The 249,787-nt window shown below is 29.1% G+C and overlaps 19 protein-coding genes across 28 annotated transcripts in view; 10 read left to right on the forward strand and 9 right to left on the reverse strand.

The window, feature by feature from the left end:
* LOC123305948 (ATPase family AAA domain-containing protein 2-like) overlaps nucleotides 1-11,966 on the forward strand; it is a 17,249-nt gene extending 5,283 nt beyond the window's left edge. Inside the window, exons 8-25 of the mRNA XM_044887787.1 lie at nucleotides 143-216; nucleotides 279-424; nucleotides 1,155-1,364; nucleotides 1,437-1,514; nucleotides 3,463-3,873; nucleotides 3,947-4,095; nucleotides 4,559-4,639; nucleotides 4,703-4,873; nucleotides 4,937-5,149; nucleotides 5,213-5,400; nucleotides 5,627-5,792; nucleotides 5,850-6,050; nucleotides 6,220-6,515; nucleotides 7,482-7,667; nucleotides 7,741-7,931; nucleotides 8,314-8,636; nucleotides 10,264-10,563; nucleotides 11,841-11,966. Coding sequence (XP_044743722.1) covers nucleotides 143-216; nucleotides 279-424; nucleotides 1,155-1,364; nucleotides 1,437-1,514; nucleotides 3,463-3,873; nucleotides 3,947-4,095; nucleotides 4,559-4,639; nucleotides 4,703-4,873; nucleotides 4,937-5,149; nucleotides 5,213-5,400; nucleotides 5,627-5,792; nucleotides 5,850-6,050; nucleotides 6,220-6,515; nucleotides 7,482-7,667; nucleotides 7,741-7,931; nucleotides 8,314-8,636; nucleotides 10,264-10,563; nucleotides 11,841-11,885 — 3,429 coding nt within the window. The 3' untranslated portion in view covers nucleotides 11,886-11,966. The remainder of the gene's footprint in view (nucleotides 1-142; nucleotides 217-278; nucleotides 425-1,154; nucleotides 1,365-1,436; nucleotides 1,515-3,462; nucleotides 3,874-3,946; nucleotides 4,096-4,558; nucleotides 4,640-4,702; nucleotides 4,874-4,936; nucleotides 5,150-5,212; nucleotides 5,401-5,626; nucleotides 5,793-5,849; nucleotides 6,051-6,219; nucleotides 6,516-7,481; nucleotides 7,668-7,740; nucleotides 7,932-8,313; nucleotides 8,637-10,263; nucleotides 10,564-11,840) is intronic.
* Nucleotides 11,967-20,795: 8,829 nt separating this feature from the next.
* On the reverse strand, nucleotides 20,796-32,817 carry LOC123305949 (leucine-rich repeat-containing protein 40-like). 3 transcript variants are annotated; one of them, XM_044887789.1, is made up of 12 exons: nucleotides 32,604-32,817; nucleotides 29,502-29,774; nucleotides 28,548-28,735; nucleotides 28,170-28,373; nucleotides 25,986-26,109; nucleotides 25,742-25,911; nucleotides 24,571-24,713; nucleotides 23,758-23,979; nucleotides 23,081-23,224; nucleotides 22,711-22,899; nucleotides 21,982-22,167; nucleotides 20,796-21,054 (listed from the first exon to the last, which is right to left on the reverse strand). In XM_044887789.1, exons 2-12 carry the CDS (start codon nucleotides 29,752-29,754, stop codon nucleotides 20,949-20,951), a joined length of 1,929 nt encoding a protein of 642 aa, XP_044743724.1. In that variant the 5' UTR covers nucleotides 29,755-29,774; nucleotides 32,604-32,817; the 3' UTR covers nucleotides 20,796-20,948. The 3 variants fall into 3 exon arrangements, with proteins under 3 accessions (XP_044743724.1, XP_044743723.1, XP_044743726.1); XM_044887788.1 differs by lacking the exon at nucleotides 32,604-32,817 and adding an exon at nucleotides 29,847-29,894; XM_044887791.1 differs by lacking the exons at nucleotides 20,796-21,054; nucleotides 21,982-22,167; nucleotides 32,604-32,817 and adding an exon at nucleotides 29,847-29,894 and having other exon boundaries at nucleotides 22,713-22,758; nucleotides 22,823-22,899.
* On the forward strand, nucleotides 32,177-38,579 carry LOC123291874 (zinc finger protein 25-like). Its single transcript, XM_044872311.1, has 6 exons — nucleotides 32,177-32,343; nucleotides 32,582-32,713; nucleotides 32,798-32,958; nucleotides 34,271-34,703; nucleotides 36,824-37,094; nucleotides 38,113-38,579. The coding sequence occupies exons 1-6, from the start codon at nucleotides 32,197-32,199 to the stop codon at nucleotides 38,577-38,579; spliced, it is 1,611 nt and encodes a 536-aa protein (XP_044728246.1). The 5' UTR covers nucleotides 32,177-32,196.
* Nucleotides 38,580-39,390: 811 nt separating this feature from the next.
* On the reverse strand, nucleotides 39,391-46,156 carry LOC123305950 (isocitrate dehydrogenase [NAD] subunit beta, mitochondrial). The gene is made up of 5 exons (XM_044887792.1): nucleotides 45,994-46,156; nucleotides 45,868-45,930; nucleotides 42,240-42,839; nucleotides 41,050-41,259; nucleotides 39,391-40,324 (listed from the first exon to the last, which is right to left on the reverse strand). The coding sequence occupies exons 1-5, from the start codon at nucleotides 46,033-46,035 to the stop codon at nucleotides 40,082-40,084; spliced, it is 1,158 nt and encodes a 385-aa protein (XP_044743727.1). The 5' UTR covers nucleotides 46,036-46,156; the 3' UTR covers nucleotides 39,391-40,081.
* A 305-nt stretch (nucleotides 46,157-46,461) lies between these two features.
* On the forward strand, nucleotides 46,462-70,692 carry LOC123290396 (casein kinase I-like). Of its 3 annotated transcripts, none has more exons than XM_044870562.1 (5): nucleotides 46,462-46,715; nucleotides 57,665-57,771; nucleotides 61,149-61,668; nucleotides 62,602-62,836; nucleotides 70,241-70,666. In XM_044870562.1, the coding sequence occupies exons 1-5, from the start codon at nucleotides 46,596-46,598 to the stop codon at nucleotides 70,243-70,245; spliced, it is 987 nt and encodes a 328-aa protein (XP_044726497.1). In that variant the 5' UTR covers nucleotides 46,462-46,595; the 3' UTR covers nucleotides 70,246-70,666. The 3 variants fall into 3 exon arrangements, with proteins under 3 accessions (XP_044726497.1, XP_044726496.1, XP_044726498.1); XM_044870563.1 differs by having other exon boundaries at nucleotides 46,583-46,715; nucleotides 70,532-70,692; XM_044870561.1 differs by lacking the exon at nucleotides 70,241-70,666 and having other exon boundaries at nucleotides 62,602-63,131.
* Nucleotides 66,444-67,074, reverse strand: LOC123290397. The gene is made up of 2 exons (XM_044870564.1): nucleotides 67,054-67,074; nucleotides 66,444-66,954 (listed from the first exon to the last, which is right to left on the reverse strand). The coding sequence occupies exon 2, from the start codon at nucleotides 66,943-66,945 to the stop codon at nucleotides 66,619-66,621; it is 327 nt and encodes a 108-aa protein (XP_044726499.1). The 5' UTR covers nucleotides 66,946-66,954; nucleotides 67,054-67,074; the 3' UTR covers nucleotides 66,444-66,618.
* A 5,140-nt stretch (nucleotides 70,693-75,832) lies between the features above and the next one.
* Nucleotides 75,833-89,987, reverse strand: LOC123305198 (3,4-dihydroxyphenylacetaldehyde synthase 2-like). 2 transcript variants are annotated; one of them, XM_044886843.1, is made up of 6 exons: nucleotides 89,755-89,987; nucleotides 86,939-87,021; nucleotides 83,828-83,948; nucleotides 83,645-83,758; nucleotides 77,666-77,785; nucleotides 75,833-77,597 (listed from the first exon to the last, which is right to left on the reverse strand). In XM_044886843.1, exons 2-6 carry the CDS (start codon nucleotides 87,016-87,018, stop codon nucleotides 76,470-76,472), a joined length of 1,563 nt encoding a protein of 520 aa, XP_044742778.1. In that variant the 5' UTR covers nucleotides 87,019-87,021; nucleotides 89,755-89,987; the 3' UTR covers nucleotides 75,833-76,469. The 2 variants fall into 2 exon arrangements, with proteins under 2 accessions (XP_044742778.1, XP_044742779.1); XM_044886844.1 differs by lacking the exons at nucleotides 83,645-83,758; nucleotides 83,828-83,948; nucleotides 86,939-87,021; nucleotides 89,755-89,987 and adding an exon at nucleotides 78,250-78,310.
* Nucleotides 89,988-99,580: 9,593 nt separating this feature from the next.
* LOC123291882 lies at nucleotides 99,581-103,609 on the forward strand. Its single transcript, XM_044872323.1, has 4 exons — nucleotides 99,581-99,826; nucleotides 102,294-102,456; nucleotides 102,564-102,749; nucleotides 103,341-103,609. Exons 1-4 carry the CDS (start codon nucleotides 99,581-99,583, stop codon nucleotides 103,544-103,546), a joined length of 801 nt encoding a protein of 266 aa, XP_044728258.1. The 3' UTR covers nucleotides 103,547-103,609.
* Nucleotides 103,610-105,378: 1,769 nt separating this feature from the next.
* LOC123299177 (E3 ubiquitin-protein ligase TM129) lies at nucleotides 105,379-108,780 on the reverse strand. Its single transcript, XM_044881457.1, has 3 exons — nucleotides 108,332-108,780; nucleotides 106,587-106,971; nucleotides 105,379-105,721 (listed from the first exon to the last, which is right to left on the reverse strand). Exons 1-3 carry the CDS (start codon nucleotides 108,775-108,777, stop codon nucleotides 105,446-105,448), a joined length of 1,107 nt encoding a protein of 368 aa, XP_044737392.1. The 5' UTR covers nucleotides 108,778-108,780; the 3' UTR covers nucleotides 105,379-105,445.
* A 1,945-nt stretch (nucleotides 108,781-110,725) lies between these two features.
* LOC123299168 (peroxiredoxin-2-like) lies at nucleotides 110,726-113,526 on the forward strand. The gene is made up of 6 exons (XM_044881443.1): nucleotides 110,726-110,881; nucleotides 110,939-111,002; nucleotides 111,064-111,205; nucleotides 111,280-111,415; nucleotides 113,008-113,242; nucleotides 113,305-113,526. The coding sequence occupies exons 1-6, from the start codon at nucleotides 110,849-110,851 to the stop codon at nucleotides 113,394-113,396; spliced, it is 702 nt and encodes a 233-aa protein (XP_044737378.1). The 5' UTR covers nucleotides 110,726-110,848; the 3' UTR covers nucleotides 113,397-113,526.
* A 1,720-nt stretch (nucleotides 113,527-115,246) lies between these two features.
* Nucleotides 115,247-125,287, forward strand: LOC123298666 (DNA excision repair protein ERCC-6-like). Its single transcript, XM_044880762.1, has 13 exons — nucleotides 115,247-115,380; nucleotides 115,438-115,882; nucleotides 115,944-116,169; nucleotides 117,229-117,375; nucleotides 117,443-117,573; nucleotides 117,629-117,786; nucleotides 118,802-118,999; nucleotides 119,403-119,570; nucleotides 120,787-121,191; nucleotides 122,492-122,695; nucleotides 123,911-124,075; nucleotides 124,138-124,873; nucleotides 125,095-125,287. The coding sequence occupies exons 1-13, from the start codon at nucleotides 115,345-115,347 to the stop codon at nucleotides 125,241-125,243; spliced, it is 3,168 nt and encodes a 1,055-aa protein (XP_044736697.1). The 5' UTR covers nucleotides 115,247-115,344; the 3' UTR covers nucleotides 125,244-125,287.
* Nucleotides 125,288-127,502: 2,215 nt separating this feature from the next.
* Nucleotides 127,503-131,502, forward strand: LOC123305624 (prenylcysteine oxidase-like). Of its 2 annotated transcripts, XM_044887393.1 has the most exons (6): nucleotides 127,503-127,618; nucleotides 127,787-127,882; nucleotides 127,940-128,149; nucleotides 128,220-128,397; nucleotides 130,026-130,234; nucleotides 130,627-131,502. In XM_044887393.1, exons 2-6 carry the CDS (start codon nucleotides 127,792-127,794, stop codon nucleotides 131,409-131,411), a joined length of 1,473 nt encoding a protein of 490 aa, XP_044743328.1. In that variant the 5' UTR covers nucleotides 127,503-127,618; nucleotides 127,787-127,791; the 3' UTR covers nucleotides 131,412-131,502. The 2 variants fall into 2 exon arrangements, with proteins under 2 accessions (XP_044743328.1, XP_044743326.1); XM_044887391.1 differs by lacking the exon at nucleotides 127,503-127,618 and having other exon boundaries at nucleotides 127,657-127,882.
* Nucleotides 131,503-137,080: 5,578 nt separating this feature from the next.
* On the reverse strand, nucleotides 137,081-142,261 carry LOC123305169. 2 transcript variants are annotated; one of them, XM_044886805.1, is made up of 7 exons: nucleotides 141,690-142,261; nucleotides 140,591-140,685; nucleotides 140,494-140,524; nucleotides 139,291-139,513; nucleotides 139,009-139,216; nucleotides 138,019-138,205; nucleotides 137,081-137,238 (listed from the first exon to the last, which is right to left on the reverse strand). In XM_044886805.1, exons 1-7 carry the CDS (start codon nucleotides 142,162-142,164, stop codon nucleotides 137,129-137,131), a joined length of 1,329 nt encoding a protein of 442 aa, XP_044742740.1. In that variant the 5' UTR covers nucleotides 142,165-142,261; the 3' UTR covers nucleotides 137,081-137,128. The 2 variants fall into 2 exon arrangements, with proteins under 2 accessions (XP_044742740.1, XP_044742739.1); XM_044886804.1 differs by lacking the exon at nucleotides 140,494-140,524 and having other exon boundaries at nucleotides 140,557-140,685.
* A 16,244-nt stretch (nucleotides 142,262-158,505) lies between these two features.
* Nucleotides 158,506-216,661, forward strand: LOC123291889 (pleckstrin homology domain-containing family G member 5-like). The gene is made up of 18 exons (XM_044872337.1): nucleotides 158,506-158,565; nucleotides 158,675-159,424; nucleotides 168,390-168,734; nucleotides 178,635-178,735; nucleotides 179,825-179,964; nucleotides 206,252-206,310; nucleotides 206,378-206,545; nucleotides 207,273-207,426; nucleotides 207,486-207,580; nucleotides 207,839-208,179; nucleotides 209,415-209,535; nucleotides 209,783-209,893; nucleotides 210,786-210,932; nucleotides 210,991-211,215; nucleotides 211,327-211,559; nucleotides 211,739-212,298; nucleotides 215,559-215,689; nucleotides 216,504-216,661. Exons 1-18 carry the CDS (start codon nucleotides 158,506-158,508, stop codon nucleotides 216,603-216,605), a joined length of 3,843 nt encoding a protein of 1,280 aa, XP_044728272.1. The 3' UTR covers nucleotides 216,606-216,661.
* Nucleotides 216,662-220,995: 4,334 nt separating this feature from the next.
* LOC123305070 (MKRN2 opposite strand protein) lies at nucleotides 220,996-224,557 on the reverse strand. Of its 3 annotated transcripts, XM_044886679.1 has the most exons (5): nucleotides 223,264-223,560; nucleotides 222,997-223,208; nucleotides 222,856-222,933; nucleotides 222,309-222,746; nucleotides 220,996-222,278 (listed from the first exon to the last, which is right to left on the reverse strand). In XM_044886679.1, exons 2-4 carry the CDS (start codon nucleotides 223,125-223,127, stop codon nucleotides 222,338-222,340), a joined length of 618 nt encoding a protein of 205 aa, XP_044742614.1. In that variant the 5' UTR covers nucleotides 223,128-223,208; nucleotides 223,264-223,560; the 3' UTR covers nucleotides 220,996-222,278; nucleotides 222,309-222,337. The 3 variants fall into 3 exon arrangements, with proteins under 3 accessions (XP_044742614.1, XP_044742613.1, XP_044742612.1); XM_044886678.1 differs by lacking the exon at nucleotides 223,264-223,560 and adding an exon at nucleotides 224,510-224,557 and having other exon boundaries at nucleotides 220,996-222,746; XM_044886677.1 differs by lacking the exon at nucleotides 223,264-223,560 and adding an exon at nucleotides 224,472-224,529 and having other exon boundaries at nucleotides 220,996-222,746.
* Nucleotides 224,558-226,048: 1,491 nt separating this feature from the next.
* Nucleotides 226,049-228,040, reverse strand: LOC123291897 (myoneurin-like). Its single transcript, XM_044872350.1, has 3 exons — nucleotides 227,866-228,040; nucleotides 226,931-227,776; nucleotides 226,049-226,411 (listed from the first exon to the last, which is right to left on the reverse strand). Exons 1-3 carry the CDS (start codon nucleotides 228,034-228,036, stop codon nucleotides 226,049-226,051), a joined length of 1,380 nt encoding a protein of 459 aa, XP_044728285.1. The 5' UTR covers nucleotides 228,037-228,040.
* Nucleotides 228,041-229,085: 1,045 nt separating this feature from the next.
* On the forward strand, nucleotides 229,086-231,361 carry LOC123291904 (DNA ligase 4). The gene has a single exon (XM_044872363.1). The coding sequence runs from the start codon at nucleotides 229,130-229,132 to the stop codon at nucleotides 231,359-231,361; it is 2,232 nt and encodes a 743-aa protein (XP_044728298.1). The 5' UTR covers nucleotides 229,086-229,129.
* A 179-nt stretch (nucleotides 231,362-231,540) lies between these two features.
* On the reverse strand, nucleotides 231,541-234,947 carry LOC123304929 (periodic tryptophan protein 1 homolog). Its single transcript, XM_044886482.1, has 9 exons — nucleotides 234,788-234,947; nucleotides 234,659-234,717; nucleotides 234,288-234,598; nucleotides 233,420-233,527; nucleotides 233,211-233,357; nucleotides 232,624-232,766; nucleotides 232,172-232,439; nucleotides 231,779-232,042; nucleotides 231,541-231,703 (listed from the first exon to the last, which is right to left on the reverse strand). The coding sequence occupies exons 1-9, from the start codon at nucleotides 234,872-234,874 to the stop codon at nucleotides 231,585-231,587; spliced, it is 1,506 nt and encodes a 501-aa protein (XP_044742417.1). The 5' UTR covers nucleotides 234,875-234,947; the 3' UTR covers nucleotides 231,541-231,584.
* Nucleotides 234,948-236,855: 1,908 nt separating this feature from the next.
* Nucleotides 236,856-240,675, forward strand: LOC123305071 (angio-associated migratory cell protein). The gene is made up of 3 exons (XM_044886681.1): nucleotides 236,856-237,469; nucleotides 238,568-238,963; nucleotides 240,315-240,675. The coding sequence occupies exons 1-3, from the start codon at nucleotides 236,959-236,961 to the stop codon at nucleotides 240,641-240,643; spliced, it is 1,236 nt and encodes a 411-aa protein (XP_044742616.1). The 5' UTR covers nucleotides 236,856-236,958; the 3' UTR covers nucleotides 240,644-240,675.
* Nucleotides 240,676-249,787: the final 9,112 nt, after the last annotated feature.

The raw sequence follows: 249,787 nt of genomic DNA on the forward strand, positions 1-249,787 counted from the left end.
AAAAATAATTTTCACTATTCATCAAATTTTCGATGATAACGAAATTAATTTTTCGCTTTAAATATTTACTGCTCCTTTTCTGCAACATTTCAGAAAATTATTTGGATTATTTTTTTTTAAATAAGTGTATTTTATGTTCTAGGATAGTAGAATTCCAGATGATGGAAAATCTGAAAAGCATGAAATATTAAACGATATTCCAATGCGACAAAAGAGGTAAAGTCATTTCATATATAAACAAAGAGCTACTTATCAACAATTATTAATTTTATTTGTAGAACATGTAGCAATAATAAGAAATACGTTTATAAATATTTATCTAGAAGTGCCACACAAGCAGACTTAAACCAAAAATTACACCAAGAATGTTCTCAGATTAATGGTTCAGGCGAACCTACTCAAAATTCCATTGATAATAGTAAAAGTAAGTAAAAATAGGGTTTATAATGATACACATTTGCAACTTGGCAAATTGGACTTGGAAAAATGTACAATAGCGTCAGTTAATTGTACTACAGCCAACCAAATCTCCGCAAAGCTTTTATCTAGTTAGGTTACCATGATAATATGATAATATATTGTGCAACAAGTGCAAACCTATTTGTTATTAATTAGCCTTTTCCCTGGGAAGATTAAAAAAAGATCCTCTAGATGGCAGGATATATTTGTTACCCCTCCCCCCAGTGTTGCCATCTAGCGGATCTTTTTTTAATCTTTCCAGGAAAAAGGCTAATTAAAGCATTATATTTTTTAAATAATACTAATAAAATTTTTTAACTAACTACATAAGACAAATTATAAACATTATCATATTATCATTAAATCCGGACATACAATAATTAATAATTTCAGGCCTTTTTTCTCTGAAGATTAAAAAAGATCCGCTAGATGGCGACACAAGGGGGGGGGGTGTACAAATATATCTTGCCATCTAGTGGATTTATTTTTAATCTTCCCAGGAAAAAGGCTAATTAATGACAATATGTGGTTTTTTAAATAGGCCTTTTCATCGATTTGCTCTTGTGTCGTACAATTGTCAAAAAAACTATTCAACTAAAGAAAATCTTCTTGACCTTTGACTTTGGACACTTCGCAAACTTCACTTTGACCTTTGACATTAGGATTATGACATTTATTAACTTTTATTCTTTTAGATAAGTCTAACTGCCAAAATATAGAACGACCAATAGTAAACGGTGAAGCCATAAAAGACGAAGAAATATCTCATAAAGAAGATGAGCCACAGAATGATGCGGAAGATGATTCCAATAAAATTAGTAGTAATACAACACCTCTTAAAAGAAATAGTAGGCTACGCCAAAGATCGGGAATCAGTTACAATTTGCAAGAAATGGAACGAAATGGTAAGTATTTAAAAATAATATATAGTAATAGAAATTTGTTTCGATATATAACGGTTTTTTATGTTTTTATAGATAGTGATAGTACAACAGAAGAAAGACATAGCAGTCCAAAATATAAACTGCGCCAACGTAAACCAAAACCAAGCCAACGTAAGTATATAACGAATCGATTTGACAACTGATTCTTACAAATTAAGTTGAATAAGACGAAAGTAAAAGATACATTTTTTTTAAATTTCGGCTTTGCTTTCTGTTTTATTGAATTTTTTTATATAATGTATTTTGCATTTCTTTGTTTACGTTTTACGTAATGTCATTTTGTATTATCACACTGTTTTCCGTGGCAACAAACTGTATTTAAAAACTAAATTCTTCTGTGTACATATTTTGCTGGTTTATATGGTAACAAACTTGTTTAAAATTCTCAACAAAAAAAAAAAAAATATACACTAGCAAAATATTTTTGACGAATGACCTTTGCGCCATCTCGTGTTGTATTTTTTATCAACAGTGGTTTAGCAGAAATAGTAGGAGAGCTGGTAGATAATTTTGGGTGTTTGACGAATTCTGAAAATTTGTCAAATTTCTCTCCTATAATATCCTAATACAAAAATGGAGAGATGGCTATAGGGGTTCAAAAGATAGCGGTATCTTTAGAACTCCTATATTATCAAACATATAAAATTTTTTGTTGCAAAAAAATATCTTTGAGATAACTTGAAATTTTTTTTAAAGTAAACTTTAATATTGAAAAATGAAGAAAATAAAGAAATCAGGCCATTTTCGAGGGATTTTAACCCTGCAAAATGCTTGCGAAAGTACTTTGCAAATAAATACAAATAAATATTCTAAAAAAGACAGGTCATTATAGTTTGATCTTCTACCTGCCAGGTGATTACAAGAAAAGTAGTTTTGCACGCATCTTGCAGGGTTAAAATCCCTCGCAAATGGGCTTGGCTTATTTATTTTCTTATCTTGTTTCTTTTTTTTTTTTTTTTTTTACTTTAAAAAAATACAAGTTGCTTCAAATATATTTTTTGTACCAATAAATTTTGTACATTTGATAATATAGGGGTTCTAAAGATACCGCTATCCTCCAGCCAAATCTGCATTAATGCCATATGTTGTAAGTGGAATTAAATACTGATTTAATATTCCATAAAATGAGTAAAAAACGATCGAATCGAAAGTGTTGTGTTATTAATTGTGAAAACACACTCAGTAATGATCCAGAATTGCAATTTTACCCTTTTCCTGAATTTTCTTATGAATTAGAGAGACAACAAAACCACTGTTTATAAAATAAAACACGATATGACGTTTTACTTTACTAGCGTATAGTGTGATTAAAAAAAAATTGTTTAGAAGTGATACTGCGTCCCAAAACAGATTTCACTAATAGATTCGGTCTAGTACGGGTCTGTGTACTAAAATTTAAATTAATGTAATCAATCAGATGATAGGCGATGTTCGCCCGAATTTGCTCTGGTAAATTCTGTGATTGTTTTCAGTCACTAAAACACGGGTTGACCATGCCTTTAATGGACTCGAGTTAACACGTATCTGCCAGTTTTTTTACTTTTTGGCTAGCCCTGAGATTCCGTTCACTCACTCATTCACTTTTTAAGTTGCACTTTAATTTTCGATTACTCGAAAATCAAGCACAAAATCGTAAATTGTTAGTCTTCATTTTTGATTTATTTTACTATAAATGGACAAAGTTCTCCTGTAATTGGTGGCCCCGCGGATATCGCAAACCCTAGAATGATTTATTAAAAATATGTTTTTAGGATAAATACCACCAAACTATTTTTCTTTCCTAAATATTGGTTCTTCACAGCTTGTAAAGTATAAGACGTTCTTTATACTACCATACCAAAAATGAGCTTATATGTGTTTTCGCGTTTTTTGATTCCGTTTTTTCGATATACAAAAATGAAATCTTTTAATCGTCCTGTTTGGTTAATTTAAAAAATATAATTTTTATTTTTGCGTTGAAGCTAACTTCCGTATAAAAAAGAGTGCATCTTTATGATGGTCTGTGGCATTTTAGCTCCCAAACGAAATAGTTTTATGATGAGTTTTTTATTTATTGTAGTTAATCAAGCAGAGGAAACCCGAGGACGTAGAAAACGTCGAGAATTACCAAGACGAGCAAGGCGTGCGATAATTCGAACAAAAAATAGTGATTCATCAGATTCTAGTACAACAGATACAGATGACGAAATTCAACGGTCTAAAAAGCATATAGCTGGTATTACTTCAATGCAAAAGAGGCAATCAAACAGAAGAGCAAATACACCACCGCTTCATAAGAATAAACAAAAGAAAGATTTAACATTAGATCCCACAACAATAGACAGTTCCATTACGTTTAAATCAATTGGCGGTTTAGATGAACAATACCGTTGTTTGAGAGAAATGGTTATTTTACCAATGCTTTATCCCGAAATTTTCCAAAAATATCGTACAAATCCACCTAAAGGAGTTTTATTTTATGGACCACCAGGTTAGTCCATTTACAACTGATGATTTGTTTTTATTAATTGAAGGGAATAAAATAAATTTGCTTAAATTTCCAGGTACGGGTAAAACGCTTATGGCTAGAGCGTTAGCTAATGAATGTAGCTTTGGAAATAGAAAAGTCACATTTTTTATGCGAAAAGGGGCTGATTTACTCAGTAAATGGGTTGGACAAACAGAAAAACAGATGACGTTGTTATTTGAGCAGGTATTTTTTAGTTTTAATTATTATCTTACAACGCATAATTAACGCACGATATAAATGAACTCCCAAAACTGTTACTTTCTCATTAACCCCTTTATGTACTGATAGTAGTTCCCTAAAATCATTTGTCCGGATGTGATCCATTTTCGAGATTTCTTACTTTGAATTTTAGTAAAATACATTGTGTTTTTGCAAATTTCAAGCGATTTACAGCTTCCACTGATATGAAAATTAGATCTTTCGATGTTACAATTGTTCTTCTTCTAATCTGTCAACATGGATTTGCGTGTTTTTTGGCCCTTGCATTCATCCTGAGATATAGTCTTTGACAAAATCTTATATATATATGTATAAGTAAAAAAAACCTAAAAATATTCGTAGTTATTTGAAAATTGACAAATGAAAAATTTTAAAATTTAAATTTTGTATTATATGTAATCTATTTTTTTTTAATTGTTTTATGTAGGCCGCACAAATGGCTCCTTCAATAATATTTTTTGATGAAATTGATGGTTTAGCTCCGACCAGAACTGCCAGACAGGAACAAGTAAGTCAATATATCAAATTAATAATTATTAATCATAATAATTTAATTATACCAATAATTTAGGTACATGTGAGCGTTGTCGCTTCCTTATTAGCTTTAATGGATGGTTTAGATAAAACGCGTAATGAAGTCACTGTAATAGGTGCAACAAATAGATTAGACGCTTTAGATCCAGCTCTACGTAGACCTGGACGTTTTGATAGAGAAATCTATTTTCCTTTACCAGCTTTAGAGGTATGCATTTGGTTGATACTCTATACTTGTTCAAACTTCATAAATTTTTTACTTATTTTACAGCAAAGAAAAGCTATTTTAAAAATTATATTATCAGAGTGGCCTGATGTACCTTCAGATGATTTAATCGATGATTTAGCTGAACGAAGTGTGGGTTATTGTGGTGCAGATTTACGTGCATTGTGTACCGAAGCAGTGTTAAAATCAATTCGACGAACGTATCCACAAATTTATGATAGTTCATACCGTTTACTGATCGATCATAATAAAATAAAAGTATGAACCATATTTTATTAATTAAATTTGTTTTTAATTAATTTAAATGTTTTATGTTTCTAGGTCAATCCAAATGATTTTCATGATGCTGGATTATCTTTGGTCCCGGCTGGAGCACGTGGTGCACCAATACATACAGCTGCTTATCCACCAACATACTTAATGCCTTTACTTTCAGAATCAATACAAACTGCCATTAATTTAGTTATACATAATTATCCATCTGCCAATAAAATGTTACCATCTGAAAGGTACATAGATATTTTTAAATACTTCATATCAAAGTGTATGCCATAAAATGTTACTTAATCACGATAGAACGTAGGATACGTCATGTATCTTAATTAAAGCACTACTTTTTTTATAATATACATTTATATACAAAATCAAAGTTCAATATCTAAATCCATTACCAAACTTTTTAAATTAATTTTTTATAAATAATTTTGAAATTAATTCATACGGATTTGTCCTTAGGTTGAGAGTTGGGCGAAAATGTGCACGGTTATTAGTTGCACGTAACGGATCTCATTTAGTAGCCAGTGCATTATTAAAAGAATTTGAACATTTACCAGTCCTAACTTTAGATGCTATTACATTACATAGTAGACTAGGTGGAACTCCAGAAGAAACTTGTATACAGGTAACGCAACATACAATAAAAATGTAGGTAAGATTATTTACAGGTTTTTGTTTTTAGATTTTAAATGAAACCAGAAGAAATTCACCAAGTATACTGTATTTACCAAAGTTAAATTTATGGTGGGATATGGCAAATGAAACGGTAAAAACGTTAGTGCAAATGATGTATAGTACGTATCTAACAAATACCTCGGCAGAAATTAATTCTATTCTTTTATTAGCAACAGTAGATACTCCCATCACTGAATTACCTAATCAGGTACGTTATTTTTTTACCTTAACCTGAATAATATTTCATAAATCTCAGAAATAATGTTATTCAATTATCAAAATTATTTCAATATAGAGATTTTATAATTTTTGACTTTGAGCTAGTTTTGCGACACTTTTGATAAAATACTAATACTAAATATATTTTTTGATTTCAGATATCCGAATTATTTAGTGAATACCGTCATGAAATATTAGAAGTAGATATTCCAATTGAAAATGATAGAGAGAATTTCTTCCGACCATTAATTGTTAACGAATCGTTAGAATATAAAATATCACTAGAATCAAGTACACCAGTTGTATATGAACCACTACCTCGTGCACCGACGCCTCCTCCACCACCTTTATCACCAAAATCACGACAAGTTTTATTTGATAAAGAAGAAGAGACTTTAATAGAATTACGTATATTCTTACGAGATGTGTGCAAGAAGTTAGCAAGTAATAAAGCGTAAGTGTATTTACTTTACTTAATAAAAATTAAAATTTTTTAATGGGGAATCGGTCAAGCAGTTAGTTTCCAATTTCAGACTGTAGGTGGCGCGCAAGTGAGAGTGGTACTTCTCACGGAAACTTTCAAATGCGTACGCTTCGTTCTGCTTGGTTTGGTGTTGACAGTTACGACATAACCTACACAAACATTTTATAAATACTGGAGAAAAAACAATTTAAAGCGACAAAATCAATGATTTATTCATAAAATACATATTATCAAAGATATTAATAAAAAAAATTTACAAATTTTTCATAATTCATATACAATTTTTTTTTATCATTGGAAAATATATCCTATATCTATATTGTATATGTATACCAATATATGAGTTATATATGTATATCATAAATTTTTTTCGCATTTCTTATGATAAGTAGATTATAAATGTTATATAAAGATTACCTTTCAATAATTCATATTAAAAAAATTGAAAAATTTTTTAATATTTGTGATAAAAAATCAATTATAAAAAATTTTTATTTTTATATTTATCTACTTGATTATGTTATAAAACGTAAAGATATTATAATATTTTTATTTTTTATATATAAAATTTAGAAAAAAATTTTATTGTTTATGATAAAACATCGATTATAAAAAAAATTTTTTTTTACATTAATATACTTTAATTTATTATATAAGCGACTTGCAGCCTTTTAAATCTTTCCGCTAGAAGTACCACTCTCACATGCGCGCCACCTACAGTCTGAAGTTGGAAACTCCCTGCTTGACCGATTCCCCATTGAATTGAAAAAAATACACTCGCACAAAGAGTCGAACCCAGACCTCTTAGATTCATCTAAATAAAATATTGTTCTTTTTGATGCTTTAAAGTTTGCATAATTTAATTATTTTAAAATTTTAAAAACAAAAACGAACGAAACCCATCTAACTAAATAATAATTCTTTTTTAATTTATAGATTTTTTATGTTTACAAAACCTGTTGATTTGGAAGAAGTTCCAGATTATTTAGATGTTGTAGAAAAGCCTATGGATTTAGAAACAATGATGACAAAAGTAGATTTACATTGTTATTGTAGTGCTCAGGAATTTTTAATGGATATTGATTTGATTCAATTAAACGCCCTTACCTATAATCCTGATGTGTAAGTTTTATTATGTTTATAGTTAAGATAAATCCTTCATAAATTACTAAATTATATTAAAAAATTTATATAGAACCCCAGCGGATAAACAAATACGTCATAGAGCATGCTGGTTTAGAGATTATGCTTATGCGTTGATAAAAGCGGAAATGGATACAGATTTTGAAGATAACTGTAGGAAAATTTCGAAAAATCGTAAAGTTAGACAAACTGGCGAACCTAATGAATTTCTACCTCATCATATACGTGCTTTAGCGGAAGAATGTAAGTAACAATGATTTAATCGATTATTATGAGAAAAAGATTATTATGTTAGAATCTGATACTAAAATTTGGCTTAAATTTGACATCGATTGAATACGATGTTTTCAAAGACAGTGGCTATGAAAATGTTTTGGGTTTACGTACCAAATCAGTCCTAACAGAATCCCATTGATAAATCGCCTGTTCCTTCACCTTTTATAAATTGTCGGCTTGAATGTGTTATTATTACCGATCTTTAGGAACTCAGGGGAGGGTTTTATTTATCATAAAGGTTTAAGGTTTCCATAAAGTCCTATAGCCAAAAGAGTGAAGTGAATCACCCAAGCGAGGACTCATTGACTATTTTATTAAATAAATTGGTAATGTTGTTTGTTTATTACAGCGTCTATAGATACTTCACAAGATAACAAATCAAAAATTTTGTTAGATCAATCGGGTGATCAAACAGATCAAATAAATGAGAATAATGATGGTGTTAATAAACCGTTAAGTATTTCCATACCAGAAAATGATAAAATTGACAATAGTAGTAATAAAAATAATACATTAAAAATATGCTCACAACGAACTAGTCCACATCCACAAAGAAAGAGACGAGTACCACCATGGGCACGTGGTTTCTTAACTGGTAATAAAAAACGAAGAAAAATATATAATAATCGTTCTAATGTTAATCCAGTTGTAGAAACTGTTGATCAAAAAATGGTATGTACATTAATGTTTTTAAATATAGAAAATAGGTGCCACATCTACAAAAATACTAAAGATCAAGAAAATCAATTTTTCAAATATCTTACTTTCTACTAATAATCCATTTTTTTTAAAAATGAACCAAGTAAAGAGTTTGATTTTAAAAATATGACGCATTTATGTAGTATAGACGGAAGGAACACTAGCGACGCTATAACTTCTGCCATTTCGTTAACAGTTTGTCATTTCTCCCGTTTAGTTGAATGTCCTTGTGTAGTTGTCAAAGAGTAGGTCAAAAAATTAATGTGATAAAAAGAATAATAAATATCTTCTATCTTTGTCCAACTTGGTACTGCTTGGTCTAAACCTTAGATCATATATTTTAAATAGATAAGCTCAGCGTATATAAGTATGTATATTTTGGCGTCACAGAGTAGATTAACAAAGATGAAAATCCAATGTTCAAACAGCTGACAGAGAAAATGATGTGTTTGTGTTTATATTTCACATTCACATGTGCTTAAAATAAATAAATAAAATTTTATTTTGTTTTAACGTTCAAACGAGTAATATTGTTAGATAATTTTGCGTTAATTCTAAGATAAAAATTTTTTTAAATGGTAATTTGTACAAATTATACTGTTTTAACTTTATTTAAAAGTGGTATAATCTTATTTTAAATACGCGCCAGGATATTATTTTGTATATTAAGACATGCGTATTATGATCATGCCTCGGCATTTATTATTCTTGTCAATCTACTTTGAGACGTGGTTCTCACTCTGTTGACAATTCTAGTAGTGAATTTTCAAAGGTCTAAACAGTAATTGAAATGAAAAAATCTATTGTACACTAATTGGTACGATTAAGGTAGTTTTTAGCCGTCAACCGAAGTCAAATTAATATCTATTTTGCTTTTTTATAGCTAATGATATTAGAAATGAAATCAAATATTATATAAAATTATTAATAATACAGTTATTTAAAACAGTTTATTTCACCTCCGAAAGAACATTTACTGTGTGCTGAGTATAATCAAATAATTTATTAAACATATTACAGCTTTTTATATATATAATCAGAATTCGAACTCAGGTCTTTTAGATATCTGGTCTAAACGCTCTAAACTGTTTATTTTATCAATTCAGAGCCAGGTATAACGTTTATCTCAGGTGAGAGTCCTATTTCCCGTCTTATGGATCAATATGCTTTCGCAAGCGTCTAAAATTTTGTAAATTTAATCGATTTAATCATCTTTTAAGGAAGAATTTTGTGTTCCGTACTTAAAACAAGATCTGCAAAGGCATGCTTTTTTACGTTTCTTATGCTCTTCTAGAATCGCTATTTGTTTTTTCGTCTGTAGGAGGTAGTTTTTATCACAATCCGGACAACAAATTTGGTAGATACCCAACTTCTGCCAGTCTGGAATTTCTCGTATTACAATTTCAATTTTGGTGCCTTTTTTTAGCGTCTCAATTTAAAATCGATTGAAAGCGAGATATGTATTTGCAAAAAACTAATTTTCTTGACCTTTGACTTTGAATAACTCTAATACTTATTTAGAAGTATAATCCTAATGACATGCATAAAAATAAAACAACATAGTGTAACAATAAATGTGTTAATTTTATCATTTTTATAGGATTTAATTGATAAGATTGATAGTGATGCACCATTAGAAAATAGTTCCGAACATAAAGAAAATCAGCCTAATTTAACATCACCCAATCAAATAAGACGAGATAGTACGAGTAATATAAATCCTGTAAAAATAGAACATCATACTGTCACTATTAATAAACAAGAATTAAATAAAATATTATCTCGCACTGTTCGGTTGACTGAAGGATGTTCAATTGAAATTTTAAGTGATTTATATATGCAATTAGAAAATCGAATCAAGAAATATTCTTCTATGACTAATCGACAACAATTAGTACAAGTAAGTTGAAGTTTTTGTGTATTATTTAATTAATTTCTAAAAACGATATTTTTCAAATATCGGCCGTTTCATATTTTTATAGACCTAAACATACAATAATTATGTGCACACTTATATTTCCAGTAAATCTTTGAACCTTCTACAAAATATTCAAATATAATATAAAATCATAATAAGTTAAAAATGATCTCAACAAAATTTTATTTAAAAAAAATATGTCCATCTGTCTGTTACATATTTAGGCAATCATATATTCGCCAATTTTTTCCACTCAAAAATAAATGTTAAATTATATAAATTGGTTATTTTACTTGTATTTGCAAAAAACTAATAATTCCATAAATTGAATGCGCACAGAATAACGTGAAATATATGCTAATAATTGTTTTTTATCTTGAACTTTAATGTATGACAACTTAAATTTGAAAATGTTTTGGAAAAAAATTAAATACTTCGGCCCTAAATATCTAAAAAACTGTCCACTTTAAAAATTTTGCGTACCGTGATACTGTTAATTATCGTGTTAACAACTACCTTCCAATAAAATTTCCAGTCAATTTAGCTCTTTTATAAGTATTGGTTCGTTTTGGAAAATATTGATCAGTGAGTTTTAATTAATCATGTCAGTGACTGTCAAATAGTACTGACATTATATTAAAAACTTAAAAAGGTTCAAAGGTTCTTAAAATTGGTACTAGTTTTTTGGAATTTTTGATAATATAAGTTGAGATCGATTCAATAGAGTAGTTGCATTAATTTTTTTTGGCCATAAATTCATAAATAAAAAAAAAAAAACAATAATTCATCAGTATATTTAATTTTTGTGTGACTTGTGTTTGGTTGTGACATCTTGAAGCCCGTCGAGGCTGGGAGCCAATCAGAATCACAATAAATTCATATTTTTGTGCTTGTTTTCATGTAAAATTATGTTATAATATATCATATCTTCGTGCGGTGGCGTTACTAAAGCGATATGTTGACGTCACTGGCATTTGAATTTATAGTTTAGAAAAACCATTTTCAATTTTAAAATTACATGTAAAATATAAAAAATTATTTAGTAATTTTGAGTAAACTTTCGAAAAAATAAAAATTAAAAACCATGCAATTTCTCTATTCTCAACTAGTTACGACTTTTATAAGTGAAATAAAAATGGACGAATATAGACGTGTATTAACTAACCTATCATTGATCACTATTTCCCAAAACGCAACCTATTATTTAATATAGGTATAATATATTTAATTTTCATATATAACTCTTTATTGATTTACAGGATCTAAATGAGGAATTAGATCGATTTGAAAAGCATTATTATTAATATCTTAACCATTTAAGCATTAATTTTTATTTTGTAACCATTTATAATAATAATAGTATTATTTATATCATTGTTCAGCGAAAAATCACAATCAAAATAAATATAATTTTTGATTTTTGATTATTGCTCTTCAGTTATTATTATTAAGACTAATGTGTGAGAAATACAGACTAATAGAATTTAACAAAATAGTTTTATTACAACTGAAAATAGAAAAGTATCGTTGAATCTTTTATATTAGTATTTTTTTACAGAATTCACATACAAATAAGAAAATTAAATATTTTTTTAATAACAATTTAGCTATTTCTAAGATGTTAATGTGTTAATCCAAATTCTTATTATTTCTTACCAAGATGTTAATGCAATGCTAAAGTTCTATTCAAAATAAAAAATTAAATATAGATCTAGAGAATAAAATTTAAAAAAAATTCTTCGGAAGTTGTTCCGATATACTATTAATGAAATACCTAATCGTAAATTAATATCAATAATTTATGCTAACATTTTTAATAAGTAGGACTTATTATTATTACGTGGACAAGTCGCCATTTCCATAAAAGATACTAATAACCCATAAGTGAATTAAATCTATTAAGTGTCCAGTCATTCAAGGCACTATAGAAATAATATTTTTAAAATTCGTTATTGGTATTTATCTTTCGCCGGTGTGATGTTATTTATATATAGATTACTAGCGACCCGCCCGGGTGCAATACTGATACTAAATAAACTACAGAATGTCTTTATATACAAAAATGTGTTTATTTACGACATCTCATTAGAAGTCTCTGAAATTATCAGTATTCTCTACTATATTATGCATATAAACCTTCCTCTTGAATAACTCTATCTATCTATTAAAAAAACTGCACCAAAATCCGTTGCATAGTTTTAAATATCTAAGCATAAATAGAGACAGACAGCGGGAAGCGACTTTGTTTGATTTTATGTAGTGATAACAGCCCGAGGAGCTAAAAATAGCTCATGTTTCAAATTATTGGTGAGATGATGGGAAATTTATATTAGAATTATAATTATATATAAAAGAACAAAAATAGTTTGTAACTTTATAAAGAATAACGTTGAAATAAATATTTTGTTCTATCTCTTACCAGTTAAGAACATGCTATTTTTAAGCGCCCTGCATTATGTAACATCCATGGTCACATAAAATTTTCCATTCCACAGTGCGAACCATTTGAGTATTCAATAGTGCAAAGTATATTCTTACATTTATTTATTAATTCAAAATTAAAATTCAGGTAATTATCCTTTTTTAATAAGATATTACGCTTATAAAAAAAGCGATATACTGGCGATAGAGACTTATTAATTAAAGTTGAAATCGTCAAATTCTCTTATATTTGTTATTGGAGCAACATATATTTAATGACTTCCAACGCTGAGGTGAATTAAATCCGAAAAAAAGTAATATATTATTATTATTATTTTAAAACAACAATAAATGATAACCGCTTTTATCCATTGGTTTAATTTAAAGAAATGTTTAAATTGAATTCTATTTACTCAAGTTTAATACGAATTTTTAAAAGATTATACAGTTCATTTAAATATTGAAGTTTGCATAACAATTAGCATCTTATGTTCTTGAACACTGCCAAAAATGATTAAACATTAACATCTTATAAACGTGAATATCGATTTCTTCACAGTTATATATTTGTAGATGTAAGGCTAAGTTAAAAGTGATCGTTTTTCAAAAATTACAACTTTTATTCATTTACAGCGTTGCTGGATACTAACTCTGCATAGGTATTCAAAGCGAATTACATAAATTCCGTACAAAAATAAACCTGGTAATTTCAGTACCGGAAGTTTAAAAAAATTTTTGATTTCTCGTCAATTTCCGAAGCCCTACGTGTTTATTTCTGTACGCCATTTTTGTAATTCGCTTCAAATATTTATGCAAAGCTAGTATCCAGCAACGCCGTGCATGTTTGGTGGTGCAGGGGTGAGACACCAAGGAATGTGACATTCATATTCTCACCTGTAAGAAGCATCTTTGTCAATATTATTCTTGATGGGTCATTTCACCCGAAAAATTGTATCATGGGCTTGTGGTTTATTATATTTTATTACGATTTTTTTAAATTATTCTAACGTAGTTTGCGACAAATTTGTTTATTATGAGAAGTCTTATAAGAACAAAAAGCGTTTTAAAATAAAACCTCATCAACAACAAACCTCCTACCTGCAGTAGTTTCTCTTCTGTATGTTTACAATAGAATTTCTAAGTAGATGACCGACTCAGTAAAAATCATTATATACATTATGAATTAATAATATATGTAATTTATTGTCGTTTCGATTTATGCGCTATATAACGCTATATGCGACCACATAGTGTATATAAGCCCGTGTATTTTAAATCGCGCTAATTACAGTCTGGTATTTAATATACATATTGTGTCAAGCACTTAAAATTTGCTATGTGAGAAACTGTAAAATTCAATTCGACCACCAAAATGTTCACATAAGCAATCCACGATAATTGTATAATCATTCTAGAGCAAAACTTGTACAATTAACGTTTTGACGACCTTTTGAATCTATGTTTAAATTTATTCATTTATATAATTTTGCTTATATAAATTAACTGTGACAAAATCAATTATTTTTAGTATTCGATTCCATTACTTATTCTGCTAACATTGAAACATATTTTCCTAGTGAAATGTAAATAATAATTGTAAATAAGAAATAACAAATATTTTTTGTAACTACATACTTGTATTTTTTCATTTCTCTCTCTCTAATTTATGGTTGCATGTCCATATATAGATTATTTCTATTAGTCTGTATTACAATAAAAGTTGTAATCAAAATTCAAATTTAAATTTTGAAAATTTTGGATCAGTCATAATATGTTCTTTTATTAAATTTTTGTATTGAACTATACACAGTGTGTTACCGATTTGTTCCTAACCTTGAAGTTATTAGAAATGCAACGTCGTATTTTAATTTTACTATTTTAAACAAGAAGTTGGATAAAGAAATACCTTTAATTATAAAGAAGGTAAGAGATACATATAAGTCGAACAAAACGAAATGTATACTTATTGATAGTGTCGCGTTTTTATTGAACGCAAGATACATACATAAACACAAATCTACACTTTCTTGAACAGTCTCGTGTCGTTTTGAACGACCTATACACCCTATTCAAAGGTCTGTTCCTAAATCCAAGCCGTTATGAATCACGCCTTGTATTTAGGAAGAGGATTTAAGTATTATACATGATCCGAGTTGTTATTTGTTAATTTTATACGCGCTTATAATATCCACCAATATCCATCCCTTATCTCGACTCGGTTACAGAGGGTTTCAACTCATATATGCAGATAGAAGGACTGCCATGGCTGCTATTAGCTTAAAAAACATTGTACTTTCAAAATTTCGAGAAATTGTTTGTTAATTTGTAAGTATTGGTGAACAAAATTTCAAGAGAAAAATTAAAATACGTTGTTGTATTTTTAACACACCCATGGTTGAGGTTGAGTTAATAGCCTGTGTTCATGAAGGTGCGTAAAATTGTCACTGTTGTCCTGTTATTTTAATAAAACTAAAAACTTAGGCTATATTTTGATTTTAGTTTTTTCACAAGTTCGTACTTATACACTTCTGTTCCTAAATACTACAACAAACTACTGGCCAGTACTATATAACATTATCAGCTAACGCCAAACCAGATGCTTATATTATCAACTATTGATGATATAAACTAACTAGCTAGCAAAAATCGTGTAGATAGCTTTCAGAACCATAGAAAAGAAAAAAAAAATAGAAATATTCAATACATTTCCTAGAATTATTACCAATTTCTAGAAATATTTAATATTTTCCTATATTGTTATTAGGAATTTAAAAAAGAATATGAATTGATTTTTAAAACGAGGTTGGTTGGGTTCTCGTAAGCTAACAATTTAGCCGTATTACTAGCTAGTTTATTGGTTTTTAAAAAGGAATTTACGAAACCAAATACCAGTATGACTGATAGATAACATTAAATATTCTACCTAGTATACTGATTTCTGTTTAGGAACATAAACATAATAGTACCTCAAATTGACCATTTCTGTCGATTTTTAATCATATTTTGTACAATTTTTTATTGATTTTCGAAAAATCGTTCAAAATATCGACAAAAATAGTCAACTTCTACAACAAGTGCCAAAGTGATTCATGCAACAACAGCTAAGCAAATTGCTTAATTAGTATGTAAAATTTTTCGGGGAGTCAAAAATTAAAATATACTTTAATGGTCTACGAAAGTATTTTCTCTATGTATAAGTAGGAGAGTACTGTAATACTTTGATTCGTTTTGTGGGTATAAAATACTCTGCGATGTTACAATTTCAAACACAGGGAAAAGATGATATTTGTGCACTTTTAGAATAAAATCTTTTAATCTTAACACGTCAACTTAACTTTACCTACTTCGCATGTAAATACAAAATCAAATTTTGTGGACCAGCGCAATTAAAATTTTTTATATACGATGAAATCAACCTAATTTTACGTACCTTCTTTATATAATTTATAATTTACACGAATATTATATGGTGTTTTAATGATCTCTATAATTATAATGTACTTTCTTTGTATCTGGAAACAGATATATGGTGGTCTATTAATTGGTAACTTTTTAAGTGGGTGTTATTTCCAGATTGTGGAAACTACCGAATGCGGTCTGCAGACAAATCTGTATTGCTTAACTTCCAATTTAATAATATGAATAGTTTACCGTTTTAAAAATGAAAATATTTCAAATTTACTTTCAAAGTGAGTGTTTGTTGTATAATTATGAGAAAGTTAAGAACACAATTGCATATACTCAAATGGAAGTTAATTTTAAATATTTCCCAACATTTTCGTAAATCGGAGGCTATAGTTGATTAAATCTACCGGATTTTGATAAAGAAAAATTTAGGTTATATATCGGGCTAAAATTTATCACCCTTTTTTATGAACATAAGTTAATTCCTTCATTTTTCAAAAAGTTATCAGTGAAAGTTGAAGAAAATATGAGGTTACAAGGGTTTTCTGGAGCTTTTGAGATTATTTTACTATGTACAGGGTTTGATAGTCGACAAGGTCGATGCAGAAATTCTTAATAAACAATTCTTTTTTTTTATTCGTCTCAATCCGATCAATAGAAGCAGAGATATTCAAGAAAAGGTCACCAAAGAAAACAATGTTCCAGTAAAATCGCGAGCTGAAGTACGCGAGGATCGTTTCAGAAACAGAAGACTTGTTTTCTGTATTTTTTACAACAAAAAAAACCTATTTAAAAAAATAGCCATTTACAAAAATTTATCGAATTCTTTATCAAAATCCGGTAGATTTAGTCAATTGGCTATGCACTACAGATCCGCCCACATATCACACCTACTTTTTCCAATCTGAAAATAATACCCACTTTAAATTGTTACCCACTGATGGACCTACCTGTACATATTTCATATATACTTTTTATATGACAATACCGTCACACATCTTATATCTAACAATAAAACAAATAGCAATACATTTAAGATGTATGTAACGCAATAATTTGATGTTTTTTAAATTTGTGAAAAAATTAAAATAATAATGACCATTTTTTCAAATTAATTTTAAGAAGAAATTTTATTTACGTAAAATTTAGTTTTTTTCTTCTATATTATTGATTGCTTGTGTTATTACTATTTTCGATTTGAAAAGAAATAAAATTTTATAATTTTATGGGATCTATTTGAATACCATGTATTTTGTAAAATATTAGTGTTTCAATTGGTTTATCAAAACACTTGAATTTCATGTGAAGGGTCGCATTTAAAGGATTTGCGCATTTTTTAATAATTAAAAGAATACAACAATAATTTTATTTATGAAAACTACGTAAATAGTTCACTATTTTTATAAGCACATGCCTTTACAGATCGGACGGAGGTAAACCAAATGATCTAATTATCGAACTAACGGAATTATGATTTTGTAGCGTTAGTTTATCATTAGAGGATATAAAAATTGCTCACTTGTCCTTTTTAAAAAGGTGTTTTCACCTATCGATGGATGATGAATTAAATTTTATATTTATATTATTGTATTTGCATAGTATAATAATTTAGAAATCAGTTTGCCTCATAGTACCCTGGTGAAAAGCGCGGGGCGCCTGCGAAATTGGTAATTTCTGGAGATGACCTATGGAACTAATGGAAGAATAGCATATTAAATTAAAGGAAAAATTTTCTTCTACCAGGGTGCTATGGCGATGTTTAATTATTATACGATGTAAATAAAATGACATTAATTTAATGAGTGATAGCCCCCCCCCCCCTTAAAAAATGCTTTGAAATCATTTTCTCATCTCACTAGGATATGGCCCGGCAGAGTGAGCTTTTTTATAACTTCTAATGATCAACTAATGCTACATTCAGTGTTTGTTAGTTCGATAGGTAGTTCAGTTAGTATAGGCTCTGCTCAATCTATTTTCAATATCCGTTTAAGAATACTTTTTGATAAACGATACCATTTATAATTTTTGTTTTCATTTCTATTTGATAATAAAGTTTTGCTTTCTATATACGTGCCTGCATAAATACGGTCCTGACCATGAGCGAAATTTTTGTTCAATGTATGTATTAATTTTAAAAGACTGAAATTTTTGAATTAAAAAATAAACCGTTTATTCAATAATTAAAAAAATTGCGAGTATTTTGAATTTTTAATTAATTTAGATCACTTTTTTCTTTGAATTATTCCATAGAAAGCTGAACATTGTGCTATTTATATAATATACATTAATACTACGTTAGGTAAGAACGAAAATTGCCTCTAATCTTGCATTTTTTCCAACTGATATGACACTGCACGATTTCTTCAGTGAAAAATTATTTTCCTATGATTATGACGATTTTAGAACACTTTATGAGTATCTGGGCGTGATATGATTTACAGATCTGCTAATTTTGCCCAATATCTTCCGAGTCCTACAGTATTATATGTATTTTTAATCTCGGACTATTTTTCTTAGAGACGTAGACCGATGTTTGAATAGATGACCAATACTAGCAAGTCATATCATTTTCAATCGAAATAATATACACAGGTAAGTAGAATCGTATTAGTACAAGATAATGTAAAAAATGTTCCTTATCAAAAACTAAACAATTTTTGTTTGAAACATTTTTTCGTAAACATCACTGTTTACCCGTGAGGGCGCAAATTAGGCGTAAATTTTATAGTATGTATTATATAAATTGTATATGTATGTGCAATGTGATAGAGTAATCAACACTATGCATGGTATTTCAACAATTAACTCAGTCAATTGTTTGTTTTCACTTGTTTTTATTTTGATATACGATTCATTGAATTAACATATGAACGTAATTACTATTATTATTTTTTATATATGCGATAACAGTGAACGAAAAGAGGCAGAAAACTCAGTTGCTGCATATTTCTTTTTAACAAATCAGTGTAAGGTTCCAAAAAATTTTACTTTTGGTATTTTTAAATATTTGGTATCTTTATTATTATTATTATTATTTTTTTTTTTTGTAAGTAGTCTTGAAAACATTTTGTTAAGCAATCCGTTGCAAGCATATTTCTTTAAATTTTATATTTAAAAAAAAAAAAAGTTTCATTCGGTAGGCAGATAGGTGAAGGTCGACATCAATTCGTATAGCCGTGTTCGTATAATCGTTGCTGTTTTATACATGTGTTCGTTATGTCCTTGCAGCCAGACTGTTACATAAAAAAATTCGGAGTTGCAAAAGGAAGATAATCGAATAAAAATGGATTATAATATCGCTCCACCTTAAAATAACCAGGATGTTCATTGTCCGACATTCTCAGTTGCAATTTTCTCATTGTCGGTTAACAAAGACCCAAAATGATTTATCATTTGTTATTCGATTATATATTATATATACTGTTAGAATAACAAAAAGAACGATTTAAAATAATATATTATTACATTACATCTTACTATTCAAATCTATTTATTTTCGCATACACCATATTTATCTAGAATTGTGAACAGCTATTTGAATAGTATAAAGGTATTATTTATTATTATTCAGGTATTGCGAATAGATATTTATTAGAGCTGTATGCGAGCGCAGCGAGTTCCACTGCCGAATTAATTCATAACTTCTATTTCAATAGGAAATCATAACTTCTATTTCAATATGAAATAGAAGTCGTTCCTACTTTTCTGCTTTGCTGGTGGATCCGCGGCATTATAGGGTGAATGATTATATCATGGATATACTCTCACGAAGCTACGGGAGCCAGGCAGTGTATTTATGAAGGTAAATATTATCCATTACTATTAAAAATTTAATGTTGCATGGTATTAAAAGTTTTTTTTTTTTTTTAAATAAAAATCATTTGATTAAAACGGAAATTATTTATAAAATTTATTGTTATTTCAGTTTCTATCCACAAGATAACCGTAACAATAGGAATATCATATGCACCATCTAAGAAAGCAATCCCCATCAATTTCTCACATTCTTAGAATATGACATAACTTAGAACTACTGTTAAATGCTGCTAGAACTGGAGATACTTGAAGGTCAGTATAAACAAATTTATTTACTTAGCCGAGACCAAGAATAGTTGACGAGAAATAAACAGTGATGCATATATAGTGATGGCCTAAAGTTTTGCAACCTTCAAATTAACGGTACAAGATGTACAAAACCGTTCACGCAGGCCTCTTTGTGGAGGCAGAAATTTTTCTCAATTTTGAAACATTTTCATTTCTTACAGATATTCTAAACTGAAAAAGCCTGGCCTGAATATTTTAAAATGGGGGAAAGATATGAAAAATAAAACAAGTTCAATATTATTTGTAAATATTAATTAATTTATTAAAATTTAATCTTTGGTGACATATTTTTGGTAAATTTTAAAAAAAATAACTTAAAGCTTGAACTAAGCACAAAACAATAAAATAATATTAAAAAAAGAAAACAATAATGTATCTTTAAACAAAATGGCATGGACAACATAAATATTACTCACTAACTAATTAAATGTTTTTATTTAAGTAGGAATTTTATCACGCAAATACGCTAGTAAAGATTCAGTTCCTTTTTGAAGCACAGCGTGTGACGGTTGTCGAAAACTATTTCCTACTAATTCTAAAGCTCTGAAAATAAAAAATATTTAGTTAATTTAGTCCAGACCTTTTTTTTTGTGATCATAATTTTAGATTTAGTCAAATTAATAGTCTTAAGAGATCGACCACAACAATTGAATATTTAAGTTGAATGAAAACAATAATTTTTACTTATGGTATAAGAGACTGGCAATGTCACGATAATGTTCTAGTCTTATCAATAACTCATGACAAAATTTAAATTATAATTACCATTTATTTTCATATTTTAACGTACTTCTGTATTTCCCAACTTGTGCTACGCAAATAACGGATGCGATTGTTAATAATGCTTTTATCTCACTTGTATCGTAAATAACTACATAACTTATCGTAAATAACTGCAGAAATAAATCATGTAACTTCGGAACCGGAAGTTAAAAAAATTTATAATCTCCCTTCAATTTTCGAAGACTTACGTGTTTATTTCTGTACGGCATTTATGTAATTTTTGTTCGAAGATCTATGCAGAGATTGTCTAGCTACGCCGTTTGGTGGTGAGATAGCAAGGGATGTTTTATTTTATTTATTTATTTATTTACTGCCAGGATAATATACATACATACATACATATAATACTCAAATACATATATATAGTATGCACCTATGTGACTTTCATATTCTTACCTGTACTCATCTGTACCGCGCAAAAATGACGTAATGGTGCTTAAACTTACTATTGCATATTGGAACATCTTTTGAACATGATTCGTGTTGGGTCAACCTGAAAAATTTCTGCATGTGCTTTGTGATCTTTTAGGAGCTACGATGCCACTGACAGACAGACAGACACACACTAATAGCTGTCAGACATATAGAACCCCTCTTTTTGCGTCGAGGGTTGAAAAAAAATAATTAAAATAATTTAAGTCAGTCTGTGATTTGGTTATTATAAATTTTAAAGGAAAAGAGTATTACCTTAATTGTTTCATATGGCCTAAGATAGGTGGTACATGAGTAATACTATTATTCATTAAATCCAAGATAGCTAAATTTTTTAGTGCTTGCAAAGATTCTGCATCAATACTAGTAATTTGATTATTACTCAAATTTAATATTTCTAATCTTTCAATTCCGTAAATTGCTTTGGAAATTTCTTGAAATCTTAAAAATAAAAAATAAAAATTTAATAATTCGTAAAAAAATTAGAGGAAAACGATGAGTAAATGTATGAGAGGTGGGACTTAATATTTGACGTCATGCACTAAGTTTGACATAATAATTCATGTTAAATTCTGTTTTGCTAGAAAGAGGTACAAACTGAGCTAACGCGGAGACTTATTATATCGAAAATTTATCCTTGGGTTGACTATTAGTTTATTAAGAGGTAATAAAAGATATTTATGACCATTTCCACTACTACTCAACTAGAGATTGGAGGGGAATACTAGATGCTCTAAGATATAAACAATTGTAGTTTTAGCTTTCATATTGGATTCAAAATTCTATTATGCTCAAGGGCGCCTTGGGTGATCGAATAATACCCTGACTCTTACATTTAATTTTGGATAAATAATTATCAACATTTGATGAAATAGTGTTTTGATGTTTAAACAAACGGAGCTTAATGTTTTTAGTACATCATCAAAGAAATGAGGGTTTTCGTTTAATAGAGCGTTTTATGTCAATTTTTTAATAAATTCTTACCTATTATTTGATAAATTTAATTCACGAAGTTGTTTTAGGTTGCTGTAACTTGAAGGTATCTCAGTAATTAAATTTTTACTTAAATTTATATATTTCAAGTGGATACACTCACTTAAAAAGTCTGGTAATTCAGTAATTTTATTGGCACTTAAATTTAATAATACTAATGTGTCTTTGGTCAATCCAATACTGAAAATAAAAAGTCTATTTGATACTAATTTTTTCATAAATGAATTTTACAGAAAAAAAATTTCTAGTTCTGCAACATACGTGCAATGATTTTCAAACCGACTTTGACTTGATTTTTCATTTAGCCAAAACAGTCAAAATTTGTTGAAAATGGTATTTAGAAAAACTAAGCCATACCTACCCATTAGGTACTTGTGTTAAATCATTTTTACAAATATCAATAGTATCCGCTTGAACTTGAGCAAAATCTTCAAATACTGAATCGGGTACATAACTCAATTCCTTATTTGCTATGTTTAACGATCGCGATATTTTCATGCTGTACCTAAAAATGTTAAAATAAGGTAATTGAATTTTTAGATTTACTGAAGACTCGAAATTTCTAAAATTCTCTGAACCTAGAGTATGGCAAAAAAAAAAAATCAGCCAATTATTTTATGGAAGCGATTTTAAAAAATAAAAACAATTTAAAATGAGGTTGTTTTGTTCCTGCATTGAATATAATGCACAATGGTGCAGATTATCATTTACAGAAATTGAAAATAAAAAAATTTTAAAAATCAAAAAAACCTTCTATGTTAAAAAAAATGAAAAGATAAAAACAAATCCAGTATATTATTGGGAAGGTTTAAGCTGGTTTAGATTTTAATGGGCCTCAACTGTTAAAATCGTTATGTAAACTACTAGGCTTGGTTTTTTTCTTTTCAGTTTTTATTTAATTTTGTCGGATTTCTTACAATTTTGAAAGCATTATTGACAGGATTCCAATTAGAAACATGATATGATAATACTCGAATTATGTACCACGCCAAAGTATTAAAATCTGCTAAAAAATTTCCTTTAACTTTTAATACAAACCTGTCTGGAAAGATACTGGAATCTCCAGGAACGACTTCTTGCTTTCTTTCAATATCTTTAAAATTTTTTAACTGTTCCATATCACTATCATATCTTTCACGTAAAAATTTTAATATTCTTGAGGTACCACATTGTATAATATCACGTCTCAGAGTACGAAACTTATTTCCATCTACAGTTAACGTTTGCAAATGGGGTAGCAAACATAATGTATTTGGTAAACTAAAAAAACCAAAGATTAAACAAAAAACTATCCCAAATAATTACATTTATAGATCTCTATACTTTATTCAAATTTGATGAAAAACATTTTTTTCAAGAAATGAATTTATATAAGGGTTTTATCAAAATAAAATTATACGGTGTAGAGTTCAGTTACCAAATGGCAAAAATAGAACCCTTATGTAAGTTCCGTCCGTTATATTTTAATCGTTTTCAGGTCTTTAAAAATGAAATCAATAGTCTGTATTGATATTTTTCTTGATAGATTTAAGCGTGCTACCTCAAAAAGTAGTCAATTTACAAAATAATTCGTTACAGGGCAAACTCAGCAGGAAAGGGTTGATAAAGGGGTTAATGTTAAAACCGTTTACCACCCCTCTAAATCACCACCCCTCTAAATCACCACCCCTCTTCACTGACAAACATTCATCTGTTTGATTTTTTACCCAACATTTGTAGCTTTTTTATCGACTCTTTCCCGCTGAGTTTGCCCTGTAACGAATTTTTTTATTAGCAAAAAGGACTACGCTTAGACTATGAGTGAATATTGAGTGTGATTTAATACATCCTCAAAAATGTACAATTACTTACTAAATTAAAGAATTGTTTTGCAAATTTAATCGTATTAAATTTTGCATGACTGAAATACCCTCAGGAATTTCTTCAAGTTTATTATTTGGTAAATCTAATATTTTTACACTTCTCATGTCATGATACATATCTGAATGTAGAGCCTGCAAAAAAAAAAAAAACACAAGTTACTATTGTATATTTGTACAGAACACACTCGAAATGGAGACTTAATTTAAAGTGCACTTCGAGATATGGCTTGTATCTGAGTGATACTTGGTTCCAACCTTTAATAACTACACTTTTCCATTGTTCTTTTTTTGCGTAAACGCAATCAAACTGTGAGAAACTACAACAATATTATCGCTTACGCACGCTAAGTAGTAACAGTGTGACTTTCAGCACCAGGTGGCAGAAAATGGAACTAAATTTAAATGATTAGGCTAGGCAAATAGTTAAACTTTATCGATCCAAATCATTTGTCTAACTGTTTGATTTAATGGTAGAATATCGTTGAAGCCACTAGTTAAATATCGTCGTTTAGTAAAGATTCTAGGCTGTCAATTGAACGCCTAATCAAGAAATTGGCTACGACATATATTTTGAATGAAGATTATTATTATTATAAAAGCGAAGCAAACTTGTTAATTATATGCACAGTTGTAATATATTATGAGGAAAATCCATCTATAAAATCTGAATATAGTGTACGTTGAGGTCGCGGCCTAGACAACGGCCTATCAAATTTTTGTTCTTGATAAAATGAGATGAAATGTACACTGGCTCTACGTCCAAAATAGAAAACTATTTATTCCTTTAACCTTTCATCAAATTTGATTGAAATTTCTCGGAGAAAACAAGCTTAAAATTTTTAGTACCTTTGGCTCGGTAACTTAATTTTATTAATGGTGATTCTCTGGTGACAAAAGGAAAAATTAAATTGAAAACATATTATAGAATAAAACGAGTATCCCCAATATACCCTAAAATGGATTACTATTTTGATATTAATACAATTAAGTCTTTTGTTCACTGATGCATTGCAATTGTAACACAACTGGAACCTAACTTGTTTGCGATAGTTATATGAAAGTTTCCTTGACTTTGCAGCGATTCTTGAATAGAACAAGGATTCGACTTGCAACTAAAGAACTACATATGAATTTGTCTTAAGGTGGAAGAAATGAATTACCTCAATCTCATTAAATCCAAAATAGCATTCTTTCAAATTATTACATCCTGTCATACTTGGTATTTTAATGAGATTATTATTATTTGCATATAAATATTCTAAACTTCTCAATTCACCCATTTCCGGTAATAATTTCAAATTATTATAAGAAATGTCCAATTTTGTTAGATCTTGAAAGAAAGAATATAAGTTATTATTAATATTATTATCTAGAAAATTAAATATAAAGGTTATTAAAACAAACCTCGAAGATTAACAATGTCTAGAGGTAAAGATGTTAGTACATTATGGCTTAAATTTAAATCAACTAATCGTATTAAAAATCCCATCCCTCTTGGTAATTTATTTATTTTGTTTTCAGATAAATCCTAGAATTACAAGATGTATAGTTTAATATATACAAAAATTAAAATGACATTAAAAAGTAAAAAATGTAATTTACAAAAATTAAACTCTGGCATAAAACTACAAAACTTTTTCTATTTGGTTTTGAAAATTATTATGAATTTTTTTTTATGCAATCGCAAAAAATAAATTCAAATGTTTGATTCGCACCAGCGTTTTTTCATTATCACTTCTACGCAATTAGCAAAGGAATTGACAAACTAAAATATAATCATCGAATCCATTTGGTTACTACACAAACCTATGGTCGACATAAAAATTCACAGGCAAACAAACGACGCACTGGGACTGCTGCTCTCATTAATAGCATTAAATAAAATAACGAAGCAATATTTTTTTTACTTATTATTATAGAAATATATAACGCCGATCAAATTTTACATTTAAATTGCAAAACGCGATGTAAAACTGCTTTTTTATATGTTATTTGGACCCCTTAGGTTGTGGTTCAAATTTTCGGACTTTTTTAAGTTTTTCACGTACTACGCAAGTACTACAACATTTTTATACCATGTATATATGAAATATACATAGTATATTAAGTTTAGTCCCAAGTTTGTAACGCTTAAAAGTAATGATGCTAGGAAAAAAATTTTGTCATAGGTGTTCATAAAATCACCTAATTAGTCCATTTCCGGTTGTCCGTCCGTCCGTCCGTCTGTGGACACGATAACTCAAAAACGAAAAAAGATATCGAGCTGAAATTTTTACAGCGTACTCAGGACGTAAAAAGTGAGGTCAAGTTCGTAAATGAGCATCATAGGTCAATTGGATCTTGGGTCCGTAGGACCCATCTTATAAACCGTTAGAGATAGAACAACAGTTTAAATGTAAAAAATGTTCCTTATCAAAAATTAAACAACTTTTGTTTGAAACATTTTTTCGTAAACATCACTGTTTACCTGTGAGGGCGCAAATTAGGCGGAAATTTTATAATATGTACTATACTTGATAATCAGTTATGTATGTGTCACATGTTTGTATGTATAATGTGATAAAGAAATCAACAATGACTATGCATGGTATTTCAACAATTAACTCAGTCAATTGTTTGTTTTCACTTGTTTTTGCTTGCAAAACGTAGTTTCACACTTCCCTAATAGATTCAAATAACATACCAAAAAACAGCTTCACAACGCCTTCTGGCCACCATTAGTTTTGAAAAGTGTTTTCTAAAACTTATTTTTCGTTTTTTTTTTTTTTTTTAATTTTTTCATAAAGCTTACTAGTTGATAACTACCTACAAATTTTCATCTCTCTCTCTTTTATATTTTTGGAGAAAATGTACACCCAAGTTTTTCTCTAATTTGCACCCTCACGAGAAAACAATGATGTTTACGAAAAATTGTTTCAAACAAAAGTTGTTTAATTGTTTATCAGGAGCATTTTTTACAGTCATCATATCCAAAAAAGTTTTATACATAGTGTGTTGGCGCCAATTGTTTCAAATTTAATATACTTTCAAAATTATAATAACAACCAATGTCAAAAGGTCATAGTTTTTGAATTAAACTGCAAAAACTGAAAAAAGTTAGAAAATCTTACAGTTTTTTGCTTGCATTGCTTAGGGCAATGTATTTTTACATTGCTCTAAGCAGTCTAAATAACATACCAAAAAATCAGCTTTGCATTGCGTTTTGCTATTTTAGTTTTTTTTTTCGTAAGATTTTACTACCGTCTATTGCGTAGAAATTTGAATAAATTTTTTTTGTCATTTTTTACTTTTAAGTGCATATTTTTGAAATAGACGTAAAAAGAAATTATAAGGAAAGTTTTATTTATGGTCCCCAGTAAAAAAGGTTTAATCCTATTGAAAATGAATTCGGATGAATACGAAATAAAAATAATTTTTTTCTTATTAATTTCCATTGATTCTGATTAAAAATTTTGAGGGGGTTTTTATAAAGTAGTGGAACAATAAGTGGAAAATAGAATTTCCGATTCATTTTCAATATAATTGAATTGGACCTTTTTATCAAGAGGCAACTTTCCATGATTGGATTTGATTTTCTAGAAATCTTACCAGAAATTCCAACATAATTAAATCGGTAAAATTTTGATGTAAATGTGTTAAATGATTATGAGACATATTTAAAGTTGTTAATTCCACTAGCTTACATAATGGGATTGGAAAAACAGCTATTTTATTACGACTAAGATCAAGTTTCGCCAATTTAGATAAATTTCCTATTTCCTCGGGTAACTTAGTTAAACAATTATCATGTAACTGAAAAAGAAAATTTGTACTTAATGAAATTTTTTTTTAAAGATTAAAGTTATATGCTCACGATATAAATATAAATCTTTTCCGAAATTTTAAAAATTTTCTTTAAATACTTTAATATTAACTTTTCATTTTATTATCGTGATCATACAGACTGAAAAATAGAAGTATCTTTACATTTAAGTAAACCAAATCCTCAAGAAGTTGAATATCCTTAGAAATTTCAGAAATTGTATTTGAACTTAAATCTAAATGAAAAACTGGTGTTTGATTCCACCATGATAAATCTTGTTTTCTGTCAAATCGATATTGATCCTCTGTATTGGCAACTTGAAGTTCTTGTATTTTCCATATCTTCTCTGGAACTAATATTTTAATGTATGATTATTAATTTTAAGAATTTAATATTAAAATTCAAGAGTGATAGAGGATTAAAATTAAGCTATGCATGCTTTATTTCGAAAATTAAACGCTGTCGGCATTTCGGCAAAAGTTTTATTATGAAAATGTTTATGTTTCCTATTAATACCTCTAATTAATTATAGTGTTTGGTTATTTTCAAGTAATGTGAAATATTTATTTTAGTACTCCAGAGATTAATCTAAACATTTTCTAGCTGAGTGATCCAAGTTTTCCGAAAATGTACGTTGCCGGTTTGCAATATAGTCAGTTTACACTCAATACTCATTGATAGGGAATGCGGTGCAACTTCATCTATCGTTCTATCGATCTAAAATTTAATGGTATCTGTTTATGTTATCTCCTTCGCTAATTAATAAATCGTGTACGATAGAAATTTGGTTTATTTACATACTTTTTTTAAATTTTAATATTGTATTGTATGGTCGAAAAGTGGGGGAGGAATACGTTACATTATTACAAGAAGTACTAAAACCGCTGGAATTATTTTATCATTTTTAAGGATCTATCCGACTATATAAAACTCATCAGAACGCACGCACAAACGGGCTAAATTTTAAGGCCCTAGATCAATTTTTGTATTATATAAGTAAATATTTCGAATATTTACTTATAACTTCGAAAAATTTATGATTTATAAATTTATTTCCCAGAGCCTATCTGTATTATTATTCTAAAACAGGTGTAAATATGTTACGTGAGCATTATTACCAGAATGAATTCCACGTGCAACTAGTTTAATAATTCCAGTTTTCTGAGCCTCTTTAATAAATGATGGTGTTATTAAAGCACATTCCTCTTCTTTGGTTTGTCGATGAAATGCAGATGTTACGTTTGGTCGTTTTAAATGACTGATTTTACTCCTTGCCGAATATGAACTTTTAAAACTATTCACTGATTGATTGTCGTCAATTGTACTTTTTTTAGATTTGTCTGCTTCACCATTTTCTACTGCTTCAGACATAATTTTTAATTTTTGTTTGCCTGTAGGTATAAAATATAAAATAAATATTATTTAAAAAAAATTAAATAATTGAATAAAATTTGAAAATATACCTTTTTTTGCGCCGTTCATTTTTAACAATAATATTTATTTAACAATGTATTACATTTGTATAATTTGTATTTTATTTTTATAAATAATTTATTTTTAATATAAAAATATAATTTTGGATTTATATGTACCTACGTTTTAGCCATTTAAGGAAATAAAAATATATTCCATATATAATTGTAATTATGTCATGGAAATAGCATCAATTATTAACAATTAGATGATGAATTTTTTTTATTGTTTATATGCATTGAGTATTAAGTACACTGAGAGGTGCAGAAAACAAAACAAAATTACAAAAGTATTCATTGTAATTCAGCTCAATTTTTTTAATAAATTATGACTTAGTTTAACACTTAAAATTTAACAACTAAACCAGCAAAAGCTAAGGATGTTTCTCAATTTTTTAATTTTTGTTTATTTTAAATCTGCTTTTTTTAATTATTTAAAGTAAAAATAAAGACTCTTTCTCTCTCATCTATGCCTATACGCGTAAGACTTTTATTTCGCCGGGAAGTTATTAAAAACCTATGTACTCGTCTGGCGTTTTACATATATTTTTTTAGAATACAATAATAGTTAATATACATGCTATAAAAATTTCAGAATGCCTAAATTAAATTTGTGTATGGTAACTAAATTTATATATTCTGTGAAATATATCTGTACATTTAAGTTTAGTCTCAAGTTCGTAACGCTTATATTGATGTTATAAATATTGATGTTACAATTACTTAAGCAAAATTTTGGAATATATGTTATAAAATCACTAATTAGCCAATTTCCGTTTGTACGTCTGGCCGTCATCATGATAACTCAAAAACTCAGATATATGAAGCTGCAATTTGAATAGTATGCTCAGAGCGTAACGAGAAATATAAGTCAATTGGGTCATGGAACATAAGTCAACAAACATAAGTCAATTGGTCATAGCACCCATTTTTTAAACCGTAAAAGAAAGAGAAGATGTTTAAAAACAAAAAACTGTTCCTAAAAAAAAAATTAACTTTTGTTTCAAACATTTTTTCGTTAACATCATTATTGTGTTCACGTTGAAGTTCAAAATTAGGGTTTAAAACTTTAGTTTCGATTTTCCCCAAAACTATACAAGATATAGAAGGTAGAAAATTGTAGGTAGCTTCACATAGTGAATCTAATTTACATTAAGATTACTACTCCACTTTGTATAGGCAAGTTATATTTTCAAAGATAGTTTTAGATAAAAAAGAGAAATAAAATCATCCACAAAATAGGCTATGTAGTGCGACACTTAAAACATGAAATTTATCACTATTTTTAAAAATAATTTATTTGAAAGATTAACACTTGTTTTTTAACAAATCAAAATAAAAGAATATCTTTTTTTTATATATTTCAGTAAAAAATTGTGATTTGTGTAAAATTTTTACTTAGATTTTTCATTTTCGTTTCCTCTCAGTGTATTATATTACAACTTGTATACTTTGACGCTGTCCATAAACAACAATTGTAACAATTTATTTTGTACATCAATATTTTATATGAAATTAACTAAAATCGATCACATAGTTATCAATTCATTAAATTGAATTTATTCATTTTTAAGGAGTCGAAAATAAACGCTTAAGTTTTAAAAAATATTATTTTTGCAAACTATTTACTTTCAAGGTCGTCCAAACATATGCGTATAATATAAAATCCTGTTTGTAGTAAACAGAGTCCTTGAATTTCCCGTGTTTTATTATTATTATTATTACATATTGACTGTAGGGTGTGTTCAAACATCAATTGTTTGGAAAAAAGAAGTATGTGGGATCGTTCTTGTGTATAGAAAATTTGATCAAAAATTGATTGAAATTACCGAAAAATAAATTTAAAATTTATTATTATTATTAGCCAATCCCTAGTCCAAACATTAAAAATACTTATGCTCGACTGCGATTTTCGGTTTCGATCCGAAAACAGTCGAGATTTCTGTTCCATTTTAACAAAACTTTTTTTCGGTTTTGATAAAAATGTGGTTTTTGTCGGACACTAAAAATTCTATGTTTCAAAACGAGTGATACTTTTAAAAAAATTAATCACTAGCTCTTATTGAAGATCTTAAAAATGATATGATTAAAATTTGACAACTTTTGTGTGAAACACATGATTAATGAATATTTTCTTCATTTATAGAAAAAGTAGCTTCAGCTCAAATGAACTATTTAACTTAATTATTTATTATTAGCATTATAAAAAATAAAGAATTGATAAATAATTTTCTTTCTTTTTTAAATTGATTATAGATTATGAAAGTTAATGAATAGCTATAAGTAGCTGCAAGTATTAGCTTAACATAAACGTCAGAATTAAAAAAAGTTATATTTTATAATGATTCGATTACCCGGTAGTGGTAATCATATTTGTAGAATATGTTTAAAATCGAAATCTGAGGAAATGTATTCTATTTATGATAAATTTTCCCAAGACTATAATGAACCCATATTTTGTATGATTATGTATTGTGCTTCCGTAATTGTAAGTGTTTATCGAAATCATTTTTTACTTAGGTATTTCCGTCGTGCCATTATTTCGTTAAATAACGTTTAAGAAAGCAAAATTTTGATAATTCACTTGACTTTTAAGATGTCATAAGTCTTTAAATGTTTCAACTACTGAACAGTATTTTGTATTCTTGTTCATTTCATACAAATTTAATATAAATTCTGATGTCACACAATTAGAATTTCTCCAATATAATAAATAATTGTTTTAGATTTCAAAGGAAGATGGATTACCTGATTTATTATGTTCTTCGTGTAAATTACGTTTAGAAACAGCTTATGTTTTTAAACGAGACTGTGAACAATCAGATGCAAAGCTTCGAATGAAAATAGAAGTTGACTATGTACGAATTTTTATCATAATTTCATTTAATTTATGTAAAATTTTATATAATAATTTGCATAATACTTTTATTTTTATGGATTAGAACTACGAGCAAGAAAATTATGTTACAGACAATTTAGATAGCACAAATAATTCTAATATTGCAAATGTTAAATTGGAAAATGATACAAAAACAGAAGTATTTCACTATGGAAATGTTGATAGTGATGTAAGAGATTCACTTGATCCCATTCAACATAATATGTACGTAAAGTGCAAAATCCTTTTTTAAATACATAATAACTTTTATTTGTAAAAATATAAATACACTTCCGCGTGCCGCTCAAAAGTTTGATAACGTTTATAGAAGTGATTTATGCAAACTAAAAATAGTATATTACACATTTAGGGTGCAAAAGTAAAGAATGTCTCAGATCTCATGTTCTTTATCCCTTTGGGCGAGGCCGAGGGTTTCAAATATGAAAGCGGAAACTTCGTTTAGCACAGTGGGGCGAAAAGTGGCACTTTCCGTCCGGGGTTCTTTGGTTCTGAGCGAAGTTTCGGCAAACAGAATTAATAAAAAAAAAATTATTGTAGTGAATAATAATCAATGGAAAAAGGCATATAATTTATAGGCATATAATTTAACCCTCACAGCTTAAAAAGTATTGCCCTTCGTGTGTATATAATTGAGTTTACTCGAAAAACTAATAAATTAGTGTCTCTTTTAAAATAGTCACTAAATAACAAGTCACTTGAGTTATAAATTTTGTTTTATCTGCAAAATTTTCAAAAATTTATAAATATTAATGATTTTTCCTCAAAATACTTAACCCTTCCCGAAAGAGATGAAAGAAAATTACGTTATTTTTAATACTTTTTGCAAATAATTTTTAATTACCTAATGGTAATTAAAAATAAATAAATAAAAATGGCGTCATAAATTGCGAAAGCCTGGTTGGCTCACCGTTAACATTTGAAAAAATGGTGCGCCTCTTGCCCACAAAGGGGTCATTTTATTAAAAAATTATTATAATTTTCTCTTCCTCGTTTTAATTGCTCATTCATGCGAAAGATTTAACTCAATTTACTGATTAAACATGATTATGATTCTTATTGTATCCTTATGGCATGGATGGCGAACCAATGGCACGTGTACCATTGATGGAACGCGACACAATATTTTGGACACGCACCGATCAAAAATTTCACTATGCAGTATCATATCACGAACAAACGTGAGAGACCCTCGTTCACGTCCTATGGCCTCATTAAACATTTCTTTAGAAAAAATGATTCGTTGATATATAAAAGTTCGCCACCCCTGCCTTAGGGCACCCTTAGTCTCAACAGATCAATATTTTTAGTGTTTTATCTAATTTGCTCTGAAATGTGGTGGTTATTTGATAAAAAATCTTGAGGTTGTCAAAAAATTAAACTAAAATAAGTGTAACTTAAACTAACAATTTATCAAAATTAGGATGAATATATCAAGCAAATATTTCAGACAGTTAAATTCGATGTTAGGCTTTATCTGACAAATTATCCCTATTATTTATATGGAAATTTTTATTAGACTTGCAGATGATGCTACAGAAAAACAAATTGATGTGAGTGAAGAACATTACATGAAAGTAGAAACTTTATTATCTGAAGATACTAATTCAAACAGTTGGCCACAAATCCATCAAACAACCGGAAACGAGAATACTAAATTAAAAAAGAAAATACGAAAACATACAAAACGTACCAAACGAACACTATTAGATAAAACGAAAACTCGAAGAATTTGTTATGATTGTTTAAAATCGTTTAATACACAAGCTGATTATGATACTCATATAGCTCAACATACAACTCAAAAATATGCATGTGATTATGATAATTGTAAAACAGAATTTGTGAGCTATTTAAAGTATGCGTTGCACCGAAAAAATGACCATTTTATTAAAGATTATTTAAGGTGCAAAGAATGCCAGAGAAATTTTAGCAACAAACTTAGTTTTGATGTAAGTTTCTTGAACTTAAATGATTTATTCGTAAAGTAATCAAGCAAGTTATGAGAAGTGGAAGGAGTGTATACTTAGCATGTATAGAATAACAAAGTGTTAGGTAAACTAAGTTAAGGTAGTACCTACACGAAAGTGATATTCCAAGAATTTCTCAAAACTCAGAATATAAAATATTTAATTCATAATACACTTGCTGTTAAAATTAGAAGATGATTTACCATGCCATACATGAGATATTAGCAATTAAAAGTGACGCAATTTGTACGTGTACATGGGAGAAGTGTATAAAAATACACAAATTTACAAATATTATATTTATTTACCAATGAATGACGTCCACCATCTCTATGAAAAACTAATATAATGTAGAATACTATATTTAGAAAATATATAAATAAAAATAAAAATTATTTACCATATAGTTTCGATAAAAAACTTAAATAAATAACTCGTTTTAGCGATGATTTTTGTGGAAAAGATATGAAGACTAATGTTAAAGGCATATGTCATAGTGTGTGTGTTTATATTTATACTAGAAACAGTAGTGAGGAACTACAGTCTTCTGAAAATAATATATGGTATATATATAATAGTCATAGGACAGTTAATGCACTGAATGATAGTATTAGTCCAAAACTTTTTGACTGGACGGTCGCGGAGGAACTACCTTAAATACTCTAAATATCCAAATCAGTTGTTGTCGACAATAGGGAATATTCATGAAATTTAAATTTGGTTCAAATATTTTTTCTTCCGTAACTTAAATGACTTGACATTTCAACTAAACCATTATTTTAGCAATTAATACCTTTTTAATTACTTAAAATTAATAAATAAAAGTACAAATTCAGTGAGGGCATTAAAAAATTTCTAAAATGGAACTTCAAATTTTTATACGGACGTGACATCATAGTACGGGCTTGTCAAATTTGTTGACATACTGTATGATATTAATTACTTACATTTTATATGGTATTTCATTAAATTATACAATTCTACGGCTTTTTATTAGAAAACGAGTGTAAATTCTGTGTTGTAAATTCATTTTTTTTAAAGTGTAAATTATACATTGAACTGTCACCAATTGACAGATCACGTACTTATACGTCATCAATAGAGAGCGCCAAAAAACTGTGTTTAAATATCTCAAAATTATAATGTATTTTAAATATTTTTTACACTTAAATACAACATTTTTAAGCAGTATTTATATTTTTTACTTTGTTATAACGGTGTAAACAATGAATTAAAAATATAAAAAAAACATATGAATATTATACTTTTAATAACTTAAGTAGATATTTTGAGTATTTAACTTAGCTGCTAATATTTCAAGTTTTACTTAATATTTTAAAGCTACTGTGATTCTTCGTCACCTTCTAAGCTGTAGAATTGACTTGATTGCTATGGCTCCTACGCCATTTTATTCGAAGGAGGACGCACAAAAAGAAAGCTCCTTTCAGTCTAACCGGTTATCTACCATTTTTAGAGTTCATCTCAATCGAGAGCGGAAAGGGTGGCTTAATCAAATATTTGAGAGCTTATATCTTGTGAAATATTCGCCTCAATAATGTTTTCGATACTAAAATTTTTTTCTTTTAAATTGACTTATTTTTGACGAAAGAACATAATTTTTACTGTTTGTTACTTACAATTAGTTCAAACTATGGAATCTTTTATGCGTGCGCGACACGATCAGTAAACTCATCAAAAGTATTAAAGGACCAAAATTTCAAATCTCTGTAAAAAATCATCGAACTTGCAACGTCAATAGCTCATTTGAAAACTTATAGTTTCTAGTTTTTAAATCTATTGCTCAAAAATTGTATCACCCTTTGTCGCTTTGTACGGAGGGTTAAAAGGGTGAGAAATGTTATTCCTAAATTATATATAAAGTTTAGAAATGTACCAAAATTTTAAAAATTATTTTACAACAAATTTGCTAAGACCACTCGAAAGTTTGTTCATTTTTCATCATTTTTCTTGAAAATGATCTATAAACAATTCTCATGCGAGCTTTGAGATTACTGGATTTACAAACCTATATCATTTGAAAACTGAAACTACCTTTTAAATCCTTGCATATTATTTTGTACAAAAATATTTATCGGTTGCAGAGGCATTTATATAATCAACATGGCGATTTACCATTTGGGTGTTTAAAATGTTCAAAAATGTTCCCAGATGAAAATTCATTGGAAAATCATTCAAAAATACATTCAAAAGAATATAAATGTGAATTTTGCGAGAAAGTTTTTTCGACATCATTTCGTTTAACGAGTCATACACGCTTACATACACAAGAAAAACCTTTTGGTTGTACTGAATGCGGAAAAAGTTGGACTGATAAATCAAGTTTAAATAAACATTTAAATCAATATCATAAAGGTAAATATATGCATATTCTGTATTCATAATTTCTAGAGATTGTAACGACCTGGCGATTCTTATTTCTTTTTTTATCGTATACAAGATCAATAATATCTATGTTGACCAACTCGCATATATTACTTTGGTTATACTAATAACCAATTACCCTCAGAAAGTGGACTTCAAAACATCAATCAAGTCGTTTTTCTTTACATTTTTGCTTCCGATACCAGGAATCTAACCTCAAGCTTCCTGGGTGATAGAATGCTCGCCTGGCACGCGAAAAAGCTTCAAGCATAAAATATTGGGTATACAGGCGCATATCTTAAGCAGGTATTAAAAATGACCTAGGTTTTCAGGCTCAATGAAAATAAAGCTCACTCTATTAGTTTAAAAAGTATCATTTTTTGTTCGAAATATTTTTCCGCAAACAGTACAGTTTAGACAAAAACGGACACAAAATAATTTTATCCAAAATTATTTATACATATCAAAATTGTTAATTCGCACAATTTTTAAAAAATTTTCCAATAAAAGTGATTTGTTTTTTTATAAAGACCATTTTTATTCAAATTGAATAAAGAAAAGCGCAAAAAGCTAAATTTTTGCTATCAATTACTGTCTAAACTATTCGATTTACACAAAAAGTTTGCTTTATTATAAAGAACAACTTTCTTATTTAAAGTGTTCGTCTAGTGTTTGTCAGTTTTGAATCAGAGTGAGGTTATAATTGAACCTAAAAACTTAGATCGAATTAAATACATGTATAAGATGTGTGTCTTTGAAACTAATATTTTTCGTTTAAAGCTTTTTCCTGGATCCTACTTATTTTTCGAGTTTCACGGATATGTCAAGTTAAAAAAACACCTGTATTTAACTACTTCAGGTCTTTGAACAAACTTTTGTATAAAGGCCATTATTTTTCGAGTAATTTTAAGATACCGATTTTTTTACACTTGATGTATGCTGGATGTTTAAGCAATTAACTTAGTTAGTTGTTATTTTCAGTTATTTCAATTTATATGCTTGTTTTCAGAATTAGGCAGTAGAAGAAGGGTGAAAAGTCATCTGTGTTCATATTGTGGACGAACATTTGATCGTTTATCCCATTTAACAATACATATACGAACTCATACAGGTGCAAAACCATTTCGTTGTGAATACTGTGAACATCAATGTCGTACTAAACAACATTTAAGTTCACATATGCGTAGACATACCGGTGATCGTCCGTATAAATGTAGTTATTGTGAAAAATCATTTGCTGATCGTGGCTACTTAACTGTTCACGAACGTTTTCATTCTGGACATAGACCTTACATCTGTTCAACGTGCACTAAAGGTTTTACAAATAGTAAAGATCTAAAAGTACATGAACGTACACACACTGGTATGAAATTATATTCATGTGATATTTGTCATAATAGTTTTACAACGTTGCATTATTTTAAAGTACATACAAAGAAACATAATGTAAATACTACGAATAATCCGCCAACGTAACATTTTGAATAATATTTGTAATATTTTTATTGTAAAAAGAAATTGTTTATTTAAATATATGGTATTATTTGTATTTATTTGCACTATAGAAACCTATTAAACTATTTTCAAAATAGTCCATTGAAGATTGCATTTTTTGCAAAAGTCAGAAGACGCAATTTTATTTTTTGTTTGTTAAGAGGTGCGCTAGTCTTTGGACAACAACAAAATAAAATTGCGTCCTATGACTTTTGCAACCCGAAATGTTACTTTTCAATGGACTAAAATACCTTACAAGCAAATACATCTGTGTGAAGCATAATAACCATGTCAAGAGTACAAAATATTTGACAAAGCTGGCGTTTACTTACTATGATATTTAAGATAATGAAGATACTCTTAAAAAGTTTTATCTTATTTAAAATTTCACCATTGATTATAAAGAATTGTTTCCATCGTGTGACAAATTGAGTAGCGTATAGTATTTTGCAGAAATCACTTATTCATTAGCTGTTACGCAAAATTATTTTAAATGTCCGTTTTTTGGTAAAAAGAATGTAAACAAAACTCGCTGCGGATTTATTCGTCAAAGTTGCAAATAAGCCCTATAAATTTCTTTAAGCATCGAATTAACTAACACTCTGTATAATATAGCGTCGTTTTCCATTATTCAACATTTGCCGATATCACAGAATAACTAATCTTAAACTAATAGTGTCTTTTGAAATAAAATTTTCTAAAATGAATAAATTTTTTTCATTAATACAAGTTGAAAAGAACCGTGTATACATACACATTGTTAATAATTACAATCATATAAATAAATAAAAAATTATTACAACATACATTATCACAGTATATTAATCCAAGCACCGAAAGCTCAATTATTAATTATTACATTGTTTAATTTAACCTATGGTTAAAAATTGCAAAAACTAAAAATTATTTAGGAAAGTTTGGAATAAGAAATTTACTGTATTCGTTGGGTGCGTAATCATGGTAGGGACCATGAAGGTTATAGAACAGGAGAAAGCTTCATGGTAGGGACAATCAAACCGACGCCAGCGCTCCCAGTGGACAATCCTACAGCAACTTTTAAAAACATAGTTTAAAAATATTAGCAGGTACTTTATTAACAATACAAGTAAAATGTTTGTCTCGTTATCGCTGAGATCTTAACTTGATCAGAAATCAATAGTGCATGCTGATTAGAATTACAAACAAATAATAAAATACTAATAATTAAAATTAAATTTACATATTTCTTTATTAAGAACAGTAAATAATTCAAACATGAGTAAGTAGTACTTACTATACTGTAGTTACAATTAACTACACGGCACACGAGTAATAAAAGTTTTCAACATAAATAAATATAATAAATACATTAAAAATATAATTATTTATGTACATACATTTAATGAGATTCAATGCATATACATCATATTGTTTTTATTAAATGTTATGTAACGTACTACTTATATAATACTTCGTATTTAAATAATAAAATAAAAAATAAACTTTTATTTTTCTGGTGGTTCTAAATTGGCAATTACAGCATATGTAAACTCTGTTGTATTTGATTGTCCACCAATATCCTTTGTTCGTACTTTACCATCGGTTAATACCTTATTAATTGCATTTCGAATCATGTCACCGTAATTGGCTAAATTTATGTGTCGTAATAATTTTGCTGCGCACAAAAGCATTGCTGTTGGATTTGCAACATTTTTACCAACACCAGCAGCAAAAGTGTGTCTTGCACCCTAAAAATGTAAATTTTTATACATGAAATATTTAATTAATTATGGTGAATAAAAGAGGTATTAATTTTTTTAATCGTTTTGTACAAAATTGTTGTCCTTTGATAATATAGCATTATATCGAATACCGTTTAAACTGATATATTAAACGAGAGCATCAGAGATGAAGTACCAAAGTAGTCGAAGATCTTAGGGATTTCTTAGAATGCTTCAAAATAATATAGAATCTTACTGTTCGAAAATATTCTGGATTGTATCAAAAGATTTTGGATCTTCCTCCTGAAGATATTCTATTTTTAAAAATTATTGTACGTTTCACTAGGTGACGTGAATAATTGAATTACGTTTACAGGTTGTCCCAAAATTATGGCTAAATAATTACAACGATAATAACTTGTTTAACTTAAATACAACTCACGGTTTATGTCAACAGCAAATGGAAATTGTAACTGTCAACTATTCAAATACCATCAACGTTAAATAACTATGAAATGCCTGTGTACGTTTTCATGAAAAACGCACATTTTCAGAATCGAACTGATTTTAACATATTTTTACCTACCATTTTTTATTGTTCATTACTTTTAGGCCACCAATATATGGATTGGCTTTAATCTTCGACAGAATTTTCATTATTAAAGTGAAGAAACAGAAAAATTATGAGGAACTTATCAAATCCTTCGAGTTTCATTTAAACAACTTTATTAAAAAATATGGTGTTAACTTACTGGTTCAAATACTACACAATCAGCGGAATATGAAGCACCGGCAACAAGTCCAGCGCCACCAACTAATCCAGATGCTAAATTATCAATAATGTTACCATATAAATTTGGAGTGACCATGACATCAAATTGTTGAGGGTTTGATACCATCTGCATGGTACAATTATCAACAATCATTTTTTCAAATTCAATTCTAGGATATAGCTTGGACATCTAAAATAGTTTTAAATTAGTTGTAAAATATTATACATTTTTCAGTTTTTTCGATTATTGCCTTCAAAGTAAAAAAATTAATGTTTAGAAGTTTAGAAAAAAAAATAAATAAATAAATACAGTCGAATTGATAACCTCCTCCGTTTTTGTTTGAAGTCGGTTAAAAAATGGAATAAAATTTAGAAATAGCAAAACAACTTTCGAGAAAAGGATCGGGCTTTAACGAACCAACATAATTTTGACACTCATTTTGGATACAAAATGTTGTTCATTTTGTCACTTGCTGCGCTCGTGATCCAAACTTCACATCTAGTGCCAAATCGCGTTTATTTTGCAACTAGTTATATAAATAGCCATATAAGTTTCTAAAAGATTTCTAATATATAGTCGTTGTAGCTTTTCTTTAACTAAGGAAAGTTCAAAACTAATATCACATTATTAGGGGTGTTTCTAAAGGTTTGAATGTTGTAAAAATATTTTTATACACATCATCTGAAACGCTTAAATTTATATTTTTCAAAAAATTATGGAAAAGGGAGAGGTTTTACTCTCAAAGAAACAAAAAGTGGATATATCAGGAACATATAATTTTTATTCAACAGAGAGGTGATAAGCATAATTCTAAATTTTCATAAGAATCGGTCTTCTGACCGAAAAAATTCATAATAGATTCGGAGATAATACATATTGTATTTTAACCGTCAATTATCGGACTATAAAATAGTATAGTCCGATAATTGACGGTAGAGTATTGATTAATATTTTATTGGATAAGGGCGATTTTTTTATTGATTTTAACGCGTTTCATTCTGCTAAAAAATCTGAAAATTAAATGATATTTCAAAAATTCTGAATACGGGTTTTTATGGCTCAAAAGACATCTTAATTATAAATTTATTTCTAAGTGTAGATTATTTTTCTAAAATGGACATTGATATTTCAAAATGTTTCATAGTAGTTATATTTGTTTGAATACTTACTTCTTCGCAACATTTAAGAAACAGACCATCTCCAAGTTTCATAATATTAGCTTTATGAACGCAAGTAACCTTTTTACGATTGTTACTGGTAGCATAATCAAAAGCAAATTTAGCTATACGTTTTGATTTTGTTTCTGTAATAATTTTTAAACATTCTACAACACCAGGGACACCTTCATGTTCAAGTGCTGAATATTCTCCTTCAGTTTGTTCACGAATGATAGTACAATCGACATTTTGATGGCGTGATTTAATTCCAGGAAATGATTTTACATGTACCACATTAGCATACAAATCTAAGGCCTCTCTTAATTTCATATTTAATGTTTGAAGTTCACCGGTATGACTGTAATCTGGTGTTGATAAAATTCCTTTTAAACATACACGATTTCGAGCTATTGATCCAGCAACATCTTCTAAAGATGCACTTAGTATAGGATTGACTTCAGAGAAAAAATGTGTTTCAAAATCAACAGGAATACCAGCTGCTTTAAACACTTCCTGTACGGAATAGACTAATTCCGGTCCAACACCATCTCCCGGTATTAAAGTACATGTTGTCCTTGTTTCAGGAAGTTTTGGTGTAGTTATTTTAGTAGCCTGAAGAAATATTAACTATTACTACATTCCATTCTAATATTTTATACGGAATTAATTGCTATAGAAACTAACGGCAATATTATGAATCATTAATAAAGTAAAACATTGAAACCGTTAAATATTTGAAATTCCAAGAAACTATAGGTGGTACTTTAACGTCTTTGAAGAGGGAATAAATCCATGGTATAAACAAACAAAAAACCATATAGAACTTAATCTATTTTATACTATTAATCTATTTTACACCATTCACAACCCTAGTTCGTAAGTCAATAAGTAGAAATTCCTTTTTAATGCATTTTAATGTTTATTCCCTCCTCTTCATTTCATATTTAAATCAGTTGAGGTCGGCTCAGTAGCTTTTAGTCGCAAATTAGATTTACAGAATAAATGTTCAGGTGATAAATTGCAATATAATTTATATTATCTGTAACTCAGATAATGATTAAAATTTTTATTTTACTAATATTATTCGGTAAATTGTAAACACTGTGTTTCCTTATTCGAAATCCTCTCCTTATTTATTCGCCGATTTTGCTAGTTTTTCTGCACATCGTGACGTTATTACTAAACGACCAACGAATGTGATAACGTACACACAGTAGCAAAAGAGAAATTGGAGTTTCCGATTTTTATTTTGTCATTACTAATCTGTGCTGCTAATCGCAACCATAATTATTTATTAATAATAAAACTTTGTTTTAGCAGGTACTTTTATTAATTTAATTTTTTTAATTTATAAATTTTCGGATTTTTCTTACCATCAACGAGTATTATCATTTTAAAAAATTACAAATTTTTAAAAATGTTTTACACTCATAAATAGGTATGTTCACACAGGAGTTGTGTATTAGCACAAAATGTAGGGACGCATTATTACCAAAATTATTTAAAAACACTTTTTTTAATCTCATCATAAGAATGATTCTTACAATGTTTGCGAAATTCAAATAGCAAAATTTTCTTTTAATTTTCAAAAATTTGTGATTAACATTAAAAAAAATATTTTACTAGTTACCACCTATAGCGTTATATGCATAAATCTTTTTTAATGAAATGTTTTTCTATGTGTACATGTGACTATGAAAACGTATCCGTGTACACGGGTGTTAATTAACGAAAATAATTACAAAATTTCATTTCTTCATTCATTGTTCAAACTATTTATTTTTTATCTAGAAATAAATAATTGGTTAAATAAATTAAAGAAAATGAAAAAATATTTTAGTTTGTATGTCAAAAATATTTTGATGATATTGGTAGAATCTGGATAACTTAAACATCGATAACGTAAAAATCTCTATAAATTAAATTTTTTGTTCCCTTCTTTTAAGCCTAAAACCTCTTTTACTTAAAATACAAAGACTCTATAACTTAAGGTAGTACCTTTATAGTACTATCGGTAATAGACTTTGTACTCAGAATTTAATGAAACTTGACATAGTTGTCCGTTATTATATCATAATTAACCAGTTAAAATTTTAGAGGCCTTCAGAGAACTGAAAAAAAGATATTTTAACATTGACCCTTATGTCAATGTAAAAGTCAAACGCAAAGTTCAAGCAACAATTAAAAAAGAATCTTTTGGAAGTTGAGCCGTATAATTACAACGATTTATTAATAGACTCTAATCATTAAAGTGTAATATTTGACGATTTGTATGCCACAGTTATGGTCTTTTACAAATAAAAATATTATTATTATTATTATGGGAAATCGATTTTATTTTATTTCACAAAAGTGGACGTTCTGATTTTCAGTTCTCTGAAAGACCCTAAAAATTTAACTGGTTAATTATGATATAATAATGGACAACTATGTCAAGTTTCATTAAATTCTGAATTCAAAGTCTATTACCGATAGTACTACCTTAAACGAATAATTCGATTAATTTAGGCGGTGGATCTCAGTAACTTAAGTGATGTTTTGACGATCTCAATAACTTAAAACATCTATATTTTTATTAATAAATTACCCTAGTTCTTGTGTAATAAATAATATAACATATAAAGTACACAATATGTATAAACAATAAACAAAGAACATAAATAAATCTCATTAAATATGAATATGAAGTACTCTTTAACTTAAACCCACATTTATCGAAATTCTATACTGTAACACGAATCCACATACACGACATATTTAACTCGTGATCACAAGATGAACGTTCGAACTCGACTCAAAGACAAGGCCAACCCGTGGATCATCTGATAAATGCAATCATAGCGTGAATTCGTGAATGAAATTGATGAAACACTCACAGTTATCAAGGTCCTACGGGATTTTGGCACATGCGTTCACTCTGTAATCTACCAGTTAAATATGTCGCTTAAGTAGATTCGTATTATTATCAAAATATTTTTGACATACATAGTTTTGAATAACTTTTATATACTCACTTCTAATTTATTAACCAATTATTTATTTCTAGGTACGAAAAACAATGAAATTTTGTAATTATTTTCGTAATAACACCCGTACACACGGATACCCTTGTCCGTGTGTACAGGTACTTGCGAATAGTCACATCGAATTTTATTTTACTATAAAATTTAAAAGTATTTTACGGGAGAAACTGTTGGTTATATTGAGTTGCTAGAGACGTCTTTACAATTATCGTTCGATTTTTTCAACCATTGTCATATGTACGATGTGTATAAAAAAAAATTGTATAAAAGTTGATGAATCGTTGAACGATAAATGTATGACAACTTCTACCTTTAAACACAAAACAAGAAAAAACATAATATTGACAAAGTATATACGTATAAATATTTAGTTAAAAAGTCCTATATATCTTATAAAAACCCCTTGGCCCTGTCGAAAATAGCAAATTCGGAATTAGTTTACGTTTCTGTCCCTTTATTGCATATTATTTGAATAACTTTAATGAAATTTTAAATATTTATGCCGCCTGTAAAGTATACATCTTGAGGACACCTTAATAATCATCAAAATGTTTCCTGATCGATATCTAATTCTATATTTTTTTTTTTGTAATGCAGAATTTTTACTAACTACCTACTTTCAAATCTGTAGACCCAGCGGCTGCAGTAGCTGCCCCACGATGAATTATATTCTGGGAGCCCTAAAAAGTAAAATTCGATACAAATCATTATATAATCAAAATCATATTTGTACTAAAACTTACCTGTGATATCACCCTAAGTAAATTTTTAGTAATGATAGTCATTATTCTAAAATAAGTAAACTACAAACAATTAAAGGAATTTCTGTTCCTTTCCTTATTATCTTAAACCAAAATAAAAAGTGAAGATGTAATAAAATCTATGGCGTAAAAGCCATCTACTGACTTTTTATGGAGATATATTTAAAAAGAAAATTTTATTAGAGAGACTAATTTGTTCACATTTTAATTTGTGGATGACTTTATTAATGAATTAGGATAAAGAGAAATTTTGGACGGAATTTTTAAATAGAGTTGTCAAGGATACATAATTAAAATTTTGCAATATGAATATTTCAAAATTAAAAAAAAAAAATATGCAGATTTTTTCATAATCGACGTAGCACAAAAATATGTTTTAGTTAACGTGGTTGAAACACACATCGCTAGTGTTTCTACTCATAAAATAGAATCACAAAGCAGTGACGTCATACTGCCATTGGAGGCATATGCTGCCTTGTATGTTGTGTGAGAACAAGTGATAGTGCACAAGTATTGTGGTCAAAACGATTTGAAAAAAAATCAAACATTTTAAAACATTAAAATAATATAAATTTACAATCAATATGGCTCCTATATTAGGTATCAAGGATTTTCTAATAAGTCATAAATATCGTTTAATTCGAAAAATCGGTAGTGGTTCGTTTGGTGACATATATCTTGGTATTAATATCAGCAATGGAGAGGTAATTTTTTTTTATACTAAATATTTACTGTTATTTTCAAGACAAAAAACACAATTATATTAATTGGTTTATTAAAATCTTTGTTTGAATGTGCACTCAAACATTTAGTTATGTAAAATATGTTTGTTAAAAATTGCTTTCGAAATTCATGAACTTTTTAAGTAAAATTTATTGTGTTTTATAAACTTGAAATTGGCAGCCATAATAACCGTCGTCAATATTTATTAATAATAAGTTTACTTAAATCCTTTTTATTAACTTAAGTTACGAAACAATTTTATTATTGTTTCCTATTTGTAATAAAAATTTAACGGTATCTTAATTAAAATTGCCATGTTTATTGCAGAAATTATGTTTTTGTATTTTTTTTATTTTCAAAATGGTGTCTTGAAATGATTTAAGTGCATATAAATTTCTATACAACTTTTTTAAGTCACCTAAATTAATAAATTTTAAATTTTTTTGTAATTCATAAAAAAAATTTTTCCGGGTAATTCTTGAATATGTAGAAACTTTCAATTTGTGAAAATAATTACCATATTGCACAATGTTGGTTATAAATGTCACATCTTTGTATGCCCACCTTCAGTTTTTTTTTTACGAATTTGTATTAAATTTCCTAATGCAATTATTTTAACATTATTCGTGCATTCAGAAATGACGATGCTGATTTGTTCTTGGTATTTGGGGGGACATAACGATTTTTGAGAGCATGATTCAATATTGTTTATAAAATAATTGATAATAAAAATAAATTTTTTAATGAATTCATAGAAAATGACGGAGATTATTGATAAAAGTTAATAGCACGTTTTATCATAATTAAATACCGAACACATGATTTTATTTGTTGGTAATTCTACCTTTAATCGGATTGCTTGTGTGAAGTCATATTAAAATCAATGACGAAATTTTAAGAAATTAATACCATTAATTTCGTATTTTTATCGTAAATCAACCAGTTTAAATGAACAAATATTGCTTTTCTATCGTATTTTGATTGCATAATCGTTTTGTTATGTTCAATAAAATTAGTTAATTTTTCGATAATAATTATTATTTTTTGTGACATACAAGTCGGTCAAGTTTACAACGTTTTTGTGACATAAGCTAATTAAATAATGAAATAGTTTTTCAAATTAATTTTAAATTATCTTTAACTCTCGGCGCAAAAAAGGTGTGTTATAATTTCGACCGCTATGTGTGTCTGTCTGCCTGCCTGCCTGCGACACAGTAGCTTCAACAACAACAACAATAGGCGCTACAGCCCGACGTGGGCCTTGGCCTCCTCCACAATGCGCCTCAAGACGTTGCGGTCCTGGGTCTTGGTTCCCCATCCAGTGACTCGCATTGTCCTCAAATCATCCAGCACCTGGTCCATCCATCTGAGCCTTGGTTTTCCTCTCTTCCTGGTAGCATAGATCTTGGCGTTAAGTATCTTCTTCAACATCCTGGCGTCTTCCATTCTCTGGACGTGCCCAAACCAACGGAGTCTTTGGGATTTGATGAACTTAACAATATCTTTACCGTCCAGGATTTCTAATATCTCGCTGTTGTTCCGGATAGCCATTCTGTCTCATTGATTTGTACCGCTCCATGGATTCTTCTGATTATTTTCGAACCTTCTTATCTTCTCTTGATCTTCTACCGTGAGTGTCCAGTTTTTACTCCAAATATACAAGACTTTGGTCGAACCAAAGTCTTGTATATTTTTAACTCTCGGCGCAAAAAGGGGTGATATAAGTTCGACCGCTATGTGTGTCTGCCTGCCTGCCTGCGGCACAGTAGCTTCTAAGCGAGTTAAACGATTTTTTTTCAAGTTTGAAAGGTAATTTGGTAAAATGTTTTTTAGCTATGTTCCAAGAAAAGCGGTGTAGTTTCGAGAGAATTACAATAAAAAAAATCGTATTTTTCGGTTTTTTAACTTTTGTAAATTTTACTTGTGAAATCAAATAGACTAAAATTTTTATAGGTACGGTATAAGAAAGTAAATAAGTACGAATTCCTTTGCGTTTTGAAATAACATTTGAGAGATCTCAAGATCCCAACCTGAAGGTAATATCAGAAATACCGTATTATCTTTGTAAACAAAGTGTTAGCCTTACAAAAATTATTCTTATAATACTTGTCTCAGCAATATCCATCCCTATATATTATAAATGTGAAAGTAAGAATGTTTGTTTGTTTGTTATGCTTTCATACAAAAACCAGCGAATGGACTTGAATGAAACTGTACGACATTTTACTGCTTCATCTATGATCATCATTTTGAACCATAAATTAAAGATTTCTGTAAAAATTTAAAATAGTGAATGTAAAACAATTCATGGCCATTTTTTCTGAAATACTCGATGAATTATGACTATTTTACACTTAAAAAAATTCAAAACTGTGCATATATTTTAGCTGTGTAAAACACCCATTCGAGTGTTATGGAAGGGGGATAGGTGAGATCAAGAGAGGTGGAGGTTATACGGCGATTTTTACTTTTAAGTCCAGTGAAGCGAGCCGATATCATGCTAGTTGTTAAATAAAGGAAAAAATACTTTGCGCTACACACACCTTGAAATAAATGGCTATCGAATAAGATAATCTCACTACCGGTTATTACTCATTTTTTGCAACAGGAATTAAAATTCCTTTACTATTTATTTGTAAAGACGGTATGGAGGAAATATTAGTATTAAGCGTTTTACTAACTAATAATAAAAAGGTCAGGAATTCAGAAATTTCAAACTCTTAAATTAACTTTTATCCACCTAAATTGGTGATTTTGCCGCCTGTGCGACTGCCAAAAATACGAAGCCCATTTTAAAGGTTACTATTCGACGCAGAATTTCGTGACCTTTAATTTCTTTCAAATATAATTACCTGTTAGAAGTCACCCGTTTCCAATTTATTATCCTATAGCTGAAAAAGTTCCAAAATTTCGACTCCAGCAAGTTTGGCTTCATTTATAACCGGCACAAATTCATATAACTCTTAGTTGGGATTCAAATTAGTTTGGGGAAATTATTCAAATCTACTGTGAATGTCTTGTAGGTACAAATCGTTTTGTCATAAAATTCTTAATTCGAAAAAGTACGAGAAAATTTATTTTCAATTAGAAACTTTTTTATAGTACTTTAAAAAGCGTATGATATACTTTGTTCAAAAAACGTCAAATTTTTCAGTAATTTGACGTTCAATACTCCGAATTTCAATCGCCCATTACTCAGAAAGTATTGACTTTTTGAAATATACTTGAATGACACTTTTTTAAGATTTTATCACCCTCTCGATTTTCGTTGCCATTTTCAACCAACATTTTTCCACCTCTTAGAAGGGATGGTTACCCCCCCCCCCCCCCGGCAGAAGCACCGGTATATAACTTTTGATCTAGAAAGTGTACATAGCTTAATCCCAAATTTTTAGGTCAATCGGAGCTATAGGAAAGAATTTAGAGGTTTAAGCCTCGTTTAATGGAGTATTGTTCCCTTCTGATTTATTATATCGACGTCGCACTGTGAAGTACGGTCCCGGGACTGAGTAACATAACCAAACTTTTGCCATAAAATTCTTAATTCGAATTGAAAATAAATCATTCAACGTGTTTATACAAATTTAATTTTTAACATCTTATTCTTATCAGTAATATGACCTACACAATTTTTTCATTTCACAATGAAGGTTTTAAACAATATTAAAATTTCAATAATTCATAAAATCATGATTTGAAGGTTAACGATATTTTGGGTATCCTGTTACTATTATAATCGTAAAAGTTTGTGAGGATGTATGGATGTTTGTTACGATTTCACGCAAAAACTATTGAACTGATTATGATAAGACTTTACAGAATCATACCTTAAACATCAAAATATAACATGAGCTATAATTTATAATGCTAGTATATTCTTGGCCGGAGATATAACGATAAAACCAAATTTTTTTACAATACGTAGATATTATTAAACCATTATAATTAAACATTCTAACCGAGCTCTGTCGCTGAAGACCATTTAATTTTCTGAGAGATAGAAGTAAATTTGGTGATTAAGGGTGGACTAAGCGGGGGCATGTTGGTTGAAGGATTGCATGTGGTGAATTAGTCTATAAAGTTGGCATTATTTATATTGTGAGTGAAATGGCAGGGAGGATGATAAGTGAAGCTATAATGCGGTTAGTTTTTGTTGAAATTTAAAAAAGTTGAAATTGCGAAGCGGGCGGATAACTGCTAGTTCTTCATATTATGATTAATGATGAGTCTGATTTCGTACTGAAATATAATCATAATATAAATTAAATCAATGACAAAAGACAAATTTTTGTTTTGTTTAAAAAAAATTATTTAACAAAGTCCGAAAGCCGTAAGGAACCTGCAAAAGCTAGTCGCAGGTCTAGAACGGAGTTTTGGAGGAGCTCAAATTCATGGCCTTAAATTAGTTGTAGGTCACGGTTATTACACAAATCTATTTCATACCAACGTAAGACTTAAGTTGTCATGACCCTCTAAAATCGCGCTTAGCAGATAGAGCGGAGGCTGGACGGAGTTCAGTGTGCAAAATATGAGGATCCCATTTTGTCAATAGATTCTTGATCAGAAAATCTTATAGATTAATGTTACGGGTGTGGCCAGAAACCCCATTGGTCCAATTTTTGTATACCCCCCCCCCCCAGTAGAAACAGTTAAATGTCATTTTTTTGAACCAAGTAAAAGTCATCCTATGTTTTTTAAGGTCATTTAACGTAAAAAAAGGCTGATGTGATTTGTCAATTTTCGAGATATTAACAGTTTAATGAAAAACTTAAAAAAATCCATTTTGAAATCTAAAAAACAGGGCTTAAAAGCCTCGTTTACTGGAGTATTGTTAATCCTTTCCGATTTGTTATTTCGAGATTGCACTGTAACATACTCAAACTTTCTTTCTCTTTAATAATTTTTTTTTTGTTGGGCATTAACATAACATTATTTTATTAATTTAAAAAAATCGACGCCTAGTTTCATTACAAAAATTCAGGAAGAATTTTTAACGACAACAAAATCAGGAGATAGATTGTCTAAAAAAATGAACTTCGCAGATTTTTTTTAACTAAAATTTTTTTAACGGTGTCATTTGGAACAATAAGTGAAAGCTAAAATAATTCATATTTTATGTGTATGAATAAAATAAAAAATGTTTATTATTTGAGCCATGATTCATCCTGACCGCGTTTTTTTAATACCATGTATATATTATGAAATATACATAGTATATTAAGTTTAGTCCTAAGTTTGTAACGCTTAAAAATATTGATGCTATGAACAAAATTTTGGTATAGGTGTTCATAGAATCACCTAATTAGTCCATTTCCGGTTGTCTGTCCGTCTGCCTGTCAACGCGATAACTCAAAAACGAAAAGAGATATCAAGATGAAATTTTTATAGCGTACGCAGTGTCGTAAAAAGTGAGGTCGAGTTCGCAATGAGCAACATAAGTCAATTGGGTCTTGACCTATGGGTCCGTAAGACCCATCTTGTAAACCGTTAGAGATAGAACAAAAGTTTAAATTAAAAAAAATGTTCTTTATAAAAAAATGAACAACTTTTGTTTAAAACATTTTTTTGTAAACATCACTGTTTGCCTACGAGCACGCTTATTAGGTGCAAATTTTATAGTATGCATTAATATGTGTGTGTGTGTAGCTATTTAAAAGTGGATATCTTTTTTTATTTATGTGGCGTCAAAAAACAAACGATTTTTTAATCAACACTTTCTATACATGGTATTTCAACAATTAACTCAGTCAATTGTTTGTTTTCACTTGTTTTAAATAATTGCTTAAACAATTGATCAGTTTTTTCTAAAAATTATACAAAGCTAGTGTTCCGGTAATTAAGAATTTTTAGGAAATTTCATCTGTTTAAAACTTTTTTAATTTTCACTGTTTTCATTTTAAAGCTGTAAAAAGTGGCAGTATTTTTATTTTATTTGCTTGTAACTTTTAAACAATGAACAAAGAAAATGAACCAGATTTATTAATTTCTTAATTGTAATAGTTCCGATTTTGATGACATTTTTAACCGACTTCAAACCAAAAAAAAAGAGGTTCTCAATTCGACTGTTTTTTTTTTTTGTAACCTCAGAACTTTCGACTGGGTGAACCGATTTTGATGATTCTTTATCTATTTGAAAGCTGGTGCTTCCTCCGTGGGATCCCATTTCATTTTGATCTAATTCTGACAACGGCATCCATGAGAAAACCTCGCCAACCGATTTCGATTATTCTATTTTAGTGACAAATTAGTTACTTCAGATTCACTAAAATTCACAAAATAAAAAAAGCTTTTAACAAAAAGAAGAACCGACTTAAAAAAAAAAACTTGTCCAAACCAAATTAATATGCACTAAAAAGTAAAAAATAACGATAATATAATGCAGTTAAAATTATTGTTATTTTTGGAGTCGGTGTCAGCCAAGCTAATGTAGCAAACTGTTCTGTCAGAGTTATTTCCTTGGCTGACACCGACTCCAAAAATAACAATGTTTTGTTTGTATGCTGAACCGTTTTTGAAATAGAGGGCGCAGAAGATGGTGCGCTCAGCTTAACATACTTCAGTGCTGGGTCAATATTTATAAATATAAGATATTCAATTATTATTTAAGTAGAATTCAATGAATAATTATGGAAAAAAACCGCAAAATAAACTGGTATTAATGAATTTTTCAGACTTTCATGAAAGAAAAGTCCTTGTAACGCCGAGTATGAAAATTATCGTAAAGTATTACCTTTACAACAGCCTTGCAAATTTTCAACTGTTTTGAAATGATTGTTAAATGTTAGTTTTAACCTTAGACCTAATTAATATATGTAGAATATATAAATGTTTATTATTTGTTTACTATTTTGATAAACAAACAAAAGTGAGAAAATTTGTTATTGTTGATTGAGTTAATGAACGCATGAAGATACCACGTGATACCTTCATGTATTGTCTCCATTAATATCTTAAGAACGTTTACCTATTTGACAAGGTTTTCATGAAAGCAAACATTATGATGTTTATTGTTTATAAACGTAACATCGCATCACATCGATCAATATTGTATGAGAGAGCCCACATGTTTTAGCCAATTCAAATCATGAATTTGGGTCAAACACCAGAAATATGGAATTTGTTTATAAAATATTCTAACACTAGAGTGATACCCACCCGCTTCGCTGGGTTTAAAAGTAAAGATTGAAAAAGATTGCTCTCGCTTATCCCTTTTCTATAACACTCGAAATAATGGTAAGGATTGTTTTACACATGTAAAATATATGTATGGTTTTCTATTTTTTTAAATGTATAATTGTCGTAATTATTCATTGAGTATATCAGAAAAGATGGTCGTGAAATATTTTATTTTGACTATTTTTACAGAAATCTGTAATTTATGGTAATTTTAAATTATATTAATTTTTAAATTTATTAATATATCTTTATAAATTATAGCTCATGTGTTATTCTGAAGTATGAGCTATATTGCTGTACAGTTTCATTAAAAACCATTCGCTAGTTTTAAAATATAAAAATTCAAAAATTAGTCTCAGAAACGAAACACTAAAAACGGTCAAAGTTCGAAAAATTTGGACAGTAAGTCGGTTTTGAATGTGGTTTTCGGCATTCGATTCGTTAGACCGTTAGGAAATCGTCACCTAAATTTATTTATAAGAAACTAAAAATATGCAATTTGCATAAATAATATGCATTTTATAATAGTACAGGAAAAATAGTATATTTTGGCACAAAATATGTACTATAATGAGACTTTATTAATTAACTTAATCTTGTCCCTAGAAATGAATATCTGCCGAGTTCTACCAAAATTTAGGCGTCCTATTCCGTCCCAGGGTGTATGAGCAGGGAGGAAACACACAGAAACTATTAATTAATTTAAAAAAAATTCAAATAGAAGATGAATTTTCTATAATTTTTTTCTTTCTTCGAGAATGTTTTACAAGACCACTAGTTGAAGCTACGTGCAAATTTTCAACTCCCTATCTTTTATAGTTTTGGAGAAAATGGACACATTTTGTCCCCTCAAGAGTTGTTAATTTTTCTACAAGGAATAACTTATTTATCTAATAACTTTTGTTCTACTTCTAATGGTTTAAAAGATGGATCATTTTTCATTTGATTGAATGAGCAAAAAAATTGGCATATCTCGGTCAATTCTGTGGATGGGGAAATGACATAGAAACCGTAAATTTGATCTGAACTTGTAAGGTCATTTAAAAATCAACTGATGCTATGAATTGATCTTGAAGACCAATTAACAGGTCCATTACGTGAAATTATTGATAAAATTTATACAAATTTGAATGATACGAGCGTAAAATGGACGATTTGCACGATGAGTATCGTGAACAGTTTTCGATTTTTTTGATAAACAGTTTGACATTCTGGTTTAATTCAAATAGAAAGGCATCTTGTAAAATTTTTTAAAAACCTTTAGTTTTTGTGAGAAAAATTGGCAAAGCTCAACCGTAGCTCGAAAATTACTCGTTAAAAAGCTCGAAAACTATTGGATTAGAAAAAATTTCACAGAAAGCCATTTTCCTATCTAATATTGCGGGGTCCTTTCCAAATTCTTAAAAAGAAAAGCAGAACCCATGATCCCAAATGATAAGTGCACCTCGTTCCTTTTATTGTACATATTTTTATTTAGACTTAATTTTTATTTAGACATCTTACATTCGACAGTAAGAAATATTTCGATTTACGATCTCCTTAATGTTTTTATTCTGGACCCGTTTCTGGTTAATTTAATATGACAAATTTTGAAAACAGATTATTACTCCTTCGAAATATAAAGTAATGAACATTTTATTTTATCAAACTGTGAAAAAATTATTTTAATACGCCTTTCAACCCACAGCGTTCTTTACGGGAGTCAATCTCCAGCTACGTCCTTGTATTAAATAGAAACGAGTAAGTCGAGCATAAAATTTAGTGACATACATTTTGTTAGCTATTTTGTTTAATAAACATTAAATTATACAAATCTCTTAATATAAAAATCTTATATACTGTTGTGTTTTAATGTCCGATGTGATATAATCTCCAAACACTATAAAATTTATAATCCAATCATCTTAGAATTTCACCTCGGAATCTAACGGAATAAGTTGAATTTTTGTCAAACCTTTATTTTAATAGTACAAATGTTGTCACAATTGATCACGCGTTCGCGTTCTTTGATATTCAAAGTCAAAGGTCACGAAAATCAGTTTTTTGTGAATATCTCGTTTATTTTGCCTTCAATCGTATTAACATTAATTATAAAAGTTGTAGAAGATAAAATTTTCTACAAATTTTGTTTTGAAACTTTCAAAAAACTTTTTTGAAATAGAAGGGGCAGAAGATGGCGAGCTAAGCTTAACGTACTTCAGTGCTGGGTCACTATTTATAACTATAAGGTATTAAATAATTATTTAAGTAGTATTTAATGAACAATTAAGGAAAAAAACCGCAAAATAGACTGGGATTAATATTTAATACCTTATATTTAAATAATTAATAATTATTTAATACCTTATATTTATAAATATTGACCCTGAGCACTCCATCTTCTGCACCCTCTATTTTCAAAACGGCCCAAAAATTGTTTGTTTTTTTTTTTTTTTTTTTTTATGAGGCTCAACTTTCTAATTTAAAGTGTTATTCTATCCCTTACCCTTTAGGATCTAAAGCTATTAAAAAAACCGGAAAACTAGGTCCAATTTAATGTCAGAACATCAAACTTTGTAACTTTTGTTTAAGTTACTTTTTGATTGATTAAGTACAAGACAAGTTATTTAGGTATATAGATTAAATTGGCCCACCCAGTATAAACACATATACATGTATGTATCAGCTTTAACAACATCGACATATCAGCTATAGCGACCAACGAAAAAAAACACATTTTTTTAAGTATGTGTAGTGCCACAAAATATCTGATAATAGATAGTGTTGCAATACTTATTTTTATACCATGCATATATGTAATATGCAAGGTATACTAAGTTTAGTCCCAAGTTTGTAACGCTTAAAAATATTGATGCTATGAACAAAATTTTGGTATAGGTGTTCATAAAATCACCTAATTAGTCCATTTCCGCTTGTTCGTCCGTCTGTGGGCACGATAACTCAAAAACGAAAAAAGATATCAAACTGAAATTTTTACAGCGTACGCAGGATGTAAAAAGTGAGGTCGAGTTCACTGTTTACCCGTGAGGGCGCAAATTAGGCGTAAATTGTGTAGTATGCATTATATAAATTGTATATGTATGTGCAATGTGATAGAGTAATCAACACTATTTATGCATGGTATTTCAACAATTAACTCAGTCAATTGTTTGTTTTCACTTGTTTTATTATGAAACTAATTTTTACATTTATTTCAAATTTTTTTTTTACTTTATACAAGTCAAAGTTCTCTTATACATTATATTTTTAATAACTTTTTTTATCTTAACACATTATACCATTTAATATATGAGGGTTAGACTGTACATACACTTCAATGGCAAACGTACATTCGAATTTCCATTTGCACAAATAAAAAGTAACAAAAAAATTACCCAGATGTAACGTTTTAACCTTTGAATCTTAAAAAATTTATTTTTATCCTTATATTTTGAACTTACAATCACATATCGGTTATAGTGATCAATAAAATAAGTCAGAAATAACGACTAACATGTGTACATGCTTTCACTTTATAACGACAATGATTGTCGAGCTATTCAATGTGATTTTGACTAGCCCAAAATGTATCATTAAAAAGATATCAGGGAAAGATGAAAACAGAGAATGATTTTTCAACAGGTTATCTATCTTATTTTTATTTAATACAATTCTTACATAAATTTTAAAAATAACTGAAAAATTTATGTAGTAAAATAAATATAGAATAATTTTTATCGAATTATTAAAATTTTGAATTAAATTCTTTTTTTAGGAAGTGGCAGTTAAAGTGGAGCCGTTGCAAGCACGACATCCTCAACTATTATACGAAAGCAAATTGTATAAAATTCTTCATGGAGGTGTGGGGATACCCCATATTAGGTAAATACATTTATTTGAAATATTCATTTCATATTTTCACGCATTTCATTTTAATATAAAAACGATTCCTTCCGTGACATTCATTCTACTGGTTATAAATGTTATTGACTTTTTATTCAAATATGTTATTCATTATTTATTGTATTCTGTTTCGTTCAGAAAATATTTTGTATGATGCGTACAAGAATTGGAAAAATCGTAAATTTAGTAATTGGTAGTTTTCGATCAAATTTTGATTCTCAAGTTACTTTTTAATTTTCACTTGCTTAGAACTTATGTTAGAGAAACAATTTCTTCATTCCATTCATAAAATATGTCATACAAAATTTCGTTTTTGAATCAACCCCTTTCCCGTACCCCGCTGCGTTACATTATCTCAGTCGCCAACAAACAAACCAACAAACTAAAAAAATCTGTGATATATTTGACAATGAACTGCGAATATCACGTTTCTTTAAATCCCCTCCCACCACAGTTGCATTTAGTCAAAATAAATGAAACCCCCCTCCCTCCCACCAGTTTGTGCACACCTTATTTCATGAATGGCAATGACTCATGGACTCATGAAACAAACCTTCTTATATACTCAAATATTTATGATTAATAAACTAAGATAGAAAAGTTCGAAGCAATTACGTTAAGATAAATTCGAAATTAACTTTCTTTTGGAAATGGTCTAAATTTACGATCCATTTTTTCTTTTATTATTTCCAGCCGAAACCACGCTTCCGAAAAATTTTCTAATATCTCTAATAATAATGTTAATAATAACAGAAATCCTTTAAAATGTTTGTCTAATATTTAATTTATACTCAATAATTATATTTTATTTAAACAATTTCTTAATATAAACAAGTTTTGAAGGTAATGAATACATGAATACTTGAGCTACTATAGCACTGTAGTTGAAAATTATAATCAAAGAGCCAACAATTATATGATGAGGATATTTTTACTATCCTTTAGTAAAATTGCATTTATTTGATGTATACGCTTACTTTTATTGAAATTAATTTTCATACCATGTATATGAAATATACCAAGGTATACTAAGTTTAGTCTCAAGTTTGTAACGCTTAAAAATATTGATGCTATGAATAAAATTTTGACATAGGTGTTCATAAAATCACTTAATTAGTCCATTTTCGGTTGTCTGTCTGTCGTCTGTCATCACGATTACTCAAAAACGAAAAGAGATATCAACCTAAAATTTTTTCAGCGTGCTAGGATTTAAAAAGTAAGGTCGAGGTCATAAATGAGCAACATAGGTCAATTGGGTTTTGTAAACCGTTAGAGATAGAACAAAAGTTTAAATGTAAAAAATCTTCCTTATAAAAAAATAAACAACTTTTGTTTAAAACATTTTTTCGTAAACATCACTGTTTACCCGTGAGAGCGCAAATTGTATAGTATGTATTATATGGGAATATCAGTTATATATGTGTGACATGTATGTATGTGTAATGTGACAGAGTAATCAACACTGTCTATACATGGTATTTCAACAAATAACTCAGTCAATTGTTGGTTTTCACTTGTTTTTCTATAAGTTTTCATGCTCTTTTGGAACTTTTTCAAAGGGAAAGTTCAATCACTTCTAAATTCGTGCACGATTTCAGTTTGAAGTGCTCTACATTTTTAACTTCTATTTCCATTTTTGTAAAAATGTAAATAGGAGTGACTAACACTTAATATTTACAGTTCACTCTAAAGAACATCAACATACAATATTTGTGATTGAAATATAAGACTGGTCATTCTACATTTTTCGGGCCAAAGCAAAGATACAGCAAACCAACACATGCAAAAAGTAGGAAATTTTCCGTAGAATTCAATACACTATTGCACTATTTTTACCATTTTGAAGTAGGGAATCACATTGGAAATAGCCGCCAAAGTTGGTGGCAAAAGTCTTTTAGGTTTTTGAAAAAAAATATGTTTTGTATCAAAAAAAGTTTCGAATAATAAATGTGCAACTTTTTATTTCGGATCGATCTATTCCAGTTAGATGTCAAAAAATTAATCAAATAAACAATTTAATGGAAAAAAAAATTGATATTATTGGTGAGGTCTTAGTTATTGATGGAGGTAAAACTGTGCTACAAATTTTAAAATTGTTTCCAAACTATGCGCAAAATCTTTTTTTTAACGGTCATCCGGGGGGGGGGGGGGAGGTAAGTAAGATCAATTGAAGTGGAGGCCATAAAGCGGTGGTTTTTACTTTTAAGCCCAGTGAAGTGGGTGGGTATCAAGCTAGTATTTTATATAATAAACGTAAATAATAATATTGTATTGTTTTAAATCACTTGGAAGTATATACTATTTTTGGTAATGATATAAAATTAAGTTATCAATGATTAATTTAAATAATACGACAGAGATATTATCAATATTTTTGTTTTATTTTAAATAAGTAATTTTGTTTATCATTATTTATGTGAAAATTTGTAAAGATTAAAACGTTTTGTTTTTCATCCTTGAAAATCACTCAAATTTCAAATTTTAAATTTATTATTTATTTACTCGCTTTTGTGCATCAAAATTGTTTGTTGATATTAGATATCCTGATGCTTTTGTTCTTTCTATCTGAGATATTGAATCTGTTTTTCTTCAAAGAGATATTTTATGGGCACAAATAATCTTTCGCTAATAACGTTTCTCATGTAGTCAATGCATCCCACGACAATTTCCATTAGGTACCTGATTGTATTGAACAACAAAATTTCATTTTGAGCTGAAAATTGCTCGATATCATCATTTTCGAAAAATTCGATACAAAATAACTCCTTTTAACCTATATTGGATGTGATGCACATTAGGAAGAATTTTTTTTTCTTTGGTGCAATTTATGCCATTAAATGATAATAATTCCCTCTCAAAAATTTGGATTCAGCGCATCAAAAACCTTCGGAAAAGTAAACTCACGTTTCTCCACTATATATATTGTCACAAACGTTGAGGTTTGGTAAAAATTATCAAAATTTAAAAAAATATACGATTTTGTTTTTGGTTAAATAAAAGAAATGTGGGGTTCGGTAGGATATTTCTGTCCCACTTTATGGGTTTAAATCGAGAAAGCATAAGTTCGTATGAATTTTGTTGAGTACACTCAGACAAACATTTTCCACCTACTCTCATAAAAATCTACTGGCGATGAATCGATTCAAATACCTTATTTCCTAGATTAAAGTGCTTACAATAAAATAATAGCCTAAAAAAATCATCAGTTTTTTTCTTTGTTTACTCCACATTCTTTTCCTTTGTTTATTCAATAAACCCGAAAAAGTTCCTACATACTTGCTGGAAATTATATGTTTTTAACATCTTAGCTATTGCATACCTATATATTTTAAACTAAAGGTGATTTTTCTTTTTAGATATTTTGGAACAGAACGAGAATATAATGTATTAGTTATGGATTTATTAGGACCTTCACTGGAAGATTTATTTAACTTTTGTGCACGTCGATTTACAACAAAAACAGTTTTAATGCTTGCTGATCAAACAATTTCACGTATTGAATATGTTCACTGTAAAAACTTTATACATCGTGATATAAAACCTGATAATTTTTTGATGGGCATTGGACGTCATTGTAACAAAATATTTCTAATTGATTTTGGTTTAGCTAAAAAATTCCGTGATTCACGTACTCGAATGCATATCCGATATAGGGAGGATAAAAATTTAACTGGCACAGCACGATATGCGTCAATAAATGCACATCTGGGTATTGAACAGAGCCGTCGTGATGATATGGAATCACTTGGTTATGTATTGATGTATTTTAATAGAGGCTGCTTGCCGTGGCAAGGTTTAAAAGCAGCCACCAAAAAACAAAAGTATGAAAAAATTAGTGAGAAAAAAATGTCAACACCGGTTGAAGTATTGTGTAAGGTAACTTGATTTTTTTTATTAATTGTTTTTACTGCTTTTCAAAATAAAATAGGTGCATGTTTAGTTTTGATATTTTATCAAGGTGAGTTTTTTAACAATTAGATTACTACTTTGAAATACATAGTTTACTATCAAAATAGTAATTGAATTTTTCAAATGATTCGACTGCTAAAAAAAAAACTTAGGCTCTGTTAAATCATAGAAAAATATATCTCTGTGATCACTATAAGAATGCTTTAACCCCACTCATTCAGATTAATAAAGGAAAAGGCCTATTGATGTTTTTATTTTCTAAACACTTCTCAATATGTAATTGTATAAATTCCATATTGAGAAGCTCCACCATAGGACAGTCTCTATGATAATATTAAAGCCAAAATTTCAGAACATAAATAACGACAAAATTTATCAAAATGTCAGCGAATTTTCTCTCAATTATAATATTTCCTTTAATTTGGAAAAGGGATTACTAATGGAAACTGTAAAAATAGTTTAAAATGCCCTTATTGAGCTTTCATCTTTATATTGTTCGTAATAAAGATGGCAAAAAATAATTTCATTATTTATATATTGACATTTGATATTTTGAAATAAGAACTCTGTCTACCTGTAAATCCAGCGGTGGATATCGATGCTTTTTTTGTTATTAACATTACTCGAAACCGAACAATATCGATAGTTTGTAGTTCAAATACTTCATATCATATTCATATACAACACTTGTTATTATGTTTTGCAAACTAAGTACATGCAAAATCTCTTTCATCCATTTTATCAAAAAGAATCTTTTTATAATTGCCTCCAAACTAAGCCACGTTCCTTTATGGATATCAGTTGTAAGCTACTCATTATGATACATATCAGTATTGAAATAATGATTTTACTAATGGAACACAAGTGTATAATTTTTTTTCTCTTAACAAAAAATAACAGGGTTTCCCAGCCGAATTTGGAATGTACTTGAATTATTGTCGTGGTTTACGATTCGATGAAGCGCCAGATTATATGTATTTACGACAATTATTTAGAATTCTATTCCGTACATTAAATCATCAATATGATTATACATTCGATTGGACGATACTAAAACAAAAAGCAGCTACATTATCATCGAATATCACAACTGGCACACAAGCACAGACATCACAAGGTGTGACCCAACAAGCAGGTACGTCCGCAACCAACTGTAATCCACCATTGTAATTTATTCAATTCCTATTCAAAGATTTTCTTCAAAAAATTATTATTATTATAACTTTGTAATTTTAATTTTTTTTAATTTTCTTGTTTTGGGTAATTAAAATTAATATAAAATAACACTGACAAACACTGTTTATATAATTATATAATATGAGAAATGAAAATGATCTCAGTACTCGATTCAGCAGTCAAGTCAGTCGTCAATCGCACGATACATCGTGTCTTTATCAATAATAATAATAATAATAATAAATAAATAAATAAATAAAAATTGTGTTCTTACTTAAAAAGATAAAATATAGAAAAAAAATTAATATATGTGAACAATTGAAAAGAAAAAATTTCACTTCATGAAATGATTAAATAAATTAATCGTTTCCATGATATTTTTATATAAAAACAAATTAAAATATTATTCTCTGTGCGTTGAGAAAGAGGACGATCAAGCTGGATGAAGGGAGGAGGGAGTTTTAAGGTAGTGAGGTGTGTAGATCATTATATATATATATAAATATATATATATATATATATAAAATTAATAAAAAAATATACATACATCAGTGTAGACTTAAAAAAAATTGTTTATGCTGTTAATTATTATATTATGTATATTGTATGATGAACTGTTATTTGTAAAATCCTGGGTACATTCTGGGAACAATATTCTCCGAAACTTATAAATATAGTGAAAACAAATGAATTAATCATCCTTATCTTTATATATATATTGTAAAAGATTATTAATTATATGTACCAATTTTTTTTTCTTAATCTTTAAATATGGAACTGTAATTTTGGAATTTGATTTTTTTTAACCGACATCAAACTAAAAAGAGGCGGTTCTCGATTCGACTGTATTTTTTTAATGTTTGTTACCTCAGAACTTTTGAATGGGTGAACTGATTTTGATAATTCTTTTTCTATTAAAAGATGGTGCCCCCCATTTGCTCGCGTTTCAAATTTATCCAGTTCTAACAACACCCTTTTCGTATTCGACAAGGAGAAATAAGAAAACCATATAAGTCTTGAATAATTCAATATCGCGCCAATCGATTTCGATTATTCTTTTTTTAATGACAAATTAGTTAGTGTATCTCAGGTTCATTAAATAGAAAAAAAAACCATTACAAAACAAATTAATATGCACTAAAAAGTAAAAAAATAATTGCGTATTCTTCTGAATAACAAACAATAATAATAATTTGATTGGCTTTTAAGTAGTCTAATATTTTTTATTTCATTTTACTTCGGAGAATTCTAAAAAATATTTTGATTATTGTTTGTTATTCAGAAGAATAAGCAATTATTTTTTAAGTTCTTAGTGCATACTAATTTGCTTTGAAATAGTTCAATATTTAATAAGAAAATCAATACAATTTTAATTGAAAACGATTTTAGTTGATTTTTTGTTCTTCGATGAAGTTAATCAGTTTTAGGAGTACATTATAGCGTATAGGATTTATACATAATAGGGAATATTCATGAATTTTTTTTTTTTTAATATTTTTAATTCGTTGTTTATACCGTTATATTATAGTAAAAAATTAAATACTGTTTAAAAAGGCTGTAATTAAGTGTAAAAAAAATTTCAAATAGAGAATAATTTTCAGATGTTTAAACGCAGTCCTTTAGGTGCTCTCTGTTGATGACGTATTAATATGTGATCTGTCTATTGGTGACAGTTCAATGTATAATTTACACTTTAAAAAATGAATTTACAACACAGATTTTACGCAAGTTATTATAAGTTTTCTAATAAAAAGTAGAATAATATAACTCAATGTAATACCATACAAAATATAAGTAATTAATACCATATAGTATGTCAACAAATCTGACAAGCCAATACTATGACGTCGCGTCCGTTTTAAAATTTGAATTTCCGTTTAAGAAATTTGAATTTCTCTCACTGAAATTGTACTTTTATTAATTAATTTTAAGTTATTAAAAATATATTAACCCTTTAGCTACTAGTGGTACTTATCAGTCCTGATTTTTACTACCTCTGAAACCCCAGCATGTGAAATAATGGAAATTTTTTGGTGCTGCTTGATGTTTTGATATCTCGAATAGTTTACGAATACGGATTTCTTTAAAAAATTCAAAAATTATTTACCAAACCGGAGATAAAATTTGGGTACTTCAAGGTACCACTAAGGGATTCATACAACAATAAAACTCAAATTATTTAAATTTCAAAAATAATTTAATATTTTCTTATTATAATCTTTAACAATCGAAATAATTACCAATAAATAAATTAATCCTGGTGGTAATGAAGGAAACAATTTTTTTCCTTGTTACAGCATAAAAAAATTCCACAAGCTGAGCACTTTGAAAAAGGTCTTGATTGTATTCCATAACAGCGGCACTGTTCACACCTTCCTCTTTGATTCCCAAATCGTGCCCAATGAGCACCTCTATTACTTAGTCGTAAGTCTTGAGATACCGAATAATTATATTTTCTCTTTTGCGGACGATTACCATAGCTGATGCGTGAATTTGACAATCTTGATGTAGAAGGTAAAGTAGCACCTTTTACTGCTAGTCCATTTGTGACAGCTCTACGAAACTCCAACACGCTCATTTTAGTTCGAGCTTGGCAATAAATTATATATGCATTTATCAAAGAAATTTCTATCATTCCAAAAAGTAAACGGTGCCACCATTTCTTAGATCTTCTGTCTAAATTATATAAACTGCGTAGATGATCGGCTCGATCGACACCACCCATAAATTTTCCATAATCGCATATTACTTCGGGACACTTTATTGGATGTTTTTCCCCTTTTTTATCTCTTCTTTCTACTGTAGTTTCTTTACTACCATTATAATTTGAGGCCAAGAGAACTGGTCGATTATCCATCCATTTACAGAATGTAATGCCTGTGTTACTTGTCTTGTGATCGAAATCGCCTCTTTTCATGTGCTTATCATTAATGGTAGGAGGAATACCTTTTCTATTTTGTCGTATAGTGCCGCAGGCGAAAGTTCCTTCAACTTTCAATTTTTCCAACAATCGTAACGATGTGAAGAAATTATCGAAATAAATAATTTTTTGTTTCCCCCAATGCTCTTCAGTCATTTCTAACACAACGCGTTCACCTAAATTGTAATTTTCAAATTTTTTGTCAACTTGACCGGTTTTCCCTTGATATACATCGAATTTCTTTACGAATCCACATTTATCCGCCAAGATCCATAACTTATAACCTCTTTTCACAGGTTTCATTGGATTATATTGTTTAATCGTGGATCTTCCTTTGAAAAGGATCATGGCTTCATCTACAGCCAGCTCTCTTGAACCATAGTAATAATGCTTAAATTGTTCGTTCAAAATGTCTATCAAAGGCCTTACTTTGTATAGTTTATCATTACTATTTGTTATAAATGTATTGTCGTTGATATGAATATTGGAAAGTATCGTTTCAAATCGCGTCCGTGTCATAATATTCCTTACAAACGGAACGTCATAATCTTTATCGGTTGACCAATAATTTTTAATGGAAGGTAATTGGTGATACCCCATAAAAAAATTCAATGCAAAGAACGATAAAAGTTCATCTTCGGTAAGTTTTAAGTTTTTATTTTTTTGGGTGGCATATAAATTCGATTGGAAAGTTATGTGTTTTATTGCAGGACCCATTACCTTTATAAAAAAATCAGTGGGTGTCTCACAATCGGAAATTTCGTCTAAATTTACACCTGCAAGAGAACAGAATTTCAATACATACTAAAATATTATGATGGTTACCGTATACCTTCTGGCAAATAATAAGGACCAATATTCTTATCTTCTTCAATTTTTTTCCAAGTCCTGCATTCATGTAAAATATTTGTAATATCTTGTAATGTAGATGGTACCGCAGGTCCCATTTCAATATCTAATTCTTCGTCTTCATTAAACATGTTATCTAAATTTCTTTCAAAAACATCCGTAAAGTGATCAGTATTATTATCCTCCTCCTGTTCAAAATCATCCTCTTCATCGGTTTGTTCAGATAAATCGAATGGAATATCTTCTTCAAGTATTCTTATTAACTCATCATCAGTCATAGCTCTATTTCTCGAACACATTTTCAATTACTGTACTAAAATCGATTTATTTCAAATACTATTTTATTGTTTCAAAATAATATCATAACAATGCTTACAAAAGCATTGTACTTACTTAATGGTACTTACGAGTCCAGTTTATATTTTTTGATATTTAAAGATGAACAATTTAATAAAATAAAACTATTTTATACAGGCACATTCAAAACACATTAATTATTAATAAAAATCCACATATTTAATTAAAAATTCAAAATTATACCTGAATTTTGTTCGATAATTTACACTAAAATACGCAATTATAACCTTTGACAAGAACTGAGTCTCAATTAGTGTAAACATGCTGTTATTGCAAGTTTTTTCAAGTTTTTGAATCATAATCCGTATAAGAATACATTAAACTTTAAAGTACCACCAAAATATCTAGAAATAAATATTGTTAATAAGTTTTACAGAGAATTCAAATAGTCGGTACACTGAAGTACCACTAGTAGCTTCCTAGAGAAACAGTGTCGGTAGTTAAGGGGTTAATTACTAAAATAAAGGTTTAGTTGAAATGTCCAGCCAATAAAGTTAATGAAAAAAACATTTGAACCAAAATTAAATTACATGAATATTCCCTATTCAGACAAGTCACGCTGGGGCAAGTTAAAAATATCATAATTTCTTTGAACTTCGTTATTAACTCGATAAATGTAAAATAAAAACAATCGCAATAAAATTTGTAGAATGAAAACTGTTTTAGGCAACTCATAGTTTGACAAATGCGGTTAAAGCGCATGCTTTTTTGTTGTTGTTATAAACTTTGGTATCTTCTAATCTTCGTTTGTAAATTCAATTAAAGTATTTTTTTTTCGAAAATTTTTGACGTAAAAATTTGAAATGATATTAAAATTAGCTCAATTTAAGAAAAGAATTAAATTTCGATGAAAGGGGATGAAATTCGTAACTAAGCATTCAACTATAAAATTCGAACAAATATGAGCCAAAAGTATTAAAAAGCTAAAAATCGCTTTTCTTTCGTTGCAATTTCAAAAGTACAATTTATTCGAAAGAAAAAAAAAATTGTCTATCAAGTAAAATAAAATGATTGAAAATAATTATCAAAATGTAGTTGTCACTCACGTACAGAAAAATTACAATAAGTTCAACTATTGTACAAACTTTTATGGATTTTCTACACTTGTTAAATCTAAAGTTTTAAAAATGCTCTCTTTTGAAATATAATCTATCAAAATCCAAAGTCTTCAATTTTATAATTTTCACTTTTTCGATGTTCAAATAAAATTTGCGTTACATATTTCTTTGCATTAAATGTATAATGCCCTTATATCAATTATATACTTCATAATTATCTTTACATGAAACAAATTACAGTTGTTTAACAAAATAAAGAATATTTATATATTGAAAAACAAAATTTGTAAAGAAAATTTATTTATGAAAAATTTTTATGATTGAATTTTAAAAAACAAAAATTAAGAAAAACAGATTACATTTTTAAAACCATTTTGAACGTTGTGAGTACTAATTTAATTTTTCCACATTTTGAAAATACAAAATCACATAAAAAATTTATTGTATAAATATTTTAAAAACAAATTATGTAAATTAAAACTAAAAAATGTATAAGTAATCAAATAATCAGTGATTTATATAATGATTATCAAAGATAATCAATAAGAACTCTTTAGATGTATGAAATTAAATTTTAATTTGCTTCAATTTCTAGATTATTTCATAAATACGCTACGTCAACAAACTTAGACTCACATTGTTTTCTAGTATAAAAAGAGTCTAGTAAAGCTCTCAGCCTTTTTCAATGAATTTTATGAACTTCTGATTAATAAAATACCACTTTAATTAAATAAGAAGGATTAGTATTTTATTTTTTAAAACATAATTGAATTGTTTTTTAAATGTCTGCCTTAACGTTTGTGAGGTTGAAATTCTTATTTAGTTTTTACTCACTTAATACTGTTTTACAGCAGTTTTCAGAATTATCACACTAGATTACAAATTACCGTCATACTGCCAGTCTGCTAATATTTTTCTATAAAAGTACATATTGTAACAAGAAAATCGTACTTATTTAATCCGGCTAGTATCCACTTTTTTACTAGTTTACTTCAACCCCACACCCTTCGAAACCGCCACAAAATTTTGTCTGTCACTATTTTTCCTAGTTTATCCCTTTCTTGCCTGGCGGTACTCTAAAGAACCGAATTTTTTTGCAGGCTGTGGCCCAATACCCGAATTCGGCGCGGTTGAAACAATACACTTTCAATCGCGTTTATGACATTAAAATCACTGTACTGTTATCAACTTCGATAAAATAATAAAATCTAGTTACTAAAGAATACATTTGAAAGTATCATTAAGAGTTTAATGATAAAAAATTTAATATATAAGGAAAAATTTGGCTTTAAAATAGGGGTACTTTCGAGTGCCGTTAAGCAGCTACCGGCAAACTAGGTTGTGGCAGGAAAAGGTTATAAAAAATGAATGCTTTGACTTACCGTTGCTTCCAGACTGTTAGGGTGCACATTTTTCCCTAGATTTTTACATCCTATCTCGAAAATGGCCGTTCTGTCATATATATGTCTTATGAGAGTAAATGCTCCACATCGACTCAAGAGTTTATTTATCACGCGACAGAAAGTTAGAGTACATAAATTCTTTGACGCTCCATATCCTAGAATATAGCTTTAGCTGTAAGTTCTTGGGCAGGGCTTAAAAAATTTATTATTTCATTTAAAACTAGTCTAAGAATATTCAAAATGTGTTTCTACAATGGCTAATGTTTTTCTTCCAAAATATTGGATGTAGAAATTAGAGCAAATTAAAATTGTTTTTTAATCAGTGATTTAATTAAAAAATACATAATATTATTAAAAATAAAAAACAAAAAACAAATAATAAGTGTTTTTTGACACATCAATTTTTTATATTTTAATGCTGGTGTAGTGAGAAGAATAAACTATAATTATTAAAGATAAATTTTTATATAAACCGCCTATATTTTCGATGTTATTTAATACAAACTTTTTTTTTGTGAAAATTTTTAACTATTCGAAAAAAGGAAAAAATTTAACATGAAAATGTGTACATTTAGAATTATAAAGCTCAACAAAATATTTTGATAAATAAAATGAACAAAGATATTTATTTAAAACAGTATTAAATAACCCGTCACCTTATTTTTGCTACTCCATCTAATGAATAAAAACAATCCTCTTCTTTATTTTAATTCTACATTTAAGTTTTTTACTTGGAAAATTGATCATTAAAAATAAACTTTTTCTCTCTTTCGCAGCATAACATGAATAAACAGCCAATTTAAGGTCTGTGTTCACGGTGTTTAAATATCGATTCAAACAAAATTACTCATAATTGAATAATTTGAATCGTGTTTGTGACAACCAATGAATCGATTTTTACGAATTTTAGCATTGTGAATTCAGATTTTAATACTTAATTCAATTTTTTTGGATGGAGAAGCAGATTATAAATCAATATCATTGCTTTGTAATATTTCTAAATATTGAGTCAAATGTCTATTTAGACGTCGAATATATCAAATAAAAAATATTTCCTCGTTTTGTAGTGACAAACCGCGATTCAGCGGACAACAAGACTTCATATAAACCTATAATCACTAATTCGAAGATCTCCAAAATCTCAGCAAGTCATTTATCAAAATCGAAATAAACATAAAAACAAATCTTATTTCGGTTGATCGAACAGAAATTTTTTTATTCAAATATATTTAAAGAAAAATCATTTTAAGAAAAACAAAAAACAATCCAAATGCAAGTAATACAAATTTGTTTTATTTTATTATTTTTCTTAACGTCCGTTTCGTGTGTTGATATTTTTATTTAAAAAAAAAGCAAACATTTTTTTTATGTCCTGTAAATATATTTTGTCTTTCTCATTAAAAAAATAATAAAAGAATAATTACATGAATGTTGTTTTTTTGTTAACAAGTAATTTTTTGTCATAAATCAGAATTTGTGTTGTTTTGAATTCAACTACCATTTGATCAAAATGAATCAATTTATAATTAACGAAATTAATTTACCCTACTTTATTATGCTAAGCTCAGATGACAACATATTTATTAAAATTTGAGCAATTATACATAGATAAAACTGCTAATTTTCTTAACTTCGTATTACATTGGTGCTTTTAGGAGAGAAATCAGCAGGTTCAATATTAAAATATAAAAAACTTGTAGTTAATTTTATATTTTTCGATAATCTTATGTCAAATATTAGCTCATTGTATAATATTGAGCATGGTTACAGGATACTCCGCGCAAAGGCTATTTATAAATTAAGTATCTGTTTGTACTTTTTCTGTTATCAATGTATGGGGTTATTAAATTTACCGAGAGAACGTCTGTTTTTTTTTTTTTTTTTTTTTTTTTTTTTATAAAAGGTTGATCGTATTGGAGTATTTTGTAATCACGGTCGTTGTTTGATTTTTATGGTTTAAAGTCTGATTTACAATTGAAACTTAAGTTAAAATTCGTAAGACTTGGTATTGAATATATCGGGAATTAATTTAGTGAAATCCTGTTTTACAATTGTAAATTTGGAAATCATAGGACGTTGGCGTAAATTATTTTAATCGTGAATTTAGTAAATAAAGCCAGTGCAAAAGTTTTTTGTACTAGTAATGAAAAGGTAAGGATTAATGATCCTGTACAATAATACTGTTTATCATAATCTAACAGTTAGTTGTAAAAGATTTAATTTGCGTCAAACTCAAATTTTTGTTGTTTAAATATGATGATAGAAGTGAGAAATTGAGTTAATTTGGTTTCAAAAACTTGGAAAGTTGCACTTTTCAAATTAATAGATAAGGAAGGTGTTTAGTATTCAATTTCTGCCTTTTGGATTTAAAAAAATTGATTAGATGGGATGACAAAAACACTTTCACATTTAGTATAAAGGTAAGAATGTTATAACTGTAGCAGGTGAAGTAACTTGAGAAAACAAATCGAAATATGCAAGTAAACCAGTTTTTGAAACTTCTACGAATTAATCCTAGTGAATTATTCGAAATTGTAACATGCATTTTAAACCGAATTGGTACAGTGGTACACTGAATCAAAGCATTAATAGATTTTTATATTTGTGTTCATAATTTAAAAAAATGTATATGACTCAGAATTAACATAAGAAAATTTCAGTTTGATGAAAATTAGTCACTTTATAAACAATCATCTCTTGAGTTATAATTAATAAAATGCTTTAAAAAGAAACAATTAAAATATAAATTAATATCCACAAACTCGTTATTATCAAATTAATGAAATTATAAAATAATTTTTGAATAGTTAATTTATTTTGTTAAAATTATCAATCTATTGTCAAATTATATAGAATGGAAAATAGTATAAAACTTAAAATATCAAAAAAGATACTATATTGCAAAATCGAACTTCAGACGTTATGCCGTCCTGTCTAAAAATTTGCATACATTTTACGATAATATCTATGTATACAATTGCCCCATCGAAAATTATGTAACGAAAATTTTGTGAATGATCATGTGAGTGTATGCTAAGTTTTATCAAAAATGAAAATTAATGATATTTATTTCAAGTAATACAATTTTTGCATGTATGATGTACTGATTTTGTGGTCACTTGATTTATAGCAAACGAAAGTTTTTGATGTACTGATTTTGTGGTCACTTGATTTATAGCAAACGAAAGTTTTTGACAAAAAAAATAATTTTTTGATCGACTAGTTGACATTCACCAGAATTCTAGAATTATTATTTGCGTTAGATATTTAATGCATCAGATGAGAGAAATGGTTACTGCGGACATATTGTGTAAGCTACATTTCGCATTTCAAAATATTTTTAAGTCAGAAAAGAAACAAAATTTATTATTTTTTGTAAGCACTTGCAGACTCATGATGATAGTTACAACGTTGATTATTTAGGCGGGGCGACGACAAAGTGAGCGATCATTTTTCAACCTTTGCGAAATTTGTTGGAGGCGCGATAAGTCGTTTTAATTTTTTTTTTTTTTTTTGTAATGGTACAGTAAATCTGGCATTTTGACTGGAAAAAATTACAATGGTGACTCTGAGGTTATAGATCGTTAGGGGGGCATGTAAATAACTTTAAAAAAAATTAAGAGAATTTTTCGTTCCGCTGTTTTTGAGAAAATCCAAAAAAATGGGAAAAAAAATTTGGAATGCGTTTTTCAAATGGTGGCGTTAAAGTATCAAAAAAAGGGTTTTCCACGGTTTTCATTAAGAAAAAATGATTTTTTTGTAAAAGTGTAAATGAAAAAGTTGTTTGACTCAAAATTAGCTTCAACTTTTATTTAAACAATTTTTTTGTAAAACTTACCGTTTTTGAAATACAGCTTGCTAAAAAATCTGAAAGTTAAGTTTTTTAAAATTTTGAAAAGGAGTACTTGATTTCCTTTTTATTTTCTTGGTTTATTTTAAACATACATTGTTTTACTATAGCTCGGAAACGGTAAGTTTTTCATAAAAATTGCTTAAATAAAAGTTGAAGCTAATTTTGAGTCAAACAACTTTCTCATTTACACTTTTACAAAAACATCATTTTTTCTTAATGAAAATCGTGAAAAACCCTTTTTTTGATACTTTAACGCCACCTACTTTTTGTAATTTAACTCGTATGACGTTGCTCCAATGACATAAAATGTAGCTGACAATGTCTTCTATATTTTTTATTTGAAAAACTTTTCCCTTAAACCAATAGATTCCGAGAAAAACGCATTCCAAATTTTTTTTCCCATTTTTTTGGATTTTCTCAAAAACAGCGGAACGAAAAATTCTCTTAATTTTTTTTAAAGTTATTTACATGCCCCCCTAACGATCTATAACCTCAGAGTCACCATTGTAATTTTTTCCAGGTCCGGCCTTTTTTTCGTCTATATATATTTCGCTGGAACTAGAAGGTTATATCATGGATAAAAATTAACGCAGTCAAATAATGAATTCTTTGAAAAATTGCAATTGGATAACTGAAAAATATTTTATCGGTCAAAACAGTAGATAAACAAAATTAAAAATTACAATTCTATAAGTCATGTGATCACTTTCAGGTTGGTGTTCATATGTTTTCCTTGAAAAATGATACAATCTCAATGTGTGGTTTCCATTTTTCAAGTAAGATTTGTGAATTTCAGCCAGTAGACAAATTAATTCGTCATATTTTGAATGGGGGAAGGGATACTTCTCGTATACTCAATTTTATAGCAAGGTGAATTAACTAATTTTTTTAATGAGTCTCGTTTGATTCAACAAACTTAATATAAAAGAGGTATAGCGAGCACGGAAAATTTTTTCACCATAATATTTTGTTGAGTTAACAAACACAAAAAGTATTTCAGAAATTTTTATGATTGGTTTCGTAGTCTTACTACCAATAAATAATTATTTAAAATATTAAATAAAATTATTCATATTTTTCGATATGTACAATTAATATTCATTTCATTTTTATAATGTAGATTTTAAGTTATTTTCTTAAAATTATTATATTCATTAAACACATTTATATTTATTTTGATTTATTTAATCAGCATCTACACTTACCCCTCCATAAATATTGATATTTTTATCTTTTTTTTTTTAAGATTAATTTATAGATGATGCATTGTGTATTTGATAGGCGTTGATTAAATAATTGAAAACGTTATATTCTAAGCAAATCATCTTTTTCTGTAAATATTTCAAATTTGTTACTCATAAGTGATATATATTTATTTTAAGTTATAAGTTAAAAGGATTCTTGATGCTTCAAATTTCTGTATATTTTTCAAATTGAAACAAACAAAATTAAACAAAAACAAGAAATATATAAGAAATTTAATTATTCTCTGATTCTGTAGTAAACCAGTTGTGATTGTATACTAATAATTTTTTTTATATTAAATTAGTTGTAAACGATATTTTTGATTTTATTCTTTTTTACCAGTTATAATGATATCTAAGCATTTCAAAAATCAAACCATATTAAATGATTATGTAATGGTTTTTTTACGTCATATAAGTAAAGAAAGATAGTCATTCTTAGAGAGCACGCCTAGCTGGTATTCCCATTTAATACATACTATATAATTTGAGCCTAATTTGCGCCCTCATGGCTAAACAGTGATGTTTACGAAACATTGTTTCCAACAAAAGTTGTTCATTTTTTTATTACGAACAGTTTTTACTTTTTAACTTTTATTCTGTCTCTAACGGTTTACAAGATGGCATCTACGGACTCCAGACCCAATTGACCTATGTTGCTCATTTACGAACCAACGTCACTTTTTACATCCTGAACACGTGATAAAAATTTCAGCTTGATATCTCTTTTCGTTTTCAAGTTATCGTGTTGTCAGACGGATGGATGGACATTCAAACGAACAACCGAAAATGAATTTTCCTATACCAAAATTTTTCTCGTAGCATCAATATTTTTAAGCGTTACAAACTTTTGACTAAACTTAGTATACCTTGATATATTTCATATATACATGGTATAAAAACTTATTTTTTGATAATACAGGTAAATTTTATCCGATCTGAATGGATTTTTACTTGAAATCCACTAATTTTGGGTAAAATTTTGTATTAATGATGTTAGTCTTCCGTTACCATTCACCATTGTACACAGTATGTACGTGGGCCAGAATTCCAAAAAAATTTTTATCCGCTTTAAAAATGTGCGCATAAATACTACACCTTTAGAAATTCTTGTGTAATTATGCTTATCGGAAAAATGGTTTTTGTTATTGAATTGTGTTATGAAAATGACACACTTTTAAGGAAAGGAAGTGAATGAAGTAAAAACAAATAAAAATTTAACTACACCAATTTCTATGTTTACTAAACTAATTATCAAATTATACAAATATACTACATCGATATTTAAATATATAGGGAGTTATTCCAATCATTCTGCAAAATTACTAAAATGCTAAATTGTTAAGAGTATCGTGATCACAAAAAAAATAAATAAAACAGCCAATATCAATGTCGATAAGATATTTTTCTGTTCACGTATTCGAAATTGTTTATTTTCGAATTTGTTTGAAGAGTAAATTGAATTTACTAGTAGCTGTACTTATGTAAAGAAGTTGAATTGTAATTTTTTACATTCTTAAGGTTTAACTGTGACTTTTGCCGGGAACGATATTATAGCAGTTTATTTGATTTGCTATTAAATGATTGCAATTACTCCCTAATATTAACTTTGAATACTATATATTATAAAATAATGAGGTGTCTACTTTCTCGGCTTCGATACTTCGATTAAACTCGTTTTGTTTTTGATAACTCTTTTTACTGAAAATATTTTCAGTAAAAAGAGTTGTTTTCTGCAGCCTGAAAACTATTTATCAAAATGCGGATTAATATCAGGGTTTTATAACATCATTATCTATATTGACACCATAATTTGGATAAAGAATGAATTATCAAAGCCGGGAAGCAATCCACAAGTTAATTAAAAATAAAAAAATAACGAAAAAGTTATGGAAATTTAATTATTGTCTATTGAGATTTTTCAGTTATATTATTTGGATGATAATTATTCGAAATTTTAAAACTTTCTTTAGTATTAATATCCATGTTTGAGGTTTTCTGTACAAAAGTGTTACTCGATATTTGTGATGGACTTTGAAGTATTTCATTGGCTTGTGATTGAATTTCATTCCAAGCAAATTCAATATCCTTTTCAGTCGTTAAACGACTACATACCACATAACGTATTATATAAAAACTTTCATACGTTGCAGGTACCATGTACAATTTTTTACGTTCGACGATTTTATTTAACAATTGTTTTGTGAATTCATCATCACCTTTTAATCGGAAACATACTAAGGCCATTGATGGTTCCGGTATCACTTCAAATCGTTCATCAGAACGTACATAAGAAGCAAATAATTCTGCTAGACGGATATCTTTTCTTATTGAATTCTGTAAACCTTCAACTCCATATAGACGTAATGTGGTCCATAATTTTAAAGCTCGAAAACGTCTACCTAATGGTATTTGCCAATGTCGATAATCGGGTGCCATACTATTTTGGCTATGTTGATTGTGATGATGTTCTAAGTAGATACGATCCACGTTAAATGTATCCACTAAATAATTTGAATTTTTTACCCACATTGCTGAACAGTCAAAGTTAACTAACAACCATTTGTGCAAGTTGAAATTAAAAGAATCGCTTTTATCAATACCCTTCATTAAATGACGATATTCGGGGCAGACTAGAGCAGCACCTGCGTAGGCGGCATCGATATGAAGCCAAATATTATACTTTTGACACACTTCAGCTAATTCTTCAATATTATCAAATGCACAAGTGCCGGTTGTGCCAAACGTTGCTACCAGATAACAAGGAATAAAACCTTTCTTAATATCTTCCTGTACAGCCTGCAATAATGTTTCACCACGTAAAGAACAATTTTTGTCGACTCCAAGTAAACGTACGGGAACAGAACCCAATAATCCAGTTTTTTCTACTGACGAGTTTGATTGATTTGACGCATAAGCTACTAATTTCCCTTTAATTACTGCTTCATCCATAGTTGGATCTGTTTCTTTTATACGACGTACTGTTCGTTGTTTAGCAGCAAGCATTCCAACTAAAGAAGCTTCACTGGCGGAACCCTAAAATTAAAAAAAAAAAAACATTTAAGGCAAATTGAATAAAAAGGTAAGTTGCAGTTTATACTTACTTGTATAATTCCTCCGCCTGGTCCTTCAGAGCTGTTTAAAAATTCTTCAGGTAAGTCTAGCAGTTTACCGAGCCAATTCATCATGGCTACTTCAAGTTCGGTGCAAGCTGGGCTTGTAATCTATAAAAACAAAATTAGTTAATTACATGACAGATGTTTTTCTTTAAATTGCCTTTTTTAACGATTTTACTTATTAATTTAAGGTGCGTAAAATGCTCTAGATAAAAGAACCGTATCTAATGTGTCGTATTTTTGATCAGGACCGAATTATACAGTGATGGGAAAAAGTTTGGTTATCCTAAAACTGTCTTGGACGTTTAACGCGCGTTTCTTGCTCTGTGTATCTTCAAATTGGTGATTACATGTAAGAGATTTTTTTCTTAAAGCATATGATGGCCCACCCATATCTCTACCGCTGGATTTCGTACTTTATTTAATTAGCCTTAAATTATGAAAGATCCTTAGCCCATAGCACGGCTATATTTTCCATTTGGTAAGGTTCATTCAGAGGTGCTTGAAATTAACCACGAAAAGCTGTTTCAAGAGAAAAGGCAAAATTTTTAGGAATGTTAAGAAAGACTTACAAACATATTAGGTACAAAGTTTGGTTATCCAAATTTTGGTTATGTAAATCATGTAGGAACGCTTCCCAAGTCTCTTGACTTGTGTCGAGTAAGTAGGTAAAAATAGGAGGGGTATTTTTTTTTTAAAATTAGGTTTTTATTCCTCTTAAACTGCGATGGTTTGTAACAGTTTTTGACAGTTTAAAAAAGGTTTAAAATTTAAGTTTTTGGCAAAAAAGCGTGTATTTTTCCGAAATTAATTTTTGGTGGCTTTTTATTAGCAAAATCAACATTTTGAAGTACTTTTTCAAAAATAGTGGAATACCCTATTCCATGTTCCAAAATTTAGCTTTTAGCTTATATTTGACAAAATATGCGTCTGGCGTTCTATAATTTTTAAATACCTATTCAAGCTATTTAATCATAGTTCTTCGCAAGCAGTGCCCTTTTTATTTATAGCGTGTATCGCATTTAAGATGAAGATACCCTCATATTTTCGTTATTTATAGGAATATCGATTTGAAATTTTGGACAGTCATACAGGGTGATTGGTCATATTTTTTAAGATACTTAAACGAAATCTGAACTTTAAACTCAGCCTACTACAAATTGACAAATAGGGTCGATTCTTAATATTTTGCCAAGCGTTAGAGATGGTTAGATATATCGAAAAAAATTATTAGAAAATGTTGCTTAGAATATTTTTTTATACCCATATACAGAATTTTATGACAAAATCCAAAAATTCGGATTTTGTCATGAAAATCGGTATATGGGCATAAAAAAATATTATTTTTCTTATAATTATTTTTCGATATATTTGACCATCTCCGATACTAGGCAAAATATTAAGAATCAGCCTTATTTGTCAATTTGTAGTAGGCTGGTTAAAAGTTCAGATTTCGGTTGAGTATCTTAAAAAATGTGACCAATCACCCTGTATGACTGTGCCAAATTTCAAATCGATATTCCTATAAATAACGAAAATATGAGGGTGCCTTCATCTTAAATGCGACACACTGTATATAGAGATTGTATTTTCAGAGGGTAAATAGTTCTACCAAAAGAAACAGCGTAACAATATTTATCACTAACTTTACGAACATACTTGTAGCGACTACGAAAAAAGGGCAGTATTGGAAGGAATGCGTTTTTTTCTAAATATAAGATTTTTAGATATCATTCTATTCGCACCGTGCGCGAGTTTCGTTTCCATGACAACGATACACTACTTTAATAGACCTTTTCATCATGTCATATGCGCAAGTGCAGAGTTAATTTTTTCGTACTGACAGCAATAAGTAGGACTAAGATAGAAGATATTTGTTATGCATTTTATCACATTGGTTATAAATCATTTAGTACGAAACAAATGTGAATCGTGATTTTAAAATGAAAAGCCCTATTATAGAATTGTATGGATGCATATATAATTGTATGGATTTCATTGAAGACTTACATTGAAAATTTAATATTATTGTCTCACAAATTTAAATAAATAATTATGATAATATATATTTGAAAAATAATATTTGTGCAATTTGATTTCTTATTTTCCCATTTTTTAATGCATTAAGTTTAATTAATTAGTGTTTTTCAATAATTTTAATTTGACAGTTTCTATAACATTAACATGTAAAGAATTGCAAATTAGTCATAACAGCCCCCTTTATCACCAAAATTTTTCACTGGAAGCGCTGGCATCGATTTTATTATCCCTACCATGACTACGCACACAACGTACATTATACCAAATGTACTCAAAAAGAGAACATATTATATTTTAGATATCTATTATAGTATCCATGGCGATGTGAAAAATATTTTCAAAATTAAATATTTCTTTGGTTTCTCTTGGCTTTCATGGCAACTGGAACGTAACATAATAATCTATTGCTTTGAAACTGGCATATTTTTGGCGGTGTAAGTTGAAAATTTTTAATCTATCATTGATAATTGTATATCTGTTTTTGGGCCCCGTTCGATGCGCCGCCCTTTTTGATAGAATGAATTTCATTAATTTTGATCCAGTTTTTTTTTAAAGTAACTTAATTTATTGAAATATAATTTTTTAAATATTACTGATAAACAAGGCAGATAAATATATATATATAAACTTTAGACAGATGAATAATTCATATTTCTTTTAATATTAATCAATTTGAAAATTTCTTTTTCCTGGCTTTGGTCCGTGCAAAAACGTCAATTATGTCGTCGTATTTAATTTCTTGGACTAGTTGGGCTTCAATAGACAATAATGCAAGTGCATTAAGTCCATCTTGACCCATGCTTGCGCGTAAATAGGTTTTTACCCTTTTAAGAGTAGAAAAAGATCTTTCGCCTGAACAATTTATAGCCGGAATACTCAAAAAAATACAGAGAGCAATGTCCACATTCGGATAAACTTATCGAAGATTCCGTGAATGCAATACATTGCATATTTTTTGTGCAGAGCGTACATCTTCCATATTTGCCAAGGAATCTTTGAATTGACAATGTAAATGAATGCATTCATTGCCTAACGTCTCTTCCAAATCATCAGGATACTTACTGATTAGTTTATTGGCAAGATTTTTTAATTCATTCGTGTCTATTTCAGATTAATTTTCAAAAAAATTTATATTATTATAAACAAAAAATGTTCTGGCACTTTTAAATGAAAATTATAACGATATTCAATACCCCTGAATAAAAGAAAATATTGAGAAAAAGTATTAGATTGATTAGAAAACCAACACTTGAATAAATAATTTCAAAATGCTTCATACACGTGAGATTAATCTCACTAAAGGAACAGAAAGTAAAGAACATTACTCGATAAAGACAGATTGAGAAGTAGATTAATGAATTGGATTATAATATTTTCAATCGAAAATTTTTTATAAAAACTATTCTGAACCAATTTTTATAATTGATTGTCTATACTTTTTTGTGACTCTAAAATTTTGGCATTTCTTAAATTTTGCCGCCCTTCAAATTCTGCCGCCCTAGGCCCGGGTCTCACGGGCCTAGGCCTAAATCCATCACTGGTTTTTGGTGTAATTATTAAATTTGTAAATTTTTATATAACCTCAACAAAGTTATAATTCAAATTACACAAAAAACATTTAATGTTTATCACAATTATTTTAATGAATGCAATTAACTGTAGTCTAACTATTTAATTTTATCAGTCATTTTATGATCAGAAAATTTATGTTTGTACAATTACTTAGTCACTTAATTTAATTTTAATAATGCATGTCAAAAGTAAAAGTTTTACTACTACCGCATAATAGGCAGAAATAACAAAAAACAAATTACTTCTTCAACATCATCGTCATCATGAAAAGATAATATGTACAAATCAAATATTATAATGAGGGGTAATTAACACAGCGGAAACGGTGTGCTCCCTATTTCACGAACCCTATGGTTACGAACTTTAAGGTCGGCTCGTTCATAATTTTTTATAAACAAATAAAAAAATTGAATTGAAAGATATAATAGTGTAAACGTTCTACCTCCGTAGGTTTGATACAATTAGAATAGGTGAATTCTTTAAAAACTTTGATATATTTTAATGTTTACTACGAAATAACATTGATTATTTCACACAAAATCAATTTACATTCTTGATTTCCAAATATACTTAAAATTAATATATTTATTCCAGAAATATTCTTAGCACTGTGCTGTGTGATGCCACATCGACTGACCATAGGTAACTGCACTGTTATTTCTACAGCACTCTTAACTACACATTTTCATATCTCATATATAGGCAATTTGCATGACGTAAATGTTAAGTGTTTGTCAAATAATCGAAAACTAATATACATGTATAACGTATACGTAATTCAAGTTGCCTATTTATTAATTTTGTAAATCAGCTTTTTACATTAACCGTTTCATTGAATTAACAATTTATTGTTTATTAACAAATAGAAACATATGCACTACTAACTCATACCTTACTAATGATATTTGACACCTAAGAAATACATTGCATGAGGTTTTAGCAAAATGCGAGCGGTTTCTTTCATTTTCTATTGTTTGTAACATCTTTAACTGTACTGAATTATATCTATTCCTTCATTAAAATACTTGAAGTGTATTGGTACCTATTTAAATAAAGTAAAAATTTGGTAAAATTTCATAATTTTTTTCTTTTTTTTTCTGCAAAATGAAGGTAATTATGCTTTCTAATAACTATCATTATTATTTTTATGAGGCTGATATTAATGAAAATTGAAATTATCATATAATTTATTATTGAAATAAAATATATGAGATTTATTAATATTTAAATCCTTTATAATAAATAGTTACACAATTATATAAACGTAATTATTTTGCAAAAGACAATCAGTAGTTCTTGAATATGTCAGCTATAATTACACTTACAGTTAGAATTACTTTCAAAATATTGCTTTCATATAAGAGGACCTGCATACCTTAACAATTGAGACTTGTGTTGATTTTTGAGTATGACACTCTTTTAATGTCAATTACGATAAATAATTTATGATTTTACTTTTCTATTTAGTTTTTACCATAGACATCAAGAATGGAGTGAGCGTTCCCTACCCAGCTGTAAAGTTCTTTATTTGTATGCTACAGACCTCATTTATGTTTTTACCTCATTGATCTTTGAATAACCAATTCATACATAGTATATAGCTAGATTTAATCTAGCTAGATTCAAAGGTCAACAACAAAATTTTGTCTCCTTCTAACCCCGCCCCTCACGTTTATTCTTTATTATTATCAGTTGAATATGGTAAGAAATTATGACCAATATAACTAATACGTCGCTTTACTAGCTCAGTTGGTTAAGGCGTAACCAATTCCGTCCGCCGGTATGCATACCGGTATGCATAGGGTAGCGGGTTCGATTCCTGCCGTCGCAACAAAATTAATTTAATTAATAGTTGTGATGAGCTGGTGTAGTGCATGATATATGCATGAAGGAGGTGCACTCAGCCTCTGAAATTGAGGAGCTGATAAATGAAATTATCAGCGGAAAGGTGGTAAAACACATATATGGTATCACAATGGGCTCTATAGCCTAAGTGTGTCCTTCGTGGACAGCCAATATAACCTAACATAAGTATCATACCTCATAGGTAAATTTTCGCAGTAAAAACTTAAAAACTTTAATTTACGAACGGAATACTCCGTCCAAAATTTGTTGTCTTTTTCGTTTTGTACGTACTTTGAAACGCAAAACCCCAAATTTTAAGGGTGGTTACAATTACTTTCTTGGCTCGATTGCAAAAGCTTCTTATCTACTATTTTTAGAGACGAGAAAAAAATAAAACTTAAGATAATTACACTACGGGCTTTCTGGAAAAATCGTAATTAACACACCATGGCAACTTTAAAAATAAATTCTATTTTTAAATACTTAAAAAATATAACCTTGGTAACTTACCCAATTAAAGCCAATAACAGCTAAACCAGCACTCAATAATTCACCAACAATACTTGCATATGATTGTCCTGCTGGGAAATATGCTGAAAATTGTGGTGACTGCCAGTGTACAATCTAAAATAGAAGATAACATCGTTCATTAATTGAAAAAATTTCAAAATTCTTTTAAGCAATATAACTTACACCTGGCAATATTATATTTTCCATGTCTTTTAAAATATCCTGCCATTTATCTGGTTTTTGCGGAGTTTCAGTTGGAAGTACTTTGTGCAAATAGCCTGGCTCGACAGATGTTAAAACAGGTCTGAAATTAATAATTTATAATTGAATATACAAAATTCTTGTGTGTACTTAAAAAATAATTTTATTTCGTTAAATTTTCCGAAAGGTGGAAAGGAAGTATCTTTCTACCCATGAATGAAAACTATAATTTTTCAGTATTTAGAAGGGAAGTGAGGAGGAAAACCTATATTATTCGGCAGATATTTACTGCGCCATAGATTTTCAAAACTTCATTGAGTGTTTGGTTGATTAAGCAGGCGGGGGACCCAGTTTGTCCCTCTACAGCTATTCTATAGCTATAATAAATCTCTACAAGAACTTACTGAAACCAAGCGATAAAATTTCGGATTCCATCGAATTATGATAAAAAATATGATAAAACATAGGTAGAACAAAATTTTAATATTTGGTAAATGTTTACACATATGGAACTAACAGTTACCCACCCGCTTCGCTTTGTAACTTTAATTTTAAATACATAGGAGTATTATAACTTTCATTCCCTTAAAGAATGAATATTTATAAAAAAGTGGTACAGTAAAGTTTTGTCTCAAACCATAAGCACATATATCTACATTTCTAACTTCAGAAATGACAAAGTTTTATAGAAACTTTCCTACTCTCATTTTAACTCCTTATTACCCTCAACTCTCATTTTATCTGCTTGGTTAACCAATTAGGCGATGGGTTGCAAAAACCCCTAATTAGTACGCATTTACGTCACATAGGGAACGTTTCTCCAAAATTGCATGCTTCTAGATTCAGTGATTTCAGCTGTGCTTTGATCGATCAGTCAGTTAGCAAGTCAGTTTCTTCTTATACTATATAGCTATAGAAGAAAATATGGCGAATACACGTATATGTGGTATAGCTAGTTTTGGCCAACTTTTTGACTAGTAAAGTATAATGGTAGCGCTTCATTGCATTTTAAAAAATTAAACAGTCGTGTTAAATCGGGCGAAACGAGCGAACCTTCTTCGATCGGTCCAATTTGTTTTAAATGGATGGGTATAGTATTTCAATGTCTATTGGTATTGAAGAATTAACTTTCCAGGAAATATAGGTAAAATAAAAGTATTCATTCATATCAAGATCAATAAATTTTTGTTACAATATAATTAAATAACTGTAGGAAATATAAATTTTGGTTATGGGCCATCGAACACGACAATAATCAGTCTGTATGAGACGTTTTTTTTTGTCATAATTAAAAACGTGTCAATATGCATTGACCTTGAAATTTTTTCCATTTCATATAAATACGCTTTGTTTGCAAAATTTTCCTAATTAATCAATAATGATCATAGCTAATCTTAACGATTTTATTGATTAACCACAATTTAACATTGACATTCACTTAAGTACGTGATCAATTATTGTAAATTAGGTTTTGATTTGATGTTTTGTTTCGGGTTATTGAATAAATGCAGGCGTCATAAAATGAAAAACATTATGTATTACCTAAATTTAATTGATCATTACGCTTACGGTTACATACATCGTACTTAGCGTTAATTATTTGTCAGTCAGGACAAAGTCGTTTATATTTGTTACAGGTAAGGTTGATCTTCAGATAAGAGTTGGTTATTCCTAGGTAAAGTTGACTGTTTCTGGTCTTTTCTGTAAACGTTTATTAAAACCGAAAAATGTTGAAATTGGATCAACATATACTATAGTCAGAGTTAATTATTCTCTCTGTCTTGAAATAGTAAAAGTTGACTTTTTACAAGGAAACGGTCTACCAGCTAATAAAAAACAAATACGAAAGTTAAAACCTTTATTTTAAGTGCACATGGAAAAGTTTAAAAAAAAACTTATAAAAATTACTATATTATAAAAAAAAAAGGGTGAGATTATACGGACACTGTCCTGTGCTTAACTGTCCTGTGCTTAACGTGAGTCTCACGTTAACATAATGATTAGATGGAGTAGATGATTAGCGTGTACAGAATGTTATCTAAGTCTTACTAAGCTTATCTCAGATTACGATCATTATATTGTGAATATACCTATATCTTTTCTACGTTTCAAGATGATTGGATTTTAAACAATTATTGCTTTTTATCGAAGGTAGAGTAGAGGACACACTCGGGTCCCCAATGCTCATTACTATTCAAGTTCTATTAATTCGATCATTGATTTATAATTTTCATAAATAGGCTTCTCAAGTTTCGTAAAATTTGTTTTCTCATCTGATGCATAAAGTAGCTCTGTTTGGTGTCTCTGTGTTTAGTACAAACGATTCAAATAGAGCAGAAGTACATAGATACTTGTTTTCCGTTGAATCGTGCATAGTGCAAAGTTAGAGGAAAAATATTTATAATTAGTTTTTAAAACACGAAATTAAATTAATATAAAATCATGTTAAAAAATTAATCAATTAAACATTTAATGCAGAATAATATCATACAGACACACACTACTGAGCATAAGATTTAAAACGTGCAAATTATTCATAGCTATATTTATTATTAATGCATTTCCTTATTTATGAAAAAAAATTGTGATCATTTCATATTAATTTATTTATTTTCACTGAGACCTCAGTCACTTGAGACGACTAAAAAAATACACTGATTGATCCTATATGTAAAAGTAAGTTTAAGCACCATGGCGTCAGTTTTTGCCCGGTACAGGTGAGAATATGAATATGAATATGTCACACCCCTTACTGTCTCACCCCTGCACCAGTAATTATGTACGGCGTTGCTGGATAAGAATTCGATAAGAAATATATCGATAAACGTCTGTTACGTGATCACATTAATCTTTGAACAAAGCGTTAAGACAATACAATGTAAGAACTGTGTAGTGTCATGTGGTAAAATAATAACATTATAGTATGTCTTGCTAATCTTAAAGAGAATTTTAAGATTTGCTTTCAGCTTTGAGAATAAATATGTCGTTATGGGATGAATGATCTCGTTTACATTGGGTAAAATAGTAATGGGTGAGTAAAGCACAAATTTATATTCCAGAATAATGACAATATGAAAATTTGTTATATCTTACCGTTCTCGTATGTTTTCCAAATAATTTATAATGAACTCAATTGATGCACCAGCAAATTGTCGAAATTCTTCGGAATCCATGTCCTATATAACACACATATACATATTAATAACGAATTGGAACGATGCAAAAATATAAGTATCGCACGGGTAGTTTAGTATGATCAGCTTCACAAGTAGATGCCAAGATAAAAAATTAAACCTTCGATCAACTGGCCAAAGCTAATGAGCCAAGCTTGTTATTAATTCGCCCTTTTAAATAAAATTTCAATTTATGATTTTTCTGTTATGGTATTAAAGGGTAGCGATAATAAAGTTATTTAATTAAAGCAAGCATTCACACTGATTCAAACCCTGATTTTTGTGCTTTTATTTAATATTCTACTTAAGAATCTATAAAAGCTTATACAAGTAATCATTAGACATAGGTAGGTACTACGTAATGTAAACGGAAAATAAATCCGGAAAAAGTAGACCGAAAAAAATTTCTGTAATAGTGTCCCATTTTTGAACGCAAAGGCTAAAAACTTCAGAACTCAACCAATTCATCTATAGTCGACAAATTCAGCCCAACCAACTCGTAATTACAACAATACTCCGGGCCTATAAAATTTTTCGGGTCTATTTATTCTGATTACCAATGTAAACATAAAAAATAGATCCGGCAAAATCCGTCGTTGAGCATGATTAATTTTCGCATGGAAACTTTTTGCAGGATCCCATTTAAAACATGATCCAGGACAAAAAAGTGCAGGTTGTCTGAGGGTAACCCCCTAGGATATTGTTTAAACTAATTTTTTTTAAACAAATAAGTGTTAATGACCGAATCGCTTCGGAAGAATTTTTGCAGGAACCCGTTTAAAACATGCTCCAGAACGTAAAAGTGCAGGTTGCCGGTGGGTTACCCGGTAGGTAATGTATAAAATAATTTTTTTTAACAAATAAGTAATATTGACCGAATTGCTTCGGAAAAAATATCATCATATAATTGGGGTAGGAGACGACCTAGATATTCTTTAGAGAGCTACATCTTCACTTAAGAGTTATAATGTGTTGTGAGGCAGCGGGGAGGGGTATTTTAAACCAAATATTTAATTACAATTGTGTTAACAATACTAATAATATTTTTAATTAATAAAACATTAAACTACTTTACTCAACAATGTCTTTACTTTAGTGGTTAAATTGAATTAAATTGAATGGTGCACATAGCTTCTTAACTATTGGGCTTTGGACAAAAGTAAATAAGGTACTTTCGACTTAATATTATCAAAAGAGTACGCTCTGAAATTATGTTCATCGAGTTACGGGACACCCTGTATAGTGGCCGATTTGAAAATCAAATGTTTGATGCTATCTCCTCCGTTGATGGAGCAAACAAAAATTGTTTCGCTTAAAATAAACTAGAATATTGCGGTAAAACTTGTCACCCGGTACGTCTTATAAATAAGTACATAATATGAATTTTACCTACGTGAAAGTTTTTTATTTGTATAAGTATTTTATTGTATAAAATTTAATATATATATTTAGTGAAAATAATTGCCAAATTATGTATAAGAAATTTATTGTTTACATTTTTAATTAAGATTATTTTTTTATTTTATGACGCTTCTAAAATACCAAATTGGTAATTAAGGCATAGTAAAGAAAATGTTGTAGGTAAGTACAAATTGAATTTAGAACTCTTCACAGACCTTTTTTCATAGATCGGTATTATTTCAGAATCATTGGGATTTTGAAAAAAGAAAAAAAAAACAATTTAAAAACCTTAGTAAATTATTGAAACCAAAAACCCGTTGTGCCCGACTAATTAAGGATGTATGATTATGAGCATGGTAGTTGGGACACAAATTTAAAATATTTGATGGTAAATTGTGTTAAAACTTGACAATATAAGACGAAAAGTAAGAATAAAATTTTTCGATATCTGGACTAATTTTCAAAATATCGAAAATTTTGTTTAATTATTTAGCTTTCGATATTTCGAAAACCAAAGCAGATATCGAAAAATTTCATACTTATTTTTCGTCTATATTCATGAAGTGAAAAAAATTCCTCGTCAAAGTTGAAAATAAAGTACAAATTAATTTCAACGATAAGTCTAAACTTGCCTTGGCAATCGTACTGCCTTAATTATTATTAATCTACAAATTAAATATATGGTTTTTGGAAAACGCTTATTTGTATCTGCAAAATATATATCCGTTATTCAATTTTATACAGAATGAATCAATTAAATGCAACTCAATGAATGGGTTCTTTAGTTCTTTTTAAAATTTTCATTAGCCAAAACTATATACAAATTTGTTTACTGAATACAGTCTTTTCATTTTAGTAACATTATTTCAAAAACTTTTTGCGTCCTCAGTAGCTTAAGTTATCATTTGTAGCATGTTTTTTAATCAAAGGGCAGGCATAGCTATAATAAACTAAGAAATTATTGAAATAATTTTTTTATTATGAACGTACATACATATCAAATTTCTGCTAAATGATTTTTGTTTTTATAATTTCAACCCATCCCTAAAATAATGGTCAGAGTTCTTAAAATGAAAATAGAACATTTTTCGATGTAATAAACTCTTCTTGAGGTAAAAAATTCTATTTTAGTAAACAAATCAAATTGATATAAATGTAAAAAATAAGCAACATAATTTAGACCTATTTTTGAACAAGGTTTAGAAGACATAGAAGATTAAATTCAAAAAAGAGAATAATAATAAAAAATATTTCGAATAATTATTTATTGTCCAAAACAAAATTAGAATTCTACCTCCATTATCTAATACTAAAAATTAAATCAAAATTACTTACCTTAAAAATTAAAATTTCCAAAAATATAACTCGAATTCTGATCTCGCAACAAACTAAAACCGCTTCTTATATCAACTAACAATTTATACTGCGTTATTTAAGCAGTTACAGTAATGAAAGTGAACGTACTTTTTTTTAAGTAATAATAATTATTAGGTTTTATTGTTATAAGATTCAACAACACACAAGATGAAGAAAGTTTTAATTATTTATTTCAAAGAAAAAATAAAGAAAAAAAATCTTAAATCAATTGATTCGGCAAACAAAAATGAAATGAATGCCAAGGGTACTTTCTCAACTCTTTATATTGGATTTTAGTTCTTTTGATGAAGTAAGAATATTGAGTTGTGAGTATGATAATAACTATTTATTGCCACTAAAAAATTGGTTTGAGATTCTTCCAATTATAAAAATTATTATCTACATTACGTAAAATGTCCTCGGTCAATACTTTTAAAAAATATTTCTACGTAGCTAATGATTTTTTCTTTTAATAATTTTTTCATTGTTTAAAATAAAACTTTTATAATAATTTTTCAGTAAATCAATCTTACGTTGAATATTGTGGAAAAAAAATATTATAAAATAAATCAAACCTTGGAATGGTGAAGTTATCCGGAACGCACGCTATATTTCAATACCTACTCCTATCTAATGAGAATTCGATAAGGTGGGTATTGGTTACAGTTAAATCTCTGCGATAATCGAAAAGTATTTACGTTTCAAAAAAATATCATCATATTTGATATCGTAGAATCAAAGTATTAAGAAAATATGCAATGAAAAATCGAGATGTAAATTCAGAAGCGTTTGCCCTATTGGCAAATGAAACATCCCTTCATTTGGGGTGAAAAATGGATATTCTGTTTAATCTGTTTAAATGATTTGACTTACAAACTTTTATTTAATTAATTTTCTTTAAAAAAATAGTTTTTAAAAAATGTTAAAAAAAAAAAAAAGTTTAATACATAATTTTATCCATAGAAATGAATAAAAAAAAAAAAATTGAGCTTCCATTAAAAAATAAAGTTCACATTTGAAGTTGAAAATGAACTTCAAGGTCAAATAGAGAAGTTTTACATGTTATTCCTCCTATAATTTCTATTATAACCATTTTCCATGAAAATGGATTAACGTTCATTACGTATTTTCAATTAAACAAAACGAAAGAAACGAAAAATTACACAGTAGTTGGGAATCGAATCCGGGTCTTCTAGATATCTGGTCTAGGGCGTTGCTTATCCGTCGCCGCTGTTATACGTAAGTGACTTAATTTAACTGTAAAGTCTCGCCTTCATATGAAGGACATAGAGAAAGAATATGCTACGCCACATGAACCTATTTGCTATTAAAAATTTTAAACCTCTTGATAGTGCACTTTTGGTCATAAATATAATAAAAAATCCATTAATTGACTTCTAGAACATTATAAGTTCCGATTATAGATATTTCTGAGCTTTTTGGGTGATTTTACACAAATAGGCCTCTTGATATTTGTATTTCGTATAGTCGGCCATTATCGAATTATATGGTGTATAATGTTTGAAAAACTCAAAAATGACAATTTTCAAGGTTGAATAAAATTCCAAAAATATGAAATTCACTTTTCTTAAACTTGTAAATAATCTTTGAAATCCTTTAACAAAATCCTGATAGTAGGTAGATAAGATAAGAATTACACAATAACGAAAAACTATACTAAACTTGACGAAACGTAAGAAAATCTACGTAAGGAAATCGGTAAATTTTACTATGCAAATATGCAATTTTCGACTTGAAGAGGTTTGCCTGTAATCTCAATTTATGTATTTACAAAAATATTATTCATATTAGTAGCTAATTAATTTAATTACACCTGCATTAGATTAACTATGGGGTTAATCATACCAAGTTTACTTACGGTAAATTTTCATCTTAACAATAGATTCTTTTTTTAAAACAAATGAACTGAAACTGTTATTCGAACTCATCGATAATAATTCCAGGAGATCGTTATATAAAAGAAACATTATACAACGTCATTGAAAATTTGCATATAAAAATTGTTTTAAGTATTCTGGTTACAATCGCAAGAAACTCATTAATATTCTTCTCTATTAAAAAGGTCTCGCTAATTAGGTACCAAAGTCAGAAATTAGGTGCTCTGTACCTTTATGTGATTCTAGCAACTGTTTATCACTAACCGTTTACCACTTAATCTTAATAAGCACCTAATTGTGTTTTCTTAACATTCATTACTTCATTTTTATTTTCATTGCGTTGCTAGCATCATATAAAGTTACAGAGCACTTAATTTCTGATTTTGGTACCTAATTAGCATTTAAAAAGTATTATATATTGGCATTTTTTAAATGCGACTTCCGTACTTTCTATCGTTGGCGTAACAGATCTAATATAATACCATGGTATTATAATATAATCTCGACACAACCGTTTCACACAGATTTTCCCGTAAATTTCCCGAGGTTGTTTCTGACTGTAATAAGAGGAAATTTCATAATTATAGAATACTTAAATCAATAAAGTATTTTCTTACTTTTGCAAAAAAAATAAATAAATAAATAAAAAAAGTAAGTAGACTTACTGTATTTATTAAACAAATTTTTTGTTAATATTAATTCTTTTTTGTTTACTTTAGGTATATCATTGTTTATTTTTATTACTTACGTTTAATTTTCATTAATTGGTAAAAAAAACTATTAAATGAAACCGAAAAAAATTTTCTATCATTATGTAATTTAACGTTTTCTTCCTTATAAAAAAAATTGTATTAAATCATTGTATTAAGTCGTAAATCTATGTTTTTCTACCTTCCAAGCCGCTAAACCATTAGTGGAAAAGTTTTACTAGACCGCATTAATCCACTAATTCTTCAAATAATAAGTTAATTCTTCAAAAACTACAGGGTGCAGTGTGCGTGATCTAAATATCCAAGCTAAAAATTTATATTAAAATCTCAAAACAAGCAACAATTTCTTTTGAAATAGACGAAGAAACGAAGGAATAAAGTTCGAAAAAATTTAAGCATTAAGTCGGTCTCACAGGTACCTGGTGCTCAAGGTAAACGATTCCACGTCGTCTAGTGGAGTTTTCGGGAAATTTGTTATATAATCGGTCCAAACTCATTGAACGACAAAGCTGGTGAAAATTTAGAAAAAATGAAAATGTTATCCCGAAAAATGATTTTTTACTGTATAAAATAACCATTATTCATTCATATTTATATTATAGAAATATATATATATATATATAACTTTTATCAATTTTTCTGGTTTAATTATTATTATTAAATAATATGCCTTCCTTTTTTTTATCATTTACATCGATTTCAGAAATATCAAACAGAACCTACATTTAAAAAAAAATATTACTACAATTATTCATTAAAAAAACAAGTTTATAGAAAAAAAGGAGAGTAAAAGGTATGTTTATTACATTATTGACTAGTATAACATGTCAATGGTGGAGTAGTCGCTAGCCCAGTCGCCTCCGGTTAAGAGTACCTCGGTTCATATCTAGCAATGTCACGATCAATTTTTAATTAAATATTTTATTACGCTGAGATAATGTCATCTTTTTAGATAATTGTTATGAGAGCCAAAAGCGACAAATAAGTAAGTGAGGGAGGTATATTTTATGTTATTTTAATTCCCTCCCCTTGGCAGAAGATTGATTTATGACATGAGTAGGAAAGTGGGACGGACTAACTTAATTAATTTTTTGTGTGAAATAACATGTTCTCCTATTACAAAATCTTATAAATTTCATTTCAAGAATAAGTTAGCATGGTTAGTTATAAATAAGTGGGATAAAATATATAACATGTTCTTCTGTTACAAAATTTCAAATTTTAGAGTGATTTTTTAATTTTATAGCTCCGCGATCTTAGCACCTCATGTGCGGAATTTCGATTGACCAATTATACCATCTGAAAGGTCAGAAATTGGTCATAAAAGGTCAGTTGGTCTCATTAATTGGTCAGCATCAGAAAATTTTTTATTAAAGATTAAAGTTTTTCAAGGTCAATTAATAAGTTAAGCACCTCATTCGCAGAAAAAATAAAAAACTCCACCTATGCGCGATCGGGAAGCATTCGCTGATAATTGGTCAGCTAATATAAATAATTGGTCAGTTTAATTTAATATTAAAAAAAATTAAAAAAGTTGTCTCTGTCGTAACGCGCATGCTTTGAGCCGGATGGTTTTATCAGGGCAGTGAGTACTTACGCACAGCTCTTCACTATAAACCAGACAGAGTAGGGGAAATATTTTTTTTATAATTTTTTACTTTTAAAAAAATGAATTTTTCCTTTTATTTAAATTTTTCACTCTTTTTATACCATGTATATATGAAATATACATAGTATATTAAGTTTAGTCCCAAGTTTGTAACGCTTAAAAATAATGATGTTAGTATACAAATTTTGTCATAGGTGTTCGTAAAATCACCTAATTAGTCCATTTCCGGTTGTCCGTCCGCCCATCCGTCCGTCTGTGGACACGATAACTCAAAAACGAAAAAAGATATCGAGCTGAAATTTTTACAGCGTACTCAGGACGTAAAAAGTGAGGTCAAGTTCGTAAATGAGCATCATAGGTGAATTGGGTCTTGGGTCCGTAGGACCCATCTTGTAAACCGTTAGAGATAGAAAAAAAGTTTAAATGTAAAATTTTTTTTCATAAACATCACTGTTTACTCGTGAGGGCGCCAATTAGGCGGAAATTTTATAATAGGTACTATACTTGATTATCAGTTATGTATGTGTCACATGTTTGTATGTGTAATGTGATAAATAAATCAACACTGACTATGCATGGTATTTCAACAATTAACTCAGTCAATTGTTTGTTTTCACTTGTATTATATATATTTGTACATATGTCACCTATAAAAAATTTGAATGAATAATAATAATGGTTATTTTATATAGTAAAAAATCAATTTTCGGGATAACGTTTTCAAATTATTATAAATAAATAAATATCGTTATATATTTTTAATTTTGTTTTATTTTATTCTATCCCATTTTTCCTTTCAGAACAAAATTATTAATTAACTAATTAATTTTTTTTTAGTAAAGGTACAAACAAATTCTTATAAAATATAGGTGAGATAAAGAAGTTGGATTGTAAATACGTAATATTCTTTTTGGATTTTCATTTTATTTTTGTGTGGTATTTGGTTTGTAAAAAAAAAAAGTTGATGCAAAAAAATTTTTTTAAGATGAAATTAATTATATGGAATTATGTGCAAGTAATTCGTAAATAGTTTTTATGTATTTTGATTTCATTTAAATAAAGTTGAAAACTCAAACCCTGTTTTTATTTTATTTTTCCCCATCTCTCTGTAGCTATAAAATATTATTTCAGTTAAAAATAGGTGAGTATTTCGAACTTCACGATAGGTAAGTATTTCAAACTTCGTTTGCCATTTTTTTTTTTGTAATAATACTACTCAAAATTTTCCGAAAATGAGTTTTACTTTTTGTTATAATTTAAGAAAGTCGAAAATATGAATATAATTATTTATTAATACGAATAACAGAGCCCTAATGGTATAATGGTTAGCGTATCTGACTTCGAATAAATAGTCCCTTGGTTCGAAACTAGGTGAGGACATATATTAAAAAAAAGTTCATTAAATCTTTTAAGCAAAATCTGATTTTTATTTTCATTTTTTTTCAAATTTCCACCACAGCATGTTTGCCTAGTAAATGATGAAAAAATTAGTTTTTTTTCGTTCAAAAACTTCAATTTTTTTCACATTTCTACTAGGAGAACATCAAGGACGGACGGAATAAGTAGTACCTGATAGCAAGGTAATTGTTGTCACCTCGTAAGTCAGAAAGTTAGTGGTCTGCACACCCGTGTTTGGTGAGTGTGACCTCTAGTGGGCAGACCAATAACTTTCTGCCAAAATAAAATTTTAGACTTTCGGGGTGAAAACACTTACTCACCTTTCTCCTTATCAGGAACTACTAATTCCCACTTATGTTCTCCTAGTACAAATGTTGAAAAAATTGAAAATTTTTTCGAAATTATATTATTTTTTGAATATAAAATTAAACTGACCAATTATCAGCGAATGCTTCCCGATCGCGCATAGGTGGAGTTTTTTCAATCTTTAATAAAAAATTTTCTGATGCTGACCAATTAATGAGACCAACTGACCTTTTATGACCAATTTCTGACCTTTCAGATGGTATAATTGGTCAATCGAAATTCCGCACATGAGGTGCTAAGATCGCGGAGCTTAATTTTATAAAGATATACTATATGAAATGTTCGTTCGCCTATTAAAAGGTTCAAATTTTAGTATAACCAAGCCATTTTTGTACATATTTTTAATATTTTGTAACAGAAGAACATGATTTTAAAGAGTGAGATATATTTATGAGTATTTAAATTCCCACCCCCTGACAGAATTGATTATGATTCCCACCCCCTGACAGTGATTTATGGCATATGTATAATTGACGTTATTTATAGCAAGAAGGCGTGTTATATAGATAACTTAAACTATAAAAAGAGTGGAAAATTTGTAACAGGAAAAATGCATTTAATTTAAAAATAAAAATGTTAACCACTCCAGGATACGAACCAGCGTATCTTGGTTTCATAGGCAAGAGCTATACTAACACAACCACCAGGGTTATTTATTACCATATAACTAACTTAATACTTACCTTTACTAAATAATTAATTAATTGATCATTTTGTTCTGAAAGAAAATATAAGATAGAAAATTTAAAAAATAAAACAAAATTTAAAATATATAACGATTTTATTTATTTATAACACACAAAAAAAAAATGTTTTAAGTTTTCATGAAAAAACATATTTTTCATTTGCATATAACAAATTAACAGAGATTCTTCTTTTCTTCCTCTACTGCATTTACTTTCGAGCCATTGACTTTTTGCTATTTTATTACTGAACGGAAAATTTGGTAAAACAATGCCTTCCTCAATTAAAAAAGTTGGTCGAACATTATTCCTTTGTTTAAAATATGGCCATTCAACTAGACAAAATTTTGTTTATACGAAAATGAATTTAGTTCCTTAAAAATTTCGCATAAGTTTATGGGTATTTTTGTGTTGACTCAAAATTCGTAATCAGAATTCAAGAATAAATACATAAATACGATTTTTTAAATCGAATATAAGCAAGCACACCTGTAGGTATTATTGGCTTTTAGAAATTTCATGTTTTTTTTTTAATATTTGAAATGCTTAGCATGATTATTTTTTATAATAGTTGTAATCGAATCGCTTGAATACAATTGAATGTACAATTTTAACACAATATTCATTCAATGAATAATAATTAATTTGATAAAATATTAATAAATAAATATAGACCCGGTAAAATCCGTCATTCAGCATGAATAATTTTCGCAAGCAAAAATCCCGCTTCTGAACGTAAAAGTGCGAGTTTCTGGTGGGTTACTCGGTAGGACATTGTTTAAATTAATTTTTTTTAAACAAATAAACAATATATTGACCGAATCGCTTTGGAAAAAATGTTCTATCATATAATTGGGGTCAAAAATTACAAAAAAATGTTCTTAGACATTTTTTTCTAAACGATTTTTATTCGGTGGTTTTTCGCGCGCTATCTCTGAACAATTTACAATCAGGCACTTAAAATGCAATTAGGCCAACGATTTTGCGGGACGTTGTTGAGTAAGCTTTACACTACAAATAAAAATTTTAAACATATTAAAAATCTGATTTTTTCATACACTTTTTGAGGGATAAAAATTGTTAAATTCGCGTTCTTTCAAATTTTACGAATATTTTGCTCGAAAACTGGAGGGGTTAGAGAAAAATGTCTAAGAACATTTTTTGTTAATTTTTCATCAATTATATGATAAAATTTTTCCAAAGCAATTCGGTCAATATTATTTATTGTTAAAAAAAATAAGTTTAAACAATATCCTACCGGGTTACCCATCGGCAACCTACACTTTTACGTTCAGGTGTATTTTTTAAAGGTGTCCTGCAACAATTTTCTATGCGAAAATTATGCACGCTCAATGACGGATTTTACCGGGTCTAATAGATGCGCTTGAAATTTTATAAAAAGAACTGCAATAAATTCTCACAATATTTTACTTTTTATAAATTTTAATTAATGAATTCAAAGAAATTTTTAACATTTTCCTGATATTATTCAGATTTTAAAGAAACGAAAATTTACTCAAAATTGATTTGGAATCTTATATAAAAAACTGGAATTAGAGACCTTTTTTGGAATTTTTTGTGGATAAGAATGAGATAGATACACATATAAACGCATCTGTATTTAAACTTTTAAAATTTATTTTTTGGAGAAAAAACCAATAGCGAAGATCTTCGGATTGTAGCTAGAACATCAGTTGACTTACAGGGTATTCAAAGAGTTCGAGCCTTCCTCTCTCCGAATTTAGGAAATAATGACTGAAAATAATGACCAAGACAAAAGTTGTAAAATTTAACTCGTACAATCTAATGGTGGTCTCAGATTTGATCTTAACCTTGACCAAGGTCACTTGAAGGTGAAGTAAATTTTTTAAAATGATTATTTATTCTTCTTCTCCAAATTGGCGTTAACGCCTTGTCTTGACCATGAAACGTAAAGATTTCTTGAAAATTTCAGTTTCGAAAATCGGGCTCATTACAATAAGTTCCTATACCGGGAAGTTAATAAGTGCATTAATTTTGAGCCTTTATATCTCCATTCGTATTTCGTTAAAAAACTACCTTCCAGGAAAATATATTTTAGTTTAATGTGAAAATTTACTATTAAATTTTCTATAATACAAATAAATATTATAAATTATCAATCAAGTCAATTAATATAAGATAGATATCTTATAATCTTTGTAGTACGTCCAAATGGTTTAGAGGAAATATCAAAAAATTGAAGAGGACTTGCCGCCATTGAAATCTCTCTAAGAAAATTAATAGATCTTTGAAATTTAAAACTATTATTTTTAAACAAGCCTTTTTCTTCAAAGGATGAATTAAAAAAAATGTTTCGCCCTTTGGCTCAGTTTATAATAAAAAATCAAAAAAGTCTGCGTTAAATAAAAGCTGAAAGGAAAACGACAAAGCCCAGTAGTTTACATAGCGACCTTAACAGCAGAGAACCATTACTGTTAAAGTCGCTATGTAAACTACTGGATTTATTTTTTTTCCTTTCAATTTTTATTTAAGTCGCAGTCTGGCTTTTTTATTTTAAAATTTTAAAAAAAGTCAAAACACCCGAATTCATTCTCTTAAGCACGTGTTGAACATGCTCCAGTTTTATAAAAGTAATGATTTTATTTACCGGAAATGGACTCTTTAAGAGATTTGGATCAATATTTTTAAGCGTTACAAACTTGGGACTAAAATTAGTAAACTTGATGTATATACCACATATGAGACTACAGAATATAAAAAAAAGAATCAAAAATTAAAAGCAAAGAAATTTTTTTAGATAGGCATATTTTAAAATTTCGTGAATATACCACCCCATTATGGAATAAGTATACACAAAAGAATTTAAGAATTTAGGTGTAAGAAAAGACACTATAATAAAAGTATTTTCAATCAATCATATTTTAACAATTATTCAGGAAACCGGAACAAAAAATAAAATATAAATGAAAATAATTAATATGCAAAACACACGTGTACTGGTAACCTAAAATATTTAGATAATATAAAAACCGCACCTCATAAAAAAACACTTACTATTATTGAAAAATTATTGTATCGATAGGACATAACTAATTAACTAGTGTGTCCCTAAATAAAAAGAAAATTTTATTTTGAATAATCTAAAAAACACAATAAAAAATGCATTGTAGTGCAGCATATATTGTTGCAATTGTGATAACTTTATGTTTAACAATTAATGCTGATAATAATGTTAACATTAATGATGTAAATACTGATAATCTAATGATAAGAACAAATAATAAAGAAGATCTTGTGACGTCAGTGATTAATGAGTGCTCATCGTTAACATGCGTTAAAGATAAATTTTTAAGTTATTTGGATTCATTGTTGGGATTTGATGAAGATGAAAGCAGAAATTATCAGGTGATTATTATTCATTTTGGATAAAGTTTAACATTTTTTTGTTTTTTTTTAATCATCTAGTGAAATAAAATAAAAATAATAAGAAGACAAATTGTGTAAGATTCTCTATGTATACGCGCATCACACAAAAATTTCTAAAGTTATCGAGATATGATTTTTTCTTAAATTTAAAATAATTCAAGTGATCATTTTAAGCTACATATTTAATGATGAATACAAAATTTTATAGTCCGATCATAGAAAGTGGCTCAAACTGTCGAAATTAGATTATTAATTTCTATAAAATAATTTAGTGATCATAACGTGTATTAATTATAAATATGAATACAGAACAATAAGTGATAGTTTTTTATTCGTAAAGGATTTTTTCCGGAGAATAATTTATTTTAAAGCAATCTTTGAAAAGCATCCATGTATAGACAGTGATGATTACACTGTCACATTACATGTTACATACATAACAGATATTCCCATATAATACATACTATACAATTTGCGCCCCCACGGGTCAACATTGATGTTTACGAAAAAATGTTTCAAACAAATGTTGTTTATTTTTTTATAAGGAACATTTTTATATTTAAACTTTTGTTCTACCTGTAACAGTTTACAAGATGGGTCCTACGGACCCAAGATTCAGTTGTCCTATGTTACTCATTTACAAACTCGACCTTACTTTTTAATTGGAGTTATCGTGATGACAGGCAGGCAACCGGAAATGGACCAATTAGGTGATTTTATGAACACTTATACTAAAATTTTGTTCGTAGCATCAAAAAATTATTACTCCAAAAATAATTATGCACTTGGTGGGCGGAATAAAAAAAACACTCCCTCGACAACTCATAAACTTGCTACAAGTGAAATTTACAAAATTTTAAAAATCCCCGACAAATTTGTTTAAAAAGTTAGTACGCTTCTAAGCTTTATATAAAATTTAGAGATATTTCTCACCTTTTCAGCCCTTCGAACAAAGTGGCGAGGAATGATAAGAATTTTTGAGCAATAGATTCCAAAACTAGAAAGCACAATTTTTCAAATGAGCTATTGAGGCTCCTTATTCGATGATTTTTCGCGGAGATACGACTGTTTGAAATTTAGGTAAAATTGTGTTCCTTTAATAAATTGGCGCAGTATAATTTCTATTAATTTAATAACGAGAATATTTATATGCGTTTTAAAGATTTCTGTGCGTCCGTTTTCCAGAATATACAGCAGTTTAAAATAAGCGAAAGTACTAATTTCGCTTTAACAGTTAAATAATAACTCGGACCAAAAAAGCTCTTCGGACAACGTATAAGAACCTTTTTAAAGAGAAATAAATAAGCTTTCCAATGCTATTATTATATTTTAGGTAAATTTTTGCATCTCGTTTAAATTTTATATATTTCATAAATAAATGAGGAAATATTTATTTCGCCTTTTCTGTTCTCGACAGAAAGCGGTAGGGGGTCACAAAAATTGTTGATATACCTTCTCAAAAATTTTAAAGAGTATAAAAGAAAATTAAAAAAATTTTCTCAAATTATTTTCAGTTTACATTTTTGGGTAAACAAAGTTAAAAATTTGTTTAACATTTTATTTCGAAATTTTTAAAAACCAAAATTTCAACATATAATAATGCTTAAAATGAGATAAAGTATAATTTAATAATAATTATTATTAATTTATTTACAAATATGCTTTTTATTAAAATAAAAATTATAGTAAATTATATGAAACAAATATTTATGATTACAAGAATTTTTTCGAAGACATTGAAAGAGTTATATTTCCAAAACTCAGGGCCGGATTTAAATTTCTGCCGCCCTGGGGCACTGAAGAAAATGCCGCCCTATGACTGAAATTTTATTTTAATAGTTTTGATATCTTATTTAAAAAAAATTAGGATAACTAATTAATTGCAGAAAATTTATTATGTATTACATATTATTTATTACTGTTCTTTTAAATTTAAATTAATTAGTGTTATTGGATAATTCAATTTTAGGAAAATTCATTGATCAATTAAAGTTTCTGTTATCAAAAAGACATAGATAATTTCAAAATATTTTTAATTTTTCAAAAAAACTATATTTCTGGAATTTATCAATTCCAGAAAATAAAAATATCAAATTTTATTTTTGCAAACCTTTATGGAAATAAATTAATTAAACTATTTTAATAATTTTCACTTAAATTTCCCATATTATAATATACAAAATTTTGATTTGATACATAATGCATAAATTATATTTCTTGAAAATAAAATGTTTATTTAAAAGAAGTTAATTATATATTGTATTGAAAATATTTTCTCACTTTCCAAATTTTGCCGCCCTAGAAAATTTGCCGCCCTGGGCACTAGCCCCGACTGACCCTAGTGTAAATCCACCACTGCCAAAACTATTAGAACTAATCGTAACGATCCAAGTTCCTACAATATAATAATACTATAAAATTTTTAATAATGTTTTTTTAATTTCAGAATGAAAATTTAGACGAACAAATTTTCAATAGGATGGCTAGACTTTTAACTGCAAGAAAATACAGCTTTAATTTTGGTGGCATACTATTTTCTTATAACCCCAAAAGTGGAATTGATTTAGATTTACCCGCTGAAAATGATGAAGATCAAGCTACTTCCCAAGGTAAAAAAAATTAAGACATTTTTAAGACAAATAATAGCTGATTTTTCATCAAGAGAAAAAAATTCACTAATAAAAATGTATAAATGATTTTGAATTTTGTATTGCAGCAAGGGGACTCCTTAAGAAAAAGCTTTTATTGCCAATTTTGTTATTATTAAAATTGAAACTAAAAGCTCTAACACCAATTATTCTACTTGCCACAGCATTAAAATCATTTAAAGCCTTAGTAATGAGTAAACTTGCATTGCTTGGAGTAATTGGCTTCTTGGTCTATGAATTGGTTCTTAAAAAAGGTAATTATAAATCTTATCTTTTCCTTTAATTTACAATGGATGTCTGACTATTGATCGATTACATTTAATGATTGTCAAGTAATGTATCACAAAAAAAATTAAGTTACTGATAATAAAAATACGATCAAAATCAAATAATTTAAGGCTGTTATCTCCGTGCAGTATTGTAAACTAGTTTCGATTTACATGCACGATATGACAATACCACGCAAGACGCAACCACCAACACTCTAACTATAATCGTTTCTGTTCAACAATATATATCTCAACAATGATACAGTCAACAATTTTTTTTTTATTCCGAACAAATACATCAATGTTCAGTTAGTTTTTTGAAAATATCTTTTTAGAATTTAAAAAACTTGTTAAAAACACAACCTCTTCTATGCTTTCTATGTTAATAGATCTTTTCATTTTAAAATTATGATTCACTTTTGTTTCGGACTAAATGCGTGATATTGTAAAGCTTTTATCGTGCATCGATACCGTTCTGATGTACTTCATACATTCTTTTGATATAGTATAGATAGCTTTGTAACAGATATAAAATATAAAATATTGACTCGAAATTTGATAATTATTTTCTTACAGGCGGTATGAAACCTCCAGCAATGATGACCGTTGAAAGCACAACACCTGATTCATATGATCCAACATGGAATCAAGATAACGGTGGTCCATATTCACGTGTATGGACGTCGGCTAGCAATTCAAACAGTGGAGATTCATCACACAACCTTGCATATTCAGCATACTATCCCGTTCACAGTGGCATTTCTACAAGATCACCACCATAACAATCATAAAAATAGTTAATTTATTTATTTTTAATATTATTCGAATTATAGAACAACAAAAAACCCAACCAAAGACATTATAAATTAACCTTTTATTTGAGATTTGATCCAGTACCTAATCTAATTAATTTTATTTAAAATAAAATATAAAAAAAAAGTATTTATTTTTGTTTCTGTTAAAAAAAATATTTTTGTACGATATAGTATCGAAAGAAAATTTTATTGTGTAATAAAAATTATATTGATTTACGAATTAATTAATTTAATTTTTCCTTAGATTCCTTTCTCGTCAACTTTTTAAATATCAACGATTTTTCTCCTCTTAATTTTTTTATGAGAATATACTGGGACTAAAATCAATTCCATCTTAATATATTAATATCTGGATGACCGAGCTTTGCTCGGTATTTTTTGAGTTAAAAAGACACAAATTTTATCACTTATGGGTCTTATCATATAAGATCCATAAAGATTTAATTATATTGTATAAGACCGTTTAAAATGTCTCCACACAAATACCATTTTGAATATCCCGGTAATGTCGTTTATTTCATTAACTACGATATACACCAAAAGATGTCAGGAAGAGTCATATTTTGCGATGTATGTTTCAGTTTTTCATGAAAAAACGAATAAAACGACGTTTTTTTTAAATGAAACCTTGTTAGATCGACTTATCGCCCCAAAAAACCCCTACATACTCATTTTCATGAAAATCGTTGGAGCCATTTCCAAGATCGTTGATATATATATACAAGAATTGCTCGTTTAAATATATAAGATAAGATAAGATAGACTAGATAAGAATAGGTTTGAGAGTTCGGTTCGCTAATACGCGTTTTAAATTTTTAAAACTTATAAAAGTGTAGAGCAGTAGCTTCTGCTCATTGAATTTGAAGTAATTTTGACAAAAAGCTGCAAATTGTGGATAGATGTTGTATAGAGTTGTTGACGCGCTTTAATTAATTTTTTTATCAACTCAATAACAGCCTTCATTGTTGTAATCTAATTGACCGCATATGAAATTGTTAGGTTTGCAAGTGGCCAGTAGACCAGAGAAATAGTAGAAATAGTATAAGAGAGAGGCTTGGAATGCACTGGGGGAGGACTTTGCTCAAATCGGGCTAGAACCGGTTTAATCTAATTTGTCCGTATAGGATCTATATTAGATTTCTGTACACTTAATTAAAGTACACCGACTAGATGTCCGCACCGTAACAATTTAAGTAAAGTAAACGCACATATTCAGTAATAAAGTTAATAGAACTAATTAAAAACTAAAAATACACAATTTACTTACAATAAACTGCTACAGAGGAAATATAGCACTACTAATTTAATCTTGCAGATCGCAGAATCATATCCCAGATTAGAATCATAGCAATGCCTATTTGGAATGTACGAATGTACCAGTAAGTGATTACTTTTCACCAATCCATTGCAATAAGCGTCTTAACGTTTCTTTCTTGACTGGCTAATTGGTTGAATTCACTACAATTTGATAAACTACTGCAAAAGTTTAAAAGTTGGGAATGCCTCATAAAGGCATTTATTTCATTTTCTTTTAAAGTTGTACTTATCTAATAGATCGTTTCAGATAAAGGAATATAATATAGAAACACGGGTGTACTCCAGAGATATACCCTAGGCCTCATACTAAACATCATTTAAACCAAATGTTGGTCAAAAAAAGAATCTCGGTTGTGCCCCGGTTGTGGCATTTGTTTCCATCACATCTTTTTTTCGAAATTCGTCTTTTCATGGAAGAAGAATTATTCCACAACTCCATTAAGTAATAGATAGAATATTTATTAAGCATGTAATATATTATGTACATTATTTTAATTAATAATTAAAAAAATAATTAAGTCTTAGGAACATAAAATTTTATAGTTATTGCTATGACGATGGTGATTGTTCAACCAATGAAACATCTAGCACACAAAATCGATTACGGCACATTGGACATGTACATTTTGCAGACAGCCATGTACTATTTTCAGATTCATCTTGACGTGAAACAAACCATTTTGCAATACAATCAATACACCACATTGGTCTACAATGGCACACTTGACAATTTGTATCAGATGTGTTCGATGTATCATCAGCACATTGTCTCTGTAGTTTTATATTTGATGTCACTTGCATGCATCCTATACAATTTTCTAATTCCTGAAAATAAAAATTAGAATTGTTATCGAAAATCGGTACAAATAACTATATACAATAAATAACGATATTTTTTAAATTTCGTCTATTATAGCCGTAATGTTACCGAGTCGAATTATAAACACAGCACGAAATATAGAACAGCTTTTAAGTAGCATTACACTCTAGATGGATAAGTAAGACTATATAAAATTAAAATTTGTATCGTTACCAGATTCCCTGCGTTTCTGATGTCATAGTCATGTTTAGTCTCGAAAACCGTAAATAATTTTTTTTTTTTTTTTCACAAAAAGCAAACATTCCATGATATTTGCTAGATACCAACAGAAATTTCCTTGCTCGTTTTTTTTTCTTTTTGTTTCTATAGTCCTGGAAGTGACGAGCCTTGAGGTATTACGTAATATAACATATTTTCTGCTTCTCTTCCAGTATAATACGATGAATTATTTTCTGTTTCTGTTTCGATTAAACAATATGCCTCTTAATCTTGCAGAAACCAGTTAAGATTGAGTCAACTTTTGAGAGCTAAGTTACCCTTTCGGAATTAATCGGCTATTATTAATTTGGTTATTCTCCGTTTAATTTCCTATTTAAGGATATGTCCAACAAGTTATTAAGTCATTAAGGGCAAATACAATTTTTTTTGCGATATCTTAAGGTGAGTTTCCTCCCTTAACGGGTTAATTTACGCCGGCAATTTTTTTAAATCAAGTATACCACAAAATTTGTTCCTGAAACTAATGAGATGACCGTTCATCTTTCTAATTTCAATGCAGAATAATAATGTGTATTTTCACTATTTATACGGAATATTTCGGACAAAAATAATACTTCTAGATTATAATAAGCTATGTTAAAATAATATTACCTGTTCAGTTCTAAATCTAGGATTTAAATACACCTGTTGCTTAAATGCATCAATAAATCGTTCAACAATTGTCTTATGAAATGTGACTGTTGGTAAAACTGTTATTGGACGGCTAACTTTATCTTGTAAATCTTTAAAATCTAATGCATTCAAACGTATTGTGAATGGTTGTACACTGGTGCGTGATGATTTCACTTCAATATTTATAAATTGTACTTCACCATGTGTTTGTTGTGATATATTGTGTGAATCACTATGAATTACACTTAATGTTGTATCACTTTGATGTGCACAATATATTGAATACGGTGTCACTTTTAATATCCAATTATCGGTTACAATCAATTTATGTATTGGATTTAATTGTATACAGATTTTATCAACTCTAAAAAAATAAAATACACACAAATACTATAATTATGTTTTGTTTCACTAATGATGGTTGTGGATGATAAAGATAAAACCAATGAAAAACTTTTATATTCGTTTTTATAAATACGAATCATAGTCATAAATTTTTTTATTTTTATCAGGCATCTAAAATTAGTTCATTGAATCAAATTTAAACAGTGCCATTATTTAAATGTTTGGAAGATTAAATAATTAATATATATATTAGGTTTTTTTCTGTTAGCTATACAGGGTGTACCATTTTAATATATTATATGGTTCGTTTTGTACTTAACTTTTTGCAGAGTTCGATGAGGAACATCAGATTGGACCTACTCCTTCGGATTAAAATATTTTTTCGTTATAAAATCGTTAGCTTTCGGAAAAATATGTCATTATTGCATTTAATCGAACGAAAACACTGTAGTTACAGAAAGCTGCCTTAGCCAAAAGTTGCCAAGGGCAATAGAGGGCATTCGTCTGTATCCATAACTTGAAATGAAATTCTAGTTTCAGGGTGATTTGAACTTGATCTTCAAATGATCTTGAAAATTTACCTGGACTTTAAAATTATTAACCTAGGCGAATGATCATTGTCCTTGATAACTTTTGTCTACAAAATTTATCTAAATTTTTCGTTAGCTTTCGGAAGAAATGCGACTGAAAAATGTGCCATTATTTCATTGCAGAAACAAAATACGCTAGCTTAAAAAAAATTATCAAGGGCAATAAAGGTCAGGTACTTTTAAGCTTAGGTAAATTTTCAAGATCATTTAAAGGTTAAAGTCCTTTGAATGACCTTTAAACTACAATTTCAGATCAAATTCATAGACACAGGCGGGTGTCCTCTATTGCACTTGACAACTTTTGTGTAAAGCGTTTTTATTTTGTATAGCCTGTTTTCTTTGGATTAAATGCTTTTATGGCATATTTTTAACTACATTATACCGATTATAATTTATAAGGTGATAAAACTCTAGAACAAAATTTTTCGAGATCTCAAACGTTAAAAATAATAACATACGTGTAATTTACATATTATTCTACATGTGTGTAGTAATTAAATCTTCAAACATCTTTATATCAACAACAAAGTGATTTTTCGACTTATTTTTTCGAATTCTATACAAATTAATTTAAAATTTTATCGGCAGAGAAACTATGATAAAGCTAGAATTCTTTGATTTTTTCCGGTGAATTTTAAATGTTGTATATCACTCTTCTAATGCAATTTACCAAAAAAGGTCCAACCATTGTAAACTTAAAGTTAACTCAAGAATCTATTGATACCGCTATAACTACAAGTAGCTGTATGGATGATTAAGTAGATTAAATTTATTAAAAACTTAACTTACCTTCTATATTCGGTATTAATAGACGATGCTACGGATAACCAACTTGTATCATTATTACAAAAATATTGTAAATTTTTACAAATTGGGTGATCAATCCAGTTTCTCTTTGCCCAATCATTTATTATATATAATATTTTTGTCGGTAATAAGATTGAGAAAATTAAAAAAATATGATAGGCATAATAAAGAATTGTTGATACCTCAAAAGGTTCCTCTATTGAAGCATAAATACCTAACACGTAGGCAAAGGGTAACAGTGAATGTACGATTATCGTATACACTGATTTTTTTATATGATATTGAATAAATTGAGCATTTTCTGATCCCAAGAATGAACTAAATACTGATTCAATAGTTAAACCAGCCGATATAAATTCATATGGTGGATATATTATACATCCAGAAATTAATAAATAAAACAATGTAAATAATAAAATATTTGACATATTTTAAACTGAAACAAAACAAATCAATCTAATAATTAATACAAAATATGAACATATTATTTGACTAATTGCATTATTGTATATTTAAATTAACAAACTAAATCTAACGAATATTTGAATGCTACACGTCTAAAAACACATATTTGACACATAACATGCCGTAACATAACCCATAAATTTTGACATTTGATACCGATATAGGTAAGATAATATATATAGGTAATGCACGCACACCAACTAGTGGCCCACTTTTAATTTAAAGTACCATGTGTACCCTGTGTATATATCAACTTAGTGATATATACACAGGGTACACATGGTACCCCGGGCTAAACAGGAAAATCAACGAACTAAACAGAAACTATAGATTCTTTATGAAATTTTAAGACAAAAAGTCCTTTTCCGTTTTTCGAAAATGTTAATTATCAACGATGCGTCATAACCGCTAACGATTAAGGCCTCTAAAACGGAAATTCAATTCAACGGAAGTTCATTTTTTATGCGGACGTGACATCAAAGTACGGGCTTGTCAAATGGTTTGACATACTGTATGATAATAATTACTTACATTTTATATGGTATTTCATTAAATTATACTATTCTACGGCTTTTTATTAGAAGCTAGCTTCATTTTTTTTAAGTGTAAATTATACATTGAACTGTCAAAATTTGACAGTTCACGTACTTATACGTCATCAACAGAGAGCGCCAAAAAACTGCGTTTAAATATCTCAAAAGTATAATGCATTTTAAATATTTTTTTACACTTAAATACAGCATTTTTAAGCAGTATTTATATTTTTTACTTTGTTATAACGGTGTAAACAATGAATTAAAAATATAAAAAAAATACATGAATATTGCTCGACGAATATTAGGACAACTGAAATGTTTATAACAAATAATGTTATAACAAATAGGCAGGCAGTTTGTGTTAAAGTAGACTATTCAGGTAATTTTATGACTTCTATACTTTAAACCCTTGATTCTTAATATATATGCAGAATATACAAGTTTGAGCTTGATTTTATTCTAGAATCTATATGGTGGAATAAAATAGTGGCTGTGTCTCCTATTTTCGTAGCCATAAAACGGATCAACCATCAGAAATTGACCAAACTATTTTCCATTTTAGTTTTTCAGCCAATGAGCGCTTATAGTGGATTTCCTTCAACTTGGATAAAAAGGCTGTTCGATCTTTAGAATGATGATTAGTTATAAAATGGATTTCTTAAGGCATATTACGAACTATAGTCTTCCCAGCCATGACTGAATTAAACAAAGTATCAAAAATCTTAGTCTGTTTTCTATCGTTGTTTGGCTTTTTCCTTTCTAAAATGAAAAGGTTATAACAATAATTGAATAAAAATGTTGGTATAACCTTTTCGGTTTAGAAAGTAAAAAGCCAAACAACGATAAAAACCCGACGAAGATTTTTGATAGTTTGTTTTATTCAGTCATAGCTGGGAAGACTATAGTTCGCAACATGCCTTAAGAAATCCAAAAGACTATTCGAAGATTGGGTTTTGATGTATATCTCAACAAAAGTTTTATTTTATAAATAAACCGAAAGGTTTTGGATTCTGGTAGAAAGATTGGTATACAAAATTATTTGTTAGCGTGCAGTTTCACATTTTCACAAAAAATATTTATTGGAAGTTATCTTGTAAAGTTTGACCACAAAATTTACATTTATTTGAGATTATAGCTGTAGCCATGGCATAAATATCTCTTGTCTATGCCACAAACAGAAAAATATTTTCTTGGCCATAAATACGCTCCCTAGATAGTGTCATATGGCACGGTCATAGGTCAATTGTAGTTCAGTAGTGCATGGAAAAGATAGATGGAAAGAAACATAAAACTTCAACCTATTTCACTCTATTTTACTAAATTTATATGTTATGTCTTTATTTAAATCACACAATACCTTATCTATTCAAGTCTACTATTAATAAAGTCTGTAACTTATCACAGAATTCGGTAGTTTTGATTGATCAGCTTTTGTGCTTTGAGTAAATGTTTATTAGTTGAAACTGTTAAATTTATTATTTCTATAATAACTGTCAACATGGCTAGCGCATTACGAAATATTGGATTTTTGGTATACATTTTTGTAAATTAATGTAAGAAAATTTGTATATTAACATAATATTTTCAGGTTAAAAGTACCCTCACACAAACTTCTCTTAGAAAATCAATTGATACAAGAAAAATTAGTACAGGTATTGAAAAAATTGTTCAATATTTATGATGTAATAAACTTTAATCAAGTAAATATTTTAGGATTAACAGTTCTTGCGCCAAAGGTTCAATCTTTTGCTCCAGATTTTTCTGGTACAGCAGTTATTAATAAAGAATTCAAAGAAATTAAACTTTCAGATTTTAAAGGAAAATATGTGGTTCTATTCTTTTATCCTTTAGATTTGTAAGCTAAATTTATAATAGTGTTAATAATTGTTGCTATTAAATTGATAAAAAATTTATATTGGATTTTTTTAGTACATTTGTATGCCCAACTGAAATTATTGCATTTAGTGATAAGGTGGATGAATTTAGAAAATTAAATACAGAAATTATTGGAGTTTCAACAGATTCACATTTTAGTCATCTTGCATGGATTAATACACCTAGAAAAGTGAGTAATGCTTATTTCCTTTTTTTAAGTTAATGTAAAAGAGTTCAATCATAAAATTTTGCATTCATTTCAAAAATGTTTAAAGAGACAATAATTTTCGAATTTAATTATTCAAGGTTACTATTGGTAGCTGAACAAGGTTCATTTTAATAATATAATATTTAATTTACATAAATTATAATTTTAAAACTAAAAAAAATATAACTGACGTTCTATTAAATCGACCAGAAGCACATTGTACAATAGTATGTGAGGGTAAAGCTGTGAAAAAGAAAATGGTATGATCGGGCGATAGTCCGTTTATCATATATTGTTGGAATAGCGAATATTCATGTATTTTTTTTTTTTTTTTTTTAATTTATTGTTTACACCGTTATAACAAAGTAAAAAATATAAATACTGCTTAAAAATGCTGTATTTAAGTGTAAAAAAATTGAAAATACATTATACTTTTGATATATTTAAACGCAGTTTTTTGGCTCTCTCTGTTGATGACGTATAAGTACGTGAACTGTCAAATTTTAACAGTTCAATGTATAATTTACACTTTAAAAAAATGAATTTACTACACAGAATTTACACTCGTTATTATTAAGTTTTCTAATAAAAAGGCGTAGAATAGTATAATTTAATGAAATACTATTTAAAATCTAAGTAATTAATATCATGCAGTATATCAACAAATTTGACAAGCCCATACTATGATGTCACGTCCGTATACAAATTTAAATTTCCGTTTTAGAAATTTTTAAATGCCCTCACAGAATTTGTACTTTTATTAATTAATTTTAAGTAATTAAAAAGATATTAATTACTAAAATAATGGTTTAGTTGAAATGTCCAGTCATTAAAGTTACGGAAAAAAAATATTTGAACCAAATTTAAATATCATGAACATTCCCTATTAAAAAAAAAAATACGTTCAAAACGTATACGACAATCTAAAAAACATAATCTTTCAAATACTCGATTTTAGTATAGTATTAGTATCTCAGTGAATTTTATTATAGTTAGCTTAGCTATAATTAACCAAATTAATTCGCAAATTACCGAGATCAAGTTTTCTCAAGAAGAACATCTTAAGATTGTCGCATTTTAAACGCGAGAATGCATGCATTGGGGATAAATTCTGCTATAAGTCGAATTAGTCTATTTAAAAACGTTTCTGGGGAAAATAAGTTGTACATTTTTCTTCGTATATTATTATTTCCACGGGATAATTTTATGGCATAACTGTTTCAATTATTACAAATAGTTCAAACATAGATACTAAACCATATAAAGAGTATTTAAACAATTAACTTTTTTAGTTGTTGTTTTTACTTGGCTTATAATAAACTTTTGGCTGTACATGCAAGAAATAGGACTAATAAATTATTAAAATATTGAAATTTAATTTTTGTGGTATATTTTGTATAATCGATTAACTTTAACTTTTGAACCGATTTGGCTAAAAAATCGAATACCATAACAAGGGAAAGATAAATAATTATCATTTTTTAAAAACAACTTTAAAAACTATAATCAATCATTTTTATTTATTAAAACTGTTAAAGAACTTTACCAGATTGAGTGAGATATTTTGATTACAGGAAGGTGGTTTGGGTGATATTAAATTGACATTATTATCCGATTTTCAAAAGAAAATCGCTCGCGATTATGAAGTACTAGTAGAAAGTGAAGGAATTGCACTACGTGGTTCATTTATAATCGACCCGCAAGGAATACTTAAACAAATAACAATAAATGATTTACCAGTGGGGCGATCTGTCGATGAAACTTTGCGACTGATTAAAGCTTTTCAATTTGTAGAAAAACATGGAGAAGGTAATATTTTTATTAAAAATAAAACATTCAAGTATGAAATATATTGTATTTTTTTATTACAGTATGTCCAGCAAATTGGAGCCCATTAAACAATGCTGATACAATAAAACCAGACCCGGTGGGAGCAAAAGAATACTTTAAAAAAAATAATTAAGTGCTTATTAAATTTTCGGCTTTTTATGTTAGACGTAAAATAATGAAAGTTTTATTTTGTAGGAGTTATATGCTGTAAATGTTTTTCGTAAATTGAAATAATTTATTGTATTGGTATAATTGTAACAAAAAGGGATTGTATTATTGTTTGATAAAATGTTTTCAATAATAAACTTTATAAATAATTGTTTTTGATTCCTTTAATGCCTCTCTCTTACCAGAAGCAGTAGCAACTAACAATTTATTCAGATATACTTTGCAGTGATTGCTATTTTCGGGTTGTTTTTAGAAAAAGATCGCGAATTCTTAAATTTGTCTAATTGAAGGAAAATCTAGAAGGCAAAGCTTTTGCATTCGCTATACTTTTAAACTAAAGTTTAAGGATAATTTTTTTACTTATTATTTTCTTCAGAATATTCAAAAAAATTTAGAATTGTTGGGAAAGGGGTATACGCGTCCAGATTGTGATGACACATGTGTATTCCGTTACTTGTTACGAGGCTTTATTCGCGACTCCGAGGCTATGGCACTATAAGTGGCACTTTAATGGTGATTGAGGAGAGTATAAACATCTATCTGCATCTATACCATTCACAACACTAGTTCGTGAGTCAATAGGTAGAAATTCTCTTTTTGTGTCATTTAACTATATGTTCAAGATAATGCGTAAACCCTCCTCATTCCATGTTTAAATCAGTAGAGATCAGCTCAGTATTTTGAAGTCGCGAATTGCTTTCTCATATTTTCGCCGGTTGAAAAGAGCGTTTGTCAATTTGTGTGTTTTTGAGTGTGCGTATGATTTAACGATTCTTTTTCTATTGAATAAGGCATGCTTTTAGGTCCCATTTAAATTTGAACACTCCTTAGAAGTATGAAATGTTTTTGAAATTTCAAATTTTTGGTGGCTTTGGTCATTGGTATATACTAAAGTAATATGGCTGCTTTTAATCCATTGCCTTTATAGTACATGGACTACATAGTACTCCCACAAGCCACAGAAAACACTCGTGGCGATGCATTTGGGACGAAAATAAGTAGTAAGTCAAATACAAGGATGCGGGATTGTATACAAGCGCCGCTCACGACTGAGTCCAAGTTGTTTTGACGGTTCGTAAGCAGTGTGCAGACAGCAGATGTTGACAGTTTACAATTGCCGTTCGTTGTGCAATCGCGTATCCTCGTATTTGACCTAAGTATACTTATATTCGCCCCAGTGTTTTGCCACGAAATTCTGTCGACTAGTCGTCTATGCCGGCTAATTTAATGAATTTTCCAACAACCATTGAAATGGATAAATTATTATCAAAAGTAATAGATGGCCCTACACGAATATAACGTGTAGAGCCACCTGGAGAAAGACACCTTCAGAGAACTAAAATAGTAAAAATTTTACAGGGAGTTGCAGATCTGTTTTAAATTAAAAACTATAATCTGTGTATAGCAAACTAAATATAATTTACAGTGTCGTCAGGAAATAATTTTGTGCACAAAAGTAAAACATGCCTTAAAATTACTTTTTAAAAAGACTATCGTAGTTTCGGCCTTGAACACTGGCTATATAAGGTATTTCAACAATTAACTTTCTCCTCGATTATTGTTAACTAGAATTGCTATTTATATGCTAATAAAATTTTACTCATACTATTATTTTATCTATGTTTACTCACATAAATTGAGCGCTATTCTGCTAGTAGCGTGTAAAATTTTACAATTTCGACAGAATCAAACTAATTTAGAACGCAACCTACACAAATTTAAATTCTGATTAACACTTTCTATCTTATGTCAAAAATTCATAGAGATAAATTCTTATAGATCATATATTTTCAATGGATAAATAACATGTTCCATGTTTTTGTTTCATCCTGTCATTGCAAATTAAAAACATTCCTTATTCCTCCCCTAGAATCTATTTGAAAACATTATTATTTCAATAATAGTTTATCATTATGGAAGAATCAATACTCTTTCAGGAGTTAACTCAGGTATTTATCATAATTATCGAAATATAAAATCTCATTTATTATAAATTTTAATTTTAGGATTCAGAAACCGATACAATAACGAATTTCGGTGATATCAACAGCATTAAAACTCATAATTCAGTAGAAAATACTATCGAAGATAACACATCAGATAAAAATTCTTTGAATATTTCAGTTGAAAAGGTTGCACCACAAAATGAAATCATGGAATTAAATCTAATGCAATTTATAAAATCACAAGAAAATTTAGAACAGAATTCCTTGAACCTTAATGAACCAAGTACATCAAAATCAAATTTAGAACAGGATGTGGAATGGTCATTATCAAGTGAAAATGTATCATTGGATCGAAAACGCAAATCATCTAAATGTTCGGAAACTGAATATTCAGCAGTTAAAAGAAAAAGAAGTGAATCAATTGACAGTGAATTAGAATCTGTGGACGATGAAGATGTCGAGTTAGATCAATCTGGCAGTGAATATGTTCCTTCTGAAAATGAAGGTATTTTAATTATAAAAATGATTTGATTAAAATAATCTATATTTGAGTATTTTTAATATAGATAGTGACGAAGAGTATGTTCCAAGAAAAAGTCCTACACCTAAAACTTCCAATAAGACTAAAATATCGCTATCAACTAAAATAAAGAAAGTTCTAGACGATGGTGATTTTGAAAACTACAGAAAACGTATTAAAAGTATTGTAAATTCGCATAGCGATACGAGTAATGATAAAAAATTGGATTATCATGTTAAAGTACCCAGTTCTATTTGGAGCAAGTTATATCAGTGAGTATAAAATTAATTTATTTTAAATATTATATATTACAGTAATATAGCCTAAATGCTTTATAATAAATCGCATTTTTGGGGGGAAAGCCCGACTTTGTGGTTACGTTTAGGATGGTCAAAGATAAGTTAATATTTGAAAATGCGGGGGAAAGCCGCTATCTTGGTTTGGATTAAAGGGGTAGAACGAAAAAGGGGATAAAACAGAATAGATGAATATCTTGTTATTTAAATGGCTTTTCCAAAACGTTAACGTCATTATACCATATGAAATATACATAGTATATTAAGTTTAGTCCCAAGTTTATAACGCTTAAAAATATTGATGCCAAGAAAAAAATTTTGGTATAGGTGTTCATAGAATCCCCTAATTAGTTCATTTCCATCTGTCTGTCTGTCTGTCTATCGTCTGTCCGTCTGTCATCACTTACTCAAAAACGAAAAGAGATATCAAGGTGAAATTTTTAGTGTGCTTAGAACGTAAAAAGTGAGGTCGAGTTCGTAAATGAGCAACATAGGTCAATTGGGTCTTGGGTCCATAGGACCCATCTTGTAAACCGTTAGAGATACGCTGAAATGACGCTGTGTGACGCTGAAATAGCGTGCTTAGGACATTAAAAGTGAGGTCGTAAATGAGCAACATAGGTCATTTGGATCCATAGGACCCATTTTGGAAAACATTAGAGATAGAACAAAAGTTTAAATGTAAAAAATGTTTCTTATAAAAAAATAAACAGCTTTAGCGTGCATAGAAACATTATATAGTATATATACCGGTAATAAAATAAACGATTGCGTAATCAACACTGTCTATACATGGTATTTCAACAATTAACTCAGTCAATTGTTTAGTTTCATTTGTTTTTAAGTAATTTTTTACAAGAAAGCAAAAGGTGGTCTTAGGTTTGACTTATAACTAAGTTAATAACAAGTTTTGACTTGAGGTTGACTTTTAAGTTTTGTAACTGGGTGGTCATTTCGGAAACGTTTTCGCGCCGGAATAACGTAACCCTAGTATAGTTATCTGCATTATATATTAATTAAATTTTGATAATTTAGGTATCAAAAAATCGGAGTGAAGTGGATGAACGAATTAAATCACCAAAAAGTTGGCGGTTTATTGGGTGACGAAATGGGCCTAGGTAAAACAGTACAAGTAATAGCCTTTCTTGCTGCTTTAGATTATTCCAAAACAGTATATACTGGGTAATGTTCGAATTTAAATGTTTTTAAAAGACCTTAGCTCTAGAATTCAATTAATTTTTTTATATAGGAATAAAAAAGGTTTAGGTCCTAGTCTAATTATTTGCCCAGCAACTGTCATGCATCAATGGGTAAAACATTTCTATGATTGGTGGCCACGTTTACGTGTTGCTATATTACATCAATCTGGATCGTTCAAAGGTAAGTTTTATAAATCTAAAAATTTTAAATAGAAATGATAGTTTGAATATTATAGGACGTCCACATGATTTAATTCGTGAAATGAATAAAGAGACAGGCATTTTATTAACAACATATCAAGGAATGTTGAAATATAATAAATTATTATGTGAACTATATTGGCATTACATTGTTTTGGATGAAGGTCATAAAATCCGTAATCCGTCTGCAAAGGTATGTTAATGGATAAAATAAGTAAAATTTACTTAATTAAAAAAACCCCCGATAAATGCGGTTTTTTTCCTTGTAACTCTCTCCAAACTAAACTGGTGTTCTTAAAACTTAGCTAAGAACACTTTCCATTAAATTACCTATCAAACAAAACAAAAATTAAAATCGGTTCATCCGTTTAGGAGCTACAATGCTACAAGCAGACACAAACATTGACACTCAGCGGGCAAATTTATAAAACCACAATTTTGAGTTTGGGGTTTAAAATACACAAAAAAGTGTGTGTAAACTTTACGTACCTTTGTAGTAAAACTTTTTTGACGTTGCGTTGGCGTACTTTTTCGACGTAGCATAGTATAAGGAATATATTATTACTGACATGGTATGATCGTTAGATGAACGAATTCCGAATCAGTTTGCGAAATCAACCAGTTCACAATTATTATTTTGATTGCAAAGTACAAAAATACGAAAATTACAAACATTTTAGTTTTTTTTCAGATTTTTGAACTTATTAAATATTTATATAAAGGGCAATTAGGGAAGATGGAAAGCTGACACTATCAAATAGCACTTCTTTAATGTAAACATACAAATTTTGAACTCTTCAACTCAATTTGGTGAGGCTGTAAAGTTGTTCAAAGCTTTACAAACCGCGAAAAACCATAATATGTGGGCTTAGAGCCATCCTTAAATTAATATTCGATAGTTTTTAGATGTTGTCAAAAACCATACTCCGTAAAGCCAATTCTTACACAGAGTGAAGTAATTAAGTTATTGAGATATATTAAATATTTCCCACATCAAGTTGACGTTACATTAAATTTCAATAGTCTACGCAAGAAACGGTATAGCATTTTTCGATATTTGTACGACTATAGATTTTTTTAATTTGAAACTATTTTAGTCAATGATAATTTCAATCGCTTATTCCTAATCGAAATTCTAACAACTTATTTAAAACATAATCGCAAATTTTCTATTTAAATTTATCACATTATTAATTTTTTATTAATAGGTCACCGAAGCAATTAAAAATATTCAAACACCTCATAGATTAGTATTAACTGGTTCACCTATGCAAAATAATTTAACCGAACTGTGGAGTTTATTTGATTTTATTGTGCCTGGTAAATTAGGAACGCTACAAGTATTTATGGATCATTTTGCAACACCAATTCTTCAAGGTGGATATGCAAATGCAAGTCCTTTTCAGGTAATTATTCTAATATGTATAACGGTGTTTATTTTTGAAGATACGTCATAACATGTAAAAAGAATAAATTTTTTATCCATCGATTGTTATATACTTCATTGATATATCAAGAGCAGGTCTGTTTTTAATACGACAAGGTGTTAATATTTTTAGTTTATGTTTAACCAGTTTTTAACTTCTTTCCAATGTATATCTCTTCACTCAAACTAGCATAAGTTGTAAGGAAAAATCTGGCGTAATTCTAAAGCCATTTTTTACTTAATGCGATTTTATGTAGTATAAAAACGCCTGTCTTATTGGTCTATAGTAATTCAAAAGGCCTAGTGCATAAAATTTCGAAGGTCTATCTCTTGAAAAATTAGTGTGCGTATAAAAATATTTAATATTAAATAATTTATTTTAGGAAGCAACAGCTTTGTCAATAGCTACAGCCTTAAAAAATGTAATTACACCGTATATGTTACGCAGAGCCAAAGTTGATGTTCAGATAGATTTACCAAGTAAAAACGAACAAGTTTTATTTTGTGAACTTACCAAAGAACAACTCGATTTGTATAAACATTATTTAATGGTAGGCTCAAAATTTATTAAAATACTCTGATCGCAAAGAAAATAAGACTAAAAATTTAATATGAACTAAGGTAGTCAATCAACGTAAAAAATCGATTAAAAATATTAATAAACAATTTAACGAATAATTAAGATGAACAAAAATTTTGAGAAAAAAATATGGATCATTGATTGCACTACTTTTCTAATTCTTTACCATATTTTTGAGTTAGTGCAAATATTTTTTTTATCTTTTCCTTAGCCGTTTCCTTTAGGTCGCTTAGCAGTAATAGTAACTTTTACAGTTGATTCCACTTTTGGAAATGTACCACAAATATTTTTCTTTTGTGATTAAGCACAAAAAATAATTGTTTGTTTTATGAGTCGTTTAGTTTTGTATTTATCGCGCGGTATCTTTATCTCTTACCTTTTGTTTAATCATCTAAACTATTAGTTGGCAAGGTATTTACTTGAAATAACTATATCCGAGAACCCAGCCGAAACAAGAGTTCCCTTCTTACATCACCATGTCCATGACAGCGGTTAAAACTACAAATTATCACTCAACTACTACTACTAATTTTTCATTTTTATTTAGTAGTCTCCTTGCCTTTTTTATTGACAGCGCACTACAATAATCCTTTAGTCTTGATTCCGCCTACAGCTTGTCGTTAATTCATCTGTGAATATGGATGTTTCATTATTTTTCGCTATTAATAGTTCGTTGGTTGTATCGTTTTGGAAATAAACCCTTTATAAACAAATTCAGTTTTTCCAATGCTGAATTTCCTTCAGTGTGGCTATAAGGATTGACTAGTTTTTATTATTATTGATTTCCCAGCAGAATAATGCTCCGTAGATACTTATGAGTCTTATTACTGCTGTGTAAATAGAATATATTATGCACGCTTCCATTTTTTTTTCTATACGTTTCTCCTCTATGAGAAGTTTGTACCTGGTACTATCCTAAAGTACTTTACCCTCTTTCAGATTGTAAAATTTTTACCTTTTAAATCTGCTAGGACGAAATTGAGTTTCGTAAATCTCCCCTGAACAAGGTTAGTAATTTTATTTAGTAGTTGTAGAGAAAAACGTGAAAATTGGTAAAAGTACTTTATATTTTTCTCTAAATTGATCCATCAAAATTTGTTTGTTTATAACATTGAATACGGAGGATCAGTGTATTTTGATACAATATTTGAATTTTGCTAAACCATAAAAATTTCTATGCGTTTTAGACGGATCATGTGGGTACACTATTAAATAAAGACCATAGACTTAGTAATAATATGTTCAGGGCAAAAATGCTAATGGCAATCACAGTTCTACGTAAAATTTGTAACCATCCAGATTTATATTTGGGTGACGTAGAAGACACTGCACCAAATATTAGTAAATTACCAGTAGAAGTACCAATCGAAGAACGTTATGGATATTACAAGCGTGCTGGTAAAATGAGAGTTGTTGCTTCGTTGTTAAAAATTTGGAAGCAACAAGGACATCGTGTTTTGTTATTTACACAAACACGTTCAATGATTGAAATATTTGAAGAATTTTTAAATATAAATAAATATACATATTTGAAAATGGATGGTACAACTAGTATAGGGGCCCGTCAACCGTTAATTGAACGATTTAATAATGTAAGTATTGACACGATTATGTTCAGGTAATCCTGTCCATTATTGAATTTTTAAGAACTACAAATTTCAAAACTAATACATTTCTTTATATACCAGGAGTCCCATTTTAAACAATCCAGATGAAAATTTCTTTTAGGGAGGGCTTTTGGAAATAATGACCCAAGTATAATTTATTATGTTGGTATATATCACGTTTAAAAATCAACTCATGTTCATAACTGATAAGAGACGGAAGAAAATTTTAAATTAGAAACTTAATCTTTACATAATAGCAAACAGATTTTATTGGAAACATAAATCTGATAATTTTTCGTAAATCTAATGATTTCGGTGGAAATCGAATGCAGAAATTTATCTGTACTTCTTTTTCTATTCACTTTCTACGAAATCTAATCAACTTAAACCAATCTCCAAGAAAAATCAACATTCAAAAAAATTTCCAGAGGTTTTTATAAAGATAAACTTAGCTATTTAAAGTTTTTCTCTATCTCTTATCGTATATCTCACAAAGACATTGATTGCAAGGTCGTTTAAAACTCAACTCATGTTCATCCTTATGTTTTTCCGCAAACGTAATGATTTCGGTAGAAATCAAATGCAAAAATTTATCTGTATATGTTTTTCTATTTAATTTCCACAAAATCTAATCAACTTCTTAAATTTAAAATTTTCCTTTATTTCTTTTCGGTTATGACCATGAATGGTTTTGTTAACAACCTTGCAAGTCAAGGCCAAATTTAAGGCCTATGAGATGTGCCTTCGTTGAGAAAAGGTTGAATAACGGTTTTTGAAAATCCCTTCATTGAAGAAATTTTCAGCAGGAAAATGTTTAAAATGTATATATGACCCCTGGTATAAAAAGTGTAAATTTGTTTGTAACAGATCAAATTTATACAATATCTTTATTTTGTTGATACGATGGTTCTTTGTTAAATTTGCTCCCCCTAATAAGCTCTACCTTATCCAGACCGAAGTCCATTTGACTTTACTCCCCGCCCCTCTTCGATCTCCTTTTAGGAGTGTAAACCTCAGGATCTATGCCATTTTTTTCTATGAAGTGAGCTCTTTTGTCGAAGACATAATCAGTTCAAAAACCTATTTTATGTCTAAGCTAATGGATTCAAAAAGGTCTTTATAAGTTTTGTCGATTATTTTTAGTTATGGGAAAATTGCCAATGGCAGTTATGTATTTAACAAATTTTTTCCGTGCCATTTCCCCTTAAATTCACATGTCTATTATTATGATAATTTTTTTAATCACTCACGAAATTTAACAAATTTGAATTTATCTTCATTATAGGATAGTGAATATTTCTTGTTTTTATTGACGACAAGAGTTGGTGGTCTTGGTATTAATTTAACTGGAGCTAATCGAGTAATAATATATGATCCTGACTGGAATCCAGCTACAGATATGCAAGCTCGTGAACGGGCATGGAGAATTGGACAAAAGAAAAATGTTACTGTATATAGATTACTTTCTGCTGGGACTATCGAAGAAAAAGTAATTTTTTAAAATCATTTTTATTTATAATCCGATTTGTTTATTGTACATTTATAGTTCCACGCGTCATCTAAACGGTCAGAAATTTAGCACGGAATATTAACGAGTCGTATGTCCAATGTTACAAAAAAATAATCTAGAATTTTAAAATTTGGTCTTTACAGCCGCCGTTCATATCATTTCCCTTGTTACTTTAAATAATAACAAGTTAAAATCTAGTATCGATATATAGGATCGCTCGGTTGTATCATATTTCATTTCTTTAGTCTTTTTATATCAAGCATAGGCTGAGAGTCTTTCACTCGTTAAAAATATGAATGGAAATTTTTTTAGTTTGTATGAAAATTCAGCAAATGATAAACTGACGTATAATTCCTTCTCTTCAATGAAGCTGATTATTATTATTATTTAGTAAAGTATGATCTGAAAAATAACTTCGTGAATTTTAGCTCGTTGTGAAAATGTACAAAGAAAATTTCAACAACATTCACATGTCGTCTTCAGCGCCAACTCGGGTGCAGGGGTGATTTTTAAATATAAAATTTAACCGGTATATATCCTTTTCATGTTTTTATACCCAGTATATATGAAATATATATCAAGCTATACAAAGTTTAGTCCTTGTTTTTAACGCTTAAAAATATTGATGCTACGGACAAACATTTGGTATAGATCTTCATAAAATCATCTAATTAGTTCATTTCCGTTTGTCTGGCCGTCTATCAACACGATAACTAAAAACGAAAAGAGATATCAAGCTGAAATTTTTATAGCGTATACTCAAGACATAAAAAGTGAGTTTGAGTTTATAAATGAGCAACATAGGGCAATTGGGTCTGGGTTTGTAGGACCCATCTTCTAAATCGTTAGAATTAGAACAAAAGTTTAAATGTAGAATGTATGTTCCCTATAAAAAAATAAACACCTTTTGTTTGAAACTTTTTTTCTCTGTTTACCCGTGCGGGCACAAATTAGGAGAAAACTTTGGTGTTCATTTTCCCCAAAACTATAAAAGAGGGAGTTGAAAAATTGCAGGTAGCTTCAACTAGTGGTCTTGTGAAAGATTCTCGAAAAATGAAAAAAAATTCTAGAAAATATTTTCGTAAATTATCGAAACTTTTGGCCGGAACGCAGAGTATTTCAACAATTAACTCAGTCCATTTTTTGGTTTCATTTGTTTTTATTTATTTAAATTTAATGTTTCTTTTATTTCAGATGTATCAACGTCAAGTTTGGAAACAATTGCTTAGTAATAAAGTACTTTCAAATGCCAAACAAAAGCGATTTTTTAAGTTATCTGATCTACATGAGTTGTTTTCGTTGGTTGAACCGAATTCAAATGCAAACATAGAAACATTAAATATTTTCCAAGATGCTAAAGTATGTTCCTAAAAAAATAAAATCCATCGATATATTTTTAATTCTCTAAACTTTTTCAACAGGCTCATGAATCTAAATTAGATACTAGTGTTAAATTATTTTCTGAAGAAAAATTAAAAGCTATGAAAGAATTGGCACAAAAATTGGCAAAAAATATGGGCTCTACTTCTAAAACAAGTACTGAAAATCCTGAAACATCGAAGCAAATTGAATCAAAATCATCGGAATCGCTACAAATTTCAGCAAATGATTATGAAAAAGAAGATGAAAATTTTATATGGGATCCAACAACAATTCGTTTTAGGAAAATGCGAAAAATTATTATACCTACAGAAACAGTTCCGAAAAATCTTGTTAACGAAACAGAAACAAATATTTCATTTAATGAAATTCTTGAGAAATTAGAAACAGCTAAGACACTAGATATTATAGATTTCGTTCCTACACAAAATGAATCACCGAATATGGAAAATAAATTGGAACATGAAACTACAGATTTGAAAAATGCAAATTTAGATAAAAATAATCAAGGAAAAATGAAAGAAACTCTTACAGCGTCATGTGCAGACGATAAACCAAATAATAATACAAATTTAAAAACTAAGAAATCCACTGAAAAGTTGAATAATCATTTAAAAAGTGTGAAAAAAAAGCATCATAAATCCGATGGTGTAGTAGATGGTGAAATAGTCCAGGGTGTAATAAAAAAAGAGCGTTTTAGTAAATTAACCAAAGATGAAAATGTAAATTTCAATGAAAAACAAGATGCATATGTTTTACAACAATTATTTTCACGAGGTATTTTGTATTTTTTATATATCATGTGAGCATAGCCGAAAACATCGCGATGTCATTTAACCATGGTTTTTTATTTATGGTATATTACTCTTGATTTCGATTTTAGTTTCAAACAATTTATAATATGTTAGAATAAAAACTGCGCTAACACAGCGGTCAACTCTCGAAAACGTTGCTATCTCTCGTATCAATATATTAATTCGTATCCCGTTTTATTGTAGGAGTGCATACAGCTTTAAAACATGATTCAATTGTTCGAAGTGAATATGAAGGGAAACATTCTTTGAAGGATCGAATAGAAGCTGAACGTAAGGCAAAAAGTGCATTAAAAGCCCTCAAAAGTACACGATTAAGAAAATGGCGGTGGTAATTTATTTAAAAGTATTAATTTATAATTAATGTAAATAAATCTGTTACGGGTATTTTTTATTTTGAATAAAAGTTTATATTTTATTATTTTTTTCACATTTTTAGTTTTTATTAATAAAAAAAGTGTGGCTTCTTTTTTTAGAGAAGGTGAATATTTCAATAATTGCAGGTAAGATAATAACAAATAGTATAAGTTTATTTTACTAGAGCTTTTAAGCGAACAAACTGCAAAAGCTCGCTTTAAAACAAGTTACAAAAGCTCGATTTGTTGTTCGCTTTGAAAAACATTCCCAAAGGCAGTGAGGGGCAGCTACTCTCCCCCTTTATTGCATGATACTTTTGTTTATTAGTTTTTACAAATTTTCTTCAAAATCCGCTAAAAGTACTGCATCATCTGCGTACAGGATGTTGTTTATGTCCATTCACTGTGACTCGCTTATCTAAATAATCTAATATTTCGCTTATAACTCGTTCACTGTAGATATTATATAAAAAATATCACATTCCATGAAAAAAAATTAAGTTAGGAGTTGAAACTGCTGTTTTGGATAAGAGCAGGGGGCATTATGCGCAATCGACAAAAAGGTACGAGAAGCTTTTCATTATAACTCCGTTAATTTTCGCGCAAATGGCTTGAACTTTTTTTTTCCTTTTCAAGGTTTTTTATAGTACTTTAAAAAGTGTATGATATACTTTTCACAAAAACGTAAAATTTTTTGGTTATTTGACGTTAAGTATTCCGAATTTCAATTGCTAATAACTCGGAAAGTATTGACTTTTCGAAATATACAAAAATGACATGTTTTGCTTATATTCCATCGTTCTATTGCTTGCCATTGTCATTTTTTACATATATTTTTTCACTCCACCAGAAGGGGTGATTACCACTTCCTGGTCTAGTAAGTCCTTTTGATTTAGAGGGTGTACAAAGCTTAATGCCAAATTTTCAGATCAATCGGGGCTATAGGAAAGAATTTAAATGATTAAGCCTCTTTTACTGAAGTACAACGACAATTGTTTGCTTGCGGGTATAACCTTTGTACAGTTTTTTATAAAATTCCGATTTGAAATTCATGCTCATCTTTTCGAAATTGATTATTGGGTCTACTAAGGCCACAATAATATTGAAACAAGGCCATTCATCCCCCTGATTTAAATTTTTTCTCGCCCCTAATGAAAAGTAAAATGTAAGGTATGCTCGCTTCGGTAGTAGATATAATACTGCTTCCACATTCCGACATATTGCCTAGTTTCGTTTTTTACGTAGCCTGATGCCAAAGAATACAGACCGTATTCTGTATTCTTTGCTGATGCATCCGATTGTGAGAGTAGTACGTCTTGTATCTATTACCGACTTATGCACGCCTTTTATTTACCATTTATGTATCTATGCCTATGGTTTATATCTTAAATGAAAAATTTCAAATCTTACCAAAATTAATCAACATTAAAATCATCACTCGACCACAGATTATAATTTATTTTTTAAATTTAAAATTATAATTTGTGCACCCGGCATAATAATCAGCTCAAGCATTATTTTCGAATTTTGATAAGGAAAATTTGAATTCTGTTCCCTATAAAACAAACCCTTGAGGGAAACTGACTGCATAATTGTTTATAATAAGTGGTTTACAAGATGGGTCCTACGGACCCAAGGCCCAATTGACCTATGATGCTCATTTACGAACTTGACCTCACTTTTTACGTCCTGAGTACGCTGTAAAAATTTCAGCTCGATATCTTTTTTCGTTTTTGAGTTATCGTGTCCACAGACGGACGGACGGTCAACCGGAAATGGATTAATTAGGTGATTCTATGAGCACTTATACCAAAATTTTTTTCGTAGCATCAATATTTTTAAGCGTTACAAACTTGGGATGAAACTTAATATACTATGTATATTTCATATATACATGGTATAAAAATCGTAATTTTTAAACTGTATATCACGTGACCTAAAACGCGGGTAAGCCCTGCTGTGGCGGTATGAGTTATAGACCATCAGTTAGTTCAGTGTAGACAGCTGGTTATAATATATACATAGATAATAAGTATTTATATTTATTATAATCAGATGTCCATGAATATATCTGTCAAATTTATTTGTGTTATTTCGTATAGTGATACCCATATTACGTCATCAAATTGGATGCCCGCGTTTTTGACAGTTTAAAAAATAAATTTTTTGTGGCTTTTTATTAGCAAAATCAACATTTTGAAGTACTTTTTCAAAAATAGTGGAATACCCTATTACACAATGGAAAGTGTGGTGAAATAGAATATAACTATGCTCATTGATAATAAACCTACTACAACCTAAGTTATTTATTTGATTTATCTATGGATAAACCTCGCAAAAATAAAGCCTTACAGGTGATAATGATATCTGATTAGGTATAATAGACGCGAAAATTAACAATATAAACAAGTTTATAGTTTTTGTTGATAATGAGTTCCTTCAAAATATGAATATCTGTCATCTTTGAGAGTATTATTAAAACAATTGAAAAATAATATTTATTTATGTTTTGTTTTATGTAGACAAAATGAAGATAGAGTCGATTATAATTTGTTCAATTTTCTTGATTAACCTCATGCAATCATCATTTTGCAAAACAATAAAACCACCGAAAATAGGTTATATTTTAGGTATATTATTTGAGAATGTTACATTAAAAGCTTTCATTTTTTTAGCAATTATTGGTGCTGGAATTGGTGGAGCTTCAGCTGCATACTTTTTAAATGAATTATTTGGAGATGACGGTGCTAATATCCATATATATGAGAGGGAAGTTGTTGGAGGCCGGTTGGCGACTACAAACATAAATGGACGTTATTTTGAAGTCGGTGGTTCGGTAATTCATCCCAGAAATAAATACTTATCTCAGTTTATGGATTTATTTGGTAATTATTTGGCAATTTTACTAAAATAATAGGATTCTTTTTACCTAGTTTGATTAATTTGTGTATATAGGTTTGAAAAAACGTTTTGAAAAATCATCGTCAACATTTGCATTATATGATGGTGAAAAATTTGTTTTTCAAAGTAGCAAATATTATTTGATAAATGTAATGAAAGTTCTTTGGCGATATGGATTTGAATTTAAGACACTTGATTCTACTATTGATAGCATTCTTAACGAATTTGATCGGTAAATAAGTATGTTTTAAAAAAATCCCTTTTATAGAAATAAAAAATTCGGCAGTGTTTAATTTTTTAAATCACGGGGTCTACAAAATATCATGGAAGCCGTAACTTGTCTAATGCTAAGATGTTTATGAAAATGGATTACAATGGGTGCGTTTGGCAGAAAAAAACGCTTAAGAGCGCTTACTAGCGCTGAAAAACTATCTTCCATCTCTTCTTCATCATTCACAACATTATTTAATATATTATTCATTATTGGTAATTTTTTAATATGAATAATTTACAAACATATATTTAAATTAGGTTAGGTTCCCCGGTTAAAGCTAACTTAGCGCCATTTTGCTTACAAGCGCTTCCTAGCGCTTTTTTCTGCTAAACGCACCCATTAATTCATACTTTATTATTTATTATTTGCTTTACTTCATTATAGAGTAGGATAAAATTCTGGTAGAAATACTTATTTATATAAAACAAAAATTGGTTTAGGAAATAGACTTTTTTCATGAAAAACAGAAATGCTTTTTGATAATTTTTTATGAAAATATAGGTCGAGTATAGCCTGTAACTCAAAAATTACGCATTTTTTAAAATAAAAACACTATGAACAAAATTTTTTAAAAGTTACAATATTTGAAATATTTTAAAACGATTTTTTTTGGCTCCACCGCACACGTGATCTGTGATACCAATCCGACAAGCAATGACAGCAAAACAGTGTCAACAGTTGTATTAAATATATCACTATTATCAACTTTAAATGACATCAAACCAACCTTCGTGTAACATCGGGTGTTTCCGGATCGTTTTCGCCAATTTGAATTTTAATGATTTTCATTGTCTGTTTTCTCGGTCATATGGCTCCAAAATAATCGGGGGAAAAAATTAGCCCATTTATCAAGACATTTACTTTCATTTAAAAAAAAGAAAAAAAAATGTGAAAAAGGTCTATTGGGGAAAAAATCGAAATGTATTTTAAAACTCTAGTGTTAATTAAGATTACTAGACAAGCATTTGTCAATAATTAGTTTACGTTTGAATGTAACATATTATATATCAAAATTAGTCGAACGGACCATGATGTAAATATTGTGTGCATAATTAAAATGTGAACAACAATAATAAAGTAACTCTAGTGTTTATTGTAATTTAACAATAATGTGAAAATAAAAAAAAATCATTGCCTGTAATGTCACTCATAGGAGTAAAGAGCTTTTTAGATATTTTTTAGACAACAATTTAATAAACTGTTAAAATAGCGTTATTACTCTCATATATTTGCGCTATTACGTTATAGAGTTTAATATTAAATTTTTAAAACATGAGCGTCCAGTCGAGTCCGTCGAGTGGTTACACAAATCTTACCTGTTGGGTCAACCTTCTTTCTTAATCTTATATAAGCATTAAAAAATAAAAAAGCCACTAAATTTCCGAATCCGTTTACAGTTCTGATATAGCCTGGAAACTAGAACAATCGGCTGGTATATCCCTGCGAGGGAGCACTTAGCGCTAAATAATAACATTTAAAATATGCTCACTTTGGTACAAGTTTTTTCGAATGAAGAAATGGGAAATGATCCCTGATTCACAGATAAAAAATTTTCGGATCTGAAAAAAGCATGTATACTTTTTTAGCATATACGAATTGCAAAACAATGGCGAATCTTTTAAAACTGTGGAACAGCTATTAAATGCTATGTCACCGTCTTTTGTGGATGCATTAACTAATACTACATACAAGGTTCTCAAAGATCAACATTTTTCTGATCGCATGATCAATGAAATTGTTCGAGCTGCATTAAGAGTCAATTATGGTCAAGATATAGATGTTCATTTCTTTGTTGGTATGTATTTTATTTATTCAAATCTGTTTCTTTTTTATATTTACACGATCAAGGAATTCGAAAAAGACGAATTGACTTTATTATTATCCACAACACGTTTTTAGTACTACTACTATCTTACCATTATGCAACAGTGTCATATTTCAGTTTGAACTCGAGCTGCACACTTTTACAGAATTCATGCCTAACAGACTCGATAAACGAAAAATTTAGTCCTCTTGGTTTCACATTCTTCGACTTTATCTAATAATATCAGTTTGCGTGGATTGATTACAAGAATTAATGATCAACAGTCGACTAGGTTACAGATGGTTTAAACTACATTCCCATCATTTAAATTCGATTTCAAATAAAGATGAATGTTTATAAAGTATACTTCTTTGTTTATGTAGGAAGTGTCTCGCTTGCTGGTACAGCCGATGCATTATTTTCCATTAAAGGTGGTAATAAACAAGTTCCAGAAAAACTGCTACAACATACACCAGTTGTAACCATTCCAAGAGAGATTCAAAGTATAACATTGAATTTGAATTCGAAAGCAGGTCGCTATTTATTGAACTTTACACGGAACGAACATCAAGTCCACGATAACGAACATGGAGAATTTTATGATATTGTAATTCTTGCTACGCCTATGACACTAGATATAAAAAATCGAATTAAATTTATAAATTTTCCAAAGCAGATTCAATTCTTGGGAAACTATCATCGTACTGTTTGTACTCTAGTTAATGGTGATCTAAATTATAAATTTTTTAATCTAGATTCTAAAGTAACTGATATATTAACTGTAAACGATACATTTTTTAATTCGGTCAGTTCAATTGTTGATGTCAATTATTCGGGAGAAGATATTGATAGTAATGTTTGGAAAATATTTTCACCAAATATTTTAACAGAAGCTGAAATTAATAAACTATTTAAAACTATTAAATCGAAGAAAATTATTGATTGGAAGGCATATCCAGCGTATGATACAATAAAACGAACAGATAGTTTTATATTAGACGATTATATGTTTCATGTAAACGCAATTGAATGGGCTGCTAGTGCTATGGAAATGAGTGCGATTGGAGCAAAAAATGTTGCTATATTAGCATATGAAGTTTGGAACAATAAAAAAGTAATATCTAAATATAATCAAACTACCCATAAGGAACAAAAAGTTGAACTTTGAAAGTATATTCCGGTGATTATAATTTGGAACGTAATTTAATTCTAAGTGTTGATTTTGTATTATAAATAAATTTTGTCATTTTTTACTGAAATATATTTGGTTTTTCTTCTACAATAAAAAAAACATCTCACTTTAGAAGATATTTACAGAGTGTCTCTAAATGGTCTGTACAATGCTCTACCAGGTATAGTAGAGCTCGAAATATGTCGATTTAGAGAAAATTGCGTTTAAATAATTATTTATTTTTCTAGTGAATATTTTTGACAACCAACCGTAAATGAATGAAACTGCCGTTACTATTATCTCCGTTTTACTAACATTAACTGCCAGTTTTCGAAATAGAACAATGATTAATATACTTTACTAATATTTGCGAAGTAATTTGAATCAAAGGAAATAATGTATAAAATAAATCGAGCCGTTTTGGAAGATACGAGGTAACAAAAAAAAAACAAATATACTAGATATATATAGTGTGTCCCCGGATAGAGGTAACTTTACTTGTAAATTTCCTTATTTTGCATTTTAAGATAAAAAGTCATTCTTTATAAGAAGTTTTGCTTATTATGAAAAGTATGTAGGAATATTTAAAACTTCTAAATAATGTACAGGTTAGACAAAAATTTGGCATCACTATTTTTTTTTTTTGGTAAACTACCCTTTGTTTTTAAAGTTGACAACATGTTACTAAAAAAAGTTACTCGAAATTAACAATTATGACTCTATACAAAATATCAAGAAGATCCGTGTACTTTAATTATACCATCATTTTTTATTTCAACAGAAGCTCTAATTATAAAAAACGTAAGAAAGAAAATAATAATAAATCAATTAACATGTACTATTCGAGAGTGTATTTTTTTGTGGACTAGTTTAGAAAATTAAAAAGAAAATTTATTTTCTCGGATAAACATTCTCTAAGAATGGAATTGTCAAACTTGGAAAGATCTTCTTGATATTTTGTATAGAGTCATAATTGTTAATTTCGAGTAACTTTTTTTAGTAACATTCTGTCAACTTTAAAAACGAAGGATAGTTTACCCAAAAAAAAAATAGTGATGCCAAATTTGTGGCTAACCTGTACATTATTTAGAAGTTTTAAATATACCTACATACTTTTCATAATAAGCAAAACTTCTTATAAATAATGACTTTTTTTCTTAAAATGCAAAATAAGGAAATTTACAAGTAAAGTTACCTCTATCCGGGGACACATGTATATACTTGTATATACATACACACAAGATATGCGCGAAAAACATAACCACTACTTGGCAGTCGGGTAATAAGAGATATATTTTTAGTTTAACCCAAAATAAACACATTTGTGTTTGGCATCGTATGTATTTCGTAACAAATTTTCCTATTTTTCCGAAAATTTTTGTCTATTCTAAATATAGCTTCAAAATGTTTGTATTTAGAACTTGTAGTTGGCAAGTAAAGTTTTGTCTTAGTTAATTTAGAAAAGTTAATACTTTAATACTTTTTTCTTAAAGTGATATTTATGGAATTATCAGAAAAAGTTGTTTATACGCTTGAAGAGTGCGCGGCGTCACGAGTCTATTTTGATTCTCATATAACATTTCATTCATATTAATTTTTACATTAAAATCGAAATTTTTTCTATTTCTTTTAGCTTTTTTTTTATTGATTGTTACCTTTAAAAAATAATTTCACCAAACTACAATAAAATGCAAATTCATTTTATTAATCATGAATTTAGATACATTTTTAATAGCAATATAATATATATCATGAAATACAATCACAATCTCACAATGAAATTACAATATTATTTGATATTCATTTCTTTTATTGAACACGTTAGCTAATTATTAGTTAAGTTTTAGTAGTAAAAGATTACCACCAAATCACACAGTAAAATAGTTATATGTAGGCGTTATCACATAAACCGGTACAAATTTTATTAAACGACCTATTGTTTCATAAAACGAAAAAACTATACGAGCTTCACAAAGGCATAATAGACTGTCAGTTCGTAATAGAAAAATATAATCAATTTTTTACATTCTGGCAACGATTGAGGACATATAAACAGCCACAAGCAACAGAAAAACATATAAAATATCATTCTTAACGAATTAATGCATAGTTAAAAATTAACTTTTACACGAGAAAACCACCTGGCAATCAATTTTTAGTGTATTGAACAGTCTTTCCTTGTATTTAAATGAATGGCAGATTGTAAAAAGTTTTTCTCTGTGTCTTACAAGCAAATTTTAATTTTTAACTATGCATTAATTCGTTATGAATGTTATTTTATACATTTTCTATTGTTTGTGGCTGTATATATAGTGTGTCCCCGAATAGAGGTAACTATACTTGTAAATTTCCTTATTTTGCATTTTAAGAAAAAAAGTCAGACTTTATAAGAAGTTTTGCTTATTCTGAAAAGTATGTAGTAATATTTAAAATTTATTAATAATATACAGGGTAGCCAAAAATTTGGAATCACTATTTTTATTTTTGGTAAACTATCCTTCTTTTTTATAAGTAGGCGAAATTTTACTAAGAAAAGTTACTCGCAATTAATAATTATGACTCTATACAAAATATTAAGAAGATCCGTGTACTTTAATTATACCATCATTTTTTATTTGAACAAAAGCTCTAATTATAAAAAAACGTAAGAACGAAAATAATAATAAATCAATGAAAATGTACTATCCGAGAGTGTATTTTTTGTGGACTAGTTTAGAAAATTAAAAAGAAAATTTATTTTCTCGGATAAACATTCACTAAGAATGGAATTGTCAAAATTGGAAAGATCTTCTTGATATTTTGTATACAGTCATAATTGTTAATTTCGAGTAACTTTTTTTAGTAACATTTTGTCAACTTTTAAAAACGAAGGGTAGTTTACCCAAAAAAAAAAAAATAATGATACCAAATTTTTGGTTACCCTATGCATTATTTAGAAGTTTTAAATATACCTACATACATTTCATAATAAGCAAAACTTCTTATAAAGAATGACTTTCTTTCTTAAAATGCAAAATTAGAAAATTTACAAGCATAATTACCTCTATCCGGGGACACACTGCATATCCCCTATCGTTGGAAGACTGTAAAAAAATTATGTTTTTCTGTTACGAGCTAACGGTCTATAAAATTCGAACTTTTTATTGTAAATGATTTATTTGGCAGAATAAAATGTAGACAGACCATAGACGATTTCCGATTAACAATGTTCGACAAACTTACACAAGTGTCACATTATCATTAAGTTTTGTTGTTGTTTTTTATTTTATTGAGTAATCCATGCTAAATAGTGACATTGTTTATGTTTACTTTGAAAGGTCCTGGATTAGACTTCACGTTTCGATGATGTTCGTGTGTTCTCTGGTTATTTACTGAATCAATTGTTTTAAATGGTTTATCATACGACTAATAATCCTCTCTAATATTAGTAAAATTGAAATTTTTATATTAATAAAGCAGAATCGTAGAAAAAACATTTTACTACAGTTTTAATTTGATCGTTTCTTCTATAAATTTGATATTTATGTTCAATGTTTTAAAATAAGACACACAAGCCCGCTATATTAATAATGTTTTACAAATAGAATGTATTAATAATTTTTTGGCAACAATATATCCTTCGAAAAAAATTTTTGCGGCTTATGTGAACCATCATATAAATATATATTCATTTCTCCTATTAATATATACAACTAAATTATTGGACACGACAAAATAGAAAATGCTTTCAGTAAAATACAAATGATTTTAGAACCGAAAATTAACTAAAGTCATCAATAAATAGTTTTAGAGTTCATTGCCTAAAGTCTTATCATTATTACCTATTAAATATTCAGCGGAATTTTATTTAAATAAACAAAAAAGGTAATTAAAAAAATTATTTTCTACATATTTTATCATTTTACGATAACGATTATGCATTAAAGCATAAAGATTATTAATTCGAAACTTTTTAACTCCTAATATTTTGTTGTAGATTAGAAATTATACATAAATTACATCAGGCGATAACAAAATGTCTAACTCTGTGCTAGACTTTAAAAATTAAGCTTTTTCTTGATTAGTTTGTAAAAATTACCGTATATTTGCTGTATAATTTTATTCTAGATTTATATATTTACGCTGGATATAATCAAAGTGTTTATTCGTAGTCATTATATTTTATTAATTTGATATTCATTCAAAAAGCAAACATCAGCACTGCTAGTCACAAAATATTTAATTTCTGTCGACATGATAAAATGTTAAAGGTGCAAGTAAAACATCTGTAACGACCAAATACGCTTTAGGCTGATCCTCGAAGTGAAGTTGACTTTTAATGGTAACAATGATACGAGCGAGTTTCAAAATATATTTGCAAACATCAATCAAAAACAATTTTTTTTAAAGCAGAGTTTTTTTTGTACCAAGTGTGATAAAATCGTGTTAATTAAAATATACATATTTATAAGGCTCTCAAATACACGTAGAAATATGGACAAAATACGGATAAAAAATTTCCACATCCAAATATTCTCCGAGTATGTTTGTAATATTTGGTATATTATAAAGATGGTTTTAGCATTAAAAGAAATTTTTTTTTGGAATTTCAACGGTCTTTTATAAAGTAATTAATAGGGTATTATTGTTAGACAAAAATAAATCATGAAATTTGAAAAAAGTTAAAATTTATGTAAAAAATTTACTTAAAATATTCTGATTTCGAGTAATAAAAGCACTTTTTTCTTTTAATATATTAAAATTAAAAATCGTAATTTTTAAACTGTATATCACTAGACCTAAAACGCGGGTAAGCCCTGCTATGATGTCATAGCGGTATGAGTCATAGACCATCAGTTAGTTCAGTGTAGACAGCTGGGTATAATATATACATAGATAATAAGTATTTATATTTATTATAATCAGATGTCTATGAATATATCTGTCAAAATTATTTGTGTTATTTCGTATAGTGATACCCATATTACGTCATCAAATTGGATGCCCGCGTTTTTGACAGTTTAAAAAAGGTTTAAAATTTAATTTAAGTTTTTGGCAAGAAAGCGTGTGTATTTTTCCGAAATAAATTTTTGGTGGCTTTTTATTAGCAAAATCAACATTTTGAAGTACTTTTTCAAAAATAGTGGAATAACCTATTGCTTCATTTTGCATGGAGTCGTCACATTTACATTTAAAATAGTATCATGTAAACAGAAACTAACACCTTCGTAGCTTTTTTCATTACTGGAAGTATACTCAGTATTTGCCATATTACTTACATTTGATAGTAGAGTGTATAAGTAACTAGAAAATTTAATGTTACTCTTTGATATTCTATATTATTTCTGGTTATGTGGAAGAGAAATTACTCCTTTTACATTGTTTTATTGGACAAAGTTCTATATTTGAATAAAATTATTAATCTTATTTACTTCAGAAAATGTTTAACAGCAAATAAGGTCAGAAAATTATTATTAATTAATAAAATTATGAATAGATTTGTATATATTAATTATATCGTATGTAACGTAATAATAATTCTTAGTAAAAAGAAAATAAATAGAATTTTAATTTGGTGTAAAAGTGTACTCTTTGAGTACACTCAAAATTTGTTTTCGCTAATTCTATTTACCGATATCTCTCGGTATAAATTTTTTTCAAGAATCGTGGATACAAACTTAAACGTAATTTTTATATCTCAAATAAAAAATTTTTGTTTTCATTATGAAAATTAATCATTCCGTCGAAGTAATTCTACCCCAACTTAATAAAATAATTATTGATGTATTTGAGTGAGCAAATTCAGTATCCTGATTTGACTTAACAAAACCAGCATTAGTAGTATCTGAAATTACCAAAAATTATTTAAATATTAAATTATGTATATTGTTCTATTTTTAATTTATCTCACAATTGTAGTTAAAAAAAAACCATTCAATTTTTGCAGGTAATGACGAATCGAGCAAAGCTAGTCAAATGATTTTAACAGTATCACTTTAAAACAAACTTAATTAACAAAATAATTACAACTATCTACTATCTACTATTTTTGAGTAAAAAATTCCACCACCTTCTCGAAATTTGTTGTGTACTTATTAGACATTATTTTCTCTCTTTTTAACGTCCATAAGCTATGCAAGTGGCAGAAATTCTACTTTGACCAAAAAAAATGAGCGCCAAGCGACAGAATGGAAATGTGATTTAAAACTGAAATTTGTAGGCTAATTTTAGAGTACATTTTCATGTTAGAGTTAAAATTTTCTGCAACTTGTAGCTATGTGCGCCCAAACCGAGTAATAAGTGTCAGTTTGGAAAATAAATCACAAATGAGTTTCGTCAGTTGGTAAATTGTACGTACACTTAATGTTACAACAAAATATTTTCTTTGTAGACAAAGCCTTGGGCTAATTAAAACGATCAAATTGAAAAGTATAGTGCACATATTCCAAAAATCATAATTTTTCACAAAATTTAATGCTTTTTTATTCTAGGCAGCTGTAGTAGCTGTACTTATTGAAAACAAAAATATTATTATCTTACTGTGATTGAATTTATGATGGATTTTGTATTTAACTAAAGTTGAAGAAAGCAAAAATTGAAAAGAGAAACAAGTTTTCCAACTTACCATTTTGATCATTATTATCTTGAATATTATAGTAACCCATTTCACCAAGACCTTCAAATCCTATCATAGGCACATTTGGAAAATGTTTTTCAAAACAATCCTTTTCTAATTCACTTAAGGGATATCGGCTTATACAGGCAAATCTAAATGCAGCCATATTTTCACGCCTGAGTGTTTTCTTTGACAGCTAAAAATTTTAATATATATTATTTATTAAATTTGACTTATAACTATATTAAGTAGAAAAATTCTTGTCTGAGTAATAGAATTTAATGAAATAATTTTGGAAAACGTCATGTAAGTAAAAAAGATAGCTCCTCTTAGATAGCCACACATACATACATGTCACACACACACGTAGAACTGATATTATCATATAACACGTACTATATAATTTGCGCTCTCACGGGTTAACAGTGATGTTTACGATAAAATATTTCAAACAAAGGTTGTTTATTTTTTTATAAGGAACATTTTTTACATTTATATTTTTGTTCTATCTCTAACGGTTTAGAAGATGGGTCCTTCGGACCTTAGACCAAATTGACTTATGTTGACCATTTACTACACAAATGCCACAAAATTCAAATATTGCGTTAATTTTGGTGCATCCTTGAGAAGTACCAAATTACTCTGGGAGTGGGAGGAGTGAGTATAATGATAAAGTAAGCTAAAAAAGTTTGAGGCTTCGATAATACAAAAAAAGAATGAGCTTTAATTATTTTCAGAGTAACTAAATTACTAAACAAAGTTGGATATTTTATTAGATGCTCTACTTTGTTTAGTAATTTAGATGAAGAAAACATTATCCAAAGAAAAGTTTTATAGTTCGGAGTAGTACAGTAATTGGTGATCTTGAATTTCTAACGCATCTATTCCGTTCGCGTGAAAACAAAAGTTTAAATTTTTTATAATTAACAACACTCGTATTTTAAAGTGTTTCTAAAGTTACGAGCAAGACTTAGCATTTAAAAGTTTCAGTTAACTTACATTTCCATAAATATTGTCTATATCCTCTTCTTCACGTGCAGTTTCCCAAAGTATAACGGACGAAGCATTAAAATCCGAGACACCAATTTTGGGTACACTAAATGTAATGCCTAAGATTTTCCCTTCATTTCTTGGAAAAGCAGTTTTAAAATTTGATTCTTTAATTCCATGAACAATTCCACCAGCAAACGCAAACATACTAGATTGACTGCAGAAAAAAAAAATTTTGTTAAAACTTTATAAGACATATGTTCTTTGAATTCAAATACAATTTTCACTTACTGATTATTTACTGCACGTAAAAATCCTTCCAATACTATTGTCTGTTCGAGAATAAAACGTTTTTTTAATCCAATAAAAGCCATAAAACATTTCAAAGTATTGCTTTCACCAATATGTGTACGAACTACTTCATTGAAATCTGTCTCTTTGGTGAGGTAGAATTTACTCGTTTTAACATTTGGTATAACAGGGAATGATATTCCATTTAAAGCAGGAAGATGAGCTACAAAAATTAATATCAGTGTAAAATTTAATTTATCCGTGCAGAAAGTGTCAACTTTCGCCTCGCTATGCAAAATGAAGTTATCGCTTTCTACCTCCGTCGGAGAGAAAAATAGTATACACACCACGGGAGCAAGTAGAGAGGCATTCTTTACTTTTGTTCCCTAGGTTTGTAATATACTATGTCTAGATCCCATCATACAAAAGTTTTAGATAATTGAATTACCTACAATTTTTGTAAGAAACTTTTAGCTTTCGAGATATGATTTTTTTTTCGTCCTTTTTTTATCGAAATAGTTAATTTGGTTTTTTTATTATTGTGTACAATATGACGAAAAAGTCGTTATAGTAGCGTAAGACATAGACATTCTCATTATTTTAACGCAGCTTCAACCACAAGATAGTAATATTTATTTTTATAAGCCGAGGTCAAATTCGAAGGAAAGTGATTCGATGTATGGTTGTTCTTGTTTTAAATATGAGAAAATCAGAGCAATATTGCAATAACCGGTTGTGTCGCAAACTTGAAGTTATGTCGCTTTCTGTATAACACTGTATACGAAGAAATATATACTTTAAAAGGATACATTTTCTCAATCTTTGGCATTTCGGACCAGCACTTTACCTCTGAGCCACTAGATGATATGGCCATGTGTTTATATCTTTTCTATCCGATGTTCTTGCGTTTATTACTTTCGTTTTTAGCTATTTACATATTTAATTGATTTGTAAAATCCACGTTCATTCATCTATTGACAGTAAGGGTGCCTATAAAATTATGTGTTGCTACCGGAGATGGCTATACTTAAAAGTCAAAATAATTAAACAAGTAGTTCTAATTTGATGAAATTTTTAACCAACTGTAACATTTTAAGTACCATAGTGACTTCGTTGAATTTTCTTTCTGGCTATTAAATGGCTAGGATACGTAGTATAGTCTATATGCCATCGGTAAGATACGTAACACCTCCAAATACTTACTACAAGCAAATGCGGGTGAAACATGCTCCATCTAGGATGATAAATAATAAATTAATTAAGTACCTTGTCTTTGGTAAGTTATTCTTGCACTTCTTACACAGGGTTTGACAAACGACGATTTTGCAGCACTGCTACATATCGCAACGATATCACATCCACTCTTACCAAACTGCTGTTTAATTATTTGTAACCCTACACAAAAATACAAGTTTTCAATTCAAACATTATTCAATTTTTCTATCTAATAAAATTAGATTTTGTTTTCAAATGAAATTAGACCAGATTAATCGGTTAATTTTCTGAGCGATAACTCTTGATGATTGACTTTATTAAAAAGATAAATTTTAATAAAATCAACAGTTTGTTTTGGCTAAGTGAAGTTTTAAAATAAGAAATTAATTCCAGGAATTAGATGTAAAATTTTAATCGGTCTTAAAATGCTTGATTAATTATTTGCATCTTCGATAAGTACAAATTTCGATCAATATATATTTCATATCATTATTACAGTGAATTACTTGGACGTAATTATTATGCGATGAACTATGTTGTTCGTCGCTAATTTGACAATGTAATAAGATATACTAAATTGCCGAGCCAGATATACTAAGCTATTACTTTCCGAATGATTATTGAGTTCCGCATGAGTATATTAAGATTGATTTTGAGTAAGCAATCTAATAGGGTATTATCGTTAGTCAAAAATAAATCATGAAATTTGAAAAAAGTTAAAATTTATGTAAAAATATACTTAAATATTCTGATTTCGAGTCATAAAAGCACATTTTTCTTTTAATATATTAAAATTAAAAATCGTAATTTTTAAACTGTATATCACGTGACCTAAAACGCGGGTAAGCCCTTCTGTGATGTCATAGCGGTATGAGTCATAGACCATCAGTTAGTTCAGTGTAGACAGCTGGGTATAATAAGTATATAGATAATAAGTATTTATATTTATTATAATCAGATGTCTATGAATATATTTGTCAAAGTTATTTGTGTATTTCGTATATTTAATATAATACCGATATTACGTCATCAAATTGGATTCCCGCGTTTTTGACAGTTTGAAAAAGGTTTAAAATTTAATTTAAGTTTTTGGCAAGAAAGCGTGTGTAAAAAGTAATTTGGTTGAATTGATTCTTTTATAAATTAACTTTACTGGATGATAGTATGATAGTTGCTAAACTTACATCTATGATTATCGCCACAATCAGATACACAAATATCTTTTGGCAACAGATTACATGGAAATAATGTTGCGGCTGTTTCATTTAAAAACAACAAACATAAGGAAGGTTTGCTGTACTGTAAATGACTATAGTTAAAAGTAAGTCTTTGGGTGGTATCAATACCACCATACAAATAAAACCAGAATGGGGCATAACGTTCAGCAAATATAATTTTTGCCACCTTATTCCATTCTTGACACACTTCTGATGCGTTCATTAAATCTGACCAATTTAATTGTTTTAGAATTAGTTTAATCACACCGTATGCGGTTGTTAAAACATGTTCTACATGTTCATTATTCTTTATATCTTCAGTTAAAATATTTTCACACGATGTTGTTATTTTCGATTTTTTCAATGAGCTAGCGCTTGCAGCCCATTTTCTATATGTAAATGATTTTCTAGTACGTTTTAAGGATGACATCTTTGATGACATTTTTATACAGTCTTAATAATTATTATATTTATCCTGAATTCATTTTAGAATATAAACTGATTAATATTATCGTATTATCTCGTTTTTCGTATTACAATTTGCATTTATTTTTTGACATATCAACAAAATATTTCATAGATTAGATATGACATATATCATGGATAATAAAACCTTCGAGTGACATCACAGATGTATATTAAATATAGATTAAAAGTTTTTCCATGAACGTTTGCCCAAAAATATAAATTGCTCATTCGGAGCGCTGTCGCTACGGTAGGTACAAAAATTTCTCTAATCCCATTAATGTAAGTAATTTAAAAATAGGTGGGAAAAAGTGAACTAGATGTTTTAACAGTAAAATTAAAAACTACAACTGTGAAGATCAGTCATAGATAAAATATTGAGAACAGTAATGTAACAACCACAGATAACATACATATATGCATGTATGATAGTATGATATCTATGGTAACAACACAATGACGATGACTTACACATTAAATACATGTTCGGTAAAAAAATTATTTGATAGTTAAGTAAGTCAAGAATGGAAACAATTTTAATTGTTGAATTAGTCATATTGCAGGAAAATTAGGCGGAGAGGGGGATACCTGTGTGGAAAACTGAAGGAATACATCTTTAAGGTATATATTGAATGATAGAAAATAGTTATTTACGGAGGTGTTGCGTTGGAAAAATTATAGAGTCCATAATGAAGCATTTAATTGAAAAAACAATTTCCTAAAGATGAAAGGAACCTACCCGACAAAGATCTTTACGAGAAATTTTTACACATACTTTTCCAACGCAATCCCGCCGTAAATAACTATTTTCTATAATTCAATATATACCTGAAAGATGTATTCCTTCAATTTTTCACGCAGGTGCCCCCTCCCCGCCTAATTTTCCTACAATATGATTAACAAATTTTAAAAATAACATTAAAATAGTTCTGCTGCTTCATAAACAGTAAACACCAAGATTGAATGTGTACGTCACACACTTGACTATATTTATAATCAATAATGTTTAGTTATTAACTAATGTGGTATGTTGTCGTCTGAACACGGTCATAATTAAAGTTTAATTAAAATTATTGACTTTATAGTTCATAGTTATACATAGACTAAGCATCGCCCATCTATCCGTACAGTGAGAAGCGTGCCAACATCTGAGGTAATTGCTTAGGTCAGCTAGGGATATTTATCAAAAAATACATTTAACAAAATAATATAAAGACATTTATCAAAAAAATATACATTGAATATAGGGACATTCATCAAAAAAGCATATTGAATGTTACACTGTTTGTATATCACAAAATGTTTTATATTAAAATATTGTGATTTTACATTTTTTCTTAAGAATATATAATGGACTTTACCTAAACAATTACCTCAGATGTTGGCACGCTTACAATCGTTTGACACTAAGTCTATGTAACTCTAACGTCAATGATTAAAATGTATAAAAGAAACCAAAGATATTGTAATAGTAAAAGAAACTAACGGATCCTACTTAATATGAGGGTTAGAACTTATGAAATAAATTTTGTGATATGTTAGCGGTCTTTATTTATCCAGTATGTCTGTATTCATAGATATAAATACGTAAATACAAAATATGAACCTGTTCTAGAGCTCTATGAAGTTGTGAGCTGGATCGTTCAGCATTTTTATGCTTATGTCAAATAGACAACATTATAACGTACTGAATGTAAATACACAAAAACATTACAAATTTGGAGAGGGGAAGTGCCGCCATTTTGAGAAAAACAATTACGGCCTATAACCCCGTAGCTGTGCACTTTAAGCCAAAAATGATAATAATCTTTTTTGTAGATAATTGAATTTCCTATCTTTTTAGTCGATTTTTTTTTTAAATCTTAAAAAAAATTTTCAAGGTAATGGTCACGGCTTTTGTAGGTAAGAAGGAAAATTATTTATTGCTAATTATGTCATTAACATTAACATTTTTCATATATTTATTGAATTTTTATCATTACACTGTATACTTCTTTTTTATTAATAATGCATTCAGTGGTTGCAACATTAAACGCGTTATAACGTTATAAATATTAATTTTAGAAAAACAAGTTTAAAGTAAAAGTTTTAGAAAATATGTAGATTTAAAAGTTAAGTAATTATCATTTTCCTGTCGTAGCTCTGCCATTAATGAAAGTGTAGCCTTCTTTTTCATTATTGAGTCTTTTATTCAAAGATTTTTAACCCAACGTAAAATAATTAATAACAATAAATAAAATAATTGTATTCCGGGTAGGTATTGTATCTTCGAACAATCGCAATCAAATATTAGCCGTTATTCTAGGGTGCATGTTGCTGATTGATAACAACTTCGTGGTGACAGTTGAAAAAGAAATGCTCTGAGTTAAGAAACGTATTGCAACAAACTACACCACTCTCTTAAGAGAGTGAGAAGAGAAAATTTTCTAATAGCCAGACAGTTATCGATAATAAAACATTTTGTTATTATGACCCACTCTGTATATTAATAGGTGTAGGTATTAATATAAGTAACTATATTAATTAACTACAATATTCCTCAATTTTGTTCTATAATCGTATCAATTATGAGTGTTTTTACTCGGAAGTCCTATCAATATTAGCCCCGACTTTAATGTTTTTTGAGGGTCTGGAAGATTCTCAAAATAAAATGACCATTTTTTTTTTGCAAATTAAGACTTTTAATGACGTATAAGTAAACTCACAACTTTGAAGTCAGAAAACATGAAAATCTCTTATGTAGCCAAATGTGAAAAAAAAAAAAAAAATTATAAATGGTAATTTTTTGTTTAAAAACTCAATTTCCCGGCTGTTATATCCATTTTTAATATTAGTTTCCTTAAAAACTCTTTTTATTTCGGTTCATTTTGTTTACTCATTAACATTTAAATTCTAAACTAAAATAAACTGCAGGTTTTCAATATCGTAAAATCTAGGGGTGAAGCGAATGGAAATTCTATATTCAACACAGGAATTTTAGCTGTGTTTATTAACTATATTCTTTAAAATTTGAAAATAGTTTGGTGTACAGAATAATTAAGGTATAATTATAAAAACTCGTGAACACCAGAGCTCCATCATTAAAGTTATATTTTCTCACATTCTCCTCCTCATCATTTCATTTTCAGGGAAATTTACGCGGACTAAACAAAAAATAAACAAATGGATGGAAAGTCCAATGAAACAAACAAATTTTTGTACAAAGGGCTTCCGTTAGAAACCCCAGATAGATGTACGGACACTAAAAAATAAGGCTGCTCAAGGGACCCTCCACAAAAAATCCGCTTTCGCGCCACAACAGTGGTAAATGCGACACTGCCTTCATTTAATGTTTCTTATTGCTAGATGCTGTTATTAAAATGGGATTAACGCGTTTTCATGTTTTAATATTCATATATTTATTAAACGTTTCCGCAAAAACTGTCATGCGACATCATAATTTTCGAAAAATATAAGGTATTTATAAAAATTTGTTTGTTGTTTAGGGAAGATCGGGAAGGGAAGATGCTATATCTCTTAAGATTAAGAAAAAAGAAATTATGAATGAAAACTACTTTTTCTTTACATTTTGTTATAATTGTTCATAGAGTTAAGATGGCCTATGGCTACTTTTTATACCATGCATATATGTAATATGCAAGGTATACTAAGTTATTATTCCCAAGTTTGTAACGCTTAAAAATATTGATGCTAAGCAAAAAATTTTGGTATAGGTGTTCATAAAATCAACTAATTAGTCCATTTCCGTTTGTCTGCCTGTCTGTCGTCTGTCCGTCTGTCATCACGATTACTCAAAAACGAAAAGAGATCAAGCTGAAATTTTTATAGCGTACTGAGGACGTAAAAAGTGAGGTAAAGTTCGTAAATGACCAACATAGGTCAATTGGGTAATGTGACAGAGTCGTCAACACTGTCTATGCATGGTATTTCAACAATTAACTCAGTCGATTGTTTGTTTTCACTTGTTTGACATAATTTTCAATGATTAAATTTTTAATAAAAACGTAAATGTACATATGTATTCATAAAAAAATGCGATCAAATGAAAATTTTCACATAGTATTTCTTCAATATGTAACGGGCCTTCTTGGGCAACTACATTCGTAAGACATTACCCCTTTTTATACCATGTATATCAAATAAACCAAAGTATATTAAGTTTAGTTCCAAGTTTGTTACTCTTAAAAATATTGATACTATGAACAAAATTTTGGTATAGGTGTTCATAAAATCACCTAATTAGTCCATTTTCGGTTGTCTGTCTGTCATCTGTCTGTCCGTCTGTCATGACGATTATTCAAAAACGAAAAGAGATATAAAGCTAAAATTTTTATAGCGTGCTTAGGACGTAAAAAGTGAGGTCGACTTCGTAAATGAGCAACACAGGTAAATTGGGTCTTGACCTATCTTGTAAACTGTTAGAGATAGAACAAAAGTTTAAATGTAAAATGTTTCTTATAAAAAAATAAACAACTTTTGTTTGAAACATTTTTTCGCAAACATCACTGTTTACCCGTGAGAGCGCAAATTGTATAGTATGTTTTATATGGGAATATCAGTTATATTTGTGTGGCATGTATGTATGTGTAATGTCACAGAATAATCAACACTGTCTATACATGGTATTTCAACAATTAACTCAGTCAATTATTTGTTTTCACTTGTTTTTAATTTAGTTTTTTTACTGTTCCTAAAACACTTAAATATGAAAAATTTATAAAATTTGTAATACCAGGAAATAAGTAATTATTTTCCTCATGGAAATTTTTTGAAAAAAATTTAATCTAGAGAATTTATGGCATTTTGAATTGGACTTTAAATGGTTCTAGTTCCTTAGTAGAAAAATACATCTACTGTAGGTAAATAATATGATTACATAAAGAGTATAACATTATAAAACATTAAATAACATTAAAATTTATGAGAAACATAAATTATGAATTTATGTTTATGAATTACAAATGTAATATGGATAAAAGAGCGGGATTAAAATAGTAAATTATTCATTCACTCATCATTTTATTTTATTTTTTATTTTTTTAGAGTAAGACATATTGAGTATCAAGTTGCGGGTAACAGAGTAAGTATTAGATTTTGATAACACTATACTTTATATGAACAATAATTAAAATATTCAGTACACTTTAAAATTTAATTGTTAAAATAAATAATATACATAAATTCAGGAAAACGCGTCATAACATGGCGCGCAAATGAGTATATTTTATTTAGGGTACCTTGATTACGTCGACCAGCCAACCAAATACCAACGATGGTGTATGAAATACACATCGTAAAGATATATCAATGTTTGTCCTGAAAGGTATATAGTTGTAGTACATGTTGTCTACCCCATATAGTTTAATGTCTATAAACAGTGAAAATCCTTTATAATGAAATCTAGAAAAACTCTGTCATTTAAATGGTTACAAAAAATAGAACTGACGAAAAATGTACTTAGAAAGAAGTAAAAAATAATTCTCAATATTATGCTCAACAATATTTATAAATTTTTTAGAAAATTAAAAAAATAATTATAAAAATCAAAAAAACCCGAGTTAAATATAAACTGAAAAGAAAAAAACAAGTCCAGCAGTTTACATAGTGACATTAATACCAAGACTCATTTAAATCTACACCGGCTCGAAACTTCCCAATAATTGGTTCCGACTGTTAAAGTCGCTATGTAAACTGCTGGACTTGTTTTTTTTTCTTTTCAGTTTATATTTAACTCAGTCGGGTTTCTTGAATTTTTTAATTATTTTATTTTATTTTACCCTTTTTAGTTAGGAATCAAATACCTATTCAACGATACCCCACTTACCATAGTTTGTCGACTTTCATTTTCAGCCTAAGTATGTATGTTTGGTCCTTTTTAGGCGCTGTAGATAGCAAACGCGTGAACCTTTTTAAATGGTTATTACGTTAAACGATTTGTCTATTTAATAGCTATTCAATGATACCCCACTTGACATAGTTCGCTCACTTTTATTTTGTTTCTTCGTCTGGTGGTCGCCATATTGAATTTTCATTATTGCCATATCTCCAGTAACTACTTGCAAGGTTAAGCCAAATCGATCGACTTGGCTTAACCTTGACGTTTTGTCTCTAGTGTGCTGCATAGGAATACACATTCATTCTTTTTCACAATATGGCGTCTGGTGGTAGCCATATTAAATTTTAATTATTGCTATGTCTTTAGAAGTACTCGCAAGGTTAAGACAATTCAATTGTCGTCAGAATCATCAAAATTGGCCGAAGTGATTGACCTCGTTAAGTTACGTGATCACAAATAAAAAGAACAAATTATTCAGATTATAGAGAGATATATAAATAGAATTTTCAATAGACCGATACCGATGAGGAACACAGAATTCTCGACACCAAGCAAACATACATTTAGAAATATTAATAATAGATTAGAATCAATCTTCTAATTTGAATTCTGTCATTGAATTCTGAATTTAAGTTGCCTTCTTCTGAGGATCTTTTTCCAATAAAATTTACTTTTTTTAAATCTTTCACGAAAAATTATTTTGGAATTTTTTTCCAAGGGATGTGTAATCCATACATCCTCTTTATTAAGCACAATCTGCAATAACCTTGCTAATTTCAATTTTTAATAAGTACAAAATCCGATTCTTTGTAAATATATTATACACTTCGAAAAAAATAAAAAGGGGGTATTTTTGGTTTCGTTAAAAATCCACAATATTTTTAGGAATGTAATTTTGTTATTCTTCCTTTTGGGCTCTATCAGGGTTCATTTTTAAGGTAAAAAAAACGACCTTGAAAATGCGTAGCTTCAATGTACTCTTGAACGCGAATTGTTGTCATGGCAATTGGTAATTCAATACTATTTGTTGATTAGTATGAAAACAAAAATCACTGATAAAATCAACATTCAAGACTCGTCACATGATGGGGGATCATTTTACCTATTATAATTTTACACACAAAATAGGAATCATTTTAACATATATAAAGGGGATCATTTTACCCGTAACGACATATTTGAATATCGTCATAAAAACTGACCTCATTTATTATTATAAGGCTAATCAACAGAAGCTAAGAATAAAACAACCAGCCGGCAAATACTAACAAAAAAAATTTTTTTATATTGAAAATTGTCTTACCATACATAGATCATAATATTTTTGCTACGAAACACAAATTAGCTTATACATCGCCACAAGTCTTTGTATACTAGATGCCTTTAATGGTTCACTTAACATAACGAGGGATCATTATATAGCACTTTTTCCTAGTTAGTTTTAGAAGGCAGAAGGCAGTTTTTAAATATTTTCTCAAATAAAAATTGTTTCAGGTTTGTGATAACGAAACCACATATAACATTATCAACGAATTATTAGATACTTTTTAAACTCCTACAGTGCTCAAGGACTAACAGTATCTATTATCTATTAAGGAATCCAGAAATTGCCGATATCAGTATAAGTGATTTTCACTATCAATGTATTATATATACGACTCTATACCAACGTAAAATTGGTTTTCGATGATACGTTTCTAAGGGTTGTAGATTCCTACGTCATGTCAGTTGTATATTAAACGTACTGAGGGAATGTTACAGTGAAAATATTCCATTGTTGAATTTGATAAATATCGCGATTGAATTGTTGTGTTCTGTTGTTGTTTTTTTATATGATTATATAAAATTCATTGTCATTTGTTTTTTAATTTTCTAATTCGGGTATATTATTTAAAATAATGTGTGATAATTTCTAATTAATTAAATTAAAATATCTATTGTGTTTGATAATTTCTTAATAAATATATTTAATTATATTTTAATTTGATTCTATATCTATAATAATATTAAAATGTTAGCTTTATTGATATAATATAATATATTATATATAGTATATTTATAATATGCTTTCTTTAATAGAATATCGACATATTAATTTTAGTGATTTACCTATTGTTATTTGCTTGATTGTTTTTAATAAACTGATAGTTTAATTCATTAATTTTGTTATGATTATTATAAATAATGCATTTAGATTTATGAAAAATGCATTTATTTTTCGCGTAAATACAAAACATCTGTTTTGTAGAGAGTGGCTCAAAAGTTTCTAGACTTTTTTGCAATACAAAAAAATTTTATTGTTCAGTACTTTTCATTATGAAATCGTATTAAATTTTACAACAATTTATCTTAATCTTGGTATATTGTTTGAATAGATATCAAATTTTACAGTTTTTAGATAATAAAATCAAAAAAGTTGTAGATAATGTTGTGGCTTTCAACTAATGCATCTCTGAAGCAATAATACCTGAATATGCGATTACTGATTATTATTTCCAACAATATTTTTTGTTTTTTGTTCTAATTATTTATTATCCACTTGTTAAGGTATTCCCTAATAGTTTTTTAAACCTAATATTAATTAAATAGTGAAAAACCTTTTTCTTGGTAAAGTTTGATTCATTTAGTTTATTTAAGTTTATTTTTATGAAAAAATTGAGATAAAATATGATAATTACTTTAGTTTATTAACCCCCCCCCCCTTCTTTAATCAAAAAGTACAAAGAGAGTGGGCAAGAAGGGACATCTGCCCCCTTAAAATTTTAAGAATACTATTCTTTTCTTGCACGATTTTCCATCGCGATAAATAAGTAATTGCTCTTTGAGAATGTAATTCAATAGATCGAGCGGTTTTTACAGAAAAAATATTATTGAATACTCCTCAAAAAAAGATAACTCCTAACGCTGTATCCGAAATTTTATACGGCCGAGCTATTTTTTAGCCTTTTTATATTGCGAAGGGTAGACTGTATTCTGCTATTCCATTTTTTTAATCTTCGTATGTACAACTGGAAACTAGCTATTTGTAGTAGAATTCTAAAATCGCACTGAAAAAGAAAGTTGATCCTACATCCATAAAACTAAAATACAACAAGTAATTCGTGCGAATTGGCTATTACTCATTTGAGTTGACAAAGCACCCAACGTAGTAAAATATACTAATATGTAAGCGTTTGTTTGCTGATCTCTTTGCATGTCAATGGCTTCGTAACGGATAAACTGCAGGGGTAATGATTTCAATGGCAGTTTTATCTGTAAACGGTGCGAATATAGTTGAAAAAATCAAAGCCATAGATGAATAATTTTTCGTAAATAGGTATGTACAATTATAAATCAATTAAAATTTGTTTAAGAAATATACTCCCCCGCAAAAAAGGTATATCAGGGTATATTTCGACGAAAAATGATTGGATCTGAATGTAATATATGTTATAGCTTGTAATTTCTAGTTTTTAAATCAATATCTGAAACATTTTTATCATCCTTTCATATTTTATTCACAGGGCTAAAACGCTGAGAAAATTTATTTTTTAATTTGAAATAAATTTTAAAAGCGTGCACGGGGTGCATAAGTATTTGAACAAGAAATTGAGTATGTGTAATCAAAAGCTTGTTGACTTCTCATGAGTTTCTTAGATCGCGTTATTCGCCGACACAGAAAAATAGACACTTTTCACATTAAACTGCCGTATCTCCTCAAATAATGACCTTACAGAAATAAATCTGCACTTTTTGTAATTAGAGACATTTATCATGATGTTTAAAATGATTTTTTGTTAATAAATTGATTTTTTAGATGGATATATAGCGTCCTAGTTGTGTCTTATGATTTCTTCGGTTTCAGATTCATTCGAATGATTGATTATATCAAAAACTAGACGTAGGGGCGTCGCCATCCAAAAGGTCTGAGAGAGGAAAACTGAAAGGTACAGAATATAAATTACAAGAAACAAATTTTAAATGGACATTTTTCTAAAATTGCTAAAAAGGTCAAACAGAATTTTTGCGGTTTTCTTATTATTGAAGATTCTTTGGGATTTTAATAAAGCATTTTTTGAGGAGATTTCATTCATTTACAAATATTTCTTCATTATTTTATGCAAAACGACCCTCAATAGTCGCGTATTCCGATTACAGTGACAGACGAACCGACTGTTTTTATACTGCAAAACACTCTAAAAATTTCAATTATATCATTTTATTCATCTATTAATACTTTCGTACTAGCTCTTGGGTTGCGAACTTTACAGTAGGATTTGGTTATATATGAAGGGTGAAGCGTTTTCTTTCATATAATCAGTAAATAAAAATGGCTGGGCAAGGTTTAATAAACGGGCTTGCAAAATATATAGAAGAGAAAAAACGCGAAAATGGTATTGCTTTAAAATTAGATCTATTTTATCATTAATATATCTGAAATGCGATTTTATCAATGAAAATGAAAGTTTGAATTTAATAGAATCTAACATTTTTTAATCAAATGCGTAGACGTTGAACTATTTTTGGGAATCTCTGAAGGGAACTAGCTACCCCTACCAGCGCCTCTTTGGCAACGCCCATGTCTAGACGTTAAAAATCTATACCCTTGAACATATTCCATCAAGAAAAAAATTTCTGCAGTAAATTGCATTATGAAGCACTTTTTTTTGCTCTGACTCTTCGAATAATTAAAAACATTCAAATAATATCAATAGTAAAATCGAAAATATTTTTTATAATAGTTTAGTGACTTTTGGGCCATCTCTATTTTTTTCATTTCTATAAAAGTTTAAATATAATTCTATTGTTTTTATTCTTGAACAAAGATCTTGAGAAACACGTCTTTGTTTTTCATACAGTTCTCTGTTCATATAGAATAGAAATTCTAAGTGCATCGAATCTAAAATATATAAGGGTTTTACATATACAATATACATTGTACATATTGTCTACAATAACGGATGGTTGCTTATATTTTGACTTTTGATCGTAAAAATGTACCAAGCAGCGCATCAACAAAGTTTATGTCAGAATTTTATATGATTGCAGTACTATAAGCTCAATGTTCTCTTTTCTAATATGCATACAAACTAAAACTGTTCATATAAACAAAAAAAAGACTTATGTACTGAATGAATGTAAATGTAGAAAATCCTTACAAATTTGCAAGAAGGAAGTGCCGCTATTTTGACAAAACCGCTTCGGCCTATATCTCCGTCACCGTGTACTTTACTCTTTAGACCAAAATGGTAATAACTTTTATATTGTAAATTAATCTTTTTTGTTTTTTTGTATCACTTTACGACTTATCTTACTCTGGCAAGTTTTTTTCTGTCCTACCCCTATCTGAAACTATCAATTTTAACGATAAATGTTTTAGACGTCACTTAATCCGAATCTGTCCATAAAAAAATATGAAAATTCAAAATGGTGGCCGAAAAATTTAATTTTTAGCTACTCGATTAATAAAAATTTATCAAGAAAATATTATTATTCTGAACGTTTTTCGAAGTCACTGATTCATAATCTAGATAGAATAGAGTCAGGGCAGCGGCCCTCTTCATCATTGATCTGAATTTATCAATGATTTAGCTGGGTACGCCCAAAGGAAAGGAGAATCAAAGTGGCAAAAAGAGATTTAACAACTGAAATAAGTAGCTTTTGTTGACTTTGTTGTGGGAAGTTCTGCAATCATAACATCAGCTAATTGTAATATCTGTTAAATTTTCAATAAGCGCAGGGTATACGCTAATTTATTTGATCAAACCATATACACCATGTACCGCCGTATAATCTCCATTACAGTAGCAGATGTGGGAGTATTCTGGTACAGTCGACTAATCTTTATTATAACACCTAATACAGACAAGAGAGAATTTTTTCTTGTTTCGGCTTAGATCTTTGTAAGTGTGCCAAAAATGGTAATAACAATTACGTAATTAAGTTTTTTATGTTTTTTATGAAACGAGGATCACTTGCCGTTTACGACTTATACTATTATTACGATTTATTTATTGACTCTTTGACCGATATCTCTTCTGATAATAGTCCAATAAAATGAAGATTTAAACTACCATCAAAACGGAAGCCTGCATTTTTGAATATAAGTCTTGATATAAATTTGAAGTATACTTAGTAAAAAATATTGAATTCTATTAAGGGGGTAGAAAAACATTAAAAACTACCCCCAAAATAACTTTTTAGAAAATATCTTGAAAACATACGAAGATATGGAAGTCTTGAATAAAAAATGTAGATACTAAAATTTTCTATAAAGTCATTTCTAATCACTTTTGAGGTATTTGTAATAGAAATCGAGATATTTGCAATAAAAAAATCTAATTTATAGCTCAGTCGCGTATATATGAAAATATTTTTCCCCGGAAAATCGGAAAAATCCCCCAAAAATTACGTTTTTCAGTTCTATGGTAAGGAACAATTCGGTGTTAAAAACTACCAATTTGGGGGTAGTTTTTATTGATTTTTTACCCCCTTAATAGAATTCCATATTATTTAACTATGTGTACTTAAAATTTATGTCAAAACGAACTTATATTCCAAAATGCAGGCTTCCGTTTTGATGGTAGTTTAAATCTTCATTTTATTGGACTATAATTACTTAAACGATAAAATGCTCATAACTAAACTTTTAAATAATTTCCTTCAACTTTTACTTTTAACTTTTCTAAAAATAATATTCATGAAATTATTATGCGTTCCGACCATGGAGATATTACGCGGCTACAATTAAGGAGATCTTGTTCGAAACGGTTTTTCTCAAAATGGTGACACTTTCGCTCTCCAAATATTATATATGGAAATATATATGGATTTTGAGAATTTACATACAGTACGTGATACTGAATCTATTAAAAACAGAAATAACTCCTGTGATTTAGTGCATTATGGACAATAGTAACGGACTTCTCGCTAATACCTGCATTAACCACCCCAGTGCAGTATATCCAGCAGAAATATAGATATATCCTTCAAAACACTATTCTAATTTTATTCCCATTTATTCTTATGCCATGATGGACTGACTAATCACGGTTCAGATTTAGTATAATTAACAAGTTTTACTTACCTTGGTAACAACATAAGTTGCCAAGAAACAAAATTATATTATCTAATATTTAACAAACTTTATTCTTCTTAAAATATTTTGACATGAATCTTGTTATTATTCTATCGGGTACAATTCATTATAATAACGAAGCGTAAAATTCATCTAATAATTTAATTATTCCCGTTGGCCTTAGGCAGATTATAACGTAAATAATATATAATGTATTGTTTGTAGGTATACAACTTTTGTATAATTCATAAGAGAGTTGTTAAAGAGATTTGAGGGTTATTGGTGAATATCTCGTAGTTCACTAATAAATTAAAATTTGGTTGCCGCAGATAATTAAATTTATTAAAAAAATATGTAGCAAAAGAGCTGATGGCTATTAGTACAGGTATTATAGTTGTTATCAATGTACAGGATGTAGGTACAAAAATAGTATATTTTGCTTAATAGGTTACTGTAAGTGTTTAATTAAAAAATATCTATTCGTATTCACGAAGTTTTTAATAATTATCTTAGAATATAAATAATTTTAAGTAGGTAATTTATTTTTTATTTAGAAGCTCATGTGTAGGTAATAGGTATATTTTGTGAGCTTTTTTGTAGCACAAATTCTAAGCGAATGGTTTTCTTGATTCTATTATGTACACTTCAATTTACTTAATAATTATCTTATTTAAAAAAATTTTTATTCTTTATTAAAATTTTTAAATCTTAATTGTGTTTATTTTTATCCATTTGAAATTTTATAAATAAAAAACCGATCATTTTTGATGATTTCCTGATGATTTTATTACTGTAAATGAATTTGAACAATATTTATGCTAACTCTTATTCGTACCGTGCATGAGTTTTATTGGAGGCGTTTATATAGTAACGATACACTACTTTATTAATATAATTGTATGGATGGATATATAATTCTCTGGATTGTATACATAGTTTATACTGAAAATTTAATATTATTTTCTAACAAATTTCAATAATTAATTATGTTTACATACATTTAAAAAATATTATTTATGCAATTGTGTTTCTTATTTTCATAATTGCAACAATTTTAATTAATTGTTATTTTTCAATAATTTTATTTTGACATTTACTACATCACTTACATGTAAAGAATTGAAAATTAGCCATAACAGCCTCCTTTAACGCCAAAATTAATCACTGGAAACGCTGGCGTCGATTCGATTGTCCCTACCATGACTACGCCCACAACGAATAAGTAAAAAGCTTATCACTTACATTCTTTTTAATGTTTGCAATGGTGGTAGTTTTTGTAAGAGTAATTTGTAAGTACCAACTTTTTTAAACAATGGGAAAAATGTAGATATGATAAAGCTATGCACAATGCTTTTTTAGTGTCAACTATTCAAAAGGGGAGAAAACGCAAAAATTGTGTTTACGGCAGGCGAAGTCTGTACTGCTCTTATTTTATTATTTAATATAACACAATTAACCTGAACCATAACTGATAGGAATTTTTAAAAATTTCAACCATCAGCTTTACAGGATAGCTACATCAGAAAGAATGCTTAAACGATAAATAGATATTAATTTCTACATTCAACGGCATACCTTATCACAATTTATTTAAGTCCTAAATTTTGGATAATTTTTTTCGTTTTTTAGATCTGAATTTGATTAAAATAAATTTTTAGTTTTATTGTTGTCTTAAATTATAAAAAAAATACAAAATAACTTGATATATAAATAAGTTATGTATTTTATAAATTATTTATTTCGTAGACAACTTTTTATGTGTATACGTAATACAAGTTGCCTATAAAAGTGTAAATAAAAAGTATATTGAACTTTTTTATGTTGTATTTTTGTGTAGACTGATTTCAACCATATTCTACAAACAATTTACTGCGTGAAATTATCTCAATTTGTTAATAAATCAAAATTGAGTTCGTTTTTTTATTGTCTTTGATGATATTAAAAAATATAATAAAAAGTTTGAGTAATAAAATTTATTTACACTTTAACGTAACCAATGCTATAAAATTTATAATAACTAGAAAAAGCTTTTGCCTCCAAATTCATTATAGAATCGTTACTTCCTGATCTAAAGTAGCTCATAGGCAAACTAATTGCCTAAGCTGTCGTATACTGCGTGTTCTAAGCAAGACTTTTCTGAATACGACTCTATGGCGAATGCACTTCATAATGTCACCTTTTAATGATTAATATCAGTGTGGGAGCAGAAGCGTGAAATCACATTGGGACGAGTATAAGTAGCCGGATTAAGTTTTAATATAGTCCTTTTGCGCAAATGTCTTTTTTCTAAAGATAATTTAAAAAGAATGGGTACAATCGAAGAAATCAAGAGAGACATGTTTGGAAAAATGAAAAAAAAAAATCACCAATATTTTTTGCCTTTATTCTGCATAATGAAATGAAAATCTAATCCTTTGGGATATGGCAGGGCTTAACTTTAAAATCTGAAATGGAGATCCCTTTTTTATTACATATTCAGATTTTCCATGTTTAAAGCTTAAAATTATCATGCAGTTGCGTAGTGGAATAGTATTTTAATAATTTTTTATTAGTCTGATTAATTTCAACAAAAATTACGAAAATATTTTTTTGCAATTGTAGCATTTACTAACGTTAGTGGAAAATCTATTTCAGCTAGGCATCTATGTATGATAAATTCATGAAATTAATTAAACACTTTATTATTTTCATAAGGCTATGTAATTTTTCCAAAAATTTACGAAAATTTTTTTTTGAAATAGTATAGTTACTTTTTTAACATGGAAAATCTTAATCTGTTATAAAAATGAGGAATTCCATTTATGATTTGAAAATTTAACTCTTGCCCAGTCGAGGAGATTAGCTAAGAAGGGTGAGGGGTGTTGATCTCTCGAGTTTTTTTTACTGTTCCCATACTTTTTGAATAGTCTTTATATTTGGGCATATATGTCTTATTGCGTCGATACCAGTACAGTAATTGCTTAAAATATTCTTTTCTGCGAGTCTTCCTCAAAGAACTTTATCCCTATATCCATCTGAAGGTGTAGCGAATCAACTAAACTCGAACATATCACAGATCTACTTCACTAAAATGTCTTGTATTTCGATAAAATAATTTCGATAAAATGTCTTGCATTAAAATGACAAAATCGTCAGTGTTTCGAAAAATAGTTAAATGAATTTTTCAATATGTTAGCCTTGTAAAAACGTTGGGAATAATTGCTCGTTTTCGCCAAAACTATAATACCTATACTTCTCAGATCCCTAGATAAAAGGGAGAAAATAAGACCTTAATCTGCCATCATCTTACTGACTATCTGTTTACTTTTTTTTAGCGAATATAGTTTTTGAGGAAAAAAATGAGTATTTACCATAAATTATTAACTTATTACTCAATTTTTTTACTCAATAAATATTTGCGTTTTTTTTTATCAAAATAAACAACAATGTGTGATTTACTTTATAAATTCAGTCATGAACGCCAATTCAATAATAACAAAGAAAAAGTTAACCAAAAAATAAACATCGAATCCAGATAAAAAAAATAACAAGAATTTAATGAAATAATATACAGAGACAAGAAAATAATATTAAAAAACAATTGATTAAATAAAGCAAGCGACGTCGGCACAAGATCAACCGTACGAGTGGCGTCGGTTGGTAGGTTCAATTCGACGCCGCGTACAACGACATGCATCAGGTACAAGTACCGAGAGCCCAAGTATATCACCTTCAAACGATACACTACAACGGCCTACGTCTTTATCACGTAAAAGTTCCTTGACATTCACACGTTTTTCACGTGAAAATAGTAAAGATTCTCTGACAGCTAGCGGCGGAGATACTGTTTACAATACTGGTAGTAAAACGACTAGTGATAATATACAACCATCATCGAATCAACAACATGAGACACGAGACGATTTATTTAAATCATTAAAATATAAATCGAAAAACGTCCATTTTACAACGAAGAAAGCAGATTTTTTGAAAAGTTTTAATAAAAGTAAAGATGTAACATCATCAACATCATCAACAAATACTATAGATTCTCAAAATATTGCAAATAAGAAAACTGAAATTTTTACAAAAGTGACCAATTCATTCAAATCAAATAGTACAAAATCATCGAATAGTAGTTCTAGCTCATTCAAACATAATGTTAATAGTAATAATAAAAAAGAATTATCAACATCATCGTCTGTGAATACACTAACATCAAAAATTAAATTAAAAAATGGTGCTAATAACAGTGCTGTAAATAGTGACAATCAAGATAGAACTAAAAATGTGACACGAGATGATTTTTTAAAAGCAACTATGAGAATATTTTTAGTTGTTTCACCACCAGTTGCTAAAGTTCAGGTAAACGTTTCGCTATTTTTTACAAATACTTACAACCTACCTACACTACACAATTAAACAGACAATTTTTAGCGAATTTTGAAAAATGATCTTTTTTCGAAGCGTCATATATCATTTGAATAATTTGAACTGTAGAAAATTAAAAAAAGTATAGAGTTGCTTTTGCCGTAGGACGTAAAAGAAAAAAATGTTTGAGGAAAAACCGGAAGAAAGTCGAAAAGTTTGCAGTTCCTCCCTTCTCTTTTCGCACAGTGGCCTCGAGGTACAAAACTTGACAATATGTTATGTAACCATCCCTGAACAAAACCCTAAAGTTTCATTAACTTTCGACCTTTTTCTACCTGAAACTACCAGTCGACTGTACTAGTAGTCACAATATCGAGTTTACATGTTTCACTAATTTTTCGTTTGGAATATTTTGCTGAAATAGCACAAAGTTAGTATCTTGGTCAAATTATATTTATATATTTGTCTTTATAGACTAAGCGTATTAACTGAAAAAGTAGTCAATTTAAAAAATAATTAGTTACAGGGCAAACTCAGCAGGAAAGGGTAGATAAAGGGGTTACAAATATTGGGTAAAAATGTTTGCTAGTGAAGAGGGGTGGCGGTTTTCTAGCTTTTTGCAATTTTAAGTATGTTTTTTGTCTACAATAATATATTTTTATTTTTTTATATAAATTTTCATGTCTTTACGAAGAAAATGACTGGCGTTAAAAAAAAATTTTTGAGCGGCTTTAAAAAGAGGTCTTTTTTACCATTTTCTCTACTTTGGCGGCAGGCATTCTGAACACTTGCGCATAGCAGTGTATCACGACTACTGTAGGAGCTGCCACAGTGGTGAAGAGGAGACAATGTCTAATCATCTCTGTCATTGCCCAGCTCTTGCCATGAGGAGATGGACTTACTAGAGCCAGCCTCTCTTTGACGACTTCTCCGACCTAAAGTCTGTCGACATCAAAGCTCTGTTGCTGTTCTTAAACAGCTCCAATTGGTTCATGGAATAGTGGCCGGGGATGGGTCAACCCTTCTTCGGTATCACAACGGACCCTATGGTGTAAGTGTGTCCCACCACAGGACAGCCGCTCTAACCTAACCTAACCTACCAATTTCTCAAAAAACTACTGAATTTAGAAAAAACAAAAAAAATACCAGGCTATTAGGAATTCAAAGAGATTCAATTGTACCAAATTACAAAACGGCTGCCTTTTTTTCGCGGAATAAACAATTAAAATCCAAGAAAATATTTTTTTTGCGTTTTACTCGAAAATTTGAGATTATGTTAATAAAATAATAAAATAAAAGTTCTAGATTTATTTTACTGTCTAGAACTATTACATTTAACTTGTTTTGGTGGGACGAGTATTTAAGCCGCAAATCGCAAAAAACCGATTGCCATCCCTCTTCACCGGCAAACATTCAGCTGTTGGATTTTTACCCCAACATTTGTAACCCCATTATCGACCCTTTCCCGCTGACTTTGCCCACTAACGAATTTTTTTGTTAAAAAAAAGTAGTACGCTTACACTATTAATGCTGGCAGGCTTACTAAGAGATTTGTTCCCTGAAGCATATCCATTTTATGATAATATAAAACAGCATTTTGTATATTGAGTAGGTAATAATAATATTATTATATGTTTACCTACCTAAATTTTCTTATACATTTATGTATTAGAATCTTTGGTTTGGAACATCATGTAAATCCATGTAAGTGACATGTAGTGATTGACATATCTGGCATCACAAACAATTTGTTCGTGCTCAAATACATTTAATAAAAATCTGTTCTGACGCTGAGATCTTATTAAAAGTATCTATTAAATATCAGTATAGGTATAGGTAGTGTCAGAACTGAATATATCATTCAGTGTGTTAAACAAATATTTATCCTCATAATTTTTAATCATTTTAAAAGCTTTCTGTTTTATTATTCTATTAAATAATAAAATATTCAGATACTACTTAAAGAATATAAATACGAAGAAATAAATATTATGTTGTTCAAAGATCAATTATCTTTAAATTTAGATGGGTTGAGTTGTGGACTTGACTATAATGTTAGCAATATCTTTGGTTAATGAAATTGTCCAAAATTTTTATAGGTCAATTTGTTTCAACTTTTATTTCAGAACAAAATCCTCTACAATCTCTTTTGCTTATCAAATAGTAGTAAAGGATCCGAATTAGGGTAGCCTGGTTCATTTCATTCGGTAAGCAGATAGGTGAAGGTTGATCCTAATTCGGATCTTAGTCCATAATATCATTTTGATAGTAAATCTGTTAACATCTATTAACAGAAAAGTGTGCCCCAAAGTAATAGAGCATTTGTTTTCCAACGCTGGGAGATGAGAGAGAGGTAATCGGAAAAAATAGTCCCGGGATATTGTTGTAATTATGAGTTTGGTTGGGTTGAGCTTGTCGACTATAAAGGAGTTGGTTGGGTTCTGAAATTTTTAGTGCGTTCAAAAATGGGACACTATTTTAGAAATTTATTTCGGTTTATTTTTTCCTAAATCTGCTGCAACTGTTCAGTTTCCTCCACCTTCTCGTTGCGTCTTTCTCTGTAGTAACTGACCTGTGGTTTTACGTTATTGTCAATCTAACCCAACTGCACATTTTCCTACGATTAAAATGAGTTCTTTCTTACGTTTAAGCAGTTGCATACTTTTATCTCGGATCATAGTGTACCAGATAAGCGGAAATCTTTACAATTATGTAATATATATTTATGTTTCACCTAGATAATAGTAGCTTTATCCTATTTCGTTCACTAATCGGTGGGAGAGATGGGTCTATTATCTCCGCTGTTGGTTTTGCCCGTTTATATAGCTTGATAAATCCTTCACATAACTTTTCCCAGCGGTAATTAACCGTTCTTTACTAATCCGTGACATTGATTTCCTCATCATTCATCACTACCTTGGCTATTCGTTTAGGTTGTGACTTTCCAATTGACTTTTCAGTCTGCCTGTCTTTTATCACTTTGCCTGTCGTTTTTATTGCCAAGATTTCAGTCTTGACAGCCTTATTGAAATTAACTGTGAAAAATAAGGACGCATGGAAAAACGGTGAGGATTGCTCCGTCTCCGACACTGTGCCTTGAGAGAAATACGGGTACAACTATATAAGTGCTATACAATATTGACATTGCTATTATTCACTAATTAATATTTTAACCGTGATAGGTATATGCAACTTCGAACTCGGTTTTACCTGCTGGATAAAACACTTTGTTAATTCCTCCTAGAAAACTTAAATGTATAAAAAGATCGTACCAAAAAGGAGTAAGCACTATCTTTTTCACATTTCTAATTCAATCAAATTATCATTAAAATTCTAATTCATTTATAAATAAAATAAATAATATATAAAAATAATAACTGGTATGTATTTATATATTTATTTATTCATTTATTAGTGATTATAATTTTAAATTTCTACCTTCTTGTTGTTTATTTACAAAACAAGTAGGTAGGTAGGTAGGTAGAAAGGTAGGTACCTACTGACTACGGAGTATATAGAATTTAACCAAATGGATTTTATCAATTGTTTATAATACCTTGAGAGTATACTTTTTGTACCCCATATATTCATTAACCCATTTATAAAGTATAATTGACATAATATCTACCATCCACCAATGTTGTATGATTTATATAACGTTTATTCTTAGGTATTACGTTTCTTTTTTTAACTGAGTACATAATTGAAAATACCGCAATAATATTAACACAAAACAAAAGAGAAATAAATTCCATAAATTTGACCCTTTGGATTTGGACACGGAAAGGCATGCGTTTCAATATTATATGGCGTCCATCACTTGGGAATCTTATATCTGAGACCTTTCCACTAAAAATAGTTTAAATATCATAAAATCTGATCTTTAAGAGGAAAATTGAACAAGTAAGTTTATAACTTGTGCAATGTTCATTTAAAGAGAAAAATGATTAACTGATTAAATCTCAAAAGACATTTAAATTTATAAACAAGAGCAGATCCTGTCCCTTAAGGATAATTTTTTCAAAATGGACAAAAATTTTCAATGAAATTATCTTTCTCGTCTCATGTGAGAGAGAGAATTACAATAGTTTTAGAAAATGCTCTATAAATCAGGAATGCTAATACCCAGGAATCTTAAGTTTTGGAAACCTTAACGATGAAGTTTATCTTCGAGTTCGAGAAACGGGCGGTTGTTTTAAACTGTTTAAAGAGATAACCGAATGAACTTTTTGAAACATGTAAAACGGATCCAGAAACATTTACATATATCTAGTCTCGTCTTCTCTTCTTCTTACACAGGCTGCAAAGGTTGCAGAAATCATAATACTAAAACTTATGTATCACGTCGTATGTCTTTACTATCAAGCAAATACAGCGATTATAATGAAATTTTCTCGCAATGGAAAATGTTCTTTCGCTCGAAGGTCAATTGATTTCAAGCCGTATAAAAAATTTTCAAAGTAAAGTATCTGCATTTTGACATCTGAGAAGAGATTTGAACTTAGACAATACAAATGTTCCTTAAAAACCAGCAAGTTCTAGGACTAGCAGTAATTATAATTTTCTTAATCACATGTTTTATTGACGAAAACGAAGACCTTAAGAATCGGTTAAAATCTTGTTGAAGAAACTTGTCACCACAAACCCCCTAGTCTCCTTAACAGCAACCTTTGGAGAATTCTTTGGAGAGTTTCATTAGTTGAATTTTTACCTATTATCCAGTTAGCTTGTCTGATACAGTGAAGCTCGAGTTCACCCGGCGTTGAGAAAAGTCTTATTGGCTATCAAGTTAAAGCATAACACCCTTGAGCAAAAGTATAGTTCAGTTGTTTATTTCTTTAACATTTGAGGCCTGATAGCCAAGGAGGATTCCAGCATCATATTTTCAGCTGGAGCTTGCAAAAAGCTTAATTGTTGCTCTCTCTTTTAACTCCGATGTTTGTTGCTGCATTGTTTTGATATTTTGATTAGTATTTGGTGATATCTTCCATAGATAAAGATACTGTTAAGTACTGCCAGAGGTGATAATGAAATCACCTCGCTATGCTGTATTATCGATTCATCACCATCAATGAATAATCATTGACTCATAAGTCATTGACTGTGCCGTGGTCTGCATATTTTTTAGTACTATGGCCAAGATAATCACGTTTCAATTATTATAGGGGTTTAAGAACTCTTAAATTATCGGCAACTCTTTAGGCAAGCTCTCCATGAACGACAAATACCTCAAGCTCTTGAAGTTTAATGTAAATAAGGTGAGCAGCTCAAGATTATGTTTATCTAGTTTTTGACTAGCTATTCAGTCACATATAAATCGTCCGATACATGTCTTAGATTACACCAAACACGTTATCCAAAGCTACAGTTTGACGTCTTAAATATGAAGAGATTGAATCATTCCCCAAAGAAATGTTAACTCAATCCAGTACTTGATAGAAGTGAATTTGATTTTAATCAAAAATTCCTTTAGGGACTTTCGAGTAACAAGAAGTATTGTATACGTGTCTTAGGTGTATATCACACATTCACACATGGTGCTCGTTCAGATAATAATATTATATGTGGTGTTCATTTTTGTTCGTTATCAATTTATTCCACGTATATCTATGAGAATGTATCATGGAGCTTCAGCTATCATATAGGTTATAACATATATTTCGCATCGAAAATAATTGGTGTAAAATAGCTTTATAAGGTTAAAGTGTAGAGTAATAAATAAAATCCATATAAGGAAGATTAACAGGTGTAAATTAATTTTAATGACATATAACGGAAGGAGTAGAATATATTTTAATTTATTAAATTCGTATAGTTTAGTTAATTTAAGTTATCAATATATAAATAATCCTTGTTTATATTTTGTCATAAATTCTTATGCCAAAAATTATGTTCACAATTAATTATAATTTTAATTAATTAAACTTACAAATAAATTATTATTAGCGAATTGCCGAAGGAAATGGAGCTATTGCTTTTTTATTGATGGTGGAATTTTGTAAAAATTTCTTCAAATGTCCATCGATCCTACCCAATAGATGACAAAATTGACGTTTTAACGTTTATGTGTCTGTAAACTTTTTAGCGGTCGCAATTTAAGTCCGATTTGAATAAAATTAGGTATCAAGAAGGGTTTTGGTATTTGAAAGATCAAGGAATTAGTCTTCGAAATAAAAATTCTTGAAAAATTAAAAATAGAATATTCGATTTTTAGAAAAATGTGTTTTTTTTTTTTTCAATCTCTGAGGGAATTCGCTTAGCTAACGCAGCTCCCACGTTATGAATTTTTTATAAGTTCAGTAATAAACTTAAAACAAAAACAATTATGATTTATTTCTTTGAATCAGTGTGACGTACAAATAAAAGTATTTTTCATTTATAGACCGTATTTAGCCCGAAAAATGTGTTGTGACTCGCGTGATTCTACAATATATTTTGGGATGCCTTCAAAAAATATTTCTTGTCTACTCCGATAATTTGCATTCAATCACATTTATTTCAAATTATATTCGTTGCGTGCAAAACCATTTACAGGTCTCTCGCGAAAATAACGAATTTTGTTGAACAGTTTAAAATATAGGGAGTGTGGCATAAAGAAATTTTTGCGTGTTAAATTCGTTGTAGTTCCTGTGAAAGTTTTTAGTTTAGGTGTCCTATGAAGTTCAATTTATATCGGGCACTGAAAAGTAAAGAAATAGAATCTGAAAAATTTGAAGAACTGTAAAATGGGAACGAATGCTGAAATGCACAAACCGTGTGTTTGCGTACTATATTTAGTACTACTTATAAGCCGGGATGCTTAAGAAAAGTGGGGAAACATCACCGAAATGAAAAATGAAATTCTTTGTAACGTGTTTATAGAATTTATATTCAAAAAATGAGGCCTTTTTTGCCCCGAAAAGTTCCACTTTTGGTACTTCTGAAAATGATGTCTTCTCTCTGAAAATCCGAATTAGTGTATTCTGAGACTGGGTTCGTAATGAGATGGTTTTCGCAATACGTGACAGAATCAGTTTATCTGACATCATATTCGTAATCGGCCATCAAAAATACCTCTTAGATAACAGTTTGGTCGATAAATACTTAGTTTTCCGTTTTTGTGCCAAAAAGTGAAATTTCGGGTCAAAAATGACATGATTTTTGGAATACGTGATAGAATTTGTGTATTTTGACATCAGATTCGTATTCAGCGACCAAAAATACCTATCAGATATTTTCACAAACATATATTCTCAACCAAACTTATAATTTTTGAATCCTGATGCATACGCTTTCTGGAATAATGACGAATTCTTAAGCAATAGACACTTTATTGTATTTGAACCAGCTGAAGAAACTTAGGGCGATATTTTTTGCCATTGCCAAGGGTGGCTCTTTGTGTAAATCCAGCCCTGTAAGAAACACATTTATTAGCTATTAAAAAGTTGTACAAGAGCTATTTAATTTTAATTACCAAAATATTAAACTTCAGAGTAAAAGGTAAATTAAATATTCTTCTTTGCTAAATTTCTTTAATGCCTATTATAAATGAAAACATTTTGCAATAAAATATAACCATTTATAAAAGCCTCAAGTTGACCTTAAAAGGACCTTTTAACATTTTCTATTCTACATCAAAATATATTATTTATTTTATGTTGAACATATATCTTAGAAGATAGAATCCTATTGGTTAATAAAATATTTAGAGAAACAGGTACACAGGTAGTAAACAGTGTCAATTTTTTAACATTTTTTTTCATATTGATTTGCGGTTGTAATTTTCAATATGAAAAATTGAATAATATAATAAATGAAAGAAAGAATGAATTGTGTTATATTTTCTTTTTTTAGTGTTGTTTACTCATTATGGCTATAGGAATCCTTTTTATATGAATTTCGCGTTTCATTGAATTCGTATATGATGATTATATTAAATCGATAATTTCAAGTTAACATTTAGTATGTAATTAGTTATAGGTCAGTCAATGCAGAATTCTTCCTCGTATAATAAAAACAATCTATGATTTAATTTTATGCAATAACAAACTATTTGTTTTCAAACATTTTTGCGATTTGTAATCTTAGACAAGTAATATTTACAAAATTAAAAAAAACCCCCGACAAATGCCTTCTATTCCTTGCAAACCGATTTTTGGAAACTTAGCTATAAAATGTTTTCAATCAAGTCGTTTCGACCGTTTAGGGGCTACGATGTCACTGAAAAACACACAGACACACAAATAAACACCATAAACTTATAACACACCTTCTTAAAACAATATAAAAGTAATGGTCAAGGACATCGGATGAGATGAAAAGGGTACTTAGAGAGCTATCATCATTTTTTGCGACAAATTTTTGGAAATATTTTAATTGAAATTGAAAGATTTGAGTTGACCTTGTTGTTTTGAATTATTGCCTTGAATTACCTAATTATTTTACCATTTTACTTTTCGAAATGAACTGAGTCAGATTTATTTGATCATTCATTTCCATGGTAATTATTTATATGTTAAAATTATAAACCATAATCGCCAAATTTTTTGTTTTTTCGGGTACGGAACCCTACACTAGTACTTGAAACTAGTATTATCATTGGTTACTGGTTGATAAATGATAGTCAGTGAATGAGCAAATTTATTAATTTTTGTCATACCCGTATCTCCCAAATTAAGCCTCAGATCCAAATTTGGAAAAGAGTTTTTTTTATTGCTCTTGATGAGCTTATTTTGGTAAGTTTCTGCAGTCAATAACAGAACACCCAGTATATTCGCTCTCTAACCTTTTTTTAGCCACAGGTACCGCACTGCGGAATTCCGCGCGGGTCCATTTTAAGATATATACATAATAAGATATGAATTAGGCTTACCTAAATTGACTGGCCTAGATTACAAATGAAAACACACAAAACAACACATTTGAAGGATACATGATACATGATTATTTTTTCTGATTCTATAATGTTATATTATTGTAGATTCGTTCACGAAGTCTAACGCATTTAGATGAATTAGACCCATTAATGAAATGTGGTGGCACGACTGATAGTGATACCAATGGCAGCAACCAAAATGAAACATTAAAAGATTCAAAATCAGAACCAAATTGTACAATGTCTTTGACATCATCACCATCAATTACAACATCGGCAGAACATCTACGTCGTGATATGCTGTTAACAGCACAACGAACTAGTATTGGTGGAAGTGATATAGATTTATCTAGTAACTCAAGGGGACCACAACAAACTACAATTCTACCACAGCAACAAATTTCTTACAATAATTCTATGTCACGTCGGCATCGAATGGTACGATCACAGGTAGGTAATAATTTTCCAAATTTTCAAACTCACGCACTTTTATTTTATTCAATTTGCACTTGATTGTTTTGGTTTTGAATATACTGTTATAAAAAGTATTAGCTTCCTTATTATCGTGTTTTGGTTTTATCGAAACTGAAAATGTATAAAGTTTTAGTCGAGGAAATTAAGCTAATTACCTAACATGACAGTCAGCAGGTCATAATTTTTACGCCACACGGTGAAAAATGTTCATATAAATGTGTATAATAAAATCACCATGAGATTTCACGCGCATTTTTGATTTACGGCGACAAAGTCTTCCTGTCCCATTTTTGAAAATTCCCATTTTTGTCAAAACTTAACTGTTTTGGAGATATAAGCTTTTAAAAACAAATATGAATTTTCTCTAAGATTATTTTTGGTTATTGACCAGAAATTTTTATTAGAAAACTTTGGTATCTGTGCAGGTAATACGAACTAATCCAGGGAACTAATCCGAAGATCGAACTTCGGAACAATTCCCGGAAAGTTGGATTTGTATTTGAAATTTGGAAAAAATGTATTTTGTGACCTTTGGCCCCGGATAACTTTTGTAGCGACATTCGGAACGGTTAGAATTTTTGGGATTTTGTTGGGAACCGAAAATAGAACGTTCAAGTAAAAATCAAGCTTTCCGAGAATTTTTCCGAAAAAACAAACAATTGACTGAGTTAATTTTTGAAATACCACGTATATACTGTGTTGATTACACTGTCACATTTGACATTACATATACATACATGTCACACATTTACATATAACTGATATACCTACCCATATAATACCATACAATTTTCGCATAATTTGCGCTCTCACGGGTAAACAGTGACGTTTACGAAAAAATGTTTTAAACAAAAGTTGTTTATTTTTTTATAAGGAATATTTTTTACATTTAAACTTCTGTTATATCTCTAGCGGTTTACAAGACCCAATTGACCTATGTTGCTCATTTACGAACTTGAACTCACTTCCTCAGCACGCTATATAAATTTCAGCTTGATATCTCTTTTCGTTTTTGAGTAATCGTGATGCCAGACGGACAGACGACAGACAGACAGACAAGTGAAAATGGACTAATTAGATGATTTTATGAAGACCTATACCAAAATTTTTTTCGTAGCATCAATATTTTTAAGCGTTACAAACTTGGGACTAAACTTAATATACTATGTATATTTCATATATACATGGTATGAAAATACATTATATGTGTATAGCCCAAAGAAAATTGTTTATACCTAAATGTTGATTTACGAAAATCAGCAGGCTTATATCCAGACGGACCACAAATTTTTAGAACCAGGATATGTAATAAATCGACAACTACTGATAAAGTAACAAATCTTATATATTATTTTTTTAGCCTGTTTTTTCCTGTCCACGCCAGATGTTCCTTATTTCTTTAGTTCTGGCGACGAAAAATAGACTCGGTACAAAAGTATAACGCTTAGGAACAAACAAGCTAGAGTAATAATATCAAGATTTAATTTTGTTCATTATATAATTTGTATATCATATCTGTAATAAAATTGCCTTTAATTAAAAAAAGTAAATTACTCTTGACCTTTTGTATCACTTATATATTATTTATCTAGCTTGTTTTTAACCCTAGGTACCGCACTGTGGAATTCTACAGGGTCGAATTAGTACTTTTTATAACAGTATATGCAATTATACCTACCCAACTCATTATGCATGTTAATTGCTAGTTTTATATACTTAAGGTAACATTTTATGCTTTGAAAGAAAAACTTTCTCGTTTTCATATATCTATAGTGAAGCATCTTAGAAATTTTCTCTATAATATGAAGTTGATACGCTATAAAAGATAGATTATACTTATTATAATAGAATACTTCAGACTTTGAATGTGTTTTTCTCGAAACTAAATTTTCAACATTTTCAGCTTTATATCTTTACAACAAATGTCTATATCGAGTTATAAATAAATGTAAATTTCTCAAGTATACTCAATAAAAGCTCAAATCTAGAAAAGACGTACTGAGAAATGTTAAAATATTAACCTATTTTTCGAACCTTTAGAATAAAATGTTACCTTAAAACAATTCCGAAATCAAATCTTTAAAATCATAACTTTGATATTAATATGGCGCTCTAATTTATCAATACAACAAATATGCAATTATCAACGTATGACGAAATAGTATTTAGTTCAAATTAAGTTAAATATAATTATAATATAGTTTAAATTAATTTAAATAGAAATACTCATAGGAAAATAAATAGGAATACTCATTATCAATCATCTTTCTTTATTTTATGGAATATAATTAGGTGGAGACTAAATTGTCCCAAATTTCAAACAGTACTTCACTCACAATACTTCATCAGCTTTCTAGTTTTGAAATGGCGAGACGTTAAGTCTAGTTTTGTCTTTGTAACAAAGACGAAACTTGACTTAACGTCTTGTCTCAACTTGACTTAAATTGCTTAACAAAGACTTTGATTTTACAATTTAAATGACTTTGAATTCCAATTTTTTACTTATGTATACTTTCTTCAAAAAACGTCAAATTTTTAAATTATTTGACGTTAAATACTCGGAAACCGCTAATAGCTCGGAAAGTAGCGAAATATGTTTCAAATATATTTTTTGCTTATAATTCATTCCTCTATCGATTCTCGTTGTCATTTTTCAAAATTAATTTTTCCACCTTCGAAAAGGCTCACACTCCTTGTACAAAATCGCACAAATCATTTTATATCTTCTTTATGTCTGCTTAAAACAATGCAGTCAAGAAGTTTTTTATAAAGATTCATTAACTGACTCTGTATTCCGAATTTTTAAGATATTTATGCCTTACGGCTCTCTATTAATAATAATAAAGTGGATTTGACAATAGAGCTGTGAAAGAGTCAGACAAAACAAAATGATCAACTTTTACAATTGTTTTATGGAAACTTTCCCCTTCTCGTTGTTAACATAGCATAACGTTAAAATATAATGTTCGTGAATAGATTTATTCATCCCTTTTGTGAAGTAGCACACTTGTAGTATCTAAGAAAAGTAACCCTAATCAATTATTTTTTTGATAGTGTTCCTATATCATAGTCTTTCAAAAATTTCAAATAAACACAAATTTCCTTTGGCAGTTTACTAGTTTTCTGCATTGCATACTCTAATTCGAAAAGTAACAAAGTTATACAATGATGTTTCATTAAATTTTTTTTCTCATCGCCTGAATTTGAAATTAGCTCATTTAATATTCTATACGCAATAATTTTCAATTTGTATACCTATAGTTGCCATTTTTTTATTATCAAATTAATGACTTTCTAATGAGCTCTGTTTTTTTTCACTATTCGTTATTGTTTTGTACTGGACGCGTCTATTTTTTTATAGTGTGTTGTTGGTTTATATACCCAGCAATATTTGACTACAATCAAATCATCTATCCATCCATTCAATCCATAGGATTATCGTGCTTTATACAATGAAACAACTCCTCCGCCAACCCTTTGTTCGAATTCACAACAATAGTTAATTAAGGATACACGCAAAATATCGTTTTACTAGGCAAAAGAATTAAGAAGCATATATTGAGAAATAAATCTTTCTCATTCTGTATAATCATAAAACACTATAGTCTTTTCCTGTTCTAATAGACTAGGAGCTCAAGATGGAGAAAAAGTGCGAGATGAATTTGAATCTCATTTAAAGTTAAAAGCAAAATTTGAAGGAAAAATAGCGAAATTGGAAAAAAATATTAAAGATGGATTAGGGGATCGGGCTAAATTTTTTTTATCACTTCATATGAAGAGTTCTCGCTTCAAGAATAGAAAAGAAAAGTTAGTTTTCAAAAATCTTTACTAGTATCAAGATATGGACGTTTAAAATTCTTAATTAAACAAAGAGGAAGATACCTACTAGTGATGTTAAACGTGGGTATCGCCATAGAGATTACATTTAAATTTTGTTTTGCTAAAATGAGATGGGCAACCTTTGAATGAATTGCTTATAGCTTTGTTTTTTAATCAATTTTCACTTTCAAATTTTGTCATGGTATCAAGTCTAGTTTTATATTTTTATGGGTAATATGGTCAATTCGACATCAGGATTATCCTCTATTGTAGGCATGTTTGCTTTTGTAAAAGTTTTACTATCGAAAACATTAAGTTTCATTAGCTCTCCAAGAAGTAACTTTTGAAGATACTGATACAAATATACGATTTGGAAAAAAAGCTCTCGGGGAACTTTTTACTTTATTAACAAAGATTACGTTCACATATATTTTTAGATCGATGAAAGGAAGATGTTGTTGCAGTCCTTTTAAAAGTATTGAGGGAAACTACGGCAATTTTTAATCCAGAAATATGCAAACTATCTATCTACCAACAGATTTTGTTCTTTGTATTTCATACACTAAACTACCTCCAGAATGATCCAAGTAATGTTTTCATAGCGACTACATAACTGCAACTAATTGTAACTAATTGCAACGATTTTAAAATTTATTTTCTATAGTTAGGTTGGATTAAGTTGAAGTATTCGATCACAGTCAGACCACAGTCTTTTCTCTTTGAGGTCTGTGGCAATAATGTACTACCATAATTATCATAAAATCTTTAACATGTGTTCTTTTTCTTTAAGCTCGAAAATATCTTCTGATAATTTAACAAATTTTGCTCCACTGCTGAAGGATCCAGCCAGGCCTAAGACCGAAGGTGAGGCAGAGGCCTGCTTAATAGATAGCAATAAAATTTGTGTTTAGCGGGATGGGTCCAGCGGACAGGCTAAGCATAGTATAGGTATTAATGAATTGAAGCTACGTTTCCACAGGACAAGTATAATAATAATATTTATCATAAACAAAGATGGCGTGTTTGACGTGGGTTTCTTAGCATTCCAGTAACGCATTTGGTTAAATTTATTCGATTTCAACGCTCATTACAGTTCCACTGAACACTATGTAATTTTGATAGACGTTCGAATTAATGTTTGCTGAATACCCATTTGTTTGTCTGACGTCAATGTTAATACGAAAGTTATTGAACCTAACTCAGACGTCCATCTCAGAAGCTTTTTTTTTCCGAATCCCTAGCTTCTAGTCTATATATAACATTTATATTGATAAGTTTGTATTTTCATATCACAATATACATATTATTATATTTTTGACTTTTAATAGTTAATAATATACATCGTATTATTTACTTCTATTTGATTTGTTTAATTTGATTTCTATGTACGCCAACCGTGAGTCGCGTCTTCATAAACACTTTAAATATCGATTTGTTTTTGTGCTCATAAAATAGTAGTACACCACCTGCTTCTAGTCCCCCTTCATGTTTTGATGACTTATCTTTATATACGTTTTTTGACAGGACTGAAATGGTACGATGATGCAACAACTAGATTATGTTGCTTTTCAAAGGGATGTTCTGAAATGAGGGTACATTTTATTAAAATTGTCTTACGAGTTTGATTAAAATATATTGCCTAAAATCATTATACGCAATTCAAAGAATAAAATGGGTATACTTTTGGGTGCTTATATAAACTAGAAACAAATGTAACCAACAAAGCACATTCTTAGATAGCATCATTAAAATTTTCTTTTTAGACTACAAGCCCATACTACAATTTTTCGGGTGAAATGACCCACCAGATTTTGAAGAAGTTGCTCCTATATGTAAAAGTAAGTTTAAGTACCATGGCGTCAGTTTTACGCAGTACAGGTGAGTATAGGTGAGAATTTGAATGTCACACCCCTTGGTGTCTCACCACTGCACCAGGAAATATGTCCGCCGCTGCTGGATACTAACTGTGAAAAACTATTCGAAGCAAATTACATAAATTCCGTACAGAAATAAATCCGGTAACTTCAGTACCGGACGAAAAATTTATGTACGACATTTATGCAATTTTCTCCGAATACTTGTGCAGAGTTAGTATCCAGCAACGCCGTACATATTTGCTGTTGCAGGGATGAAATACCTAGAGGTGTGACATTCAATTTTCACCTGTACTCACCCTGTACCGCGCAACACTGACACCATGATACTTAAACTCACTTTTACATATAGGAGTATCATTTCAACATGAATCTTTATTGGGCAATTTCGCTCAAAAAAATTTAGTAAGGGCTTGAGTCTATCAGTAGTTGCGTAGTTTCTACGTAGGGTTTTCTACGTAGGAGATTCTCAATTCGACTGTAATTTTTTTGTTTTTGTTTTTTTGGATCACTACAAAGTTTTGAACCGTGTCATCCAGGACGTGCATTTTTCACTTCCATTTTACTAATCTGTAACTTCTTGCATAATTTTAATATATTTCTAAAATATTAAATATCATTTGATAAAAAAATTGATACAACAAATTTTTTTTTAAATTAAATTATAAATACTAAATACCCAAAACTTGTACTTCTAGACTAGAATACTGCATTTTAGAAGGTTTTATCCTCGATTTTTTTTATTTTCACACTGATATAACTTGGTTATGCATTTTCTTATATAAATAACAAACACAAAGTGGTAGAAATCACCGGTTCTACTGGTTAGATTAAGGCCAACTTGGGCTTAAAATTTTCATTATTTTTATATCTTTCGTGTGCCGTGTGTTCTACTAGTTCTACTGGTTAGATTAACGTCAACTTAGGTTTAAAATTTTCATTATTTTTTTAATCTTTCATTCGGCGTTTTCTGAGCCGTGGTATTCACTTTGTTTATTAGTCATTTATTTTCAGAGCGATGAAGGGCGAAGAAAACTGATTTTGTAGGTTGAAAATGCGTGGAGCCTTTGAAAACGAAGATCTTGGTCGATAGAATGAATCTTTGTACCAAACGGTATCGCAGAAATATTAAATGCAGGATCACTTCAATTTTTCAGACTCGCAAAACAAATATTTTTTGGTGTACAAGGGGCATATCAGACATTCTTGGCCCCATAATTTCATAAATTATTTTGATAAATTCACATACTTAGCCAATCAAATCATGCTAAATTCAGTTCATGATCTACCCTCCTCTCAGTAGGCTCATTATAGGTTTCAAAAGAAGATTGAAGTGAAATTTAAGAGCCTTTTTAGAGCAGTTTTTAAGATTTTGAAAAAAAAAAGTCAATTTGTAATACAGACCTTTAGCGCTTGTAATATCTACGCCTAGAATTCGTTCGAGTTATAACCTAAGCTACCTTAAGCCTTAAAAAATCATGACCACGTTTCGCCTTAAAAAAGCCTTAAAAAATCATGACCACGTCATGGCGCTACAAGACCACGTAAAAGAATTTAGATTTTTGCATTAGTTATTAATAATACTGGCTAAAAAAAAGCAAAACGTAATCATCCATTCTACCGTTTTCCCATAAGACCAATTTTAAATATGCCTACTTTTGAAATAATTTATTTATTTGAATAATCCGGCAGCCCTCCCCCTTTTCTGGATTGATTTAGAGTTAGCCCAACTACATATAAAAAAAAATCAAACCTTTTATCCAACGTTGCCTTGGCGCTCGTATATCCTTAAAAGATATAGATTCCAAGTATCTTACCGACAAATGTTCATAAGTGTTCTTAATATTTAATTAGACCATGAATGATGATATAAATAGTATTACCCTTCTAGTTGACCACCATAAATAATTTATTCGAATTTGTCAGTTATAAATGAATAATGACTTTGATATCAATTAATGCGATGATTTATTATTGGGTATTGGGTAAAATATTTATATAACGTTTAATTTGAATATTGCCTATTAGATGTATGTAATATGTTTAAAAATCGAAATTAAAGCAATTAATGATGGTTACATACTAATGGAATTATTAAATTTTGATTGAATTTATTAACTGCTTGTATCAATCTATGTAATGGCAAATAACCAACGTACTTTCGGCACAACATCACTTTTATATGATACTTAGATATACAGTGTATCTTTTTTAACTTGACATACGCGTGAAACTCGAATAATAAGTTTAGTCGAGGAAAATGCTTCAAACGAAAAATGTTAATTTTGAAGGCACACATCTTATACGGGTATTGAATTTACTCTAAGCTTTTCGATTCAATTAAAACCACACTCTAATTCATAACTGGCAAATATTAGACGAACAGTTTACATTATAGAAAGTTCTTTTTAATAAATTTTTTTGTAAACCAAAAAGTTTAGACAGTAAATTAATACCAAAAATACCCTACAATTCATTCAATTTGAACAAAAATGATCTTTATAGAAAAACAAACCACTTTTATTGGAAATTTTTTTTCGAAGAGAGCCTAGATTCCGCAAGAGACATCCGATAAAACAATTTTTGGGTAAAACTTTGCAGTCCGTTTTTGCGTAAACTGTACGGTTTGTGGAAAAAAGTTTCGAACAAAAAATGTTACTTTTTTAATCAATAACCTTTTTCTTATTTAAAGTATTCAATATCTATGGATTACCAGCTATGGAGTAGACTGAGCTTTGATGATTTTATGGAGTAGATTGAGTCTGAAAACCTAGGCCAAGTTTAATGTCTTCGTAAGATGTGCGCCTATAGACCCAACTTTTTTTGCTTGAAGTATTTTTATCGATAAAACTTATTTTTCGAGTTACAAGATTGTGTCAATTTAAAAAAGCACCCTGTACATATAGATTGTTACTTTTATAGGTCGCTAAACCTGTTTTTAAACAAAAACAGTATTTTCTTATATAAATATTTATAGTACCTAAATTTTCTTAATCTATAAGAACGTCTGAGAATCGTTGCCACTAACTAGGATGCATGAATATACAATCTTCTTAATTGGATAGTTGAAGAATGTAATTTGATCAGAAACAAATCTGCTGTTTTTGAAAGCAATCAATAATCACTATTGGAAAGGTTGAATTAACCTTAGCTGGCGGTGGTTATTTCCAGAAATGCTTGTAGATTCGCAAACCAAAGTGTGATTTTTATAATTTTACACCCAAAAAAAAAAACGCGACAGTTTTATTTCGTTAAAAGCTAGACACACAACACGTTTCACGGCTTACTCATGAAAACTGTTAGGCATAATAAAAAAATAACTTTAACTAAAGTATGATGGGGTACATCATGTTCTGACATCAGATTGTGCAGTTTGCTTAATTACGAACTAATTGCTTATTGTCATGATTCTAGAAAATTGTTAAGCTGTAAAGTTAGCTTCTCCCCTTGCCTCCCCTTTTGTTCACCATTTCATGGATATTAACTTTTTGGTGCGGAACCCTAATTTTTTAGAAAATAAAATATAGCCCATATGTTATTTGCTGAAAATTTAGCATTCCATAGGCGGAAGAATTTTTAAAATTGGTTAGTAGACAAAATGTCCCACCCCTGTATAAAATCCTATCTTCTAAGTTGGACCAAATTACAAATTTTTATCAAAATCGGTTCACTAGTGTCGAAGTTTATCCCGAACAAACATGTGATATAAGATTTATAATAAGATAACCAAGTAAACGCGATTTCTTCAATCCAGTATTTTTTTTACAGTGTGCGTACTTTAAATGAAAACGATCCGCTTATAATGCTGGAATGGTTTTTTCCTTCTTTTTACTGTGATGTCTTTATATAGTTTTCTAATTTAGTCATACTATAAAATCAGATAAAAATTTCGAAGAGCAAAGTTCCTTAACCATAATAATTGTAAACAGATAAATAAATATGTTTTCATGAATGCAAATAAGTTATATTTACCATGAAAATAAAAAGGATGATATGATAATGTAGTAATTTCACGAGTAGAGATAGAGCGTTGCATCGAGGAAAGCGAGCTAATAATTATTATAAAACTAATTATTTTATGTTATTAATTAGACAAGTAAGATTATTTTAATGTAAGATTATTTTATGTATAAAGTTTTCTCGTTATATACCAAATGTTAGTTTGATAATTATTTAATTATAGGTATCAAGTTCCGAATACTTTGGTGTAATATTCAGTGGTGATGATCATTTAATTTATCCTCGTGAAGAGTTCATACCAGCCACTAGAGGAGTATTATTAGAGTAAGTCACCTGGATTATAATCATAAATCATAAAATATAGTAGCAGCTTTTTTTTAAAGCGATAACCTATTTCTATGTTTTTTCTGTATATTAGTCCGAGAATTTGTAACTAGTGCAGGCAGGAATTATAGTACTTAGGTAGTTGCCATTTCAAAATTTTGGATATCGTTACATAGTGGGGTAAATCTATCGGATTTTGATAATCAAATCGGAAAATTTTGGTAGAAGGTTTTTTTTTTAAATAGATTTCTTTCGTTGTAAAAAACAGAGAAAAGGAGTTTTCCGGTTCCGGAATGATCCGCACGACTTTCTACACACCTATATCCGAATTGTTTTCTTTGGTGGCGTTTCCTTTTCTATGGTGATACAAATCTGGATTTTTGCATTTTTATTTTGTAATATTTCGATCCATTATCAGATTTTGTCAAAAAGCGTGCTGTTGAAATTTTACAAAAAAATTCGTTTTTCTCAAAGGTTATGTATCGGGCTAAAATTTACTATCGTAGGTTACATTTTTTCCAGAATTGCAACTCAATTTCTTCATTTTTCGAAAAGTTATCAGTGATAGTTGAAAATATTACGTTACTGCATTTTTCTTGAAATTTTGGGGTTATTTTGCTATGTTCAAGATTCGATAGTAGCAAAGACAATGTAGAAATTCATAAAAAATAATTTCCTTTTTTCTTCGCTTCAATCCGATCAATAGAAGCAGAGCTATTCAAGAAAACTTCATCAAAGAAAACAATGTTGAGTAACCCTAATCATGTTTAAACAAATTAATATTTAGGGAGATATAATTAACTGCACACCGAATGCTCAAGATAACGGCTTAGAATCTAACATTTCCACGGGCTTCCGTTTAACACCTTCCATAATATCGATGTACCAAGTTATATAGTTCAATTACAAAATTGTCAAAAACTTGAATATTATTTGTCTGATATGATTTCCATTTCAATCAACAGATTAGAATGTTATGAATATAAATAATAAATTATAAAATTTAGGAAGTTATAATTTAAGAATTATAAGTAATTGCTTTTATTTTTTTGATAAGTATTATTTACACGATTTTTTTTTTTTTTCCAGAAACGCTCTTGGACCAGTATGTAAAGCCAGAGGAATCGATATTTGTAATTGTGAAGTTTATTTAGATAACAATGGAACACCATTACCTATACAAACATTGGATGTGGCATATTTATCTGGAAAACAATTAACAGTTGTTGGTAAATATAATTTCAATTCAATATCTATATCTATATTAGTGGTTTTATTGTGTATTTGACTCCAGTGGTTGTCAAACTAAATTACAAAGATAACATTCCAATTGATATGTTCCGTTAGATGTCAAATAAGAATGGCAGTATACTTCCACCAGTGAAATGAAAAAATCTTTTATTTTTTAATATTCAATATAAATATTTTATTATGTATACTGTTTTGATAAGTTTTAGCTCGCATTCAGGGGCTAAATTTTACATATTTCATACATCCTATAACTGAATATTCTGCATTTAGTCGCAGAAACGAAGCAATTAAGTTCAAAAAATATAAACAGTAAGTCGGATTTGAATGCGGTTTTCGGCGTTCAGTTCGTTAGAGCGTCAGAAAAAATTTGTGACCTTAATTGATTTATAAGAAATTAAAAATTTAATTTGCACAAATAATATCCATTTTATAATTGCATTAACCGTAAATATACTAAATTCACAATTCGGCTAATAGCGATGAAAATGATTCCAAACTCGGATCTCGGGTTCTCGGTTCTCTGTTACTCGGGAATTTTTAGAGTCGCTGAACACGAATATCGCGTGATAATTGGTTTCGGAGGTACCTAGTGCCCATAGTAAACGGTATCTCCGTCGCCTCCTGGAGTTTTCGGGAAATTCGTTATATAATCGGTCCAAACTTGTTACTCGATAGTTTTTTAATTGATCTCCAGTGTGGTGATATTTGTGTTTAACGACCCCCCTAACGACTTTGACTTAGCGACTGGAATTTTACCGATGATCAAGTTCTACTAGTCTGTGTCAGGTATCTAAAACTTTCGACATGTTAGGCTAATTGGAAGAACCCTTTTGTTCCGCTGGAACGGCAACAAAGCACCTAAAAATAAACCTAAAATAAAGGAAATAATTTTCATGTAATAAAAGAAAATTAAAAAAAACACATTTAAAACGGTCCATATATTTCACATATATTTCACTCACCGAATATTTCACTGGCCGGCGGACTATTTGTTAAGAATTGGGATAGTACATTTATCTATATTAGATGAAAATTTATTGTCATTGGATTTCGTTTCTTTCTTGATGTTGTCCTATTAGATATTGATTTCTTTATTATCAGCCACTAGTTTTAACGAGTCTAGGTACAATGTATGGAAATACTAAATTGACACTCGAAAAATATTAAATTTCAAATTATTTTAATTTCAGCACTCTAATAAAATTTTATTTGCCATTCTTTGACTAGCTATAAAAGGTGAAACCCCAGTTTCAGCCTAAAATTTTTTTAGTTCATTTTAGTTCATCAATTTTTGAATGTTCTGTTACAAAGTTCCTGTGTCTATCCACAAAATGAACCAATCTTTGTTTTACAAATCTTTGATCATCGCACAAGTCGTGCCTCATGTTGATTGTTCTTCCCTATACTCCGCTAGAATCATGTTGGAGACTTATAAATTGCCAAATTAATTTTATTATGATAATTAAAAAATGATATGCTTTTTTGAAATGAATTTTGGAAGATTGATTATATTTCAATTTTTAATTTATACTCCAGTAAAATCTTAAAAAAAAAAAAAAAAAACTACTACAATCGCAAAACGCGATGTAAAGCTCCTTTTTTTGATATGTTATTTGGATCTCTTTGGGAAGTGTGAAATTACGTTTTGCAAGCAAAAAAAAGTTGTATTAACTGCGTATTCCTGAAAAACTTTAAAATTTTCGTACCTTTGTCAGTTTTTGAAGTTCAATGAGCTTTTGACATTACTTGCCACTATTATTTTGAAAGTAAAAGTTTTCCAGAAAATACTTTTCAAAATTTTCGAAAACTTGTACAAATGGCGGATGGAAGACGCTGTAAACCTGCTTTAATGGTATGTTATTAGGACCCTTTTGGGGGAGTGTGAAACTACGCTTTGCAAGCAAAAAAAAATTGTGCTACTTGCGTAATAGGTGAAAATAGCTAGCAAAACGTAATTTCACACTCTCCTAAGGGTCCAAATAACATGTCAAAAAAGTATCTTCACATCGCGTTTTACGATTTTAATGTAGAATTTTATTAGTGTATTAAGTATTTTAACTTTATTAAGTTGGCCGTTGTTTTTCCTACTACTCCATACTAAATAATAATCTCAGTAAAAGCAATTGTGAAAATGTTCATTTAATTTTGTTTTCTCTATTTTTCTTTTCTTTTTCAAACTCGATGCTGTTGTATTTATAAGAGGGATGAAACACTTTTTACATTTAGCAGTAAAAGAAATAAGTAAAAAAGGTAAACGATTTTTTAAAATTGCTTTTACAATGATTGTCGACCAGCTACCAGCATATGGTTGAGCAAAGATTATATTTGTACATTTTGTGTGCTGTTTAACTCATACAAAATAAAACCCAAACACTACCCCAAAATATTTTAGAGAAATGGGTTTTTTTTTTAAATATATTTTTATCTAAATTATAATTTTACTTACTTTTATACCCTGTGAATATGTTTTAACGAATTAGACTGTAACAATTTACTCCAAAAAATAATTAAAGCAACATTTACCAAATAAAATAAGCTTAGTGGGACAAATAGAAGCAGCTCAGTGGAAAGGCTTAGACCTGCTCAGTGGCCGAGCGAATAAAGATACAATCAGCTTTAAACGTTTGGATACTGTCTAGGTAGTTGCTGGTACGAATCCAGGCAGCGGCAGTGTGAGCAATTATAATTAATGAGGCGATAAATTGATCACACTGTCGTCGCTTTGATAAAAACGCAGTACTCGATTCCACCCACATCATGAAATTTAATTGTATATTGGATATAGTTTAAAATCAATTAAATAAAGATAAGAAAATGATGTGGATGGCCTATATTATAGATAGATGTCTAAAGAACGGAGATTAAACCCATTCATAAAAAAAAGTAGAGAAAGCGTTAGAAGCTCGCAGTTTGAGCAGTCATTGTCGAAAAAAAATCTTGTATTTTAGAGATTTAAAATAAATAATAAAATTTAGTTACATTTTTTACCAGTTTTTAATAGCTTTTTTTAACTATAAAAAAAGGAAAAGTCACTTTATTAAATTTTCCATGAAGTCAATTAGGTAATTAAGGAAATTTTGCTTACTTTTGTTACTGGAAATTGCATATAATTAAAATCGTTTGTTTTTTATTTTTGAATTTTTGGCTAGGATAATCATATTAAAATTAAAATAAAAGCAATTTAGTACTATACTATACACTTATACAGTATATCAACAAATCTGACAAGCGACATACTATGACGTCAAGTCCGTTTTTAAATTTGAATTTCGGTTTTAGAAATTTGAATTTCTCTCACTGAATTTGTACTTTTATTAATTAATTTTAAGTGATTCAAAAGATATTAATTACTAAAATAATGGTTTAGTTGAAATGTCCAGCCAATAAAGTTAAGGAAAAAAAATATTTGACCCAAATTTAAATTTCATACTCATTCCTAATTTGGACGGTCTGCTGTGACGGTCTGCGGTAACGATTTATAAAGACATATTTATATAAAACAAAAATTGATCTAGGAAATTGGGGCAAATTCGAAATTTATATGCTCTCTTTGTTTAAAAGATGTTGTCGCCAAGAAACTAGTGAAAAGTCAACTATAATAAAATTTACATACGGTTTGTAAGTGAATGGCTAAAGTCAATTTTCATAGTGAACTTATGCTTATTCTACCTATATATTAAACTTTACCATATTTGTTTTGTTAATAAATTTATGCAAACAATAATGAATAACACCAGAGTGAGTCTTCAGACTTTCTGTTATATGATAACACCATTCACTAGTAACTACACCGGCAGTGGCGTAGCTATAAGGTGGCAGGGCTAGCAAAATGCCACGGGCCCCGACGCAAGGGGTCCCCGGCTCAAGAGGCCACGAGTATTTTATTTTTCTAGAAAAGAATATTTTTAATTTTTTTTAAGTAAGAATTGGAAATGTATCGACAAGAATTTATAAATTTAAAAATGAAAGCAAATAGTGTAGCAGAAAAATGGTCCATAACCCCTTAATTTTCTAAAAATCGTCACAGAAAGGTTAAACGCCATTTTCATGAACTTTTTCAAGATGAGCGTCGCCAAGATCCGGAAAGTTTGTTCAAAGTGAACATATTTTATCGAGTATTGAACTTCATTATTAATCTACTGAAATCGCGTTTCCTTCCGATGAATAAAATTGTTTTTAATTTCACAGTTTTGCAGCCTCCAACTTTACAAATTTTAAATGACACAGATTTATTAAAAAAGCTCTAGAATTTGTTGATATATATAAAAAAGACACATCTGAATCATTTGCTAGGAAAATTCTCAGTTGTCGGTCCACTTTCAGAGATGAAATAGAAAAGTCTTCGTGTATTAGAGACCTTGCCGATTTATAAATAATAAAGAATCGTTTTATGTCCTGCAGCTTTCCCGAAGTATGCACTGCATTAATGTTATTTGTTACATTCCTGTGACTACAGCTAGTGCTGAACAATCATTTTCAAAACTAATATTAATAAAATCCTATTTAAGAAACTCTATGGGGCAAGACAGATTATCTAACTTGGTTATTTTGTCTATTGAAAATTCTTTAGCCCGATCTTTAAACTTTGATGATGTTATAGACACTTTTGCGGAACATAAAGCTCGAAGAAAAGATTTTTCTTAATAAATATTATTGAAATTAAAATTGTTATTAGTGTTGGATAACTACTTAAGTGGTTTATTAAAATTAAACTAGGTACAACGTGTCGATTTTTACTGATAGGGCCCCATCAAAAGAATTTGCCACGGGCCTCAGATAGTATAGTTACGCCACTGTACACCGGAGGAGTTTCTATAATATAATTGCATTGTAAATATGACGGTTTGACAGCCACTGTTATAATAATTGTGTACGGAATTAACTATTGTATTTAAAAACCTTTAATGAATGGAATATATGGAACAATACATATAAATTTGTATGTAGTAACAATGGGAACATAAATTTACTATACTTCTCGTTCTTTCCTAATACCAAATCCAAATATTTTGTAATGTATTTTCTGTTGTTTTTTTTTTTATTTTTTATTTCTATATATAATGAAAAATTACTTCGTATACTCTTAAATTTTTTTTTGTTATTATTTAGTTATTCTGTTTTTATTTTGTGAAACACGTACTTGTAACAAATGTGTCCAATTCTATTACCTTATGTAAATATTTTATTTCTAATTGAAACTCGTTGAAAAATTCAATTAATTTTAAAAATTTTATCCGAGAAAATTTTTAAGATCTCTGCACTGCGCCCTTGTGGAAATAAATTTGTTCTGTAATTCATAATATTTAGTTTGAAATTCCGAAAAAGAATATTTGAAGTAAAACTATTTCTGAAAAAGTCAGAAAAAGTCTGAAAATATCAAATAAATTATTAATCAATCATTTTATGCATTTTGTTAAAATATGTATATCCCCTTAAGGGCCCACAATAAAAATATTATATAAAAATATAAATATTTTTATTGTGGGTCCTTAAGGGGATATATTTTAACAAAATGCATAATACAGCCCACAGAAACGCTCATCTTAATTTGAATAATCATTTTATGACAAAAAATGGTAATAAATTCAGACTCTTTCGGAAGAAATATTCTCCTAGAGTTCTCCTAGAAGACTTTTTTAGAATTTTACGAAAATTTAGTTAGAAAAATAAAGTAAGAGTAAGACATTCTCTGAGTTTTTCATAATTAATCAGTAATATTTAAATTCTATAATTATTTCCCATTTTAGAAAAATTTTTCAAAATTACTGTAAGTGTTACGTTACATACTTGAAACTTCGTGAGTGTCTTCCTTTTGGCGAGTTTACCAATCTTTCTCACTACGACTTTTTTTCGAAAGTTCTGTGTATTCAAATAAACATAATAATATCATACTCTTGAAATCACAGCAATGTTTAAAAAAGTTGCAGAGAAAAATTTTGGTAGACCCGTCAAAAGGAAGCCACTCACGAAGTGAGTGTGTATTAATAATTTAAAAAAAAGGTGATATCTCGCGGACTAATACCAATTAGAAAGTCACATTTCTTTCGCGAGTTTACTATACCTAAATGTGATTCAAAAACGATTATCTGCATGCATGCTCAAGAACAGTGAAAAAAATCAACATTGAATTGTTGTCTCCTTTAAATAAGTCAGTTTAATAAATTTTTCAATAAGGAATATTTATGTATTCTTTTTATATTTTTAATTCATTGTTTATATACCGTTATAAAAAAATATAAATACTGTTTAAAAATGCTGTAATTAAGTGTAAAAAAATAATTAAAATAAAGAATTAAATAAGGTATTTCAACGCAGTCTTTTTGACGCTCTCAGTTGATGACGTATTTACATCGTATCTTACATCTGTCAGTTGGTGACAGTTCAATGTACTGTTTACTACAGTGCTATACCCACGGATGTAGTAATTATAGTATATATCCATGGTAATACCATACAAAATATAAGTAATTAATACGATTCAGTATCAACAAGCCTGAAAAGCCACATACTATGACGTCACGTCTGTTTTAAAATATGAATTTCCGTTTTAGAAATTTGAATTTCTCTCACTGCATTTGTAATTAAAAAGATATTAATTACTAAAATAATGGTTTAGTTCAAATATCCAGCCAATAAAGTTACGGAAAAAAAATATTTGAATCAAATTTAAATTTCATGAATATTCCCTATTGTGTATCCACCATTTATTTCCCATACTATCTAGAAAAATATTTATTTGTTCTATAACAATAAAATTTAATATTTTATTTTAGTGTAGTCAATAACGCTATATTTTATAACAATTGGTGCATATAGAAGTACAATAGCTGTTTATCTCACTAGCATAGGTTTAACAGTGATGATGATGATCATATAGTACATAATATGTAATTATAAATATGCATGAAAAAGAGAGAAAACTCTACTAAGCGAACATGCCAAGAGGTGAAAACGATTTTCTCGACTTATAGAGGTTTCTGTTTCTCACTTATAGAAAAGAGGCTAAATTATTCTCACTTGTACAGTTTTCTTGATTATCCAGATCTCACTCAGATTTGACTGCATATAAAAAAACATAGCCATACCGAAAATTTGCAATTTTTTTATATCAACTGAATTATTTCTTTTCGATATCTTTGAATCCATTTTGTTTAGTTTACAAGCGTACAGATACTATTTCTTTTAATAAAGTTATAAATTATTTTTAACGTGACAGAAAACGGAGAGTATTCAATAAAGAAAAAGGTATATATGTATAATATATATATCAAGTGTACCTATCTTGTCTAATATACAGGGATGTTTGGTAATTCGATAGCCACCTTGTTAGGACTTATTCCTGAGCTCATTGGCAACAAGTTCGGACTATATAAGGGTCCGAAATTGAACGGTTCTCAAATTGTTGCAATTTTTATTTTCAAATTGATGTAAAAAAACAGCTCATGATAAATTAAATTTGTTATGTTTTACTATCTGAATGCGAAACTTCATTGAATTACTAGAACCGATCTCGAAATAGTTGTATATAAAGGGTGTTTGAAAATTCGATAGTTACAGTGTTTATTTGTGACCTCCTCGGCAACAAATTTGAAACTACTTGACCATACTTGACCATAAATTTGTTGCCAACGAGCTCAGAAATAGGCACTATGAAGGTGGTTATCGTATTACCAAACATCCTATATAAACAGCTATTTCGAGATCGGCTCTAACAATTCGATGAAGTTTTGCATCCAGATAGTATTTAACATATCAAATTTAATTAGATGGCTGTCAACCCAGCATGTTATTGCGAAAATTAGAGATAACATCACTAATTTTAGACTAAATAATATTATAATGACATAACTAAATAGGTCGTGCTATTTCGTAGATTTTTTTTTGTTACCAGTTCTTTGTTAACCAATCAACATTTATGTATGTTAACCCAATAATATTTTGTAAAAATGACATTACTGGAGCAGAGGGGAAGAAATATACGGACGAATGTCGGTCGTCCAGGAATTTTTTACAATCTATTATACAATAGATTATGACCCAATTTTGTTGGAATATTAATTTAAGAGAATTTTCAATAGATATATATTTAAAGTATTAACTGAGGATTATTTTCCAATCTACTGTTAGCTTGTAACCCAATTCATTTTTCAGATATACAATGTAATCGAAATAGCATACATTTTTTTTACTGCATCTGAACTAGTTAGATTTGACCTGTGAGACGTGTGCAATCATGTTTTTTAAATTCTATTCATTTTAATTAATTTATAAATATAATAATAAATACATCTATGTTGATAAGATTGAAGTATCTCCGTTTTATATTTGTAGTCTACAGTACAGAGACGGGAGTATAGTTTCGTGATTAACACTCTTACGAAACTTCGTAAGTGGCTTTATTTCAGTGTAACCTACAACGTTTACATTTGCGCAAACTTTGAAATTGGGCCGTAAAAGACGGAAAACATGTCATTTAAACGACCTATTGAAAAAATATAAACAACCATTTGCTTTTTTCTTGAATGCAAGATAAATGAATTTAATAAGAGAGATTAATAGTGGCCTACCAAAATATTGGTCGTTTGGCGTAACCTTCGCCCTCAACATGTCGGAAAAACGAGGATATGCAAATTTATCAACAACCGGTTAATTTTTCTAGAAATTTTTAATAAATATTAGTAAAATTGAATGCTCATACTGACTTACAGATTTTATGAGCCGTTTTCTCAGACCTACGCCTTAATCATTTTAACGACTATATGTTTTATTTGAATTGCTTTTTTTAGTTTATTAAGCGAAAAAGCAACCAGAATCACGCCGAAGAAAATACTGAAACCTCCTAGAAAAGCCCCATTTAAATCTCGAGTGAAAGATAAATATAATTTTGTATAAATTATATAGGTACTTATATAAAGTTTGTCATAATGTGTTGTTGTAATTAGTGTGTTTACCAAGTTTGGCATACATACACTTTCTAAAAAAATCGGAACAAAAATAGCCTTAAATATGTCCAAGAAAAAACATAACTATTCCGTGATATTGAAATTGGGCTAGACATTTTCCATTTTAGCATAGTTTACAGTACAGAGAGAGTGTATAATTTTGTGATTAACACTACTACGAAACTTCTCGGTAAGTCTAACAAGTTCAAATGTGTTTCTTGTTGGTTGCAATATTTTTAAGAATTAAAATTGAAATAACATGGTTTGAAAAACTACTTAGTTTGGAAGTGAGGTTTCTTTTTCATAATTAATAAATCACTTTGTTACATATAAAAGCTTACTCGTGTAATCGTGTAAAAGCTCACTTCTGTTATTACGCCGAAATTCATTTTAACGTAGTGTAATATACATCAGCTCATGTATTTTCACAACTGAGCAGAAAAACTCTCTTTCTACAATAAAATTTTCTAAGCTACTATTATTTCAATTTTCTGTCATAAAAATATAAAAATTCGAAAAGGAAAAATTATTGTAAACAATTAAATATAATACTGTGTCCAAAAACTAAGGTGGCATTATAATTTAAATTGCGCGCATTTTAATTCCTTCCGCCCGACCAAACAGTCAACAAGGAATATTATTTGAACTTTCTGCGTCATTTTCGTAACGCTATCCGTCTAAAAAAGCAGGAATTGTGGAAAGACAATTTATGGTTTTTACACCACGATAATGCACCATCCCATACTGCACTTATAATTCGTGATCATTTCGTCAAAAACTCAACCCATATCGTTCCGCAACCACCGTATTCACCTGATCTGGCGCCATGCGACTTCTGGCTGTTCAGCAAGCTCAAAAGGCCACTCCGGGGACACCGTTTTGATACGATAAAAGAGATTCAAGCCGCAGTGAAGACGGAACTGAATGCAATCCCGGAAAATCACTACAACCAGTGTTTCGAAGATTAGAAAATCCGTTGGCATAAGTGCATTGCACTGGGAGGGGATTACTTTGAAGGGGATGAAATTGATTTGGAAGAATAAATAACGAATTTTCAAAATAAATACAATGCTAAATTATTTTTTGGGCACAGATTAATTAAAATGAATACTATTTCTTCCCACGCAAGCAGCATGACATTATGAATGGCAAGATGCATTTTTTTACTTTTCTACACCCTCAAGCGAAAATCTACAGAAACATGGCTTGGCACAATTTTTGCATATATTGACTTCCAGCCCCACATCTGGCGCCTGCCATTGATATATTTACATTCGAAAAATTTCAATAAAATCTAAAGAAGTAAACATATAATGATACTTCAACATATAAAATGACATTATTAAAATAATTTAAAAAATTTTACTGAAGTTATAAAAATTCTAGTTTTAATTATAAATAAAAAAAGTTTTTTATTAAATAGAATATTTTATATATAGGTAGGTATAATTTTTCCTTCCACGTATACATGCATAAGGACGGACGTACTAACTTCCTGGTGAAAAACTTTTTCATTAGAATGTAATAAGATATCTTTATAATCAAATTAAATACCGACTATTAAATTCTAAAAAATATGTTCCGTAATTACAGCTTCTTTTAAATTTCTTGTTAACATAACTTGTACTTACCTATAATGCTATACAGACCGATATAAATATTTTTTAATATTTTATATGCGCTACTACAAATATAGTTCAGCATGAGGTAGCGTTTAAGAATTGAAAACTATTTAGAAAATCTCATCTATGATATCCAATCAATAGGAACTAAAACGCATACTAAGAAGGTACACAAAAAAGCTAATTATAAAAAACGAGCTGACCCGGTGAATCTCGTACCGCCTAACAGTCAATGAATGTCATATTCGCTGGACGATTTTAACTTAAAACAAAGACTACCGCGATGTAGCCTTCACTTCCCCTGCTCCACTTGTCTCCCCCTTTTGTTCAAAATTTCATGCGTTTTAATTATTTGGAAAAAGTTGCTTAGAATATTTTACCGATTTTGTGAAAATATTTGAATACATAACACTATTAAATTATCAATTTATCCAGTTTTTACATTTCATAGCTCAATATATCAATCTTGGAAACGGCTCCAACGATTTTTATGAAAATTAGTATGCAGGGGTTTTTTGAGACGAAAAATCGATCAAGCTTGGTTTCATTTTTAGAAACTGTTGTTTATCCTTGTTTTCAGGAAGCTGCAACTAGCTGCTTTATCGACACTGAAACACTAAAGATATATTTCAGTAGATGGCCTTGTTACACGATTAGTATGCAGGGGGTTTTTGAGCCGAAAAATCGATCTAGTTATGTCTCATTTTAAGAAAACGTCGTTTTCCCTCGGAAACTTCAATCTCAAAAACGGCTCCAACGATTTTCATGACATTTAATATGCAATAACGAGCGAAGCTCGGTTATCCAGGTACTTTTTACTTGATTACAATAAATAAGTTATTGTTTCTGATTTAAAATCGTCGGCACCGTGTTTCACTACACTAACAAAGTTTTTGCACATCTTTATTATCACACATTGTTTTATATATTACAGGATACCGTATCTATTTTTAGGAATTGTGTCATTATATTCTGTGTATCAAAACTGTTACATTTGTATTGGTATCAATAAAACTCATTCCTTAAATAAACATACCAAAATCGATTTGTTTTTTCAATGAATATTTTTTATAAAATATAATATTATTTTTAAAAAACCATTCAGATTTGATTTTACATTCAAAATAAATGTTGTGTTAAGCTGTGGATTTTTATTCTTAATAAAAACACGATATTTTTTATTCACAATAATTTCAAAAGAATCAATTTATTGGCAATGCTTTATGTATTAAATACCTGTCTATTCATAAAGATGTTTTTACCCAAAAATGTGAATATTTTAGACTATTTATCATTTTTCTGAAATATTTTTCATTTGTCTGTCTATCAATTTTTTTAAATTAAGAAAACAAATAATTTTCGAAAAAAAATGCAAAAAAGTGCCGCTTTTTCTAATTCAAATGATCATCAAATTAAGAGTATCAAATTAAAGTATTGATTTCTCTCTACGTTTCCGAGCAAAACATATTTTTTAGGAACTCATTACTCTCCTTAATGATACTGGGGTATTTTGCATAAAGAACTGATTAACCACCAAAATCGAAATTTTGTTGATAATAAATGTTATTAAAATACAGAGTAATACAAAGAAAATTGGTTTAATATTGTAGTTATTTTTAATATATTCGCTGTTCATTAAAAGGTATCAAAAAATACCATATTGACAATTTTGATAAACGAAGTATGAAATTCTACTAAATTTAGGCCATACTTTTCAAATTTGTGACCAAAATTAACCTAGCTCTAATAGATTTCAAGAATGTGTAGTCCTGGTCTCGGAATTAAGCACATAAGTGAAAGCTAGCGAAAAACTGACATTGCAGCTGAAAAGGCTGGCTCAAAGTTAGTGGGTTCAAAAAAAAAATTACAATAAAATCGTATCAAATTTGTCAGTGCTATCAAAAAAATCGCATTTTTTAACTTTATGACGTCAACAAAATCCAAAAAATTTAATTTTGCTCTATCAAATCCAAATTTTATCCAATTTTGACAAACAAAGTATATAATCCTACTTAATTTGGGTCATACTTTTCAAATTTGTGAACAAAATTAACCTAGCTCTAATAGGTTTCAAGAATGTGGAGTCCTGGTCCCGGAATTAAGCACATAAGTGATAGCTAGCGAAAAACTGACATTGCAGCTGAAAAGACTGGCCCAAAGTTAGTGGTCGATTTTGATATTTTTGGTTTTATTTCAAAGGTAATTTTATGGACAATGTTCTTAGCAAGTGCGAAATTAGAGTTCCGTATCCGAAAAAACTAAAAATTGGCGATGATTGTTAGAGAAAAAGGCAATTTAATGGAAAGTGTTCTTAGATATGTTTCAAATGCGAGTTTTGGGTTCCGTAGCTGAAAAATTTGTGGGGGTTTTTTAATTTTGTAAATTTCACTTGTTGAGTGCAATTAATAAAAATCAAAAAGTCACTAATAAAATTTAAAATAATTGCAATTTAAACGCTCTTATAAAAATAAAACATGAAATTTTAATGAAAACTTAACATTTACGAAGAAAAAATATTAATTAGCTACTTAATTAAAGCTAAAAGTACTCCATACCACCATAGTCAAGTATTTTTACCATCAAAAACAGTAATATATTTATCCATTCATATGGTACACTTTTTCATGGAATCATCCAACTATTTATTTTCGTCTGTAAGCTGTAATGTTCGAATAGTTCAATTTTAAATTTATAAACCTTTATCGATTTTTCTATCACCTTCCAAGAAGCAAACGTTACACAATGCTAAAAGGATATTCCATCATCAAGGGTGGGACAATCTTATGTTACAATATTATCTACAAATCAATTATTTTATGTATTGACTAATAATTAGTAGCGGAAAGAAGAAAAATATGTTATTTTCATATGAAAAAAGCATTTTTTTCTGTGCCACAGACGGGACAAATTTTGTCTCTGTAAATTGGGTTTAACATTTGCTTGATAAAACGTTATATTACGATAGATGTAACTTTGCATATCAATACAGAGCTATGAATTTTCAATAAACTTGCAATAATTATGAGTGCGGACCAAAATAATGCAAAAGCTAAAACTACGAATTTTTCATGAAAATCGGTATATGGGTACAAAAAATATTCTAAGCAATTTTTTTCCTTAGCTCTAACCATCTCTGACGTCAAAGGTAGCTCAGGACTACCGTACGTCCTTCAATGAGCTGGCGAAACAAATGAATGTAAACCTGGTATGGGTACCGGGACACAGGGACATTCCAGAAAATTGTGAAGCCGACGAGCTTGTCAGAAATGGCACAATGCTGTCGGACACAAGCATCAATAAATACCCGGGAGAAAGGCCAATCGTAGATGGAGGGAAGAACGTACTTGTGGTACTACAAGACAGATATGGTCTGAGTACAATCCGAAGTTCTTGTATCACTTCCAAAGGCCTCTGTTCGCAAAGTTATTGCAGCTATCACAGGACAGTGGCTGGGCGGCAAGCATGCTGAACGTTTAGGCCTGGCAGTGTATCACGACTACTGCAGGAGCTGCCACAGTGGTGAAGAGGAGGAGATAATGTCTCATCTTCTCTGTCACTGCCCAGCTCTTGTCATGAGGAGATGGTCAAAGTCCTCCTGCTGTTCTTAAACAGCTCCAAATGATTCATGGAGTAGTGGCCGGGGATGGGCCAACTTTTTTACGGTATCACAACGGACCCTATGGTCTAAGTGTGTCTTATCCCAGGACAGCCACTCTAGCCTAACCTAACGATGATAATCAAATATTCTAAGCATCTTTTTCTAATAACTTTTTTCGATATGTTTTACCATCTCTTACGCTAGGCAAAATATTAAGAATCGACCCTATTTGTCAATTTGTAATAGTTTGAGTTAAAAGTATTGACTTCGGTTTAGTATCTAAAGAAATGTGTCCCATCACTCTGTATGACTGTGTCTTCATCTTACATGTGATGCACTGTCTATACAGGGTATAAAAATTACCTTATTAATGGGACCAAATTTACCAAGCGCAAATTATGGAAATCGGCCCAAATGCCCCTCCCAAAAATCAAGAATATCAACTTAAAAAAAAGTTATTATCAAATAACCCTCATGTCCTAGATAAGCAGTACGATAGAATAGAAAAAGGAGTACATAATCAAGTAAATAATATCCAAGATGAAGTTATTATTAATACTTGAAGAAACGCTCACGATAACGTCATATTACCCTCCGAAATATTTACTGGATCCGCGAGTGTATTGAATTTATTGGATTTAAGTGCGTGATTTGATTTTCGCAAAGATGGATAAACCCATTTAAATGCTTATCTTAACAATATAAGATGATAAGTATATACATACATACATACCTATCTATACATAAATATATATTTACAAATGAATAAATTCAAGGAAATATGATGAAAAGAACATGATGCAAGCATACTTATAGTATCATATTGCTTTATTATACGAATGATTTGATTTTCTTTTATTGGAGGACTTTATTATTATTTTTGTCCATTTTATTCAATAAAATAACGATTTTTATATTATATTTATATTATTTTAAATGAAATATATAATTTTCGTTATTATGAAATTTGTATACTTTATTTTACTCTATCTGGCATATACAACTTTTAAGACACTTCTTGACATGCTCGAAAGATGTGATTTTTTGCTTTCAAACAGTACAGTTTCTACACAGTAAAAAGGTGGGACTTTCACCAATCGACCCGAAAAAAGTCTAAATGTAAAAAAGGTTCCATACTTTTTTCTCTAAAATGTATTTGGTGTTATACATGTGATATGCCCTAGCTATTTTTAACAAACCTTAGAAACCTTAGAATTTTTACTGAATTAATAAAAATGGATAATCATCTAGTGCAGATTTTGTGACGCAGACAGTGGTGGATTTACACTAGGGGCAATCGGGGCTAGTGCCCAGGGCGGCAAATTTTCTAGGGCGGCAAAATTTTGAAAGTGAGAAAATATTTTCTATACAATATATAATTAACTAATTCTTTTAAAAAAACATTTTATCTTTCAAGAAATATAATTTATGCATTATGTATCAAATTAAAATTTTGTATATTATAATATAGGAAATTTAAGTGAAAACTATAAAAATAGTTTATTTAATTTATTTCCAATAAGATATCAAAACTATTAAAATAAAATTTTAGTCATAGGGCGGCATTTTCTTCAGTGCCCCAGGGCGGCAGAATTTTAAATCCGGCCCTGGACGCAGAGATACATCACAACCTTCCGCAAATGGAAAAAGAACACTCCTAAAACTATCCTTGTCACTGCTATTCATGTTAGAAAGATCGGATTTTTCCATTCAACGTGAAACAGGTTCAAGATTACAGGATCATAAAAAAACGTAAATTTGTCCTTCACAACCTTCACAAATGGAAAAAAAACACCTTAAAAACTATCCCTTGTCTTGTTTATATAGTAGAAAGATTCGGTTCTTTGCACTCGCCGCTAAATAGCAGCTACAAATTAAAGTATCAATTCAAAAAACTTAAAATTTTCCTCCACTACCTCCTACAAAATGAAAAAAGCATTCTCATAAGCTACCCCTTTTAACTTCTATTCGTGATAGAAAGATAGGGCTTTTTACATTTGGTGGAGAATTTCTTCAAACTAATGAGACTATTCGATAAACTTTAATTTTTGCATTCCCACACACTTGAAAAATGAAAAAAACGCCGGGAAAAATATTTTTTGTTTAATATATTGAAATAAGATGATAAATTTTGAAGACTGTGATAAGATGGGCTTATATTTAGTATTATTTATTTGTTAAAATTTTTGTATTTAGTATTATTTGTAATTTGCTGTAATTAATGTTATCTGTGCTGTGATGAATGTATAAATAAATTAATTGACACATCGCTTGCTGTTCTATAAAAGTTTTATATTATATGTAAAAATATTTCTGAAGTCAATTATAAAACACCATGTATAAAATGAGATTATACCATGTATAAAATGAGATTATTACCAAGCTGTATAAGGTCTAAATGTGCACATTTTCAAAAACATGAGGATTCTGTAACCGCAGTAGTTAAACCACACGTCTTAAATATTACATACGCATTAAATATTTAAATTATGACTCTTTGTTGTCAACTCTGATATTTTCTGTGACACGGAGCCAAGGCCGAAGGCCGGCACAAGGTTGAAAGAAGAAACTTCCTTGCCAGCAAAGCGAGTTAAATTTATACACTTATAGTGTCTCATTTTACTTACTTGGTTTTGGTTTTTCTTTATAGTGGGGCAAGGTATAGTACCTGGAATCTGAACTAACTTTTTTTTATCCATTTATAGTTTGCTTATTTATGTTTCGTATCCCGTAAATAAAATACCAACGATGCATTATATTCTTATTCAAGGTGCATGACTTAAAATGTATTTGAAAATTTAGCATCTTAAAATTTTACGTTATTTTTAGAATTGTAATAACACAAGGACAGCCTCGTACCTTAGGACGCGTTCTCTTATTATTAATATCTCTAGTACTGCGAGGTCTATCCTTTATATGTCTATGATAACAACTTAATAATAATAATAATAAAACAAAAGAGGGGTACCGCAAGTGGGTCACTAGCATCTAGACCAAGAGTCCTTTGCGCCCTCCTTGAAAACGACCTGCCTTTCGAAGACGTCTTCGGGTAGGAGGCGCTATTAAATTCAGATGAAGCTAAAGGATTCGGTCGAAACCAGACGTCACACAGAAAGCCCACAGCTTCTCCGCCGGGATCTCTCGCAGGATAGATAGAGGTTTCGGACCCGAACATTCTGAATCCGTACTCCGTACAGCCTCTACAAGTGGGATCATTAGGGATCCCCATATTGTGAACATCCTGCTCAACTGTGCTCTAGTAAGTTTCAGGCGAGCACAGTCGAATGGCCTAGCTGTGGCTATTCACAGTTTGGCCTGTCGCATGTCCTGCGCCAAGTCAGAGTAATCAAGATGGGCTTGTCGTAGCCATTCGATTCGGTAAATTACAGAGCATCTTGCTATGGGAATGTCAGGCTCAGATGAAAGAGTTGTTTGAAACGACCCCTCTCGTGCCAACGAGTCTGCTGCTTCACTCTCTTTAACGCCAGTGTGACCCAGAACCCAGATCATCCTAACTGTGTTCTTCAATGCCAGGTGATTCAGCACCTCGAAGCATTTATAAACTATCCTTGATAACAACTTACACACTAATAAAAATAATTTGAGTATGATTTATTTATATAAAATTCATAAATAAATAATTTTATTACCGTATTATTAACATATAATGCAAAAAAATTATTATATTATTTGAGTGTCGACGAAAAAGTATGCGCCCTCCCCCTGATAGACGAAATATTGTCTATCACCATTGAATGACTTTATTGACCATTTGAACTTTTTTTTTCCAACTTTATTTAAAATATTTTTAGGTGAATAGAGTAGAAAAGTTTTGAATAACTTCTGAATGACTTTTTTGTATGAGGTAAGAAGAATATGAAAGATTCACGTCGTAAAGACGATGTTATCTTATTAAGCATCATTGTGCCATTATTTTAAGTAATGAATTAATATAATATAATGATTTACATAATCAAAAGAACTTGAAAATCGGCTTTGATTAAAAAACCAATTTACCTACGCCAACTCCAAAAATAGACCTATATTCAGGTATTTTACAAATCGATAAAGCCAAAACTAATACTATCTCAACAACCAATAACAATACCATGTTTATATACTAATATAAGATACTTCAATTAGTTGATGAGATGAAAATTATATATCGATGATTGTAACCATGAAGCTGGAGCCACATATATGATAAACATTACACAATACACAACACACAACAAACGTAAAAACACCTGAGCTGGGATCGTATCCACCATGTCAAGTATTTCGAACCAGCACATTCACCGATTGAGCTAACGGGTGCCGGATTTTCTCACTTCTGAAATGTCAGTATAAACAAGTTAAAAACCTTGACATAATCATGGATACGTAGATGCATTCCGTGTGGACTGTTTTTGTCGTAATAGATCGTGGGACATCATCTTTTTTTTAAAATGATGAATATATAGTTGAAACTTTGATAGTGGCATCCTTTTGACGAGTCTACCAACCTTTCCTCTACGGTGTTTTTCGAAAAAGCTGCATTTTCAAATAAGCATGATGACGTCATATTTGAGTTATCGTCCTGAAAAAACGCAACAGGAAATTTGTCGGACACTACGACCACTTTATAACATTAATAATAATTAAACAATAAAATGTTTTATCCTACAAATATACTTTTGCTGAATTGTTTAATAATTATTATTGTTATCAAGTTGTCATAGTGTCCAACAAATTCCCTGTTACGTTAACAATAACTAAAAATATGACGGCATCATGCTCATTTGAAAGCGCAGCCTTTTCAAAAAAAAAAAATCGTTGGGGAAGGAAGCCACTCTCGAAATTTCAAGTATATAATCATCATTTTAAAAAAAATCGCCGTGTCCCACGGTCTATAACATCTCCGAAAAATTATAAACAAGAAAAGTTGATTGTCAAAATAGAAACGTAAACAGATGCTGTTTGGATACCCACTCGTGTTTAAGGATGTATGAGTGCCAGGGAAATTTTGGATAACATTTTTTTTATATGAAGTTGGACAAAATCTAAATAAGTTCTGAAAATTTAGGGGGGGGGTGTGTTTGCTCGACTATTTAAATAAATAAATAACTTCTAAAGTAGCCACATTTATCATTGGTCTTATGGGAAAACGATAGATCAGTGATGTTTTTATATAGATTTCTCCGAAACCAGTCCGGGGAAATTTAAAAAAAAAAACTAATTAAAGATCAATTATTGAAAACAAAAAAAAACCGGCTATGTCCGAATAATTAAGTATGTATGAGCACGGTAGTGTGGACACAAATTAAAAAATATATATTTTTTCAATTTTGATGGTAAATTATGTTATAACTTGACAATATAAAACGAAAAGTAAGAATACAATTTTCCGATATCTGGAGTAATTTTCAAATGATCGAAAATTGAAAATTTTGTTTAATTATTTAGCTTTCGATATTTCAAAACCAATGCAGATATCGAAAAATTTTATTCTTATTTTTCGTCTACATTCATAAAATTATAACAAAATTCATCATCAAAGTTTAAAATAAGGTACAAATAATTACAATCACAAGTCTAAACTTACCTTGGCGCTCGTACTACCTTTAATAGTAGGAATTAACATTTTCGACTCATTAAATATAGCATAACATTATAGAAACTTTATAAAATAAATAATACAGGGTTTTGACTTTACTAGCCTATACAGATAAACTTTATCCATTATGCACAAACGTATGGTACAGAACCATTAAAATGTTATATACAAAGTTTATAATTGACGATAATTTTTTATCTTTTTTCTTGAAGTTACAACATTTATACCCCCGCATGCTTACCATTTAAAACCCTGCACTGATAAGTGATAACAATCATTGTGTATTAAAATTTGAAATAATTCTTCTTTGAAAACTTAATTGAATACATATATATATATATATATATATATATGTATACGTACTTAGAACAATTAATTTTTCAATTTCTAGAATAGTGTAATAATGGCTCATTCTTTCTTATCCCTCGCCCTCGACGCTATATACAAAGCTTACTTTATAGTGTAGTAGCCTCTTTTCTTTTTAATGGTTTTTCACATTTTATATCTCATTTATTTGATCTTTTAATCTGATGACATACATGTTTATTACTTAGGATTCCGTAACATATATATTTTAATATTAATTACTAAATTGAAATAAAAAATTTATTAATATTTACAAAAAGTTCGTTTTCGTTCCACCTACTTGTACAACTAGTCCGTTAAATTCTCACTTACTCACAGGAGTGCAGCATTTGAAGACTTTTACCACTCGAGTCTGTATAATGAGCAAACCGCATGAGTTTTCGTTAAGAATGAGGAATTAATTATCTCTTTTTGCACACTTTTCCGTACAATAACAAATAGCCAATGATACAATCCTTAGGTACTTATACAGTCAAACCTGGATAAGCGAGAGTTCAAAGGAGCATAATTTTATTCTCGCTTATAGAGGTTTCTCACTAACCCGAGTTTCTCGCTTATGCAGATACATAGGTAGTATTTCTCTCTTATAGAGGTACGCAGCAATAACAAGTCACAGCAAGTACGAATATAGTAAATATTCCTCCTAAATAATATAAATAATAGGATAAGTAGGAGTCTCACTTACGGAGGTCCATGAGGGAAAAACGACTCTCTCTTACAGAGGTTTCTCGCTAATAGAGGTTTTGGGAGCTTAAAATGACGGGTCCTGGCTATGACTTTCACTTATAGAGTTTTCTCACTTATCCATTTCTCACTAACCCAGGTTTGACTGTATTATAAATGCGAAAGTAACTCTGTCTGTCTGTATATGTATGTATGTATGTAACGCAATCACGCCTAAACTACTGAACCGATTTAAATGAAATTTGGCATGGAGATAGTGTAGACCAAGAGAAAGCACATAGGCTACTATCATTAATGAATAAAAGGGTCTGTAAATGATTGAAAAAAGGGCTTGAAATAGGTGCTTCAAAAACTTAAAAAGTTCTGCATCGGTTAAGCTCAAATTTTGACACGGTATAAGCTTCACGGATTGTTTTTATCTATTTTTAACCTTCGGGGTGGAGTGGAAAGGTCTGGCGTTAAAGTAAGGATAAACAATCGAATATTTTCAAATATACCCATGTGGGGTATCAAATAAAATAGCATGAAGTGCACATTACAAAACTGTAAGTGGAGGATAACTGCATATGAAGTAAAAGTTATAACATATTCGTCTTTGTATTTAAAATTGAAGATGCTCAGCGAAGCGGATAGTTCACAGCTAGTGAAGAATATACGGTGATATACAGCGTACATACGTACATACTCTTTGGTTTGACCAGACAAACTCTTTCTCGATTTATAGCATATGCCCTATGATTTTTACAGTCAATAAACCGTTTATATCGTGCTACTTTTACGATTACAGTATTACAAATAGCTAATTACCATTCTGGAGTGCTATTTATTTCACTAAGCTATTTATTGCATAGAAAACAGAGAAGAAAGAGAGAGACTTATCCTGCACGGGTAAAGAAAACATAGTATTTTAATATACAGGTGGGTCTTTTTAATCTATAATGGCTAATAGCTCGTTTTGTAGTTAACCAATCAAAAAATAATTTTTGTTCTTTTATTCGGTCTTGATTTTTATTTAAATCAATTAAATCGCTATTTTTAATTAAATTAATTTTAATAAATTTTTTCCATGAATTGTTTTTTCCTTGACAAGCCTTTATCATTATTTTCATTGTTAAAATATATTTCTTCTAATACCAATTTCAATTGGTTAACAGAGCTACACCGATCGATTAAGTAATCGAAATTAATACCAGAAGAAAGGTAATTTAATTACAAAAATAATGGTATTGCCTGCAAAAAATTGTTCATGGATAAAATTGATTTATTACAGGTAATTTAATTAAAAATAGCCATAAACACTTTTCGATAGATAAGCTGTCATAGCCGTGTTTAGAAACCAATAAAATTTCAGAAAAATATGTTTGACCTGATTATCAGATGAGTGAAGTTTAATCTTATATAGTCTCTTGTACTTTAATATTAATTTATTTCTGGAAAATTAATAACTATAATATTATTTTAAACTAGTTTTATCTACTATTCTTTATCACTACGACCAACAGAAAACATCAGAAAACGATCCACTTCTTAGACCATTATAATGTTCAACAGATGTGATTTCTGATTCTCTATTTTTAGGCTCATTTTCATTCTTGTTACTTTTTCTTGGTGATAAAAGGTTTAAAATTGGGTAAAATTAATATAACTTAAGGAGCAGTTGAAATTTTCAAGAAGAAAATTGTGCCCTTAATTAAACTTCGACTATTTGATGACCTTGGGATCCTCAAAACTTAACCCGACACTGTGTAGTTTATTAAACTTCGCAATCTAAACTTCTGGAAAGTTTTTTTTTTCGCTCTTTGTCATTTTATTGTCAAATACCATCCAAACAATTCTTATCCTAGAGCCTAGCCCGTGCAAAAATATGTACATAAGCGAGATTTAATTACTATATGAAAATGTTTGGATTGATTTTCGAGAAAGTTCCCATTCTCCTACAAAACGAAATGAAGAAATTGTGTTAAAATTTTTAAAAATTAGCTAACAAAAAACAAATCTTTATGATATTTTACGTAAGGTGAAATTTACACCTGTTTACAAAACAATTCGGTTAATTATATATACAAATACAGAATCCTTTTAACGGTAAACAAGATATGTTTACTTGACGGAATTTCTATATTATTTTAATGGAAGTTATTCATACCTATTCACTTTAAATCTCCATTGTTATTCTACATATACAGAATATCTAGATAATATCATTGTTATAATTATTATACTTTATAACAAAGAATTTTAGATAATTTATGAAGTAGGTACTAGTTATACCTATGTTCTTATTTTTTGTAATTCTTTTACCGAAAACGAACATTTGACCGTAAAATAAGCTTAGAAAAATTATAAATTTCTCACAATTATAATTAACAACTATATTATCGGGGATTTCCTTTGTTTTTCCACAGGTTGTGTACAAAGTACTTTATGTCCTTGCGCGCAAAGTCTATTCCAATAGTAAATTCCAAGTTCAAAATTAGTATCGTCCAATTCCACAAAATATAATACAAAACATTTTAAAAATATAGTTCCTAGCCTAAGCTTTACCTGTAATACATTATCTTTACAATTAAATACACCGAGATATTATAAACATACATAAATCGATTTAAAATGGAAAATTTATTAGAAGCAAACCATTTGATATTATGGGTTTTAAGAAAATCATAATAAAAACCAAACCTTTTAAGAAAACATATACAATTTAGATTACACTGAATTAGTTTTAGGCGACATCGTATGCTATCTTTTTCTGCAAAAGATAAGATACCGTTCTCGAATTCGTACCGTTTTTCGAATTCTTGTTCTCCTCGGATAACAAGAAAATTTAGTCTTATAATTTTAATTTTTGACCGCTTGAAAGAATATTCAAGCGGGGTTAATCGGGACTGGAGACAGCTCAAAATAAGTTTCGGCAGTCAAGAACAACAACAGATTGCTGTAACAATAGATTGCTGTATCCTCAGCAAAAAGGGCCATTTAGATCGATTGACGAATAAATTCAAAACTGTGTTTATAACTTGTGGACAAAGTTAGCTTACCTCTTTAGCTAGAAATTTAAGACATTGCGTGAAAATGAGTACAGATGTAAATTTTTAGATTAACTATTATTAGTATATCATAATGAAACAACGAATAGTACCTATATTAGCCTAAGAGCCATTTTAGTAAAACTAGCTACCCAACTGTATGTAGTCTACATGTTATTCTAGGAGCCCAACCACTTTGCGTACTCAATGGATGTCCGCAGCTGCACCCAAGTTTTTAATATGTATTTTTATGTGCCGAATTCATTTTTTTAAGGTGCTTGGCTTCAAAGGGGTGCCAAAAGTTATTATAAACAATTTTTAACAAATAGGAAAATTGATTTTTAAGAGTTTTTTTGTGAGGTGAATTTTTTTTTAGATTAACCTGATAGGCTCATTCAATAAAAAAAGAATCTCTTATGAAACCCTTAAAAAATAAAACAATATTAAATAGAGGAATTTTTATGCTTCCAAAACACACATGATTTGACATGTTTTAAAAATGAAAAGTGGGAATGTGATAAAAGTTTTTACAAAACAATATACCAAGGCTTAAAAGAAGGAATTTTAAATTTTCGAATGATATGAAAAAATTTCAGAGTGGTGATTATTTCAAGAGATATAGGATTTTAAATCCAGAAGTGTGCATTTTGCTTGAAAACCGTAAATCTTGGTCCAAAAAGCTTGTACAGGAATTTTTTGTAGCTCATTTACAAGAAAAATAAATCAGCTTCCGATTAGTCTCAACAAAGTTCATATGCTTCTATACCCCGTTTTTTCCGACGTAATGACTGGATTGTATCTCTAAAGCTTACAAGATGGGTCCTACGGACCCAAGACCCAATTGACCTATGTTGCTCATTTACGAAGTACACCTCACTTTTTACGCACTAAGCACGCTAGAAAAATTTCAACTCGATATCTCTTTCACGTTTTTGATTTATCGTGTTGACAGACGGACAACCGGATATGGACTAATTTGGTGATTTTATGAATATCTCTACTAAAATTTTGTTCGTAGCATCAATATTCTTAAGCGTTACAAACTGGAGACTAAACTTAGTACATCTTGATTTATTTCATATATAACATGGTATATATGAAATACATGTTATACATATACATGGTATAAAAATGGTTATGCTAGTTGTTACCATTAGCTCTTCGACTAAATTATAGAAATCAATAATTAATAACGCTTAGGTATATATCTTAATTAGTATTAAATTATTTTTATGTAGGTAACATTTGTCTCTGATATAATGTAATTTTCGTAAATACCCAACATTTTTATTTATTACCATATCATACAAGAAAATTAGGTAGGTAGGTAAATAAATTAATTTTATGTAATAAGTTATCAATTACCCGACAAAATGCGTGTGTTTTCATTTTTATACCCCAACTTAACTTGTGTTCAATTAAAATATACATTAATTATGTGTCATTTAGAATAGTTTTATATCAGAACAACTACACCCCAAAAAAAACTATTTTATGGTTTTTAGATAACTTTTATGGGTCAAAATTTGTTTTAAAGCGTGTATGTTCCGACTTTTACCTTTACAGCATAATTAAAATTTTTGCACGAAATTTTGATCTTCCTAATATTGTTTGATAGGGCTGATATGAGATTGAGGTTAATAAATCCCCTATTCGAAGTTCTTTACAAATTTGCAACAGTCTGTGTTTCATAGTTACAAAAAAGCTCTGGAAAAAGTTTTTACAATATTGAAAAAAAAATATTTTACATTACATTTTATCGGAACTTCAGGGTGTTCCAAAATGCTCATATTTTTTTTCCGTTGCAGCCTTATCATCGGATGATAAAGTCATGAAATTAGGCAATGCATTTATATAAAGCTGTGTAAAAAATTTTCATCAAAATCGGAGTTATATTTCATATAGAAGTCGAAAAATACATGCATGTTTAATTATTCTCCATGTGGACATTTGAATCACACACTGTAAACCATCGAAAAATCTCGGTTCTGACAAAAAATTCATTATCATATTCATTGTACGTCGCCAATTCGTTCCGACTTGTGTGGAGGGATTAATGACTTGAGATCTCTAATAGATTTTTAGCAAACTTTTCTGCTTCTATTGTTTCTAAATCTGCTGTGTTTGTCAATATTTTTTTTAATTTCAGTAAATAAGCTAGGTTTTCTACAATATACCTTCATATTAGCAAGGTCTTTATTTGTTCTAAGCCTCAAAAGGCCACTTTCTTTTAGTCCTCCAAAGTGTTAATTAGAATTTTTTATGTTTAATTTTGTGTTATATAAGACTGTATAGTGTATATCTCTGCCATTATATGTATAGGTCTTAAGTCCTCCAAGTCTCCACGGACCGTAATAAGCAAAATATGTGATTTTTGCTAAAAAAAAAAAAATTGCAAAATATTCTTAAAATGTTCTATGTATGTTTGCAGTACGAGATTCAAGCAGCAAGCAACAAGCTTCAAGCCAAAAATCTCACAAATTATCTAGCGTAAGTAATTTTTTTTATTATTTTATTTAGTTTTATTTTTGTTTTAATCGATTTAATTTATTTTTAGAGTTATGGATCAAAAAGTTCATATTTCAGTTCAAGTGTGGACGATTCTATTATTATAACGAATACTACACCTATCCTTACTTACGATGGTAGTAAATATATTAATAAAGTTGAGAACTTAAAGAAAAAAGAACGTCAAAGATGGTCTGGTTTCTTTGGTAACAATAAGGTAGGATTATTTTTATTTCAAAATTTAATACATTTCAAAATGTCCAATTCGAATAGTCCAAGGCATGAAAGACACTGCATTTGTTCAGCAGAAATAGACGGCTTAATCAGGGTTATGAACTAGATTATATGTTTTATGATTATTTGTTTGTTTATACCAAAGAGATAGATATTTACACCCTCTCAAACCGCCAGTACAGTGCTATGGTATCTTGGAGTCGCGAAATGTTCATGATAAAAATATTTTCTGCGCGTTCGTTATTTCATTTTTATAAGAGAGCGAGTACGCCAATTGTCTGCTAGACACACAAAAATTTTAATGCGCTTCGGCGCAGACTCGAATCCAAACCACTTTATGAGAAAATATTTCAGGGGTTTTTATCAATCTTTGCAATTTATGTGCAGCAAAAAACCCCTAAATGAACTATATGAAGAGACCTTTGCCCCAAATTTCTCGAAGACTATTCACTGCAAAATTTTGTACCCATTCAGACCTTTGAACAGCAAGTTATGAACTACCTATTACCAAATTTTCAGCCAATTTACCCAAAAGTCCTTTCAAAAACAGATTCTGCAGTCTCTTTTACTTTCAAAATCCTTCATTTACCTTTGAAATATTCCGCTGTGCCATTCACCTAAAGATATTCGAATCCTGATCATATCCCTCGTAGCCAAAAAAGTTTGCTCTCTCAGGTACACAAACCTTTACCAAGCGAATGACTTTTTAGGATACTAAAATGGAACAATTAGTAGAGCAACTGAATCATTACGCTAAGAATGGTATTCCAATGTCAGAAAATAAATCAGAAGAAGATGAGATAGATTGCAAAGAATTATTAAATACTATCGGAAATAACTGGCGACAATCACTTGACGTAACCAGTAAGTGACGTATTTTTAATTTATTTTTAGTATTTGATTTAACAAACAATTTTTTACAGAATTATCGGAAAAACAACAGCAACAACAAACCGCTTTATGGGAGTTAATAACAACTGAAGTTGACTATATTCAAATGCTACGTGTTGTCACAAATGTAAGATTTTTATTGTGTTTGTTCCACTTTCACGTAAAAAATACCAAATGAATTTGAATGAAACTCTATAACAATATAGCTCTTACATTAGAATAACACATGATCTATAATTTATAAAGATATTTGTTTAAATTTATCTCTAACCAAATTTTTCTCTTCTTCAGATAATTTTTTAATTTAAGATGAATATTTGAGTCTAATTTCTGTAGTATTATGAGAGATTTTATATTTACATGAAATTTCATTTTTTTTTTTCAGTTATTTTTAGCATGTTTAAAAAGCTTACAATTGTCGAATATTTTAATAGAAGTAGATAAAAACAAATTATTTTCAAATATTACTGAAATACATCGAACAAACGTACTATTTTGGCGATTGCATATATATCCAATGTTAAAACATGCAAGTGATACACACGATTTATTAAATCCAGAATATCTATTGGATGGTTTTATACAATTTCGTGAAATATTTGATCCGTATATTAAATATTGTTCCGAACAATCAAAATGTCAACATTATTGCAAAGAAATGCATTCACAAAATGAATTATTTACAGCATATTTGGTATGGTGTGAAACGCAAAAAGAATGTAACAGGTTTGTTTTAATACACTTTTTATTACTTAATATTTCTTAATATTTGTTTATTACTTAATATTATTTAAGTATCAATTAATTTTAATGTATTTTAAAATTCCTAAATTTTTTATCCGCGCATTTTACTAGAAAAAAAAAGTAGGCAGTCATGGGGACTGTCGACGGAAGTGAAAACTTCAAACTCTGGAATAACTGGCCTTTGGCCTGGCTTGAGCCTTCGATAGTGAAGCTCGCTGCGCTCGCATGTAGCTCTAATAAATACCTATATTTACAATAGGTACCTGAATAATAATAAATAATACCTCAAAACTACTCAAATAGCTGTTCATAATTCTAGATAAAATGGTGGGAGCGCCAATAAATATATTTTAATAGTAAGATTTAATGTAAAATAAAATTTATATGCGTTTCCACCATTTATTTCATGAACTGTTAATCAACAATCAATTTACAGTATTCTTAATAAAGTATTAATCATACAATTATATGTTGTAGTTCGAAGCATTTTAATAAATGTTTTAACGGATACAACGAAAAATAATGAACTGTTCTGGAGTTATTTAGAATTTTCTCCCTTGATAATTTTTTTTTTTGTATCTCATTTCAATACTTATAGAATTTCCATGGTTTCAAGAAAATATTAACTACCGGATAACTGGCGGAGTTGCAAACGCGTCAACTGGCAATAATAACCGTACTAATTAAAACTGGCAGCTGACCCGTTTTGAGTAGTTTCAATTTAGACTACCAGATGCAATACTTGAACTTACCATTTGTCAGATAACTGGGAGTTGCAGTCCCACCAACTGACGATAGTAATTGACACTAATTGAAACTAGAAGCTGACCCGTTTTGAGAATTTCCAATTTAAATTACTCGATTACTTACCATTTATCAGGAAATGGGAATGAAATATTGCTTTATTAGTGGATAACATGCTTAATAACTAACTCACTTAACACTGTTCATTATTTATCATTGTACCCATTGAAACATGGGCATCGCCAAGCGGGGGGAGGGCAGGTAGTGACTTAATTTTTTTTTAAAAAGAACAGCAACTGTTTAAAAATAAATTAGCTCCAAGAGTAATTTTGTCATTGGATGGAAATAATACTTGTGACCATTGTTACAACTGGTTGAGTGGTTAAAATATTTACCACGAATGCAAGAAATACGGTTTTCGATTCCTGGAATATATTTTTCCTTATTAATTAAGAAAATTATTATATTTGTAGGCTTCGACTTATGGATATTTTAGTACGTCCAATGCAACGATTAACAAAATATGGTTTAATATTAAAAGTAATTTACAAAAATTCTGATTTTGAACATCATAAAGAATGTTTAAGTGCAATGGTAAGATAAATTTCATGTAATCAAAACATAAAAGAATAAATGAAATCCAGTTTTACTCGTATTCTATAACTATTTATGACGTTGGTATCATGATATATCAATGATCACAATAAACAGCATCGTCTAAAATAATGTTGGCGCAGATGGCTTGAGGAAAATATATTTTGTCTTGAGAAAAATTTTTTGCTAGAATATACCGCTAAGACAAATTTTCATTAAAAGAGATTATTTTAAAATTATGTTTTAGATAAAATCTGTTGACGATTTTGTAAATAATGTTAACTTTATATTAAAATGCCGACAAGATAATGAAAGTCTGAAGCGAATGATTGCAAGAATTGAAAGTTATGAAGCTGTCGTAAGTATTTTAACATTTTCTTTTTTGTTGAGGTATTGCCAGCATCAATGCACTTGTCGGCAGATTTGGCCAACTTTTTTCCACAGACTCAGAAGTAGCAGAATTTTTGGTCATTTAGATCGCGAGATAGTCAGCTGCAAAGTTCTCGATTTCCCCATTAAAAGCATGAAAAAACTAGGAGAGTTTAAAAGAATGTTTTTAGAATAAATTTTTAAAAAAAATTAGATATTAATTTTCGTCTTCGAGATGTCAATTTTGAGGTAAATTGGTCAAAATTAGGAACGTAGACATAATTATCTCGTATTTTAAACGATCAAAATCTCTGGAACTTTGTGATTTAATAATAATCCCTAAGTTCTTAAATTTAATTTCTCGTTAAATTATGTCTAAAATAAATTTTACCATAGCTTTAGCATAGGAACTGCAAATAAATAAAGCAATTAAAAAACCATTCTATCCTCATTTCTCAGTATCCTCTTTCCAAAGAATCTGCAGTTAACTGATATTTACCCTGGATATATGTGTATGTGTGAAACATATTCTTTTAAAATGGAAGCAGACACAAAGCAGACACAATGGTATCCTGCCCTCGCCCCTAAGTGGAGCTAACCTCTCTCGCTTACACTCCGTTCCTTCTCTTTTCCTATGTCTATGATGCTAGCTTTATAGCTAGAGTAATAGGCCTTCGAAAAAAAGTCACCCTCTGTTGATCACTTGGCTCTAGACCAAATACCTTTGTGGGGAAATATTTGATGGCTATGTGTACTTGTAAAGAAACCAAGGAATTTTCGAAATCATAGAAAATCGTAAAAGATATAAAAACAGTTGGAGTTTTACAAACGATGAAACAATGGCAACATTTTTTATTAATTACACTTTTTTACGATTTTAGGAATCGAAAGAAGATGATTTAGAAACTATTGTGCGAAATCATAGTAACCTAGATTTAACCAGACCAATGCTTGGATGCAGTACAGATCGCCAGAGACATCTTCTTTTAGAAGATGATTTAAAGCTAAAAGATTCAACTTCCTCTAAAGTATAAACATTAAATCTGTAATATTTTTCAGGATAATCTATATTTCTATAAATTTTAGATTGAAGTCCATTGTATGCTCCTAACCGATTTATTATTAATTGGAAAAGTAACAACAAAAAAAGTGACACAATCAATACGAATCATTAGACAACCATATATTGTGGACCGTTTAATCGTTACAGAATTAGCTAAAGATTTGACGACAATGGGTTTAGTTTATTTAAATGAATTTAACATGGCAATTGCTGCATTTATTTTACAAGGCGACTCGAAAAAAATAAAGGTATAATTTTAACTATAGTATTCTAGAAACAATTACTACTTTCAATCCTAGATGTAGGACGTTTCCGAAACAAATAATGTTTTCATTATAAAATTACCAATTTTTATTTAGAAATGGATTGATAGTATTCGTAAAGCTCAGGTGGCGTACAGACAAGCAAAATCAGCTTCAGCTCCAATGGTTCGACAACAAAGCGTAATAGATGTAGTTGAACCAACTGAATTTAATCTTGAATTGGGCATAGAGGATAATCAAAGTTTATTTGGAGTATCAATGCTTTCAAGGTCACCATTTGCAAATTCCTCGCAAACTAGTCGATTATCCAGTCTTGTCCATAGTCATAGGTAAGTACAATATAAGGTATTATGTTACATTAGACTTCTGTTACACGTCGTGAATTCGACTCATGGTGTTACTCACAGTTAAGTGGCTGAGCGTAAAAATGAACTTTTCTTCCTCCTTGTTTGCCAACAATGTTGTGTAAAATTCATTTTCTACACCGAATAAATTTTCTATTTTACAGTGGAAGCATGGAAATGAATGATCAATCATCAGCTGGTTCAATTTACAACCCATCATCGCGGGCAATTTCCGTAGAAGCCGATCAACGTACCGCATCGATTTCAAGTGACGAAGGTGTCCAATCATTACCTGTAGAAAAATCCATAAAAAGTCCAAAATCTCCATTGAAGACTAGAGTTCATAGTAGCACATCGGCACAAATGAAAATTAGCACACCAAACACATTATCCGTACAACCATACAATAATTTAGGGCAAAGTTTACCAAATTTAATTTTAGGATCACCGAATAATGGCACAATGAGTACATATCCAACATTACATACATTAGTCGTACCAAATTCTAGACATCATAATCAACATTTATTAAGTCCCAGTCAAAGAGGAATCTCATATCCCCCACCATCACCAACACGAGGAAATTTACGACGTGGTATTGCAATACCACAAAGTAAGAATCCGCCATTGTTAAAAACACGTCATATACATTCTGTAAGTGGTACAAATGCACCAAGTTTGGAACCAATGAATAGTGATGAACTGGATGTTCCTCTAATATCAGGTTATTATCTATTTCGTTCTTTTATTTTTAAGATCAAAATTATTTTTAAGTGTAGGAGAGATAAAAAATGTTGGATTTTTTTTGTAAGTACATTTCAATTAGATATCAATCATAAAGTATGTTAGCCCCTGGTCATTTATGTTTTTATGTACATATCATTCGATAATATTTTACAATCTCGCTCTACTTCGCTAATTTCTAGATCTATTTTACACCCATTGCTCAACTTGACCAAGTTTAATCTTAAAAAACTTGATATCTTCATTAAGCTCATCCGTACGCTTAACGATATTCTATATTTAATCGCTGCTGATTTACTTTAATTTTTTTCTGTGTCAGGATCTAAAAAATAATCTGAGATTTCATCATCTTCTAGCTTTGACATTCGGTACTTTTCGCGTCTGTGCCAACTTGGCCAAGTCTTATTGCTGTATACGTTGCTTAATATTTAACTTAACCTCAAGAAACATTCAATGTTTTTACGCGTCAAGAACAAAACAAATTAATTTGGACATGTATTGATAAAAACACTATATTTAGAAACCCAAAATACCGCCGAATGCATACAGTTTGTCTGTTGTCTAGACGAAACAATGCTTACGCTCGAGGTGTGCGAATTTGGCATTTCACAAAACCAATACATGTATTATTATATTATATATGGCAAGAGGATTTTGGTCTCTTTCCGTTGATCAGGAACTTGCTGAAAGGACGACAGTTTGCAACTGTTATCGAGTTATTGAGTGCATTGTATGAGACCTTCGCCAGTGTCACAAAGAACTAATGAAAAATTATTGTATAATAGATTATTTGTGTATTTACATTTATCGTGATATATAGAATGGGGCAGAAAAGTATGCGATTTTAAAAACACAGTAAAAAGAAATCCTATCAATTTTTTTAAATTTCCTTTTTATTCCTTAAACAAGATGAATAAGCTTTTAAGAAAATGAAGTACTGAAGAAAATTAATTGTATTTTTGATTCAGTAAATTCGGTTCAGTTTTGACTCCAAAAAGATGATATCTGTCCAGGGTTGATATATTTGCAGCTTATTTATAAAGTTATTTACCTTATGCCGCAGCATTGCCATTGGGAATGAAACCACTTCTTGTCAGATCCGCAATTTCAGTGATTCAATGCTGTTTTGATAAAATGCTTTCACAGATAACTCCTATGGTAGGATATCTACTGCTCTGACAAGAAAAACATGATAAGACAAAAATATGACCTAACGATTTTCAATACAATTTAAAAAATGCGTGTTACAATCTGCAATCAGTACTTAAGGGTGTTCTATACATATTTTTTATCAATGTATTAAATTTTAGATCGTTTTTCCTACCAATCTGTTGAACCAAATATTATTTCAATTTGAAATTTGGATATGTTGTACTACTTTCAAATCTACCTGTTATGTCTAGCTTGATTTTTCAAAATTTTCATTAATTTCCCCATATATGTAGTGTTTGTTGTGTTCAAAAGTGAAATGACAAAGGGAATATGTATTTGATTAACAGAAGATAGAAGATTGTATCGGTAATGAATATATACATATTATTGGCTACTTGATGTTATTATAAAGTATTTCTCCTCAAAAATAAAAAAAACTTTTCAGAAGAGAGGGTAATAAATTTAACTAAAATATTTAAAATACCGTGGCGGGTCCTGAGCGGACAAAGTTTACTTTTTTTTGTATAGATTTGCCTTAATTTTAAAAAGTGGTAAAAAATATTTTGAAAATATTGATGGTATTTCCTTTCACAGCGTTTTCAAAATCTCACACTTATCTGTATATCAATTATCAACTATCAAGTCATTAGTAAAAGATGGTACTTTAAGTCACCGATAAAGATTATTCTTATAAGATTAGTTATTTGTATTTATTAAAAGAAGTCTTGATCTAGAAATTGGTAGAGCTTGCAAATTGAAACTGTTTAGGTATTATCTATGTTAATGTTGACAAACAAAACACAAAAAATTCGTTGAGTTGGAAAAATTATACATCATACCTAAAGCATGTATGATCCAGTTGGTTAAGGCGCTTAGCATGAATCCAAGAGAGCCGGGTTCGACTCCTGGTATATGTGTATTTTTTTCAATTCTCTTTAATTAAAGTTGAAACTGATTTTAAAACTATTTGGTAAACTGAAATTGAAATTAGGCTCCCATTTTTCTGTTAATAATACCATATAAGATAACGAGAATGGGCAAATAATGGATGAGCATGTTTAGCTTGGGCATGTTAACATTACCTAAAACACCTTTGAATGTGATTTTTTTTCTTCTTTATTCGAATGTGGTCTAATCATGAATAATAAAACCCTTTTAACATGGATTGATAGTGAATACTATAGTGATTACGATTATTAAGAATGAATTGGACAAACTACTAATTTTTTAAATTATATTTCGAACAATCGTGTTCAGGAGCAGACACTTTCTCGATAATTTTAGCCCCCGTCGTGTATTTGTTCTGTAAAAAAGATGACCAATGTATGGGAAAAAACTAAAAAAGCATAATTGTAATGAAAATTGAGAATCATTGAACCTGTTTTCATATATACAGTGTGATAATTTCAAAAGTATACACCCTTAATAACTCTTGATCCGATGTGATTATTGTTTTGAGTGAAAACACGTCAATTTAGATATCGAGAGGGAAGTTCAAAAATGGTACCTAGAGAATTTTAGGTTTCATACCCTGACTCCCAGCTACCCCAACTTTGAAATTTAAAATGGCAATCCCTACCTTATTATATCTCATTTGAGAGGGCAACCATTGGCCACAAAATAGACTAACAATGTTGTGGCTGTTGTTGTGTATGGGTTTCCACACCAGACAATAGAAAGTGGAATTTAATTTAAATGACTAGACTAGGCAATTAGTTAAACGTTGTAAATCCATTCAAAGCCAGTAAATCAAGTCATTTGCCTAGCTGTTTGATTTCCTGGCTGGATATAGTAAAAAAGCCGTTTAGTAAAAAAGCTAATTAAGCGATAGTTGACTGCGACAAATACACCTCCACTTTCGCGTCCAAAACTGATTTTTTCTGGTTCTACACGCAAGGAATAATAAGGAATTATTAAAAACAATACAACTATCGAGTACCTAGTCTCCAAATAATTAAAACAAATATAAAAGATTTCTAAATTTTCGTAATCACTATATACTTTAAACAAAATCTATTTCTTATTTTCTTAAAAAAATTCAATGGTTTTTTTACATAAAGTTTGAAATTTTTTTCTTATTTTTGCTAGGAATTGATAATATTGAAGAGGTTACCTCCGATCAATCAACTGGGATACAAAATAAACAAGCAATAATACAACGACCATATCGTGTAGACAATCGAAGATATTTTACTGCAAGCATCGTGGAGGATAATAAGGTTGACAAAACATGAAGATGTTTTTATGCAGACTTCCTTATTTACATCACATTGGAAAAATGCATGCAGAATATATCAAAATTAATGCTTGTGAATAGTGTGTAGAAAAAGTATTTAGTGAAATATTGGGCATTATTTTATTTAATTAAATTTTATTGGCATTTCATAACATTATTTTACAGTACAAAAATGGAATGCAAAATTATTCTTGAAATTGTTTCCAAAATTATGTGTACACTTCCAAGACTGTATATTGACAAAAATTAGATTCACATTTATAAAATCGTCAATCGCTCTAAACTTCTTTGGTTGATTTACTATATTGCAATTTTTATTTTAAAAAAGAGGTTATCAACATTTTGTCTATGTGCGTAGAAGTATTTATACTTTTTCATAACTTCTGCTTTATTCTAGATTCTAGACCAAAATTTAAAAACACTTTTGATGAAAACATTTTTATCTTTGGCATGACCCAGAGTTCATGTGATTAAAAAATTAAGAACTAACAATTTTCCGTGACATTGTAACATCTAGAATGCCGCAAGGAATTATCATTGGTCCACTTATTTATGTATTACACACTCTAAAACTACCTCGAAATAGAATGCTATCATGGGTACCTACATTTTTCGAAGGTCCTGAACGACTACCAAAAGATCGACCGATTTATTTGCACACATATGGATCTAATTATTGTCAATACAAACGATGAATACTACCCTAGTTTTTATCCATTTCATACCTTTTAGATGAGATATAGAAGTCTTAATTATCTTTGTGTGTCAGTATTATTTATAAATTTTAATGTTTACAGAAAAATGATAGTCGCAGTAGAAACATAAAAAAACGTTTATCCTGGAATACTAGTCATGCTGACCAAATTGAAATAATAAAACCAGAGGACAATAATACATAGCATAAAATTAAGAGTGATATATTTATAAGCACAATATAGGTAGTGTTTAAAATAAACAAACAATAATTTAAATGTAGTAGGTGCTAATTAGAGATATTTTTACAATGACTGCATTCCACTATGACATTATTTTTTAATTTTTTTAATCAAAATTTTGGCTTTGTATCAATTTGTTGTTTTTTCTATTTTGGAGTTCTAAAATGGTGATCAAAATAATTAAAAAAGGACAATGTTTACTCTCAAAGCATTCTGTTATGAACGTGTAAATAAACAAATCGTTGTGTGTGTTGACATATCTACAGAAAACTTCGTAATCAACTTGGAATCTTTAATTTTATTGATATGAGAAAAAATTATTCACAAGTTCATTTTATCAAATTTAATGTGTATTAATAAAAATTAAAAATCATAAAAACATTTTTAAAAATTTAGTTGACTAAAATTTAACTGTCAAATTCAGCTGTTGTTTGAATACGTAAACATAACCTAATTCGTAAACATAACGATCAAATAAAACTTATAACAAAAATATTATTAATATTAATTAATATTTCATAAATGTGTTATTTATAATCTATATTATTAACTCGGAGAGTATTATTTTTACAGGAAAAGCAATCGAATATCTTTTTTATTTTGTGTGTACGGTTTTCAAGTTATTCGAAAAAAAATTCATAAATTTTAGGGTTTCTTCGCGTATGATCTTGTATAATAACATGAAAAAAAAAATTATTATCGTAAAAAGTACCAAATCTCAGCCAATTTTGATGCTAGAAAATTATTATTGTTTATAATTTAATGCAAATTTTTCGAGGCAATGTTAATAAAAGTAATAATTTTTCTCTTCATAAAATAATGATTGTTAGGAATAATCTTGAACCTTACCGTTTTTGTAATAAAATAATTCGATGTTGCGAATCTTCTTTAAAACCAGATGACATTAGAAAGAATACCACCTTTGAAAAATGTCATAAAATTTTCTTGTTTGATTACGAAGTTCTAAAAAAATTTAATATAAAAATGAAATCTTTCTTAATGTTAATAAATAATTTTCAACACATTAATCTTGAATATTTGTCCGTTTTGGTATCTCCTTGAAGGTCACTTCTACTCTATTTTTATATAGTTATTAGCAATAGAGCAAATTTTTTACGAAAGAACGTAATTTTCAAAAACATTGAATTTTCAGTTGCATCGATATTAATTGCTCAGTTTAAAAATGGGTCCACAATGATGTTACTCAGTCATATTAAAAATAATGAGTCTTTTTTAACTTAAGCTACGCCAGGCACGAAGGCGAACACAAACGAGAATAACAACGAGAAAAGGAAGGTACCAAAAAATTATATAACATCTCGATCACAGAGTGATTATATAATGCGCTATTTTATGAGATTTTAACGCTAAGATGTCAGCGCTACGAGTAAAAAAAACATATTTGTTAGACTCAGCTAATTTTTCCATTGAATGAAAAGACAAAAGATGTATATAATGTGTTGTGAGGATGCCAGGGAACATTTTGAACCAAAACTTAAATTACATTTGTGACAGCAATAGGAAAATTTTTCATTAATAAATATTATACTACTTCATTAACAATGTCTTTTTCGTTTTGGTTAAATTTAATAGTGCACATAACTCCTTAACTATTGAGTTTTGGACAAAAGTATATAACGCACTTTCGACTTACAATTGTCAAAAGAATCCGACCTGAAACTATGCCCATCAAGGCATGAAATACCCGTATATATAGATAAAGTTTTTCTTAGCATTAAAGTTTCATACCTATTTCATGACTATTCATCGTTGTTTGGCGTTCGGCTTCGTGTCTGACCGTAGCATTATACGTACCTATTAAATATTTAAAAAACTGATTTTTTCGTGTACTGAAAATAGTGCTGTGGACACAGTTTTTTAAAAAAATATCATGTCATTTTAAGAAATTATTTTCTGCACATTTAATACAACGAATACAATTCTTATGTTACATTTTTCTAAACATCTTGTTATTATAGAGACCAATAGAGACTTAATAAACGAAAACAATTCGAGCTTTTAGAGAGTAAGCAAAACAATTTATAAAACAAAAATACTCAATGAGTTTGGAGTGTGTTGCTGCTATTTAGTAATCAGTTTTTAAAAGCGAATTTTAGTTTAGATTGAATCAGAAAATAGTAAATCGATTAGAAATTCAATTTGTTGTAAGCAGAAAATGCAACAAATAAGTGCAATATTTATTGCGTGCTTGATCAATTCGAAGCAGACTACGATGTGAATCAAGGTTGAGTTTTATTTCTTGCGACTTAGTATTAGATACTACCTATTTAATAATTATAATCTTAAAAATAATTCTCGCCCGTACAAATAATATTAACATTTTACCTGCCTTGCCTTTAGAAGACAGTCTATCTCACTAGACATTGAATTGGAATAATTAGAGGTAAATCTCTGAAAAGTTCTGAAGGAGATCATTATTTTTTCTCGATAAAAATAGTAACGATACACAAATGACAAATATACTCTCAATGAATTAATGTGCAGTCATATTGATGTAATTTATTTTATACCGCCAAGCAAACAATCTATTTAATGGCATTCTCAATAATAAGAAGTAATTTGTAAATTATGCAAGGGTGGTTAAGACAAAATGTTAAAGTATTATGTTTATTATAGGCTTGTTCAAAAATACAATTCAAAACACTGATCATTTTAATATGACGTCACCAAATCACGCAATCATGAGCCAATCATCTGACAATATGTCAATTTAAACCAGCTAAGCTGCTGGATTGAATTTCAGAATACAAGCTATTTGATATTGGCCGCAGGCTAAGTTGATGGGCTATTTTCTAAATTGATTCAGCGATACGCACTTATTGATAAATCAATGAGTCTTTCATACAAAGTTATTGCTGAACAATTTTACTGTTGTTTAAGTTTTATCGAACTTCGAACAATTAGTTAATTTATTTTTGAATTTCAACTGATTTTAGATAAAAAATAAAATTTAGATTTTTATTTATAAAAACCGTAACTGATTACTCCCACCACTATCATATATTTGATTCAGGATTATGAAATTTTATTATATACATACAGCTTAGACCCTCTGTTATTGGACCCCTGTCTAATACGGTACCCCTTGTAATCCGGTATAACTATAACGTTAATAACAATGCCTTGCAAATCGCGGTTCCACTGTATTACACTTTGTTATCATTTTCTAAACAAAGTTCCAAAGTTTTGTCTGACTTGATCGCTTTAAATGAAAACCTTGATTGTTAAAGTAAGTTTTAAATTCACAATTTGTTTTCCTATATGTAATTTTTGAGGACTTCCAATTTTTATACATACTTAGTAAATATAAATATCATAAAACCGAATTAGTGTTTAGAGGTTAATTACTTTAAAGAAGATGTAAAGAGTAATTCGTCCAAATACCAATAATTTTTCTTTTTTAAAAATAATTAGTACCATATGTTTATGATTCTTGAATAATACATCGTAGTTTGTGTCGAATTTTGGGACTTTATAGGTCGGTCTACACATTTCAACGACTGGGCGGCCACTTTAGTTCAGTAAAATATCTCCTATCGAAATTCCTGAAGAGTACTAAGATGTACTATCACTTTGTCGGAAGTTGCCATCCGGTCACTGAAATGTGTAAATTTACCTATAGTCATATACGCAAACATAAATAGTATTTTAATTAGTTTTTAACAATTTTAAAAAAACCTCTTCTTAAAGCAATCTTTTGTAGTATATTGTAACTGAAAAAATATTCATAAATCGAAATATTTAGATTGACAAATTCTTTCTTTTTAACCTTTTCCAATAAAGACAGGCAGGTCTGTTCTTTTCCTATCATCTTGATAATAATCGGAATATAATTTTACATTGAAAATGCGGATTTTAATTGTTTCTTATCGATCCGTGAGACCGACGATGTCCGTCGATGTAATCCATATCTTACAACAAATTAAAGAGCTACTAAAATCTGCAAAGTCCCAGTGATGTTATTTTTTGAGTAGGTAAACAATGAATTATTGATTTGTTACTTGTGACAGAACAATGCGCCAGTATACGAAGGTTTAAATATGTTTAGACCCTTCTTAGGATCTGTATCTTTAAAAAGAATCTATTAATTTGGTTTAAATTCCAACTTTCTGAAATATTCTTGGAACAATTTTTTGATTGAAAATTTAAAGAAAATATAAATTTTGTTTAAAATTTTTAGCCTAAACTTAAAGGTAATTAATTTAGGAATAAACATAGTCTATTTAAAATTTAAATATACATTATTTTATTCTAATCAAATAGATTTTTTTAAACTTAACAATATAGTTACAAAAGTATCAAAAATATGAATGAATAAAAAAATAGCCACTACTTCATTTAAGTTTAAATAAATTAGAAATAAATAATATCTATCACTGAGAAGTCTTTCCAATTGATACATGAGTTTTCAAGTTTCAGTATGTGGTTATTTAAAATATAAAATAAATTATTTTAAATTGTTTAAAATACTTTCAGTCAAATCACAGATGCCTACTGTTCAACCACGGATATAGCACCTCATTTGAAACTGCCTAGCCAAATTTTTTTTAACGTGCAGTTCTACTTTCGATTATAAACTCTGTGCTAAAGAATAAAATTCTTTATCTACGTCAAACTTAGTTTTAATATTACTGATCCTTTTTTTAACATCGTTTTAACATTCTAGAAATCTTATGTATGCGTACGTGGGAGAGGGTGAAAAGTCAAAAATCATCAAAATTATGCTTAAGTAATGAATGAATAGTCCCTAAGAACCTGTGACAATTTGACTTTCGTTATTTTATAAAAGCAGTTTTGTCATTTATTTTTAATTTGTCTAAAATTTTGTTTTTGTTATTCGAGAATCTTTTAAAAGATCACTAGTTGAAACTACTGCAAATTTTCAGTTCCCTGTCTTTTACAGTTTTGGAGAAAATACACATCAAAATTTTACGCCCTAACGGGTTAATAATGAAAATTTTTTCGAAACAATGTTTCAAACAAAAGTTGTTTATTTTTTATAACGGTTTACAAGATAGGTCCCACGGACGCAAGACCCAATTAGCCTATGCTGGTCATTTACGAGCTCAAACACACTTTTTAAGTCCTTAGCACTCTATAAATATTTCTTTTCGTTTTAATTATCGTCATCGTATCACGGACAGACGGACGCACATCTAGATATGAACTAATTAATTGATTTTATGAACAATTATACCAAAATTTTGTTTGGATCATCAATATTTCTAAGTGTTATAAACTTGGCACTAAAGTTGGTACACTTTGACATATATTTCATATATACAGGGTACAAAAAAGCAAATGCTTTTTTTTTCTATAAAAATGAAAGCGAACTATGATTCTGAATAATCCCAGAGTGTGCTATTGCAGTAGAAAAAATGCAGCAAAATTCCCTAATATCATATCAAGATATCCGAGTCAAATGAAGGCAATTATATCTTTAACAGTAAAGTTTAGTGTATATGTGGCATATATGGAAGGTAGAGGTAAGAAGCACACTCTCTGTGTAAGAAAAAGTATACCCCAAATAGCCTTAAATGACGGTGTTGCTGTATCGGGGGACCATATATACTGTTCAGTTATGATTATATCCTCCGCTACACGAGCGCTTTTCTGGCCTTTTTTCTTTAATGCTATTTTGTGGATTCTTTTTTAGTCAAATGAGATTGTGCTCCTTACATATTCTCAACAAAACAGACATCTTTTTTCAATTTCCTATATAACGATATATACTTTCCCGCAATGGTTGTACGAGGTACAATATATTCTTCACAAAATATATTTCGACACCTAGCTGCAATTGACATTTGATCATATTCTAATTCTTTTAAAAATGTTAATACAAATGTATAACAATTGAACAGTTTCTCATCATATGATTTCTGATTCCAACAATTTTGTTTGCATACCCTTAACAGTGTTAAATCCCAATGTTCACGCCATGATATTGGTACTTGACCCAGCAATAAACATTGTTCCCATAGTGGATTACTATGTCTACGTAATCCACATTGATCAAATTCTACAATAATTCCAGATGATGTTGTCACACCGATATGGAGATCCATAGAGTTATAGTAATCACTAAAACAAAAATATTTTTGATGAACAATTTATATTCTATAAGCCCATTTTTATATTAATTTAGGACTATATTTTGGAAAAGAAATTTATGAAAATAAATAAAAATTACTTTAAAAAGTCACCAACTGTAGGCTTTATTACAACTGCACATGGATGTTGAGAGGCCCTTACAAATGGATACGGTACCCTTAAAATAGAAATTTTAATTTATGTACTTATTATAACAATTTAAATTTAATAAAATTAATACCTAAATGGTAAAAGATTTAACCCGCCCGAGGTAAAATCAGTTTTACATAAAGGGCATTTGTCTGGAAGACTAAAACAAAAAATTTTCAATCCACAATGTTGAAAACAAATAATTCCAGGATCCATATCCATTGTCGATGGATGCTATTTTACTTATCCAAATGTTTTATATGAACCATGAGTTAGTTATCAGAGTTGGCAGTCATTTTTAAACTGAAAAAGAAAATTTATGTTAAAATTCGATAGACGAAACTTCTCACAAATTTACTTTTATTTTCAATTCACTAAAATAGTTATGTTCGCGAAGGGGGTTGATTATACAAACTGGTCTAGATAAAAGAGACTCGGAGTGTTAGTGTAGATAATATTTGAATCGAGAGAGATTACGCGATGCCCAGCGACCATTGTATGGTAAAGGTTATATTAAGTTTGTTAATGTTACGTTGTCAGTTGTTAATGGTGGTTGTGAATGGGGTTCTCCATGATGCAGTTTTCAATCGCACAAAGACCACTTATCTTTTAAACTTATTTGTATAAAATATTCAGAACAAATAATGTGAACAGGCAGAAGTTCACAGCAATCTTCTGTGACTATTGATTGTTTAATATGTTATTCATAATACTCTGTATTTAAATAAAAAATATAATACCGTGCCTCTGTAATCTTGACCCCTCTGTACATCATTTTTATGGTTTTACGACGCCGATACAGTAAATTAGATATTAGGACAATAAAGAAATAAGGTCTAGATTATATTTGCAACAATTGAGTATAGTACAAAGCAAAAGAGTTTAAAATTTAAAATAATTCTCCTGTCCAGTTTTGCAATGAGATAATTAAGATAAAAACAATAGTTTTTAAGAAATCATATTTTGGAAAAAATCGTTTTTTTTGCACAAAAAAATAAAAATAAAAAGCGAAATAACCATTTTGATACAAAAAAAACAAAAAAACAAAAACAAAAATAGAGTTAAACTCAAATCCGTTCGAAACTTTACGAGGAAACACGGTTTTATCGCGTTCTTCGCCTTTTAATTCTCGGCTTGTATGACTCACAGGAAATTCAAATTTATGTATGTGTGACATGTATAGGTATATGTGTAATGTGATAGAGTAATCAACACTATACATGGTATTTCAACAATTAACTCAGTCAATTGTTTGTTTTACTTTGCGTTTTCACGGTTTCATCACGCATCTACGAAAATAATAATTATTATTATATGCAGAGGTTTTAGGGCATCTCTTAACGAGAAAATACTTTTTTTTTTAAATTGCCTTAGTTTTCGAGAAATTGGACTAACGAAATTAAAATGAGGCCTATATAGCCCTTGCAGTTAAATTTTATGTATGTCTCAGATAAAATTTCCTATTGGTAATTTTAAGTAACTAGTACAAAAACTTAAAGTAAGATATTCCTCGAATAATTCTGCACGAGTAAGTTTACGAATGTTTTTTTTACTTATAATACATACATAAAGTTAATTGATGGATATTTGTTAATTGATTCTACCTGTTCCGGATTAATTAAAATTTAACATTTTACACTAAAAAAATTCACAAGACAAATTAATAATATAGAAAACTTTTATTCAAAATTAAATTAGATTACACTTGAAATAATCCCAATAAAACTTCGATTAACAAAAATTAACAATTTTTTATCGACCAATATGTATTAAATATTCTTTTTTTTTTTTTTAATTTACTTGTGTAGACTATATTAAAGTCTATAAAATCGTATTAATCAAAAATTAAGTCGACTCTTGTTTTTCTTGGTGTAAACGTATGCTTCTGTTATTATAATTGTGGGAAATAACCCAATTTAATTCAAATCGTGTGTATGTATCGTGTGTACAAAAAAAAATATATATAAATATTTATATAATTTAAAAAATTTATCTCTATAATTTAAAATATATTTTATTAGATTAATATTTTAATTAACCGTATAAAAATATAATCATATAATCATCATTTTTTAGGTTATATTTATATACCATTGGCTACATAAACGTCAAAAAATGTTTAAAAAACAACTGAAAACAAACAATTAACTGGGTTAATTGTTGAAATCTCATGTATAGACCTAATCTTAATTTAAACAAGTAAAAACAAACAATTGACTGAGTTAATTGTTGAAATACCATGTATAGTCAGTGTTGATTTCTTTATCACATTACACATACAAACATGTGACACATACATAACTGATAATCAAGTATAGTACATAATTATTATAAAATTTTCGCCTAATTGGCGCCCTCACGGGTACACAGTGATGCTTACGAAAAAATGTTTCAAACAAAAGTTGTTTAATTTTTGATAAGGAACATTTTTACATTTAAACTTTTGTTCTATCTCTAACGGTTTACAAGATGGGTCCTACGGACCCAAGACCCAATTCACCTATGATGCTCATTTACGAACTTGACCTCACTTTTTACGTCCTGAGTACGCTGTAAAAATTTCAGCTCGATATCTTTTTTCGTTTTTGAGTTATCGTGTCCACGGACGGACGGACAACCGGAAATGGTCTAATTAGGTGATTTTATGAACACCTATGACAAAATTTGTTTCCTAGCATCATTATTTTTAAGCGTTACAAACTTGGGACTAAACTTAATATACTATGTATATTTCATATATACATGGTATAATAAGTGAAGTTTTATTTTATTATTTTACGAATTATTTACGACATATTCTTTAGGTAATTAGTCGTCATAGGAATATTAAAGGTATATTCCTTCATCCAAGGGTAATTAGTTAAAAATATTATATTTGTAATTCGGACCAATATACAACACACGCATAATTCGCTATCCATTTAAATTTTCCCGCAATTGAAAGTGCGAACAGCCGCAGCCAATCAAAAGCAGGCATATTGCTTGAGGCAATCTAAAACCATGGATATAGAAATATTAAGATCTAAAACACACGAAATATTATCGTTCTATTTGAATTTCCCGCAAATGAGATCCGCAGACAATCAAAAATAGGCACATTGCTTCTCCCCTGAGTGATACACCCCTTCGTCTAAAGTAGGACTTTATACTACATCCCTACTATAATTACTAGATCCGTGGTACCCACCATAATTTGGTTGTATATGCTGAATCTTGTGTACAACTAAAGAATCACGCTTATAAAATGTTTTATCACACACATCACATGAGAAAGATCTTTTATCAGCACTAGTATGCTGTTTCTTATGTACCCTTAACGTACTGCGTTGTGAAAAATATTTTTCACAAACACCACATTTATACGGTATGTCTCCAGTATGAGATTTTCTATGACAAGTTAAATAAGATTTTTTTGCAAATGCTTTATCACAAAAATCACATGAATATGGCTTTTCACCTGTATGAATTCGTTGATGTATAATTAAACTAGCTTTTTGTGTAAATTTCTGAGCACAAACATCACACGCATATGATTTTTCACGATTATGAGTTCGTTTATGAGTGGTTAAATGATGTTTGAAAGTAAATATTTTATCACAAATGTCACACATAAACTTTTGATGACTTTTTTTATGTAATTTTAATTTAGTTTTATTATAAAATATTTTATCACATGCACCACAGATATAAGTTTCCTCACATGAAATTAAATTTTCGTCTTTAATAATTAATTCCGTATTTAATTGCTGTTCCAATTTAACTCGTTCATCTGTGATTAGCTGCAAATTATTAACCTTTTCTTCACAAACTTCGTTTTTTACACAAACTTTTACATCGATTTCGGTATTTATAAGATTGTCACTAACATACGAGTTTTGATTATGTTCAGAATTATTCATATCATCACAGAGTGACGAATCCTGAATGTTTTCTGGTATAGAAACAATTTCAAAATTATCCCTATCATCTTCAAAAATTTCAGTTTTTACATTAACTAAAGAATTTTTTATTTTTAAATCGGCTACATTATTTTGATGAAGTTCCTCGCCACTAAAAGTCCAACTCTCAATATATTCAGGAACCGAAATTGCTTCAAAATTATGTTCATCATATTCTGAAAACTCGGTTTTCACAAAAATTGAAGAATTTCCCTTTTCTAATTCGGGTGAACTCATTTTATAAACTTGTATGTATTTTGTAGAGGAGCTCTGAGCAAATTCTACAGAAGAAATTGTTAAGTTTGGTTCATCATTTTGACTATCGTTATTATTCATACAATCTAAAGATTTTTCCGTTCCACGCGAAGGCGAGTTTTGAATACTTTCATAAGAGGGAATAGTTGCATCATCATCAGAAAAATCAGGTTTTATACAAATTGGAGATTTTCTTCTTTTTTTTATTCTAGCTGTACGCTTCGTATAATTTTTTTCCCCACATGTAGTCGAATTTTGAATATATTTTGAGGCTATATTGAAATTATCATCGTCAGAAATTTGATTTTTAACGCAAGTTGAAGAATTTCTTCTCCCTTTTTTATCGTTATGGTGGGATAAAAAGCATTTATTATTTTTAATTAGAAGTCCTATTCGAATTGGAGACTCTGTTGCTTTAACTAATTCTTCGCGAGTGTTATGAAACAGTTGCTGTGAGATACTGGAAATAAATGGTTCCGCAACTGTATCTTGCTTTCGAGCAATTTTCATTTGCTCTATATTTTCCTGTTGAAGTTTCTTTTCTGAATTTGATAACTGTGAATATTCAACAGATTGTGAATTTGCTTCTAAATTTAAATGCGGTACAACATGTTCATGTAACCTGATACGCCCGCCAACTGTTTTAAAATAAACCCAATTCTCTGCATCGATTGGTAACTGGAAATCAATTATTTTATATAGAACTATAAATTAAATGTTATATAACAATGGTTGTAAAACGTTATGCAAAACAGAATGCCACTCACATTAAAATGATCCTCACAACAAAAAACACTTCTAGAACTTCTGTAATTTGCGCCAACAGATTTGAACCATAATTTTCGACGATTATCTGGTTTGGGTACTGATAGAAATAATTTCGATGGGCTATCTTGACTATTATTTGAACAGGATGGCACAAAACATTTTTTCAACATTTTAATATAATGTTGGATAAACAGGTTAAAACATATGATTTTGAAATAGTAGTGTATATGCGCAATAGTTTGTCGCGTCGATGTATATGACATCATCAAACAGCGGATTTTTTGAACGTTATCGGAGCTAGTTTCGATGTTTCACACACGTGGAACATGGTAAATTTAAAGTATTCGTGTAATTTTTCGATTTCCTTGAATATGATCTTTTAATTTTGCAGTATTGTGTAAAGAAATGGATTAGCACATCGATTTCAAACCACCGTCTCTCATTACTAGAATGGTATCTTCTTATTGTTAAAGCAAAGAGGTTATACATAAGATAGAGGCTTAAACGAATAAGAAACGCAATAGAAATTTTTGACCGTTAAAGCAGAGACCGAAAAAAGGGACCGTCTTCCCTCTTTGTCTTTAAGCCTGACAAAGTGCTATACTAATATTTTGAATTATTGTATAAACACGTGCATGTCTGTGTATAGACCTTTTTCATGAAAAACAGAAATGCTTTTTGATAATTCTTTATGAAAAAATAGGTCGAGTAGAGCCTGTAACTCGAAAATTACACATTTTGAAGAATAAAATCACTGTGAAAAAAATTGTAAAAAATTCACAATATTTGAAATAATTTAAAACGAGTTGAAATAATTTTTTTTGGCTCCAACGCACACGTGATCTGTGATGTCAATCCGACAAACAATGACAATAAAACAGCCGCATTAATATATCATTATTATCAAGTTTAAATGACGTCAAACCTACCTTCGTGTAACATCGTGTGTTTCCGAATCGTTTTCGCCAATTTACTTTCAATTAAAAAAAAGAAAAGAAATGTGAAAAAGGTCTATTTCATAAAAGTAATATAAGACAGACAAAAGCAGCTATACGCGTACTTTTTTTAGGTCTCTCTCTATAACGATCAACCATTTGGATGGCCACATTACGGTTCTATGTTATCACTTCTATGAGCTAAACACATGTTTTTTATTTTGACACTTTGGAAATGTCAAATTAATTATTATATTATTTGATTTACAAAAGGTACCGGTTAATATGTTATTTTTCCTTTATAAAAATAATTTTCTATGAATTTAAAATGGAATGTGAATTGTCTAAGATAACATTTTACAATCTGTGTAATTGTTTAGAGAATATTGTGCAAGTAGACAGCAAAGAACAAAAATGTGAAACCCTTGTAAACTTGTTTAATAACGTATTTAAGACACAAGATGTAAATCAAATATTTAACATATTACGATTAATTTTACCAGAATTTGATAAATCACGAACTACATATGGAATGAAAGAGGCTGCAATTGGAAAATATGTTGCACATACATTTAACATTGATAAACATTCAGATGATTATAAAATGTTATACATAAACGATTATCCAGAAATGAAACGTTCCAAAGACTACGCGTTAGTTGTATCAAAAATATTATATCGGTATCATAATACACCACCAAGTGAATTAAATATTTTTAAAATTAACGAATATTTAACAAACATTTCAAAAAAATCAGACTTTTATAAAAATTTGTTAAATATCTTGTCACCTGTCGAAAATAAATGGATTATTCGAATCATTTTAAAAAATATCCGATTAGGTTTAACACCTGAAAGTATTTTAACATTATTTCATCCAAGAGCAGTAAGTTTATTCGAACACAATAACGATCTATATTCGATTATAAAAAATTGCATCCAACCCGAACGTATTATCGAAGGGAATGGATTAGATTTGTTTCAATTCATACGTCCAATGCTTTCTATTAAAGCGTCGAAAAAATTATTATCCGAAATAGCTTTAATTAATTATTTCGTTGAGGAAAAATTCGATGGTGAACGATTTCAGTTACATTATGATCGTAATAAAAAGGAATGTAAATGGTTTTCACGAAATGGACATGTTTACCCATTTGAAGCGTTAACTAATGAAATTCCTTCAATTTTAATATCAACTGTTGAAAATGTTATTCTGGATGGGGAAATGGTGGGGTTTAATTTGAATACGAAGAAATACGGAACCAAAGGTTTTAATTATGATATTAAAAAAGTCAAGGATACCAGTAGCTACCAAGCATCGTTTATTATTTTCGATATTATTTATTTAAATCATCGGAATTTATCTGAAGCTCCGTTGCAAGAACGAAGGAAATTATTGGAAACTAATTTATTAAAATATGAGAACGATTTTATTAAAATTAGCATCGTAAACCATTTAGAAAACTACAACGATATTCTTAAATATTTAACCAAAGCGATAAGTAATGATTTAGAGGGGATCGTTATTAAAGATCCTACTTCATTCTACTTATCGAATAAACGTACATCAAATTGGATTAAAATCAAACCAGATTACTTTGAAGGATTAATAACAGATTTAGATTTATTAATTATTGGAGGATACTACGGGGACGGCCGTCAAAGTGGGCAAATTGCAACATTTTTACTAGCCGTTTTCGATGAAACACAAAATAATTACGTATCGATCGGACAATCTGGTTTAGGTTTAACAAAAAATGACCTAATAAAGTTACAGATAAAATTGGGACCACATTGGCAAAAAGTAGGAAAAAATGATAAAATGCCAAAAATGGTGAAATGGGGTAAAGAGAAACCACATGTTTGGATTGAACCCAAACATTCGATTATATTAGAAATAAAAGCCTCAGAATTACATCGTTCTGATAATTTCATAACAAAGTATACATTACGATTTCCGCGGATTGTTCGTGTTCGATATGACAAACCCTTCGATCAATGTTTAAAATTAAGTGAATATCGTGAGCTTGTTTCAAATAAACATGATAAGCCTGTTGTTAAATTAGCACGATTACCAACGATTAATGATTTACTTATTACCAGTGATAATGATACAATTCAAAATATTAAAACTGAGCCAATAGTACCATTAAATCGTATATTGAATGATCGAAAATTCTCTGTATTATCTGGTACCGAAAATCTAACAGAAACTGATATAAAAAAGTTAATAATCGAAAATGGTGGTATTGTAATAAATAATTATAAGAATCATGAAGATTGTTTATTAATTGGTGATAAGAGAAATTTTCTAATACAAACTGAAATAAATTTAAATAAGCGAGATATCGTAAAAGTAAGTTGGTTATTAAAAATTATTGCAAATCAAAAATATATTGATTGGAATCCTGAAGATGCGCTTTTAGTATGTACATTGGAACGAAAAAAAGAATTTAATTTAAATTTTGATTCGTATTGTGATCATTATACGAGACATGCCGATTATAACTCATTAGAAAACTGTTTAAATAATATGTCAAATACAATGGACATTTGTTGACAATAAATAAAAATAGATAAAATTTTATAAATAATTGTTTTTCATATATTAAATCCTGGGAAATCATATAAAATAGATAGGCAACTCTAAGATTTTTGAAACCTTAATCGTCACGAATGCATTTAGGTACATCGAAATGGTTTCATTTCTCATAAAAGAAAGAAAAATAAAACGAAATATTATAGTAAATAAATTTATTAAATAACAATTTAATAATAATAGATTAATCTTGATCCATTTTAAGTGATAAATTATTCATATCATTTAGCGTATCACCTAACTCTGATGATTCATTTTCCACTTTCATTTCAATTAATTTTCGTTTTGAAAATCTTCCATTCACTAAAATTTATAAAAATAGAAAACAATTTTAAATAAAAAATTCAAATCAATGTCGTTATGTATAAATGAACTTACCTAAATCATCATTTAGTAAATTAATCACTTTTAAATTTTTATTCTTATTATCTGAACCAGCAGCCACAACAAATGGATTATTTGGGCATGATCCAAAGCATTGTATTTGTCCGATATTTATATGTTTTTCATTTATTTTCGTTGGTTGTGTTTCACATTTATAGTCATCGGTTACATTGTTATTATATAAATCCCATGTTGAAATATTTCCATCATGGGAAGATGTTACAACTAATCCTGGACATTTAGAACTCACATATATACCTTAAATTAAAAAAAAAAATTCAGCAAATAAAATTAGTTTTCAGTTCATAGCTGAGATAATTAAGTAATTTCACTTAAACACTAGTGATTTATCGGCTAAAAGGACTTAGAGCTTATTTAATTATTAACCTGTTATTTCTTTTTCATGAGCTTGGAAGTTCCATAGTGGTGTTTTATTTCTACAATCAATATATGATAAATACCCATCACTTGTACCAGTTAAATAACAGAATGGTTCGAAACTATTCCACGTGACTATTTCTATTTCACCTGAATGTTCCCATTCTAAACAATTTTGTTTTGGATTATCTCGACAATCAAATACTCGCGTTTTTTTGTCACAACTACCAGTTAACAATGAATGCGATTCAAATGGATGCCACTGAATACTTTGAACCTATTAAAATAAAAATTAAAATTCTAAAAATTATTTTTATTGAATAAAACACAACACACAATACATGCAGGTTGAGGAATTAAGCGCAATATAATTTTTAACGCTAATAATAAATGTAACAATTTTTTAAGTAAGAGAAATTTGAATTAACGTGGGAATTTTGGAAAGGTAATTGTAAACTTACCTTTTCTTTAAATACTCTGATATCTTCACTAGGTTTTCCAATATTTAAATCCCACAATAAAACGGATTCATCAACTGAGCCACTACCTAGTACATGATTGTAATTTTCATTCCAGGCTAAGGCTAAAACTGCATCTGTATGACCTATAAATAAATAAGTTCGTCCTGAAGGTTTTTGCATGTAAACACAACACACAAATGTGTCCCTTTCTATTTTGATATAAATATTATGTGAATCTTGTGACAACAAGAAAAAGATTGATAGACAAACTCACTTTAGAGTAGGTATTTAGCGCCTTTTCTTAAAAAGGATTCTGGACCGCCAGGTGAAAAACCAAATAAAAGCATGAAAATTGATAGTTTTCCCAATGATTGCGTTCATTCACTAATTACGAATTGATCATGCCATTAATGGGGTCGAGTTAACGCGGATATGCGGGTTTTTTGGCTTTTTAGTCTACCCTGTCCCTGTGATTACGTACTAAACATACGATAGTGTCCCAATATCCTCACTCTTTTTAAACGTTACATTCTACTAGAATTTATATTTAATACCCACGAAAACTCTATCATCATCAACATCCTTACCTTTGCGAAGAGTATCTTTCGCTTTTAATTTTGATTTTTTTTTAGATTTTTTCTGACCAAGAACGTAAGCAGATTCTAAACCATTCATAACATCCAAATCCCAAACTTCTATAACGGGATCCATAGTGCCAACAGCACATAAATTACCTACAAAAACCAATAAAATGTTTATAATTTTATAATTTTTGAAAATAAATGTCAAGTATTACCTGGTTTTGGATCCGATGGATCAAAATTCAACCATTCAATACACAGAGGAAAATTTGGCAGCAAGAAGTCGTGATGGCAATACAAACAATCATCTTCTTCATTATAAACTGCAATCAACATAAAACAAATATTTGAATTTTACTTTCATAAATAGATTAATGAGTTTTCTCCAATAGGGAATATTCATGAAATTTAAATTTGGTTCAAATATTTTTCTTCCGTAACTTTAATGACTGGATATTTCAACTAAACCATTATTTTAGTAATTACTATCTTTTTAATTACTTATAATTAATTAATAAAAGTACAAACTCAGTGAGGGCATTTAAAAATACGGAAATTGAAATTTTTATACGGACGTGACATCAAAGTACGGGCTTGTCAAATTTGTTGACATACTGTATGATATTAATTACTTACATTTTATATGGTATTTCATTAAATTATACTATTCTACGACTTTTTATTAGAAAACTTAATAAAAACGAGTGTAAATTCTGTGTTGTAAATTCATTTTTTTTTAATGTAAATTATACATTGAACTGTCACCAATTGACAGATCACGCACTTATACGTCATCAACAGGGAGCGCCAAAAAACTGCGTTTACATATATCAAAATTATAATGTATTTTAAATATTTTTTTACACTTAAATACATCATTTTTAAGCAGTATTTATATTTTTTACTTTGTTATAACGGTGTAAACAATGAATTAAAAATATTAAAAAAATACATGAATATTTCCTATTATTAAGATATATTAAGCAATAAAAAATGTTGGAATTGTCTAACATTGCTTATGTAAATTCATTTACAACCCCGGGTATTACCGAGCCAACAGACTAAAAGTATATGTATACTCACCATAAACTTCTAATATACTTGCATCTCCTTCAACATGCCCAACTAGAAGGAGATTGTCATTGGGTTTAATAATATCATCCTCTTTCTCACTATCATCATCATTATCTTCAACTGAATCATTTCCATCATCACATTCAACGATGCGATCAAACAATAAAAAAGGATTTGGCTTTTCAGCTTCACTTTCATAAGATGCAAAATTAAATTCATCATTTGGATCAACAGTGCTTGGTTCATTTTCTACAGCCTCAGTTTCAGTCTCATCTTCAAGTGTTTCATCAATTGCTTGATTTTCTTCTTCTGTTATATCACTATAAAAATGCGCAATGAATTTAGTAACCTCTTCTAGTTTTATAAATTATGTATCTTACTCTGCATCTTCTTTTATTTTCTTGATTATTTCCTTCACCTCTTTAGGGGTAAATTCTATCTAAAAGAATACATGATTTTAACAGATAATGACAAAGACAAAATTAAATAATAATTAATAATATAAATACTTTATCTGGCTGAGCTTTTGCAACTCCTTGTTTAACCCATTTTAAGCAAGGAATTACATTGATATTTGTTTGTTCATATTCTTCCATTTCATCAATTCTGTATAAACCACGTGCAATCAAATTCTTGAACTTGTCAAAATGTGTCAAACTTTAAATTATACATAACCAAACATTTAATATCCTCAAATATTAATCAGGGTGCGTTCACTTGAAGCAGCTTGAATGACGACGACTCACTCTACGGATACTATTACTACGGATCTAGTAATTATAGTAGGGATGTAGTATAAAGTCCTACTTTAGACAAGGGGGGTGTATCACTCAAGGGGGAAGCAATGTGCCTACTTTTGATTGGCTGCGGCTTTCATTTGCGGGAAATTCAAATAGAACGATAATATTTCGTGTGTTTTAAATTTTAATATTTCTATATCCATGGTTTTAGAGTTAGCCTCAAGCAATATGCCTGCTTTTGATTGACTGCGGCTGTTCACACTCTCAAATGCGGGAAAATTTAAATGAGTAGCGAATTCTGCGTGTGTTGTAGATCCCTAAAGAAAAAAATGTATTTTTTTAAATACAATTTAGAAATTAATTACAAATATAATATTTTTAACTAATTACCCTTGGATGAAGGAATATACCTTTAATATTCCTATGACCGACTAATTGTCTAAAGAATATATTGTAAATAATATTAGGTTTACGGGTACATAATTCAGTACATAAATAAGTAATAATTTCCCCAAATAAATTTTTACATTAATTTCATATTTTAAAAATTCTATAATACGTTGAAATTTAGTTTTGAAAATTAATCGACGTATTTTCGAGACACTCTTAAGCCTTCTTTTGAATTTCATTAGTTAACTTATAATAGTTGTAACACTAGGGTTGAAGATTGATATTCATTAAATTGAATAGACCTTTTCATCGATTTGTTTTTGTTTCGGACAGTTGTCAAAAAACTATTCAACCTGAGAAAGTTAATTATATAATAATATATTTTATCTTTTTCAAGCAACGCTTTTTGACAAGGATAGAAGATATAAGATATGTCTTTACTTGGTTGAAAACAGTCCGAAACAAAAAAGAATCATTTTGTAAATGAAAAGCCCTATAGAATATTGTTGCGTTTAGGTTACTTATATCGTTGAAAAAATTGTTTTAAAACAAGCATAAATACTTCGCATATTTATTTTTCTTTACAAATTTTACATATCTTTTGAATATAAGATTATTTATTTATGTTGTCCACATACGTCAACCATATGTCAAACATGTTTCCATGCTTACAAACGAATCAAAAACACTTAAAGAAGGCTTTGAGCATACTTTCAGCATGCGCCTAGTTAACAGCCAATAGAAAGTAGGCACAATGATACTCTGCCTCTTCCCCTGAGTGAGACTCACCCCACTTGGTTATACTCCATCCCTATTAAAATATTTCTATATCCATGAATTACACTCCGCCCCTTCTTTTCCTTTGTCCATGATATATATACCCTTTGCTTACTAACGCCATTATAATCCCTTTATTTAATGCTATTTTGTGGACACTTTTTGATTCAAACAGCCATATATGATCGTATTCCTTATCTGTACATTTCCTAAGCGTTGGGCTTGTGCTATTACTAGAAGTAAGTGCTATATTTAGCGTGGGAGTGGAAACTAAAAGCTTGCCTTTAAAATTCAATAGATCTTTTCATTTTAAAAAGTGATTACCTTTTGTTTCGAACAGTTTGTTAAAAAACTAATGTGATAAAATGAATAACAAATATCTTGTACCTTTGTCTAACTTATTACTGGCTGTTATACGAAATTACGAAACAATGATGAGTCGTAATTGAAATGAAAAGATCTATTCACAAAAATCGTAAATTCATAATTATTTACTTTTTGTCTGTAGATTGTTTTTAAATCTGTTTCAACAAATTTAAAACTTTTAAAAATCGTTTATGAACTTTTTTTGTCAAGATACAGTTTTTTCTTGTTCGGCACTAGTCCAATATTTGCTTTTGATGTTCATGATAAACAAATGAGTTCTAGGTGTTTTAGAGGTCTATGATGTTTGCATTCCCTAAGCACGTGTGAAAATAACTTACGTCAAATCATCAGCGTGAAGTCGTAAATCGAAAAATCGCATAAAATTGAAATTACAAAAAATTGAAAAAATGACATTAGAGACTCCACCTAGAGACGACGATGCGAGTCCAATGAATGAAGATGATGGTTTTAATGGAGATGGTTTTGTTGGAGATGATTCGGCTGGAGATTTTGAAATTGTGGAAGTACTATCAATTAATTCCAATTCTGATTCAGAATCCGATGATGAATGTACCTGTCCTAAAATAGCTTCAAAACTTACATTAACTCACAATGAATCAGTGTTTTCCGCACATTTTAGTCCAAATAATGAACTAATTGTAACTGCGTCGCAAGAAGACAAAGCCTGTGTTTGGAATGCAGATACCGGTGAGTTAGTTTTTGAATGTACAGGACATGAAGATTCTGTAATTGAAGCCAAGTTTAACAATTCTGGAACTTATGTCGCAACTGGTGATATGAATGGCAGCGTGAAGGTTTGGAAAGTTGAATCAAAAACATTACATGATGAAAATACTCCAATGGGTGATGAAGTATCCTGGCTATTTTGGCATCCTATTACAAATGTTTTGTTTGCAGGTATGTTATTACACATCCAGACTGAAATTATCAAATATTTATCTCATCAAATAATACAAATCTATTAGACTAAAAACTCATAGGGTAAGAGCCAGCGCCTGCCAGACATACGTTAAAGTATAAAAGCTGAAATTTTTTTTTGCGAATTCTCACTGGTGTAGGGAACAATCTTTAGGGGCTACAAAGCTTGACTAACGGTACTTTCGGTAGGTATCAGGTAATTAGGGGCGCAGTACCCGAGCTCTCTCACGTTAAAGTATAAAAGCTGAAATTTACACACAGTGTTCAAATGACCATTTTAAGTCAATATTGAAAAAGACAGACCAATCCGAAGGGGCTAACAATCCCCCAGACGCGGTAGAAGGTCAAATGCACAAAATACACAATCTACATTTTATTATTATTATTCAAAACATATTTTTGGATTATCGTGTCTCAGCAATTTTTTTGCCTTCTGTAAGACAAAACAGAATTCCGTAATTCAAAAATTAAAAAAAAGTTAACATTTAACAAATTTTTTTAGTCTGGCGGGCGTAACTTGTTTTTCAGTCATTTTCACTTTATAATGTTAGGTGGGTGCCTTTTTCTGTTATGGGCACTTATACCAAAAACGGCGTACCATACTGAACGTCGATCTATCAGCCGGGACATCGAGCTTTCCCCCTCCAGATTACTTCCCTCCTTTGAGAGGTTTATGATTTTAAATGATATACAAAAGAAACATTGAAAAAAATTATTTTTCAAAATCGAAGCTGTTATTGAGAACTCGCTAAGAATGGCTATTTCACGTATGCCTTACACATAGCTGCATTCTTTGATATACTCAATAGTTTTATTTCTAAAATAAAAAACCTTGGACACCGCGCTGGCTGATGTTGAGCATAAAAAATTCTAATTATCCAATTTTCCCTATAGGCTGTTTAAAATAGACATTGAAGAATCTAATAATGTTTTCGCAATATTTGTTATTAAAGTCAAAAATTACCAAAGTGAAATCGCTTTAAAAAATTGAGTTAAATATCCCCGCATATGGCGCTAAATTCGTTTCGCACGCAACGAATGAACAATAAATAAATTATGAGTAATTTCATTTTTTAGGATTTAAATCGGGTGATTCGTACATGTGGCGGCTCCCAATGACTGAATTTAAAATATTATTTGGGCGAGGTAGTGAAAATGTTTGCGGTGCATTACTTCCAGATGGTAAACGACTTGCTGTTGGTTACCATGATGGAACAGTGACAATATTTGATTTAAAAACTGCAAAAGAAATATGTAGTTATAAAAAACGCCAAGAAGTAGCAGTAACTGCGATTGATTGTTATAGTGATAATAATTTAATTGCAATTGGTTACGAAGATGAGGGCATTGTAATTATCAAATCTACAAATGGAAATGAAGTTGCTGTACTGAAGAAAGAAGATTTTAATGCAGAGAATTATACGGAAGCTGTTAAATTTGGAATAGGACCTACTAGTAATATTTTAGCTGCAGGTGAGTTTCAAAATTTCAATTTAAGCATTAAATTTAAATTCACAAGCTCAATGTTTTGAAATTGTGAATAGAAACGGTAACACTAACGAGTATGCTATCTTTCCTCGAGACTTTCCCTTATAAAACGAAAGTATTTTGTTCCTTCAAAACGAAATTAAATAGTTTGCCACGATTTCCCAAATTTCTAGCCTTGTTAAAATGTACACCAAAAATTCCGATCGGCCTATTATACAAGACCACCGATGTAGAAAATTCAAAAGCATTATATTTAACTTTTTTTCTTATAGTATTCTATAGTTTTCTTATAGTAGTAGCTATTAACCAATTGTCTAATTATTATTTTTGAAATTATTAATTATTTTTTCTAAAGATTTCTTGGAAAATCTTTATGCATTGTACTTATATTAGAATATGTAGCGTGTCTATTTAAATCTCTGCTTTCGAAAATATTCACATTCAGCTATTCACTTTTGACATCGAATGTGCAGGGTGTCACATATTGAAAAAGTTCGATATAAATGTTAATAGTAAATATGTTGGAGTATATTTAAAGAATTTTGTAAAATAAAAATTACATGTATGAAACGCGAAGGTGGATACGTTGAGGTAAAAACGAACTGAAGGTAACTGTTTAGGAATGAATTATTAATGATGGGAATGTTTTGACAACTTCAATTTTAAATTAAATTTTTCAAATCCTACTTATAAAACACGTTATCTGTTATCGTAATTAATCATTCATCATACTTGAAATGTTTATTTGCTGATTTGACACATTTAATGAATGAATGTAATAAAATAATTAATACAGAACATCTATTTTTCAAACGTTACATTAAAAACACAATTACTATTGCTGACGTAAGTGACAACAATAATCTTCAGTTCGCTTTTGTCTCAACGTATCCACGTTCGCGTTCCATACATTTATTAATTGTTCTTTTAGTAAAAGAACAATTACAAAAGACTTTTACAAAATTCTTTAAATACACTCTTACACATCACAGACTGATTTCTTGAACTGTTTCTTTTATTATCTGTTCTTAATAAATTTCTAAACGAGCATTAACAATCCTATCGAACTTTTTCAATTTGTTTACACACTGTATAATTCGATGTTCAAAAGTGAATAGCTGAACATTATAGTAAAAAAGTTTTCCATATGTAGCCAACTTAAATAGACACGTTGTAGATGGACACCATAACTTAGTAATATAAAATATATCAATAAAACGAGGGCATTCCTTACTAAGCAACCAACCTAATTAAATTCACGTGCCCGAAGCGATTTCCCCTTGCCGCTTTTTCATTATCAATGATGCATTTTTATAATAGCATTAACACTTTTTAGCCAATGGTAGTGAAATAAATTTTTGGGATTTTTCACGACAGTCTTTACGTAAATCAGTGAAATTACCAAACGAGCACCCAGCAAGAATACAATGGAATAAAAATGGTATTTTGTATGTGGCAGGTGTCCATAAAAATAATATTTATGGTATTGATGGCCGAAGTGGTGAAGTGATCTCAATATTTAAAGAACATACAGATTCTATTCTTGATATATGTTTATCAAATGATAATAAATTTTTAATGAGTGCATCAGATGATGGTACCGTTAAAGTATTTGATATATCTATAAATCCAGACGCAAATAGTAACAGTGCTAGCAGCGACTAATCTTATTTTTTTATAATTTTGATTAAAAAAGTGTAAATATGTGTTAATTTTTATTTAAGAATAAATATTTTGATATGATATTTTTGCATTGATTGAAAATTAATTTGTAGTAATGCGTATTTTCTTAACGGATTAAATATATTGCAGAAGTAACAAATGGCTTTATTTTAGTTAAATAAAATCAAAATTTTTTTCTATAACAAGTGAAAACAAACAATTGACTGAGTTAATTTTTAAAATACCATATATAGACAGTGTTGACTATGCTTTCGTTTGTTTTTGTGTCATCTAAGTAAAGAAAGATAAACAAACACATACATAATATATGTAGCGTATAAATTTAAAATATAAACAATAGGTACCTGTATATACATACTACATAATGTTTCTAAGCTAATTTGCGCCCTCATGGGTAAACAGTGATCTTTACGTTAAAATGTTTCAAGAAAAAGTTGTTCATTTTTTTATAAGGAAGATTTTTTACATTTAAACTTTTGTTATATCTCTAACGGTTTACAAGATGGCTCCTACAGACTCAAGACATTGACCTATGTTGCTCATTTACGAACTCAACCTCACTATTTAAGTCCTGAGTACACTATAAAAATTTCAACTTGATATCTCTTCGTTTTTGAGTTATCTTGTTGACAGACGGACGGACAGACAACTGAAAATGGACTAATTAGGTGATTTTATGAATACCTATACCAAAATTTTGTTCGTAGCATCAATATTTTAAGTGTTGCAAACTTGGGACTAAATTTAATATACCTTGATATATTTCACGTATATATAGTATAAAATATGTATTTATTAACCAACTTCGAAAATAAGGAATATGATTAAGTATGCTTACAAAAAATAAGGATGGAATTCTTTTAAATTAAAAATGTATAAAATCTTTAAAAGTACAAAATTAATTTTTGGGGAAAAAAAGGACAGACTTATAAGATGCATAAATTTTTTAAATTAATTTAGTGAGCAAACGAATATTAACTATCATATAAATATTTTACTTAAAAGTCTCATTAAGCTCAAATTATAATTACAGTCGGTCCTATTGTGTTAATTTATTTTAAACTTCAAATCAAAATTCCACGTTTTAACTTGCAGATTTAAGGTAAAAAATATGTATGTTTTCACAATAAAGGAATATAGATAAGGAATAATGTTAAAAGAATCATCACACTATGCTTACATCATTATAGAACTTTATAAATTTCTTTCAGATATATACCAAATACACCTGTCGCTAGCAAGAGTTGTATGGCCATGAAAGATTAACAAGAGATTTAGATTTAGAATAATTGTTTTTTAATTTGAACCTTTTTCGAATTATTGCCAAACACAAAAAAAATATTTTGCTTGTTAATTCTAAGCAGAAAAATTGCCAAGGCAACATCTATCAATCCGAATCAAAACTTCACAAAATGATTTTTGTATTTTTCGAGATCTTGGTGGTAGCTCTTCGGATCCTGACGGAGTTAACTCGAAATATAGATAATTTCCTATATTATTTGATTCGTAGAGTCGGTTTTTAATAAACTCAGACTCGCCCACTTCGTTATTTCACTCAAACCTTTTTTGTAAGTTGAAAAAACCCCTTAATCCCAGGTGAAACGATCAAGCGGGTGAGTTGATGGTTTATAATTTCTAGTTAAAATATAAACTAAGAGCGACTTTTCTTCACGGAATAGAATAAAATTATTGTTAGGCATATTGGGTTTATTCTATTTATCACCCACAAACTGAAATTTTTAAAATTGGACTTGGTAAGTTATTAATATTAAGACCGCTGTGCTCACATACGACGAGCAGAGCGATATAAAGGATGAAATTCTGGATTCAACATACCGTTAACGAAATACAATTTTTTGTAATTTATCGTTTGTATTTTCGGCTAGGATTAATCGAGATATTTTCAATATTACAAACGTTAATAATAATAATAATAATTTTATTAACAAAAGACTATTACAATAGTGCTTGTTTCGTCAGATAAACAAAGATAAGTTTGTTAAAAATCTTTCAGATTTTTTTAAAATTTGTTCGTGCTTTCTGTGGCCTTTATATAATTAGGTAATTTATTATATATTTCTAAGCTTGAAATAACTGATATTTTCTTAAATTTACTTAATTTATTGTGAGGAATAGCAAGCTGTAAACCTCCTCTGGTGGAATAAGGGTGCAAGTCATCCACCATTTTAAAATTGATGATGTTTTTTTTATGTACATTGCAGGTTGATTAAAAGGAAGGAAGAGTTAAAATTTTATAATTTTTAAAATGAGGTGCACAGGATTCTCTGGGTTTCAAGTTGAACATATAGCGGAAGATCAATTTTTGTTAATTTTCAAAAAATTAATACAGATACACCTTATTAATGATACACCGGCTATAAAAACTTCAACTCCTTAAGAATTTTCTCCTTGCACTGAATTACATGACTGCAACAATAGTTTTACGTCATGTAATTAACAATGTATCCATCTAAAATAATTTATAATTCTCTTAACAATTATTTGTTATTATTCAAAATAATTTATTCATTTTTAACAAATTGTTAATATTCAATAATACGTTATGCAATTTTTAGGATTCCATAGCATTCAATACAAACTTTGACTGCATTAAAAAGAAAAAATAAATTTTTCCTTTGGGGAATCTATATGTTTATGATTATTTATAAAAGCTTGTAGTACTCAGATTGTTAAGCTCACTCACATTAAATACAATAAATTTAAAAATCAATATGAATTTTCTGAACGGACTTTTAAACCTGAGCGCCTCAAAAATTTATTCACATTAAAAAATTTCTTTTACTCATAACATTATTGTTCTTAATGCTCTCATGCTTGATTTTTATAATATAAGATGTTGATGATTATATTTTTAAACATTTTTGAATATTTTTTTCATTTGTTTTAGTTGGTGATCTAGTTTTTAATATTTTGTGAGATAGTTTAGTGAATCTAAAACTTTTAATTATTATAATAATCAAATTTTGTTACCAATAACTTTATAAAGAAGATGAAAAAAAATGTTTTAGAGAATGAAAAGAAATATTTGTTTTTCAAGTTTCTAAGCTAATATTCCAATTTTAGGAAGCATGCGGAAATAAAATTAAATTATATCAAAGAAAATTATAGAGGTATTTAATCCAGCAATAAAAATTATTCAAATTTAATTAGAATATTTGCATATAAATCTTTCCAAATTTATAAGATAGAATTTAAAATAGAATTTTTATATTAATTGAAGTGGGATTTTTGGTACATTTCCAAAATTTAATTGAGTACATCGTCAAATATAGCGATAAATAATTTAAAATTGAAAATATTTAGAAGTTTTAGTAAATAAAAATTTTTGATAAAGAAACAAAAATAATTAAAAATTTTATAGTTTAATTCTTTAAGATATTATGACTAAATTTTGAAATATATGACTAAATTTCTCTATGACATAAACGTCCAAAATAAAAATTGTCGAGCGTGTTCGTATGCTTGAAATAGTTAGACCCTTCATTCCTATTTAGGTATTTCTTCTTCTTTCTTTCGGTTTGATTGAATTGAATATGTTAGTCTGTCAAACGATAAAGTAGCTTTTTTTTTTAAAGAAAAACCTTTAAAAAAACTTTTTGTCGCGTTGCTAAGCATGATAATTTTTATAAGATGTTCCACCCCAAGAGAAAAATTGAGGACGCCGTGGAATCGCCCGGCTCTCTCAGTTTTGACACCCCTTATTTTTGCCGCTTTGGGGATTTTTCCGATTTAACCCAAACATTAGAAAAAAGTAAAACTAGAAAATGATATCAATTCTTAGAATGCTTAGAATTTTCCTAGTTTTTTTTTAACGTTTTCTGTGGTTCTAAAAGCTATTTTCACGATTTTTGAGTTGAGACGATTTTGACTAATAAAATAAAATAGGTGAAAAAACACTATTATGTGACGATTTACAAATATGTGATCGCAGTCCTTCATTGACTTTTCTGTTGAAAGAAAAAAAATTATAATTTTATACTATGAATGTTACAGGAGTAATTTACACAAAGGTTTCTGTTTATTATTATACTTTATAAACGCAATTGATATACAATGACACGGATAAATACATAACAGAGATAAATATAAATATATATATACTTTAAAGTATAAAAAAAAAACTGTTACAATATTGTATATTTAGTATTTAGTACAAGATATCTACATCTACTGATGAATATAACAAAGGCTGTTTAGCGTTTGTTTCAAATCAACTAAACTAAATATTAATATAGCCGCGGCTCTTTAATAACAGGAAATATTCATTGAGTCAGTGTTGGTTTCAGTGCATTGTTTACACACTTCAATTTTATTTGTACTTTAAATATTGAATAATTGATCATTTTAATACAAAACAAATACCAAAAGTTTACGAAATATTATTTTTTTAAATTGAATTTTGAGGCCAATTGTTAAATCAAGGGAGAATGATTTATAAAAAAAATAGTGCGTAAATAATGTTAATAACAACAATCTATACGCAGTTTTTTATTCAACTGTAGTGAATATTGCCTATATAGAAAAATAGTAAATGGTAAATCAGCTATTGTCAACAATGTGTTACTATGTGCTAGCTGTGGCGAATTTAAGCTATAGTGGTGATATGCAAGGGTAAATCATATGAGTATCAATAACTTCATAAACTTGACACAATGCTAAGTGATATAAATTATTGATAACTGAGAGTTGTAACTCGCCAACTGGCGATAATAACTCTTACTAATTAAAATCAGAAGTAGACCCGAATACAGTAGCTACAATTTCGACTACCAGATTGCAATACTTGTAATTACCATTTTTGAAGGCCAATAAAAATATTCAAATTCAAATCACAAAAATTTGTACTACTAAACAGGAAGTGGCCCGTTTTTACATTAGTTCCAATTAAGACCACCTGATTACTTACCGGTTATCAATAGAAAATAAGCCTGTAAGTGTAAATACGTAGTTTATAACTTTTTGATTAGACTTTCAAAAAAAACGCTTGTAAAATTATTTCATAATGTAATTTTATACGCTTATAATAATGGTTATCTTTTTATTGTGTTATCTATTTTATACCATGATGCCCCTCCTTTCTTCACTTCAGTTTTATACCATGTATATATGCAAAATATCAAGATATAATAAGTTTTGTCCCAAATTTATATTGCTTACAAATATTGACACTACGAACAAAATATTGGTATATGTGTTCATAAAATCACCTAATCAGTCCATTTTCGGAAGTTTGCCCGTCTGTCTGCCTATCTGTCAACACGATAGCTCAAAAACGAAAAAAGATATCAAGCTGAAATTTTTATAGCGTGTTCAGGACATAAAAAGTGAGATAGAGTTCGTAAAAGAGCAACATAGGTCAATTGGGTCTTGGGTCTGTAGGACTCATCTTGTAAACCGTTAGAAATAGAACGAAAGTTTAAATGTTCCTTATAAAAAAATAAACAGCTTTTGTTTGAAAAATTTTTTCGTAAACATCACTTTTACCCGCGAATGCGCAAATTATATAGTATGTAGGTATTATTAGGTAATATCAGTTAAGTGTGTGTGACATGTATGTATGTTTGGCTATCTTTCTTTACTTATATGACGTAAACAAACAAACGATAGCGTAATCAATACTGTCTTTACATCGTATTTCAACATTTAACTCAGTCAATTGTTTGTTTTCACTTGTTAATTATTATTTTAATAGTTTGTATGCCTTACCTGTATGATGTTACTTTATCAGTACGAAATTGTTGAATTAATTAAATGAAAACCCGTTAAAAATAGATAAACTAAATAAAACTTAATGATATAAATTTAGCTACGTTACGCCAGCGATGCAAAGTACGAAAATCGCAATTAAAAAATGGCAAAATTAGGTACTTTTAAGGTGCTAATTAGGTACCAGAGACAGAAATTAGGAGCTCCGTAACTTACATCGTAACTCGATATAAAGTTGTGATGCTCTAGCAACGCAATGAAATAATAAATGTTAAGGAAAAACAATTAGGTGCTTATTAAGTGCTAAACGGTCAGGATCGTGAAATTGCCTAATTAATAAGATGAAAGCCTCGAATTTCGCAAAACAAAGGATCTAAAAATCAGGTCTCTCTAAAACTAGGACGAATGCAATCAGAGTTAATTTTTTAAAGTAATTTTGAAACAAAAAATAAAATATAGATTCAGTCAAAAAGCGATAGATTTTCACGAAAATTGTAAATTTTAACACGTTCCTACTTGTTTCTTCACAGTACTCATTGACCATTTTTAGTTATCTTTTTTTGAGTAAACGTACCTAATCTCAAAATCAAACATTTGTAAACTTAACTAACCTACTTCTTATAGCAATTAAGGCAATTTGGCAATCGTAAACTTAAATTGTGCCATTTTTACCTTTAATTCAATTTTCGGGCTAAATAAATGTGGATTTGTAATCGGTCCGCTTTTATTAAATAAGAGGACACCCATGATAATTATATAATAAATATAATGCATAATTAAATTCTGTCCAGCAAATTTAATATAATGAACTCGTGGGTGGTCTAAATTCCAATAATTCATGCGTTTAATAATATACCATAATAATTTTCCGATAATTCACTAATCTAACTAAACATTATATGGTTTAAAGGTATTTTAAAATGCCAATATATCGATTGAATTGATTAGAACTTGCCTTTTTAAAAATAAACATAGCATGAGCATAAAAAAGCATGAGCTGCTAAAATAGGTGGGATAGGGGGGAAACAGCCTTCATCCCAATGGTGCGGGGGTAAAAACTAATAAGTTCCGCTTTAAACAATTTTTTCTTAAGAAAAAAGTTCGTTTATTGTACTAAAGAAGTGATGTAAAATTCTAATTTATAAAAAAAGTAAAAATCTACATAATTTCCGAACTTTGTTAAATATTTACATGTAAATATTTATCACGAAAAATTCGTTTTATAAATGTATGATGCAATATTATTGTTTCTAGGGTAAAAGAATGAACAGTATCTTTTTTCGCGATAAAAAACTATAGACGAAAATGTGTTCGGCAAGCGTTTACAAGCGTATGATGCAATATTAGCGATTTCAATATAAGATGTAGGTATGTTTATGTTATATGTGTTAATTTGAAGAATGGTTCTTGAATGAATGCTTGCATACCATGGCGTAGAGCAAAGCTGGGCAGGCTTTGACTTTGGTTTATTCTTTATGACTTTTAACAAGAAAGGTATGATCTGAAGTGTTAAAAATAGTTTAAATACAGAGTGCTACCTGTTTAGGATCTAAACAGAAAATAGTTTACTGTTGTTAAAAGGATTACAAGAGGAATTTTAATTTACTATACACATGCTAATGATAAGGTTTGGGGGTTGGGATAATGTTCTTGGAGATAATTTTGTATGGTTATACTTTGAATTGAAAAAGTAATTTTACTTTTGTAAGTGATTTTAGTAATGGAAAAGACCATTGCTTTATAGTCCATAAAAAGAATTAAATTTATATTATATGTTTTCCCAGATAAATGTTTTAATTTAAAAAAATAATTGGTAGGATACTCTGTATTTAAACTGGGTGAGTCTCACCTCAGAACATGCCTCTCTTGCTTAATCTCATTGGAGAATACGAAAATTATCTGGAGAGCTTACTGAGTAAAAAGAGTAATCGGTGCCCACAAGTGGCATAGAGAGAAAGAACACCAAACGTTTGTGTACCTACCCTACCCTGTGTAATTTTTAATTCACAACATTGTTTCAGATAAATATTTGTAATAAAAGTTCCGGTAATTTATCATTATTGAAGTATACAATATTAAACGATAAAAAAAATTGTTTATTCCAATCCTGATAAATTTCAGGAGAGTATTAAGCCGGACGCAGTAGGGAACCAGATAATTACATTTAGATTACAATCATCTGTTTGTTGTGTACGCAATCAAATTAAAAATATATTTATTAGATACAAATTTTTGCTGTAAAATTTTTTAAGTAATGCAATTACACTTTTTTAGATAGAAAATTTTCGCAAATGTATGATTGTTTATAAAAAAAACAATTTATGCATAATTAACTATTTATATATACTTAAAAAATAAAATAAAACATATGGAAATTAGATTATTGAATAATATTATATTAATATACAGGTTGATAATAATAATAAAGTCTCGTTTTTATTTTTACGCTTTAAGAAATCTTTGAAATATTATCGAATAGCTTGAAAAATTCTTTATTACTTTATTCATTCGAAATAACAACACAAAACGGGTAAAAAAGCCGTTTACTTTTATAAATCTAATAATTTTTAAAATATTTAAAAAATAAATGGTTTACTTAGTTTTAAAAAGATAAAAATAAAAACAAAAAATGTTCTCTAATTCCTAATAATAACAAAACTATTTTTATTACATTATTTTTTTGAAAGCTCAATAATTTTCATATATCCAGTCCATATATGAAAATTTCAAACAATTAACTACATTGGAAGGAAATGCAGCTATTGCTTTTGTACTGATAATGGAATTTTGAAAAATTTCTTCAAATGTTCATCGATCGTACCTGATGTCAAAAATGACCATATTAATTAAATTCGATTTGAATAAAATTTGGTAACAAGAAGGATTTTCGTATTTGAAAGGTCAAGTACGGTAATGAGTAAAATCGACAGATACACAAGGATTGGGGAGGGGTTGTTTTGCGCAAAGTACATAGTTCAATTTAATTTATAATAAGAAGGCATTGAATTCATTGACAAGGTGTTGAAACAGACTAGAACCAAATCTAGAAGCCTTTTTTTTATTCAAACCCAGATTAATCACAACAATTTTATTTCTTATTATTTTTCTGTATATTTTCTTTCATACGTTCAGAGCTTTCAAAATATTTTTCTTTAAAAGTTTCTACAGTGTAAAATAATATATAGTATGTTTAATAAATAATTTAATAATAAGATAAAGTAAAGAGGTTTAACACACTGAGTCTTTTTGAGGTAAATAATGGCGGGAAATTAAATAACATACATGTTTAAAATTATATTCCAAAAAAATATACACACTGTATACTGACTAACAGGTTTGTCCATCGTTGTATTTAATACGTCGTCTTATGTATGGATATAATAACCATAATGGACAACC

The sequence above is a fragment of the Chrysoperla carnea genome, chromosome 1 (genome assembly GCF_905475395.1).
Source record: "Chrysoperla carnea chromosome 1, inChrCarn1.1, whole genome shotgun sequence".
Classification (NCBI taxonomy): Eukaryota; Metazoa; Arthropoda; class Insecta; order Neuroptera; family Chrysopidae; genus Chrysoperla; species Chrysoperla carnea.

Excerpts from the sequence above, each read along its gene's own strand:
- LOC123305950 (XM_044887792.1), bottom strand. The coding sequence starts at position 46,035 with ATGACTATCATTACTAAAAATTTACTTAGGGTGATATCACAG. Across the intron at positions 42,840-45,867 it reads CTGGGTCTACAGATTTGAAA|GCTACTAAAATAACTACACC; the intron begins GTAGGTAGTTAG and ends ATATTTCTTCAG. Across the intron at positions 40,325-41,049 it reads ATTGTGTAGTATTTGAACCA|GGTGCAAGACACACTTTTGC; the intron begins GTAAGTTAACAC and ends TTACATTTTTAG.
- LOC123304929 (XM_044886482.1), bottom strand. The coding sequence starts at position 234,874 with ATGGAAGAATATGAACAAACAAATATCAATGTAATTCCTTGCTTAAAA. Across the intron at positions 233,528-234,287 it reads AAGTATATTAGAAGTTTATG|TTTATAATGAAGAAGATGAT; the intron begins GTGAGTATACAT and ends TGTTGATTGCAG. Across the intron at positions 232,043-232,171 it reads TCATGAAAAAGAAATAACAG|GTATATATGTGAGTTCTAAA; the intron begins GTTAATAATTAA and ends TTTTAATTTAAG.
- LOC123305198 (XM_044886843.1), bottom strand. The coding sequence starts at position 87,018 with ATGGATTCCGAAGAATTTCGACAATTTGCTGGTGCATCAATTGAGTTC. Across the intron at positions 77,786-83,644 it reads CTGTTATTGGCTTTAATTGG|ATTACAAGCCCAGCTTGCAC; the intron begins GTAAGTTACCAA and ends TTGTTTTTATAG. Across the intron at positions 77,598-77,665 it reads CAGGCGGAGGAATTATACAA|GGTTCCGCCAGTGAAGCTTC; the intron begins GTAAGTATAAAC and ends TTTTAATTTTAG.
- LOC123305169 (XM_044886804.1), bottom strand. The coding sequence starts at position 142,164 with ATGTCATCAAAGATGTCATCCTTAAAACGTACTAGAAAATCATTTACA. Across the intron at positions 140,686-141,689 it reads TTGTGGCGATAATCATAGAT|GGTTACAAATAATTAAACAG; the intron begins GTAAGTTTAGCA and ends ATTTTTGTGTAG. Across the intron at positions 139,514-140,556 it reads AATAACTTACCAAAGACAAG|CTCATCTTCCTGCTTTAAAT; the intron begins GTACTTAATTAA and ends TAATTTTTGTAG.
- LOC123290396 (XM_044870563.1), top strand. The coding sequence starts at position 46,596 with ATGGCTCCTATATTAGGTATCAAGGATTTTCTAATAAGTCATAAATAT. Across the intron at positions 46,716-57,664 it reads TTAATATCAGCAATGGAGAG|GAAGTGGCAGTTAAAGTGGA; the intron begins GTAATTTTTTTT and ends TTCTTTTTTTAG. Across the intron at positions 62,837-70,531 it reads AGGTGTGACCCAACAAGCAG|TGACAAACCGCGATTCAGCG; the intron begins GTACGTCCGCAA and ends CTCGTTTTGTAG.
- LOC123291897 (XM_044872350.1), bottom strand. The coding sequence starts at position 228,036 with ATGTTGAAAAAATGTTTTGTGCCATCCTGTTCAAATAATAGTCAAGAT. Across the intron at positions 227,777-227,865 it reads GTTGTGAGGATCATTTTAAT|TTACCAATCGATGCAGAGAA; the intron begins GTGAGTGGCATT and ends ATTGATTTCCAG. Across the intron at positions 226,412-226,930 it reads AGGAACTTCATCAAAATAAT|AAATTTACACAAAAAGCTAG; the intron begins GTAGCCGATTTA and ends GTTTGTGCTCAG.
- LOC123291882 (XM_044872323.1), top strand. The coding sequence starts at position 99,581 with ATGCATTGTAGTGCAGCATATATTGTTGCAATTGTGATAACTTTATGT. Across the intron at positions 99,827-102,293 it reads ATGAAAGCAGAAATTATCAG|AATGAAAATTTAGACGAACA; the intron begins GTGATTATTATT and ends TTTTAATTTCAG. Across the intron at positions 102,750-103,340 it reads TGAATTGGTTCTTAAAAAAG|GCGGTATGAAACCTCCAGCA; the intron begins GTAATTATAAAT and ends ATTTTCTTACAG.
- LOC123298666 (XM_044880762.1), top strand. The coding sequence starts at position 115,345 with ATGGAAGAATCAATACTCTTTCAGGAGTTAACTCAG. Across the intron at positions 117,574-117,628 it reads TCAATCTGGATCGTTCAAAG|GACGTCCACATGATTTAATT; the intron begins GTAAGTTTTATA and ends TGAATATTATAG. Across the intron at positions 119,571-120,786 it reads TGTATAAACATTATTTAATG|ACGGATCATGTGGGTACACT; the intron begins GTAGGCTCAAAA and ends TATGCGTTTTAG.
- LOC123291874 (XM_044872311.1), top strand. The coding sequence starts at position 32,197 with ATGATTCGATTACCCGGTAGTGGTAATCATATTTGTAGAATATGTTTA. Across the intron at positions 34,704-36,823 it reads GCAACAAACTTAGTTTTGAT|AGGCATTTATATAATCAACA; the intron begins GTAAGTTTCTTG and ends TATCGGTTGCAG. Across the intron at positions 37,095-38,112 it reads TTTAAATCAATATCATAAAG|AATTAGGCAGTAGAAGAAGG; the intron begins GTAAATATATGC and ends GCTTGTTTTCAG.
- LOC123305071 (XM_044886681.1), top strand. The coding sequence starts at position 236,959 with ATGACATTAGAGACTCCACCTAGAGACGACGATGCGAGTCCAATGAAT. Across the intron at positions 237,470-238,567 it reads TACAAATGTTTTGTTTGCAG|GATTTAAATCGGGTGATTCG; the intron begins GTATGTTATTAC and ends TTCATTTTTTAG. Across the intron at positions 238,964-240,314 it reads TAGTAATATTTTAGCTGCAG|CCAATGGTAGTGAAATAAAT; the intron begins GTGAGTTTCAAA and ends AACACTTTTTAG.
- LOC123290397 (XM_044870564.1), bottom strand. The coding sequence starts at position 66,945 with ATGTGTTCGAGAAATAGAGCTATGACTGATGATGAGTTAATAAGAATA.
- LOC123305949 (XM_044887788.1), bottom strand. Across the intron at positions 23,225-23,757 it reads TCCAGTATCTTTCCAGACAG|GTACAGCATGAAAATATCGC; the intron begins GTTTGTATTAAA and ends TAACATTTTTAG. Across the intron at positions 21,055-21,981 it reads GGCCATATGAAACAATTAAG|AGCTTTAGAATTAGTAGGAA; the intron begins GTAATACTCTTT and ends TTTTATTTTCAG.
- LOC123305070 (XM_044886678.1), bottom strand. The coding sequence starts at position 223,127 with ATGGATATGGATCCTGGAATTATTTGTTTTCAACATTGTGGATTGAAA. Across the intron at positions 222,934-222,996 it reads TTAAATCTTTTACCATTTAG|GGTACCGTATCCATTTGTAA; the intron begins GTATTAATTTTA and ends TTCTATTTTAAG. Across the intron at positions 222,747-222,855 it reads ACAGTTGGTGACTTTTTAAA|TGATTACTATAACTCTATGG; the intron begins GTAATTTTTATT and ends TTTTTGTTTTAG.
- LOC123299177 (XM_044881457.1), bottom strand. The coding sequence starts at position 108,777 with ATGTCAAATATTTTATTATTTACATTGTTTTATTTATTAATTTCTGGA. Across the intron at positions 106,972-108,331 it reads ATTAATACCGAATATAGAAG|AGTTGATAAAATCTGTATAC; the intron begins GTAAGTTAAGTT and ends TTATTTTTTTAG. Across the intron at positions 105,722-106,586 it reads CTAGATTTAGAACTGAACAG|GAATTAGAAAATTGTATAGG; the intron begins GTAATATTATTT and ends TTTTATTTTCAG.
- LOC123299168 (XM_044881443.1), top strand. The coding sequence starts at position 110,849 with ATGGCTAGCGCATTACGAAATATTGGATTTTTG. Across the intron at positions 110,882-110,938 it reads TACGAAATATTGGATTTTTG|GTTAAAAGTACCCTCACACA; the intron begins GTATACATTTTT and ends TAATATTTTCAG. Across the intron at positions 113,243-113,304 it reads TGTAGAAAAACATGGAGAAG|TATGTCCAGCAAATTGGAGC; the intron begins GTAATATTTTTA and ends TTTTTATTACAG.
- LOC123291889 (XM_044872337.1), top strand. The coding sequence starts at position 158,506 with ATGTGTGATTTACTTTATAAATTCAGTCATGAACGCCAATTCAATAAT. Across the intron at positions 206,311-206,377 it reads AATCTCACAAATTATCTAGC|AGTTATGGATCAAAAAGTTC; the intron begins GTAAGTAATTTT and ends ATTTATTTTTAG. Across the intron at positions 208,180-209,414 it reads ACGCAAAAAGAATGTAACAG|GCTTCGACTTATGGATATTT; the intron begins GTTTGTTTTAAT and ends TTATATTTGTAG.
- LOC123291904 (XM_044872363.1), top strand. The coding sequence starts at position 229,130 with ATGGAATGTGAATTGTCTAAGATAACATTTTACAATCTGTGTAATTGT.
- LOC123305624 (XM_044887393.1), top strand. The coding sequence starts at position 127,792 with ATGAAGATAGAGTCGATTATAATTTGTTCAATTTTCTTGATTAACCTC. Across the intron at positions 128,150-128,219 it reads TCAGTTTATGGATTTATTTG|GTTTGAAAAAACGTTTTGAA; the intron begins GTAATTATTTGG and ends TTGTGTATATAG. Across the intron at positions 128,398-130,025 it reads ATTCTTAACGAATTTGATCG|CATATACGAATTGCAAAACA; the intron begins GTAAATAAGTAT and ends ATACTTTTTTAG.